Source organism: Carcharhinus amblyrhynchos, chromosome 6 (assembly GCF_965287045.1).
Source record: "Carcharhinus amblyrhynchos chromosome 6, sCarAmb.v2.hapA, whole genome shotgun sequence".
Lineage (NCBI taxonomy): Eukaryota > Metazoa > Chordata > Chondrichthyes > Carcharhiniformes > Carcharhinidae > Carcharhinus > Carcharhinus amblyrhynchos.
The window spans coordinates 106,652,280-106,868,135 of NC_137329.1; the positions used below are offsets into that span (position 1 = coordinate 106,652,280).

Consider the following 215,856-nt stretch of genomic DNA (forward strand, 5'->3'; position numbering starts at 1 on the left):
GGGCTGAATTTTCATCTCCTGAGGTGGAGGTATCCAGACCGACAATTTCCTAGCAGTATATTCCTGCCTCTACCACACAGTAGGATGATGGCATGCTGGCTGCCACCAGTTGGTGCGGAGAGCGCGAAGGGGCTGCATCAGTTGGATCCACTGGTCCGCAAGGGTCACGGCAGCAGCACAGACCATTCTACTGGACATGCGCCACCTCTGCTAGGATGAAACTGACAATTGTGGCCAAATTTGCTCCAAGTATGAGTCTTTAGTCGGAGCCTCCATTTTGAGGCACACTCACGATCCCCCAACCATAGCAGCAATCCCACCTCCCCTGATGGGGGCTGCGGCCCTTCCACAGTCTAAAGCAACCCGACCAGCCCTTGGCTGCAAAGCCCGTGCACCAACCTTTTTTGGACGGACTCCTGGCGATGGCCTCTTTCTTAGTCACCTCCTTGAAAATGTCCAGGACGCTGTCATGGCCAATTCCGGGTTGGATCCCAGAACTAGAATTCAACTCAATGAGCCTTCTTCAAATCATTTGTGAGGGTGTATTTTGTTTTAAACTTCTCTCTGTATTGTTTGATTCCACATTAGGGCAATGGCCACCTTCAGAAGTAGTTATTCTTTATGTTATAGAAACTCAACAGTGAATGTGGACTGAGAATGTGACTGGCAGAGCACTACAGCTTGTCCTAATGCAACACCCTGACGTCTACACTTCTGGCATTGACCAAGTGTGCTAAGAAGGTCTAATATTCCAATCCCTTCTCCAGGAAAAATTACCATTTAAGATGGCGAGAGGTCTCTGAATCAGATACTGATGTTTTCAAATATGAAGCAAAATTTGAGCTCTTTAAAAATAAATAACATAGCATATATTTATATCGTGTATGCATTTCTATCGTATAGTGCGTTGTATAGTTCCTCCCACCCTTGTGAAAGATAGTGCCTACTTATAAATCAGCCTCAGTAAACTGAAACACAGATTGAGTTTGAGTTTCTAACTGGGGAGATTATTTAAATGCTATAGAAACTAGAAGCAGAAGTAGGCCGTTCAGCCCTTTGGATCTGTTCCACCATTCATTACGATAATGGCTGATCATCAAACTCAATATCCTGATTTCCACCCCCCGCGCCCTTCCTCCGTATCCCTTTAGCCCCAAGAGCTACATCTAATTTCATAGAATCCTACAGTGCAGAAGGAGACCATTCAGCCCATCGAGTCTGCACCAACCACAATCCCACCCAGGCCCTATCCCCATAACCCCATTAGTTTACCGAAGCTAGTTTCCCTGGCATTAAGGGGCAATTTATCATGGCCAATCGATCTAACCTGCACATCTTTGGACTATGGGAGGAAACCGGAGTGCCCAGAGGTAACCCACGCAGACATGTGGAGAATGTGGAAACTCCACACAGACAGCGACCCAAGCCAGAAATTGAACCTGTGTCCCTCGCACTGAGGCAGCACTGCTAATCACTGTGCCACCATGCTGCCCTGAATTTCTTCTTGAAATCAACATTTTGGTCTCAACTATTTTCTGTGGTAGTGAATTCCACACATTCATCACCCTCTGGGTGAAGAAATTTCTCCTCACCTCAGTTCTGAAAGGTTTACCCCTTATCCTCAAACCATGACCCCTAGTTCTGGGCTCCCACACCATTGAGAATGTGCTTTAAAAACCACCAAACTTTTAGTTCCAAATATTGTAAGTGCTACTTTCACTGGTTTAAAAAAAAATCTCTCAGGGATGCGTTTGCATGTATTAAAATGACCAAAAGTCTAAGAATCAACATGGGGATCACAGAGGTTCTTAGATTTATTTGTGCTGAACAGACAGTGATAATCCGAACCTTTTCAGCAAGCAAGCATTTCCAAGTACAATCAGACAGCTTCTCTAAGTGAATAGCAAAGCAATAAAGTTAGACATTCAAGGTACAGGGAGAGTAGGATTTGCAGTCTAACATTTTCAGACCTCCCCCTGCAAACCAAGACTACTATTTTGTAAAATAGCAAAAAGTTAAACGTCCAGTCTTATTTTGAGGTGACCAGTCAGGAGAGAACAGTCATATAAAATTTATCTCCCAAAAAAATAAACTATGTATAAAAAATTTATGATGCTCTCTCTGGTCCACTGGCCATACACAGTTGAGTAGATTTTCAGCTTGGAATTGAGGTAACAGTAGGCCCCAAGAGGTAGTAGTGTGTAATTGATTGTACAACATAGAGAGAAATACATGATAAACATCAAGCGTTTGAGAGGCTTCCCAGAGCTAAATGTCCAACAAGTGACCAAAGGCTTCCTTAGTATGCATTAGACCAAAACCAAGGTCAATCTTCAGAGTTCTCTTAAATCAAAATAGGTGAAGTGACGTCGCAAACAAATCACAAGAAGCGTGCGTGTGTTTTTCTTACAGAAAACACAAGGCAGTCATTTGTTTGGGGGGTGGGTGAGGGGCAGAGGGAATACAATTATTGAACAATTTGGTGGAAACGCAGCTTGATAATACCTCAGCCTTCGACGTACAGGCTGGGCATGCATCACATTGCGTGCCAAGGTTTTACAAATTCAGACGGAAGCCCAAAGGGGTCAGCTTTGGTCGTACTTTGGCTCAACACTGAAGCCTTCCTGTCACAGATTCTCCTGAGAAACTACACCCTCCCCTTCTTCCCGGCCTATTCAATGTTCAAAAGTAGCGATATCGACAAGCAGAAAGCGAGATAAAACTCTAAGAAGCATTTTAAAAATACATCTGGTCGAGACATTACAAAAATGAGGAAAAAAAAGAGAAAAAAAATCACATTTGTGTAAAATACATGAAAATATGAATCAAGTACGTTTCTTACAATCTACTAATTTAAACACATATTCTTGATTGAATTATACAAAAGAACTGAGTTTGTTGCTTCCCACCTACAAAGCTTCAAGTTTCCTCAGAAGTTTCGGAATAGAAGGTAATTTAAAATGCTTTTGTATCCAAGGTTATTTTTTTCCTTTTTTTTTACAAAAATACTTTGATTAGGGATTAGTTGCAGTCCTAAAATTTTAATAACATTTTAAAACTGATGTTTGATAGTAACAAGTTCGTTCTTTTTTTTAAATGTCTGGAGGTAGGTTTGGTCAATTGATTAGTCCACTTGCCTTGAATTCATTTGAGGTACAAACGTGGAGTTATATTTAAAACATTACCCATAAAAATGAAAAATAAAAGCAATAGAGATATTTTCACGTCATTAATTGTAACATAAGCAAAAAAAATCTATTAAAAATCATTGAGTAATTCTGTAAAAAAAAATTGTATTCAAGTTAAAAGTTCAAACGGAAAATGAATCGCACAAACTGGGAATCGGTAACCTGGTAAAGATTCGGCAATTAAATTGCAATACAAAAAAAAGTTGCTTTCAGGTATTCTTGTTTCCTCTTTTCATATTTAGTCTGTTAAACGTAAAATGAACTTGAAACAAAAAAAATCAGCTATCAGTGTTTAGCCATCCATTCAACCGAAAAAAAATCTCCTGCATTGTATGTGTATAGCAGCATGTACCCGAGAGACTGTCAAACTAATTGAATCAATCAGAGGTAGTTACAGATAATAGGGTAATATTGCAACTGTCACTAAAAGTGCTGGTTTAACTGAGTATTCTTGTGGATTGGCTGGATGGAGGAGGAATAACTTGAAGATCAATGTCACGGCATGTGTTCACTGAATCGAGAAATATGTTTGCTGGATCCATCCACATAGCAGTGCATCAGAGGTAAAGCCACCTATATAATATATACATATAATATATATATAATATATGTGGTCCTTGTTGACTGGCTGATGAAGAATAATTCGTTCCCTTTCCAAGTTTCAGTGACTTACACTGAAGTGGAATTTCTTGATTTGTTTGTTAACCCTACCGACTTGTAAAAAAAAGTTTCATCCTTCCCTTCAGTTACTGAATATAAATTTTTAGGTGTTAACAGCAGAATTAAATACATGTTTAAAAAAAAAATCAGCCCCAGGATCTTCCTGAAATTAGGAGTAAGTGAAAATCAATTAAAAAAAAAATCTACTAAAAAGTTTCTATCAGAGCAGTGCCTATCCCTCATCTTTGGTGTTCTATACAGGGTGTATACTAAGTCAAGGGGTGGGTGTCGGTGCTATTAAAGCTCATCCGTTATACAACAGAAAAGCATGTTCTCTCAAAATGCCCATATTATGTGCTAGGTAAATGACGTTTTCTTGCATTATTTTGTGCATTTCAGTGAAAAATATAACTTTTTTTTGACCCACTCGCCCTTACTCAGCAGCTCAATAAACTATAAGTATGTTAAGAATTTAAAAAAAAAGAAAACGGTAATTAAAATGTTGCATCATTAATCTGTGTCCCCTGTGTTTACAGCAGTGTTTTAATCACGAAACCTGGGACTGTGAAGGGATTACAAAAACAAAAGGTGGATAGCAAAAGTCTTTCAGAGGATGTGTTTCTCCGCAGGATAAAGTGGACAGACCAATGTTAACTGGGAATACAAAAAAAAATAAGTGGTCAAGGTAGTGTCTTCTCCCTTCAAAAGACCCAACTGCTGAATGAGGTAGAAGTAAAATAGGGTGGTTCCTTAATCTTCCTCTGTGGATGTTCCTTCACCCTCTTCCTGCGGACAAAATCAAATATGCACATTGTCAGACAGATTCTTTTTGAATAATATTAAGCTTATTTATCACTCACAAATAGCTAACATTAACACTGCAGTGAAGTTGCTGGGAAAAACCTCACACTCTGGCGTCTGTTTGGGTACACCAAGGGAGAATTTAGCATGCCCAATGCACTTAACCAGCACGTCTTTCGGACTGCGGGAGGGCACCGGAGAAAATCGACACAGACGTGGGGAATATGCTGTCTCCGCACAGTCATCCAAGCCAGGAATTGAACCCGGGTCCCTGACGCTGTGAGACAGTAATGTTAGGCGCTGTGAGGCAGCAGTGCTAACCACTGTGCCACCGTGAAAAGTTCTTGCCTTTCCTTTTCTACACTGACCAGCTCGACAAGCAAGGCTGTTACTTTTTTTTAATTGCTGAGTATTTTGGACATGTTTAACCCCAGATTTGCGAGAAAGTACATTGATTAAATACCAGCCAAACCACCATAAATCTCCTCCAGCTGATACCATTGCCATGTTTGCAAACTTAAAGGCCTTGAAAGTTTTACTGAAAATAGGACTCTCATACCTGGACATGGTAAATTATTTAATCGAGTCATCAAATATTTATAACCATCAAATCTAGTCGGCGTTCAACTCCTAACAAACCGCCATCCCCCCACTAAAATAATCAGGTCCAAAAATGGCAAAATATTTTAACTTTTATTTGCCTGACAAAAAAAAGTAAAGCAAAAGACTGCATTATGTGGTTTAACATTTGTCACCTCATAAACTGAGAACTGCCAAAGATGACCACCTTAAAATGGCTTGCAACAGTTTCATAGTTAAATAGATTTGATTTTCCACATGGCTTCATTTTGTCTGGGCTGCTAGCTGACACAATTTATAACTCTCTTCCTTTCCCAGGCCACTACAGTACACCATTCAGTAAAGCATGCCTTAAAGCTTGTCTGCATTATATGACCAAGCTTCCATTCATTAGTGTTTGAAACACTTCAGCTGTGAAGGGGCTCCTAAATGCTACCATGTGTGACACTGCAGCACAAGAGCAGCACGGAGAAAAAACACTAGGTTTTAATCACAGGCCACTGCTCTGCAATCCCTTTTTCAAAGGTTTCCATGATCCCAAAGACCAAAAAGGGTGTAAATCCAGGATACAAACACACAGTATTAAATGAATGGAGGACAGTTTCAACATATTACTTTAGCTGCGCCCAGCCATCGGATTTCACACCAACTTTTGTTTAGTCTGCTTTAGGTTATGTGGGAAATGTGGAGTGCATGAAGTGAAGGCCCCCCCTGCTAACCTGAGGGCCTCAAATATTTAAGCCAGTAGGCTAATGCCTCTTGACTAGGCTGCAGGCCATGACCCTAGGAGACTCTCTGGGGGACAAGCAACAGAGAAAGATGTAGCCTGATCAAAGCCGCAGATGGACTAAAGAGGACAAAGTCAAGTGTCGGCTGCCCTCTCCCCCAGCCTCTTCAATTAACATTTACATTCTAGAAAGACATGGTGATCCACTGGATATACATATTCCTTGCCCAGTACAAACAAGTCAACATAGTTTCCAGGCAAGACATTGGCTAGTTCACCCAACATTCATTTTGCATTTGTGGGTTTGCGCTTGACAGCCAGACTCTGCTTTATTCACTAGTGTCCAAATAGCGCGGGATCTAACAATCTACAAACCTCACGAGGCACTGACTTTAAGAGACTCAACTATCTTCTAGAATGTTTCTCAAATGAAATTCATTCATTCAGCTTGCCTCAAATCACTGCCGGTTAACATAGCTGGATAACACACCAGTGCTTTGAACTCTCATCCAATTGGCAGGCAAATAAGTACTAGCACACCATCTGATACCTGAAATGGCTGTTCACAAAGTTGAGGCATGCTTACTGGCACTAGGATTATAGATACAAATTACATGTGCTGTAGATTAGAAAATGACCTTTAGTGATGAAGAGGAAACTGAACTGTGCGAGATTTGGTAAATCTCCGAATGCGACTGGGGCTAAGTTATATTTAGTCAAATTTGAACCTGTGTACTCCAAGTTTCTTTGAATGAAAAATAGACCTGGAAATTGTTTAAATTTCAATAAAAGAATTAGTTGTCTTTCGCTGAATAGGTTTCAACACATTAATGTTTGACAGTTGTACAGTTTTATCTGAAGTGACGAGCTGAAATGAGTAAAAGAGCAAGGATGTAACTCAACTGGAAGCATGGATAGGCATTATGCATATACCCAAATCGAAAGCAAAAGAAAATAATTCATCCGCTTTAAATTCCATGTAGAATTGTACTTTTTGAATCATGATTACATTGCTGTTTATTTAAGACCATAAGACATGGGAGCAGAATAGGCCACTTGGCCATTCAATCTTGGCTGATATTTTTCTCATCTCCATTCTCCTGCCTTTTCCCCATAATCCCTGATCTCCTTATTAATCAAAAACCTATCTATCTCTGTCTGGCCACCACAGCTTTCTGGAGCAAAGAGTTCAACAGATTCACCTCTCTCTGGTTGAAGAGATTCCTCCTCATCTCTGTTTTAAAGGATTGTTCCTTTAGCCTGAGGTTGTGCCCTCTGGTTCTAGTTTTCCCTACTAGTGGGAACATTCCCTCCATGTCCACTCTATCCAGGCCTCTATGATGACCCATTTAAATCAAAAAGCAAAATTCCCTGACCACTACTTTACAAAATTCACAGTCACCATGGCTGATGGATGTTCACATTTAGAAATTTAAAAGACCTTCAAAGCACAGATTTTTAATGGAAAGTGAATCTCCATATTTTGTGAATATGCCAAATGCATTTTATACTGTTGCAATGGAGAATATAGAGGGGGTCTCGAAAAGGTTCAGAGGAAGGTGACTAGATTACGTCTTTTAGGAGAATTGACAGAGCTGCAGCTAGATACTTCAGAAAGATGTAGACTGTGAAGAGATATGATTGGAGTCTTTTAAATAATGACAGGATTAGACCCATTCCAAGTGAATAGGCTAACTGAGTTTGATTAGGGTGAAGAAAGGGACATAATTAGAAGTTATGAACGCATGGAACTGGGTTAGATTTCTAGGGGGGTATTTATCTTTGCAGAGTTGTTGATCTCTACAATGTGTTACAGGGTGTGTGAACTCGTTGCAAATTCGATAGGTTCCTGTCAGTGCCAAATGCATCTACCTCTAGAAGATGGGCAGGGTACATTACCCAGTCATGGTAAATTTCCGGCAATTTGCCTGATAAGCATTGGGAGTCAAGGAATTGCCATGATTTGGCACTTTTTAAAAAAAGCCTCTCAGGAGATTACATGGCCATGTGGGAATGGATAATGGTGTCCAGGGAGGTTACACCATGCCAGGATGGGGCAAACCCAATGGATCAGTCAGTCTCATCTTGTCCCGGAGTAAGCATTTTGGGTTAGGAACAGGGGTCACCCTGTTTACAAAAGCTTGGTTCAATTCTAATAGTTTTATTTAATTTCAGGATATTTCTCTCTTTCCTGAATCATCTTTCTCTCTAGGCTGTGCCCGAATGCACGGATGAGGAAGGAGTTGATCTACTTTTGGGTGCTTATCAATAACACCCCAAAACAGAAGCTGGGAGAGTGCGAGACTGGCCTTATGATAGCTGCTTCACTGATGAAAACCTCTCATTTTGGTTGAGAAATGACAAGCCAGTGCTTGGATCAAAAAACCTGCCAAGGTTCCTAGTGCCTGATGGCCAGTGATCTGGGCTGGGAACTGCTTCTGTGTGGAACTCACCGGAGGACAGGATCGAGCCTGGTTAGTTTTCAGATGTACTTTGGTTATTTCTCACCATTTTCCACACTCACACTGGCACAATAAACCGCATGGCATACTACCACTCCTGGCCAATCATGAATTACTCCTGAATTACCAATCATTCATAAAACTCATCACCAAAGGAATATTTCCTTAAAAGCAGCAAAAAGAAAACTTATCACGCGCACAATGAGGCCAGTTAAAACAACTGCAATGTTACTTCAGAGTAACAAAGGTTACCTGGCCTGTGTGGCTAAAAATCTCCTCAATACCAATCAGTACGAACAGGCATCACCCTCGATACGCCATAGCGAAGCTCTTTGATGATGTGGCATGTTGTACAGCTGAAACTGCTTTGGTAACATTCCATTATAAAACGCAATTAGTAATTTAGAACATACTGTATATCCTTCAGGCAAATATTCCAAAAAAAAGGTTTATATGTCTGAACAGATGAGGGAGGAAAAGTCCCTGGGAACTGGTGGGGAGAGGTTTGTTGTTGCAGGCACCTGCTGAAATCTGGAATTTAATTGATGAAAATTAAATAAAAAGCAGACCATTATTGATTCGTATTTATTCCGGCAAGTATGGTCCTTGGACATTTTCCTTCTCAATTTTCTTCCCTCTGCTCCTGACCCTCGTGTTATGGATCTGTACACATTGGAAGCCATTCAATGCTACACCCAATTAGTCATACAACATGTGCATTTCTAGATAGTGAGTGAGTGTGGGCTCCTCAAGGTTCACAACCAAGCCTGACCATGTTTGCAACCAACACCCTTTGTTTGCTTCTGATAAAGGTCTGAAACCCCAATCGCCAAAGGCAAGCGTAGCCTCTAGATTACTTGCCCAGTTGACATCAAATACCCGAGTAGTGATCTTCTCGTTAATCTATTATGATTAACGAGACACTGACCTTCTGGAGACACCTAAAAACAAATGCAGCCAAGATCAAGCCCAAAAACAGCTTGCTACCAAGCTAGTTGGCTCAATGTGAGGTGCTGCTGCCACCAGTCTCTGAACCTCAGCACTGGCAGTCTCATACTCAGTAGCAGAATACTGCGCACCTGTCTGGTCAAAAGCAACCACCCATATGTTCATGGACCCACCCTCACACACCTCCCACAGAGCTGACACCCAGCACTACCATGTGTATCATTACTGGAATACAACACTCAACATCAGCCTCTTGGCTCCCTGTCCTGGCAAACATCGCTCCCTCATATATCCGCTGACTTACAACAACCCAGAAAATGATAGAAAAGGTTCACAATGCGTCCCCCATGCTCCCCCCACCCCCAACATCACCCATCACTTTATGCTAATCTATTCAGCACATCCAAGCTACGACTTCCGTCAAGGAAGTTCATCTAGATAAAATCTCCCACACAGGACTTCAATGCAAATTCCATCTGGACAAACGAATAGGAATCATTGGATATAAAGTACCTGGTCCCCAACCCAACCCAGCAGCTGCCTGGCTTCAATCTTCCAAGAAAAGAGTGATCCACCCTTAACTGGTTCAGGACTGTCCATGACCCCTGCTTGAGCAACCTCCACAGATGGGGCATTAATGCTAGTCCCCCATGTGCCTGTGGGAGAGAGCAAACTCTGTGCCACATTGTAGAAAAGTGTCCAATCCACAGATTCAGCAGAGGCCTATCCACATGCAACACAGCAGGACCAGAAGAAGCTGTTTGGCTGAGGGACTTATTCACAAAATAAATAAATTAGAACTGAGTGCCTGTAGCCAGCAGGCAGAGAATTCAGATACTTCCAGACTCCCAACAGTCTCCAGGTGTAACAGTTTTTCCTCACATCTCCTTTAACCTCCTGCCCTTGACCTTAAATCTGTGATCTTTGGTCATTGATCCCTCCAACAAGGGGGAAAGTTTCTTCTTGCCTGCTCTGTCTATGCCCCTCACAACTTTACACATCTCAGTATCCTCTGTTCCAAGGAAAATAACCCCAGTCTATCCAATTTCTCTTCATAACTGAAAGTCTCCAGCCCAAGCAACATCCCGGTAAATCTCCTCGGCAGCTTTTCCAGTGTGATCACATTCCTCCTATAATGCGGATTCCAGAAATGCACATTGTACTCTCGCTGTGGCCAATCCAACTTTTTATATAGTTCCAGCACAACCTCCCTGCTCTTAAAACTCTATGCCTCGGCTAATAAAAGCAAGTATACCATATGCTTTCTTAACCACTTTATCCACCTGCTCTGCTACCTTAAGGAATGCTCTGATCTTTGGTGCTTTCTGGTTCTTGCCATTCATCATGTATTCCTTTGCCTTGTTTGTCCTGCCCAGGTGCATCATCTCATACTTATTCAGGTTGAATTCCAAAAGCAAATGTTCCGTATGTGCTCAAACTCAGGATCTTCAGGTTAGGAGTCTGATGCGTTGCCTAAGGTGCTAACAAGATTCTCACCTTGACCAGATGAAGCCTCCAAACCCACAGGAGCCTTACCAGTCTCATCTGACTTTGTTGCCTCCAGTCCTGCCTCTAGTAACTAATAGCGTGGGACCACTGGCTTAGGCCAGGCTCCCAGCTGAGCACCCTCTATTGTTCGCTATCCTCACATCACTTTGCCAAGTACACTTGGAACGCAGGGGTTCACTGCCCAAACTTCAGTTGTGAATTCTCAACAGGACTACCCCTCTCTTGCAGAATGTACCAAAATATCAACAACATTATGTGATCGAGGTAAATCCACCACAGGGGAGCTTAAATATCATGGGCAGGACTCACCAGCGTACTTGAACGTGGCGTGTGGGGGGGGTGGGCTTACAGGTAAAATAAAGCAGACGGCCTTCCTAATGCCTTTCTGCCATCCCAACCTCTCTCCATATTATGGAGGGTAGGGAAGGGGGCAGCCCACCCACCCTTGGCCTACTGACTGCCGTTTTACCTGTGGTAGGGAAAGGCTGGTAGTCCATAGCTTTCTCTGCACATGCTGCTGTCAGTCAGGGGTGGGGGGCTACTTGGGGGTGCCAATCGGAGGCAGCCCCCCTTAACACTATCCCTCCTCCCCCTACCCCACTATCCGAGGTCTGGCAGCCAGGCCTGGGCGCGTCTGGGCTGGTTTACTGCCTGTAGTCCCGTAGAGCCAGCTGTGGCTATCACTTGGCCCTGGTGGCACTGGATGATAGAGTTGCCGTCCAACCTGACTGACCAAGCTGTATTACAGGCGGGTACAATTTTGTCTTTTATAAAGTATTTAGACTGTTACATGGATGAGATGGGTACAGAGGGATATGTGCCAAATGCAGGCAATTGGGATTAGCTTAGGGGTTCAGAAAAGAAAGGGTGGGATGGACAAGTTGGGCTGAAGGGCCTGTTTCCACGTTGTAAACCTCTATGACACCTGGTTTTTGGGTGGGTGGCCTTTTCACTCGAGAGGGTGGGGTGGGGGCAGTTGGTGCAAGGATTATGGTGAAAAATCCAACCCCTCGGGCTTCTTTAGGGCTATTTTGGAAAACAGGTCCACGAATTGTCAAATACCAAAGCGCCATGAATGTAGGAACATTTTTCACAAATGGGTTTCTTTAAATTTATGTGGTCTACAGGGGTATATAAATATGTCCAATGGAACATTTACATTGACCTCCTTTCATACTGTGGCAGATGGATACTACATTTGCAGCCTTTCAGGTTCAATGTCATTCTCCTCTTATCTAAAAGCCTCTGGAGATTTCACAGCAAAGTTTGGATCATCAAATTGGAAGTCCGTGTGTCCAAGTCAAAGAAATGAGTATTAATGCCCAGCGGTTCAGCCAGCTTCAAGTTGATGAGACGCACAGATCTCGGACATCGCCAGTTTGATGTCCAGTCTGCACCAGGTCAGCTGATCTCCTACACAGAGACATAGAATCCCTAAAGTGCAGGAGGAGACCATTTGGCCCACAGAGCCTGAACCAACCACAACCTCACCCACGCCCTAATCCAATGTATTTTTCCTGCTCCCCCCTCTGATGCAAAGGGGCAATTTAGCATGGTCAATCCACCTAACCCACACATCTTTGGAGTGTGGGAGGAAACCCACACCGACACGAGGAGAATGCGCAAACTCCATACAGACAATCACCCGAGGCTGGAATTAAAGCTGGCTCTCTGGCACTGTGCAGCAGTGCCAGGTGGCACAATGGTTAACACTGCTGCCGCACATTTATTCTGTTTTTATAAAGAATGGCCTTCTTCTGTATTCCATTATATATAAATATACTATTTAGCCTTTCAATGCTTTCTGGGGCAATTAAAGAGAAAGATTTGCAGTTTTATGGTGCCCTTCAAACCTCAAAACACTTAAAAACCAATGAAATACTCTAATTCATAGAACACTGCAGCCAATTTGTGCACAGCAAGCTCTCACAATGGCAACCATCAGCAGCAGATAATCTGTGTGTGGGGTGTTTATTAAGGACATAGTTGGTCTCGACACTGGAAAAATCTTCACCGCACTTGCTTTTGAGAACGTTACCACGGGAACATATACATGATCCTGAGGAGGCAGGTGGGCTGTCAGTCTAATGCCATCCAGTCCCATCCCCTTAACCCCACGTATTTATCCTGCTAGTCCCCCTGACACTAAGAGTCAACTTGGCATGGCCAATCCACCTAACCCGCACATCTTTGGACTGTGGGAGGAAACCCATGCAGACATGGGGAGAACATGCAAATTCCACACAGACAATGACCCAAGCCAGGAATCTCACATGGGTTTCCAAGCGCCGTGAGGCAGCAGTGCTAACTACTGAGCCACCCTGTGATGTTACAGTGCATGAAATCTTTAAGTTTACCCACATAACAACTGTGGGGTGAAGCGCCTGGCGTTTGAATAGTATTCTCCAGCTCTCTGCACTGACGTGTGATTGTGTGCTCCAGCCTGCGAATGGTGGCACTGGCTGAATGAGACACTGTCCAGTTAAGCAGGAGTCCTTTAAGCTGCTCAGAGTGTGTTTAGATGGCAACTTTAAATGCAGCACCAAGGCGGGTTCCACTGTACCACGTTGCCACAGCTGATGTGTAAACAGAGTCACATTAGTCTTCGGACTTCCCATTACACTGGAAGCTGGAGAGACCCAAACTGCTGATCCGACACAATGCGGTATTAACCATCTCAAGCAGCTGTGATATCCAAACTAACTCAGCTAGGAACTTCATAATATGTGACATTAGGTGGCATTCTCTGACCTCAGTCACCCCACTGCAGCTGGCAGCGAGAACGGAGAACTTGAGGCTCAGCCAAAACTCTCCACTGCAGCGGGACTGGAGAATCCCAGCTGTGAGCAAGGTCGTGGAATTCTGACCATCGTTTTGATTGGGGTTGGCACGGTGGCACAGTGGTTAGCATTGCTGCTTAGCAGCACCAGGGATCTGGGTTCGATTCCCAGCTTGGATCGCTGTCTACGCAGGGTTTGCATGCTGTCCCTGTGTCTGCGTGGGTTTCCTCTGGGTGATCTGGTTTCCTCCCACAGTCCAAAGATGTGCAGGCTGGTGCACTGGCCATGCTAAATTGTCAGTGGGACTAGCTAGAGTAAATGCATGGGGTTTTGGGGATAGGGCCTGGGTGGGATTGTGGACAGTGCAGCCTTGATGGGCCAAATGGCCTCATTTTGCACTCTATGATCTTAAGTCCTTCTTCAAAGAAGATCAAAGTTACCCCTCTGTAGCCTGCGTGAAAGGATGGAAGTTTACATATTGCATCATCCAACTGTTTCCAATTTAACCTGGTTATCTGGACCCTCAAGATACCATGTGTCTTTTGAAATGGCCCCAGAAACAGAAACAGGAGGTCCTTTGGACATTGAGTGATCGACCCTCTCTCTTTCAAATCGGTGTCAGCCGATTACAGGCTGCTGATGCTCCTGACATGAGTTTGAAGCTGTTAGCACCAAGCAAAGCAGGTTATAATCAGCCACATCATCTTTCACTACCATTCCACTCATCAGTATCTTGGTTCAATCCCAGTTCTTCTGTCAGGTTGATTCCTAACAGCTGGGAATGGCGCTGAAAACTGTTTGGAATCCACTGCCTGAATTAGAGTTATTTAAACGACAGATCAAAATCTCCAGTAAACTGGAGCAATTCTTTATAAAAACAGAATAAATGTGCGGAGTGTGAGAACTACTTAGGCCTCCACATTTTCTCAGCCACTCCGATAAGGTTATGCAGCTCCGTGGTGGTTATCCTGCATGTGAGAGTGGGTGCTGTCACACCACGTTTGGTGACTATGGCCTTATTCTGGTGTTCCTCTTTCTCTCTCTGGGATACCCTTTCATTATCTGGATGTTTAGCAGCGCTGACTTAGGCCCTGCTTTGCTGCACTTAATCCTACAGCGTTTTCCATTTGTGGTGTAACTCTGTCTCAGTTATCCTGTCGGCAAGAGTGTGCACCGCAGTGCCATGTGTCCATGGCTGTAGCCGGTTATCCTGATATTGCCCACTGTTTGAAATATCCTTTCATTATCTGTGTAAAAGGAGGGGCCAATGACAATAAATAATCTGAACTTATTGTTTCAATTTTTGAGAGTCTCTTTTTGTACGTACTTGTGAAAGATGATTATTCGGTGCTGTATTTTTGGGGTTTGTTGCATTTTGTGTTAAAAATGGAAACATTTTCAATCGGGGAGACGATGGCCTAATGGTATTATCACTCAACTATTAATCCAGAAACCCAGATAATGTTCTGGAGACCCGGGTTCGAATTTCTCCACTGCAGATGGTAGAATTTGAATTCAACAAAAAATATCTGGAATTAAGAGTCTACTGATGACCATGAAACCATTGTCAGAGAGGCCCATCTGGTTCACTGGTGTCCTTTAGGGAAGGAAATCTGCCGTCCTTACCTGGTCTGGCCTACATGTGACTCCAGAGCCACAAAAATGTGGTTGATTCTCAACTACCTTCTGGAATGGCTTAGCAAGCCACTCAGCTAGCTCACCATCACCTTCTCAAGGGCAACTAGGGGCGGGCAATAAATGCTGGACAGCCAGCGACACCCATATCCCACAAATGAATGAAAAAACAGAGCATCAAATAACTAATGAAAGGTGAAGGTTCAGGATCAGTTACATCGCCCATGTAAGCCAAAAATGTCCCTTTAGAGATTGGTTATTTTTAGACTATCAATAGAGGAATTAATTGATTATATTCCCTCTGAATTCATTTTTTAAATTCATTTCCAAGATGTGGGCGTCACTGCGTGGGCCCAGCATTTATTGCCCATCCCTAATTGCCCTCCATTTCAGAATCAATTGCACTGTTTTGGCTCTGTAGTCACATGTAGGCCAGACTGGGTAAGGACGGCAGATTTCCTTTCCTAAAGGACATAGTGAACCAGATGGGTTTTTAATGACAATAAACAATAGTTTCACAGTCATCAGTTGAATCTTAATTCCAGATTATTTTATTGAGTTCAAATATCACCATCTGCTGTGGCAGGATTCGAACCCGGGTTCCCAGATCTTACTCAGGGTCTGATTACTAATCCAGTGGCAATGCCACTACGCCACTGCCTCCCCCTGAGCAAATACCACATCGTATTTATTGCTCAAGAAGCACATAAATCTCTTCAATGTGCCACCAAAATGTAACTGATATCAAAAGCAATTCTGAATTGAGTTAATGCTGGCGTTGGGGCGAGAATGTGCTAAAATAAGAATCTCAACTTTCAGACCCAGCTTTTCTGAGTCCACTGGAAAAGGAGGGAGAAAGTGTTGAAGAGCCCCAGGTTATTTACCTGCCAGATAACTCCCAAAAACTGCGATTTTTATTCAAGCTTCTGGAGGGGCAGCTAAGATGCCTGCCCAAAATCTGCAAGCATTTCTTGAAGCATGCAGATCCGAGATGATTCTAACTTGGGCCCAAGTGGGAAAGTTGCTGCAGCTTCCCCAGCAGGCTTAAGTCAGGATTGGGATGTGCTGGGAAGGTGAACAAGGCCAAAACTTTCCTTGTTGGGGTCTTGATGTCGTTCCTCTCCATCATCTCTTCTCTGGGGTATTTTCCCAAGGGAACTGGGACTCTTCATAGAATCCCTACAATTGGAGGCCATTCAGCCCACCGACAACAATCCTACCCAGGCCCCATTCCTGGAACCCCACATATTTACCCTGCTAACCCTTCTGACCAAGGGGGTCAATTGACATGGCCAATCAACCTAACCTGCACATCTTTGGACTGTGGCAGGAAACTGAAGCAATGGAGGAAACCCACGTAGACATGGGGAGAATGTGCAAACTCCACACAGAAAGTGACCCGAGGCCGGAATTGAACTCAGGTCCCTGGTGCTGTGAAGCAGCAGTACTAACCGCCGTGCTGCCCACCTTATTACTCCTCAGGAAATCTATGGGCTCCTCTGCCTGGATGTTGTTGTAACCGCCACCCCATCCTTGAGAGGAAGGCCGACTCAGATTTGATTTACTGTCACGTGTATTGGGATACAGTGAAAAGTACTGTTCCTTGCACGCTACACAGACAAAGCATACTGTTCATTGAGTACATAGGGGAGAAGGAAAGGAGTGTCTGCAGAATGTAGTGTTATACTCATAGCTAGGGTGTAAAGATTGAAATAGAAAAAGAGTTTATAAGAGTAACAGCAGAGTTTTAAAAGCATAGAATGAGAGTAAAAGATAGAATTAGAGGGTATGCTGGGGGCAGCTTGCAAGAAGTCACCACGTGCCGGCACCATCTTGAATTATGTATCCTCCCCACCTCTACCTATGTGGTGACAGGCAGTCAGGGCCACCTATTTTGACACTGGCAGCGTGCTAGTGAGGCACACAAGTTAGTATAGCTCAGATCTCAAACTTTCCCAGAACATACAATCTGAATTCATGTCCATCACAGCCTGCCTCCACAATACCCGATCCCTTGACAGAAAATCTCCCAGGGTTAACACCGCCCCCAGCATTTAATAAGTTACAGGAAAGATGTTTATTTTGGAGAGTTAAAGGGTGGGGCAGGTGCCACAAGCATCAGTCTCCAAACTGGGAATAGTTTACATGTTAAAACAAGCGTCTCTGGCCAGGATTCTTCACATATAAATCATGGAAAGTTTCAAAGAATTCTGATTCACTTCCTTCCCTGTTTCTTTTCTGGTTACATTGCGACAGGGAGCATGAGTGATACAGATTTGGGTGAAACTGGTTTGGAGCAGTTACCCAAGCAGGCAGTGAGAGGGAGCCAGATAAATGTGCACAGCTGGACCCACGCATGTAGGAAAACCCTGGGGTTATTTCACTGTATCTACAGATGTTAATGCAGCTCCGTCACCGCAAAGCTCAACGGTGTCTCTCACAAGACTCTCCAAATGATAGCAGCAGCCGCCGCCACAGGGGAAACAAAAATATCAGCACAAAAAAAAAGAGGGAGGAAAACACAAATGAAAGACAATTTCCTACCTGCAGCCTTCCCACCAACCCCCCACCCTGAACTGAGGTGAGGAGAAATTTCTTTATCCACAAAGGTTTACCCATCAAATGTTGCCTGATTTCAAGAAGAAATTAGATATAGCTCTCAGGGTTAAAGGGATCAAGGTATATGGGAGGAATCATAGAACTGTACAGTGCAGAAAGAGGCCCATCGACTCGGCACCAAACACAATCCTACCCAGGCCCTACCCCCAAATCCCTCTAACCTACGCATCCCTGGACACTTAAGGGGCAATTTCTTAGCATGGCCAATCAACCTAATCCACACATCTTTGGACTGTGGGAGGAAACTGGAGCACCCGGAGGAAACCCACACAGACACGAGGAGAATGTGCAAACTCCACACAGACAGTGACCCGAGCCAGGAATCGAACCCAGGACCCTGGAGCTGTGAAGCAGCAGTGCTAACCACTGTGTTACCGTGCCCTCCACCCTATCCCTGTTACCCAGTATAGGAAAGGGGGGGGATCAGGATATTGAATTAAATGATCAGCCATGATCAAGATGAATGCGGTGCAGGCTCGACGGGCTGAGTGGTCTACTCCTGCTTCTAGTTTCCACAACACCTTCCCCAAAAAAAGGTGGTCTCTGCTTCCTCCTCCCCTCCTCCCAAAATAAGATGGCCTCTGTATCCTCACATGGCTGTGACCTTTCTTAAAAACGACTACTACCTAATCTTTTGCTTTGACATGTTGCTTTGACTGTCCAATAGCAAGTTAACTGCACCTCAACCGATGCATGAAAACTGAACAAGTCACTAAGTCTGCAGCTTCAACTGCCCCCATGAGTGGTACTTATCTAGACTTGAAAGACCATCTTATTAACTTCTAAAATCTCAAGCATGAATCCTCACAGTACAGCAAGAGGCCATCCAGCCCAAAACTACACTGACTCTCCGACAAAGCATTCCATCCCCTCCACCCTATCCCTGTTACCCAGTACAGTAACAATGGCTAATTCATCTCACCTAGGGGCAATTTAGCATGGCCAATCCACCTAAGCTGCACATCTTTGGACTGCAGGACGAAATGGAGCACCTGGAGGAAACCCACGGAGACACGGGGAGAATGTGCAGACTCCGCACAGTCTGACAGTCACCCAAGGCTATAATCGAACCTGAGTCTCCGGAGCTGCGAGGCAGCAGTGCTAACCACTGTGCCACCCCAATCTCGCTGAAGAATTAAAAATTGCATTTTGTGGTGTACATTTTATAGACTCATCTGCTGGGCCCAGATGACAGCACCATGTTAGGACAAAATGGCAGGGAACTTCATGTTTGGGGGCAGAGACGGCCCAAAAAAAAAGTATAACTCCCTCTTTAAAATATCCTTGTGGGGCCACGAGGGGCAAATATGTTCCTCTGAGCCCCAGAACAAAACTCTTGGCCCTCCCACTGCCATCGCATGTGTTCCACTCACAGGGAACACACAGGACATTTTGACAGCTGATCCCACGCACCGTAACTGTGTGGCCTTGGGGCCATGCGAATGTTGCTTTTTAGTATGGTTCCCATGTACTTCGAATTTCAAATAAGTCTAACCTTTTAGCTCCAATTAAGGCTTTCGATTTAAGGAGAATTGGAATTGGTAAAAAAATTGCTACAACGTACAGGTCACCAGTTTCAAAAGAAACGGGGTTAAATTTGTTGCAATGAAAATGGAAGGTCAATAATTATTCATTTGTTCCATTCGTAAAAACATTTCTTAGCCAACCCTCCTTCTCATTGCCAACTTCAATGAGTATTTACTGCTTTGGGACTATTGGCAGCACATGGACTGCCTCTGATTGCAAAAAAACCGTAAACTATAAGAGATAGAAAGTCAGCCTGGTCCTGAATGCATGCATTGGACAACAGGCGTGGAGAAGCTAGAACAGCGGTTTTTTTACATACGTGTACAGGCTTCTCATTTATGCAAGTAAATTTTATTCATGAGGTAACATGCGACAACCAATTATTCTTTGTCAAAGGTAATATCTTCTGCACATTCTCAAGGTTCCACCCCGCAAAACAAAAACAATTTAAAAAAAAAACTACAAAAAGACGTGGCATGCCTGCAGCGCAGAAGGAAGCTGTCAAGCCTGTACCAACAACAATCCCATCGAGCCCCTATTCCCGCAACCCCACGGATTTACTGACACTGAGGCGCAATTTAGCACGGCCTGTCAAACTAACCTGCACACCTTTGGATGTGCAAAGTACTGTTCCCATTGCTAGAAGGGTCGCAAATGACAAGGGATAGAATCCCTACAGTGCAGAAGGAGGCCATTCAGCTCATCAAGCCTCTACCGACAACCATCCCACCCAGGCCCTATACCTGTAACTGCACACATTTACCCTGCTACTCCCCCTGATACTAAGGGAAAAGTTAGCATGGCCAACCCGCACATCTTTGGACTGTGGGAGGAAACTGGAGCACCTGAAGGAAACCCACACAGACACGGGGAGAATGTGCAACCTCCACACTGACAGTGACTCAAGGCTGGAATTGAACCTGGGTCCCTGGCCCTGCGAGGCAGCAGTGCTAATCATTGTGCCACCTTGTTGCCCAAATAAGACTTCCAAAAGAGCTAAAAGGTAACATGAGGAGAAATGTTTTATCGTTGCTGGTCTGACTTGGAAATCAGCGTCTGAAGCTTTCAAAAGGAAACTGGGCAAGTGTAAAAGAGGGAAAGAAAAGATTGCAGGGACAAAGGGAAACAGCAAGTAAGTGGGACTACCTGGACTGGGCTTGCACAGAGCTGACATGGACACAATGGGCTGAATGGCTCCCTGCTGCATTGTCATTAATGATTAAAAACTTCAATTTTAAATCATTTTTATCCATGCAAGAGTAAACATTGACGGAAATGGTTTACTTGTTCATATATCAGTTTCCAATTTATTTGTGCATGTGATGAAAGAAAACAGAAAATCGCACAGGGGCGGGTGGCACAATGGCAGAGTGGTTAGCACTGCTGCCTCACAGTGCCAGGGACCCAGGTTCGATTCCCCACTTGAGTCACTATCTGGGTAGAGTTTGCACATTCTCCCCATGCCTGCATGGGTTTCCTCTGGGTGCTCCGGTTTCCTCCCATGGTCCATTGATGTGTGGATTAGCCATGCTAAATTGTCCTTGGTGTCAGGGGGACTAGCTAGGGTAAATGCATGGGGTTATGGGGACTGGGCCTAGGTGGGATTGTGCTCAGTGCAGCCTCGATGGGCTGAATGGCCTCCTTCTGCACTGTAAAGGTTTTATAATTCTCAAGTGCCATCTAAATGTAGAGGACTTGGGGCCATGAGATATCTGCGTCATCTCGTTAGACATTTTGATTAAAATGAGAAGGAAAATCATTTTTCCAGCAGAAAAGCCCAGTACATACATCACTGAACTCGGATGTGAGGTCGGCAGGTACGATAAAAGTAATCCTGGTTAGGGTCTTTCCACAATCTGAAGATAGATATCCTTTAATTGATAAAAAAACAAAAACAAAACCGATATGATACTTAATCCATTTAAGCTACGTGGGGAGTCTCAAGATTGTTTAGTCTGGAGGAGATTTAGTGGAGATACCATTCACAATTCTTTAAGAGAGCAAATAAATCAAGCCCCAATCTGTTTAGGATTTCCACTAACTCCAGAGTCAGGGCCATAGAGACATAGGAAATCTATGCCATTACCGGAGGCCAGTCAGCCCATCATTTTGGTGCTGGTCCAAAAAAAATGTTCAACATTGACCCCACTATCCAGCTGTTAGACCAGTAGCCCCGTAGATTACCAGGTTCATATCCATTTTTTAAAAAATGCAATGAGGATTCCTTGCTTCCCCATCCTTTCAGGCAGTGACTTTGAGGCATCCCCAGCCCTGTGACAATATTTCCCCTGAGGTCCACTTTTGGGCGGCGCAGTGAAACAGTGGTTAGCACTGCTGCCCCACATTGCCAGGGTCCCAGGTTCAATTCCGGCCTCGGATCACTGCATGTTCTCCCCATGTCTGCGAGGGTTCCCTCCCACAGCCCAAAAATATGCGGGTTAGGTTGAATGGCTAGGCTAAATTGACCTGAGCATCAGGGTAAATATGAGGGGTTATGGGAATAGGGTCTGGGTGGGATTGCATTGGGGGGAGACCTGATGGGCTGAATGGCCTCCTTCAGCACTGTAGGGATTCTATTCTATGAATCATCCTTCTACTAATTACTTTAAATCTCTCTGCTAAAGGAAACAGGTCCTTCCAAAGCACTGCATCCTGACTCCGTATAATTTTATATGGTCTTGAGCTCAACCTGCTTCCAACAGGTTGGATTTCAAAGACGCCAAAGTGTGGAATGGACTGTGCAAGGAACCAGATGTGGGAAAATTGGATACATTTTTGAGAGGGACCGAGAGGTATTAGCATTCAGGACTTCTCCAATAGACTACAAAGTGTTTTTTGACCTTGTGTACAAGTAAATACATTTCTGGTGCATTTTTGATATTTGTCCAGCTACTCTGACTCACTAATGGACCCTGGAGAGCGGTCGATCTGCCACAGGGGGCTTATAACTCTTCCCATTTAATTCAGATATTTCTGCAAACCAGTGCCCAAGTGAGTAAAGTGATCTCTGCTTGTCAAGCAGGGGAAAAGATCACAAGTGCTCTCGCTAGTTGTGTTCCTACACGGAGCGGACACGCACGCTGTATTGCACAAACAGAAAACCTATTCTGCGGAGACTTGGGAGGGGGTGATGGGATTTCCATGTGTCAAGTTGACTAAACAAAATTCACAAGGGTTGTGAATCAGCGCGCAAGATGCACCCCTAACTGTTCGGTTGGCGAAATCAGATACTTACTGCCGTGCCAGCTGGGAAGGAGAGGCCAGGATCTCGGCTATTGAATACTGTCCCCAGCTAGGAAGCGCACGCGTGACTCCCGCTTATGAACGAGATCAGGAATGTCTGCGAGGGACTCAGTAATTGAACGGTTTGTCAGTACAACAGCAACAGGACCCCTTTGGAGCGTGGGTGGGGGAGGAAGGTAAAGGAAGCAATAATATTTCACCAAATGGTATTAAATAACGCCTATAAAACAAATGTGCACGTTTCCTGATGTCACTAATAGTTAATGCTGGGAAAAAAAGTGTCCCGTTTAAAAAGAGACGTCCTGAATATGGAAGACAAATGTTGGAAGTCTACGGAGGGTTAACCAGAATTGCTGGTACTATAATATCTCCCATAGCTTATGGTCAAGAAATTGTAGTGATGCTTTGGAATGAATGCAGACATTCGGGCCCTGTGTGTTTTTGACATTGATTCTCAACTGAGCACTGCGTTTCTTTAGGATTGGGACATGTTAGCTTCAGTCTCCTGACTTTTTCCGCCACTTGGTTTATCCTCACTGCACCAACGAGAAGGTGAACCTCGGACATTACCAACTGTGGAATCAGCCTCTCCCTTTCCAGTTACCAAACTCTTCCGATGTAAGGAGAGATTAGTCGAAGTAAAAAGGCCATGTGTACGTAACCTCCAGAAACCCCAAAGTCTACAACAAGATCAGAAGTTTTTTTAAACTGATCCAGACTACCACATGGTAAAGACATCTGTTAGGATACAGTAAAGGAAACAGATGGAAAAGGAAGAGATTCCTCAGAATGTAGTGTAAGATTTACATTATCCTCCACGAACTTCCATGTAGTCTCCATGTTTATACAATTTATCACTATTTCCTCAGACAGCTGAGATTAGGAAGCCCACATGAGCTCATGTCCTTCTTATTAACTCCAACTTAGAAAGCAGTCCAGCCTCTCCAACTCCTTATTCCAAATATCTATTCTCAAAGTCTTATTCTAAAGCACCCAGATTACAATAAAAAGTCCACACTACCTGAGCAGGCTTCTTCGGGACCTCTTGCTGTGGCTGAGGGGGGGAAAAGAAACAAACTACAGTTAGATTCCATCAAGCATTCATGCTGCTTTTCACTTTCCTTAATTGTAAGCATAGCAGCATGTCAAGTACGACATAATGCGGAACAACTTTCGCTTAATATTCACAGTCAAATACATCCTTCCAGAACACTCCCACCCGCCCCACAAACCTCTCACTTCTTGATAACCTGTAAACAAGCACCTGTACATCCCTACATCCCCTCAAATCAGAAATGCTATACTAAAGTGGGGTGGGGAGGGCTTTGGTCGCACAGTCTGAATTCATTTGACTTCTGCATGCCGTGGCTCTGAGAGAGCTGCCAGTTCACTGACTTTATTTTCCATGAATTAGGTCCTGACAGTTCAATGAGGGGAAAGACAATGTCTGAATCAAGGCCAGCGCTGGCTCTGAGCCCAGTATGTGTCAAAGTAATTTTACCAGCTGCCCTCCAAAAAGCACTCAATCCTCCCCCTAATCTCAACAAATGGACCATCCATGACTGCAGAGGCAGAACAGGGCGGGGGCAGGGAGCTCGCTATTGCTTATCTCATCCCCCCCCACCCCCGCCACCCACCCCAGCATGGAGTAAACTCCCGGCCAGGCCCCGCCATCTGATTTTTATGAATGGTTTCAGGAAAACAGATTGAGTGCGATATATTTCTAATTGTCATTCATGAAAAAAAAAGGCAGGATTTACACATTGCTTCGAAACCTGGTAACAATTGAAGTGGCAGACCTTATTAACAAGTGCCTCAGGTTGTAGCCAGACTTATTGGCTTTCTGGGTCCTTCCGAAAGATTTAACCCTTTAAATACTCGGTTCCCTCGCATCAAAAGGATCTGCGAGGACAACACCCTCTGGCCATTTTGCATTGTTGAAATATATTGTTTAATACTGTGCGAGACCAAGTATCAAAATGCACACTGTACTAATTTATACCAAAAACAAAGAAATGCTATGCCCGAAACTGTTTGAATAGTGCAGTGAGGGTGAAATCCAACACCGCACAGTGATAGTCGTATTGTTGCTTCAATGAAATTGAGGTGAAGTCTTGGAAGCTCTTCAAATCATACTTAACAGAAAAGGAATTTTCTGCCAGTACAAAATGACCTCAAGGCCAAAGCCCCTGTGCAGTTAGGATTTCTTTAAAATGCCGCATGTTTTGTTCTCGACACACTCCAACTTTATTATTCTAACAAATCTGCGAGAAAACCTCCCATGTCCCCAGACCTGGAAGCAACAACAGTGCAACAAGTGGTGGGTATACAGCCCCAGGCTGCTTTTTGTTAGCTGCTTGGTATCCCACTGGAGCAGCCACTGGGCGTACTCGCTTTCCAGTCTGTTGTAAGAATGAGCCTTGCCACATCCTAGACTGGAAACGAGACATCTTTTCAACTCAATGGAATTCTGAATTAAAACGTTCAATTTAATTAAGGACAGTAAGTATCCTCACAACACCAGGTTAAAGTCCAACAGGCTTATTTGGTAGCACGAGCTTTTGGAGTGTCACTCCTTCATCAGGTGAGTGCCTCATGCACTCCGAAAGCTCGTGCTACCAAATAAACCTGTTGGACTTTAACCTGGTGTTGTGAGGTTACTTACTGTGCCTACCCCAATCCAAGACAGGCAATTCCACATCAACTTAATTAAGGGAAGAGAAAAAATACTTAAAAAAAAATACAAGAAGTAAGAAATCCATTATGTTGCTCAAGACAAAAGCATTGCCACTCCAAGCTTTTGTGTACAGTAACAGAAAATGCCGAAAAATCTCAGCAGGTCTAACAACATCTGTGGAGAGAGAGTAGAGCCAAAGTTTCATGTCTAGAGGTTGCCTCTATATAGTGCAGCACTTTTACCAAATGATTGGAAAGTATAATAGAGCTAATACAAACATTGCCTCATTATTCCCTCTACATACATTTTTGTAGGTGCTGGTTTTTGGGGGGTTAACACAGTGGCAGGATTTCTTGTTCCTTGTGCAAATAGCGCCATAGGGTCAGTAACACAACATCTTATCTGGAGGATCCATAATGCAGCACTACCTTCGAATTGTGCTGAAATACCAACCTACATTAAACGTTAAAGTCCCTGTGTGAATAAAGAAAGACTGTTTCAAGACTACATGTTGCTGCAAAGTGATTCAAAGCTAATGAACTACACTTAATGCAATGTCACTGTTGTTCTGCAGAGTAGGTGGCAGCCAAGTTGTACACAGCAAACTCCTCCAGATAATCCATCAGTGACCTTGGCTAGGTTTTCCAGCTGCCCCCGTGGCAGATTTTCCTGTGGTTGACGTGGGAGTTTTTGGTCGCTAGTGGGATATTCTAGTCCTTCCAAAGTCTATGGGCATTTGTGTGGCTCACCCTGTCCTGCCGCTAGGGTGGGGGTAGGGGGAGTGGTGGGGGTGTTGACTTTGGCGGGACCAGAATATCCTGCCAGCAGGGAGGGCTGGAAGATCCCGTCCATCGATTAAGGGTTAAGTATTGACCAGGATACCACGAAGCCCTGTCCTGGTCTTCTTCAAAATCGTGCCGTAAGGTCCTTGACATCGGCCCGAGGAGGCAGATATCTCATCTGTCAGCATCCTTCGACAGGGCAGCGGTCCTCAGCACTGAACTGGAGCGTCTGCCTAGATTTTAGGGTGTGGAGATGCCAGCGTTGGACTGGGGTAAACACTGTAAGAAGTCTCACAACACCAGGTTAAAGTCCAACCCATGCCTAATGCTATCTCCACTCACACCGTCTGCATCTTTAAGACTTGAATAGCAGGTTAGCTGTAAGGACTCGTGTTCTAATCAGTATTCTATAAACTGTGTGTGCCTTTATATGCCCTTCTCTGATCAGAACCCTCCACACACCTGACGAAGGAACACCGTTTCCGAAAGCTTGTGGGTTTACTACCAAATAAACTGGTTGGACTTTAACCTGGTGTTGAGAGACTTCTTACTAGATTTTAGGGCCCAGGGCTCTGGTGTGGGACTTGAACCCACAGCACTCTGACTCAGAAGCAAGTGTACTACCCAACTGAGCCACAGCTCCCACATGGGTGAAACCCACAGCTTTTCGAGCCCTGAGGCAAGCTGCTGCCAACTGAGCAACGAATATATTTTTTTTCCCTGTAGATAACCCTATTCGGAAAGTTTTTAAATAAATAAACTATTCAACAAATAACACAAGTGCACACTCTTTCTGAACAGTTCACCTTGATGCACATTCCTTCCAATCTTCGCTCACTAACGCTGCACCCTACTGTAGCCATTAAACACTCCTCAGTCTGATTATTATCTCTAACAAGGAAACAAAGACAAAGCCTTCACTCGAAACCTCACTGTCTGGTGTGGCTCAGATTAAGCACATGAAGATTTTAAACATGCATTCATTCTGACTCTTTGGCACTGGGTATTAGTCTACGTAATCACTATGTGGAGATGCTGGTGTTGGACTGGGATGGGCACAGTGAGAAGTCTCACCAACATCAGGTTAAAATCCAACAGGTTGTTTTGGAATCATGAGCTTTCAGAGCATTGCCCCTTCAGCAGGTGAGTGCTACTGATGAAGGAACAGCTCGCGATTCCAAATAAACTTGTTGGACTTTAACCTGGGGTGTTGGTGAGACTTCTTACTCAGTAATCACTGCCACCAGTGCTGCTCCTCATCTCTTTTGGCCCAGGCGTTTCTTTGTGCTTTGTTGTATCACAAATATGCTGTCGGTAAACACGCCAGCATTGATGCCAACTGCAGGACTGTTTGCTCGGAACGCATTTTTGCGCAGCCAACCCTCGCCTCCTTCCTCCTAAAATGATCCATGTATTGGCGCTGCTGTCCTGTGCCACTTGCACCGTAGTGTTTGAATGTTGCATACTTTACGAGTCCGAACATCAGAAAGAGAGTTCCTGTTATAAAGTTTAAAACTCCCCTGGCCACGAAAGATGAAAAGGAACACTTCAACAGCTGTGCGCAAATCAAAATATTGTGGCAATTTTCATCCTGACTCCAACTAAGTCTAAATTACAAAGTAGAAATTGCAAAATTATGCCTTCCTTCATCTTTGGAATTAGGATTAGGTCAGTTGCTTTAGAATGTACTACAATGACAAGGCGGCGTATAGCAAGCTGACCTTCATCTGTCACGGCGTTGAGTACAGCAATTGGAAACTTATGTTGCATCGGTATAAGACTTTGGTTAGGCCGCATTTGGAATATTGTGTACAATTCTGATTGCCACACTACTGGAAGGACGTTGATGTGTTGGAAAGGATGCAGAAGGGATTTACCAGGACGTTGCTTGGTTTGGAGGATATGGACTATGAAGAAAGGTTGAACAAACTTGGATTTTTTTTCCATTGGCGTGTTGGAAGATAAGGGGAGAGGTTTGCAAGATTACGACAGGCTTAAAACAAGTGGATAGTCAGTCTTTTTCCCAGGGTTGAAGGGTCAATTACTCTGGGGCATTAGTTGAAAGTGAAAGGGGCGAAGTTTAAAAGAGATATAAGAGCAAGTTTTTCACACAGAGGATGGTGAATGCTTGGAACGCGATGCTGGAGGAAGCGATAGCAGCAGATTCTGTAACAACATTCAAGAGACATCTGGATAGGTACATGAATGGGCAGGCAACAGAGGTATATGGACCATATAGAGGCAAGAAAATATTAGATTAGAGAGGCATCTGTGTCAGCACAGACTTGGGGGGCTGAAGGGTCTGTTCCTGTGCTGTTCTGTTCTAAACATCATATCCAGAAGCTGGAAAGCTTCTCCACAACTTACACTCAACTCAGTTCTGCATAGGCAGAGTGATAAATAGACGTTCTTCGTCATTCACGAGTGATTTGTGCAGTGATAAGAAGGTGCCACCTAAATCAGGCTGATCTTAATCCGATCAGCTTCCTCAGAATGGATCGGAAAAATTACGCATCAGGAATCTTGGGCAGCATTTTCAGCCCACCCCCAGGGAACCGGCAGTGATGGTGGTTCGTCATTGGCTGCCATTGGCAGAATTTTCCAGCCCTGCTGATCTCTACTGCTGGCCTGCCCTGTCACCAGGGAAGTTTTGACGGGAGTCACCTTTGTCGGGACTGGAACTTTCCACCGGTGGGAAGGGCTGGAAAATCCCACCTTTTGTGAATTCTTCTGAGGAACTCTTCCCCATTTGAGGGGCTTTTGAATTGAATTGTATTTAAACACACTTCAGGGGGGATTCTACGGCTTTCAGACTCCAAAAGTTCCCACCTGAGAAGAATGAACATTCCCATCGCATCCCCCTCACCCGCTCCGATTCTGTGGCAGGCGGGGCGGCAACATTCCAGTGGCCATCTCTAACAGAACGGAAACTAAAATGTAAAAACAGATACTGGTCAAAAGTACCATTTTCTCTTTATGTTGCTAATGCTCAGCAAAGCTCCAAATCAATGTCAAAAAATGGCCCTGATTTTACCGGCATGGTCGCCCGAGGTCTGTAAGATCACACCCGAGGCCAACAGGGAATGTCATTCAGTGAGCCTTGCCTGCCTCGGTTTCAGAGTGGCTGTGCTGATAAAAACAGGGCCAACTGTCTTTTACAAAACTGATGGAATATTTGAATATAAAGGCACAAGCTGAACAACCAAGTGGTTTGGTACAAAAACAGCCTTGTTCATAAAATGTTTAAATCCAATTGTCATCCTGTGCTCACAATCTCTAACGAATGTAAATGAGATTGAAACCGATTTAGTTTTACTGACACAGTTGAGGCAACATTTCATACAAATTAGTAAGATTTTTGTGCTCATGTGAAATGTGAACTCATTCTATAAATATTATTTCATATGGTGCTTCTGCCCACTATAATCAGTTCTGCCACACACTCCCACTTTGTTATCTTTTATTTATGTATTTTGCAAACAAATAGATTTGATCAGGTGGATCAGGAATTGGTTAGCAGATAGGAGACAGAGGGTGGTGGTTGATGGTAATTATTCATCATGGAGTTCGGTTACGAGTGGTGTGCCTCAGGGATCTGTTTTGGGGCCACTGCTGTTCGTAATCTTTATTAATGATCTGGATGAGGGTATAGTTGGGTGGATTAGTAAGTTTGCTGATGACACCAAAGTCGGAGGTGTGGTAGATTGTGAGGAAGGGTGTCGAAGTTTGCAGGGTGACTTGGACAGGTTGCAGAGCTGGGCCGCGAGGTGGCGGATGGAGTTTAATGCGGAGAAGTGTGAGGTAATCCATTTCGGTAGGAATAACAGATGTGTTGAGTATAGGGCTAACGGGAGGACTTTGAATAGAGTGGAGGAGCAGAGGGATCTAGGTGTATGTGTACATAGATCCCTGAAAGTTGGGAATCAAGTAGATAAGGTTGTTAAGAAGGCGTACGGTGTCTTGGCGTTTATTGGTAGGGGGATTGAATTTAGGAGTCGCAGCGTCATGTTGCAACTGTACACAACTCTGGTGCGGCCGCACTTGGAGTACTGTGTGCAGTTCTGGTCCCCACATTACAGGAAGGATGTGGAGGCTTTGGAGAGGGTGCAGAGGAGGTTTACCAGGATGTTGCCTGGTATGCAGGGGAGGTCCTATGAGGAGAGACTGAGGGATTTGGGGTTGTTTTCACTGGAAAGAAGGCGGCTAAGAGGGGATCTTATAGAAACATATAAGATGATTAGAGGTTTAGATAGGGTGGATGGTGATAGCCTGTTTCCTCGGATGGAGAAATCTAGCACGAGGGGGCATGGCTTTAAATTAAGGGGGGGTAGTTATAGGACGGATGTCAGGGGCAGGTTCTTTACCCAGAGGGTGGTGAGGGACTGGAATGCCCTGCCTGCTGCAGTTGTAAGTGCGCCTAGTTTGGGGGCGTTTAAGAGATTGGTGGATAGGTTTATGGACGAAAAGGGATTGGTTTAGATTAGTGGGTCAATGTTTTTTTTTAAAAATAAGACTGGTCGGCGCAACATTGTGGGCCGAAGGGCCTGTTCCGCGCTGTAATGTTCTATGTTCTATGATAGCCCAAACTCCACAGAATCACAGTGTAGCAGAGACCCATCGGCCCACTGTGTCTGCACCGACACTCAAGAAACACTTGACCGCCCACCTAATCCCATTTACCCAACTCTTGGCCCATAGCCTTGAATGTTATAATGTGCCAAATGCTCATCCAGGTGAGGCAAACTGTTTCTACCATCCTCCTAAAGCAGCGCATTCCTGACCATCACCACCCTCTGGGCAAAAAGTTTTTCCTCACATTCCTCCAAACCTCTTGACCTTGAACCTATGGCCTCACCAACGTTCTACACAACTCCAACATTTTTTTTTATTTATTCATGGGATGTGGGTGTCGCTAGCTGGCCAGCATTTATTGCCATCCCTAGTTGCCCTTGCTGCTACGGTAGTGATGAGCTGCAGTCAATGTTGACCCACAATGTCATTAGGGAGGGTATTCCAGGATTTTGACCCAGCAACTGTGAAGGAATGGTGATATATTCCTAAGCTAGAATGATGGGTGGCGTGGAGGGGAATTTGCTAGGTGGTGGTCTTCCCATGTACCTGCTGCCCTTGTCCATCAAGCGGAAGTGCTAGTGGATTTGGAAGGTGCTGTCTAAAGATCTTTGGTGAATTGCTGCAGTGCATCTTGTAGATGGTACACTCTGCTGCTACTCACCGTAGATGGTGGAGGGATTGAATGTTGTAGATGTGGTGCCAATCAAGTGGGCTGCTTTGCCCTGAATGGTGTCAAGCTTCTTGAGTGTTGTTGGAGCTGCACCCATCCAAGCAAGTGGGGACTATTCCATCACACTCCTGACTTGTGTCGTGTAGATGGTGGATAGGCTTTGGGGAATCAGAAGGTGAATTACTCGCCACAGTATTACTAGCCTCTGACCTGCTCTTGTAGCCACTGTGTCAATGTGTTGAGCCCAGTAAGAAGCCTGACAACACCAGGTTTAAGTCCAACCGATTTATTTGATCGTAAACTCACAAGCTTTTGAGGTTAACGTCTTCGTCAGGTGAATGGAGAGTTCTGGCCTCAGACAGAGCATATAACAGCACAGACAGTTTACAGATTACTGATTAGAATGCGAACCTTTACACCTAACCTGCTATTCAAGTCTTAAAGTGGCCAACGAGAGTGGAAGGAGCAATGATCATAGGTTAAAGAGATGTGTATTGTCTCCAGACAGTACAGTAAATGAGGTTTTGCAAACCCAGGCAAGTCACGAGGGTTATAGATAGTGCGACATGAACCCAAGATCCCTGTTGAGACCGTCCTCATGTGTGCGGAACTTGGCTATCAGTCTCTGCTCAGCGACTCTGTGCTGTCATGTGTTGTGAAGGCTGCCTTGGAGAATGCTTACCCGAAGGTCAAGAGGCTGAATGCCCGTGACCACTGAAGTGTTTGCCAACAGGAAGGGAACAGTCTTGCCTGGTGATTGTCGAGCGATGTTCATTCATCTGTTGTCGTAGCGTCTGCATGGTCTCCCCAGTGTACCATGCTTCGGGACATCCTTTCTTGCAACATATCAGGTAGACAATGTTGGCCGAATTGCAAGACACTATGACAACGGATGAATGAACATTTTCATAGTAACTTCATAGTAGTGTTAATGTAAGCCTGCTTATGACACTGATAAAGAAATAAATAAAATAAAATCTGATTCACAATGTTATTTCATTTAATGTTGCACTTTTCACAAATACAACTAGTCACAGTACAGGAGTTACTAACTAGTCATAAATCCAGTGGTGGTAATTCTCCTTAATCAGCTAGTATGTGATATTCTGCTCCATTGCAAAGGTTCCCAACTGGTGTGTCACAACATATAAAAAGGTCGGGAACTACTGCTGTACTGAAATGTTCTACAACGTGTGGGGGTGAAAGGTGACGCGTTCATGGGGGCTTTCTCTCTAACCCATTGACAAATGGGTTAATGGTTTAATGTAAGCCTACTTGTGACTAATAAATAAATAAATAAATCAGAGTGACAGCCAGGGAGCCAGACAAAAGGACGTTTTAGTGACTGGAAGCCAGGGTCTAGTGGTGTACAGTAAGAAGTCTCACCACATCAGGTTAAAGTCCAACAGGTTTCTTTGGTAGCAAAAGCCACTAGCTTTCGGAGTGCTGTCCCTTCATCAGGTAAGTGGGAGTTCTGTTCACAAACAGGACACAAAGACACAAACTCAATTTACAAAACAATGTAAAAATAATGTAAATTGAGTTTAGTGTCTTTATATGCCCTGTTTGTGAATGGAACTCCCACTCACCTAATGAAGGGGCAGTGCTCCAAAAGCTGGTGGCTTGTGCTACCAAATAACCCTGTTGGACTTTAATCTCTTGTGGGAATTCTTACTATGTTTACCCCATTCTGACGCCAGCATCTCCACACTAGTGGTGTACCACATGGATCTGTGCTGTGTCCCCTATTATTCATTTATGTAAACAGCATAGATGAACGTGTGGGAGATAGGATTAGTAAGTGCGCACACAAATTTGACCGGGAGGCTGAATATGTTGGGCTACAAAATATATTTAAGATAGTCAAATGGGGAGATAAGCAGCAGATGGAATTTAATGCTGCAACATGTGAGGTGATATACTTTGGAAAGAGCAATTTGACGAGGGAGTATTCAATGAATGGTAGGACACTAGGAGGTTCTGTGGAACAAACCCCTGGCGGACTTGTCCACAGATCTCTGAAGGCAGGAGGGGATGTTAGTAGGGTGGTGAAGAATGCATATGGGAAACTTGCCTTTATCATTCGAGGTATAGATTACAAAAGCATGGAAGTCTACAATTTTGGGGTTGGTGGGAAGTGAGGATGAAAGAATGAGATGGAGACTGATGAATGGGGGCAAAGATAGAGAAAATGGTTCCCCTCATCATGCACTCACAGGTAGTTTTGAGCTTCTCGAGAGATCTGCTGCTAACACAAAACCATGGAGAAAGATTCTGGTCTGTTTGGGACCTCACTGTTATAAAGGTCAGCAAAGTCACAAGGACTGACATCTTGTGACCAGATGAAATGCGGTCAAGGTCATCACATGGTCAAGTCCCCTAGAATACCTCCAACCAGAGTTTGCAACCCTGGTTTCCAGTCGTTCAGACACTAACAGTTTAGATATCAAAATAAATAAATATATAAAGTGCTCAAACATAAAATATAATTGCTAATTTATACTGATTGTAATTAACTGCAGTTTAACAAAAAGTGATCAAGACACAGCCATGATTCCTTCAACATGCGTGTCAATGTTCATCAATGTCGACCATATAGGGTGCCACAGTGGTTAGCACTGCTGCCTCACAGCACCACGGACTTGGGTTTAATTTGAGCCTTGCATTTCTGTTTGTGCGGCATCTGCACATTCTCCCCATGTCTGTGTGGGTTTGCTCCGGCTTTCTCCCACAATCCAAAAGATGTGCAGGTTAGGTGCATTGACCATGCTAAATTCTCCTTCAGTGTACCCAAACAGGTGCTGCTGAAGTGTGGCGAGTAGGGGATTTTCGCAGTAATGTCACTGCAGTGTTAATGTAAGCCGAATTGTGACACTAATATATAAACTCAACTAAAACATTGGGATGGCAGGCACCATTTAGGCAATTACACCAGTATATTCACAAAATATAGTGGATAACTTCTGTTCCCAGTTTAAATATCATAGAAGTACCTTAATGAGGTTAGTGTCCGTGAAGAGATAATGGATATCTAGCAATGGTCGCAACATTTTTGCTCCCGTCTAGCAAATTCCGAGCAGCAACTTACCTCCATTTTAGTTGTAAAGCCTGGTTCAAACACGGTCTACACTGGCCCTTGATGAGAGCATTCAAGTTGTGCTGAACAGTAGCAAATACTCTGACAGTACATGATAAATGAAAGCGCATTACAAAACTGTGCTAAGTTGTTTAGCTGACATCATAAACCAAGATAGCAGAGATTTTGTGGTCGCAGAGAGACAAAAACCACCAAGACTGTTAAAGCATTGAATACAATCCAAAGATCATCAAATAAAATCCAACTAAAAGACTAACCACAGTCTGTATCACATTACCACCGCAGCAGCTTTTGTTCAAGCTGCCATCAACTTTGCCAAACTGATTGCTATCAGGGCCCTGTTTCCCATCAGATAACCTGTTCAAAGTAAGGGTATTTTACGCAGTGGGTTCTGAGAAGCTTTCGTGGTTAGGCCACTGAGGTGCGCACACCAGGATCCGTGTGGCAGCACCACAGATCGTGTAATGCACTGCGGGATAGGTCAGCCAATATCCCTTTATAGGACAAGTTCACACGGGAAGACTGTAAAATGAAACCTGTCAAGTCACACCTGCAGCCTGAAGTGTACTTTGAAATCTGGATTCACGCCAAAACTGTGCATATATTAACTTAGCTCAGCCCTTCATTGAAACTGCACCTGTATGAACTGACTGCCGCTAAATGAGCAATTTCATCTCCGCTTCAACACTGAACTGGGGAACCACAGGTTCCGGCAAAAGCTGGAGATTCTGTAACATTTCTAAGGCAGTGTTAAGGTGGGATACCCTGACAGATTGGGAGGGGGAAAGGATAGAATTGAGAGAGAGAGAGAGAAAGAGAGAAGTAAAACAAAGACTTTTTGAGAAATAGCTTCAATAGACTTACAGAATGTGTAATAAAAGCAAACTTTCAGCACTAAAATGCAAGTTTAGCACAATTCAATGTTTCTCCCTCTTTGACGTTACGATATTAAAAGGAAATTGGAAGACCTGCAACAGGTTGAATGCAGTTCATCACTATTTGGAGGAAGAGTGGACGGCACAGAATGTACTCTGGGACATGCAACATCAATGTCCATCACTGCAAATGGCTCAGGAGTATCACAACTGAACAAGTCCTGAGTGACGCAGCTTTCAGTCTGGATGGCTGGAGAACCAAAGCAAGGGAATAACCAACCTGGCATCAACCCCACCAATCTGCCTGTCACAGATGCACGCAGAAACCCACACAGGCATGAAGAGAATGTGCAGATTGTGCACAGGCAGTGACCCAAGCCAGAAATCAAACCCGGGTCCCTGGCACTGTGAGGCAGCAGTGTTAACCACTGTGCCACCGTGCTGCCATCCATCATGTTGTATGGCACTAACTTGCTAAGTGAGAGATGAAGAACAGGGCTAGCAGAGGAAAACTGGGCACCCATTAGCTGCTATGAACTATTAGCAAATGGGATTGTAGATCACTAACAACTTATAAACTCGTGGTTCAGCTTATTCCTTACTTCTCTATCAAACCAAGTGTAGAGTGTACCAAAAGTACCATCAGATACCATGTGGCAGCCTGGTGAAGCTAAAACACAGGGTTACATGCATGCCAAACAAAAGGCAGCATAACACAAACAGAGCCAAACAACCCCAAACCAACTGATTAAATCAAAGCACTGCAACCTTGCCACGTTTAATCATGAATGGTGGTGGAAAATTAAGCAACTGATGAGAGAAGGAACCTCCATAAACAGTCCCATTGTCAATGATGTCAGGACCCAGAACAGTGCAAAAAACAAGTCTAAGGCTCACAGCATCTTCTGAGATCCTCACCGTAATACACTCCAATTTTAAGCCAATTTCATTCACTTTGCCTCAAAAAAAATGGCTGAGTGTACAAGACACAGCAAAAGCAATGAGCCGTGACAATACCCTGGATGTGATGCTGGAGACCTATGTTGCAGATTAGTGCTACCCCAGTCTAAACAGCTCCAATGCAACTATAGCACTAGCATTTACCCGACAACTTGGAACACGTCAAATGCTTCCCTGACTAGACTGTCAAAAATAATTTGGCTGCTTGCATCATCATCACAACTTTCAAACAAGCACCAAGATGTAACATGGCTGTTGGTGAGAAAGGCCCCCCCCCCCCCATTAGATCTTAAAAGGAAAGCACAGATTTCAACCCTGTACACATTCCCCCACAACAGCCACCCTGAGGGCTGCTGTCCATCTCCTTCCCGAATTTGCAAAGGGTCAGAGAAAGATGCAGTGATTTTTATTGAGGTTCATTCTGAGCAGCTCCGTGAAGCAGGATCGTGTGTTCTACGGGCTGCTCCCACAGAAGCACACCGAGATAAATATGAACTGGTGCTGGAGGACCATTTAAATCTGTAAAAGACCCTCTTTGATCGGACCGAAAACTGCTGGTCTTCCACTGGATGGAGTTGTCCGCATCTGGCACATTCCATGATCCAGGACGACGTGTTAAAGGAGGCACTCATGCTTCGGGGAAACTACTGCAGAAGCAAAATGTGGAAAGACTATTGTCAAAGTTAGTTCTTTTATTGCTTACAACTGAAGATGCTTACTGCTGGATGAATAGGCCATTCTGCCAATGGGTCTGCACCGAATCTCTGACTACTTTAACCAGGTCCTCTGCCCCACTTGATCCCTGTAACCCCACACATTTACCATGGCTAATCCATTAACCTACATGCAAACTCCAGACAGTCACCCAAGACCGGATATGAACCTAGGTCCCTGGAGCTGAACCTAGGTCCCTGGAGCTGTGAGGCAACAGTGCTAACCACTGTGCTGCCATAGTGGACTGAAAGGTTGGAAACCAAGTAGAGCCCCTTAGACTGTATGTTTGACATTGAATGTAAGTCAATATCAAGAATATCACAACTGCATTGAAGCTCCTACGAAGGCAATATACTGGATGGGGAAAAGATGAATTTTACTGCACCTTCTGTAACTTCCAATTTAAAATATACTTTTACAAGTTCTGTGAATAAAATATATTTTTGGAACAAAAAAAAATCAATGCGGAAATTCCCTGGGTACATCTGGTCGACACAAAAGTAGGACAATTCCTACCAGATCAGTTACTGCTCCATCAGTCTACATCCAATCATCAAAGTGATTGGAGTCGGCAATGATATAACAAAGGCAAAAATATCGCGCATGCTGGAAATCTGAAATAAAAACAGAAAGTGCTGGAAAAACTCAGCAGGTTTGGAAGCATCTATGGAGAGAAAAAAAGAGTTAAAGTTTTGAGTCCGTATGACCCTACTTCAGGTTTGAAGAGAGGGAGTATTGCGACAGATTTTAGAATCCCTATGGTGCAAAGAGGCCATGTTACCATGTAACCAATGATAACATTGGAATCTGTTATAATGTAACCAGTGGTAATATGCTGTGAGGGTCAGCTGACTAGGTATAAATAGAAAAGAGATGGCGGTTATGGGGAGCTTGTGTGGTTCAAGGCGTGGCCTGAGTGTTGGTGTAATGAAGTTTCTTCATTAAACCTTTATCTTTGATTTACATTTTGAAGTTAGATCTTTTATTACTTACAACTGAAGATGCTTACTGCTGGATGAATAGGCCATTCTGCCTATGGGTCTGCACCAAATCTCTGAATATTTTAACCAGGTCCTCTGCCCCACTTGATCCCTGTAACCCCACACATTTACCATGGCTAATCCATTAACCTACATGCAAACTCCAGTCAGTCATCCAAGACCAGATATGAACCTAGGTCCCTGGAGCTGTGAAGCAACAGTGCTAACCACTGTGCTGCCCTGTTTTGTACTGTTTAAGGGGCAGAGCATTATTGCCTCAAAATAGTAGATCTGGGATATGCGTGAGCTAAGAGAAATTGGAAAGAAAAATATTGAGGACACAAGACAAAGGAAGGAAGTGTTGAGGACTGGAGGTGATGTTAATAGAGACATAAAGGAAGCTAGCAGAATGTATGAACAACAGAACAAGGTTAACAAATTGTTCTTACCCACTAATAATCAGTTTTGCTGTGTGCGAACCACTTAGCTGTCGACACCTCATTCAGTAATGGATTTGGGAGCTGAATACCAGCAGTGAGGTAAAAGGTATTGAGGCAGCATTAAGTCAATTCTGCATCAAGAATCTTAAATCAATGAAGTTCGGGGCATGTCCTCTCCAGGAACCTCATGGTGGCAGAGTAGTCAGCACTGCTGCCTCACAGCACCAGGGACCTGGGTATGATTCTGACTTTGGGTGACTGTGGAGTCTTGTAAATTCTCCCAGTGTTTGCATGGGTTTCCTCTGGGTGCTCCACTTTCCTCCCAATATCCAAAGATGTGTAGATTAGGCGTATTAGGGTTTGGGGGGCTGGGTACAATGCTCTTTCGGAGAGTCAGTGCACACTCGATGGGCTGAATGGCTTCCTTCTGCGCTCTAGTGATTTTATGATAAAGTCACACTAAACACAAAGAGGATGGTTGTGGTCGGAGACCAAGAATTGGAACTCCAAGACATTACTACAGGAAGTCTCAGTTATCTCCAACTGCTTCATTAATGATCTTCCTGCTTTCAGAATGTCAGTAGCGAGTTGTTCACTATCACTTCCATTTCCATTTGTAATGGCGGATCCTCAGTCCGCACAGCGTATGCATTATCCCAGTCTGACTGACAGATTACAAGCTATATTTGTGCCTCGAATGCCAGACAATGACCATCACCTCATGACAATCACTGGCCTTATTTAGCATCAACATCCTGAGGCTCACAGTTGAGCAGAAACCTCACCGATCCTGGAATATGTGGCTACCTGAACAAGTTAGGGGCTGGGTTTTCTACGGCAAGTGGCTCATGTCCTGATTTCACAGAATCTTTCCACCACCCAAGAAGCACAGTGTCAGAAGCGTCGTGAAATACTCACCAGCTGCCTGGATGGGTGAAGCTTCAACAAAACAGTTCCGCATCATCCAGGACAAAACATTCTGTTTGATGGGCACTTCAGTTAATATGTCCACCCACCTTATCATTTATAGCAGAAACTACAAGTACACAAAATATCAGACCGCGAGAGCTATCAATCAAGCAATATTTTCTTCAACATCTCTGTTGTTTTAGTACTTTAAAGTATGTAAGGACACTCAGCCAAAAGTACATAATCCATTACTCTATTGAAACACCTGATCCCCAGAGAAAACATTGCTTCCTTGATGGCTTTGGCTGTCAATGTTGCCATTTACATGGTCTATAGTATGCACTGCAACAAATCAGCATTGCGTCTTCAGCAACACCTCCCAAACACTTGGCATCCACTACCCAGAAAGACAAAGGAATAACGTCACCGCTACTTTCCCCCTAAGCAACACACCATGTGATATGTCTGGAACACCTCCCCCCAAATCAGTAGGGTCCCGAATGCCCCCCATGCTAAGGTATGCCTCCACCCACCCACTATGGTCCTTCAAACCCTCCCCCATTTAATGTTATGGCACCTCCGTGCTCATTCACCAATTGTACACTGTATAGAACCAATGAACCCATTGTGACAATAAAATGTTTTCATAACATCATGGATAACTTTCCACTTTCTGAAAAATGTTAGTGATTACTACAGTCCAATAAGTCTCAACAATTTACACTCTATCTTGTGTTAAAAACTGTGACATTAACAGATGAGATTTGATAGCCAGCGCCATCAAGGAAGCAATGTTTTCTCTGGGGATCAGGTATTTCGATAGAGTAATGGATTACGTACTCTTGGCTGAGTGTCCATACACACTTTAGAGTACAAAAGCAACAGAGCTGCTGAGGAAAATATTGCTTGATTGATAGCTCTCGCTGTCTGATATTTGCTGTCAATTGCACAATACACAAGGTTAAGAGGTTTCGGGTACTTGCAGTTTCTGCTATTAATATTTTATAGGGTCTAGGTGCTTGAGTTTTTTAAATAAGATTTTTATGTCCAACTTATTATCACTATAGGTTGTATTCAGTGTCTAATGGATCAGTGGGCATGGTAGTACTTGACATGACTGTACTGTGGGCATAAGGGGCAGGTGGCAGGGTATAGCTTAGCACAGTAGACATGAAGGGCCATAGGGAGATGGGGGGGAATACCTTGATATGGGGGACAATGAGAAAGACATGGTTCAACACCATGAATATTACGAAGGGCTTGACTTCTCTTCACCATGGAGCTGGCCAGGTCAGAGTGTAGGCATTTTACCCGAACCAGTCTGCACCCTTAATGGACTCCCGGACCACCCCAACTTGGCAAAAATCCAGGCCTATACTTCAGGATTTTCATGATAGTGCCTCTCATTGAAAGCCACAGCACACACAGAAAAGATCCTCGAAAGAAACGGCCCCCTTTCTCAAACCAGTAACAAAAGTCACAGTCCACCTTCTGTGATTCAATTTGTTATTGTCCCATGTATTTGTATGCAGTAAGAAGTATTGTTTCTTGTGCGCTATACAAAGCATACTGTTCATAGAGAAGGAAAGGAGAGAATACAGAATGTAGTGTTAGTCATAGCTAGGCTGTAGAGAAAGGCCAACTTAATGTGAGGTAGGTCCATTCAAAAGTCTGATGGCAGCAAGAAAGAAGCTGTTCTTGTGTCGGTTGGTGCGTGACCTCAGAGTTTTGTATCTTTTTCCTGACGGAAGAGGGTGGAAGAAGGAATGTCCTCCCTTGGTCTGTAACAACTACGTTTAGATGAAGTAGTCCAAACTGATAGGTACTAAACAGAGAGTTTCAGACCAACGCTTCATTACACTGGCCTCTCATAAACATACCGCTTGGCCACATTGTGTCATCAGCAAAAGACTTTAAGGGTTCAATTCCACTACACATTAGATTAAATGATAACTATTCAGAGCCAGATTATTACAGCATTTACAAATGCCTTAACAAGCTCAAGATTACAAACTCCCTCTGAAATGCAGAAGCTATTTTCAGTAAGTTAGCTGACCTCTTTTTTTGTTTCTGTACTTTGTTACGTCAACGTTAACTTAATAACTTTCTACTGCTGTCCATAACAAAATACACATACTAAGACTGAAGAGATGGAGCAGGGGAGCAGAGGAACAAATAATTTTCAAAGTGAACGGAAGATACAGTGGTGATGACAAGTATGCCGAGAAGGGCTTTTTTGAAAAAAAAGACTTTCAAAGGCTGGAAGTAAAACGGCAAATTGTGATTTTTGGAGGGAATTTCAAAGCACTGGGACACAGTGGTCAAAAGCCCCGATGAAGGCAGGGTAAGAGTGGGGAGCGAGTAGCAATCCAGTTTGAGGAGTCGAGAAGATGTACAGCTGGAGAGGATCGGTCACGGAGGGTGAAGCAAGGCCCTGAAGGGGTTTGAAAACTAGGCCTTTGAAGTCAATTCACTCGAGTCCAAAGAGCCATGGGCCAGGGAGCTCCGAATTAGCCGGAGTTTGTGATGGGTGGAATGGCGGGGGGGTGGGGGGTAAAGAGAACCAGATGTCCGGCAAAAAAAAAACACCATGGAGAAGTCAATTCTGGAGGTGAAGAAAGTGCGGATTAGCGTTTAGCTGCTGGTGAGAAAGTGGGATGGCCACAGACAGGCAGCATTCCAGAGATCCTGGCAGCAGTCCATCGCAGTGTAGGAAGTCCAGTTCTCATTGAACAGAACATCAAGTTTAAATAGATGGAAAACTGGGGCTTTCCCTTATGGCAATGTGATCCTCTCAAATCTGATTTTCCTGTGTGTAATCCAATATACACACCCAGGTGCAGGAAGAGAGAGAGAGAGAGAGAAAAAAAAATCACCCAAATATGTTTTTGGAAGTGTTCGTTGAGGGAATAATTTTGGGCTAGGAATGAGGAGAACTCCCAGCTTTTCTTTCAATGGAATGTGTTCTTTTAAAACCACCTGAGCAGACAGAAAGAGTTTATCCCCCAGTCTCTGCAAGCCCCACCAAAATCACCTCTTAAAAAACAAACCCAGCAACTCTGTTAAATCAACACTGAAGAGTTAGCTTCGAGTATTTCCTCTTTTTGCAGAATTGCACCCTACAGACTACCAAAGCTTGTGGTGGGTTTGGATTCGCTATTGCCCTATAAAAGGCAGCTAGGCAGGTGCCTGAATGAGCCACTTTCCCAGTTATAGTGAGAAGCCTCACAACTCCAGGTTAAAGTCCAACAAATTTATGTGGAATCACAAGCTTTCGGAGCGTAGCTCCTTCATCAGAGGAAGGAGCAGCATTCCGAAAGCCCATGATTCTAAATAAATCTATTGGACTTTAACCTGGTGTTGAGAGACTTCTTACTGTGCCCACCCCAGTCCAATGCTGGCATCTCCACATCATGATTTCCAATCATAGGAGTTGAGTTGTCAGTTAACTGCAACGAATAATAAGAATGAACTACTGCGGTTTTATACATCCAAACCAGATTGGCAAAAAGGGGTCAAATAAATGTTTACTCGAGTTTTCCCAAAATTGGCCTTAGTTTGGTTAAATGGTGTACATTGTTACACTATTTCTGTACGCAGTACATGCAATGGAAAAGATTACCAATTCTCAGCCTTTCATCTCCTTTAACATCGGAGATCTCGCTAGGTTTCTACGATACTGAAACCATCTTGCTGTTGCATTGTGGGAGTTAACAGCAATGGTCTTCAGGTGAAACAGGGCTAGAGGTCAGAGGTTAATGAGACTCGCGCATTAAAATGTAAATCAGCACGTGTTTAGTTCTCACTTTGATATTTCCATTATATTGAAAATGGGACACTCATGCTATAACCACTTACTCCCATTAGTGCCAACATTACAGCACCTTCACAAATACAAGTTTATAATTAACAATAATCATCATTTAGTTATCACCTTTAATGTCATAAGGCCGTCCTGAGGCAAGAGAGTATTATCAAATAAACTCTTACACTGAGCCATATAAGGAGATAGTTTAGTTTATTTATTAGTGTCACAAGTTGACTTACATTAACATGGCAATAGAGTTAGTAAAATTCCCCTAGTCGCCATACTCTGGCACCTGTTCAGGTACACTGAGGGAAAATTTAGCATCTAACCAGCTCGTCTTTCAGAATGACAGAGGAAACCAGAGCACCTGGAGGAAACCCACACAGAAATGGGGAGGCCATGAAACATCCACACAGTCACCCGAGGCTGGAACTGAACCCAGGTGCCTGATGTTGAGACAGCAGTGCTAACCATTATGCCATCGTGCATGAGCTAAACAGGTGACCAAAATCTTGCTCAAAAGACTGGATTTGAAGGTATGTCCTTTCATAGGCAGACTCCATTGTAAATGTGTTCGTGAGTTTGTTAGAAATAGTTAAGAAGTTACTGCTCAACATTATGTGGATTGCAAAGTCAGAGAATATGATTGCTCATTTGAGGTCTTCAGCTTGCTGTTTCTCCATTTCCACTCCCTTCTCCCTCTTTTGCTTCTTCTTTCTTTCACTTTGTTTATGGGTGGTAAGGAGTAGCGCGTTGTGGTGAAAGGAAGTGTCAATGGCCGTTGGGATGGGGGGCGGTGACCTGGAAAATTGAGATCTTCAATGTCTCCCCCTGCCCCAATCACTCATTCTTCTACATGCCCTCCCTCACTCCTATCACACCCTTCGTCTCACCTTCCCAGCACTCTAACCTTATCCTCTCCTCCATCACAACCCAACATCTTCCCCTTAGAGCGACTCATTCAAGTCCTTAGCTTCATGGCAACCAAAACCCTTCGTTCACTCGCACTCAGTCCCCACAAAGGAGGGTGGTTAGAGGTCTGCCCTCAACCAGTTTCCAAAATTCATCTCCCATCCGATATTCCAATCCTTTTCCCTCAAAACACACCCCGTTTGTTTTCAACTCATGCAGCTTTTTTAAAATTAGAATGAGGAAGGAAACTGTCCAGCTGCCTTTCTTTATATTTTCCCCCCTCTTCCTTTGTTACCCTCTGCTTTACAGCTGTAAGAAATCCAAATCTCTCAGTTATGCACACGTTAAACATCGATATTTTAAGTCAATGAGAAACCAAGATGTAGACAATCCTGTTGCTTCAAAATCTGAGAGTTAAGTTCATTTTGTATGGACAATTTTTCTCCCTCTTTCTCTTCCCAGCCTCGCTTTTCTAAATAGCCATGCTTATGTCATATTTATTGGAACACACACGCAGGAACACTGGCACAACACATTAGACAGAATTTTGCTCAGTCCTGTCCCTAGGAATAGACTAGTGGGTGGGGGTGAGGTACAAAATAGGATGGGCTTGGCGGGGGAGGGGGGTGGTGGGGTAGTGGTGTGCCAGACAACTGCCTGCGTCCCACCAGTATTTTACCAGTTGCTGCCTATCATTAGGAAATTTCAAGCTTGTAGAAGCCTAATGTATCCAGGTAAGGCCTCCGCCCACTGTTGTCATTTTACTAAGAGCAGAGGGGTGACCAGACCACGTGGCAAGGCGGCCAGGGCTTGCAGATTTAGCGTGGGGTCACTCTCGTCGGGGCTCGGGGTGGGGTCATTCCCGAGCCCTGTCCCTCGTGGACACTCCTGATTGTAGACTGACTGCATCTTAACAGTGGGAGCACTCTCAATGGAGCTTCTGAGACTGAGGAGATACTGGCCACCTGACTGCCTAGCAGCTGTTGAGAGCTGGGGCATCCTGCTTGATGGAAACAAAAGCCACAACCTTGGACAGCTAATTATAAAATCTGGTCATGGTATCCCAAGCTGATGGAGGCAAGCTTTCTGCCCCAGATTTCCAGCTACTGGGCACGGCCACTGCCTCTGTCTAAAATTAAGCCCCGAGTCCCAATTTCACGCAATGTCAATTTCACCTCAATAAAAGTTTGGATATTTGACCCCAGATTTTCTTCTATTAATTTTGATATTCTTTTGTTTGAAGTTGCTCGAAGCTAAAGAAATATAGCTGGCTGAATGGGATGGATACTTCTTGTGAAATTAGATACATTACACATGATCAGAGTGCACGATTCAAATTCAGATCACAACATTACAGCGCCGACTAAAAGTAACCTTTCAAATCCCATCGTTTTGTTCGAGACACAGTCCCTCAAAAAAAATAGCAATAGAAGTGGGCCATTCGGCCCATCGAGTCTGCTCTGCCATTCCATGGGATCATGACTGATTGATATGATAATCCTCAACTCCACTTTCCCGCCTTATCCCCACACGCCTTGATTCCCTTACTCATCAGAAGTTTATCTCAGCCTCGAACGTACTTAACAACCCAGCCCTCTGTGGTAAAGAATTCCACGGATTCACTATTCTCAGGGAACAGATTCGTCCTCATCTCCGTCTTAACTAATTCAATGGATGCATTTATTTTGGCCAGTCTCTTATTTTGACCATTAAGAATTTCAGTTTGAAAAATAATAGCAAATGAGGAACAATTTCAAATAGTACCTTGAGCAGGAATTCAAGAGCCAGATTACTTACACATTTTCCATTATAAATGAGGATACAGCAATTTGTAACAGAAAAGTCAACATAAAATGTGACAACAGGAACGCAAGCGACAGTTGGCAATTCTGCATGGAGCCAAGATAGAAATATTAGAAATTTTAATCAATTACCAAAAACTTTCTAAAAAACTCTAAACCATTTCAAAGAATAACCGTGCAGCATTGGAATAGGCCCTTCGGCCCTCCAAGCCTGAGTCAATCACGATGCCTGCCTAAACTTCACAGCTGCTTTCCATTTGGTAAGATAAAGGGTTGCACCATGCTGGTCAACTTGCATTAAGCACTGCACGATGTGGCTCAGGATTTCGGCTCTGGTATGACAGTTTCCGCCAATGTACTGCAGGCACACAATTTGCTCGCTTTCTCCTGTTGGCCATTGCAGCTGACCTCTTCCAATTATCTTTCCAAACTGAGATCACGACAGTCACTCATTGTTTCCCAGTTGTCAGGGTCTATAACTGCCATCTTCATATGTTTTGCTTTTTAAAAATTCACTCATTTATGGCATGAGGGTGTTGCTGGCTAGGCCAGCATTGACTGTCCATCCCTAATTGCCATTGAGAAGGTGGTGGTGAGCTGCCTTCTTGAACTGCCGTAGTCCATGTGGCAGTGCTTTTAGGGAGGGAGTTCCAGGATTGGGACCCAGCAACAGCGAAGGAACAGTGACATATTTCCCAGTCAGTATGGTGAGTGACTTGGAGGGGAACTTGCTGGGTGGTGATGTTCCCAGGTATCGGTTGCCATTATCCTTCTAGATGAAAGCAGTTGTGGGTTTGGAACACAGTGGTCTCCTCGCAGCAAATGTATGGACATTGAGGAGGTCACAACCCAGTGGCCAATTCACACTTCAGGATTTTGGGGGGTTGTGTCATCTTTCTGGTGAATGTGACCATGCCAGCACAGACATTCTTGGAGTGACTTCAAATTAAAAATAAGCATAGCTAACAGTGCAAAATGTGTTTGAATGTTTGTTCGACCAAGGAGTGATAATTCTACATTTAACATCTAAATGTTGAACCTCCTCGGTTTCCACCATGGCCTCTCCAAATGTTGATAAATGAATGTAATAAATGGATTCTTCCAATGGATGAGCAAGATTGAAGACCGCTGCAAAGTGGTTTCAATGGTGGATCAGTAGTGGTGGATTGCATTTATCATCTTCATAAACCTTCACCCTCAAGTTTATTTTCACAATGTCTCCACTCTTGTAAAATATTAATACAGGGTACTGAGCTCCAGTTTTGAAGTTTCACTCTGGCTCCAAATCTTCAAGAAATAGGATGGGTGGCACAGAGGGTAACACTGTTGCCTCACAGTGGCGGGGACCTGGATTCAATTCTGGCCCTGCGTGACTGTCTGACAGAGTTTGCACGCTCTCCCTGTGTCCACGTGAGTTTCCTTCGAGTGCTCCGGTTTCCTCATGCCATCCAAAGATGCGCGGGTTAAGTTGACTGGCTATGCTAAACTGCCCTTTAGTGTCCCAAGATGTGTAGGGGGAACAGTGGGATAAATACGTTGGGTTACAGGGACACGGCCTAGGTAAGATGCTCTGTTGGAGAGTCAGTGCAGACTCAATGGGCTGAATGGCCTCCTTTTGCATTATAGGGATTCTATGTTTTTTCAAAATAGTGCTTTCACATTATAAGACTGCAGCCAATCGTAATCCACCAGTTTTCCCTTCATCAGGTACATCCAAATATAACTGACTGGATCTACTTGGCATCGCAAGTCTTTCTGAATGAGAAAAATGTGTGCCTGAAAATCTACATCAAGATAAGACCACTCTGTCAGGGGGTTGTGAGGATCTGACCTTCACTTGTGCTCTGGTTATAACCAAGCATCTATGATTTGATGTATTATTGCCACATGTACTGGTATACAGTGAAAAGTATTGTTTCTTGCTAGCTGCACAGACAAAAACATACTGTTCATAGAGTACACAGGGGAGAGAGTGCCAAAGGTAGTGTTACAGTCACAACTAGGGTGTAGAGAAAGATCAGCTTAATACAAGGTAGGCCCATTCAAAAGTCTGATGGCAGCAGGGAAGAAGCTGTTCTTGAGTCGACTGGCACGCGACCTCAGACTTTTGCATCTTTTTCCGAAGGTGGTGGAAGAGAGAATGTCCGGGCATGTGGGGTCCTTGATTGTGACGGCTGCTTTTCTGAGGCAATGGAAAGCGTAGACAGAGTCAATGGAACAGCAAAGTCCAGTGCTTGCTACACAAGATCAGCAAAACCAGGAAGTGGGAAAGCACCAAGATGGCGCTGGAGCGAGGCAACTTCTTGCAAGCTGTGCCCAGCATACCTTCTAATTCTATCTTTTACTTTTGTTCTACGCTTCTGAAACTTCATTCTAACCCTTTTAAACTCTCCAATAATTCTTTAATTCAATTTCTTACAGATTTGGCGCACCTTCTCCCATCGGGAAAAGGATACAACAGTCTGAGGTCTCGCACCAACTGACTCGAGAACAGTTTCTTCGCTGTTGCTGTCAGACTTTCGAATGGACTTACCTTGCATGAAGTTGATCTTTCTCTACACCCTAGCTATGACTGTAACACCACATTTTGCACTCTGGCACTTGTTCAGATACACTGAGGGAGAACTTAGCGTGGCCAATACACCTGATCAGACTGTGGGAGGAAACCGGAGCACCCAGAGGAATCCCACACAGACACGAGAGAACGTGCAGACTCCACCCAAGCCAGGAATCGATCCCGAACCCCTGGCCCTGTGAGGCAGCAGTGCTAACCACTGCGCTGTTCCACGTTCGCAGGATAAATCCTGATGTAAGACGGGGCAGTACGAATTCTCCCAAGTCGTCAACAATTCAGATTCACGTACGCATTGTTGACATGTGCACAGTGGTTATTTTTGCATACACTTTGGAAAGGGAATTCTGAACCTCTTTAGTGGCCTCTGCAAATTGTTGCAGTTGACACCTGTTGTTTGATCTCCACAAATCTGGAAATCCGAGGAAGCAGTTCAAATATTTGCATCCTGTTTCTGCTATCATTTGGATATGTAGTAATCTCCAGTGAAATGGCTCTGTAGTGGTTTGTGTTTTAATGATCTTGGGGGGGTGGGGGAAATTGTGACATTAATATATTATGTACGATACTATGAAGCTATCTGGCATGGACATACGTTCATGCCAGTGCTACATGTCCACTCTGAACTATTACTCACATTGTGGATCTACCAAAGATGTGCAGGTCAGGCTGATTGGCCATTCTAAATTGCCCCTTAGTGTCAGGGGGACTAGTTAGGGTAAATGTATAGGGCTATGGGCTGGGTGGGAGTGTGGTCAGTGCAGACTTGATGGGCCGAATGGCCTCCTTCTGCTCTGTAGGATTCTATGCTTGAATCACTTTACCAGATCTAGATCCGGATTTTCTTTGACTGGCGTTTGAATTATTTAATATTACATTGGTTAAATCGCTTGTCTGAAGGTGATCAGTCTGTCCGTGGAGGTTTTGTTGCTGCTTGTGTTTCGTGGACTTTTTGTAATGAATCTTAAAACAAAGGCTTGCCATTTCAGAGCAAGGTTACTCTCGAGGTTCTGTTCTAAAAGCTTTCTGTAGATGCTGCTGATCTTGTGGCTCCTACAGTCACAAATGGGACTACTGCCAAGGCTTGGCAAATGCATGAAAGGGGATATACGAAGAGGTGGGCATTCAGCCCATCGAACTCCCTCTACTATTCAGTTAGATCATGACTGACCACCTCGAACCTTGTTTGCATCCTATATTCCTTGATGCCCCTACACGCCAGAATCTAAGGCCCCAGTTTTCACCATGACTGAGGGCTTCTTCCCTATGGCAAAAATAGTGGAAGTTGCTGAAAATCCTAAACTCCATCCCCATACATGATAATTTCATTTTTGTGGGGCGGGAATGGGGTGCATTTCCTCCCTGCATACATTATGGAGTACCCATCTATTTAAGTCATCATCTACCTCCAATCAAGTGGGACTAGGAGTAGCCCTGGTGTGTGAAACCTGGAATATGCAGATCAACTCTGGTAAGATGCAACTGTGAACTTTGTGGATTCATTTGGAGAGGTAAGGTATATCTTTGCATTGTCCTGGGAAACCCTTTGGAGAGATATTAGGTAAATGAGGTGCCCCTGTGGGGGTGCTTAGGTGCTCTTTAGAGAAGGTACAAGATGCCCTTGGAAGTGTTGAAGTAGGTTTAAATAGCATGTAAAAAATGCACGAACACATTAATGTCCGAATCATTGAAACTGTCAACAGACCTGTCAAAATCAGTTATCAAAACCGCCAGAAGCAGACGTCAAAGGGGCCTATGCAGGGAGAGGATGTTTCCAATTGGTGGGTTGAGTCCAGATCCAAGGGTCTGAGGATTCAGCACAGAATACTAAGGACAGAGGTGAGGAGACATTTCTTCACCCAAAGAGTGGTGAGCCTGTGGAATTCATTACCACAGAAACTAGTTGATGCCAAAACATTGTATGTATCCAAGCGACAGCCAGACATAGCACTTGGAGTGAATGGGATCATTGGTTATGATGACAAAGCAAGATTAGGCTATTGAGTTGGATGCTCAGCCATGATTATAATGAATGGCGGAGCAGGCTCAAAAGGGCCAAATGGCCTCCTCATGCTCCTATCTCCTACGTTTCTAAGCTTCATGACTATGAACCAAGAGCTGAAAAAGTGGATAGTTTGGTTTTGATGATTCCACATCAAGCAGTCCAAAACTTCCATTTTCTTGGCTATTTTCCCAATGCCTTGGAACACTCTTCACAAGCTCAGTATAGTACACCAATGGAGCATTTGGAAAGGCTGAGAGTCCAGCATCTTGGAACCAGAGAAAATGGCCGACCGTGCTACTGGAGAACATATTCCGAATGCTGCTGCTGCAACACTGCTTCCCCTGCAATTAAAAACCAAACTCCAGTTCAACTCAGAGACTGGGAAATCTGCAGAGTAACTCACCTCCTAGTTCTCCCATAGCCGTTCCATCATCCAGGGAAGGCACAAGTCAGGAATGTGATGGAACGCTATCTGCTTGCTTGGATCAGTTCAACTCCAGCAATGCTTAAAAAGCTCAGCGCCATGCAGAGCAAAGCAGCCCACTTGATTGGCATTCCAGCCACCACATTCACTCCCTTCATACCAGTGTATATTGATTGCAGTGTGCAAGATGTATTACAGCAATTCGCTCAGGCTTTTTCACCAGTACCTTACAAACTCACGACCTCCAACACCTAGAACGGACACAGGAACATCACCATCTGCAACTTCCCCTCCCAGTCACTCGCCATCCTGACTTGGAAATGCATCAGCATTCCTTCATTGCCCCTCAGCCAAAATCCCTGGGACATCCTCTCTAACAGCACTGTGAGTAGCATCACTAATAGATTGCAGCAGTTCAGGAAGGCAGCTAGCTATCATTTTCAAGGGCAGATGGGGAGGTGATAGCCTAATTCAGTATAGCTAGCCTACTAATCCAGAAACTCAGTCAATGCTCTGAGAGCCTGGGTTCCAATCCTGCCAAGGCAAATGGTGGAATTTGCATTTAATTTTTTTATTAAAAAATCTGGAATTAACAATCTGCTGATGACCATGAAATAATTGTGGGAAAGCCCATCTGGTTCACTTTAGGGAAGGAAATCTGCTATGCTTAGGTGGGCTGGCCTACATGTGACTCCAGAGCCACAGCAATGTGGTCGACTTCTTAACTAGAGATGAGCATTAAATGCTGGCCAGCCAGCAATGCCCATGTCCCACAAATGAATAATAAACATTAGGGATGAACAATAAATGTTGACCCAGCCAGTAATGAACATGGCCCATGCGTGAATAATAAAAAGATGGGTCTCACACCAGTATCTCTTCCTTTCCCTTGATGCTCTACCATAAATCACAGAAGTGTTACTGGGCAGAAGCAGTCATTTGGCCCATCATGCCTGCAATGGCTCTACGAATGTCAGCACTGTTGCCTTTGGTAAAGTTGTAAAGCAAGAACACCGATTGAGAACCATTTATCTTCCTTTTGTTTGGTGCAGGCTCGATGAGCTGAATGGCCTCCTTCTGCACAGTAGGGATTCTATGATTCTGTCACACATCTCAAAAGCTTTAAGGTCCAGTAATAGCAACATTAGCCAATGCAGTAACTGCAAGCTGTAGGATTAGTTAAAAGAAAGCGTGATGACATTTCATTCTCTCTTTAGGTGATTGATTTATTGCCGTGGAGAGAGACGAACAAGTAAGGTGCGCAAATTCTGCTACTTTTTGTTTAAAAGAAAGGACATGACATAAACTCTCCCACCATAACTTTAATCCATCAGTTTTTCAGTTGCTTGTGGTCATTTGTACACAAAAGGTACATTTTTCCAACAGTTCCCTAGGACTACTGTTTGCTACTATTCCAGAAAGTTATCATTCACCAATCCACTGAAGTGGCATTACATACACACACAGGGCAGCAAGGTGGTTAGCTGCCTCACAGTGCCAGGGTCCCGGGTGACTGTCTCTGTGGAGTTTGTACATTCTCCCCGTGTCTGCGTGAGTTTCCTCCCACTTTCCAAAGATGTGCAGGTTAGGTGGATTGGCCATGTTAAATTGCCCGAGTGTTAGGGGGATTAGCAGGGTAAATACATGGGGATATGGGGATGGGGCCTATGCGGGATTGTTGTTGGTGCAGGCTCATTGGGCCGAACAACCTCCTCCTGCAGGGTAGGGATTCTATGATTCTATCGCACATTCAAAAACTCTATTTGAATACTGAATTTTTAAAACAGGCAAGAATGGCAATGTAGCAAAGATTTCTTTGGTTCCCGTAAAGAAGCCAAATTTTGGTACCTTTGCAGCCATTCAAAAGGTTATTTGAACTGAGTGTTGGATTACCAATTTGGAACTATTACGAAAATCTATTCAGTTGCAATCGTCCTGGGAGAGCTCCGAATATCTCCACACAGAATCACAAAGGCTGTATTTTGTTCTCAACAGGTAGAAACAGAGTCCTGTGCAAGCAACTACCAACAGCACCATGTTAACAACAAATACTCCAGCAGACATGCAGAAACAAGGCCCGTAAATATCTAAATGGAAAAGAGTTTCATTGAGAAAATGTCATGTTGCCACGTGTGCCTCTCCTTACGATGTGCAACTTGTAGTCGCACGTCAGCTACTCTCCGGAGAAATTCTCTTCAGTTCTCCAGGCATTTGAATAGCTATTCTGGCTTCCTTACTCACTGACCCACGAACGTCAGCATTTTTCGCTTTATTATATTAAATCGCAGAAGCGACATCTTGACTTTCTCCAGATCCTAACACTCCTTTCACTTCCTCCCCCCACCCTTAAAAAAAGACAAGCTCATACGTGTCCTTTTATTCATACAAAACGGCTGCCTGTGCAGCTCTCTCAACATCCAATTTTGTGTAACTTAGAGAAAAATAAATAGGTGCAAAGATGGAGCACGCAATCAGTTGTGTCGACCTCCAGCTTGACCTCTTCTGGTGTCCTGTTGGAAACGGGTGCACAACCACCAAGGCAAACCCACCTTCAATCATCATTAAACTTGACCTCACAACTATTCCCCTACATGCTTTTAACTGCGGGGTTACGGTCGGTAGTTTAACCACAGAGCAAGCTGATTAGACGCAATCAAGAAGTGAGCCTAAAAGGCTTTGCCGGTGTCTGCTTATATTACCATATTTGATGGAAAATGAGGCATAATTGACTGCAGGATCTATCACCTTACTTAGAAGGCCAACCTCACACAAGAGCTGCAGGACAATGCATTATTCTGTGCTTTTGACAGGGTGAAACCTTATAAGGTAAGAGGGAGACACCTTACTAGGATTATAACAAAAATCCTTTGCACTAAAAACTAAAGGAATATGATTCAACAAGTAAAAATGCCTTTCTGCGGAGTTTCAGATGAAATTCAAGGCTTTGAAAGGGGAAGGCACTTAGCGTGTGTTTTGTCAAAGGAAAAATCTCATCCCACACATTGCGTTCGAGTTTCAGCTTACTAAATGAAAGTAAAACTTTGTTCTTTACCCTTTTTCCAAATTTCGAATCTTTGAAGGTTGTCAAAAAAGTTTCATGATCAAACATACCGTTTAGCACTAACTACCATTCTTGCAAACCTGCATTTTTTCTCCCTTAGAAACATGCTAGCTACACTAGCCTAGAACGGAAGGAAAATAAAACATTCTGAAATGAATGGCTCAATAAAGTTTATTTATTAGTCACAAGTAAGCTTACCTTCACACTGCAATGAAGTTACTGTGAAAACCCCTAGTCGCCATACTCCAGCGCCTGTTTGGGTACATTGAGGGAGAATTTAGCATGGCCAATTCATGTAATCTGCACATCTTCAGACTGTGGAAGGAAACTGGAGCATCCACATATACACAGGAAGAATGTGTAAACTCCACACAGATAGTGACCCAAGCCAGGAATCGAACCTGGGTCCCTAAGGCAGCAGTGCTAACCACTGCACCATTCAATATACTGATCAATTAATACTGATTAATTAAATGCCTTGTACTTTGGAATCAATGTTTTTGAGTACGTGAGTGAGGCAGTGGGAGCGAATGCTAACATCAGCAATTGCTATCATTTAATGATTTCACAATGGTATACCACTCTAAACTAACCTGGAGAAGGTAAATTGGTGGGTACAACCAACATCCCATTGTACACCTGGCCTGATTTTACTACTTACTTCATTTGAATGTAAAACTAAGCAAGGTATAAAAGGACTGCTGACTCAAACCCACCATCTTTTTACTACATAGGTTGATTAAAGTGGAACCTTTATAAATCAACAAAAAAAATCTGCATTTTACACCAAGTCTTCAATGTAGGAAATATTCCCATGTGCTTCATACGAGTGGAATCAGATAGAAATCAAATGCAAACTAAGAAGATAGTAAGTGGGTGAGTAAAGTCCTAAGGGCAGCATGGTTTCACAGTGATCAGCACCGCTGCCTCATAGTGCCAGGGACCGCGGCACAGTAGCACAGTGGTTAGCACTGCTGCTTCACAGCTCCAAGGTTTGATTCCTGGCTCGGGTCACTGTCTGTGTGGAGTTTGCACATTCTCCTCGTGTCTGTGCGGGTTTCCTCCAGGTACTCCGGTTTCCTCCCACAGTCCAAAGATGTGCGGGTAAGGTTCATTGCCCATGCTAAGAAATTGCCCCTTAGTTCCAGGGATGCGTAGGTTCGAGGGATTAAGGGGTATAATATGTAGGGATATAGGGGTAGGGCCTGGGTGGGATTGTGTTCGGTGCAGACTCAATGGGCCGAAGGGCCTCTTTTTGCACTGTAGGGTTCTACGGTTCTAAATTCCATCCTTGGGTCACTGTGCGGAATCTACACGTTCCCCCAGGTCAGCAAGGGTTTCCTCCAGGTGCTTCGGTTTACTCTCTCAATCCACAAGATGTGCTGGTTAGGAGCATCGGCCATGCTAAATTCTCCCTCAATATACCCGAACAGGTGCCAGAGTGTGGTGACTAGGGGGTTTTCACAGTAACTTCATTGCAGTGTTAATGTAAACCTACCTGCGATAAGAACAGTAAGTCGTAAAATTGTTAAGGATGGTTGTAAAGGAAGGAAGAATAGAGAGCTAATGAGGCTGAAGGAAGGAATACCACAGCTTATGGCCTTGATAGTTGAAAGCACTGCCACCAATGGTGGGTCAAAGGGGGTCCACGATGCACAACACCTGGAGGAATGCGCGGAGGATTTTAGGCCGGAGGGCATCCCAGAGCTAGGGAAAGGGCTGGTCATGAAGGGATTTGAATAAAAGGATGAGAAGTTTAAGTCTGAGCTGGTTGTGCACTGGGAGTCAATGTGGATCAGAGTGAGGGATCGATAGGACTTGGCGTATATTACAACATGGGAAAAAGATCTGCACTATATAGCATCTTTGTATGACTACTGGATGCCCCAAAGTGCTCTACAGCCAATGAAGTAGATTTGAAATGTAGTCACTGCTGTAATGTAGGAAGCACAGGTAATTTGCACAGAACACACTCTCACAAATGAGATGTGATAATGTAATATCTTTAAACAGGCAATTGACGTTGGCCTGCTTGAATATGAACTCCCTGATTAAGGGCTAAGGTTTGAATTTTCCTTTCTGCTTTGTCTTTTGTTTCAGGCGGTTCCCCTCCTTTTAGGGAGCTGCCCCTTTTTAGTTGTCCTTAAATTAGTTTGATTTTGGTTATTTGGTTTAACAGGAAAATACATTAAGGGCCAAATTGATGGTCTAATCCAGGAGCCTCATGCTCTGTACTTAAACAGGTGGGTCAGTTCCTCTGCACTCCGGATGTAGACTTCATTCCGAGAGCACTTTGTATAGTGTTGATGGATCTTGTAAATAAAGGAATGTTGGTGGAGGGACCTCACGTCTGAAGAAATATTACAGATAACAGCCAGATAACTTGTTTGTGTTTTTTTTGTGCTGCTACTTGAGGAACAAACGTTAGCTAGGACATGGGAGTAATTTCCCCCTTCTTCTCTATGAAATAGCCTATTTTACCTCAGACAACAACCAGTGTCTCAGTTTAATGTCTTGGCCCAAAGGGCACCTTCAACCATGTCGTATTCCCTCGGCACTGGAATATCAGCCTAGACTTCAGTGCTCAAGTCTCTGGAGGGGTTCTAGAACTCAGCAGCTGAAATTTGGATGAGTTCAAGTTTATCATCATGTTTATTTTTAGCCAGATCATCACGATAAAAGCTCGGATTATTCAATTTCTGTATTATTCAAAGTAGAGCTGATAAAATGAAAAGGAAGATACAATAACTCAAGGGTTACATACAGCAGGCCACTAACTTGAAAGCTAGAAGTTCAGACTCTAGCAGCCCATCGTTCTATGTGATTTGCCTGGTTTGGGTAAATTCCACCAGACGGCCTGTACAATCAAAATGCCACTTGGTGAATTGGCGTGTCATTCCAGCTCAAGAGGAAGCAGCAGTGCACATCCTGAATGACTCCATCTCTCAACTTAAATTCGCAATGTGCATTAAGAGGAGGAAAATATTTTTATAAATGGAAGACAAATGCTCCAAATCTATCTTGAAATGATAAATTCCTATTTATCCCAAAACAGGTAACCAAAACTAAAAATAGGTTTATTTGTATTTCCTTTTAAGAAAAGGAGCTCTTCTTACTCTCTCCAGCCTTGTCCCACATTTAGCTGGAATTGATGTTCTATCATTTAAGATAACATTTAAAGTGCTGGAAGCAGAGTGGATTAGCCCATAGGCTAATTTTAACTTGAAGTTTGGGGCGAGGGAAGAAAAGAACATCAATCGCTTCCAAGCATCTGAAGAACATCTACACAAGTATAGCATTAAACAGTTCAACGCTCACTCAGTTTATTGAAAGAAGACAACTTTTTCAATAAAGAAAATCACAGGCTTAACAATCACAGTTATAATCAATTTTAAAAATTCTCAAAGTTACACTGAACGCTGTGTATATATAAATTTTTAAAGAAAATCTTTTGGAAGAGAATTTTCTGTTCTCTTACGAGGCCTGAATAAGCCCTCATGTTCTGTTTTGAAGAAGTGGAAGTAGGTAACAAGAAATGTGTATCCAGGGAGCAGCAGTGGTCAAACCCACAACAGCCTTGTGATCTTCACAGGAATGTTCCTCGAGCTTTGTTTGCCATGAAAAGATCCATTAATACTCCTACCCCTGCAAAATGGCTGACCATGGCCATGAATGGCAGCTACCCGAGCCAAGAGTAAATCCAGTGATTAGCGAGAATTTGCCAAAGAGCCTTTGTAGCCGAGAAAAATGCCTACTCCAGAGAGGAATGTGGAGAATTCCTGGGAGCACAGGCTCCCTTTTGTTGCCACCCTGGGCGTCTTCTGGAGCAGATAACAGCACAGACAAATTAGATCTCCCCTCTTACACCAGCCACACAAAGTGCTTGGGAGAAAAAAAGGTCCATCTCCTGCTTTCTTTAAAATAAAATAAAAAAAACAGATCTCAGCAATCACACTGTGGGTCGTTAGACTAAATGGAGATATTTCAATGTGACTATAAATTCCACTTTATTCTGCTGAGCAGAAAACATACCATATTCAGAAAACCCCAGTGGGCTGGAGGTCTTTGGGAAACAAGAGAGGGGGAAAGTTTGTCAGTATGTACACCAGAGACAAGACAGAATGGCTATTTGTCTGTCTAGAAGATAACAACTAAGTGGTAGTGTGATACAGCATTTGACTTCATGAGTGAGACAGACTGCAGATCCTTTCTGCCTTCACGATAAACACAAAGCACTTCAAACCATTCCCTATTTAAACAAATATTTATACCACGCAGGTGCGAAGGCTTACAACTTTAAAAAAAATTACACGCTCCTACGATCTTTCTCCACTGTTGCGGTTTTATTTCCATAATGGAATACATTTGCTACAATTTAAACCCAATTCCAGAACTCCTGCAACTGAGAAAACTTGACTGGTTAGTTTTCAGCCTGGTTGATACCAAAGTTCCTCTTTGAGTTCAGCAAACTCAATAGTAAAGTGGCACTGAATGGTTCACTGATTCAGTCTGGAGACATTTGTAGGGCTCGACTCTCCTTAAAGGACATTAGCCCTAATTTTGCCATCTCCCCCCTCCCCCCACACACCTTTCTTGACTTCCCACCACGACTTGCATTTACGTAGCACCATTTAACGCAGTGAAACATCCCCAAGACACTTCACAGGATCACGGTCAGACAGGAAAAATTCTCCATCTCCCCATCTTTAACCTTTCTTTGACCTCAGATTTCAGTCATCCCTCCTCACTTTTGTTCCACTGCTCACTGCTTCTTTCTACTTTAGTGTGCCTGGGGACCTTGACCATGTTTATAACTGCAAATTGTTGTCACCTTCCTTCCTCCTCCTCCTCTCGGGCAGTTAAAATTCCTTACCACTATTATTTTAAATGTTACAACTCCCAGCAGTATCATTTCTTTCCCTGAAAGAAATCACGGTAATGTTACATTAAGGTTTGTTTTTCAATCAGAGCCATTTGAATGTAGTTGGCCCTTATTCTGGCATTCAGGCAATGTATTTCTGGGGAGCATTCCAAGACATTAGATGACTAGAATTCGGTTAAATTGTAAGTGATGCAAGGCAATCTGTTACGTTGAAGTGAATGAGACCACACACTTTGTTCTGCAAAAGGACAATGTTTTAGTGAATGTATTTCAAACCTCTCCCATTCTCCAGGGTTCCAGGCCTGGTCAGTGGTTTAATACACTGACTATCCCACTATAATCCACTTTCATCCAATGCTGCGTGCATTTTAAGCAACTTAAAAACAGGATCATTCACGTATTAGGTGGAATCTTTTGCCTAAAGTCTAAGTTGGGCAGTGAGCACGGAAATCGCAGTGATTTACGCTGGGGGACAAGACAGCTGGTTACACGCGATCTGGTGCTGGTCAGATCATTATCAAATAGGAGGCAGAGAGTGGGGGTCAATGGGTGCTATTCGGATTGGCGGATGGTGACGAGTGGAGTGCCTCAGGGGTCGGTGCTGGGGCCTCAGCTATTTACCATTAATATAGATGATCTGGAGGAGGGAACCGAGTGTAGGGTGTCGAAATTTGCTGATGACACCAAGATTGGAGGAAAGGCAAATTGTGCGGAGGGTGTGGAGAGTCTACAGAAGGATCTAGATAGGCTGGGCGAATGGGCCAGGAAATGGCAAATGGAATTTAATGTTGGCAAGTGCGAGGTGGTCCACTTTGGTAGGAATAATGGTAGGAAGGACTATTACTTACGTGGCGAAAAACTGCAGCAGGTGACGGTGCAGAGGGACCTCGGGGTCCTTGTGCATGAGTCGCAAAAACCCAGCTTGCAGGTGCAGCAGGTGATCAGGAAGGCGAATGGGATGCTGGCCTTCATAGCGAGGGGGATTGAATATAAAAGTAGGGAGGTCTTGCTGCGGCTGTATAGGGCATTGGTGAGGCTGCAGCTGGAGTACTGTGTGCAGTTTTGGGCGCCGTACTTATGCAAGGATATTTTGGCCTTGGAGGGAGTGCAGAGGAGGTTTACTAGGCTGATGCCAGAGTTGAGGGGGTTGAGCTATGAGGAGAGGCTGAATAAACTAGGCTTGTACTCGTTAGAGTTTAGAAGAATGAGGGGAGATCTCATTGAGACGTATAAGATGATGAATGGGATGGATAGGATAGAGGTGGAGAGACTCTTCCCACTCAGAAAGGACAGTAGGACTAGGGGGCACAGCCTCAAGATAAAGGGGGGGCGGTTTAGAACGGAGTTGAGGAGGAACTTCTTCACTCAAAGGGTGGTGAATCTCTGGAATTCTCTGCCTGTTGAAGTGGTGGAGGCTGCCTCGCTAAATATTTTTAAGACACGGGTTGATGGGTTTTTGATAAGCGAGGGGATTAAGGGTTATGGGGAGAGGGCGGGAATGTGGAACTGAGCAGCGACAGATCAGCCATGATCTTATTGAATGGCGGGGCAGGCTCGAAGGGCTAGATGGCCTACTCCTGCTCCTATTTCTTATGTTCTTATTACCTATGCCTCTGGAGTGCGGCGAAGCATGCGGCAGGGCGGGCGGTCAGCGTCCTCACCGTTACCTCAGGGGCTCAAAAGGTCCAATCACCATATTTAAAGGGACAGCCATTCACTCACTGAAGGCTCTGAATTCAGCAGAGACCAGGGTGTCCTTGACCCACCCAATGTCATACTCAGAATCATATGTAGAAAATAGAGGCAAGAGAAGGCTATTTGGCCCTTTGAGCCTGCTCTGCTATTCAGTTTGATCATGGCTGATCATTAAATTCAAACCCTGATCCCACCTTCCCCCCATATCCTTTGATTCCTTTTACCCCACAGATTTGTCTAATTCTTTCTCAAAATTACAATGCTTTGACCTCAATTACTTCCTGTGGTAGTAAATCCTACACATTCACACCCTCTGGGTGACAAAATTTCACCTCACCTCAGTTCTAAAACTATGACCTCAAATTATGACCCTTAGTTCTGGACGCCCCCACCATTGGGAACATTCTTTCTGTATCTACCCTGTCGAATCCTGTCAGCATTTTATAAGTTTCGATGAAATCCCCTCTCACTCTTCTAAGTTCCAGTGAATATAATCCTAACCAACTTAATCTCCCCTCATATGACAGCCCTGCCATCCCAGGAATCATCCTGATAAACTTTCACTCCACTCCCTGTACAGCGAGGACATCCTTCCTCGCACAAGGACACAAGAACTACACACAATACTCCAGGTATGGCCTCACCAACACCCCATATAATTGTACTTCAATTTCTCATTTCTTGCCCCTCTTGCCATCCTGGAACCTCGCCCATTTTGGACTCTTATCACCAGCCACCTATGCATGCTGCCACCCCCCCCCGCATCCCCCAACAAGCCTTCAGCAGTTACCATTCCCTTTCGGAGCTCTGCTGTTCTGTGAGTCACTGTGTAGTCCGCTTCCATGACCTCATGCCAAATTAAGTTCCTCCGCTCTCCACACTTCCTGTTGTGGGCAGGACTGAGGATTTTGCCCATGGCACGTATTCAGTTTTCATTCTCTGCCCTGACTCACCCAGTCGTACCTCTGGCAGGTTAGGCCGAGAATTAGGCCCACATTAATAGAAGTGGACTTCACACAAGACCTCATAGAATCCTAGAAACCCTACAGTACAGAAAGAAGCCAATTGGCCCATCAAGTCCGCACTGATCACAATCCCACCCAGGCCCTACCCTCATATCCCTACATATTTTACTCACTAATCCCTCTAACCTACACATTTCAGGATATTAAGGGACAATTTTAGCATGGCCAATCAACCTAACCTGCTCATCTTTGGACTGTGGGAAGAAACCGGAGCACCCGGAGGAAACCCACACAGACAGGAGGAGAATGTGCAAACTCCACACAGACAGTGACCCAAGCCAGGAATCGAACCCAGGTCCTTGGAGCTGTGAAGCAGCTAACCACTGTGCCACCCTTTACAGAAAGAAAAAAAAACATCCTAAAATTTGACAGATTTTTAAATTCATTTATTAGTGTCACATATAGGCCTCCATCAACACTGCAATGAAGCCACTGTGAAAATCCCCCAGTCACCACATTCTGGTGCCTGTTCGGGTACACCATGGGAGAATTTAACATGGCCAATGCACTTAACCGGCATGTCTTCTGGACTGTGGGAAGAAACCGGAGCACCCGGAGGAAACCCATGCAGACATGGAGAGAACGTGCAGGCTCCACACAGACAGTGACCCAAGGCTGGAATTGAACCTGGGTCCCTGGTGCTGTCAGTGATAACTACTGTGCCATCATGCCGCAAGTTAGCTCAAGATATTAGGGAAAGTTAATCATTAGTCATGACTGAAAATGAGCATAGGAATCATGATACAAACTTCTTTTAACATTTTTTGTACAAGCACAGCAGTTTACCTTGTCGCGGGGTGTTGTGAATGGCAGCAATGTTTTCTGCTTTCTTCTGATGGTTGTATTCTACACTGCCTATTGACTCTGGGGCATGAGGGCTTATTCAGGGGATTAGTCACAAGGAGGCTTACATTAACACTGATCAAGTTACTGCGAAAACCCCACTAGTCGGCGCACTCCGGCACCCGTTTGGGTACACAGAGGGAGGATTTAGCACGGTTAATGTGCTCAACCAGCAGATCTTTCAGACTCTGGGAGAAAATCAAAGGAAACCCACTCAGACACAGGGAGAACGCGCAGACTCCACACAGACAGTGGCCCAAGCCGGGAATCGAACCCGGGTTACGGAGTGGTTTCATTCTTCCTGAACAAGATCTTCATTTGCACAAACTCATTACATCGAGAGTTGTACTGACGGCAAGAGATAGACAGTAATGTGGAAGAATCTGCGGTGGAAAAATGTCTCCAGTCAAGTGTAACGCGGGCTGTGGTGGGTCAAAACTAATACTTTAATGAGCTTAGTGACAACTATGTCGTGGCAGATGGTGATCAAGATGATCCAAATTCCTGGCACGATATAAATAAACACTGGCAAGGGGCCTGTTCCCTCAAAGGTGTTGAGACTATTTAACTCCAACAACTCGCTGCAAAGGATAATAAACACATGGAATGGATTGCTGTGGGAGCAATGAGCATGGGAAAATTTAAGGGAGAAATTAACATGATGACACATTGAGCAATCGATTGACAAGTCTCAACCAGGACGGCACAGTGGTTAGCACCATGCCTCACAGCTCTAGTGGCTTGGGTTCAATTCCGGTTTTGGGTGACTGTCTGTGTGGGATTTGAACATTCTCCCTGTGTCTGTGTGGGTTTCCTCTGGGTGTTCCAATTTCCTCCCACAGTCCAAAGATGTGCAGGTTAGGTGCAATAGCCATGCTAAATTGTCCCTTAGAGTCCGAGGATGTGTAGATTAGATGGATTAGTGGGGTAAATCTGTGCAGTTATGGGAATAGGGCTTAGGTGGGATTATTGTTAGTACAGGCTTGATGGGCCAAATGGCCTCCTTCTATAGTATAAGCTTTCTATGATTCTAAACCTTTGCGAGTTGCCAGATAGGCTGCACTTCATTTTCAAGTCTCATACTTTTCTATTTTCCCGAAGACACTGTTCTGGATTTAGAAAGATCCGTTGATCAGAAGAACTTTGCCTTGTCAACAATTTCATCAGATTCTTTGGTATTTTCTATCTCCGGTAATGTCTGTTTAGTATCTTGTTGTTTCAGAATATGGCATTAGTGTTTCGGGAAGAACCCCTGAGAGCTGGATGATATTCTGGGATGCGAGGACACCCAGTCTAAATACAGTCTCAGGCTCATTTGAAACAAGTAACAAAAGAAGGTGCTTTAAGTGACAAATGTGAAGTTTCAAATAATGGAATCGACTTCCTGGGGTTGTCTCAATAGATCCTGCAAGAGTTGGAAATGGAGCCAGAAACGATTGGCTTAGTTTTCCAATGGATAATATTGGAAAAGTGGCACAGAAGCAGGCCATTTGGCCCAACTGGTCCATGCTAGTGTTTATGCTCCATTTGAGCCTGTGCCCCATCTTTTCTCATCTAAATCTGCCTGCGTAATCAGCTACTCCTTTCATCCACAAATACTTCCCCTTAAATTCCCTGTGGCAGTGAGGTCCACATTCTCACCACTCTTTGGCTAGAGATATTTCTGCTGAATTCCTGACTGGATTTCTTGGTGACTACATTATATTGCTGGCTCCTAGTTACATTTTTCCCAGACAGGGAAACATTATCTTCGTATCTACTGTGTTGATTCTAGAAATATCGTCCGTAATTGGTTACCCCCAGCCTTTTTTTTTGAGAGAAAAGCCTGTCAGTACTTTCCTGATATTATTCTTGCAAATCCTGTACCGCGGCAGCATGGTAGTACAGTAGTTAGCACTGCTGCCTCACAGCACCAGGGACCCAGGTTCGATTCCTGGCTTGGGTCACTGTTTGTGTGGAGTTGGCATGTTCTCCCCATGTCTGCATGGGTTTCCTCCGGGTGTTCCGGTTTACATAAGAACTAGGAGCAGGAGTAGGCCATCTGGCCCCTTGACTCTGCTCTGCCATTCAATAAGATCATGGCTGATCTTTTCGTGGACTCAGCTCCACTTGCTTGCCTTCTCATCATAACCCTTAATTCCTTTACTGTTCAAAAATTTATCTATCCTTTCCTTCAAAACATTCAATGAGGTAGCCTCAACTGCTTTACTGGGCAGCGACCTCCACAGATTCACGACCCTTTGTGTGAAGAAGTTCCTCCTCAACTCAGTCCTAAATCTACTTGCCCTTATTTTGAGGCTATGCCCCATAGTTCTAGTTTCACCCACCAGTGGAAACAACTTCCCTGCTTCTATTTTACCTATTCCCTTCATAATCTTATATCTTTCTATAAGATCGCCCCTCATTCTTTGGAATTCCAATGAGTATAGCCTCAGTCTACTCAGTCTCTCCTCATAAGCCAACCCTCTCAACTCTGGAATCAACCTAATGAATCTCCTCTGCACCCTCTCCTATGCCAGTATATCCTTTCTCAAGTAAGGAGACCAAAACTGAACACAGTACTCCAGGGGTGGCCTCACCAGCACGTTCTACAGCTGCAACATAACCTCGCTGTTTTTAAACTCCATCCCTCTAGCACTAAAGGACAAAATTCCATTTACTTTCTTAAGTACCTGCTGCAACTGCAAACCAACTCGAGATTCCTACACAAAGACACCCAGGTCCCTCTGCACAGCAGCATGCTGCAACTTTTTACCTTTTAAATAATAGTCCATTTTGCTGTTATTCCTATCAAAATGGAAGACCTCATATTTACCAACATAGTACTCTATCTGCCAGACCCTCACCCACTCACTTAGACTATCTATATCCCTTTGCAAACTTTCAGTGTCCTCTGCACAGTTTGCTCTGCCACTCATCTTAGTGTCATCTGCAAATTTTGACACACTACACCTGGTCCCCAACTCCAAATCATCTATATAAATCATAAACAATTGTGGTCCCAACACTGACCTCTGAGGTACACCACTAGTCACTGATCGCCAACCAGAAAAACACCCATTTACCCCCACTCTTTGCTTTCTGTTAGTTAACCAATCCTCTAACCATGTGAATACATTACACGTAACACCGTGCACCTTTATGTTATGTAGCAGTTTTTGGTGTGGCACCTTGTCAAATGCCTTCTGGAAATCCAGATACACCACATCCACAAGTTCCCCACTGTCCAGTGCATATATAATGTTTTCAAAGAGTTCCACCAAATTAGTCAAACATGACCTTCCCTTCATGAACCCATGCTGTGTCTTACCAATGGGGCAATTTATATCCAGATGTCTCGCTATTTCTTCCTTGATGATAGATTCAAGTATTTTCCCTACTCTTGAATTAAGTTAATCGGCCTATAGTTACCTGCCTTCTATCTACTTCCTTTTTTAAACAGTGGCTTCATATTTGCTGTTTTCCAATCTGCGGGAATCACCCCAGAGTCCAGTGAATTTTGATAAATTACCACTAGTGCATTTGCTTTCTCACCCACCATTTTAGTACCCTGGGATGCATTCCATCAGAATCAGGAGACTTGTCTACCTTTCGCCCCATTAGCTTGCCCAACACTATCTCTTTCGTGATGATAGTTTCTACGTTTTCACCTGCCATAGCCTTCCTGTCATCAATTTTTGGCATGTTATTTGTGTCTTCCACTGTGAAGACCGACACAATATAGCTTTTCAATGCCTCAGCCATTTTCTCATTTCCAGGAATTACATCCCCCTTCTCATCCTCTAAAGGACCAATGTTTACTTGAGCCACACTCACATTCCAAAGATGTGTGGGTTAGGTTGCCATGCTAATTTGACCCTAGTGTCAGGGGGATTGGCAGGGTAAATATGTGGGGCTACGGGAATATGGTCTGAGCGGGATTGTGGTTGGTGCAGACTGGATGGGCCAAGTGGCCTCCTCCTGCACTGTAGGGGTTCTATGATTTTCACTATACCCATTCCAGTGTATCCTTTTTATAGTATGGCGATCCCAGAACTGCGTGCAGTATTCCAAGTGTTGGCTTTCCAATGTTTGGTAGAGGTTAACGTAGCTTCCCTATTTTCGGATGCCTTCACAGGCAAACAGCAATGTTCTTTCAGTTAGACATGATTGATCCATCATTGCCCGACCTCATGAACAAAAACAAAATGTTCATGTGGATCTGTAACTAGAAGAAAATATTGGAAGAAACAAAAGGTGGAATGACATTGGTGAAGGGGCATGAGACACAAAAGGCTTGGAAACCAGGTCAACATTGGGTAAGGGGTGGGGAGAATTGGGCTGACCGCTCCCACATGCCCACCAATGTCATGGTGAGGGCAATGTACTATCAGGGTCAATTGGCTTAACAACGTGCCTAACTGAGGGGCGGCACGGTAGCACAGTGGTTAGCACTGCTGCTTCACAGCTCCAGGGACCTGGGTTCGATTCCTGGCTCAGGTCACTGTCTGTGTGGAGTTTGCACATTCTCCTCGTGTCTGCGTGGGTTTCCTCTGGGTGGTCCAGTTTCCTCCCACAGTCCAAAGATGTGCGGGTTAGGTTGATTGGCCATGCTAAAATTGCCCCTTAGTGCCCTGGGTTGCATAGGTTAGAGGGATTAGTGGGTAAATGTGTAGGGATATGGGGGTAGGGCCTGGGTGGGATTGTGGTCAGTGCAGACTCGATGGGCCAAAGGGCCTCTTTCTGCACTGTAGGGTTCTATGGTTCTAACTGACAATTATTTATTTAAACATGGCTGGCAGGCTACCAATTTCAGTGACCATCCCTCACCACCTCCCCGCCAAAACAAAAACCCTATATTTTAATTCCTTCTGCTCTGCCAGATGAGGCAGAAGGCTGGAAGAGACCAATTCATACTGAAAGGAGGTAGAGATGCCTGACTGCACAAAGATAGAAGAAATCTTCTGATGTTATCAGAAATCCACATCCATCAGCCATGTGGTGTTGGAACACTGACATTAGATAACAGATTGCAAGAATGCAGTGCAAGAATATGCCATGCTTTAGAAAGAGTATGGTTTTATCAACTTTACAAGCAGCAAGCAATGATTGCTGGGAAGTGGAGAGGGTGTGAGGTGGGGGCGGAGAATGAGTTAATTACAAAGGACCGACAGAAGAAAATTCCATACGTCGCTCACAATGCTTCATGTTAGGTATGCCACAGCATCAATCAATGCCATTAAACATGAAACCGCACAAAGAAGCCACCTTTCTTGAGCACGTGAGAATGGTTGTAAATACCTTCCTCAAGAATCTGCCAATAATGAGGAAGAATTGCCACAGGAACATCATTGAGAGCAGTCTTCCCAAATACTAGCTGCAAGTCTCACCTCTCAGTGAGACATTTAAACAAGGAAAGTGAAGACGAGTTCTGCTATTTGGAAGACATTAGCCTAAGAGATAGTTATCAAATTTGATTGATGGTGGCCAAGTTTGGATAGCACACAAAATAGGAGAAATAGGTCTTCTGGCCCCTGCTTTGCTGTTCAATGAAATCATAGCTGATCGTTTGTGTTTCAAATTCCACATTCCATTCTATCCCTGAAAACCGCTGATTCCCTTGAATAACAAGAACCAAATTCAAAAATATTCAATGAGCTTGCCTCCACCATTTCCTGACGCAGAGTGTTCCAAAGGTGAGGAGAAAATGACTGCTCTTGACATCTAGGCAGCATTTGACCAGGTATGGGATCAGGGACGAAACTGGAGTCAATAGGAATCAGGTGGAAATTCTCCACTAGTTGGTGTCATACCCAGCCCAAAAGAAAGATGGTTGAGACGTTGGAAGTCAATTATCTCAGTTCAAGGACATCAAGTGGTTCCTGAAGGTAGTGTCCTTGACCCAACCATCTTCAGCTGCTTCATCAAGGACCTTCCTTTTATCATATTTCAGAAATGGAATGTTCACTGATGATTGTACAATGTTCATGACTCCCCAGATACAAAAACAGTCCATGTCTAAATGCAACAAAACTTGGACAATATCCAGGCTTGGGCTGACAAGTGGCAAGTAACATTTGCACCACACAAGCGCTAAGGAACGATCAACTCCGACAAGAGAGAATCTAACCATGGCCCCATGGCGTTTAATGGCATTCCCATTGTTTAATGCCTCACTATCACAAATCCTGAGGGGTTCCCACTGATCAGAAATTGAACAAGCCATAAAAATACTGTTGCTACAAGAACAGGTCTGAGAAAACATCCTGTAGCAAATAGCTCACCTCCTGACTTCCCAAAGTTTGTCTACCACCTACAAAGCACAAGTCAGCAGTGTTGGAACACTCTTCACTTACCTGAATGAGTGCAGTTCCAACAACACTCAAGGAGCTTGACACCATTGAGGACAAAGCACCCCATCCACAAAGATTCACTCAGTTCATCGCTGATGCACAGTGGCAGCAGTGTGTACTACCTACAAGATATACTGCAGAATGTCACCCAGGCAGCACCTTCAACATTCATGACCGCTACCAACTAAAAGGACAAGGGTAGCAGACACATGGAAATACCACACTTGGAAGTTCCCCTCCAAGCCACTCACCATCCTAACTTGGAAATATATCTCCTTGTATATATTCTCCTTGTCTCTGTCCTGAACAGGTGAAACCCCCTCCCACCCCACAGTCATCTCTTCCAGACTCCAGTGGAAACAAGTCTATCTGTTCAACCTTTCCTTACAAGACAAACTGCTCATTCCAATAATCAATCTAATAAACCTCCTCTGAACTGCCGCCACTGCATTTGCATCCTTCCTTAAATAAGGGACAAAAACTGCACACAGTATTCGAGATGTGATCTCACCAATGCCCTGTCTAACGGGGACATCACAAACTTACTTTTGTGTTCAATTCTTCTCGTAATGAAGTTAGCATTCCTTTAGCTTCTTTATTATTTGCCGCACCTGTATACTAACTTTTTTGTTTGTAACAGATCCAAAGATCAGGGAGCAGTACAACAAGAGCACATCAGTTGTACGTTAACTAGACACAAAACGGTTTCAAAAAAAGAGGGACAATTCACAACCATGACTTGTAGACACAATCAGAGATTCTTAGCCTGGCACTTCAGAGAATATAGCAAACAAGGTAAGAGAGAAAAATCACTCAGACTGCAATATCTCTAACTTCAGGATCTTTTGAGTACCGGATTCAAATAACTCTTTCCATGTCCAAAATAACTGTACTTGCCAGTTTTTTGCAATATTTCTTTGAAAGGGAGATGCTATCAGTTATGTGCTATGCGATCAGTTTAGCCCAGGATTCCCATAGAAATTGCCCAGACTTGCAGCCCAGAGGGGATACTGTAGTTTGCTGAACTCAGAACGGTCTACCAATGTCTCAAAAATTGTTTCACAAGACAGGTGGCTGCCATTTACTGAGACCATTTATGATATATGGGCAGAGATCAGGACGGGCATTGCTGAGTGAGTGTAACTGGAGGGGGGCCCACAACAGACATATAATGGGGGAAACACACAAGGTTGATAGCTGTAGACTAATAGAAGCAGTTTAGAATAAAGTACTTTAACTATTAGTTATCTGAATCTAATGTTATAGAAACTTAATACAATACCTGCAATGAATCATAGAAAATCCTGGAAAAATATACATTAAATGCAAACTATAGGTGTGTGCTTTCCATTTTTCTTTCAAATAACAGCCCTTGAAAGTTTAAATATATTTCTACCATTTAAATATATCAAATCCAATTTTTAAAAAGTCTCAAATTATTATACTTTAAAAATCCACATAACATGGAAAATTGGCTGGGGATGTTGCCCAGGCACACAGTACAAATGCTCCTCTCTTGCAGACATCCCTGTCACCCAGCACACGCATCCTGCAATTCAGAAGTCAAATAGCTCTAATAGGCAGTATGGTGGCATAGTGATTAGCGCTACTGCCTCATAGCGGCAGGGACCCAGGTTCGATTCCAGCCTCGGGTCACTGTCTGTCTGATGTTTGCATATTCGCCCTGTGTTTGTGTGGGTTTCAATTCAATTTTGTCATTGTAAATTGCACAAATACAAATACAATGAAAAGTAAGCTTGCGGCACGGTAGCACAGTGGTTAGCACTGCTGCTTCACAGCTCCAGGGACCCGGGTTCAATTCCCGCCTTGGGTTACTGTCTGTGTGGAGTTTGCACATTCACCTCGTGACAGCATGGGTTTCCTCCAGGTGCTCCGGTTTCCTCCCACTGCCCAAAGATGTGCGGGTTAGGTTGATTGGCCATGCTTAAATTGCCCCTTAGTGTCCTGAGATGTGTAGGTTAGAGGGATTGATGGGTAAAATATATGGGGGTAGGGCCTAGGTGGGACTGTGGTCGGTGCAGACTCGATGGGCTGAATGACCTCTCTCTGTACTGTAGAGTTTCTATGAAGATTATACAAAGGGGAAAAAAAAGCAAATGCAGCAGTCATTATAAAATAGTGCCAATAGTCATTAAGTTTCCTCTGGGTGTTCTGGTTTCCTATCAAATATATGGTCCAAAGATATGTGGTTTATGTTGAACGGCCATGCTAAATTGTACCATAGTGTCAGGGGGATTAGCAGGGTAAATACATGAGGGTATGGGATTGGACCCTGGTGGGATTGTTGTCAGTACAGGCTCGATGGGCTAAATGGCCTCCTCCTGCACTGTAGGCATTCAATAATAACCTACAAAGTTTTTGCACGCTCATTTTACAACTTGGAACTAAAATAACTCTTACTGATAATCTTCTGAACTTTTAACCAAAAATAGACCATGTTTGCTGATAAGAATTCATTCTTCTGAAATGTAAGTCAGCAATGGCTTCCTATTTATGTAGTTGGGGGGAAAAAAAAGTCACATTTTTTTCTTCAGAGGTAGAGGTAATTAGAACGCTCAGATGTAATTTCATCTTCATCTGTGCAAGACCCCGTCTTACTTTTAGCAGGAAATAGGGGCCATGTCATTGGGGCTGGAATATAATGGAAGCTTGTTTTGTGGGACATGAAACCATCAATAAAGTTTGCCACAGGCAGTCTAAGTACAGTAAAGACAGCTATGTTGCTGGGGCTTTTATTCAGAATATTACATTTCATTGTCATTTTCATGGTAAGTGTAAGGAATTTTCTTTCATATTTCTTAGTCATAGCTTAAGACCCCATGAATAGGAGGTCTTTTTTGGAGAGAGGGGGAAAAAAAATGAACAAGTGCAGCTGTGTCCCGCACACATTCATCATCATAGTGATATTACCCATTTTACAAATGTACAATTCTGATGTGAACTCTTCCTTTACATTTTTTTTGGGAATATTTGTAAGGGGCAAGGTGTGCGCTGTACAGTTTAGGTTTTAATCTATTGTTATTCACATTTTTATCATTAAGTTTAAGTTTATTTATTCGTGTCACAAATAGGCTTTCATTAACACTGCAATGAAGTTGCTTGAAAATCCCCTAGTTGCCAAACTCTGGTGGCTGTTTGGGTGCACTAAGGGAGAATTTAGCACGGCCAACGCACTTAATCAGTACCTCTTTCAGACTTTGGGAGGAAACAGGAGCACCCGAGGGAAACCCATGCAGACACGGGGAGCATGTGCAGACTCTGCACAGACAGTGATCCAAGCTGGGAATCGAACCCAGGTCCCTGGCAGTGCGAGGCAGCAGTGTTAACCACTGTGCGATCATGCATACTCTCTTCCATCTTCTTCCACCGGGAAAAAGATACACAAGTCTGAGGTCACGACTCAAAAACAGCTTCTTCCCTGCTGCCATCAGACTTTTGAATGGACTTACCTGATATTAAACTGATCTTTCTCTACACCCTAGCTGTAACACCATATTCTGGACCCTCTCCTTTCCTTCTTTGCTATGTATGCAATGAATGGTATGTTTTGTCTGCGTACCGCGCAAGCAACAATACTTTTCACTGTACATCAATACATGTGATAATAATAAATCAAATCAAAGGGAAATCTAACTTATTTTTAGAAATGAACATAAATGCAATTTGTAACAGATTCAACAGTCTGATCCCGATCATACAATGCTGTCATTTTAGTGATGGTACAGCTGAAGGACTTCTTGTAACTTCACTTCAGACTTTGCAGACAAATTTGCTCAAGTGACTCATTTCCTCATCGGGGAATGCTGACTGGGAGGAGGTCTGCATTCTCCGAATGCCCCGTCTAGTTTCCAGTTTGTATCTAGAAATCGCACACGACATAAATCAGCTATTGTGTAGGCTGGCAGTGACCCTGGTGATCCTGGCACATCCAGCAAGACACCCCCTGCAGTGTGAACGAACGACACTGCCTTATAGGGCTTTCAACAGCAGCGCAATTAACACTTTAGTCGTAAATTTCTGCGACTCATCCTTCACCTCTGTTGTTGCTCATTCGGAATGATCCAAGATATTCTGTTTGCTACAAGCAGATGATTTGTACTCTGGCAGCAGAGATCGCAGATTTAAGGTAATTGGCAAAAAGAAGCAATGGCAACGGGGGTGGGCAAAGATTCTTTTTCACGCAATGAGTGGTTAGGGACTTAGGAATGCATTGGCTGAGGGTGTGGTGGGGGTGGATTGAATCGAAGCATTCAAGAGTGAATTGCATTGGCATCTGAAAACGGAAGAATGTGCAGGGCAATGTGGAAAAGACAAGGGTAAAGTGCTCCGATAGGGAGCCAGCAGTGAGGTGAGAGCCAAATGGCCTCCTCCTGCGTTGTATCAATTCTGTGAGGGGAGGCGATGGCCTCGTGGAATTATCACTAGGCTATTAATCCAGAAACTCAGCTAATGTTCTGGGGACCTGGGTTCGAATCCCACCACGATAGATGGTGGAACTTGAATTCAATAAAAAAAAATCAGGAATTAAGGTTCTTGTGATGACCATGAAACCATTGTCGATTATTGGAAAAACCCATCTGGTTCACTAATGTCTTTAGGGAAGGAAATCTGCCGTCCTTACCTGGTCTGGTCTATATGTAACTCCAGAGCCACAACAATGTGTGGTTGTCTCTCAACTACCCGCGGGCAACTAGGGATGGGCTAGCCAGCGAGACCCTTGTCCCACGAATCAATTAAAAAATATTTTTAAAATTCTTTCTAGAAACTATTCAGTCAATATTTATAAAGACAATGGATGTAACCACCACATCTGTACCAGATGGATAGTGATGGGCGTGAGGCATCGGTGACCAGTCCCATCAGTAGAATGGTGCCTCCATCGTACACCACCGTCTCCATCCACTCAACCACACGACCCACATTCACAGTGGATCTACCGGCCTCACTCTAGGCTCTCTGATTAGCCTACCCATGTCCTGAGGCATTGGCAAAATTCAGCCCACATTGACAGAATATTTATCAAAACAGAACAATCCCACATTGTACGTAATAAGAAGTCTTTGCATTTCTAAACTTTCAATGTTTCTTGATCCAGCAATTACAGATGCATTCAGACTTAGAATAGAACAGAATCCCTACGGTGCAGAAGGAGGCCCATATTGAGTCTGCACTGACCACAATCCAACCAGACTTCAATTCCCGTAACCCCATATATTTACCCTGCTAATTCCCTCACACTTAGGTCAATTTAGCATGGTCAATCAACCTAACCCGCACATCTTTGGACTGTGGGAGTAAACTGGAGCACCCAGAGGAAATCCACGCAGATACGGGGAGAATGTGCAAACTCTGCACAGACAGTGACCCAAGCCAGGAATGGAACCCGGGTCCCTGGTGCTGTGAGGCAGCTGTGCTAACCACTGTGCCACTCGAAAGGTACGAAAAAAATCACAAGCAAGCAATTAAAGAAGGCACCAGTGCTCTGTGATAGAGAATTTAGGCCACTAGGCTGAAGGGTTGAATTCTTTGATCAGATGATTGAGACGCCATTCCCTAGTCCAAAAGCTGGATTTACCATCTGCAAGAAACACTAACGTTACAGGGAAAATTGGTTTTGCTTTTAAGTTGGTGGGAGATGGGTTTTGCGGAGAGCCCTTTCCTAATGTTTGGTGTCAGACTTGATGTTCCAACTTAGCCTGACTGATGGAGAGAGAAAATCAATGGGAATGAAGCAGCTACTTGTGGGGATTGACTCAGATCGAGTCACACGCTGAAGTAACTCAGCTACTTACTCAATCAAGGCGGACATGTGCAGCCAATCAAGATTGAACGCTTTCAAACATTCACTGAACGCTCTGTAAGTGATATTGGGATAGCTGACTTTGCCAGCTCTCGTGGTCAGGAGAAAAATTCTGTGCCTCTAACACAGAAATAATATCACTTTTAACAAAATATAACCCAACATTACTCAAAATACAACCTACCTTCTATAGGGAACTGTTACTTGTTTTAGCAGAGGGGACAGACTTGCATGTGTAACATCTTGTTCAAATAAATATGCAAAGAGATCTTATGCCACATTTTCCAATATGTGTGAGGGTCTATGACGTACATGTACCCATCCATGCACGTCAGTAGAGGGTTGGGAACTGGGGTATGAACACAGGATCTGGGCAATGTTAGTGTAGGCAGCTACAGTATAGCCATATTACTCAGGATTCAGAAAATAAACACTGAGATGGTGCTAGGTTTCAACCCAAGTATTTTTAGGGCAGAAGAATTTGAACAAGTCAGCTAAGGCCCCTCTCTGTGGAAACACAGTGTCATATAGTCATAGTGGTTTACAGTATGGAAACAGGCCCTTTGGCCCAAGTTGATCATGTCGCCCTTTTTTTAAACCCTGAAGCCAGTCCCAATTGCCCGCATTTGCCCCAATATCCCTCTATACCCATGCAACAATCTAAATGTTTTTAAAAGACAAAACTGTACCCACCTCTACTACTACCTCTTGTTCCAGACACTCACCACCCACCGTGTGAGGAAACTGCCCCTCTGGACCCTTTGTATCTCTCCCCTCTCACCTTAAACCAATGCCCTCTAGTTTTAGATTCCCCTATCTTTATGAAAAGATCTTGACTATCTACCTCATCTATGCCCCTCATTATTTTATAGACCTCTAAGATCACCCTTCAGCCTTCTGCACTCCAGAGAAGAAGTCCCCGTTTATTCAGCCTCTCCTTATAACTCAAACCATCACGTCCCGTAGCATTCTAATAAATCTTTTCTGCACTCTTTCTAGTTTAATAATATCTTCCTATACAATAGGGTGACCAGAACTGTACACAATATTCCAAGTGTGGTCTTACCAATGTCTTGTATAACTTCAACAAGACGCCCCAAAACCTGTGTCCAGTGTTCTGACCAATGAAACCAAGAATGCTGAATGCCTTCTTCATCACAAACTTAACAAACAGTGCTTAACAACTTGCACTGCAATAGCACCTTTAATGTAGAAAAACATTCCACAGCAATTCCAAGATGAAATACATCTCTTTGAAATGCACATCAATGTCAATTATTTGCAATTTTCAATAGAAGATCATGAAGACGCAGCTAAACAAAGAACTAATTCAAGTGGTAACAAAACTGACTCAAGTTTTTATTTTATTCACTCGTGGGACATGGGTATCATTGGCCGATCAGAATTTATCGCCCATCCCTAGTTGCACTTGGAGGGCAGTTGTGAGTCAACCACATTGATGTGGCTCTGGAGTCACATGTAGGCCAGACCAGGGAAGGATGGTAGATTTCCTTCCTTAAAGGACACTAGTGAACCAGATGGGTTTTTCCAACAATCAATAATGGTCATCAGTAGATTCTGAATTCCAAATATTTTTTATTGAATTCAAATTCCACCATTTGCTGGCAGGATTCGAACCTGGGTCCTCAGAACATTAGCTGAGTTTCTGGGTTGGTAGCCTAACAATAAGACCTATAGGCCATTGCTTCCCCCGCCAAAAAAAAAGTGCCATATAAGCAAAACCATGGAGTGATAGCAAGAAAATTCAAGATTCTGAAGGCCATTTTTTCGGACACTTCAGTTGTGTCTGAAATACATAAGCATCTCGGTGTCAGCTTGGCTCAGCTGAGTCAGGTAGCTGTCGCTTCATATCTTTCCAGGGCTTCAACACCAAAATCTAAAACCGACAGACAAGTGAAACACTGAGTGAGTGCTGCACTATGTATGGTGCCATCTTTCAGGTGAGGGGTTCAACTGTCGGCCTGTTCTGGTGGGTGAATTGGACAAAGGTTGCAGAAAACCATTCAATGAGGAGCAGCAGCAGTTTCCAAATTTGCCCTGGTCAATCTCTCTCTCCCTTTGAACAGCATCCCCCCCACCCCCCCGAAAAATAAAATTCATTCATCAGGACGGCACAGTGGCAAGCGCTGCTGCCTCGCAGTGCCAGGCACCCAGGTTCAATTCCAGTCTTGGGTGACTGTCAGTGTGGAGTTTGCACATTCTCCCTGTGTCTGTGTGGGTTTCCTCCGGATGCTCTGATTTCCTCCCACAGTCCAAAGATGTGCGGGTTAGGTGGACTGGCCATTCTAAATTGACATTAGTGTCAGGGAGATTAGCAGGATAAATATGTGGGGTTATGGAAACAGAGCCTGGGTGGGATTATAGTTGGTGGGCCAAATGGCCTCCTTCTGCACTGTAGGGATTCTATGACTCCTCTGTGCTACTTGTGGACTGTTACTGTAAGCAAGTGGTCACCTTATAACAGTGAGCAGATTTCAAAATATAATTTACTGGTCATAAAAATGCTTTGGGACATTCTGAGTTACCAATAAATGACTGCCCGGTCAAATCTCCCCGCAAACTCTGAGGATTACTTCTAATAACACCGTCATTTTAAAAAGCGTTAGAAGAACAAAATTAGCGTGGGAGTACAGAGATAAGAGCTGGCAAAGCACACCAGAAGTGGGTCAGATCATGCCGCTAGCCGTCAATACTCAGTTCAACTTGTTTCGGCATCAGGGTGACATCAGCTATAGCTGGCGTTCTTCAAGTTACTGAATTACAGCAATGCTGCCAATCTGCCAGCTGGCCAGGCTACAGAATAAGGGGAATGCCTCAGCGCTACGAAATATGGCACCCAGCCCTGACCACCACAGAGCTAAAGCTGTGTATTTTCCTTTCAACATCCAAGCCTGCAGACAGGAGCCCCGTTTAACTGGAGTGCCAGAAAAAAAAAAGCCTCCCAGGCTCTGAAGCGAAAGACAGCAGCTTTCGAATCAGCTTTCAGTTTCACTGCGGGTTCGAAACTTTCCCAGGTCGCCATCACTTTCAATATTTGCACAAATTCTAGTCGGAAATGCAAAGCCGGCTGCTTCCAAGTGTGCAACTTGAGAAAGCAAAAGAGCAGCGAAAACTTTTTAAACAAATTGTTTGTTCAGTCTCGGGGAGGTGAGGTGAGGAGCTCTTTCAGGAATGCTACTCGATTCGAGGAAGCAGCCAAAACTTCATCCCACCCGCGGCAATTTAAGCGTCACTTTAATCTGACTGATACAGCTGAAAGTTTTGTCTTCTGGGAAAAGTAAACGCAACGGCTGAGGGCTGCTTTGATGTTCTCTCCTAAAACCAATCGCGTCTTGTAGTCCAATCCAGACAAACTGCTATCAATAGCTCAGTTTGCCAATATTGGGTGTTTGCAGATTACCACATTAAATATAACCTGGTTAATAATCAGCCATGCCGTCAAACTAAAATATCTTAACGTTATCCTTTTGATATCCCTCTTCACTGAGAATTTACCCCCACGATCCCCAGTCTTGACCGGGTCCGAGTTATAAGTTTATTTATTGGTGTCACAAGTAGACTTATATTAACAACGCAGTGAAGTTGCTGTGAAAATCCCCTCATCACCACACTCCGGCGCCTGTTTGGCTACCCTGAGGGAGAATCTAGCATGGCCAATGCACCCTACCAACACATCTTTCCTGTGGGAGGAAACCAGATCACCCGGAGCAAATCCACGCAGACACAGGGAAGAACGCACAGTTTCACAGTCACCAAAGCTAGGAATTGAACCCGGGTCCCTGGTGCTGAGAGATAGGGATGAGGGCAAGCTTGGTGGGCTGGGAGGAATAACTCTTGTTCCTCTTGGCCCACACTTGCAATGGTGTACGCTGTTTTAACTTTGCCAAAGCAGTTCCCATCTCCCTTTAGCTGTCAGCTTAAACCTGTCAGATTAATTTATGACACATGTAGCCTCATTAGAGGATTTCAATGCGCAAGCCCTCTCCTTGGAAGTTGTACTTTGCCCCCTCACCCTTCCCATCTTGCCAAAGAGTGGTTGGTGCCAGGCGCGAGATTTTAAAAATGCCCCTCAACCACAACCTTTTGTGATTCTAGATTTGTTTTTACGTTGCCTACAGTGCAGACAGAGGCCATCAAGCCCATCGAGCCTCCACCGACAACAATCCCACCAAGCCATATTCCCATAACCCCACATATTTACCCTGCTACTCCCCCTGACACGAAGAGTCAATTTAGCATGGCCAGTCAATCTAACTCGCACATCTTTGGATGGTGGGAGGAAATTGGAGCACCCAGAGGAAACCCACGCAGACATGGGGAGAACATGCAAACTCCACACAGACAGTCACCTGAAGCTGGAATTGAACCCAGGTCCCTGGTGCTGCATGGCATGGAGATGCCAGACTCACCATGGACTACTCTCCAGAATCAGTTGGATTCTTGGACACAAGCATCTCCATTAAGGACGGTCACCTCAGCACTTCAATGTACCGCAAGCCCACGGATAACCTCACAATGTTCCACTTCTCCAGCTTCCACCTGAACACGTTAAAGAAGCCATCCCCTATGGACAAGCCCTCCGTATACACAGGATCTGCTCAGATGAGGAGGATCGCAACAGGCACCTCCAGACGCTGAAAGATGCCCTCAAATGAGCATCAGTTGACAGTTCTGACGCACCACAGCGAAAAACCACACTGACCTCCTCAGAATACAAACACGGGACACAGTGGACAGGGTACCCTTCGTCGTCCAGTGCTTCCCTGGAGCACAGAAGCTACGACATCTTCTCTGGAGCCTTCAATGTGTCATTGATGAAGATGAACATTTCGCCAAGGCCACCCCCACACCCCCACTTTTTGCCTTCAAATAACTGCACAACCTCAAACAGACCATTGTCCGCAGCAAACTACCCAGCCTTCAGAACAGTGACCACGACACCACACAACCCTGCCACCGCAACTCTGCAAGACGTGCCGGATCATCAACATGGATGCCATCATCTCACACGAAAACACCATCCACCAGGTACTCGGTACACACTCTTGCAACTTGGCCAACGTTGTCTACCTGATACGCTGCAGGAAAGAATGTCCTGAAGCATGGTACACTGGGGAGACCATGCAGATGCCACGACAACGGATGAATGAACACCGCTCGACAATCACCAGGCAAGAATGTTCTCTTCCTGTTGGGGAACACTTCAGTGGTCATGGGCATTTGGCCTCTGATCTTTGGCGGCCTTCACGACACACAACAATACAGAGTTGCTGAGCAGAGACTGATGGCCAAGTTCTAAACACATGAGGACGGCCTCAACTGGGATCTTGGGTTCATGTCACACTATCTGTAACCCCTACAATGACTTGCCTGGATTTGCAAAATCTCACTAACTGTCCTGTCTGGAGACAATACACATCTCTTTAACTTGTGCTTAATGCTCTCTCCACTCACATAGTCTGCACCTTTCAGGCTTGATTGCCTGTAAAGACTCGCATTCCAATCATTATTTTGTAAATTGAGTTTGTGTCTTTATATGCCCCGTTTGTGAATAGGACGCCCACTCACCTGACGAAGGGGCAACACTCTGAAAGCTAGTGGCTTTTGCCACCAAATAAACCTGTTGGACTTTAACCTGGTGTTGTGAGACTTCTTACTGCATGGCAGCAGTGCTAACCACTATCCTACCCAAAATGATTCCTTATGTTCCTCTGTCTGGATATCATTAATAAAAAGGTAAACAACAACCCGCTCACCCATTTCCAAAGGTCAGCTGTCAATTCCACAGGCATCAAAACCAAAGTTTTTGATATGTTAACATTGTCTTGATGGTGCAATGTACAAAGTAACGACATTTCAGAATAATGCTGCAGTTCAAATAGCATTTGATAAAAAGTATTCATTCTTTCCCCAGCTCACGTAACACTGCAACTTTAGAAATTCATCATTAAGTATATTATGAGATTGAAGAGTTTTAACTGAAAAGGTTCTGCTTATCAAAGGGCTCACAAGTTTCATGTAACCTCCAGGTGCCTCCTGAAGCCCCCGTAGCAAGTCACTGGTTGAGATCATTCAAATGCACAAAGCCCAGATTACCTAGGAAGATCTTTCACAACCTGATCCATAAAGATCTCAATTATTGTTTGTGTGATTGCATTTCAGTTGATATACCTGTGAACTATGAGGATAATTTCTAGATGTTTGAATCAGGGCAGCGCAGTGGTTAACACTGTTGCCTCACAGTGTCAAGGACCCAGGTTCAATTCCGATCTTGGGTGACCGTGTAGAGTTAGCACCTTCTTCCTGTGTCTGTGTGGGTTTCCTCTGGATACTCTGGTTTCCTCCCACAGTCCAAAGATGTGCAGGTTAGGTGTATTAGCCTCGCTAAATTGACCCTCGTGGCAGGGGGATTAGCAGGGTAAATGGATGGGGTTACGGGAATAGGGCCTGGGTGGAATTGTGGTCAGTGCACACGGTGGGCCATATGGTCTCCTTCTGCACTGTAGGCATTCAATGAGTAGCTTTCTTTTATCAGTGCTCAGTGGTACATCCCATGTTGCAAACACATTCAAAGAATCATTAAGGGCGGCACGGTAGCACAGTGGTTAGCACTGCTGCTTCACAGCTCCAGGGACCTGGGTTCGATTCCTGGCTCGGGTCACTGTCTGTGTGGAGTTGGCACATTCTCCTCGTGTCTGCGTGGGTTTCCTCCGGGTGCTCCGGTTTCCTCCCACAGTCCAAAGATGTGCGGGTTACGTTGATTGGCCATTGTAAAGTTACCCGTTAGTGTCCTAAGATGCTTAGGTTAGGGGGATTAGCAGGTGAAATATGTAGGGATATGGGGGTAGGGCCTGGGTGGGATTGTGGTTGGTGCAGACATGATGGGCCAAAGGGCCTCTTTCTGCACTGTAGGGTTCTATGATTCAACAGCTTCTAAAAGTAAATCCTCAGCCATTTCAAAAACTCACTGTTGCTTTAATAGCTGGATGGTCTAATAAGAGCACTGGCATTGCAAGGGTTAATAGAGCAACATGACTGGTGCGGGGGCGGGGACTGGGGGGGAAGGGAAGAGAGAGAGAGAGAGAGAGGCGGGGGTGGGGAGGGGGGAGAGAGAGAGAAGCAGCAGCACAGGCAAGGTTGGCAAAGGTTAACATTAGAATAAAGGTCAGTTGCCAAAACAGATCGGTTCATTACTCTTTCCAACCAAATTAATGGCCTGGATTTCACAGCCAGTGGGGAGGCGACAGTGTCTGACCTTGAAGAAAGCTGCCCACAAAGAACTCGTGATCACTGTGATTGCGGACCTCTTAAAAACAGTTTAAGGCTGGCACCAAGTTAAGGGGCGCAGAGGCAGTCCTTCAGCAGTATAAATCTTGGAATGATTCAATCCCGACAGAGCAGAAGGCGGCCATTCAGCCCATCAAGTCTGTACCAAAAACAATCCCACCCAGGCCTATCCCCATAACCCCACGTATTTACCCTGCTGATCTCCCTAACACAGAGGCAATTTAGCATAGCCAATCCTCCTAACTTGCACATCTCTGGAGAGTAGCAGGAAACCCATACAGAGTCACCCAGAGACAGGAATTGCTTTGTGCCAAAGTTAAGCACCTTACACCATTGGGAGAATGTGCAAATGCCACATCAGGAGTATCTTCCCTACATCTACCCTGTCTAGTCCTGTTAGAATTTTATAAGTCTCTATGAGATCCCCTTTTGTTCCTCTGAACTCCAGTTCAGACAGACAGTCACCCAAGGCCAGAATCGAACCTGGGTCCCTGGCACTAAGAGGCAGCAGCGCTAACCACAAATAGCCAATCACAGGGAATTATTTTCATAGACAGCGAATCAGTAATTCAACTGCATTTTATCCTTAATTTTTACTGTTGTGCAATGAATTAAGATATTATTTAGATAGAAGCCAAAATATCAATATAAACAAGCATTTACAAGTTATTTAAAGGTGTATAAGACAACTCCATTTTAGGCAGCATAATACATGCAAAATAAGGTTTACCAGGCTGATTCAGGGAATGGCGTTACTGATGTATGAGGTAAGACTGACTAGGTTAGGATTGTTTTCGCTGGAGTTCAGACGGATGAGGGGGAATCTCATACAGACTTATAAAATTCTAACAGGACTAGACAGGGTAGATGCAGGGAAGATATTCCCAATGGTGGGGGAGTCCAGAACTAGGAGTCACAGTCTGAGGATTCAGGGTAGGCCATTTAGGACGGAGGTGAGGAGACATTTCTTCACCCAGAGTGGTGAGCCTGTGGAACTCAATATCACCGGAAGTAGTTGATTCCAAAACGTTGAATGGATCCAAGAGGCGGCTGGATATGGCACTTGTGGTGAATGGGATCAAAAGTTATGGGGAGAGAGCAGGATTGGGCTATTGAGTTGGATGATCAGCCATGATCGTGATGAATGACGGAGCAGGCTCGAAGGGCCAAATGGCCTCCTCCTGCTCCTCTCTTCTATGTTTCTATCTTGAGATTAAGCTCGGTGTATATATCAGCACACTATTTTTCAGCTGATAGATGCATGTTTAGGGCTACACCAGCACCAGGGGCAATTTTCTTTCTAAGTGCGGTGGCAAAAGGTTTCAGTGGTGGTGTTCCCCCTGGACAGAATGGCCTGAACTCACGCTTGTAACCTCATTAATTATGCATAAATGAAACATCTCCAAGTCGCCTATGAGCTGATTTGTCTGGCCGCTGTCAGCTGGTGAGGTCTGACAAAGGGTCACCCTGATTCGAAGCGTTGGCTCTATTTCTCTCTCCACAGCTGCTGTCAGACCTGCTGAGTTTCTCCGGCACTTTCTGGTTTTGTTGCAGATTCCAGCGTCAGCAATAATTTGCCTTTTAGTCTGCCGATCACCCTAAAGGAGCTGCCCACGGCCAAGTGTGCCACGAGAACTGGTCTGACCTCGAGAAACTGACAGCAGAAAGGATCCTTGACAATCCTCAGGATGGTTACAGAAATGCAGTGTGTAGATATGTATGTAAATGGGCCTAATCAAACACTGAGCCCCGCAAAGATTTCACTGCAACTGTTAGTTGGTGTGGCTACCACATAGAACTGGGATTGAATATTGCCTCAACATGCTATTCAAGGATTAGAGGGGAGGTGATGGTCTAGTGGTGTTTTTGCTAGACTATTAATCTAGAAACTCAGCTAATACACTGGGGGCCCGGGTTCAAATCCCGCCATGTAAAAATATCTGGAATTAAGAATCTACTGATGACCACAAAACCATTGTGTAGTGTTGGAAAAAAACCATCTCATTCACTAATATCCTTTAGGGAAGGAAATCTGGCATCTTTACCTGATCTGGCCTACATGTGACTCCAGATCCACAGCAATGTGGTTGATTTCCAAAGGCAACTAGGGATGGGCAATAAATGCTGGCCAGCCAACATGAACAAATGAATGAATAAATAAATAAATCAGGAATAGTTGGATGTAAGACAAAGAAAACCCTTCACAAGAGTGGAAATGCACCTGATGCCCCATTTGATATCTTAAGTGGTTTTGTAATCAAATCATGAGATGTTATTGATGCACACCTAGAGAACCCTACAGTGCAGAAAGAGGCCCTTCGGCCCATCGAGTCTGCACCGAACACAATCCCACCCAGGCCCTACCCCCATATCTCTACATATTATACCCACTAATCTCTCTAACCTACGCATCCCTGGACACACTAAGGGACAATTTCTTAGCATGGTCAATCAACCTAACCCGCACATCTTTGGACTGTGGGAGGAAACCGGAGCACCCGGAGGAAACCCACGCAGACACGAGGAGAATGTGCAAACTCCACACAGACAGTGACCTGAACCGGGACTCGAACCCAGGACCCTGGAGCTGTGAAGCAGCAGTGCTAACCACTGTGCTACCGTGCCACACAACATCGATTTTTAAAGAATGTGGAATATCTAATTGAATAGATGGAAAGGAAGATGGTTTATTGTAAAGAGATGATCGGAAAACTAAAGAACCACAAGTGATCCTGAGTGGGATCCTTACATTGATGCTATAGCCAAAATGACATCGAGTCAATTTGGTGAACATTGTGTTGGAGGCTGAAGACAAAGAAGTTAGTGGTTTTTAAAACATTAAAAATATGGTTCAAATCCATCTTCAAAGAATTATTTCATTAAATGCGACACACTGATTCGATTTAAATTATTGCTACTGGTAAGTCATTTGATCTCTGGATCCTGCTCCGCTATTCAACAAGATTATGACTCATTGTATTGTGGGCTTAACGCCGCTTGCCTGCCCCTCACTACAGCCGATTCCTTTGTAGATCACAAAAGCTGCCTCATCTTCAGACGGCTGCCATTTTACACCATGACCGCTCCCTGTTTTTCACTTTCCAATGGTCTGTTTGCCTTTGTTTCAAAAGCATTGGAGTTGCAGGAAAGCATCATAGCCCATCCAATTCTGCCCCCAGACAGGAATGCATGATTCCAAAGGGGGAGACAATAAATAGCAGGAAGCCTCTATGGTTTACCCCAAAATAAGCCAGGTTGCTGATGCAATCAAAACCTCCTTGCCCTGGATGAGCTCAACTAACAGCACTGTGGGATTCCTGGGATGCCATGGTGTACATGGTTCAGCTATTCATCGCCTAAAATAGCTAAGCCATTGGGGAAACTCTAATAACACATTCAAACTCAGTCTGTTGGTAATTGCTCCAGAGTTTCCCCAATTGGTAACTAGGATGTGTGTGTTTTAAAATAGCATTGCTTTACCGAACATCTTAGATTTCAGCAGTGCAGGGATCACAATGCTGTTTAAGCAGCAGCATGCCTCGCAAACAGGAATTTCCTAAGGGGAGTGCGGATTTCCAGGTCAGTATGGTTCAGTGATACCAGTGACCGTGATTTGAATGACTCCTGATTTTCAGGCTGTTCCGTATAGTGGAAACATCTTGCGCAACACTTGGCAAATCCCAAAGCAAAAGCTTTCCCAGCGCAGGAGGTGGCCAATCAAGTCTGCACCAACTCTCTGACAATGTCTTACCCAGGCCCTATCCCTGTAACCCCACACATTTCCCATGGCTAATTCATCTAACCTTCACATTTTCATAGAATTATAGAATCCCTACAGTGCAGGAGGCGGCCATTTGGCCCATCGAGCCTGTACCAATACCCAGGGCCTATTCCCGTAATGCCACATATTTATTCCACTAATCCCCTGTCACCAAGGGTCAATTTAGCGTGGCCAACCTGACCCGCACATCTTTGGACTGAGAGGGGTAACCAGAGCACCCAGGGGAAACCCACGCAGACACATGGAGACTCCACACAAAAAAGTGACCCTAGACCACAAGTAAACCCGGGTCCCTGGTGCTGTGAGGCAGCAGTGCCAACCACTGTGGCCACCATGCCTGGGACACTAAGGGTCAATTTATCATGGCCAATCCACCTAGCCTGCACATCTTTGAACTGTGGGAGGAAACTCACGCAGACAGGGGGGAAACATGCAAACTCCACACAGTCACCCCAAGACCGGAAGCGAACCCAGGTCCCTGGCACTAACCACTGTGCCACCATGCCACCCTGTTATTGTCAGGGCAACATGTAACCATCAGCATTTCTCACTGATCCTGCGCATACCTCACATAATGTACACTTGAACCAGGGGTCCACAGTTCAGCTGACATGACGGTGCCAGATCACGTCTCCAGGTAAGGATAGAAAAATCAGGGAAGTGGGGCTAATTGGATAACCAACATGATGGAATGAATGGCGTCCCTCTGCACTGTGTGACTCTGCAGCCTACCATAATAACCTCTCTCACTAGTGCATTGCTAGCTGAACTAAGCCTCAGGCACCTCTATAAAATGTTTATTTTATTCCCATAATAATTGTTACAATTTAGGATATAATGATTCAAAAACTCAGACTAACATGAAGCAATACCACAGGGAAAGGAAGAGCTTGGAAAAAATTGAGGCATTGCATTATATAAGTATTTCATTTTTAATCTACATAATTGCCCCATAATGCATTAACTTATACTCAATTGCTCTCTTTATGTTTAAAAGAAATTACCCACAAACATTTGAAGGAATTTGAGTTCAAGTTCACAGTATACCAGATATGTTGACAAGTTCCTGAATAAAACCCCCAACATTCCAGTGATTTTTCTTGGCGTACCTCATTATTATGCCACTACATTTGACTAAAGGACTGTAGTCTGCCAGGGATTTTAGCACTGAAGTAGATTTTATTAGCTAACTTTGCCTACTTTGACCATTTGTAACTTTCACAACTCAGAAATACATTTTATCAAGTGATTCTACCAAGATCATGAAACTGCTGAGCAAGTAGGAATTCCAAGCAGGATGTAAAATCCATCAATTAAATGCCCTCCATTTCTCTCCCTGGAAAACATCCCAAATACTCTCCAAGGCGGTGGATAGGTAATGTGCACTACAGCTTCTGCCAAAGTCTCTTTGCTAGCTGCAGGGACCAAGCAATGATAGCTTTGGATCAGATTCTCACACTGGGTGGCACACTGGCTCAGTGGTTAGCATTGCTGCCTCATGGCGCCAGAGGGCCAGGTTCGATTCCTGGCTTGAGTCACTGTCTGTGTGCAGACTGCACATTCTCCCCGTGTCTGCGTGGGTCTGCTGGTTTAGGTACATTGTCCATGCTAAATTTTCCCTCAGTGTATCCAAACAGGTGCCAGAGTGTGGCAACTAGGGGATTTTCACAGTAACTTCATTGCAGTGTTAACATCAGTCTACTTGGGGCACTAATAAATAAACTTTAACTTCTGTACCAGATTTGTATGCGGTAGCTATCCAGTGATAAGAGCTGGGATTGGGAACCAAACCTGTGTCCCAGCATATGTTTGAAATCACGGCATCTCAGCCACTTAAGGGCTTGTTAGTGTGTGATTTAACAGATGCCACATGTGCCCTCCAGTGCCCTGTCCAAAAGGCCATTTGAGATCAGCAGGTTATCCACCCCCAGAGGAGGAAGGTTGGTGAGCATTAAGGTCAATTGCAGTGACAAACTGCTGCCCCACCTGAGATTAGTTAACTCGCCACAGACTACAAATGGAACTTCCTGGTCGCATGGCTCAGTTAATCTCTGCCTTAATTAGCTGAACTGTCCTAATGCAGGGAAGGAGAAAAAAAACTGAGAAAGGCCTCGTTATAGAATTCACTTCAAAATTAAAACAAACTGGATTGAGAACATATTGAGCTTGTAAATTCCACATTCTTTAATCTCTGCTGCAACTTGCATATGGAATGGGTACAGCTCTGCATATTAGTGCGAAAATAAATTAATGGTTTGTGCCACAAATTTGATTAACCAGTACTGCTTTGACACTAGGCATGCAGATAGAGCCCATTGCATCTCCACACCATTTCCCAGTTGAGCAGTCCTGTGTCTAATGTAAATACCAATTCCCTCAGTGGAAATGTTCTTAATTCTTTCATGGGATGTAAGCAACGCTGACATGGCCAGCATTTTGTTGCTCATCCCTAATTATCCTCAGGAGGATTGTGGTGAGCTGCTTTCTTGAATCATTGTTGGTCTATCTGGTGTGGGTACACCCACTGTTGCATAAGCAGGCTGGTTCCAGGATTTTGACCCAGCAACAGTGAAGGAACAAAGTTGTTCCAACTCAGGACTGAGAGAGACTCAGAGGGGGATGTGCATCTGCTGGCATTCCCATGTGTCTGCCACCCTCATCCTTCTAAGCAGTAGTGGTCATGGGTTTGGAAGGTGCTATCGAAGGAGCCTTGATGCGAGGCTGCAATGCATCTTATATGTGTGTGTGTGGGTGGCACAGTGGTCAACACTGCTGCCTCACAGCGCCAGGAACCCAGGTTCAATTCTGGCCTCGGGTCACTGTCTGTGAGGAATTTGCACATTCTCCCCATGTCTGCGCAAGTTTCCTCAGGCACTCCGGTTTTCCTCCCACAGGCCAAAGATGTGTGGGTACGGTTGATTAGCCACGCCAAATTGACCCGAGTGTCAGGGAGATTAGTAGGGTAAATATGTGGGGTTATGGGAATAGGGCCTGGGTGGGATTGTGGTTGGTGCAGACTCGATGGGCCGAATGGCTTCCTTCTGCACTGTAGGGATTTTATAGATAAAGCAAATACACATTGGGGATTTTCACAGTGACTTCATTGCAGTGTTAATGTAAATGACAGCAATAAACTTAAATTTGTCCTTCAGGTGGATTTGCAAGACACAACATGGAGAACAGTTGGCTTTTCCAACCGATCTACCAACACCAATAAATTACTATTTTTTTATTGCTGTGTACACGACCATACTGTGTACAAGTTGATTGCTGCAATTGTGCTCACATCAATAGTAACTGCATCATAAACATATACAACATTGTGTACAAAGCTTTGGAGCGTCCTGAGGGACAGGCACTCTACAAATACAAATTCATTTTTATTTGCCTGCGCTGTTTTAGGACAGCTATAGGAGGCTGGGTGATACCAGTGTCGTACGTACTCCAAATAAAGATACTCGTACAAATATGATACATAACTATCATCTGGTCAACTGCTTTGTGTTCATCTTAAACCAAACTTGGCTCCATATTGACCTCATGGAAACAAATCTCACCGTATAAAATTGTCAGAAATTAAGGCAAACTCCAAAGTTATTTTCCAGCGGATTATTTCAATTTTTAGATTTTGGGATAAACTCCCCTCAATTGTTATTTAAAAGGCTCTAACGTTTGGGTGAGAGGATATTATTGGACACTCAAGTAAAAGTTAACATTTCTTCTCCCCTCCTCTGAAAGATTTATTCAGTGCATTCCACAAGTGCCATCTGCCCAGTATCATGCCTCAAGGGAACTGTGGGAATTAGGTGTCGCCAAGGTATTTGGGTTGGCGTTGCAGGAAATAATGGTTTCATGACAGCCAACCCCAACCTGATCCTTAACCACTGTTAACACAACCAAATTATCAAGATAAGAGGAGGAAACCAGGCTAATTATCTCTTCTCCCTAACCAGGGATAAATGAATAAGTCCCTGCTGCTGTCTTTTCTGAGGTTTAGCATGGACCAGTGATCTATAGGGTGGCATGGTGGCACAGTGGTTAGCACTGCTGCCTCACAGCACTAGGGACCTGGGTTCAGTTCCGACCTCGGGTGACTGTTTGCATGTTCTCCCCATGTCTGTGTGGGTTTCCTCCCACAGTCCAAAAATGTGCAGGATATGCCGTGCTAAATTGCCCTTTAGTATCAGGGATTAGCAGGGTAATCCATGGGGATAGGGCCTGGGTGGGATTGTTGTTGGTACTGGCTCGATGGGCCAAATGACCTCCTTCTATACTGTAAGGATTCTATGATTCTACTGGACTATTGTGGTTTTGTGCCTCAGTTCTACAATCTAGGCAGAAGATTTCTCATTCTCATTATGGGCAATTGAAATTCAATAGAGCTATTCGGTTAAAAGATTCTGTATCTATTTTCCTACCAACCTAGTTAGTCGTCAGTGTCAAATCCGGCTCACGTATAAGGCAACTCTTGGCCGATTTAGATGCATCACCTTCAATAAACAGATTCCTGGAAACCACACTGCATAAATAATCAGGAGTAAATCATTTGGTGAGCAATAAGGAACAACACACTTCTATTGTGTTACCAAACTTAACAGTGGCCTATTAAAAACACAGGAAAGGGGATACTACAACTTTAAATTTTAAAAGTCACATCAAAAGGTAATATATCCATTTCAAGTATGCATTGCTAATGCAAGGCTTCCGTTCTGCACCAAGTCACTGATTAAACTAATGACTCATGCCAGGTATAAAATCACAGCTGGATGTGCAGACTCTGGGCCTGAAAGCCAAGTTCAATATTTTGCCTATGATGCATGGTTGTGCTATAAAAAGGATTTGATATTTGACTCTAAACATCTTCCTTCAGTTAGTTCTCAATTGGAGCTTTTCTTACTCCTCCTGCCACATTTGAGGAGCGCGGAATGAATCACAATCACCTCCCTGCCAAATTATTTCCTCCTGCTGCTGTCAAGCTCCCCAAGTCCCCTGCCAACAGTTTCTGTCCTGCAGCCAAGGATTAGCCGTGTGAGTGGCGAGCTGAGAGTGTGTGCGCTTTCCAAAGGCGTCACAGGATAGACAGATGCTGCCTGGGCAAACAGGTAGGAAGGGCACCCAGAAATTTAAAAGAGGAAGCCAGCGAGCGGGTGAAAAATGCCCAGAGAGGGCAACAGTGCAGTTGCACGTGCTTTTTAAGAATACTTTTGACTCATACTTGGAGAATGGACGATAGCAGATAGGCCAGCTCTCTTCCTCCGCAATTAGCATTACAATGACCAGCAAGACATGTGCTACATACCAGAATCTAAAAGCCTAGCGGCTGACAATTCAGAGACGCAGGACACAAGAAGCTTCTATTCTCTGTAGTGTTCCTGACTGGTTAAGCATGAACAGATAGATGAACAACTGTCAGCAGGAAGAGTGAAAGCATTTACAGAATCATTCCAATGCAAGAGGGGAAAGACTGCACACAGAGTCTCTCTCTCTCTCATACACAAACAGGTTGCTCTTGGCACATGTGTGTAACTGCATTAACTTCCATGCTTATTCCAAGCATAGGCATTATTAATTACATACAAAGAGAGGGAATACAGTTCAATACACACTCTGGCACAGGCAACTATGTGCTTGGGAGGTAAGAGAGTAAGAAGTCTCAACACCAGGTTAAAGCCCAACAGGTTTATTTGGTAGCACGAGCTTTCGGAGCACCCTCCAAAAAGCTCATGCTACCAAATAAACCTGTTGGACTTTAACCTGGTGTTGTGAGACTTCTTACTGTGCTTACCACAGTCCAATGCCGGCATCTCCACAATCAGAGGTGAGAGAGGCCAGACAGCCAGATCAGTTGTTGGGCTATTCACATACTCATCCACTTTGCTTTTTATCTCCACAGAAGTGTGTTTAGACGGCAATTTGCAAAAAAGCCCAAGAGGAAATAGCTCGGCTGATAAAAAGATTAAATGGGGAAGACGCACAAACAAAAAACATAAAAAGTAACTTGCTTGCTGCTGTTATCACTTTCTGAATGTCTTTAGAAAGGAGTGAACATTGCAGTCCACTGTTGTTGAAAATGTATTTCTTGCAAGCTACTAAAGGAGCTTTCCTCTCATGAGTTTTACCACTTAATTGTATGAAAAATCCTAGCCTTCAACTTTACCATAGATTGCAGTGTTTCATTCAATCTAACAAATGGAACGGCCCCATTTCCAGCACCAAATATCATGTTTAGGTTTACTTAAAATTGAATTCCCGCCTTTCCTGCAGAGAAACTTCACATTTACGAAGCGGCCCCAATTTTTCATTGCAAAAATGCATCTTTTACTCACTTTACAAGTCAGCGCATGGGGTTCAGCAGGCGATATGAGCCATGTTCCCAAGAAGATGCATGGCAGTTTAAGACACGCCCATCCAGATGTATGGCATTGGATGTGTCAGGACCAACTAACAGAATAGCATCTTCTGACAAAAGGAATGAAGTACAAAGCTAACCACAAGCTAGAAGTCAAAACATCTGCTAATTCATCAAATAACTGTCCTGCAGTGAGAGAACTGGGCATTAGCCAAAACTGATGAGAGAACGGAAGGAGAAGGAATCCACTGGGATGATGATGATCAGGTCTGAATACATCATGAGAACAGGGACCAGCCACTGTCCTAAATCTTGACAATATGTAGCAGAATGATTCCTCAGAATGGTTTGTTACAAATATAAAGCTTAAAGAGCTCTTGTGTTTTGACCGTCTCAACTCCTCTGGAATTGAAGTGCGTCACATGATTTGCTCTGAAATCTGCCAAGTAACAAATCTGGGTGGCTTAGTTGCTATGGGAACATCAGAGTCAAAGTTGACTTACTGGGGAGGTAGCTCTGGGCGTTCACACCTGTCGACAATGGTAAGATCTCATAGCAAGATGTGAGGAATGTCAGGTTTTAGAAACCATTATACTTCGAATCGCGTAATTAATTCCAAGGTTGAGGGGACAGCTAATCAGCTACCTAGATCAAGCCCATCCGATTCACGTTGCCACAGAGCTGAGCTTTGGGAAGGAAAGGTCAATAGCAAGCCATTTTACTATTGCGTTCCTATAATATCCCTGAGACTCACGAACTCAAGTCAGTCTACAACAATCTGAGAGGCTGATCTCATGAGATATGGACAATCAGTCCTGCATTGGAAGCAGAGAAAATACTGATCCCTATTATTCATCACACGGAACATTGACAGGAACTCATTTTTATATTGAGGAGACCAAGATCATAAGGAGGCTGAAAAATTTGGGTTGACGGGAAGGGATCTCCATTGGAAGCCTCGCAGTGCAAGTCAGTTCTGGACTAGAAGTTACTCCACTGGGAAACGAAAAAGAAAGCAAATCCTTAGAAACTGAAAGTAAATTAGAAATAAAGAGAATAAAGTTGTCCATTTAAGAAACAGTATGAAGCATAAACTTAGTGGGAGATTTTGGGTCTTATTTAAAGCAATGTAGAGATTTTCTTGCACGTAGTTCAGAGTACAAATTGCTTACTAATTAGTGTTTAGATAATGTTGCTTTTCATTTGTTCGTTACGGTAAAAGTGTTGAAACTTGAAATCCTGTCATGTGATTCAGTTACTGAAAGTCCAGAATATATTTTTCAATGATCTCCTATGGGGATCATTACAGAAATGCAATATGTATATCTGCACTTAAGCGGACTAAATCAAACCAAAATCCAGCAAGGATTTCAATGCAACAATTAATTGGTGTCGCCACTTTGAACAAAGAGCAAAATCAAAGAACAGTGGAGCACAGGAACAGGTTGTTCAGCCCTCCAAGCCTGTGCTGATCACATTGTCCTATCTAGACCAATCGCTTGTATTCCTCTATTCCCCATCTGTTCATGTATCTATCCAGATAAGTCTTAAATATCGCTAACGTATCTGTCTCAACCACCTCACTTGATAATGCATTCCAGCCACCACCATCCTCTATGTAAAAAAACTTCCCCTGCACATCTCCACTGAGCCTTTCCCTCCTTATCTTGAACTTGTGCCCCCTTGTAATTGTCATTTCTGCCCTGGGAAAAAGCTTCCAACTGTTCACCCTATCTATACCCCATATAATTTTATAAACCTCTATCAGATCGCCCCCTCAGCCTCTGTTTTTTCAGGGAGAACAACCCCAGTTTATTCAACCTCTCTTCATAACTAATACCCTCCATACCAGGCAACATCCTGGTCAAACTTTTCTGTACTCTCTCCAAAGCCTCCATGTCTTTCTGGTAGTGATGGAAAGTGGCATTCTTAAATCAAGGAGGGAGTTTTATTAAATGCATGGTTTCTGTACCTTATTTTAATAAGAATTAACATGCTGGGTTCTATTATTTTTGCATCATTACACTCATTTAAAGTTGTACTCTTAAGCTTACCTTCTTTATACTAATGAATCACACACTTTATGTTTCATATTATATATGGTAAAATTACAACAATTAAAGGGTTGAGCTGTTAATGTCTTTTGTAGCTCACCAGTATGTTTGGCTACAGCTCTGCATCAACACCATCAGCTTGTCTATGTGAATTAAGATCTTAAAGGCACGCCCTCAAATATTGCTACACTGTAGAACATCTTATGCACTATGAAAAAAATTGTAAAGCAACACTAAATGAACTTTCACTGATACTTCTCAGAAGGAATAAGCCAAATGTCCCAGACAGTTGTCCAGCGCTAGCCATGAAGACCAGAACAAATTAGGGCCATGGTTAATGGCTTGAAATTGCTAAAATGACCATATTAGTAAAAGTATGTTTTTATATTTATATCAATGTATTAGAAAAACATGAACACCTTTCTAACGAGGAAACATCGCAGAAAAAAATCATGATTACTGAAAGACTAATTTCCACTCATCTTGGACATCATAATAATATCCTTGCATTAACCCTCTTCTCCCTGTGCGTTTTGCCCCCCTTTGCATCGGCTCTGGTTGCTCCTGAGGTTGATTGAGCTCTGTTGTCCATCTCAAGCCAACTCACCGATGCAAGGAACTCTATTCTTTGATGCCTTCCTGCCTTTCCGTAAATCCAGCGATCTGCTTGCTAACTTTTTTGGTCAGTTAATTTGTGTCAGATCCCCACTGAACAGTGCATTGTTCGCAGTCGAGCACTCAACTTTGCTTCCTTACCTTTTTTCATGCTTACATTGAACACAAATATGTTAGAACATAGAACCACAGAAACAGGTCTTTTTGCCCTTCTTGGCTGTGCCGAACCATTTTTCTGCCCAGTCCCACTGGCCTGCACCTGGACCATATCCCTCCACACCCCTCTCATCCATGTACCTGTCCAAGTTTTTCTTAAATGTTAAAAGTGAGCCCACATTTACCACTTTATTCCACATTCCCACCACTCTGTGTGAAAAAGCCCCCCCCCAATATTCCCTTTAAACTTATCCCCCGTCACCCTTAACCCATGTCCTCTAGTTTTTTTTCTCCCCCAGCCTCAGTGGAAAAAGCCTGCTTGCATTCACTCTATCTACACCCATTATAATTTTATACACCTCTATCAAATCTCCCCTCATTCTTCTACGCTCCAGGGAATAAAGTCCTAACCTATTCAACCTTTCTCAGTAACTCAGTTTCTCAAGTCCCAGCAACATCCTTGTAAACCTTCTCTGCACTCTTCCAGCATTATTAATATCCTTTCTGTAACTAGGTGACCAAAACTGCACACAATACTCTAAATTTGACCTCACTAATGTCTTATACAACCTCACCATAACATTCCAACTCTTATACTCAATACTTTGATTTATGTTGTGGTCACTATTTCCCTAATGTTCTCTGACTCTCATCAGCTACTTGCATCTTCGCAGAACCAAAATCAAGTATTTTTTCTTTTCTGGTTAGAACTATTTAGAAAGCAACCCTGAACATATTTTCAAAAGCATTTGCCATTATGACCAGATATATTACTTTTGTTCCGGTCTTTTTTAGGATAGTTAAAAGCATCCCCCATTGTCTGTCATTTTTATAGTTCTATCCATATGGATCTTATCTCAACACAACCTTGCATCCTTATGTTGCAAGGAGCGACAGATTCCTTGACTAATCCCACCAATCTCTTCCCCAACATTTTTCTATCGCTCCAGAAAATGTTGTAACCAGGAATAGTAACGTGCCTGTCCTTCTAAATATAAGCTGCATTAGTTATTGCTATTGTGTCACACCTCTCCATATATATATCACTGCATGCATTCGATTATATACCACACAATCCAGATGGGAAATTTCTGAAACATTGACTCATTCTTTTTTCCAGTTTTCTCATTTATCCTTTGCTTCCTCTACAAGCATTCTTACGACATTATTCACTTCGATCACAATAGAAAAATAGATTCTTTAAAAGGACGTGAAACTTTGAAGATCATAGGACGCAGGAGCATCCATTTGGCCCATCGAGTCTGCTTCACCATTCAATGAGATTATGACAAATCTAATGTGAGAATTCTCAACTCCACCTTCTCACCTAATTCCCATAACCCTTGATTCCCTTACTGATTAGAAATCCTCTGAAAATCCTGTCTCATTCTTCTAAACTTCACTGAGTACAGGCCCAGCCTAATCAACCTCCCCTCATAACTGATCCCCTCTGCACCTGCTCCTATTTCTTATGTTCGTACCTGGATCAATCTATTGAACCTTCTCTGGACTGCCTCCCAATGCCAGTACATCTTTCCTTTGGCCAAAACTGTTCAGCATTCCAGGTGCGGACTAACCAGTGCCTTGTATATTTTTAGCTAGGATTCATTTTTTTAATACTCCGTTCCTTTGAAATAAAGCCAACATTCCATTTGTCTTCCTCATTATTCGCTGAACTTGCATGCAGGCTTTTATGTGATTTATGCACCAGGACCCCCAAATCCCTCTGAACTGCAGTCTTTCTCCAATTAAATAACACTTAACTCATTTATTCTTCCTGCTAAATTGCATAACTTCACATTTTCCTGCATTATATTCCATCTGCCAAGTTTTGACCCACTCACTTAACATTCCTCCGTAGACTCTCATTGTCACCACCTGTTTTTGCGTCATCTGCAAACTCCACATTAGTGCATTCTCTTCCCTCATCCAGGTCATTTACACATATAATACTGTAAATAATTGTGACCTCAACCAGACTTGAAATGTTGGTGCTCTCTCTCGATACAGATGCTGAGATTTTCCAGCATTTTCTGCTTTTGTTTCAGATTCCAGCACCCGTAGTATTTTGCTTTTATTATTTTTTTTCTATTGAGTGACCCAAAGTGTTGAACATTGCCAATTAGTTGACCACAAGCTTCAGATCCAGAAACCTCTAATCTGAGTACAGGGTTGTACCCTTGTGTACAGAGATACCCTACTTTGAAGAGTCGGTCTTCACACTTAATACACTGGGAGGGCAAATTTGCACTGAGGATCTGTGTTGACTCAGATTTTTGCCTTGTGACAGTTTTTGAAATGTGGATAGTAGCAACCGAAACTCCCAAAGAAAAAGTCAAACATCAAACTCCACTTTCTCACTTCACACAAGTCTTAATTACAGTGGGGGGGATACCTCCTATCCAACCACACCTGAAGGCCAAATCTCTCCTGGTCTTTCACACTCCATTGACCTCCCACAGCCCGAGACTAATCTCAGCTCAAATTTAGGCATTTTTCAACTTGCACAATAGGCCAACAGCCACAGGGGTAAAAAAAAATTGCTAATCACACTTCCTTTGGAACCAATTAATTACTTATTACCAGTTCAAACTAACTCACAGTTACGACATCAAGAAAATGACTCCTTTTCTGGTTCAGGTCCCAGTCCCCGGTTGACCAAAGAGATTGGCCACAGTCAGGTGCCACAACAAGAAGCATTTTAATGTAACAACATATCCCAAGGTACTTGCAATACCTCCAACGTGGTCCAGATTTACAGTTTATTTATTAGTGCCCCACAAGTAGGCTTACATGCAATGAAGTTACTGTGAAAATCTAGTCGCCACACTCTGGCATCTGCTCGGGTACACTGTGGGGCAATTCAGCATGGCAGAATGGGAACTCATGCTGAATTCAGCATAGGAGTTTAGCTCCAGAGGCCATGGATTTGGAAGGTGTTGTTGAAGGAGGCTTGGTGAGTTGCTACACTGCATCTTGGTATACACTGCTGCCACTGTGCATGGGTCACAGAGAGAGTAAATGTTTAAGATGTGGATAGTATGCCAATCGAGCAAGCAGCTTTGTTCTGGACATTGTCGATCTTCTTGAGCGTGGTTGGAGTTGCACTCATCCAGGCAGGTGGGCAGTATTCCATCACACTCCGGACTTGATCCTTGCAGTTGGGAAACAGGCTGTGTGAGGAGTCAGTGATGGGTTACTTGCTTCAGAAATGTCTTTTATTATTCTTTCATGGGACGGGGGTGCTGCTGGCTAGACCAGTATTTCCTGCCCGTCCCTAATTTCCTTCGAAAAGGTGGTGGTGATTCTGACCCAGCAACAGTGAAGGGTCAGTCATTTAGTTCCAAGTCAGAATGGTGTGTGGCTTGGAGGAGAGTTTGCAGCTGATGTTCCCATGCATTTGCTGCTCTTGTCCTTCCAGGCAATGGTGGGTTTGAAAGGTGCTGTCAAAGGAGCCTTGATGAGGAGTTGTTGCAATGGATCTTATAGGTGGTACACACAGCTGCCACTATGCACCGGTCATGGGGGCAGTGAATATTTAAAAGGTACTGGATGGGGTGCCAATGGAGTGGGCTGGCTTTGTCCTGGATGAATTCCCGGTCTCTGAGTTGCTCTTGTAGCTATTGTATTGATACTGCTGATGCAGTTAAGCTTCTGGTCAACCCAGGGTGTCGATGGTGGGAATTCAGCAATGGTAATGCCATTGAATATCAAGATGAGATAGTTGGATTCTCTCACACTTCGTATGGTCATTTGTGGCATAACCGTTTTCATCCAAACCCTGAATATTGCCCAGGTCTTGCTGCATGAGGCACAGACTGCTTCAGTATCTGAGAAGGCATGTTGAATGCTGTGCAATCATTCATGCATATCTCCACTTCTGGCATTATGTTGGAGTTGAAACAGCTGGAAGATGCTTGGGCCCTGGGAACTTGGTCCTCAGACACTATTCTGTGGAACTTCTGCAGCCATATCCTTGGCCTGAGATGACTGGTCTCCAACAATCACAACAATCATCCCTTACTTTAGCAACAACTCCAAACAGTGAACAGAGGAAAGGCACTCAGCTATCTGGGAAATTCAGCATTTTTGTTCCAAGTTTGGACCAAGGCTATAATGGAGCTGAGTGACTCTGGCAGAACCCAACTGTAAGAAGTCTCATAATACTAGGTTAAAGTCCAACAGGTTTATTTGGTAGCAAAATCCACTCGCTTTCAGAGCGCTTGCTGCTCCTTCGTCAGGTGAGTGGGAGTATCACTACCTGATGAAAGAGCAGCAAATGCTCCGAAAGCTACTAGATTTTACTACCAAATAAACCTGTTGGACTTTAACCTGGTGTTGTGAGACTTCTTACTGTGTTTACCCCAATGCCGATACCTCCACATCATGAGAACCCAACTGAACATTAATAATCGGGTTATTACTAATGTAAGAGTATCTTCACGCACAACTTTCCCTTTGGGAAATAATGGGAAATTGGTGGAAATATTCTCAGTTTGGTATGGTTCCTGCTCTGATCAAGAGCACAAAGAACTACAAAAGGTTGTGAGCGTAGCCCAGTCCATCAGACAAAACACCACTGACTCAGGAAGGCAACCAGCATAATTGAGGACCCTACGCACCCCGGATTCTCTCTTCCATTGGGAAAATGATACAAAAGTCCGACGTCATGTACCAACCGATTCAAGTACAGCTTCTTCCCTCCAACTGCTGTTAAGTAAACATTGAGCAGGTACATGGATAAGAGACTCTGAGGTTTCAGTATTGGGTCTTACTGCAGTTGGTCAGCACATTTCAATTGATGTTGCTTTTGCTTCCTTATAGTCCCTCTGCACCCACCAAGTTTGACAGACATTTTCCTCCGTTATTGAGCTCTGCAGCAAGAAGAATATGAGCTGTGCGTATACCCAAGTTTTATGACACAGATATTTTATTACTTCACTGAGTCTAGATCCCTGGTGCTGTCATTTGGTTTAAAGTGATCAAAAAAAAATGTAAGTGACTGGTTGTATCGCCATTCTATTTTCTTGCATTACCTCTTTGCATTTACACAAAGATCTGTTAAACCAATAGTTAGCTAGTTACAAGTTAGTTCTCTCATATACAAGATGGGCCTTTGTTTCTGTTCAACTTTACAACCATGTGCATGAATGAAGACATTCTAGTTCTTTCAGCTATAAACTTGAGCACACAGTTTTAATATTCAAACCTCTATATCTGTGCTTATTGAAGTAATACTAAGGGTTCTTTTAAGTTCGTAATTCTGCAATCTACATTACAACCTTTTAAAGCAGCTCATGCTCTGACCAAGTCCGCAAGAAAGGGTCATGAACGTAGCCCTGTCCATCACATAAAATAGCCTCCCATTCATTGACTCCATCTACATTTCCCGCTGCCTCAGAAAATCAAGGATCCCATGCACTCCAGATATACTGTCTTGCATCAGGAAAAGTCTGAGGTCACTACCAACCGACTCAAGAACAGCTTTTTCCCCGTTGTCATCAGACTTTTGAATGGACCTACCATTTATTAAGCTGATCTTTCTTTTCACTTCATCTGCAACACTATATTCTGCATCTTCTCCTTTCCTTCTCATCTATGTATTCTGTGAAGGGTAAATTTTGACTGTATAGCGTGCAAGAAACAATACTTCCTACTGTATCCTGATACACTCAACAAAGAATAAGTCAAATTCACTCATTCTCATCTTTGACCATAGCTTTTTAAATCTAATTTGCTGAACAGGTCATTTAAAAAACTAACTGTTCAGCAGCTGCGTACATCTCTCGCTTCTATGAGTGTGCTCAGGAGGTACATTGCCAAGCTAAATTCTCCCTCAGTGTACCCAAACAGGCACTGGAGTGTGGCGACTAGGGGATTTTCACAGTAACTTCACTGCAGTGTTAATGTAAGCCTACTTGTGACACTAATAAATAAACTTTAAACTTAAACGGTTGAGTAAAAGTGTCTTGGAAAAGAAGCATTGCTGCCCACAACGTGTCATGCTGTGGGCATCTTTCTCTGTCACAATAAACCCGATTGCGATAACAAGGATTACAACAAATAACTCAGGAACTGAGCAGGATTAGAGACACTTTTGGTCACAGGAATTGAAATCGTGCCTACCAAAGTACACGATAATGCTGATTTGAAGATTATTTTGAGCTGAAAACACAAAGTTTTTCTGCATTATTTAAACTTCAGATTCTAATTCCAAAAGTTCAACTGTGTGAAATCACTTACCCGTCGGATGGAATATCTCTTTTGCCCAAGAGGTAACGTTGCATACAAACTGCAAAAAAGATTTGCTTAATACGCCCTGCGAGCATTTGCACGTTCAAAGGAATGCCTTAAAGCAAAGGAAGTCTCATATGTACATGAACACCTGCATTATTTGCAACTGGAACAAGGGAAGGATGGCAAATCCTCCCACTCTCAAGTTAATCAAAAAACCAAGTAATTAGAACAGAGTCCCTTTTCAAAAAAAAAGAGGCTACTTAAATGAAATGGCTATTTAACTGAAGTAATCAAAATCACAGATTCCTACAGTGCAGAAGGAAGTCATTCGGCCCATCGAGTCAGCAGTGCCAACCACTGTGCCACTGTGTTGCCCCAAATACTTTAAACATTCTTGGGATTTAATCCGCTCTCTATATTTAGCTGTAGTGCACTACTTAACGTGTTTTCCTAACTGCCCACCTGCACTTCCTAAGAAAATAGTTGCAAACTCATTTAAAGTAAAGTGCGTTAACTAAAAATAATAAGGGTTAACAACAGCATTAAAATAGCAAAGACAGGAAATTAAACCATTTGAGTCTTAATCATTTCAACTTTAAAATGCATTTTGTAATGGATGAAAGCTTGCAACAATTAGAGTAATGTCAAAAGGCTGTTGTGCTTTCCAAATAAGCTAAAAAAAATCCTGTGGGCTTTTGATTTTTTGTGCTTATTTGTTTTCCGTTTGTTAAAAAACAATTGTAATTAGTTGCAGTGGAATGGACAGAGGGAACAGGAAACTGATGCAGAATGTTGGATAATTTTTGGAATGTTGTGTGCCAGGCACAATGGCAAAGTTGGAGAACTGGGTAGCACGGTGGCACAGTGGTTAACACTGCTGCCTCACAGAGCCAGAGACTTGGGTTCAATTCCCAGCCTGGGTCACTGTCTGTGCAGAGTTTGCACATTCTCCTCGTGCCTGCATGGGTTTCCTCCAGGTGCTCCGGTTTCCTCCCACAGACCAAAAGACGTGCTGGTTAGGTGCACTGACCCAAACAGGTGCCGAAGTGTGGCGACTAGGGGAATTTCACAGTAACTTCATTGCAGTGTTAATGTAAACCTTACTTGCAAGTAATAAATAAACTTTAAAACTTGAAAAAAGAATTGGAGAGCTCAAAATTTTTCTTCAAAATGGCATACATGTATTGACTGCTCACCTTTGAACAAAAAATTGCAGATACAGTGTGTTACCAAAGATAAAATAGAAACAGGAACCAACCAGAATAAACAACTGAATTAAATTTTTTCTTTGCAAGCTTTTTTCCCCCCCATCTAAGAAACCTGTCATTCATGCGCCCTAACTCACTCTTTCCGCTTTTAAAATTAATCCCATTGAGAAGTCACCTTTATCTTCCACCCGGGGTTAGGGTTGCTGTCTTGTTCATGACCTCCAGGGGTTTTTTTTCCCCTAACTGTTGCAATCTGCAGTAAAAATCTGTCTGCATTCCTGTTCATTTCCTCTCTGAATAGCTGACAAATATTACTGTCCATCAACCTATCTCAATTACCAGTCAATAGACAGCCACTTCTTCACAATCCAATGGTTTCGAGATTGAAAGCACTGGGCTGTGTAAAGAGATGGGGTGAACAGTATGGTGCATTTTTGACACTCCATGCTGCATCTACCTTAAAGAAATTAATTTGCATTATAGTGGGATTTCTCAGATACATTTCAATTTGTATGCACCTCATGTGCCTCGAAACAGAATTCTATGCAAGCACTAGTCTGCTGGTCCAGGACGCCTGTTCAGTCTCACTTATTTGGAGTGAAGCTCATACACTGGGGTTTAACTATTTTAATCTGGAATTTAAATACAGCTTCGTGAGGAGGTCTTGTGGTATAGTGGGATCGATCCTGCATCTGAGCCAGGCGCTCCGAGTTCAAGTCTCACTCCAGGATTTGATGATCAAGGAAAGTGCATACATACCAGGGGCAAACGGGCTGAGAATCAACTTTTAAATGGCAGGCTGTAACCAGGTCCTCATTGGTCTGGATCTGTTGTAATCCCCCACAGGAGGGTATAATATAGCAGGGAAGCCACTAATGACATGGGCATCAAGTAGCACAGTGGTTAGCTGCCTCACAGCGCCAGGATCCGAAGTTCAATTCTGACCTTGGGTCACTGTCTGTGTGGAGTTTGCACATTCTCCCCGTATTTGCGTGGGTTTCTTCCAGGCGCTCCAGTTTCCTCCCACAGTCCAAAGATGTGTGGGTTAGATTGACTGGTCATGCCAAATTGACCCTAGTGTCAGAGTAAATGTGTGGTAGTCATCAGCACAGACTCAATGGGCTGAATGGCCTCCGTTTGTAGTGTAGGGATTCTGTGGTCTAAATGCATGGTAATGGGGTTCCAAAACTTTCATGGCAGGAACCCCATTACATCATGGGGGAGGGGGTGGCGGTGGTGGTGGTGGGGGTGGTGAGGATAATGTTGACAGGAAACCCGCTGGTGTAGAAGTTGTTTAGGGACTTCCCCCTCAATTCTCTGCCCCAAATGGCTTCTCACCTACTGAAAACAGGGGCAGGAAATTCCCCCTAGGCATCTAGGATACCATGGTCAATTTTAAAACATTGGGAAAATTCAATTATGCTGCCAGAATCTAAATGTCACGTGTGCTGCGATTGGTGGAGGTAAGTTCACAACAGCACACAATTCTGGCACTACCAGTAAATGCAGTTTCCAGCATAAGTAACCGACTCTACATTAAGGTTTGATGGGCAGAGGTGCCCCCCCCCACCCCCGAACTAAATTACATTAACACTGCGCATAATACAGAGGCATTCCAATCATGAGATTGAATCTGGGATCAATACAATGTTAACTGATCTCAGCTATGGCAACAACTAAGAATATTGCAATTGGCTTCATTCTCTGGTTTCCTTCATCAGTCTGAAAGCTGTGCTGGTTAGGTATATTGACCAGGCTAAATTCTCCCTCAGTTTATCTGACCAGGCACCAGAGTGTGGTGACTAGGGGATTTTCACAGCAACTTCATTGCCGTGTTAATAAAGCCTACTTGTGACACTAACAAATAAACTTTAAAATTCAACTAGTTGAACTCCCCTAGTTGAATAAAATTGTTGAATAAAATTCAACTAGGGGAATTTCACAGTAATTTCATTGCAGTGTTAGTGTAAGCTTTACTTGTGACTAATAAATAAACTTAAAAAAATTTTAAACTTTCCTAACTTTAAAACTTCCAATACCTCCTGGCTCCAGTAACCGAATCAGGAGTAGACTTGGCACAGAGGGTTTGGATTCCCCAACTGTACAGCAGTGCCTGGACAGATAGGGTAGCCACCTCCGTAGGAAAAGTGGGAGAAAGGTTACTAGTACATGTTGATCAGCTGAAACCTCGGCAGCCGGTTAAACTCCAGCAATACCCACTGAATGTACCTGGGCAGAGGTCCCCAAGCCTCAGTTCTGTCTGGCTGTTCTTTAAACTCAGACAGTGGGGGTGTTTTCCTCCAGGGACAGATTTTGCACTGTGTATAAAGAGCAAACAGAAACTCTATCTATGTGTATTTCTTTGTACCTTGGGCTCTGACTGGTTTCTGCATGTGCCAGACACACTGCCTGCCGTCAATGAAAATACCGGGCTAAGGAGGGAGGGAAAGAAAAGAGAGTCTTGTGCTCTAAACTCATTCATTTCCAAGATCTCAAAATTGTAGCATTCTTGACCTCCCTCAGTCTTTCCCATTACAATCTTCAGATTTTAAACCACCCACACCTGCGATTAGAATCATTTAATCATAGTTTACCTCGTTTTGTTTCCTCCTTTCAATTTCAGTAACGTCCTGCTCTCTGGGCCTCCGCCCCTCACCTTGCTCTCTCTGATAAAAGTTCATCCTAAGGCTTAGGCATGAGACAACTGCCCACTGGGGCACTGCTTCAATGGAGCACGCACAAAAGGAAACTTGTGTCTGTTGTGACTTTAAAGGAAGCATTGTTGTGAAGAATTCCTGCCCTGCAACCAGGAAATTCCTGACTTAAACAAACCACCCACTCTGCAGAGGACAACATTGTGATGCAATGTGAATTCAGCAGCAGTTCTGCTTGCGAGATGAGACTGTCATTGAACACGTTCTCAGCAAGCGTTTCGAGGCCCTGACCTCCAAATCAAATTGTATAATGCAGCAGGCCACTGGTGTAAACCAGGAGTAACATATTAATCTGCAGCACTACCACTTCCCCAGCTCCCCCCACCACCACCATCCACTTGAGGAAGGGATTTTTTCCCCCAATCCACCTAGAAGCAACAATCGGCATACCGCTCCAACATGCTGAAGGTAGCACCTTCTCCAGCTGTGAACAGGCAGAATGGGTTAACTGCTGGCGGTAAGAAGTCTCACAACACCAGGTTCAAGTCCAACCAGCTTATTTGATAGGAAACCCACAAGCTTTCGGGGTTCACTATCAAATAACTTGTGAGTTTACCATCAAATAAATTGGTTGGACTTTAACCTGGTGTTGTGAGACTTCTTATTGCGTTTACCCCAGTCCAACGCCGGCATCTCCACGTCTTAACTGCTGGCGGCCACTGGATTTTGTTTGTTAGATGCTTGCGTTGCACCACAATGGAAAATTCAACAACTAGAAATAAAGGGTGGGGACCCGCCCACACCACCCCCCCACCACCACGTTTTCTGGTGACGAAAACTGCTCGCCATTGGCCGGCGACGGAATCTTCCGGTTCTGCTGATGTTTAAAGTTTATTTATTTATTGTCACAACTCAGCTTACGTTAACACTGCAATGAAGCTACAGTCCGGTGCCTGTTTGGGTACACTCAGGGAGAGTTTAGCACGGCGTCTGTGGCATTTTGCACGGTTCGTGCCCATCCTGCCACTGGACAATGCACCATGGCGGTGGGGGATATTGCCTTTCAGTGGGACTGGAAGATCCTACCAGTGGGAAGGGGTGGAAAATCTGGCCTGCAGCTTCCACACACACACCCCACCCCCCCGCTCCCCAGATTGCGCCAACGCGGATTTGTTTATCGCTCTGTGGAATCTATTCTGCATTGTAATAAACAAAGCAGTTTTCTCAGGATTGGGACCATGAGGTAATGCCACGGAATCTGCTTTTCATTGTTACCATAAGTGCTTACTTACCTCCTCAAAGGACGATGGCAATACTGCTTTAAGTGATTTGGAAAATTATGTAATAAAATAAATCAAAAGCAACTTCAATGGAACTCCCCCAGCAACCGATTCAAGTCAAAGAGAAGCACATTCTTTCTCGCACAATGTGTATCAAATCCAGATAGTTCAAAGTCCTTGCATTTCCTATTCTCAACTCTGGTTAAAAGGGAAGGTAACAGTACATGTGTTCTGGCTTGCAAAATCTTTCCACTGGCTTTGCTCACTCAGTACCATTTAATCTTCAAAAAGTTAAGATACACTGGAGTAGAATCAAAATTAATTACCTTTATCACTTGGGCCTCTGGATCTCCAAGCAGATCGTGCATATTGACACAGACATCAAGTTTGTACAAAGATGCAAGAAAGCAGACAAGATCCTGAAAGGACTACAGATCACAAACCCACTCAGGTCAACCTATAACACAGACTACGCAGAGAGACTTCGCCGTCACACCTCTCCCTCACACTCCTCAACCCACCTCATACACCAGATGCCGCATCCTGGAAACCAAGATAGAGTCCATATTCTCAGCTTGCGCTCAGCACGCAGGCCAGCTGCGAAACACTGCCAAGCAGACAAGACACTGGAACTACACCATCTACATGTACACCAAGAGCAGGAAACTTGAGAAACTCAGCATCATTACCAGCAGCGACCAAGCTTCCCATGGTACCCCAGTCAAAAATAGTACCACTGCAGGGAAAGTCCATTATCAACTTGTCGGACTACACACTTCAATCAGATGAAATCGAAGTTCTCAACCGAGGGCTCAATTTCTGCCCAACCACCAAAATGGACCCCATCAGTCTCGCAGTGGGCACAGAGGAATTCATCAGGCGAATGAGGCTGCGGGAGTTTTTCCACAAACCTCAAGAGGCCAACAGCAAACCCAATGAGACAACCAATAAACCAGAACAGCCGACAGAGAGATCCAGCAATCAAAAAGGGAAGAGTTGAATTGGACTCCTCCGGAAGGCTACTGCCCTCGACTCAAGATGAATGCTCAAGCCATCAGGAGACGCATCAATGCTAGGTTCATCAGTCGCACTCACAAGGCAGCCCCGAAAGTCACCCACGCACAACACAACACCATCCGTGCTCTCAAACCAGCAGACAAAGAAGGGGTTACTGTCATACTGAACTGATTACTGCAAAGAAGTGTACCAACAACTGAACAACGAGGAACAGTACAGACAGTTACCCACAGATCCGACCAAAGGACATACCCGTCAACTCAGACTAATCAGGAACTTTGATCCGGACCTTCAGAGCACCCTCTGTGCCCTGATCCCACATCTTCCTCATGTTGGAGATCTCTACTGCCTCCCGAAGATAACAGGTATCAGGCAATGGGACCCAGTGTGAGAACCTCTCTGGCTTCATCGAGGGCATCCTGAAACCCATTGTACAAACAACTCCCAGCTTCTGTCACAACACTACGGACTTCCTACAGAAACAACACACACGGAGCAGTTGAATCAGGAACACTCTTTGTCACAATGGGTGTCTCAGCACTCTACACCAGCATCCCCCACGATGGCGCTATTGCTGCAACTGCCTCAGTTTTCAACGCTGACAACTGCCAATCTCCAGACGCAACTCTACAACTCATCCACTTCATTGTGGACCACAATGTCTTCAGCTTCAACAACCAGTTCTTCATCCAGACACATGGAACAGCCACGGGGACCAAATTCACACCTCAATATGCCAACAGCTTCATGCACAGGCTCGAACAAGACTTTGTCACGATACAGGACTTTTAATCAACTCTATACACTTGATACATCGATGACAATTTCTCCCTTTGGACTCATGGCAAACAATCACTGAAACAACTATATGATGACATCAACAAGTTCCACCCCACCATCAGGCTCACCATGGACTACTCTCCGGAATCAGTTGCATTCTTGGACACACGCATCTCCATTAAGGGCGGTCACCTCAGCACCTCACTGCACCACAAGCCCACAGATAACCTCACGATGCTCCACTTCTCCAGCTTCCACCTAAAACACGTTAGAGAAGCCATCCCCTACAGACAAGCCCTCCGTATACACAGCATCTGCTCAGATGAGGAGGATCACAACAGACGCTGAAAGACGCCCTCGTAAAAACAGGATATGGCGCTCGACTCATTGATCGACAGTTCCGAAGCACCACAGTAAAAAACCACACCGACCTCCTCAGAAGACAAACACGGGATACGGCGGACAGAGTATCAGCCTCTGATCCTCAGGTAAGTGTTCTCCAAGGCGGCCTTCAAGACACATAGCAATGCAGAGTCACTGAGCAGAAACTGATAGCTAAGTTCCGCACACGAGGAAGGCCTCAACCGGGATCTTGGGTTCATGTCACACTACCTGTAACCCCCGCGACTTGCCTGGGCTTGCAAAATCTCACTAACCGTCCAGGCTTGAGACAAATCACACGTCTCTAACCTGTGCTTAACCCTCTCTCCACTCGCATTGTCTGCATCTGTAAAGACTCGCATTCCAATCATTATCTTGTAATTGAAGTTGTGTCTATATACGCCCCGTTTGTGAAACGAATCCGGCACTCATCTGATGAAGGAGCAGCGCTCTGAAAGCTCGTGTTACCAAACAAACCTGGTGGACTTTAACTTGATGTTGTGCGCCTACTTATTGAGCCTCACTGGTTTATTTTCAGTCAATTGACAAGTGTTCCGTTAACGCTAAAGGCCAGATTCCTGCCTTTGTGGTGGGAATCAGGAATCTTCCTGACTCCATGATCCCAGCTCCATCTTGGCAGTGTTGCTCAGTGTTTTTTCATCCTTTGTGGGGATGCCCGAGTTGAATGAGCGCCCACAAACACTTCCAAGTTGGCAACAAAGTTGAGCAAATGCCGATGCAAGCAGATTGGAAGGCCTGATTCTGTCTGCTACGGTGTTGGCCTAGTTCTCAACATGGTTGTTAAGCTTCCTCACTCTCATTCCCATGCCCCATTACCCCTCCATACCCACCATGCATCCGCCATACAACCAAGACTCCCCTCCCCTCATCACCCATGCCCTCCCTGTACCAGCCTTGTTCCTCTCACACCACTCATGCCTCTTCCCAATTCACTTCCATATACACTTTTCCAGTATCTAGTTCTATACTTTGTACAGAACTAATGGTCCCTTTAATAAAACTGGCAGGTCTTTGAAATGCTCAAAAAAACGATTTGAAACTACATCAGAAGAAACATAATTCTCTCAGACATTTGTAAAAATATCAAACACAGACACTCATTCCCATTGAAAAAGCTTTAACCCTCATAACACAAAAAAATTGAAAAACCACTTCAAAGATAAACTTATTACAAACCAATAAAACTGTCAATCAAACAAAGCTAAAAGTTCCTTTCGTAGCTGTGTAAAGAACCCACACAAAGCAAATCCATTAGTGGGTCAGGGGTTCAACCCAGGTTTCAGAATGAGATTCCATTGTGCCAGCAAAGGCTCCAATGCTGAATATATTGAAACCTTCAAAGTTTTCAATATATTCAGCTCTAGAACCTTTGTTGACACAACTGTGCACTGTAATTCCATTATGAATGCTTGGCTGAGCTTTGAATGCACAAACCGTGGGGGTTGTTAAACAGCTGTGAAGGGACCTTGTAGCTTTATTTAATTGATAGTTTTGATCTTATAATCGATTTATTCTTCTTTGAAATAGTTTTTCAATACCTCTGTGCTTATTTGGCCAAGATTAATATGTGTTATGAGAATTTAAACTTTTTTCAAAGAGAATACGAATGTTTGTTTCGCAACATTATGAGCTCCTGAGAGAATTGGTTTTGATGTAGTATTTCAATGAATGTTCATCTATTTTGATAGATTTATGAGAATTTCAATGACTCATCAGGGTTATTATAGAGATCAATAATTCTCTCCATAGTAGATACAAGAAGTGTGCTTCAAAGGCTCAACAGACCTCTAGACTTAAACTTAATGCAATGATGGAAGCACAATGTCCACATGACGTATTAGTGTCGTATTCTTAATAATGCTGATTGCAGAAGAGCTCTTTTCCCACCTGATGAAGTGCTCTAAAGCATGTGAATACCTATTCAATGCTAGTTAATTTAATGGTAACTTACTCTTTAAGGACAAAGCCCTATCAACAATCATTACATTAAAACATAATCAATTAACATACACCATGTGTGTTTGGCGACATCTTCTAAAGTCACCTGTCAAAAAAGATCTCAACTTCAGATTAGGCATTCCCCCACGGTTCCTGATTTCTTTTGAGGAGCCAGGAATTCCACCTCCTAAAAAAGCCTGCCTGACTCCATGAAAATTGAAAGGGGTCTCAAATGGCTCCCTCTGCAATAAAGTATGCAAATGACTGCAGAGTCTGGGCATGTGGCCAGCACACTTATCCCAGGGCCGTAAAAATCCCACAATATGGGAATCCAATGGAAATTCCAGAATCGGATCCGTTACCATTTTTAAGTACCACTCCCCTCTCCCCATTAATCCTGGCATGGACAGAGGCATGAAACTGGGGCCTAATTGTCTGTTAACATATAGCTAAAAATATTTCAAACCGCATCCAGAAAAAGATAATCTACACTGTAACTATTCTGAAACAATCCACTCAGTAATTTCCCAATTGCAATATTTATTGGCTTATTAGGGACACTGCGAGGCCAAGCAAAATATTCCCATCATCCAGTTGTTCCAATTAAAGTTTCATATAATAATCCCAATGATCAATCACTAAAAATTACTGTCAAAAAAAATCTCTAGGGGTAAGACTTTTGACTAGGAATCACTGGTTTCCAAGGCAATTTGCCCCAAATCGGCCAAAGTAGTCTTAAAAGAAATCGAGGAATTTTAAGAGCAAGTCATACCCAGTGCAAATCTAAGTTTCCGTGATCATTCAGGATGGTTTAAATAAATATCTCACTGGAAACCATGGAAAAAAATAACTGGCCACACTTCCCATTTCAAATTAGTACCACGGAGAAGTTATGCCAACCACTCCAGTTGTAACCTTTGGGAAGGCTCAGCAAGTTAAGTCTGTGTGTTTGGTACAAAGGGATTAGTGGGCAGCATTTTAAAGTTTTCAAATATTAAATACTTAATTTACTAAGAAACCAAATTATTGACTACAGCTCAGCCTTCAACACAATTATTCCTACAAACCTCATCTTCAAATGCCGTGGTCTGGGCCTCGGCTCCTCCTTCTGTGACTGGATTCTGAACTTTCAGCCTACAATCAGTAAGGATAGGCAACAACACCTCCCCCACAACCATCCTCAAGGCTGTTCTCAGCCCCTTACTATACTCCTTATACACCGATGGCTCCCTTCAATCTCTTTTACGGCAATAACCACAGCTTCTAACCTAACCTTGTAGCTAAAACCTTTCATCACTAGAACCATTTGGACAAATTGCCCTCTCAGGGCAATTCAATTTCTTCCTGAAGTGTGGTAACCTGAACTGGATGCAATTGTGGCCAAACAGGAACTTTATGCAGGGTTCAACATACCTTTCCTGCTTTTTTTAGTCAGTGCCACTATATAACAAGCTTAAGATCCCATATGCTTTACTAACTGCTGTCTCAGGATTTGATTTGATTTGATTTATTATTGTCACATGTACTGGGATACAGTGAAAAGTATTGCTTCTTGTGCGCTATACAGACAAAGTATACCATTCATACAATACATAGGGAAGAAGGAAAGGAGAGGGTGAAGAATATAGTGTGGCAGTTACAAATAGGATGTAGCAAAAGATCAATTTAATAGAGGGTAGGTCTATTCAAAAGTCCGATGGCAGAAAATGAGCTGGTCTTAAGCTGGTTAGGACGTGTTCTTAGACCTCTGTATCTTTTTCCTGTTGGAAGAAGGTGGAAGGAAGTGGAAGAAAGTATGTCTGGGTGCATGGGGTCCTTTATTATGCTGGCTGCTTTTCCAAGGCAGCAGGTATTGTAGGCTGAGTCAATGGATGAAAAATGTCAATCAAACACTGAAGGGGACGCTCGGATTTGAATCAGGAACTTTGATCTGCAGTCAAATGCTTTACAATTGGGCTATACCCCTCAATATGTCCTGACACGTTTAAAGATCTATGCACATGAACCTCCAGGTCCTTCTGTCCTTGGACACTTTATAACACTGTGCCCATCAAAGTTTTTCTTAGAATCCATATAAACAACGTCCTCTGCATTGGTCCCAATCCTGCGAGATGCAACCTCTCCCTTTTAAACAGGTGCCCCCTGCTCTAGAACCTACTTTAATGCAACAACAGCCTATGGCCCATCCTCCTGCACTGTATTTCAAACCATGCACTGATTGTTCATATCATTCTATTGTTCATATCATTCTATTTCCACTGTCACTCAAGCCTGGCATCTGAAATAATCCAGAGATTGCCATCCTACTTTCTAAAACTTTCTCCCTAGCTGCTGAATATCTGCTCATGGCAGCTCAGTACTCCAATGCTTTGTGTCATTGATACCAACATGTACCAAAATTTCTGGCTCACTTCTTTCATTTTCTGCACCATCTCAGTAATACCCTTTCCCCAACACCAAGGAGGCAATATACCATGCGTGATTTGCAATGATAGTTACACAAATTCTGTCTGTTCTCAATAATTATGAAGTCTCCAATAAGAATCTATTTCTAATTGTGCCAGATTTTCTACTGTACATCTGTTCCAGTTGATATGTCACTATTAATAATTTGGCATGCGTGTTGTGAGGTATCAATTTATCTGACGGTGGCAATGAAATTCAGGCACTAGTTAAGGTTGGGGATCACAATTCTATTTTGGATAAATGCAAACTGATCAATTCATTGAACAAACAAAATTGACTTCAGGTCTTCAGGATTGTAAAACAGGATTTCTAAAGCCCCAGTCCTGGGATGAGTGTCACTAAGTTTGACTTGATTTATTATTGTCACATATATTGGTATACAGTGAAAAGTATTGTTGCTTGCACGCTATACCATACGTAGTGAAGGAAATGAGAGAGAGTGCAGAATGTAGTGTTACAGCTGTAACTAGGGTGTAGAGAAAGATCAACTTAATGCAAGGTATTCGAAAGTCTGATATCAGCAGGGAAGAAGCTGTTCTTGAGTCGGTTGGTATCTGTCCTTAGACTTTTGTATCTTTTTCCCAATGGAAGAGACTGGAAGAGATTCTGTCCAGGGTGCACGGGGTCCTTAATTATGCTTGCTGCTTTTCTGAGCTTCTTATATGTTGCTTTACTCCAGTGGTTAGCACTGCTGCCTCTCAACGCCAGGTATCCAGGTTCAATTCTGGCCTTGTATGACTGTCTGTCTGGAGTTTGCACACTCCCCCTGTATCTGCACGGGCTTCCTCTGGGTGCTCCAGTTCCCTCTCATGTTCAAAAATGTTTAGGTTAGATGGACTAAACTGCTAAACTGACACTTAGTGTCCCAAAATGTGTAGGTTAGGGGGATTTGTGGCAGTAAATACGTGGGGTTAAGGGGATAGGGCCTGGGTGGGATTTTTTTTGGAGAGTCCGTGCAGACACGATGGGCTAAATGGCCTCCCTCTGCCCATTCCTAGCACACCTGAACCAATACCTTCCCATAACAGTGATCAAACCAAAACCTTGGGAAAGTACTGCCCTATCACATCCTTGTCAACACTCCACCTTCCACCCCTCCACCCCCAAAACCCTCTGTCCACATTTCCCAAGCAGAAAATCCATTTTTGTTCTTATCAGTTCAAACTTTTTGTTCACAAATTCCTCAGGCCTGCAAGAATGTGACAAGGTGCCAACAAAGCTGACAGGCAAGGTGATATATGGCCAAATAAATCCTTTCACAAAGAAGTGCTGCGAGGAATGGAACTTGAGCAAACAGAAATTCATTTTTGGCTGGGTACCGGAGATTTCCACGTTCCAGTCCACAATGGGAGACGGTATCTAAAGTTAGTCAGGGCACTGCATGTTCCAAGTCTGTACGATGGTACAACGAAGCTTCTTATGGTTTTTGACTGCAATTAATCAGTTTGATGTCTTGCAGTGACAACGCCCTTCATCGATTGATACAAGACTTTCCAATAATTATTCGATTGTAAAGTGATGGCAACCCTGTCGTGTTTGAAGCGGGTACTATTTTAAACACTGAGGGTTGAAGTGCCGCTTCAACTGCAACATTTTAGCCATAGTTTCTGCGGAAAAAGCTTAAAGAATTTTAGGTCGCTCTGAATGGGAAGACGCAAATAAACAGAAGACTGGACAATTGTGTTACATGGGATGATTTTTCCATGTGCACCATGAAAGGTGTTTGAAGATTAAAGCTCGGAAGTGGGTGTAAAACAGACACTATTGGCCACCCATTACATAGTCAATCTAAGTTAACTTGATGTTAAAGTCAGTGAAAAAGCACTTTTATTGACATATATATAAGATGAGAAATTCATCAAATATTACCCACTTTATGGGCAGACGTGATGGGACTTCTTGCCCCTGTCTCCTGGAGAGTCAGTGGAGAATTGAATCCCTGCCAATCACTGCAGCCACTCTGAGGAGAGTTATAGCTGGAGGTAAGACTCCCGCCCTTTCAGTCAGGACAAAGACCCACTTTTGTGAGCTGTTACTCAACCAGTAGTTCCAGCAGCAGCAGCAGCAATGGTCAGGGCAGAGACTACAGTTCCTAGGTTCCGCGCCCTTGAATCCAGAACAAGGCAAGTGCAGGAGGTCCAAAGTGGACAAGGGGGGGTGGGCCAGGAGAACATGCAGACTCTGCGCAGACAGTGAACAGGCTGGGAAGTGAGTCCGGGTCCCTGTCGCTGTGAGGCAGCAGTGCTAACCACTGTGCCGTCCAGTGGCAAGCAGAAGGGTGAAGGCATAGTCAAGTGGCTAGTGCCAGTCATGCCACTAACTAGAAAATCCTTCCCTATGCTAGTACTTGAAAGTTAGGTTATCCCAGTCGTCAGGTGAAAAGCCTGTTAAGAGGATGGGACGTAACTGGCCCCAGACAGTGGATGTAACGTAGCCTCTATGTTAAAGCCATACATTCTGTCCTCGCTTTATAACTATCATCCAGAACATGCAACAATTTGAAAAGCAGGGAAAGAGGTTGTGGAACATAGGAGATTCTCCGCAGTCCAAACTGGAAGATAAAAAAACTGAGGCACTATATTGCCACCACGGGCAGAAGGCTGGAATTACGTTGCGACAAGTTTACCTGGAGACAGCTTCCATCATAAATGCAGACATTGGAATGTGAAAGTTAACACAGGAAATGTGCACAGACATAACAGTTTTAGCATATTGTAGAAAGACGTACAGGTATCAGAAGGTATGTCGGCCTCCATCTATGAAGTGCATTCCACATTATAAAAAGTGACTTGGAACATTGACAGCTTTAAAAATGGGCCCATTTTTGTTACGGCTGCGGTAGCCAACTTCAGAGAAGTAAATACAAGGAAGCAATCCCATTTTTCCACTGATGAAGCGATTGGATTTCTATTCGCTATCTTAGACGAGTGCAACTTGTCCCATCTTCGTCACGCCGATATGGCTTTCGCAAGTCAAGGGGCAAACTGCTGATTAATAAATCAACATTTTAAACTTACAATATTCAGTTCTTATAATGATGCAATGGATAGAAAAGGCTATTGTACTCCATACAGCACTTTCAAATTTTCCACACCTTCCGCTAACCCCCCAACTTCCCTTGTGGTGAACTTGATGGAAACTTCTGGTAGTGGGCACTAAGGGAGGAGCCACTTACAGAATCATAGAATCCCTCCGATACAGAAGGAGGCCATTCAGCCCATCAAGTCTGTAACCGACCACAATCCCACCCAGACCCTATTCCCATAACCCCATACATTTACCTTGCCAGCCCCCCCTGGCACTAGGGGTCAATTTAGCATGACCAATCAACCTAACCCACACATCTTCGGATCGTGGGAGGAAACTGGAGCGCCCAGAGGAAATCCACACTAATATAGGGACCCAAGGCCGGAATTGAACCTGGGTCCCTGGCACTGTGAGGCAGCAGTGCTAACCACTATGCCACCATGCCACCCTTCTAAAGCAACCAATATGTTTTACAAATTAAAACTCCGTCATCCTGTGCAAACCATCAAGACAAACTTAATTTAGCGTCCTCCTGTACACTGGAGCTCTCTGAGCAACACCTTGTAACTGTACAGCCAATAAATGTTACAAAAATACTCAAGTGTGTGAGCTAGGTGTTGTTAAGTGTCATAATGATTGTAATAATACTGGATTCATTTAAACATACATTTAATGCACAAACATAAACCTATATAGAAATGTGCCAGTCATTTTTGCAAATGTGTGAGAAAAAGAGGAAATGAACATAATCAATCATTTGCAACGGAGAGAAATTTCCCCACACAGAAATTACCATCTAATTGACTTCAGTTGTATTTACAAGTAGGCAGAGGAAAACTATCACTTAATTGATCCAGGAAGGCACAGCAACTACACTTTGTGATACAAAAGTAAGAGACACAGATACACTTTAGAAGATTTTATATTGGATATTCTATGGTATAATACTCTCTGCTTTTAAAACCAAATATCCTCGAGCCTTGGTCAATGCCATGGAGAATATGAGAACAAAAAAGATCAGTTAATACAGTAATTATGCGCCAAAAGCTTACAGTTTATGTAACAAACGTCCCGAAACAACAACAAACAACCGCGAGTTAAAACCTATATAGCGCCGTTCATGCAATCAAGTGTCCCAAGATGCTTCACAGTAATGTGGCAAAGCGAAATAGGACACCAGACTGCCTAAGGAGATATTCGGTCAGATGAACAAAAGCTTGGTCAAAAAGGTAGGTTCTAAGAAGTGTCTTGAAGGAGGAAAGTGAGGTAGAGAGGCAGAGGGGGGTGATTCCAGAGATTGGTGTCAAGGCAATTGAAGGCACCCTCTTCTGAATTTAAATGCAAGTGTTGCCTTTCCCCACTTTCGGAATGGATTCTCTTGCCTCCTGTTGCTCTAACTTTCTCCTTTCCTAAAAATGGTTGCTGTTGGTGCTGAAAAGAGTTACATGCGATCATAAGAAATAGGAGCAGCAGTAGGCCATTTGATCCATCTAGCCTGATTTACCAATTCAATAAAATCAGGGCTAACCTGGTTGCGGCTCTAGCTCCACTTTTCTACCTGTCCCTCAGAGCACTTCATTTCTTTGTCAATCTAAAAATCGGACCAATTCAGGCTTGAATATGTTCAACCCAGCTTCCACTGCTCTCTGTGGAAGCGTTCTTTCTGACTATATCACAGCTTGGTATGGCTCCTGCTCTGCCCAAGACCACAAGAAAATACAAAAGGTCGTGAATGTAGTCCAATCCATTACGCAAACCAGCCTCCCATCCATTGACTTTGCACTTTCCGCTGCATTGGCGAAGCAGCCAGCATAACTAAGGACCCCACGCACTCCAGACATTCTCTCTTCCACCTTCTTCTGTTGGGAAAAAGATACAGAAGTCTAAACGTCACATACCAATCGACTTGAGAACATCTTCTTCCCTGCTGCTGTCAGACTTTTGAATGGACTACCTCACATTAAGTTGATCTTTTTCTACACCTTAGCTATAACTATTACACTACATTCTGCACGCTCGTTTCCTTCTCTATGAAGGGTATGCTTTGTCTGTATCGTGCACAAGAAACAATACTTTTCACTGTATACTAATATACATGACAATGATAAATCAAATCAAATGAATTTCAAAGACTAACAAACACTCAAAAGAAGAAATTCCTCCTCATCTCGGTCATCAAATGGGAAACCCCCACATTTTTAAACCATGCCTCTGGTTCAGATTCCCGACATGATGAAACATCCTCCCAGTCTCCACCCTGTCAAGCTCTTTCAGTAGATTATGTTTCAATAAGATTACTTCTTATTCTTCTGAACTCCATTAAGTATTGACTTAACATGCTCAGGTTTTCCACCTAAGACAACCGCTTCATCCCTGGAATCAGATCCGATTCCAATGCAAGTATATCCCTCCTTAAATAAGGAGACAAAAACTGTACAGTCTCCAGGTTCAGTCTCACCAATACCCTGTACAGCTATAGCCATTTTACTGCAAGAAGAATTGAGCATAAAAGGCCAAAATTCCATTTACTTTCCTAATTGCTTAATTACTTAATAAATTGCCACAAAAATTCCTGACCTTTGTATGAGCAAAAGGAACAGAACCAAATTGTCAAGCCTTACTGAAAAAGATGGACTGGAGAGTATGGGTATGGATCGAACTGGTCAGGTCCTAAAAGATATAATTGCTACATGGGGTCTGCAGCAGGTGGTGAAGGAACCACCAAGAGGAAAAAACATACTTGACCTTATCCTTACCAAATCTGCCAGCTGTAGATGCATCTGCCCATGACCGGATCGGTAAGAGTGACCATTGCACAGACCTTGTGAAGACATTGAGAATGACCTTTCATCATGTTGTGTGGCACTATTACCATGCTCACTGGGACAGACTTCGAACAGATCTAGCAAATTAAGACTGGGCATCCATGAGGCACTGTGGGCAGCAGAACTATACTCCAGCACAATCTGCAAACTCATGGCCCAGCAAATTCCCCACTTAGCCATTACCATCAAGTCAGGGGATCAATCCTGGTTCAATGGAAAGTGCAGGAGGACACGCCAGGAGCAGCAGCAGGCATAGCTAAAAATGAGGTGTCAACCTGATGAACCTACCAATAGGACTTGCATGCCAAACAGCATAAAGAGCAAGTGATTTTGGATGGGGAGGTGGTTAGATTCTCTCATGTTGGGGCTGGTCATTGCCTGGCATTTGTGTGGCATGAAATGTTTCTGTGCTGTTCCTCATGGCTGCATATCCTGCCAATATTCACCTCTTATGTGAAGAATTGCCTCAAGGCAAGATGCTGAAGGCTGAGTGGCCATCTGGACCCATAGCAGACAATTTCAGGAGAGAAGTGGAGAAAATAAAATTATATATTCTTTTGCCCAATTGAAATAGAAATCTTGTTTACAGTGGTTCCCTGCCCAAGGGCAGCAAACAGACACAACATGAAACAGGAGACCAAATAGATACAATAAGTCAACCTGCTAACATCTTAGCATTGCAGATTCCTTCACTTGTTGCTGCCCTCATTCCATATCCCACGGTTGCTCCAAAGGAGTTCAACACACATCAGTAATTAAGCATTTAGATGCCAGCAATGATTCACTGGCACTATTCGCCCAAATATGTCCCAGGAGGTAAAGATGAGCTGGAGCGAGCAAGACTATTCTCTTTTCCTATTCATTGCTGTTAAACCAATACCGTTGAATATGGGCGGCACAGTGGACAACGGTTAGCACTGCCGCCTCGCAGTTCCAGGGACCCAGGTTCAATTTCAGCCACGGGGCACTGGACTTTGCACATTCTCCCCGTGTCTGCGTGGGTTTCCTCCAGTTTCGTCCGACATTCAAAGATGTGCGGGGTAGGTTGATTGGCCAGCCTAAATTGATCCTAGTGTCAGGGGGATTAGCAGGGTAAATACATGGGGTTATAGGAAAGGAACCTGGGTGGGGTTGTCGACTCGATGGGCCAGATGGCTTCCTTTGGCACTGCCGGGTCACTATGATTCCATGGCAAGGTGGGTGAGTCAGCTCTTGGGTAAATATTGCTTTCAAATGCGATGCACTCATTAACAGTGCAACTATTAATTAGTGTGTGGGGGGAGAGAGAGTGTGTGTGTGTGTGGGGAGTGTGACTGTATGTGTGAGGAATGTATGTGTATGTATATGTGTGAGATGTACAATCAACCTGAAACTATTTGAGTAGAACTTCCCACCCACCTCATACCAGAACACCCTGTAAAGAATATCATTCTATCCACACAGAAACTTGGCTTTCCAGCAACGTTCCTCGAAGTTTTGTGGCTTCAGCTACCTGAGACCTCTGAAGAGTATTTGTTGCTGCAAGTTTCGATTTGCACATTATTGCAGCAGCACAAAAGAACAGACATTGACCTGTACAGCAGAACTCTAAATTGCAACAAGAACAAGGACATTTCTCAACCCAAATAAATGAAAGATGGCAAGGGTTTCTGTTGCAACTAATTACAACTTTGTTAGTCCAACCTGAGATTTAATAGGTATATCTAATTGATTTGCTGTAAGTGTAGAGGTTTCAGATGTTGAATAGCACATTAATCACACATCAGGAGAGGTTACCACTTGCGGAGAGAAACATAGAACACTCCTTCAGCTTCTTAATGCTGTATTACTATCTCTGCAATCCAGGAGGTAAGATTCCCATCAACTAAAACAAAGACAAATGTGGGCAGCACAGTGGTTAGCACTGCTGCCTCAAAGCGCCAGGGACCTAGGTTCAATACCAGCCACATGTCACTCTGTGTGGAGTTTGCATTTTCAGTCCGTGTCTGCGTGGGTTTCCTCCTAAAGATGTGCAGGTTAGGTTGCTAAAGTGACCCTAGTGCCAGGGGGATTAGCAGAGTAAATGTGTGGGATTGTGGGAATAAGGCCTGGGTGAGATGTGGTAGGTACATAGTTGATGGGGTGAATGGCCTCCTTCTGCACTGGAGGGATGCTATGACATTCCATTCTATGAAATTACTGACTTTATTTCCCTTCTAATATCTGGCGTAAAGAACCAAATTGTAGCACTCCTAAGTGAGAAAGGTCTGCCTTCCAGGGCTGAAGCAGAATCCTGACAGTCACTTTGATTATTTTTGCGGGAATGCTGCATTGTTGAAAATCCCATCTTTCAGGATGAGATATTAAACAGAAAGCCTGCCTGCTTGTTCAGGGGGATATGAAAGACCCCCATGGTACTACTCAGAGAAGAGAAAGGAATTCCTACTTGTTTCCTAGATTGCAGGGAGATAATGATACAGCATTAAGGAGCTGAAAGATTGTCCTATAGTCCTCTGTGCATCACTTCTCTGGATTTGTGATTACTGTGCTATTGAACATCTGAAACCTTTGCACCAACTGTAGATGTCTAATCTAACATTCATCTCTCAAGCAACACCACAAAATAGAGATTAGCTGGCTATTTACCCCACTGCTGTTTGTGGGACCTGTATGCAAATTAGACATTTCTTTTTTACAAAACAACAGCAACTACACTTTAAGAGCATTTCAGTGCCTCAATTTGCCCCTTAGTGTCCACAGATGTGTAGGTTAGATGGATTGGCCATGGTAAATGCACAGGGTTGAGGGAACAGGGCGGAGAAGAGGGACTGGGTGGCGTACTCTTTCAGATAGTCGGAGCAGACTCAGTGGGCCAAATGGCCTCTTCCTGCATTGTAGGGATTCAATGTCCTAAGCTCATATAACATCTTAATTACTTCTTTGCTGTTCAACTCAGTTACTATATGCAACACCAAATTTTTTTTTTTTAATTCATTTGTGGGACATGGCCGTTGCTGGCTGGCTAGCATTTATTGTCTATCTCTAGTGGCCCTGGATCAGAGGGCAGTCAAGAGTCAACCACATTGCTGTGAATCTGGAGTCACATGTAGGCCAGACCAGGTAAGGACAGCAGATTTCCTTGTCTAAAGTACATTAGTGAAACCAGATGGGCTTTTCTGACAATCGACACTGATTTCATGGTCATCAGTGGATTCTTAATTCCAGTTTCTTTTAAAATTTAATTCAAATTCCACCATCTTGCATGGCAAGATTTGAACCTGGGTCCCCAGAACATTAGGTGAGTTTCTGGATTAATTGTCTCGTGATAATAGCACTAGACCATCACCCCCGCTTGATTAATTTGAAAAGGCTATTCAAACACTAAACCATTGGAGCAAAATTAGGCAACTATTATTTTAAATGGAACAAATAGCATTTTGAACCCGGGGGGCATTGTATTCACAGCAGATATGCTGTAATTCTGTCACTTCCTGTTCATGTATAGCCCAAATCAGATGTGACCATTCCTGTGCTCTACCCACGTTTGTACAAAAGCAATATTTAACTTGGGATAGCACTTCAATATCAAGGCTCGATTTACAGAACCTCTCAATTGAACAGCCATAGGTGGTTATCACTGCTGTCTCACAGCACCAGGGACAGGGATTCAGATTTCTGGCTTGGGTCACTGACTGCGCGGGGTCTGCATGTTCTCCCCATGTCTGTATGGGTTTCCTCCCACAGTCTGAAAGATGTGCTGGTGAGGTGCATGGGCCATGCTAAATTATCCCTCAGTGTACCCGAACAGGCTCCAGAGAGCAGCGACTAGGGGATTTTCATAGTAACTTCACTGCAGTGTTAATGTAAGCCTATTTGTGACACTAATAAGTAAACTTCAACTTAAAATAAACTGAAACTAAATCATGACTGTGCATAAACCATTTAAAAGCCTGACCAGCAGGTTTGATTTGGAACAATAGGAAAATTAATATAACTATGGATAGATATGAAATCCGTGTTGTGGGTCTATTTTTGCCCATTGTCCTCTCCGGAGCCTACCTTAAATGTATAAGTGCTTTAAAAAGTTGGTTCCATTAATTAAAAGTGAACAATTATAAACCAGAGTGGGAAGCCTAATGTTACTCTACAAGTCCATCCTGCCCAGAGCTATTGAGTGAAACTGGCATTAAGATTGCACCCAAACAATGAAAAGTTCACTTTACCGCAGAGGATTTAAGGATACAGTAAGAGCTGGACAAATCAAGTGAACAACAACAAAGACCCAGATACAGTGACAGCTCCCCAATAATAAGGGGAAAGAAATTATATTCCTGTCAGCAGTCTGTGACATGGCAAAACAACTCAGAGCAGTCAAAGAAAAGGAGATTTTCCTATGCAAAGGTACACAATGAAAACTGCCATCAAGGTGAATAGGTTTAGTTGTACATCCTTGGCCACACAGCTATTTTAAGGGGAAGCTGATGGCCTAGTGCTATTATCACTAGACAATCAATCCAGGAATTCGGTTAATGTTCTGTGGACCCGGGTTTGAATCCTGTCACGGCAGATAGTGAAATTTGAATTCAATTTTAAAAAATCTGGAATTAAGAATCTACTGATTCTTTACAGGACCTGTAAATTGAGTTTGTGTCTTTATATGCCCTGTTTGTGAACAGAACTCCCACTTACCTGATGAAGGGGCAGCCCTCTGAAAGCTAGTGGCTTTTGCTACCAAATAAACCTGTTGGACTTTAACCTGGTGTCGTGAGACTTCTTGCTGTGTTTACCCCAGTCCAATGCCAACACTGTCACATCAATAAATGCTGGCCAGCCAGCGATGCCTAAATCCCACAAATGAAAAAAAAAATCATTCACTCCCTCTCTAATGTACCATTCTGATTGTGCTTTTTTTCCTTCTGGAGATTTGCAAATACATTGATGCTATTGGAAAGGCCTTACAGGATTTGACTTTCCACTTCAAAAAATTACATCAATCTCTTGGTCAATAATAACCAAAAGCTGAAATTCAACTAAAGTAACCACCAAGCTCAAACTGCGAGCCCCCAAGTCAAATCTTATTAGCAGATGCTAATCAGTTTAAGGCAGCATGGTGGCACAGCAGTTAGCACTGCTGCCTCACAGTGCCAGGAACCCGGGTTCAATTCTGGCCTGCATGACTGTGTAGAGTTTGCATTTTCTACCCGTGTCTGCCTGGGTTTCCTCTGGTTGTTCCAGTTTCCTCCCACAGTCCAAAGATGAACAGATTAGATGGATTGGCCATGTTAAATGGACCCTTAGTGTCAGGGAAATAGTATGATAAATGCATGGGATTCTGGGAACTGGGCCTAAGTGGAATTGCTGTGACCGCAGGCTTAATGGGCCGAATGGCCTCCTTCTGCACTGCAGGGATTCAATGGTACATAATTTGTCGCAACGCAGAATCGCTTAGATATAAGTGAAATGTTGTCACCCAGCTAAATAGGATAGATTCAGAACAGATCTAGTCGCTCAGAGCTGGACACAATTTGAAACCTCATGCCCTGGCCTCTCTCCCACTCTATTAATTTCAAGCAAGGGATCAACAGTAGTTCAATGAGGAGCGTAGGGCAGCACGTGAGAGATAGCACTCGGCATGTCAAAAAGTGAGGTACAGACCTAGTACAACGACAACACAGGACTACATGCATGCAAAACAGCGGAGGTAGCATTCAATGGACAAGAGTCAAGTGATCCAATAGCCAATGGATCAGATCAAAGCTTCACAGTTGCAAATGGTGCCGGAGAATTAAACAGCAAATTGGGGAGCAAGCTCTACAAATAACCTCATTCCCCATGATAGATGAGTCCAATACATCAGTGCAAAAGATCAAGGTATTTACAACCATCTTCAACCAGCAGTTCCTGCTGCCTTGGAAAAGCAGCCAGCGTGATCAAGGACTCCACGCACTCTGGACATACTTTCTTCCACCTTCTTCAATCGGGAAAATGATACAAAAGTCTGAGGTCATGTACTAAGCAACTGAAGAACAGCTTCTTTCTTGCTGCCATCAGACTTTGAGTCGACCTACCTCATTAAGTTGATCTTTCTCTACACCCTAGCCATGAGTGTAACGCTGAATTCTGCACCCTCTCCTTCCCTTCTCTGTGCATGGTATGCTTTGTCTATATAGCGTGCAAGGAACAATACTTTTCACTGTATACTAATACATGTGACAATCATCAAAACAAAACTTTGGCTTCTTCCCGCAGTCCCTACGCAGACACAGGAAAAATGTGCAAACTCCACACAAGTTGCCCAATGCGAGAATTGAATGCAGGTCCCTGGCGCTGTGAGACACAGTAAAAAGTCTGACAACACCAGATTTCAGTCCAACCGATTTATTTGATAGTAAACTCACTGCTGTGAGACAGCAGTGCTAACCGCTGAGCTGCCATTGCTATTCTTTTGATTTGAAATATCACAAAGCATTAGTTGCAATGAATTACTTTTAAGATATTTACTTATGAGAATGGGCGTAAAATATAATTCAGGAAGTCCGAAATCTACTTGAAATCGGGCCTGAGTTTCATTACTTAATGTGGGTCAACTGCTGTTCCCATCGTGTCTCCGGAGGCAGCTCAATGCTGTACCCAATTTCAGGTTACCTGCTTCATTGCCAGCTGTCCTCAGTTAAGTCTTTGAGGGTGCAAGAGAGAGAAGGCTCATGAAGATAGTACAAGTCAGACTTCCAAAGGCTCTGATAAAAGATCACCTTACAGACATATTTGAAAGTAGAAGCCCTTGGAATTAAAGGAATGGTGATAACTCAGATAGGTGAACAGCTACGAGGTACGAGATAGTGAATATTAAGGCAGCAAGGTGGCACAGTGGGTTAGTACCGCTGCCTCACAGCACTAAGGACCCGGGTTAAATTCCAGCCTCGGGTCACTGTCTGTGTGGAGTCTGCACATTCTCCCTCTGTCGACGTGGGTTTCCTCCCTCAGTCCAAAAGGCATGCTGATTAGGTACTAAATTCTCCCTCAGTGTACCCATATAGGCGCTGGAGAGTGGTGACTTGGGGATTTTCACAGTAACTTCATTGCAGTGTTAACGTAAGCCTACTTGTGACACAAATAAATAAACTTAAAATAACTGGCAAAAGATTTAGCGGGGAACTTAGGAGATGTTTATTTTCCACGTAAAAGATTAAGAGTTGGAACTCACTCCCAGAAAATGTGGCGGAAACAGATTCCATTGGAAATTGCAGAAGACCACTAGACTTATACTTGTTGAGGATCCATTTGCAGGGTTATGGAGAAAGGATTGCGGTGTGGGACTAAATTGGACAACCCTTCCAAAGAGGCATTTGGGATGAATGGCCTCCTACTGTGCGTTAGGATTTTATGCCCAGAAAGGATAGTAGGAAGGAGAATGGGATGTAAACGGATCACAGGCCAGGAGCTACGCCCAGATGGACTGTGCATCTGGGGAGGGTCATTCCTCTTCCTCCTGGGCCCACGGGAAGGTTTTTAAAAACAAAACAAAAAGAAACCATGCCTTGCCGATGGCAGTCACTGATTTGGCATTGAAGTATCCTGAGGCTGCAGGCCTCCAAAAACTGCTCTGCTAGTTACAATCCAATTTAGCAGAGGGACCATAACACAGATGTAAGCATCCCAGCAGCTATGGTAGGTAATAACCTTAGGAAATGGCCTAGGTTGTCTTTCAGGAATCTTTAGGTAGAGGACATTGGTCCATGAAACCGATCCTCAGAGTCTGTTCAATGCCTAATTCAGAGTTTCCACGTTAAGCAAACAATTAGGTAACTGGGATTCTGCAATTTACATTTGCCAGTGTAAGTAAAAAGTTGGAATCGTACTATATAGCAACACATGTGGAATTTGAAACAAACAGATCAGCCATGATCTTATTGAATGGTGAAGTGGACTAGAGGGGCCTACTTCTGCTCCTACCTTGTATGTCCTTGATTAAAATGTGGTGGACTCTTGAGATCATGATGATGGCATTAAAGAAAGGGATAATGATGGCTTCTGTACATCTGTTTTATTACAGAACTCTGGAAGCTCAGTTAGCTAGTTACCCAAAATAAAATAGCAGCTCAGTTCTTTTTTCTGACCAGCAAGGTGAAGAACACAAATGGACACTCATTTTTCTATTGTTTGCTACCAAAAATCTCTATCAAACACTTCCAGGTCAAAATGTAGCCACAATAGTGTAACATGCTCCCCTAACCATGCATCCGCCTCAACTCCCAAAGGTCTTCTCCCGTTACTCACTCACACAAAAGCACATTCTTCAATGTGTGTTTCATTTTGAATTTCTATACATTTAAAATGTTACAGATCAAATTCTTGCATATTTAGGCAAATTGTCCTTTGTTCATTAATTACTTTGCATATGAATCAATCCAGATTTGAAGTGATTATTTGTTAAGAACCACATTTGTACTTTAAAACAAAGCCCACTGAAAATGACAGGGCCAGTCACTGCTGTTCCTGAGGTTTTACTTCAGACAGTGGGAATGAGGAGTCCGAAGTAAAGATTTGGTAAGGACTATCTTTAGGAGGATTAATGTGCTCTTGACCAACTGAACTCCCAAAAATCCTCATATATTCATTTCCTTTATCGCCAAATGCAGCAGCATTTTCAAATACGGTTGGGAGACAAATCACCAGTTACTCATTTCAGAGGTTTTATACGAGGGAAGAATATTGGACAGATGGATATCAGGAAAATATTTTGGACTTGACACACAGAATGAGGGCGACACGGTGACAGGACTGCTGTCTCTCAGTGCCAGGGATTCGGGCTGAATTCCAGCCTAGGTCACTGTCTGGGTGGAATTTGCACTTTCTCCCCGTGTTTGTGCGTATTTCCTCTAGCCCCAGAGTCCACAGATGTACGTGTTACGTTGAATGGCCATGCTAAGTTGACCTTGTGTCAGGGGGATTAGCAGGGTAAATATGTGGGTTTTTGGGAATAGGGCCTGGGTGGGATTTTGGTCGGTGCAGACCTGATGGGCTGAATGGCCTCCTTCTGTACTGTAGGGATTCTATGAATGAGAAGATTTGGTCAATAATTTCCTTGGAGATAGGCATTCAGGAATGCAGCAGAAACTGAAATTTCTATCCATAAACAGGACATCCAACAGATTTTTGACAAATTTATAGCAGTGGGGGGATAGTGGCTGCGAGGATATCTAAACGGAAGGTGATAAGTCTGAAGGCTCCTTTGGCCTAGGAGTTGAAAGCAGCATAATTGGTGGTGAGGGCGATCTTTGCTATCTGCTGTTACTGACTTTTAATTCCGTTTGAAATCCTTCACAAGCAAGACAGCACTACCAACTCCTCACTGGCTGATGTCCAGGTTACTAAAATGGAACAAACTTTCAGTCAGATCTCATTTCTAAACCGCTTTCGTCTTTTGATTGCAGTCATGGAATTGTTTCTGCTGCAACCCCAGACCCTCCTAGTCATTTTAATGTTCTGGAATTTGGGGATCTTGCCGGTAATACTACCATGCTATAGTCACTGGTAACCAATTAAAAATCTCAGGTGCAGTCTCTTCACATTTACAGATGAGTACCTGGTCAACGGAGGCGAAACTCAACTCTGACATGGCAATGAAGTGTTCATTACATATGCTAATTATTGACTTCAAATGAAGCAGATTTCAGAAAGCCTCTCTCATACCCTCTCACAGTTCAAAATTCCAGCTAATGGAAAAGGGGGAAAAAAAAAATCAGATTGTGTGGACAAAAAGCAACCACCTGCTTCACATCCTTTTGAAGTTAAGTTGCACCCTTATTTTTCTTGAAAAAGACACATTGCAGGAGAATTGATACAGAGTTTCAGAGCCTGAAACAGCTATAGGCAACTATTCTCCATATGCGTGTTGGCAAAAAAACATTTAAGAAATAGCTCATTTCTGAAGTTGGGTTTGAACTCATGATTTTCTAACTTCAAGGCAAGTGAGATATTACAGAGCCACAACTGAGAATGGAGAATTTCTTTTATTGGATTTATTCAACATTAAAGACATTTACAATAGCGTTATCAATCATTGGCATTCATTCATTCCTCATTAGATTTTAGCCACAGGAATTTAAAACCTCAATGAAGACATTAAAAACACTCGGTATGCTGTTATAATCTTACCGTTACCAAATATTAGCTTAGAAATTAAAGTTCAATTTGCTGCCCATTGAACTTCGAAATTCAACTCAGAAGATTTAAACGTCTCTCTCTCCACAGATGCTGCCAGAGCCGCTGAGTATTTCAATCACTTTCAGCTTTTATTATATTGAACTTTTTAAAAACTGGTGAAGTTTATTTATTAATGTCACAAGTAGGCTTACACTAACACTGCAATGAAGTTACTGTGAAAATCCTCGAGTTGCCACACTCCAGCGCCTGTTCAGATACACTGAGGGAGAATTTAGCATGGCCGATGCACCTAACCAGCATGTCTTTCGGACTGCAGAAACCCATGCAGACACGAGGAGAATGTGCAGGCAGGCAGTGACCCAAGTTGGGAATCGAACCCAGGTCCCTGTGCTATGAGACAGCAGTGCTAACCACTGTGCTATAAAAAAACTCCCATTCATTTTTTTTCCCCATTTTGACCATAAAACCCAATCTTTTACATCATTCTGTTAACTAGAAATCTTTGTGGTGGATTTGTTTAATGTCAAAAAAAATTTCACAGAACAACAGGCAAGAGGTACTAAAAATTGTTACAGGTTAAATATAAAATGAATTCTCTTAATTATTTTATGGGCTATGTTCTCTGGAATCAAGAAAATGTGACTCAGTAATTATGTAATTAGGTTTTGAATGATAAAGATTAGAATGATTATTTCAGGGTGTTACATATCAACAGCACTTATCATCCAAACAGTTCTATTAAAATAGGACTTGCACATGTGGAAATTACAGCATCGCAGCTTGCCATCTGTGGCCTCTGCTTGGTTTGCTTGCCAATGGCTAACTCCATTCACAAAAGAGGCAAGTTCTTGGGACTGAGAAATAATGTTCAAAGAAAACAAGCATAGCAAAACATACCCTGATGCAGCTTAGTTCATTCACAGCAATGAACTGGGCGCAGTAGTTATGAGAAAACAATTTTTGAGCAGTTGAGATGCAAAATTATATTTCCAATACAGCTGTGGGCTACAGTAATATAAAAAAAAATCACATTCTAGATCAAGGAATTTTACAGTAACACATGTCTAAAGGCTTGGAGAAAATGAAAGATAACAGCATAAATGGGGAGCTCGAATTGTAGGTTCAGGGATCAATCTTAAAACAGTACGCCTGATCTGGGCTGCTGTTGTATCATGCTCAGTGCATATCTCTGCGGCAGATCATTGAAATCATCCATCCACAAATGCTAAAATTGTGGGAATGGCCAGTAAGACATAGAACAGTGTTCTTCATCAGAAACTGTGGACAAGCAACAGAGTGGCCTTGGAGACATCATGTTAGCCACAGTCAGTAGTTTTAGTAGAAAATGCCTTGCTCATGATATAGGTAAACATACCTTACAAGGGTCTACTTAACAAATACATTACCATTCATTCTGGAACTAAAGCATTCAATGAGCAAAAATACACTACTTTGCATTTTACCAACACACAGAAATGTGAACACGCAAACATCATGGGTGGATGCGCATTGAAATCACCATCCCCAAATGCACTGTCCATTAATTAATCTTTTCAATTTAAAGAATCAGAAATGCAATTAGCCACAACTGGATTTCAATTTAGCTATACGTGGCTATTGCACTGGATGGCACTGCCCTGTAACAATTACTGCTTGACAATACAATGCATTTATGTTTAAGTTTATTTAGTGTCACAAGTAGGCTTACATTAACACTGCAGTGAAGTTACTGTGAAAATCCCCTTGTCACCACACTCCAGCACCTGTTTGGGCACACTGAGGAAGAATTTAGCATGGCTGAGGCATCTACCCGGCACATCTATTGGACTGTGGGAAGAAACCGGAGCACTCGGAAGAAACTCACGCAGACAACGTGCAGATTCTGCACAGTGACCCAAGCCGGGAATTGAACCGAGGTCCCTGATGCTGTGAGGCAGCAGTGTTAACCACTGTGCCACCGTGCCACCCACATTTATGTCATCATCATAATCACTGTACATTGAAGAAAATGTTTTCTTTCCTGGAGCACATTTTCTCTTCAAGTTGAGGAAGTGGAAGATTATTATCTATTATTTTAGATTTTTAAAAGGATCTGTGCAGCTACCAAGTATTGTACTACAATTTGTGATTGAATTTACCTGTTTGTAACACACAAGTCAAAATCACTTATCACATTGACATTGTTGCTTTTTTCAATGGTACAATTGTTTTGTCTTCACTCCTATCTCTTTCACATATTTTGAATTCAAACTCAGGCTATGGTAACAATGTTATTTAATTTGTTTGATAAGCACCCATCCAGAGCAGTACTTATTTCCTTATAATCGGATGGGTGCTCCAATATGCACAATGGCGCTTTCAAGATGAGGCTCGAGGGGCTAAATGGCCTAACCCTAATCTTATGTTCCTAAATTACATAATTGTAAGCACACAAGTGAAGTCAACATCTAGTTACTGGAAACGGCCAAATCAATTAATTAAGAAAAAATGTCAAACTTGAAAGCTAAGTACAGATGTAAGATATAAAACCTAATAATGCTCTACATAGCATGTTAGATTTGGCTAAACAGTGAATGCCTACTTAAAAGTTAATAATGCACAGGATCTACACTCGGTCCCATAGCAATCATTCATATTTTATGAGAACTATATTGCCATGACTGTTACACACTACTAGAGTCGTAACAAGTGTGATTAGAAGGACATTTCAAATAAGCAAATGTTATGTTGTTCCAGCACATTCTTCATTCACATAATTATTATGTTTCGAAAGGCCCACTGGAATAGCAAAAATTTGTGCAAAACAGGCAATTATGTAAAGAAAGGTCTGAAGGAACAAATAGTTTGATTTATCATTTCTTTTCTGACATTTTCCCCCCTCCTAACTTAATTAAGCTGCACAGTGGTTGGCACTGCTGCCTCACAGCGCCAGAGGCCCGGGTTCAGTTCCAGCCTCTGGGCTGTGTGGAGTTTGTACATTCTCCACAAGTCTGCGTGGGTCTCCTCCGGGTTTCTTCCCACAGTCCAAAGATGTGCAGGTTGGGTGGATTGGCCATGCCAAATTGCCCCTTAGCATCAGGAGGATTAACAGGGTAAATACATGGGGTTACGGGGATAGGGCTTGGGTGGGATTGTTGTCGGTGCAGGCTCAATGAGTCAAATGGCCTCCTTCTACACTATAGGGTTTCTACAATTCATCCTTCTCTGAACCAGAAATTCCTGACAAGAGTACAGCTCCACGGAAAAGAAACAGAACCCTCTGATGTTATCAAATGGCTAGTCTTCGAATATTAACAAGAACAAAGTAACTGCAAGGACATCACAACTGAGCCCATCCCGGTCTTCATCTCCAACTTTATGCCCATTTCGAGTAGATTCAGTAGATATCAGGAATGGAAACCTTTACCAATTCTTCTATCCTGAATGGCTGAGGCCCTTTTATCCCAGTGCTGAGTTATCTGCAGAGCTCTGATCGACCAATCCAGGTTTCTGTTCCCCTGTCTCATACTGGTCAAAACTGAAAGTTTGTCATTATGCACTACACTCGAAACTCCTGCTTAATTTTTTGCTTCCTTGAACTTATAGCTGAGCTCCGATAATTCACATGTGCCGCAAAATTGTTGACATCTTGGAAAATGCATAGTTTAGGTGTTAAAGGGGTGTTGAGTCACACTGGGAACCTGCTACACATGCACAAATAATATGAAGCTGTCGCTAAATTAAGCTTTATTTTTATATGGAGTTGTAATTCTGACAAATGAACTGACAGCACTTTAAACTGTGAGCTGAGATTCTTTTAAACGATCAAGACTGACAGAAGAGATACAAATGCAACTGTTGGAGCTTTTCTTTTAAGTTTAGAAACCATATTGCGAGAAGATAATGGGAAAAGCATAGCAAGAAATGAATGGCAGGAACAAACAGTGAGAGGTTCCTTTATCTCACAACGACCAAGGATAAATGAAAGAAATCAATTTCTTACAAATCACTTAGTATTTGTTAATATTGGCAACTTTACTAGCTGATCCTAACAAAATGGAGATCCTAACAGCAAGGAAATCTGCTGTCCTTATCTGATCTGGCCCACACGTGACTCCAGATTCACAGGAACGTGATTGACTTAAATGCTGTCAAGGGCAATTAGGGATGGGCAGCAAATGCTGATCTTGCCAGCGATGTCCACATCCCATGAATTAGTAATTTAAAAAACCTAGCCTCAACTTTCATTGAAACTTAAATACCTTCAAGATCCAACTGACTAGCATTCAGCTAGGGTATCTTAGGACGAGGTCAATCTTGGTAAAGAAACTGTGCCAACTTGATTGGCGAGTATAGAGCAACATTAATGGTTGGCATGGAGTCCATGGTCCACACTTCATTGATCGAAGGCAAGGTGGAAATAACAATGTGATGGATTGAAGATGTTAAAAAATGAATTTGGCAAAAAAAAGACCAAATGCACTCAGTATGACAAACGGAACAGAATTCCCAACTGAAATACAATCAGTTGCTGGTTCTGGTCTTCACGTTACGAGAAGGATATTGAGACAGTGGAGTGTTTTCAAAAGAAGATTTACAATAATGACACAGGAATAATACCTCTCAGGAAAGACTGAACAGGCTGAGCTCTTGACTGGGAGGTGACCTGTTGGAGGTCTTGTGAAAGGGTTTGAACAGCTAGGCACAGAGGAACTGGCTCCCCTTGTGGGAGCGCTTCAAAAACTAAAGGCCATAAATATAATATCATCAATAAATCTGAAACGGAATTCAAGAGGAAATTCTTTAGCCAGAGAGTGCTGCGAATGTGCAACAAGGAGCTCACTACCACGAGGAACAGTTTAGCTGAATCATACTGATGCGTTTAAGGGAAAGCTAGATAAACACACAAGGGAGAAAGGAAATAGGAGATTATGCTGATCAGTATAGATGAAGAGGGGTGGAGGATTCTTGTGACAGAGGATGGACATCAGCATGGACTAGCTGGATCAAATGGCCTGTTCATGTGCTGTAAACTGGACACCATTTGAGCTCTTTAAATGCAACCATTACACACAATACAATCTTCCTTATATTAGTGACAGAGGGTGCCTGAATTAAAGGAATAAATTATTTCAATAACAACATGGTGGAACCATTGAATCCCGAGAGTTGAGAAGGCGGCCATTCAGTCCATCAAGCCTGCAGCAACAGCAATCCTACCCAGGCACTATCCCCGTAATCCTACACATTTACACTGCTCATCCCCCTGACACTAAGGGACAATTTAGCATAGCCAATCAACCTAACCCCACACATCTTTGGAGCTTGGGAGGAAACAGGAGCACCCAGAGGAAACCCACACAGACATGAGGAGAACGTGCAGACTCCGCACACAAACAGTGACTGGAATTGAACCTGAATCCTGGTGCTACGAGGCAGCAGTGCTAACCACTGTGCCATCGTACTGCCATAATAATAGAATATGATATGATAGAAACTTTGTACCTCTGCAGTGATTTCTTTCATTAGCAAATTTTTATCCACCATAACAAAGTTCAAAATTAATATTTTTTTGCTGGAGTTGCAAAACCTTTCCACATACAAATTGATTACAGTTAAACACAAACATGAATGAAAGAATTTATCAGCTATGCATGAACGGCTAGTTATTCAAACCGAACAAACATCAGCTTCAACACTGAATATCCCAAGCTCACTTCATCTCGTGAGGAAGGGTTCCTCCACTGTACTCTGATCTGCCCCTTATGAGGAAGGGTTCCTCCTCTCCATCCCCTCATGGATAAGTGTTCCTCCAGTCCACTGCACTCCCATCTCCCTCATGAGGAAGGATTCCTCCATTCCCCATTATCAACCCTCGGAAAGCTGAAGATTAGCTGTGTAATCTTGTATGCCATTTTGTTCATTTTTTGTTTCATTGCTTTCTACAAACGACACTTTGGCCAACCCGGCAGCACAGGAACTGGCTTTTCTCAGTGTATGACTCTTACTTACCCATATACCTTCAACCCTTTTCGTGACCAAATAATTATTGAGCCCTTTAGTGAAGGAAGTGCCCAACACAGTATCAACAACATTACCTATTAGCTCGGAGAATACTGAAAAACAGACTCTTGTTTTCTTTTAGAACTGGTACCTATGCAGAAATGGAGGTTACATTATTTTGACTTCCCAAATTAACGTGGCCTTAAATCTTCTTTCTCTAAAGGAAACATTTTTGGTCTTGATTTTTGAAACTTAAGACCAGAGGTAGGTGAACCATGCAAACCAAGTAGGTGGCAGCCTCAGTCCCGACCCTGTATCAGGTCAACTGATCTTAACTGGACCATCAATACGGGCGCTGCCCTTTTCCTCATTTCCCCCTTCCCTAATCCAGAACAAACACCCACGGTCCCCACTCCTGATTAATATTCCGCCATCTCAGCTGAAAATACACATGTGGCGATGTTTGGCAAGGACATGACTGAGCTCAGTTGTGATGCATCTCCAGGGAAAATGTGTGTCCAACCCACACAGCAACTCGTACATGAAAAATGGACAGTTGAGCTGGGAACACATAGGGGGCCACACATGGAGCAAGAAATCAACGCCTGCATAACCAGGTGGGACGGGGAGTGGAATAAGATTGAAAAGGATACGAACGCAAGAAAAAAATGGCACTTACCCATTTTCTAGGTCTACCCCTGGGTCGCTTCTCGCCAGTTGGCTCAGCTTTCTAACAAAGGAATTGGGGAAAAAGAAATATTAGTGCCACATTTTAAGTACTGCATTAAAGACGACTCTTACAACTTTAATACACACATCCACATGCCTTAATTGTGAGCATAAAATAGATTATTTTGTTACTCTTACGGTATGCTCACAATTCAACCTCATGATCCTCAACAAGTGACCTTATTAATTGATCAGGCCACTGAATCATTTCAGACTCCAGCGAAAGGAAGAGAAACTGCATGACAACTCATTCCCTAAATTTAATCTAGTTTGGGGCTATTTTGAGATAGTGGCAACTACGTGACCCCCACCTACCCCCTCCTGTACAAGGAGCACTAGGTCCTTTATTCATATACACTACTCATCTGTTGTATTGTTGATCACAGAGAGCCAGGAGAAATTACAATCCACATCTTTTACTACGCAATTGAGTAAATTGCTCAGAAGTAATTTTACGTTTTAAATTAAAAAGGACAAAGGTCACTGGCCCCAAATTGCCATTTGTACAGGCAGTAGATTAATCTGATAAAATTCAGCAGAGTGATTAATTTTCACAGTCCAGCCGACGATGTCTAAAACTAAATGGATCTTCTAAGGAAGTCTCAACTCTAACAGTTAACAATTAACGTGTGGATTTGCAAGTCACCTGAACTCCAGGGTTATTAAAGTACTTGAAACAAGGAGACAATTGATGTGGGATCCGAACCAAGAAAGGTGGAGCTTTGAGCTGTACCTTTGTACATTGCTACGCTGAGCACAAAGGAAATGAAACCTGTGCAGTTGAAGGCAATTAACAAGACAAGGCCTGTTTAAATAATTTAATGGATATTAGGTGTACCTTAGGAATCTAGCCTTTGTTAAGTAATAATTTAAATGTAACAATATATAAACTCTGGAAAAGGTATCCGTCTTTCAAACTGATACAGCTAGACATGAAGGTAGACAGTGTCAAAGGTTCAGGTTGGGGGAGTAATTGATGGTGTACAGGACAGTTAGCTTTTGCCAGAGATTATGTAACATTAACACAGCAGTACATGCATTTACATTTTACCAACGTGGTCAGAATAGTACGTTACTTCATAAATTGTAGAACTGCATGTATTAAATGTGGTGTTTTAGAAATTAAATGGACTCTGAAAGCACTATGGGACAAAATCTTCCCTATTTCAGTTTGAAGTGCTGCATTAAAGAAGGCGGCATGGTAGTACAGTGGTTAGCCTCACAGCGCTAGGGACCCAGATTCGATTTCTGGCTTGGGTCACTGTCTGTGCTGAGTCTGCACGTTCTCCTGGTGGGTTTCCTCCAGGTGCTCCTGTTTCCTCCCACAGTCCGAAAAACATGCTGGTTAGGGGCATTGGCCTCGCTAAATTCTCCCTCAGCGTACCCGAACAGGCACTGGAGTGTGGTGACCAGGGGATTTTCACAGTAACTTCATTGCAGTGTTAATATAAGGCTACTTGTGACACTAATAAATAAATTTAAACTTGGAAGTGCTGAACTCTGCTGTTTATTTTATTGGTACTAAAAGTTGTATCATTTTTAAAAGTCATTATCTAACAAAAATAGTTGTGTCTGTCTAGATTTAATTCCGAAAAATGCGCAGGTTCTAAACCTCTAATCCAAGGTTAAAAATCAATCACAATTTCTTCCAGGATATTGGAAATCTCCACCTCATGCCTACCATCAATTTCTCCCAGGACAAGAATTGAACTCAATTATTCAATTTTTGCTTTTAACTATTAAGCTGACCACACAAAAATAAATCAGTGCGGTGGTTGGTGTATTCATAAATCTGCAGAAACTACTCTGTTACATTGAGTTCAATTAAGGAACTATTCTTATTGTGTTTTGTATTAGCAATCGCCAAATAAGTGCAGATTTCTTACCTATGCCTGTTGGACACAACAGCTTCAAAAATGTGATTTCTGAAGTTTTTCCTTTGGCTTCCATTTTATTGGGGATTGGGAAATGTATAAAAGGGAGCACTGAGCTACCATCTTTTCTTTCCAATTAAAATTATAGGTCAACACCATATTTTGGTTGCTCCCTATCCATTTCAGTTACAAACAAGGTTTTCAAGAGTAGGTTCAATTAGAAAAACCGACCAGGCCTCCTCACTTCTTGGGAGCATTGATAAATATCGCATGACCTTGCATTAAATTGATCTTTTTCTACACCCTAGCTATGACTGTAAAACTACATTCTGCGCTCTCCTCTTTCTTTCTTCATGTACAGAATGCTTTGTCAGTGTAGCCCGTAAGAAACAATACTTTTTACTGTACTAATACATGTGACAATAATAAATCAAACCAAAACATCAATGGAAACAATATTAGGAAGAATTAGCCGAACAGCAAGTACAGTTGAGAGAGATATAGCGAATTAAGAGATTTGTATATTATTTTCAAGCAAAAAAAATACACATCATGTCTCAACTTTGTTAGTTTCTTCGCACTAATATTTAATGAGATATCCATATCCTTATAATTGCCTCAACAAAACCTATTTTGGAAAAGCATGTGATTAATTTTAGTACCTCTGCTCAAATCTCTTCTATTGTAGATTTTTCTTCTTCATGTCCATAAATTGCATTTAATTGTAGCATTTTTGTTACTTCAAAAACTAACATTGGTTAAGAACCAGGTGCAATAGAACCATTACAGTCAACATGAACCATATGGATTTTTAGAACTTATTTTAAATGGATAAAAATAGAATTACACTTTTTTTAAAAAATGCATTCTTGAATATTAATAATTGTTCACAGTTTCCTTACCTAGTGATGCCCAATATCTAAAGTATTGCCAAATGTAAATGCGCAGAAGCCATAAAATATTACTTATTGGCATTTGATATTTCAACAACTCAACATACTATTGAATTTATAGTAGACAAAAGTACAGGTCAAGCTAATTCTTGCAGCTATGAATCAGACATTTCTTCAGAAGGAATAAATGATGTTATCATGAAACGTTGAAATTCTGTGCAGCACACTGGACAGGTCTGAATGATAAGGTATAACAAAAGAAACGTTTCCCCTTTTCCAGGGTACTCCACTTCCTCAAAGCTGAAACAGAAAACGATCCTTCCTATGGGAAGCGGTCACGGTCTCTCTTACTTTAAACTTGGACTCCACTCTGACACAGCAAACTGCAGGAAATGTGATTCAGGCAGCACAAATTACCAAAATGGTGTAAATCCTCTGATAATCGGGATGAATGATGGGACTCATTTGTAAACTGGATTCTGATGAATGATTGAACTCATTTGTAAGCTAGTCTTCTAAGTGTGGTTAATGTTCAGAAAATGTTTCCAAGTTAATCTCACCTTTTGAGCTGCTTTAGAGGGACCCTTGTTTTTGCTTCCTTTAGGTCTTCCCCGAGGTCGTTTAGGCGTAGGTGGTCCAGTCGGTTCCTATAATTTAATACGGAACAGTGGCCAGTTAAACACAGACCCAAGAAACTCTAGGCTTCAAGACATTAATTTTAAGCTCAACATAGAAAACTGGTATTTGGTAGCAATCTACTCTTTGCTGGGATTTGTTTACCCATAACGTTTTAATTATGGAAAATACCAAGTTAAATATTACATTATTGGGTTACACTTAGTGGGAACCCATAGTTTAAGTTTTGTATACATTTGTATTCCCAAAACGTTATTCACTTTCTTAAATCACTGTTGTGAGAGTATGAATCTTTACACTAACAATTGTTATTTAATAGAAAAGTAGTCTGAATGTTTTATTGGCAAAATAGAATATGGCCTGCATAGAATATGTAACTGGACTTAACCAAATAAGGCAAAATTGATGTTTTAAAGGTGTGCAAGAAAAAAATAACTGATTTTAGTTTACATTGCACCATATTCCAAATACTCTGATGCTGCAAGTTACTTAGCAATGATGTGAAGTGACCATGTACCAAACCAACAGTGTTGAAGAAGTTCTGGAAACTCTCCAGTCAATAGGCAACCCGGGATATCCAAATTTCCAACTAATAGCTCCAATGAAAAACTTTAATATAGTTGAGGGGAGGGTGGGGGTCAGATCTTTACTATCTATATCTTGAAGCAGCTTGATTCCTCATAACACTCTGAGCATAGAGAGTAATGTTGCATACTTGTGGGGCTTAGTAAAAGCAACTTTATTTTTCCCCACCAACAGCTCGGAGACATTTAATAAAAGGAGAACGTGTCAAATCCAAACGGAAGGAAAAGTCTGTGCAGGCATTTGTTTGCTTCTTAAATAAACCACAGCCTTCACAGCTTCATGATCCGGGCACACAGCACATTATAGAGCAGCCGATCCTTACAGGACGTCCTGCTTATTATATAAAGCAACCAACACTGGAAATAAGGGCCAAAATGTGGTGGTGGTGGGGAGGGAGCGGGGGGGTCACATTTAGGCAATTCGGAGCGAGCACAAAAGCTGTTACTTAACTTTGTAGAATGGTATATAAGTAAATAGTAGAGACTGTATACCCAAATGATTTAAAAACAAATAAGCGCCCCTCTCTTGTTATGGGCAATTTGGAAATAATGCATTTGCATTAAATAAGGTCCATTAAGTAGGGTCCTGAAAGTGCTTGGAAAGGGGACAGACGGTAATCTTGTACAATTTCCACCGCGGGAGCAGTGCGGCAACGTTAAAATTAGGAAATACTTGCTGCAAAAGCATGGGGAAAGAAACCTTTGTGGCGGCCACGTAGAGGGCGAATGTGTGTGTGTCCCACAAGACATCAAATTAGGCGGGATTTTCGGATTTTTTTTAAATGGGTGAAGTACAACAAAAAAAACCTCTAAACAGCCGCCAATGCAGAGAGTTCCAAATGAAGGCACGAGTGTGCAACAGGTAACCGCGGTAAACCAAGCCTCATTCAGGGTGTTATATTATTATTGGCACTTTGGCTTTTTTTTATTATTGATATCGCTGGCAGACAGATTTAACGTTACAGTCAGCCAGAGGTCATTGTTTGAGAGCGTTTCCTAACCCCACATTAAACACATCCACTTAAAGTGCTGGTAGATAACAACAGCACTTTCAGCATGTGTTAAAAACTGAACTAAAGCGGGGGGGGGGGGTGGTGAGAGGGAGAGAATACCAAGAGAGGATGGCAGCTTCCAAGAGCTCGCCAAGACATTCCTTCTTCCCATCCTGCATTCCCCATTCAGTATTTCTTCTTTTTAAAAAGACAACTTTTCTTCAACCCCCTCCCTCCATCCATTCCCCCCCCCCTTTTCCCAATTATACTGACTTGCTGCTGTTTCTTGGGTCTTCCCCGACCTCTCTTCTGCGGTGTCTCTGCAGGTTGTTCTGGGAGAGCCGAGGACTGACTCGGTCCTTCGCCTCTTGTGCTCATTGTGGCTTCTGACACTCTGGCTCTCTCTCTCTCTCACTCTCACTCCGACAGGTTAACACAAGAAGCAGAAACACCGGACGTCCTGGTGTTGGATATGATGAGGAGGAGGCAAGAGGAGGAGGGGGTGGAGGAGAAATGGAGGAGGGAATGGGATGGTGAGTGGTTGGGGGGGGGGGTTAAGAAACTAGGGCAACAAATTTGCAGGATGCTGCAAAAAGGTACAAATTCTTGCAGAGGGCAACGTTCTTTTTTTTGTTCTTTTAAGTACCCTTCTGTTGTTGTAATTTTAAAAGGAGAGTTAAGATGTGGACACAGTCAAACTCTAATTTGCCGGGACTGCAACCGGGGCACTGCAGTTTACTGCCAAGGTTTAAAAAATAATGACCGTGCTTCATGTAAACCAAGAGAAGGGAGAGAGGACAGAGCAAGCAAGCAGAGTACAGAGGAGTTTCAGTGAACGAGATAGTTTATTGGGGCTGTTATTCCTCTCCAGCCCACTGATAAAATGGGTTAACCCTCCCCCCCAAAAAAAATTAAACACCTTTCCCCGTGGCTGGGTAAAGAAGGGTGGTGGAGAGGGGAAGGGGGAAGGTGGGGTTGAAAAAGAGAGAAAAAAAAGGGGGAGGAGGAGAAGGAAGGGGGGGAAGAGGCAGGACGAAGAGAACTAGCGATCAGTTCGGACGAGAGCCAGATAAAACATTACGAATTCACCAACACTGGGGGAAAGTAAGCCACAGCCAAGAGAGCTCACGTGTCCCCCAGACTGGGGCACTCCGTAACAAAGCCTCCTCTGAATGGCTGAACTCCAGCAGGTTATTTAAATACACACCGTCAGATCAACACACATGTCCCAGGGGCGAGGGTGCCTTCACTAAGTTTTAACATTCACACACAGATAGTTAGAAATGCAGCAACGCCGAGGGCAGAATGAACCGTATAGGTGGCCGAATTGCAGTTTAGGTGCCTTTTCCCCTCTCTGTCTATCCCCATTGCAATCTGCTGCTATTATACAGAGCCAGCTCTGGGAGCTGCTAATCGCTGTACAAAGGGCACGGGGTGTCTGTATCTCCTTATTCTTTCAACCCAGATCAGATCAGATCGAAAATAGGCACACACACACACACACACACACACAACATATGCATATATACACAAATACTGCTCCAAATTTTTGTACAAGCAATTTGTTGATTTCAGTCCCAAACACTCCAAAATCCAGATCAATCTTAGTTAGAACCGTATTGCGGAATCGTTTAAACGATTAAACACACACACACAGTCTGCGATTGTGTGCAGAGCAGGCGGCAGCATCTCCCTCGCTAGATTATAGTTCAGTGTGCGCCTCACTACAAGCTGCATATGCTTTCTCGACCTCCAACAGCCTAGCGCCGCTTTGATCTGAGCCGCTCAACGAGATGAAGTGAGATCGATTACAGAGGAACAACAGTGACAAAGAATTCGCTGCTTTACGTGGAGGCAGTTTCCCACGATCGCCGAGTCAGTTCAGAACAAGCAATTTGGATTTCTCCCTGTCCTTTCTGTCTGTCACACAATAGGGGAGGAAAGTTGCTGAATTTGGGGAGGGGGGGGGTGGTGAGAGAGAGAGAAAGACTGTGCCTGGTCCAAGACAGAGAAGGAGACACATACAAACAAACACGTTTACAGTATGTGAACTTTATGCTTTGATTGTTGCGAAAAAAAATAAACAAGAAAAAAAGTGAAAGCGTTTCACAATCATTGGGCTGAAAGAGGAAAGTGTGTGTGGGGGGGTGGTTTACAGAGAAAAGTTAATTTTTTTAAAAATCCAACTGCTCCCTCCCCAACAACAGAATATATATATATTTCTGTCATTGGCAGATCAGCTTCATTCACAAAAAAGGCAGCACTGGACCCCCAAGTAGCTGGACGGGCAAGTTTGCCCGCCTGTCGGCTCCGAGCTCCTCCCACTGCAGACTGCATGGCGTCAGTGCTTGGAACGAATGAAATGATCATGGTTTGGGGAAAAAAAACTAATCAATAGCCATTGCCATAAATTACTGCAGGAAGTGCTAAAGAAAACATTAACTCCTGAAAGAAGGCCGACCCGACTCCTGGCATGTATCGTTTTGGTGGGGGTGTACAATAGGTAATCATGTCCTCAAGGTTTGCTTGTTTGTTTTAAAAAATCCACACACCAGAAATTAAAATATTTGTTTGGCGGGGGGGGGGGGGGGATTAATTGCAACATTTGCAAAGCTTCTCTATGAATCGCAGTTGTTAACTGCCCGCCCTGACAACATCAAATCTTGGTAACAAAAGGAACTTCTCATCCCCAGTCTGATTGCTCCCAATTACCTCAATCCAAAGTGTATGGGTGTGGAAATTTAAACTTTTTTTTACAAGCGGGATCTATTTCCTGAGACCGGCCCTGGTTCAGTCCGTAGTGGAGTGCTTTATATTGACTTATTTGCCATGAAACCAAGTAGGAATTGTGAACGTGGGGGGTGCAGTTTTAAAACATTTACTCGCGATTGTTAACAAGCGTGATGGTTGCTGCTTCTATTTATGACAGCAATGGTGGACTGTGCTGTCACATTAAATATGTTTATTTCCTGTCTTTTTCGCTCTGCAGGGCCGCCGAGGAAATGTCAGCACAGGCTATGCAGCAGGGGAAAGGATTATTTGGAAGCATGGTGTGCCACACGCATTGACACTGAAAGGTGGGGCCACACCAAGGGAAAGCAAACACCCCCCACCCAAAAGAATGTTTGGCGTTACATGTCATTCCCCGTTAATATATTTGTAAAGTTCCAACTGTTATGTATATTGTATATGTGTGTGTGTGTAATTTCCTTTGCAAACCATCCAATTGCTATTTAATATAAAAAAGCCACTTTTTTTTCTCAATCAAATCTCCTTCATTCACAAAGTCTTTGCTTCTCAGCTGGTACTGTAATGGGAGCCTCCCCTCCCCCCCCACTCCCCTGTGTTCAAAAGACGGGTGACCTGGAGCAAGTTTTACCTAATGGTAGAAACAAAGAAAAGGGCACAGCTTAGCTCCTGGCTTTATCCTACGAATTCATCTGTAAACACACAAACATGATTCTATCTATCTGCTGATAGTGGGGGGAGGTGGGTGGATGGGCCAGAAAACCCCTCTTCTCCCTTAGCACCCCCCCCCCGCCGCCCGCCTTCCAGTGTGCTTGTTTTTATTTCAATGAATGGGGAGTCTTGAACTTTTTTTTTATCCCGGTGGCGAAACGAACCGAGAGACGGACAAAAAAAGGGAACGTCTCAACGCCATCACACATGGATTTACAATGGGACCGTCTATAAACAAAAGACAAGAGCCGACGTATTAAAGAAAACTAGCTCCGATAGAACTTCTAACCCTGAACTTTTCGTTTGCACATGTCAACCAACTTTGTTTGTTCGTAAACAAACTCAAACACTGAAAGTTCTCTCTCTCTCCCTCCCCTTGTGCAACATTCAGTCCCACTTCCCACAATCTACCCTCTTCGTTATGGGGACAAGAACTGTGTTATATACATCAGCCTTTCCTTTTTGTTTAACGAACACATTCGTTTTACTGCGTCTCTCTCGCTCATTGCCCATTCACGCCCTTTTTGGAAAGCTTTCTTTAAAATGGCATTGTTAATTTTGCAGTATTGCACCGCAGTATGGTGTGAAATTGATAGCAATGCGGACATGCAACTCCAGAATTTTTAAGAAGTATTCCAAAGGTTCCCAGTGTCATTTTACTGATGTGTGCCACTGGGAAAAAAATACATGTAACGCATTTGAAAAACGAATAAAAACGCATAATCGTAATTAGTAACAAATAATAGTAGTTCCTCAGCAGAATATTCATGTTAAAACCATCAGCAACCATAAATACGCCATTCCTTCTATACGCCTCGGCTTCCTTTCCAGAAAAAAGTCTCCACGTGGTATGTTTTTAAAATCATAATGTATTGCTACAAAGACATTTTTTCAGAGTCCCAGGAGAGAAGGCAGTGGACAAAAAAACCTTAGTATGTCTAATAATGCTCTTGTTGTTTTGAGAGTTTCAGTTTCTTAAAGATCTATTCGGGACTTTGTAGAGAGGGAGGAAAAGGGCTCCAGCAGCGATGGGCTTTTTTTGGGGGGTGTAATGAGAGTTTTGAAATTGGTTTGAAAAACACGCCAAAAGAATTGTTGTCCCCTTAAAATGACCAAAGACTGCCTATAATGAGATACGCACCCAGACAGATTTTCAGTTTAATTTGTAGGGTGCCATTTAAAAATATCTTTACTACCTCAATCAATCTATAGATAGCTTTGCCTGTAGGTACAGCTTATTGTGCCTGCACACGTATCATCATGAGCTGCAACTGCTGCCCTTTATAATTAACCATAGTAGTAGGGTCAGTTCCATTTAAGTGAATATTTATGTTAACTGAATAGAAATTGGGGAAGCTCATTTTCTGCCTAAGTCTGTTTTCTTTAAAAAAAAAGTTAAATGAATTCCTTTATTTCAAACAGGGTTTGCATTGTGAGCAGAAGAAAAAAATAAAAGCAGCGTAAACGTTTCCTATTTTATAAATCTATTGCTGTCAAACATGTAGCAGGATTATTGCATTTGAACATGGGTTTTAATGTGAATTTCTGCTATATAAATAAATTGCCCTGTGTAAACCAGGTCCAGAGACTGGTTCTCTGTCCACTGTATACGCTGCAGTTTTGCACTTGGGTTTGTTGTCAACTTCCATGTAACTCAAAAGTTTAATTACTGGTGTAAGTGGAGCAAACATCTTTCTTAATTTGTTTGGAGTGCACGCTGCCTTTGGCTAGTGGTGTCTGTGGTATAATGTAAGTGATTTGAACAGGTACAATATTAAAACAGTAATACTCATAAAAGGTTGCTACAACCCACGGTTTGCAACCTCCAGTTATGCTTTGACTTGAGGAAATCCTGGTCTGTGATGGACTAGTAATTTGATACTACCTAAATGGAAGCACTGAATCAGGGTAGACATATATCTGAATCCAGCACGATTTCCATTTTGATTAAATTGACAATAACTGAAAGTGATTTTGTATTGTAAATGTGGGAATTACATTGTTTCCTGGAGTAACTTAGTTATCCTCAATTCCACAGCATTTGTGTTGTTCACCTGCAAGTGCGAGGTGGTCCACTTTGGCAGGAATAATGGTAGGAAGGACTATTACTTACGGGGCGAAAAACTGCAGCAGGCGACGGTGCAGAGGGACCTCGGGGTCCTTGTGCATGAGTCGCAAAAACCCAGCCTGCAGGTGCAGCAGGTGGTCAGGAAGGCTAATGGGATGCTGGCCTTCATAGTGAGGGGGATTGAATATAAAAGTAGGGAGGTCTTGCTGCGGCTGTATAGGGCATTGGTGAGGCCGCAGCTGGAGTACTGTGTGCAGTTTTGGTCGCCGTACTTACGCAAGGATATTTTGGCCTTGGAGGGAGTGCAGAGGAGGTTTACTAGGCTGATGCCGGAGTTGAGGGGGTTGAGCTATGAGGAGAGGCTGAATAAACTAGGTTTGTACTCGTTAGAGTTTAGAAGAATGAGGGGAGATCTCATTGAGACGTATAAGATGATGAATGGGATGGATAGGATAGAGGTGGAGAGGCTCTTCCCGCTCAGAAAGGACAGTAGGACTAGGGGGCACAGCCTCAAGATAAAGGGGGGGCGGTTTAGAACAGAGTTGAGGAGGAACTTCTTCACTCAAAGGGTGGTGAATCTCTGGAATTCTCTGCCCGTTGAGGTGGTGGAGGCTGCCTCGCTAAATATATTTAAGACGCGGGTTGATAGGTTTTTGATAAGCGAGGGGATTAAGGGTTATGGGGAGAGGGCGGGAATGTGGAACTGAGACACGACAGATCGGCCATGATCTTATTGAATGGCGGGGCAGGCTCGAAGGGCTGGATGGCCGACTCCTGTTCCTATTTCTTATGTTCTTATGTTCTATTAGACAGTGAATGGATAACCCATACATCTTCCCATCATTACACCAACAATACCTAGTCACTCTGCTCAGGTCCCTCCAGAAACTATGGCTGCAATTCCAGACACCCATCTCAGCTGCTGCTTCAAGTTGGATTTACTTTATTTATGTTTATTGCCACACAGTGCATAGGCACAGTATTAACAACAAGAACATCAACAACATCAGACAATAGAAATCACAGTTCTGACAAGTCTTCTAAAAGTCACTAAATGGGACACACCGGTGATCTCTTTAACTCATTACACAGTTTCAAATCCCCTATTTTACCCCTTACCAAGACAGAGCTGTTTTCATCTCTGCAATACAACATGTTCTCCTTATTCCTACTGGAATTCTCATCTATGCCATCATCACCTCCGGGTTCAACATTTTTATGGCTTCCCAATTTCCATTCTATATGGATACAAATTCCTCCAAAATTATGCCATCCTTGTTCTACAGAAAGTTTACTCACTTTTCGCTATGTCCCAATAACCTATCATTACTGTCCTCTACCACTTTAATTGAAACATTTTCCTTATTTACAAACTCATCCTATCCTGCCTTTGAGATTTCGTGCCATATATTCCAGGCTGTAGCTTTTGCTCTTCTAACTTTAGTCTTCAATGCATATCTTCTGCACCATCATGGTCATTTTGCTATTGCGTCCTTGTGTCCTCTTGCCACATCTCTCCTAATTCTTAAAACTTTGTAAAACCCGCTCTGGTCATGCATTTGCCTACCTCCCTTAACTCTTCTTCAACTAATGCTTGGTATGTGTTCTCTTCTCCATACTCACAGTATGAAGCATCTTAGGATTGGAGGTGCAATGTTAAAGGCGTTATATAAATGCAAATGGTACTTAGGTTTTCTCCACACCTTGTATATCGGTTGAGAGTGAGACTTGGTAAATAAAATGACGCTTTCAAGCCCCTATTCCTTTATATTATTGAAAACACAAACAGTGTTAATCAAAACACTCAAAGGACACTCAAAACTATATTTGGGCTTATTTATAGTGCTTTCTGTCTAATTTATCAAAACATCTCCAGAATTATTTGATAATTATTTCTCCTCTTCTGAAACAATTGAAAGGTGATAAGGAGTAAAAGACAATCAGGAGAAATATTATTACATTTCTATTTAAATTAAGAAAGAAAATGTGAAACTACAATTACTTTATCTTCTCCTCTACTGGTTTTTGGTTTATCAAACAATTTGGAAATCTTTTACTTCTCAGATATCCAGTGCAATAGTTTTTCAATTCACTCACATGGTTATTTTAAGTGACTGTGCTTGAGAAGACACTTTTTGATCAGAGCACAGTTTTAATCAAGAAATGAAAAAGAGCAATATTAAAGTTAAAGTTTATTTATTAATGTCACAAGTAAGTGAAAATTTGCATTGAAACGAAGTTACAGTGAAAGTCCCTTAGTCGTCACATTTCGGCACCTGTTCTGGATTCTGCACTCTCTTGTTTCCTTCTCTACGAATGGTATGTTTTGTCTGCATAGTGTGCAAGAAACAATGCTTTTCACTGTACGTTAATACATTTGACAATAATAAATCAAATCAAATCAAAAAGGTACACTGAGGGAGAATTTATCATGGCCAATGTACCTAACTTACACATCTGTAGGAGGAAACTGGAGCACCTGGAAGTAACCCATGCAGACACAGGGAGAATGTGCAAACTCTACACAGACAGTGACCCAAGCCAGGAATTGAACCTAGGTCCCTGGCATTGTGAGGCAGCAGTGCTAACCACTGTGTCACCATGTGAAAATCTGCACAAAGTTACTTGATGCCAATGCTAGTGAACATATCAGAAATGAATACAGAGCTCTACTCACTAGGTAATATCATTATCCAAGCTGTTAACATCTAAATGTCCAACTTAAACGATTGCATAGGTTTCTGCATCTAAGCCTGATTTTAACAATTATGGAGTGAAAAGTATGATTCAGAAAGAATGTTCCTGATGGTGGGGCAGTCCAGAACTAGGGTCATAGTTTGAAGATAAGGAGTAAACCTTTTAGAAGCTGACGAGAAATTTCTTCACTCAGAGAGTGGTGAATGTGTGGAATTCACTACCACAGAAAGTAGTTGAGGCCAAAACGTTGTCTGACTTTAAGAAGAAATTAGATATAGCTCTTGGGGCTAAAAGGATCAAGGGATATGGGGGAAGGGAAGGATGATGATATTGAATTTGATGATCAAAATGAATGGCAGGGTAGGCTCAAAAGACTGAATGGCCTACTCCTGCTTCTTGTTTCTATGAAAAATAAATTACATTTTGAAGAGACATAATTTGGGGTTGGTAGTAAGTAGAAAGAAAGTTCAACAATAAAAGTGCACTATTTCTAATTGACTATTTTTAAATATAGAAACACTGTTAGTTTCCTAGGGTTGCATAGCAAAATACAATAAATTGGTAAGGGGTTATAGCATTCACAAATATTAAATACATTGCAATATCCTTTGGAAATATAATAGTTTGAGCAGAATTCAATTTGCAGTGTCACAAAAAAGATAGGAGAAATTCATTGTTTTAATAAAAGCAAATTACTGCGGATGCTGGAATCTGAAACCAAAAGAGAAAATGCTGGAAAATCTCAGCAGGTCTGGCAGCATCTGTAAGGAGAGGAAAGAGCTGGCATTTCGAGTCCAAACGACCCTTTGTCAAAGCTGACAAATTCATTGTTTTGCCTCCCTTAACACTGAGTTTGACTTTTTGTTAGTTAGACACAACTAGCTATGGTGAGAATGGTGATGAACTGGTTGGTTTTCATTCATCCTAATCAAGGCATGCAAAACCAATTATAATTTTCTGCTTCCTTAACCCTCGGTATCTTTGATTGCAAGTGATCATCTGACTTTACAACTGTTTATTATAAACTAAACATAAGGAAATGTGTTTTGCAGTGTGCACCATGCACTGTAAAAGTACAATGTAAATTACAGACATCTGATGTTACCTAGAGTGATGCTGGATATGTGGGGAGATTATCTATTTTGTCAACAATGAATGTTGATTGGTAGGAATCTATTAAACAATTTGTATTTGAGACAGTTGAGTCATTATAGCTGAGATAGCAGACTTTGCCTGATAACCCACTATCCATTAGGCTGATACCCACAGCTTATCTGTAGACTGGTGGGAATTATGTAACTTGCGCATCTTCCTATTTCCTGTCAGCAGCTGATAAGTGACAGAAGGCTGACAATATCGTTTAGGTCAGGCACAAATAAATTAAAGACATGAGTTCATGATTAAATGGGCAAACACCTTCCTTTAACACCACCCGCTTGATGCTTTGAGAGTAATATAATATTTGAAAATGATTTATTGTCATCACTTAATAACATTTTAAAACAAATATTTAAAGATAAGTCAGAGCATTAGCACATTTTGTCATTAAACTTCGAATGTAAACTATTGAAAACTGCCAAATATTTATTGTATCCAGTTGAGTTGGGGTGTACTAATACTGTAACTTCCTACAATATAAAGTAATTTTAGGTGCACAACTGCACAGAAATGTTAGTTTCTTATGTCAGTTGGTGTGAGATTCCTGTTGGGAGCTGGCTGCAATGTAATGTAGGTTACAGTAATCTCATAAATGCAGCAATATAGGGTGGCGTAGTGGTTAGCACTGTTGCCTCACAGCACCAGGGATCCAGGTTCAATTCTGGCCTCAGATGATTGTGTGAAGTTTGTACGTTCTCCCCATATCTGTGTGGGTTACTTCCAAGTATTTCAGTTTCCTCCCACAGTCCAAAGATGTGGGGTTAGATTGATTGCCCATGATAAATTGCCCCTTAGTGTCAGGGATTAGCAGGGTAAATATGTGGGGTGATGGGAATGGGGCCAGGGCAAGATTGTTACCGGTGCAGGCTCAAAGAGCCAAATGTCCTCTTTCTGCACTATAGGGTTTCTATGAATGTGAAATCATTAACATTTTATTGGCAGTTGAAAAATAGAATATGCAACAAACCAGTAACCAGTTCATCATACTATCTCATCCATTTACCTCAATTATATATAGTTTATGGTACATTACTCAATAATCTGCCATGGAAAACCATATTATTTTAAAGAGCCAGACTTAGGTATCCTTGCCACCATTTAATCTACATTAAAATGAATATAATTTTAAAGTATACATTAAAATATATCATTTGAAGAGTGTTCTGGCACTGAAAGTAAGTTCAAGTTAGTAATTTATGCTTTCAGTTCTTTTAATGTTTATACAGCAATTAATTTTTGTATCATAGGTGTATGATGTCACCAAATTTATTTGATTTAAGTTAGTTTTGTAACATCTGTAATACATTTTACACACATCTATTAAAAACCAACTCTGCTGTCACATTTTGGGATCAATTTCTTTCCAATATAAATTCCTATGTCTACATTTATAATGAAAAAGGCCAATTCAAACCTGTCACACTGTAATTACATCCTCCCACCAGCACTGGTGCTGTAATGTATCAGTTTTGAACCTCTTGGCTCCCCAACCTTTATTACAAAGGAATGCCACTGCTTCAACCCTAGAGTACTGGGTGCAGCTTTGGTTTCTTATCTGAGGAGGGATAACCTTGCTATAGAAGGGATGGCAGGTCTGTCATTTGAGGAGAGACTAAGTCAGTTCGGATTATATTCACTGGAGTTAAGAAGAGTGAGAGGGGATCTCATTGAAACCTATAAAGTTTTACAGGGTTAGACAGGGTAGCTTCAGAAAGAATGTTCCCAAAGGTGCGGCATTCCAGAACTAGAGGTCATAGTTTGAGAATAAGAGGTAAACCTTTTAGAACTGAGGTGAGAAATTTCTTCACCCAGAAGGAATTCACTATCATGAAAAGTAGTTCTGATTTCAAGGAGAAATTAGATATAGCTCTTGGGACAAAAGGGATCAAGGGATATGGGGGGAAGTGGGATCAGGATATTGAATTCGATGATCAGCCATGATCAAAATGAATGGCGGAGCAGCCTCCAAGGGCTAACTCATGCTTCTTATTTCTATGTCTCCATGTAATACATTTTGCTGGAATGATTTTTTTAGCTTCTTCTACAGCTCTTTTTTCTTAAAATTGTTTGCAGAAAATCTAAAGGACAAGTTGCAAAAGTTTGAATGTGGTAAAATTCAGATGGAGCTCTTTTTATATATAGAATTTATGTCTGCAAGATATGGGAAATAATATCATCATGATTTCATTTTAGTAGATTTTGTTTCATATGCTATAAGTAAAGAAGGCACATTATTTTGCCAACATTTAGCAATAATAGAATAATTGCTGACAACTAAGTATAAGACAATTAGAAATGTAAACATCCCATTTCTGGTGTCTGTGAGACACAGAGAAACAGTCACAGACAGGCAGATTGCCTTTTCATTCAACGTCAGAGTTCTTTTCTCACAAAAAGGGTAGTTCAACTTTGAAAGCAACCCATACTTCATGAAATGAAACAAGGTATGGTTGGAGGGAAGCAGGCTGTGGTTAAGAACAAAGAGGCCTCTCACCTCTCACTACCCATCCTTGAATGAAAGTGAAGGGGAAATGGCTGGAGAATTGAAGTGAATGGATTGATTAAGGGGAATGGAGATCTGATAGCCATTCCCAAGACATGGTTTAATGTAGACCAATGTTGGTAACTAACTATTCTAGGGCACTTTGTGTTTTCAAAATGCAATCAAAATGTTAAAGAAAGTGGGGTTGTCCACATAATAAAGAAAGACAAAAGGACAGAATTGGGGAAGAATCTAGGTTGAAAAAGCAGAAAGTAAAGTCAGTGTGATTGGAAATGAGAAATAGTGTGGGACAAAAACTGCAGAGGGAAGTAGTTTGTTGGCTCGCTAGCAGCAGCAATTTTGTTGGACAATGTATGCAATGCCATTGAGGTTGGCCTATTGGAATATGAGCTCCCTGATTAAGGAGTCAACACAAAAAGATGTCCCTGATTAAGGAGTCAATTGATGGGACATTCAGGGAGTCTTTTCCTTGTATTTAACCGGGAGTGTCAGTTCCTGTGGCACTCCCGAAGGTAGACTGCTGACTGATAGCACTCTGTGTACTGCTGTTGGAATTATAAATAAAGGGATTTTGGTGAAAGCACTTCTGCCTCTGAAGGCTTATTATGGTATAGTAATCAAAAAGGTTAATCATAAAGGTAATGCAATACTTCTATTGAACTTTAATATTAATGTAAACTGACAAAATCAAAAATAGTTTGAAGAATTAGTTTTTGGGATACATTGAAACAGTTTCCAAGAACAATATGTTGTGAAACCAACCAGGCAAGAAGAGGTCATTATAGATCTTGTTTGGGGTAATGAGATGGGGTTAATTAATAATTGTTTAGGCAGGGATCCTCTGCCATTCAATTAGATCCCAGTTGATCATCTACCTCAGTACCACTTTTGTGCATTATCTCCTTGATATCATTACTTTCCAGAAATCTGTCGATTTTGGTTTTGAACATGCTTAATGATTGGGCTTCCACAATTCTCCAGGATAGAAAATTCCAAAGATTCACCACTTTGAGTGAAGAAATTCCTCCTTATCTCAGCCATAAATAGCTTGTCCCTTATCCTGAGATTGTGTCCCTTTCTTTTACACTCACCAGTCAGGAGGAATATCTACATCTGCCATGTCATTGAGGCCATCTCTCATTCTTTGAAACTCCGGGGCATATCGACCCAGTCTCCTTAATTTCTCCTCACAAGAAAATGCTGCCATCCCAGGGATTAGTCTGGCAAACATCCGTTGCATTCCCTCTGTGACCAGTATATCATTCCTTAGATAAGGGGACCAAAACAGTACACAATACTCCAGGTGAGATCTCACCAAGACTCTATACAACTGCAGCAAGTCATGTTTATTCCTGTACTAAAATCCCTCACGAAGAAGGGAAACATATCATTCGTCTTCCGAATTGCTGGCTGCATGTGTTCGCTGGAAGGCACAAGAAACATACTAATAATAGTGGGAATCAAGAGTATAATGAGGTAGAGGAATATAGAGTAATTAATATTAGTAAAGAAAAAGTACTGAAGGAATAAATGGGATCGAAAGTCAACACATTCCTGGACCTGAGGATGTACATTCTAGAGTTCTGAAAGAGATGACTGCAAAAATAGAGGATTGATCAGATGTGATCTTCAAAAATTGCCTAGGATTTGGAATGATGGGTGGGATTTTCCAGCCCCGCCCACCAGTAGGAGCTTCTGGCCCCACAGAAGTCAATGATCTTTTCACTAATTTGCTGCCTCCACTGCAGCAGGACCTGCTGTATGGAGTCAGAAAATCCCAGCCTATGTCAGTGGATTGGAAAATACTAAGTGTAATGCTGCTATTCTAGGAAGGAGGGTGAAAGGAAACAGGGCTAATGTCACTAGGCAAGACCATTCTGGTATCTATTATTAAGGAAGTGATCACAGGTTACGCAGCATGAAAAGGAAATAATCTTTGACCAATCTATTAGGAATTTTTATGGATTTTATATATAGAATCCCGACAGTACAGAAGGAGGCCATTCAGCCCATTGAGTTTGTACCAACTGCAATCCAACCCAGGCCCTATTCCCTTAGCTCTTGTTTACCCTGATAATCCCCCTGTCACTAGGGTTAATATAGCGTGACCAATCAACCTAACCTGCACATCTTTAGACTGTGGGAGAAAACTGGAGCACCTGGAGAAACCTACGCAGAGACGGGGAGAAAGTGCAAACTCTACACAAACAGTGACCTGAAGCCAGAATTGAACTTGGGTTCCTGGTGCTGTGAGGCAGCAGTGCTCTCTCTCTGTTTCTCTATTTCTCTATATATTATATATAAAATTAATATATTTTTCTTTATTCTTCCATGAAATGTGAGTGGCACTGACAAGGCCAGCATTTGTTGCCCATCCCTATTTCCCCTGAACTGTGTGGTTTGCTAGATCATTTCAGAGGGTAGTTAAGAGTCAACCACATGGTTGTGGGTCTGGATTCACACGTAGGCCAGACCAGGTTGGACTGGCAGATTTCCTTCCCTCAAATGCCTCAGTGAACTGTATGATTTTTGCAATAATTCATAATAGTTGTCATGATCACCATTATTGAGACTAGCTTTATAATCCAGGTTTATGAATTGAATTTAAACACTACCAGTTCCTCTTCTAGGATTTAGTGGGGTCCAATCCCCAGTCAATAGCAGCGCACTGCCAACCCAGGTTCCGTGGGCAAATTATTCACCAAAACTGTCATGTGTCTGCACAGCTTCCTCAACCCTGCTTACGACATTTGAACCCATTCCATCCAGAGCATTGTGCATCTGGATTATTAGTCTAGTGACATTACCACTACACCATCCTCTCCCCAAATACATATAATAATAAAGTGAAATATATTATATGGAGTTACACTGAAAAGATAAAATTCATATTTGAAAAGATGTTTTTGGAATCAGCATTTCTTCGTATCTCAGATGGTTGATTAAGTATAAAGATACCAAAATTGAAAAACTATTCATTTTAACATTGCTAGAAATATTTTTGAGATAAACTTGGTTTCAAACACACCATCTGGGAAAGATTCAAATTCTCCTCCTTCTCAGCCGAAAATACATCATACATTCGTCACATTGACAGAAGGTCCATGGTATTCTGTAAAATTTTCACTTTAAAACATTGGCTGGAATTTTCCCTGAGTTCGGCAAAGGCTGACAATGTGCGGGAAAAGCAGGGTTGAAACTGTTGGCGCCAACTGTGGCTTTCTCTGCCATGTGGTTTGGGACATAAAAAAAACAGCAAGGGGTAGGTCCTACGACACAATGGTGGTGGGGATTGGTCTGAATGAGCCAGAGATGGTGCCCGGGCATGATCCTCTTCACACCCCCTCCACCCGCAGCCGCAGCTCCCCCCCCTCCATGCTGGTGGGGCATGGTCTGAATGAGCCTGGGCATGTTCCTCTCCACCCTCCTCCCCACCAGGATTGATGCATTCACCCTGAACTTGTCTGGGAGATCTATTCACCAGGTGCACACCTTGGGAAACCAGTCATTATTCAAGCTGGTTTACCCTGTGATTGGACTTTCTTACATAGAGGCCTGACAATGATTTATTAATGTATGGAATCGAATGTGTTATGTCATTGGCAGGAAAGGGGATAATCATGCCTCGCTTTTACATTGGTGTAATCAAGCCATATTTTATGTTGAGCAGCATGGTCGCACAGCTGTTAGCACTGCTGCCTCACAGTGCCAGAGAGACCTGGGTTTGATTCCTTGCTTGGGTCACTGTCCATGTGGAGTTTGCTTGTTCTCCCCATGTCTGCGTGGGTTTCCTTCGGGTGCTCTGGTTTTCTTCCACAGTCCAAAGATGTGCAAGTTAGGTGGATTGATCATGACAAATTGCCCATTAGTCCTAGGGGGATTAGCAGGGTAAACATATGGGGTTACAGGGATAGGATGTAGGTGTGATCATTGTTGGTGTAAGCTCAATGGGATGAATGGCCTCCTTCTGCACCTAACAGATTCTATGATTCTAAAACTTGATTGGGACATCTTGTCACTGAACCGCCCACCGAGAAAGGGAACAGAAAATCCCAGTAACATTTTCCCCCTTTGTAAGATCTCAGTTAAAACCAGTAATTTATTTATGAAATGGAGAAATCTGAAATATCAGTTATTTACTAAAAGAATCAAGCCATGTTTTAAAACAACATTCCATGTCTTAAATCAAAATAATTTTTTACTACACAAGAGTCAAACAAAGCAAACATTAAACATTGTCTTAGGCAACCATGTACTCTAAAACACAGAATCAATGTAAGTTAAACATTAATTAACAGACAAATTCTGTTCAATTAAAATCTATAAATTACACATTAAATGCAGCCACTCCTACAGCAGATCTTACGAATTGACTCAACAGTTCATTCAGCTCAGTCATCAAGCTCAGTGACAAAGGCTTTCAAATTTCAGTCTTCCTCGTGAAAAATTTCAACTCTTCTTCTAGTCATTAACCCAATCCCCAGCCAACCTTAGTGTACAGTCTGCAGAACCTCCTCAACTTTACTTACAATGGATGGCCATCAATGTTATCTTCAAGTAACAGAAACATCTGCAGCAACTATATATTTGTCTATTCTCAGCTCTTGCATTTAGCCTCCATCTTTTCCAGCCTGCCTGTACTGCACCACTGGAATCATCATCTGAGCAGGAATGTTCCCACCATTTTTTCCAGATTCCCTTCACCTGCAGTATTCTGCTTTTGGTGTTATATTTGGCTTGATCTGTATCTGTCCTACACACTCTTGATACTTTTTTTGTGAACACAGTGGAACAACTGGGAGAAATGGCAGACATTAGAGTTGTCTGTTGTTAGTTTGATTATCCATCAAGAGACCATTCTCAATTGCTGAGCTATTTCAATAACTAATAGCTATAATTGCTATAATATATAAAAACTAATAACAGAGTAAATAAATGATGGATTTTAAATTGTACTTTAATTGTTGCTGTAATCAGAATTATGTAAAGCTATATTTGTATTTGCATTAATGATTCAATTAAATGTTATGAATATATACGTATACAAGTAACTTGGACAGATAAATGTGCATCTACTAAGAATTGAAAGGGGCACTTTTAGATTTCAGTAAAGTACTTCATCCCTCCATAGAATCCCTACAGTGCAGAAGGAGTCTGCACTGACCACAATCCCACCCAGGCCCTATCCCATAACCCTACTTATTTACCTTACTAACCCCCTGATACCAAGGGACAATTTAGCATGGCCAATCAACCTAACCCGCACATCTTTGGAATGTGGGGGGAAACTGGAGCACCCGGAGGAAACGCACGCAGACACAGGGAGAATGTCGCAGACACAGGGAGAATGTTACAGACACGGGGAGAATGTATCACTTGATATTCTATAGCCCATTGTTAAGTACATGTGCATCAAAAGAGAAGTCAAGGACACTTCAGTGGCATATTTTGAAAACCCTTAGATATGTAAAGGTGAGTTATGGCAGCTGTAGATGAGTCTACAAGTAAGAAAAACATTTGAATTCATAGTGGTGCTGATAGCACTATGAATAACTCACTCTCTCAGTACAGAAAAGTTCAGCTGTATCATTCACACAACCAGCATTTTATTTCCTCCTGCTTATATCACAAAATAAGTCTTGTTCGCTCAAGGCACTTCAGAATGATCTGAGGCAGAACTCAATGTCAGGAATTTACAACTCCCATAAATAAAGTCAACAGTGCAATCCTGAGGTTCAGATATAACAGAGATAAACTGCTTAAGCTTTGATCTGCTGTTTTTTATTACTTCATCACAACCATCAAAGTGTAATTGCCTTGTAACTCTCTCCTACCTGGGCATTGTTCTGTTTATTAACTTGCTTTTAGAAACTGAATGGTAAAACAGCTGCAAACAAGACCTGAGAGAGAAAAAAAACACATTTCCTGCTAAGTATTTCATTTGCGCTGGGGTTCAGAGTCAATTTGAATCATTAACACAGCCCAGATTGAGTTTGCATATTCTTTATGTACATTATAAATCTAATAAACATTTTTGTATTTAAGCAGAATACTTAAATATGGATGATAGATTGTGTTAAATTCAAGTCGGATACTGTGGACCAAAGAGCAAGATTGGAAGATTCAAATCAAGATGTTTATATCACATGGTTAGAGTGAAAGGAATGAGTCCATTCGGCCAGCATATCAATGCCAGCTCTCTTCCGGAGCAACTCAGCTAATCCTGCTCCCTTGCCTTTAGCCTGTATGCCTACAAGTCTTTTCTCTTTAGGTGCTTATCCAATTCCCTGGCCACAATGGAACCACATTCATGGACAGTACATTCCAGATCCTAACCACTCACTGTGTAAGCAAGTTCTTCCCTCAGGTCACTGTTGATTTTTTTGAGAGAGAATGTCTGGAGTGCGTGGGGTTTTTAATTATGCTGGTTGTTTTTCCAAGGCAGCGGGAAGTATAGACAGAGTTGCTTCTGAAGGGCAATTAGAGATGGATAATAAATGCTGGCTCAGCAATGTCTACATCTCATGAAGAAATTTTTAAAAATCTGATTTGCTGATTTTCTACGGAATAATTTAATTAAATCATATTATTTCCATGTACAAAGTGCTGACTCTCATTCCTAACAGCTTCTCTAACACACAGTTCAATACGTTATATTTTGTTAGCACCTTTACTCTGCTATTAAGATCTATACTGCCCATACTTGGTGTCTTTAATACTATCAATATCATGCCCTTTGCCTGTGTTTCATCACATCTTTGTCATTTTAGCTCTTCCACTCTCTAATCTATTCCTGATATTCTTTGTCCAATTTACCGTCCCCCCCTTTTTTTATTGATTCGTGGGACATGGGCGTCACTGGCTGGCCAGCATGTATTACCCATCCCTAGTCGCTCTTGAACTGAGTGGCTTTCAGAGGGCAGTTGCGAGTCAATCACATTGCTGCAGCTCTGGAATGCATGTAGGCCAAAGTACAGCAGTTTTCCTTCCCTAAAGGCTATAAGTGATGGGTTTTCCAACAACTGACAATTGATTCATGGTCATCAATAGATTCTTAATTCCAGATTTTTTTTTATTGCATTCAAATTCCACCAGCTGCCATGGTGGGATTTGAACCCATGTCCCCAGAACATTAGCTGAGTTTCTGGATTAATAGTCTAGTGATAATACCACTAGGCCATCACCTGCTAACAACAGCTTGGAACCCATCACAGTTCTGTCTCTCTTTTCCAAAGAAAAGTTAGCCCTGCTTCCCTCTCCACAGTTACTGCCAGATATGCCAAGTGAGATGTACGAAGGCTGGGGATCTGAAATAAAAACAGTATTTTGCTTTTATTTCAATATTTTTCCCTCCTCTCCTGAAATGCTATTTTTTTTCTACTTTTTACAGCTCATGGTAGCTTCCTGCAGACTTCAGAAGGGAAGAATGTTTCGACCCTGGGGGAAGTAGCAGCATTGACATCAGGTGACAATGAGTTGGGATCTGCCACAGCACTTCCAGCTTAGTTTATGAGAACTACAACAAGTCAGGGTCCATTGGGAGGGTCACCCAGAAAAAGTTCATATTAGGCTTCACATCCAACCCTATTCAGGTCAGAGGAATTGGGGGAGATAGGCAACAAAGATATAGATTACCCTGTCTTACAAGGACAAGTGTAGCTTCTTGACACCTAATGATTATCAGCTTAATCTGGGGCAGTGATTCTCAACCTTTTACAGGTGATGCCACATCCCTGTACTAATAAAACAATTTTGATTTGATTTATTATTGTCACATGTATTGAGTAGGCAGTGAAAAGTATTATTTGTTGCACGCTACACAGACAAAGCATACAATTCATAGGGAAGGAAAGGAGAGAGTGCAGTATGTACTGTTACATTCGAGGCATGTTTCCTAATTTTTGTCTTCTTCCCTTACTGGGCACTTTGTTTGTAACTTCTCCCTATCTTCCTGCCTTTTTTTTTTAACCTCTCCCAATCTTTCTCGCTTCTCCCAGAGTTTTTGCACCTTTTTGAGTTTCTGCTTTTTGTGCGGGGGCACAGGGGCCTTTGTCTTCAGCTCCAAGTCAAATTGATAATGCGCATAGACTGGACCAAAATAAAAATTCCAAACCATGGATGTGCGGCTCTTTCCCAGCAGTGCATGCACTGGAGGCCCAAGATTCATCAGGTTTTGGAGATGCCAACCGCAGAGCTGAAACGGAGGTTAGTTTTAAGTTTAAAGTTTATTCATTAGAGTCACAAGTAGGCTTACATTAACAGTGCAATGAAGTTACTGTGAAAATCCTCTAGTCACCACACTCCAGCACCTGTTTGGGTACTCTGGGAGAAAATTTAGCATGGCCAATGGACCTCTTCCACCTTCTTCCTTCGGGAAAAAGATAGAAAAGTCTGAGGTCACTTACCAACCGACTCAAGAACAGCTTCTTGTCTGCTGCTGTCAGACTTTTGAATGGACCTACCTTGCATTAAGTTGATCTTTCTCTACATCCTAGCTACGACTAGCTATAGGCGGCATGGTAGCATAGTGGTTAGCAGTGCTGCTTCACAGATCCAGGGACCTGGGTTCAATTCCTGGCTTGGGTGACTGTGTGGAGTTTGCACATTCTCCTCGTGTCTGCATGGGTTTCCTCCGGGTGCTCCAATTTCCTCTCACAGTCCAAAAATGTGCGGGTTAGGTTGATTGGCCATGCTAAAAATTGCCCCTTAGAGACCTGAGATGCGTAGGTTAGAGGGATTAGTGGCTAAATATGTTGGGATATGGGGGTAGGGCCTGGATGGGATTGTGGTCAGTGCAGACTTGATGGACCAAATGGCCTCTTTCTGCACTGTAGAGTTTCAATGATTCTATGACTGTATCACTATGTTCTACACTCTCTCATTTCCTTCTCTATGAATGGTATGCTTTATCAGTATAGCGCAAAAAACAATACTTTTCACTGCATGCTAATACATTTGACAATAATAAATCAAATCACAAGCACGCAGGACAATTTAACCTGAACCACAGTGAACATCATTGAATTTACGAAGCAGGATTTTATGGCCCTGCTCATCTCAAAACCGTAAAAACCCACCCGAGGTCAGCTTCACATTATCCGTCTCTCACTGCTAGATTCCTGTGGCGGGCAGGGCATCAAAATTCAGGCCATCTTTTTTTTTTAGCAGCAAATCCTGACCCATTTGTTTTCCTCCCTTCCTCTATCTGATGTTGTGAAATGTAGCTTTATCACTAAGAGTGAAAAAGTTTTAAATCATTCAACAACAGCATAATAAAAATGAAGTGCTTTACATAAAGCTGAAATATCTGAGGTAATTCCTTGCTATTGATAGATCAATGATAACAGCATCCCTAACTGGTAAGTGACTACTGAGTGCTAAAATGAACAATGCAGGTTAGCTTGAATCTATGTTAAATTTTTCCCTATGTCAAGTTAGTTGATCTTTGCCAAGATGGCAGTAGTAGGCTTTGCTTATTGGTTCAATAAGTAAAGGTACTTCCTGCTGTAACCGGAACATCACTATTTCTTAGGGTTAAATTTAACCCTTGCTGCTCCATTTTTGACCCCGTTCCCAGCCTCTCACTGTAATTACGGTTACTACCAATCTTTTTGCTCAATGTGTTTAAGTGGCTCGTGTTTAGTGTTTAGTCTGTCCAATATGTGCCAGGATATTCCGTGCCCAAATTGGCCTGATCAGTCATCTTCGGACACACCGCAACCAGCCTCAAAATGACTAATGGTGTCGAGGTCCTCATTCGATGACGATGGACGAACTACAACAAGTGGCTAAGGGACTTGTTGGTGGTTGAGGTAACCCAGCCACCCTCAGACCAATTGAGGCCCTTTTATTGACCAATTATCAGGCAGTTAAGGGCTCAGTCCATCTCCACTGCTAACAGCTATTTCCCAGCAGCTTTCGCTGTACAGGCTACTATTGAGCAGAAAAGGGGGTTCCTCCTTTGGGCGTCCCCTGTGTACAAGCAAAGGCCGTGCCTGCACTTTAATCCCTCCCTCTCAAACCTGGCCTGCCACCCCACCCTCAACTTTCTGGGGTCTTCCAGCTGGGCCCATCCTTTAAGTCCAGGTTCCATCAATCTTCTTCTTTGGGGACTGGTTGTAGTCCCAACTGGGACCATCATTCATTCCCATCCCTGTTGGGGTTGCAGAGCCCTTGGGGGCATAGCTCCCTCCCAGATCGGGGTGGGATTCTCACCCTAAAATAGTTAAACCTTCCCCCAGTGTAATAGGCAGTGGGGTTTCCGGTAGGCAGCCTGATGACTCAGCTTAGGTTTGGGAGGGTAGGGAATCCAGCCTGTGGAGTTCCCTAAAAGATGGGCACCGTTTTGGGAAGTGACTTTGGGAAGGACTTTGGAGTGGAAATGGCAGTTTGAGACTGGTGGTCATTTACAAGGACCCAAGCATTGTTTTTTTTTAGGAGATGGGTGGTGACAGCAGATTTCAAGAAGAGGGGCTAGTTATCAATTGTATAAATTAAAATTAAATACCTACTGGTGGAGGTGGGGGACATGGTTTGTATAACCATTTTTGTACTTAAAGGACACTTGTCGGAGTATATTATCACTCCCCATAATATTTTAAGTTCCCTTTGATATTTTGGTTTTGATGATAGTGTCCCTTTAAGAGGTGGTTAATGAGTTAATTTTATTTACCAGTTAAAGTGTATAAAGGGACATTTATAAACAGGTTCAGGCAGTGGGCATTTGAGGGGGTTTGGTTGACCCAGCTGCCTCTCTCCCAAGGGGTATGTCTGCTCATTGGCTAGGGAGAAGATAGAAAACGGAAGCAGGAGTAGGCCATTTGGCCCTTCGAGCCTACTCTGCCATTCATTTTGATTATAGCTGATCATCGAATTCAATATCCTGATCGCACCTTCCCTCCATATTCTTTGATCCCTTTAGCTCTTCAAGCTATATCTATAGAAACATAGAAATATCTGTGGAAACATAGAACATGGTGTCTTCTGGTGCGCATGAGGTCTTCTGCAAGCAGTGGGAACTGCTGGAGCTGGAGTAATTATCAGCCCCCAAAATGACATTTTTATTTAAATTTGATAACTTTCCTAGGTAGTTTATTTTGCAGTGTAAGTATGGCATGGTGGCACAGTGGTTAGCACTGCTGCCTCACAGCACCAGGGACCAGGGTTCAATTCCTGGTTTGGGTCACTGTCTGTGCAGAGTTAGCACGTTCTCCCCGTGACTGTGTGGGTTTCCTCCGGGTATTCCAGTTTCCTCCCACAGTCCAAACACATGCTGATTAGGAGGACTGGCCATGCTAAATTCTCCCTCAATGTACCCAAACAGGTGCCGGAGTGTGGCGACTAGGGGATTTTCACAGTAACTTCATTGCAGTGTTAATGTAATCCTAATTGTGACACTAATAAATAAACTTAAACCTAAAGCTTTAAATGGTGGCTAATTAATTAATTTTTAGCTAATTTCATTATGAGATGATTGATGCTCAACAGAGTAAAGAGACACTTATGGACACGGATGGTGCACTGTTGTGAGGTTAGGTGCTACATGTTTGTAACATCTTACTTCATGAATAAATCTAAACCGAGTACAGACTGACTTCTGGTCTCCTTCACCAATTGGCTGTAAGTTGAACAACACTATCCTGAGAAGGGAGAATCATTAACATTATCAGCTAACATTGGGTCACAAGGGGAAGTTGGGTGGTCTGGATTTTGTGGGATTAGGAACTGGAGCCAGGGAGTGTCTCACAGACAAGATGAACTTGGGAAGAGCAAAAACAATATAGCATAGATATAGCATAGCAGGTACAGAAGAAGTGTACCAGGATGTTGCCTGGTCTGCAGAGTATTAGCTATGAGGAGAGGTTGGATAAACTCAGTTTGTTCTCACTGGAACAATGGAGGTTGAGGGGTGATTAATAGAAATTTACAGGACTATGGACAGAGTGGATAGTCAGATGCTCTTTCCTAGGGTAGAAAAGTCAAGTACTAGGGGACAAAGGTTTAAAGTGCTTGGGGAAAAGTTTAGAGGGGGTGTGTGTGGCAGGTTTTTTACACAGAGGGTGGTGAATGCCTGGAACGCGCTGCAAGGGGAGGTGGTGGTAGCAGGTACGATAGCAGCATTTAAGAGGCAACTAGTCAAATACGTGAATAGGATGGGAACGGAAGGATATGGACTCCGTAAGTGCATATAATTTTAGTTCAGGCAGACATCATGATCAGCGCAGGCTTGGAGGGCTGAAGGACTTTTCTTTGTTTGTTCCTTGTTGTAGAGAAAGTCTCAAATTCTGAGTGAAGGTGATGTGAGGGTATCTTTAGAGTAAGTTTGACTTGGTGGATATTGTGAAGGGAGGGAAATGGCAGAGACAACTGATCACATGGTCTCCATTTTCATGACAATACGTCACTGTGTTTGTTGGGAGGTGAGAGTGGGGGAAGAAGGGAAGAGAGGTTTATAAAGATGGCTTTCAGTAAAGAAGCTTTGCATTCCAGGATGCTTTATGTAGTACAATCAGATCTGGAAGTTAATGGCTAGACCAGTTGTCTGCCAAATATATTTATGTCTGCATCTCTTGAGATCATAAGGTAGTAGAGATGAAGGTCATATCAGGGCCTGGGAGGCTGGAGAAGCCCAGGTTTGGTGTTGTAAATGTTATCCATACTGAACTGCAGACCTCAAAGACTGACTGACCCAATTTCTTTAAAGCCAGTCTTTCAGGTTGCTCTGAGTATGAACTTCTGCTGTTTCTGAACTTCAAGCAGCTTTGTAATTCCAATTTTACTTTTAAATGTTCATTGTGTTTAAATAACAGCTTAAATTTTCATAATGCCCTAAAGTGGACATAATTCTGATGACATGTTGCCATGCTTGAGAATCTTGGGTCTCATAAAAATAAGTGTACGAAACGAAAAAGTGGGGTTGATGCAAAATAGGGTGTTGACTCACTCTTGCCAGTTTTATCACTCTCGCAAAGTTTGGGAATGAAATCCCTATTCATCTCTAAGAGATTGCTTATAAAAAGCTTTCCAAATCTCTAATCCTAGCTCATTCCAGATAGGCTGCAAGTTCATAGCATGCAGCATAATTTGTATGACTGTTTCTGGGGAATGGGAAGCAATTCAGTTCTTGAGTTAAGGTTGTTCTTAACTCATCTACCATATATCATGCTTCTCCGAAAATTCATCTTAACCATTCAGCCTCAAGTTAAGGGGGGAGCAGTTTAGAACGGAGTTGAGGAGGAACTTCTTCACTCAAAGGGTGGTGAACCTCTGGAATTCTCTGCCCATTGAAGTGGTGGAGGCTACCTCGCTAAATATATTTAAGGCGCGGGTAGATAGGTTTTTGACAGACAAGGGAATTGAGGGTTATGGGGAGAAAGCGGGAAAGTGGAACTGAGCCACTTCAGATCAGCCATGATCTTATTGAATGGCGGGGCAGGCTCGAAGGGCTAGATGGCCTACTCCTGCTCCTATTTCTTATGTTCTTATGTCTTATGTTTCTGGTAGATGTCTGATTGCTGGGGATGGTGTCATGAGTGTGAAAGGGGCAGATGCCATTTATAATATATTGTGGGTTGGTGCCAGAGCGGTCAGAATGGTAAGGTTGTATTAGCTATAGAGTTGATCATTTTGTAAATGCAGTGATTGCTTTGTACAACTTTCTGAATATCAGTTGCTGGCCCTGTGATTACTTATCCTGAGAGAATCAGCATTTGGCCTTCAATTGCTATAGTCACTGTAGTTACTACATGGAGGTGTAATGAAAGAAAGACAACATCTACATTTATACAGTGACTTTCATGTTGTCCCAGCACAGGTATAATTACAGTCAAGGAAACATCAGGAACAACATTGAAGCAAAGTTTCAGGTACCCGATAGGTGTGGGATGTCCAACAATATGCCACAACATAAATGTGATACATCGCTGTAGTTCTGCATGGTGAACAATGTGCCCATGGAGTGAGACATGGGGGAGAGAAACAGAAGAAGGAAGGTCAAATACCACTAGCAGCTAGAAAGGCAAGAGACCATTTGTCCATTTAACACATCCCTTCCACTGAAAATATACACAATGCCCCATTGCATCAACAGTCTTTGTTCCATCTTTCACTACTCCCTTAATCTTACATTAAAGAACCCTGAAACCATTCCGTCTACCTCTTTATCAATGGCATACCCAACAACGTATACTCAGAAGCTGCAATGAGAAGACACTACAGACCAAGTTACCAAACGTGAAAGTGGTAATTAATGCCAATCAGTATAATTTCTTTGACTTCATCCCTCAACCACATGACAACCCATAATGCTTTTCCTATAAAATGTCTCACTAAGACCACTACACCTAGAAGATGTTCCTACACTGGTTGTAATAAAGCTGGTAGAAGGCTGCTGTTCCATTCCCATCTATCCCTGAAAACCTTTGATTCCTTTGCCTAAGTGTGTATCTACCTCTGCCTTAACAATATTTAATGACCCTACCTCCACCACCTTCTGAGGTAGAGTTCCAAAGTCACACAATCCTTCGAAACAAAAAAATTCTCCTCATCATAGAATTCATACTGTGCAGAAAAAGGTCATTCGGTCCATCGAGTTTGCACTGACCACAATCCAGTAACCCCACATATTTACCCCACTAATCCCCTGACACTAGTGTCAATTTAGCATGGCCAATCAACCTAACCCATATATCTTTAAACTGTGGGAGGAAACCAGAGCACCCGGAGGAAACTCATGCAGACATGGGGAGAATGTGCAAATTCCACACGGACAGTGACCTAAGCTGGGAATTCAACCTGGGTCCATGGCGCTGTGGGACAGCGGTGCTAACCACTGGGCCACCATGTCACCCCCATCCTTGTCCTAAAAGCACAACTCATAATTTTAAAACATTAAAGCAACAGTGCCCCCAGTTCTAGGCTCGCCTTTCTTTATCGAATCACTCCCTTCCCTCACCATCTTTGAAGAGAATTGGATACCATAATCACAGTAGAGAAAACTGTTTTATATGGGTGTAGCAAAACTTTTTGGCTCTTGTTCTCTGTGCCTGTTTCTATAAAACCACTCGGAAGGTCAGGTTTTAGAATGATACACGTTACAACCACGGCACTGTCAGAGAATTACACACAACTTCGTCATTATTCTGTCAGCTGCACATGTTTGAATCTAGCCTTTGCAATATCTGAACAGCCACATCCAGAAGACACGAATCTTACCAGCATTGCAAAGAACAATCCAGTACACAAAGAAGAATATCTTGAACTGTTAGGTTCTTGGAACCTGTCTTCACTTAAGTGTAAAAATGGCAAAAAAAAACTCCCAGTAAACAAATACCAGTCAATTCACCTGCAATAGCAAAATATTTCTACCCACACACGTGGGCTTTGTTCACAGAAAAATTACACTTTGCGTTGAGCGAGTGCTAAATATTTTTTCATTTTAAAGTGAAATTAGCTACACTGGCAATGATCAACTTGGCGCATATAACAGAAGAGCAAAGTATTGCATATGCTGGGTACCTGAAATCATAACAACAAATGCTGGAGATACTCAGCAGGTCAGGCAGAATCTGTGGAGAGAAAAACAAAAGTCAATGCTTCAGTTCCACAATCTGCACTAGTTCTGATGAAGGATCACTGACCTCTTGTTTCTCTCTGCGTGGATGTCACCAGATCTGCTGAGCATTTCCAACACTTCCTGTTTTTATTGGAGCAAAAATAAGTCCTTTTGCCAACCCTTTAAAAAGCGATCAGTCTTTTCGTGAACCTTTTATTCTTCTTCAGCAAGAAACCCAGTGGCAGCCACCTGAGATCTGGTTTGGCACCACGTTATACATGAATTGAAAATAAAAGTTAAGGCATGAACAGAGCGTAAACAGATTGCCAAACAAAATAATCAAAGTCAGAGCAATAAATTGGTCACTTCTTAAAAAATGAGTAATTAATAAAAATGGCAATTAAAAAGTGCCAAGCGGCAGAGCAAACTGTTAAAATCATTTTGCTTTTATGCTTAAGAAGCTAGAGAGAGAGAGAGAGACAGACTGGGCACCAAGTCCTGGTCATCAAGGAAGGGGCAGGTTAACCCCAGCTGAGTTGAGGAGTTTGCTTTAAATAACAGTGACCTTGCATTCAGCTCTGGTGACCCACACTCTGAGCTGGCCTTGGCGGAGTTCACACAAAAGTGGGAGTTGTAAGCATGTTGTCTTTCAGTCAGGGCTTTCTTCCTCTCCTGGCCTGATGTGTGGATATGTTTTCTGGGGAGGGAGAAGGAGGGGGGAGGAAGGGGGGAGACTATTTCGATTTGATTTTGAGTTTACTTGATTTGATTTATTATTGTCACACATACTAACATACAGTGAAAGGTACTGTTTTCTCCGCGCTATACAGACAAAACATACCGTTCATAGAGAAGGAAACAAGAGACTGAAGAACGTAGTAATACAATTATGGCTAGGGTGTAGAGAAAGATCAAATTAACGCAAGTCAAGTCCATTCAAAAGTCTGATGGCCGCAGAGAAGATGCTGTTCTTGAGTCGGTTGGTATGTGATCTCAGACTTCTGTATCTTTTTCCCGATGGAAGAAGGCAGAAGAGAGAATGTCCGGGGTGCATGGGGTCTTGAATTATGCTGGCTGCTTTGCCGAGGCAGGTAGACAGAGTCAATGGATGGGAGGCTGGTTTGCATGATGGATTGGGCTACATTCATGACCTTTTGTAGTATCTTGCGGATTTGGGCAGAGTAGGAGCCATATCAAGCTATGATACAACCAGAAAGAATGCTTTTGATGGTACAGTTGTAAAAGTTGGTGAGAGTTGGTTTGTGTGTGTGGTTATCCAGCTCAGGGTTCTCTCTATTACATGCATTCCCTCTCACACTCTCATTCCCTCCCTTAGCCACTTCCCTCCCTCACCCAATCATTCATTCCCTCACTTACTGCCTTCTCTGGGCTTGAAGTTCTTTTACCAATATGAAGCATCTGTAATATAAATACTCAACTGTGTACTTGGACCTTTCTGCGGTACCACATGGAACTAAATGCACTCAGTCACGTTTGACACTCATGACTTACCTGTAGTTTAAGTCTATTAGAAGAGATGGGCTTTAAAGTAGATGCTATATCTGTTTTGTTTTCATATATAATTGGTAGGTAGGTGATTGGCGATAGCTTTCAAAGGCAGCACAGTTACTCCTGCTATACTAAGGCAGGGGAGCTTTATCAATTAATTAACGTTGAGTAATGTCACTGAGGAGGAGTTTGGGACAATTGTGAAAATGGCAGGAGGAAGGAGGTTGAGTCGGGAATGGCCTTGCCCAACTGTCGAGAGAGATGGTCAGGAAAGGCATAGCACACCATTAGGAAGGCAGGGGCTGGGTGAGGAAGGATGTGGCTCAGGAGCCATGCACCATTGAGAGGGATGAATTCAGGAACAGCCTAATGGGGTAGAGGCTGTGACACCAGGCACTTTACCTGATCAACAGCTGGATGTGAAATGAAGAAAGTATCAACGTTCAAGTTCCAACAAAAATACAACAGTCCTCACCAAGTCCTCACAAAGAAACAATACTTTTTACTGTATGTTAATATATGTGACAATAATAAATCAAATCAAAATCAAACATGAGTTCCAACATGAAGCAAGCGAAAATGGAAGGTCTGAGGAATCCTGTATGTCCTACCCAGAATAACAACAAATTATTGGCCAAATGGTCTGTCAGTTGGGTTGGTCTAATGCTAGATCAGTTGCTTTGGTCATTGACAGACTACACAGCCAATCAGCCCACATGCTCCCCTCTACCTACCCCCAGCAGAGCATGGGCCCCAGTTTTTAACACTTGGTGAACATTCCCTCTCCCAGGCCCAGGAATGGGGAAGCCATGCTGACATCCAGGGAGAGGGCAGTACCTGAGCCTGATGCACCATGGCCACTCCCATAGTCATTTCCACTGACCTACCAGAGGAGGACATTGCAGGAAATGAGTGTGAATGACACCTTGAAATCCTCTAACTAACCAGTCCACCCATCTCTCCAGACTGGAGCTTAAAGGCTGAACTGCAGCAGTTTAAGGTTCCATCAGCAGGAAACAGCATTAGTTTCTGTTTGAGGTCCTGGCTACGGCATCTTTTGAGCCTGCCACAAGCTCGACTGCAAGATAGTATCACATCAGATGAAAACAGGTGCCTCAATATTCTTACCCATGGTGCCGAAACACCCTTTGCAGTTTGTAATACCTTGAGTTATTGACTTTTTTTTCTAAAAAATATACTTCATTTGAGAAATATGTGGAAGTACATTGAGGAGCAATTCAAATATGACATTACATAAAATGCAGTGCAGTTCAATTTATTTTAAACAATATAAGATGCACTGTGGTATCCAACAACATATTACAGGTTCCATTTACAATTTTCATTTACATTTCATGTCAAACGTTGTCTTGTGCAGCCTATCCAAGAGATTTTACACTTTTTCCAGTTCCTCAGGGTACCCCAGTGGGAGGGCCTTAGACTGTGGCCTTTCCCCATTGAGCCTTTGCGGTGGCTGCCCCACGCCTTACTGTGTCCCTCAGCGCATAGTCCTTGAGTGAGTCGGTCTGCAACATGCAGTCATCGGCAAATCTTTGTTCGGGAAGACATGCAAGTTTCAGGCAGATCAAAGAGCCTCTTTCACTGAGCTGATGGTCCTCCAGCAGCAGATGATATGCGTCATAGGGTGTGTCCCAAGGAATAGCCCATGGAGCGTAGAGTCCTCTATTATGGAAATGTTCAGGATCAACCATGAACAAAACCAATGCACCTCTTTCTGGATTTCCTTTGCAAAGGCACATTTGAGAAGGAATCTCTTTCCCACGTCAGCCATCTCAAAGGCAGCATATGGTGGCACTGAGATGCCAGGTATACATGACGGATTTGATAGGCAGCACCCTGCTAACCATCGGCCAGATTGTGCTGTGGTGCTTGTTTGAACGTTTCAGCAATGAGAAATTCTGCCAAATGACTTTGATATAGTCTGCTCTGGGAACCATCTGATAGAATCCATCATCTTCTTTGCCTGCAGGGCCGTTAGGAGATTACATGCAGATTGTTGGCTGAGGTACATGTGGGTCAAAGGTATTTTTCTACATGAAACTTTCCACAAGGGACAGATGGTACAGCATTGTCCAACCGAATGCAGCGTTCCCTGACAACGAGGTTGGAGCTCCCTTCGTGACACTGGAAATGGGTTGAACCTACATATGGTGACAGTTTGGGCTGAATTTTACCAGCCTCTGGAAAAGGCAGGGAGGTGAGAGAGGATTGAAGAAAGCCTATAAAACGATGAGGAAAGGAGTGGGGTGCCGTTTCCTGCTGCCATGCCATCTTCCGAAGGACGGAAATGGTGGCCAATGGCCCTCCTGACCAGACTCAATTGAGCCACTTAAGTGACCAACCAACAACTGACATTAGCATTTTTACTAGCAAGGCGTTCAATGAAAAGTAAGAAGCCAGAGTGTGAAATTGAGTCATTAGAGGAGTTCTAATTATCCTGTGGGAAGTCAGCGCTGTCAATAGCTACCATTAAAGCAATTAGCAAAAGATGCAAGTGTGTTTAATTTACAGTAATGTGCCCATATGATGGATGGAAGGTATTTGACGTTGTGAGTGTTGGAGGAGGGGTGAACAACTCCCGATTTTATGGGCAGAGATGGGGAAATGGAGAATCGACCTTGCTGCTTTCTCTTGTCAAGTCATTAAAATGTTAGCACAATCTTACCCTCCCTCGCACTGTGGCAGGGTTGATTATCATTTAAACAAAAATCAAACTTTAAGAACACCATTTAATCAGAGGCAGTTGCTACAATATCATTGGCAGGAGAGTAAATATTAAAGGGGAGATATGTGGTTTTCCGAAATAAATAAAGGGTATTTTGACCCAAAGGTCAAACATTCAGTACTGTATGATATATAGTTACTCTGCAAACACCAAACAATGTTTGAAATTAACTCCATCTTGGCAGCACAAGGAATTGTTGTTGCAACACATATTGTTTTAATCACCATATTTTGTCTAATTGGAATTTTAAATAAATGTTGCCGCTTGGACAACTTTTCAACGACCAGTTCATTGGCAACGGGTGAACACAATTGGGTCAATTTCCTTTGGATATTCAAAAGTTCCATTTAGCAGGCAAAAGGAATAAAGTCTGGATTGATATGATTATAATTAGCTTGAACCAATTCCAATGTTTGCATTCATTTCCATATTAGAGCGCTACTGTTGACACAGCCACAAAGTATATATGGATTAACCAGACACTGCAAAATTGATGGCATATGACAAATGCACAGGGGTTCACAGAGTTATGGGATAAGTGAACAAAACTGGGTTTCTTTGTCTGACTTTTTTATGGAGAGAAAATAACCATGAACATGAAAGAAATTGTTCCCTTCAGGGAAGAGAAACTTGTTTAGATTCCAGAGCTTTGAAAAACTGATTAAATATTAATTATTGGATGATGAGCTATAATGAGTCAGACTTGATGGTGTTGCATTGGAGAGGAGTACCAACAAAAGACAGGGGCAGCACAGTGGTTAATGCTGCTGCCTCACAGGCACCAGGGACCCGGGTTTGTTTCCCAGTTTGGATCATTCTCTGTGTGGAGTTTCCACATTCTCCCCGTGTCTGCGTGGGTTTCCTCCAGGTGCTCCGATTTCCTCCCACAGTCCAAAGATGTGTAGGTTAAGTGAATTGGTCACGCTAAATTCTGCCTCAGTGTACCCAAACAAGTACCCCAGAATGTGGCGACAGGGGGATTTTCACAGTAACTTCATTTCAGTGTGAATGTAAGCCTATTTGTGACTAATAAATAAACTTTAACTTTTATTTGCCATAGATCTCCCAAAGAGCATTAACGTCTTTTTTTTTGGTTTTTATTGTTTTGAATGCAAATAGCAACTCCTCTTCCTAGCTGAGAGGAAGGTGATGGCCTAGTGGTACTATTGCTAGACTATTAATCCAACAATTGAATTAATATTCTGGCAATCCGGATTCAGATGCCCATCCAGAATTGATACATTGGCTCTATTCTCTCTCCACAGATGCTGTCAGACCTGCTGAGATTTTCCAGCATTTTTTGTTTTTGTATTAAACAAAATCTTTTGCTGTATCATCTAAAATTCTAGACATTTTATTAGAACTTCCTCCAGACTTGAATAGTGGCACTATTCTCTCAAGTTTTCTGCAGCCTGGAACCTAAGGAACATCATATTAGGTTGACTTTGATTCCTGTTGGTAACCTCTGCTCCTGAATCTGTCAGAGTATGACAAAGAAAGGCTTGCTTTTATCCAGTGCCTTTCTAGTTGTGTTAGGATCCTTCCCTTCATTCTACACATTTGCGAGTAAAGATTAATAGTTTCTGCTCATTTTCCTCAAAAGAATGACATCATCACTGTCCGCCTGTATAAATATGGAGGGAACCAGCCAGGTTTTTTAAAGTTGCGCTACTTGACTTATTATCTTTCAGACCTGGTTCACAGGAAAATATGCAATATAAGGGAAGGGAAACATAACTAGGCTGGTATTAAGCTAGCAAGACAGAGTCAAAGATAAAGGAACTACACTGGATAAAATAAATGTAATGAGCTGAAAAGAAAACTCAGAAACAATGTACAGACAAGGTGAAATGTTCATTCATACAGAAGAGGCATCTCCCTCCAAGAAATAAATATTCGCAGCATATATTGGAGTGTTCTGGATGTGTAGTAAAAGTAAAATTTAAACAAGAATCCTGGGACTGCCCCCCTAAAGACAATGTGAATGTACCTCAACCACATGGACTGCAGTTGGTTAAAAAGTCGGCTCCCCACCACCTTTCTAAGGGCAATAAATATTGGTGTAGCTAATGATGCCCATGCCCCATGAAGGAATATATAAAAAAGGTCAGCTCTGTGAGGGGCTAAAACGCAATGTCGGTCAAATGTGTGCCCATCCCAGGATATTGGCTGGCTGGGGGGGTGGATTTTGTCAACTGTGTGCCATTCCTGATGGGGGGGACTGGAAATGCGGACCACTTTCACTCTCTTGCTTTTTCTCTTTTCTCACAAGATTACAATGACTATTGAAAAGTTCTGGTGGTGTACATGGGAGACAGGTGCAATCATATGGCGCAGATGATTATCAATGGTGAAACCCGCCATTGGCTGGCAATTCTGCAACTCAGGATGGGCAATGAAAGATCAAACAGGAGGGCTGTATACCACCGTCACAATAGCACAGCCACAACTTTCCCTGTCCAACTCTATTGCAGTTAACACAAGACTTGAGAGCACGCAGGCAGCATGGATACTTTTCAAAATTAAATTGCATTTGTAAATATTTCATATTACATTGGTTTAACTTTCTTCAAATGTGAACTTTCGTTATTTGTTGAGATGAACTTAATCAGAGGGTTCAATGTACCTCATGGTTGGCATGCATTGTTGGTTACAAAGGAGTTAGGAATATTTCTCCATTGTGGAAGGAACAATGTCATGTGCTTTTCTTCACTCTTTATTGATGTTAATATTCGTGTCCAGTGTTGTAATCACCACACTGCGACACGGGTGAACTTTCAGGCTCAGCTGGCCCTCCCTTCCATGAATTGTGAAGGACATAGGCCAAGATCACTCTCAGCGGGGATAATTAAAATGTTGTAGGTGAACTCAAAGCCCTATAGAGTCTCTGCCAACCAACACCCTGAGATGGGCACATATTTGACCCACGTCACCTTCTTGACCTCTCATTTTCTTACTTTTTTATATATTCTTTCATGGGATGTGGGCATCATTGGTTACATCAGTATTTATTGGCCATCCTTAATTACCCTTAGAAAGGTGGTGGTGAACTGACATTTCGAACCAATGCAGTCCACGCAGTGGAGGTACACTCATATTGCTGTTTGGGAGCGAGTTCCAGGATTTTAACCCAGTAACAATGAAGGAACAGCTTTATAGTTCCAAGTCAGCAGAGTGTGCAGCTTAGAAGGAAAATTGCAGGTTGTGTTTCCATGCATCTGCTGCTCTTGTCCTTCTAGTAGTAGTGGTCATCAGGTGACTTGTTTGGAAGGTGCTGCCTAAGGAGCCTCGGTGAGTTCCTGCAATGCCACTTGTAGATGTTACACACTGCTACCACTGTCCATCATGGTGGAAGGAGTGAATATTGGAGGCGGTGGATGGTATGCAAATCAAGTTGGTTGCTTTGTCCTGGATGGTGTGCAGCTTCTTGAGTGTTGTTGGAGATGCAAATATCAGGCAAGTATTTCATTACACCCCTGATGTAGATGGTGGACAGGCTTTGGGAAGTCAGAATTACTCGCTGTACAATTCCCAGCCTCTGACCTGCCCTTGCAGCCAGAGTATTTATATGGCTAGTGCTTTCAGTCAATGGTGACTAGCAGCGTGTTCATAGTGAGGGGTTAAGCAAAGCTCATGCAATTGAATGTTAAGGAGCGATGGATGGATTCTCTGTTGTTGCTGATTGTTGTTGCCTGGCACTTGTGTGTTGCGAATGTTACTTGCCACTTATCAGGCCAAGCCTGAATGTTGTCCGGGTCTTGCTGCGCATGGGCAAGGAAAGCTTTAAGTATTCAAGGAGTTTCAAATGGTGTTGGACATTGTGCAAGCATCAGTGAACATCCCCACTTCTGACCTTATGGTGGAGGGACAGTCATTGATAAAGCAGCTAAAGAAGGTTGGGCCTAGGACCCTGAGATGACTGAATTCAAACATCCATAACCATCTTCTTTCGTGCTAGGTATGACTCCAATCAGCAAGTTAAGCTAAAGAGTATTTACGGTGTAGAAATGTAGAATTATAGAAATATATTACAAGTGTGAAGGTAGCACATGCCTCAAGCACTCTGCAAACTTTATCTCTGCATCTCAACCACCACTGGGAAATTGAATCACCCCACACAACACATTTCCTACTCTTATGGGCTCCATTAAATCCTGGCTTAAAAACAAGTCACGTGATGCATCTCTGATTGATAATACTAAATAACAACAAGTCAATGGAGAGGAGGAAACAAAGCAGATGGACAAGACCAGGAGGATGTACGATGAAACATTGGCCAGAGAATAAAGAAGGGATAGAGTAGAAAATTTGATAAAGCAATAAAAGTAAAGGAATAATTAAATAAAGGACTTAGCTAAATAAAAATATAAATGATTTTCTGGGAATGCGAAGAAATGTTTGAAATGAATCAACCTCAGTTGTTACTGAAGAGTAGTGGTAGGATGAAAGAGAAAGAGATGGTTGCAAGAGATAAAGAAGTGAAAAATATGGAAAAGAGCACAGCACCTTGATGGTACGTATCCTAGAGTGCTAAAAGGAACCAGGGAGAAAATAGCAGTGGCTTTAATCAAAATCTTTCAAACACTCTTGGCCAAAGTAGTTATAGCAAGAAATCTCACAACACCAGGTTTAAGTCCAACCAGTTTATTTGATAGTAATCCTACAAGCTTTTGGAAACAGTGTTCCTTCGTCAGGTGTGTGGAAGGTTCAAAGTAGTTATGCCAGAGGACACATCTGCTGAGAAGTATAAATTCTCCTCCTGATCCCTTCCCATCTACTGTTGATCTCTCTTTACATTGCCACCCACTCAGCAGTTCCTTTGCCTGTTGCTCCTACCCCTACATGGAAAAGAGGCCATTCGGTCCATCGAGTCTGCACCAACCCCAGTCGTACCCAGGCCCTATCCCCATAAACTCATGCCTTTACCCTGCAAGTCCCCCTGACACTAAGGGGCAATTTAGCATAACCAATCCACTAACCCGCACATCTTTGGAGTGAGGGAGGAAATCAGAGCACCCAGAGGAAACCCAGACAGACACGGGGAGAATGTTCAAAGTTCACATAAACAGTGACCCCCAGCCAGGAGTGGAACCCACGTCCTGGCGCTGTGAAGCAGCAATGCTAACCACTGTGCCACCGTACTGCCAACACTAATGTACTCCTGATTGGTCTCTTACATTCAACCCAAATTCAACTGGATGTCATCCAAAACCCTGTTATCCATGTCTTATGTCTGTAACCCCATTCCCCATCACTCCTGTGCTCACTGGCCTACAGTGGCTCCATCTTGATTTTAAAGTCCTCATCCTTGTTTTCGAATTCCTCTATCTCGTTCCTCTCTGTCTATATTATCTCTTCCAGCTGCACAACCCTCTATGATATTCAAACTTGTGTGGGTTAAGTGGATTGGCCATGCTAAATTGCCCATAGTATCAGGGAGATAGCTAGGATAAATGCATAGGGTTATGGGGATTGGGCATGGGTGGGATTGTGGTTGGTGCAGACTTGATGGGCTGAATAATCTCCTTCTGTACAGTAGGATTCTATGATCAGAACTCCTCTAATTCTGGCCTCTTGAGCATTAGTGATTTCAATGGCCAATTGCTGAAACAATTGCCAAAACCCTAAGTTCTGGAATATCGTCCACATACCCCTTCGCCTCGCTACCTTGCTTTTCTCCTCAAAATCTATCTTTTTGATCAAGCTTATGATCATCTGACCTACTATCTCCTTATATGGCTTGGTGTGATACTTGGTTTTATAGTGCTCCTGTGAAGCACTTTGAGAAGTTTCATTATATTAAAGATGCTATACAACTCCAGATTGATGAGATTATCACATCATGGAATTCAGTAATCCTAGATGTCCATCATATATGAGTGAAGACTAAGACTCAGAAGACTAAGAAACTTTGGCATGTCAGCTACGACTGTCACCAACATTTACAGACGCACCATAGAAAGCATTTTTTCTGGTTGTATCACAGCTTGGTATGGCTCCTGCTCTGCCCAAGACTGCAAGGAACTACAAAAGGTCATGAATGTAGCCCAATCCACACAAACCAGCCTCCCATCCACTGACTCTGTTTGCACTTCCCGTGCCTCGGAAAAGCAGCCAGCATAATTAAGAACCCCAATCACCCCGGACATTCTCTCTTCCACCTTTTTCCATTGGGAAAAAGGTACAAAAGCCTGAGGTCACGTACCAATCGACACAAGAACAGCTTCTTCCCTGCTGCTGTCAGACTTTTGAATGGACTTACCTTGCATTAAATTGGTCTTTCTCTATAACCTAGTTATGACTGTAACACTACATTCTGCACTCTCTCGTTTCCTTTTCTATGAACAGTATGTTTTATCTGTATAGCAGGCCAGAAATAATACTTTTCACTGTATGTTAATGCATGTGACAATAATAAATCAAATCAGATCAAATCAAATCAAACAATGCTGCACATTAGGTATACTGGAACACTGAGATGTCTTTATTTTTATATTTGAGTCCCTCCTGTCCATTTTCCGACCTTCTTGCTGCTGATTGCTTTGCTATCAGAGATACATTGGAAGCACAAAGCTTAGGTACAGTGGAGACAAAAGTTAGCCACACAGATACCCAAATACTCCCTGGTAAGACCCAGAGGCAAACAACTTGAATGCTGCCATCACTTTTAGAACCACTGTTAGAGGGAAGCCTCCAAACCCATGTGGTTTCAGGTCTTGTTGGAGCATGTGGCATATGCAGTAGATGGGATTCAGGACAATCACAGCCTTTCCCTGCACAGTCTTTAAACATGTGTGATGCCACGGGAAAGGAGAGATCTGCATGGAATTTGCATGGTCTCTCCGTGTCTGCGTGTCTTCCGGGGGCACCAGTTTCCTCCCACTGTCTGAAAGATGTTAGATGGATTGGCCGTACTTAATTCCCCTTTAGTGTCCCAAGATATACATAGGCTGGGGGGGGGGGGGGGGGGGGGGGGGGGGCGGGGTCAGAGGGGTAAGATACATGTGGTTACAGGGATGGGGTTATGGGGACATTGGCACGGGAGGGCAAACTTATAGCAAAGCAATCAACAGCAAGAAGGTCTGAAAATGGACAGGAGGGACTCAAATTAAAAATAAAGACATCTCAGTGTTCCAGGCTATAAGCAACCTTCAGTAATTTAATAGGATGTTTGTAAGAGATTCTGCAGTAGAGACAGCCTGATGCAGGAGAAATTGTCTTGTTTATGTTGTAGGTGGTTGATACACCAGCTGGCTCCACTTTAACACAATTGTACATGTGCAAGCTTGCTTTAGAATCTCTGTTTGTGTCTCGTTAGATACTAGTTCTTTCCTTAGTGGCTGGGAAAGGTCCATGATGCCAACAATCTGTAAATGCAATGTAAATGCATCATTATTAGATTACTGCATTCACTGCAGTCTCCCTTAAAGTGGTTTCCTGTGTTAATCTTCAAATGAGAAAGAAATAGTTGATCTGGAATCTGTGTTTAACCCCATAAGTATGTCCGCCGGATAACTCCACAGATAAGCCAGTCGAGTGAAATGAGGCAATAAATAACAATGTCAAAGCGTCATGATTAGGCGTGCGGTGCCTTGAGCTGTAGGGCCAACTTGGTCTATTTAGGCACCTTGGTTGAGGTTGAACTCAGAGGCAACTTGATTGTTCCTGATCCTCAAACCAGGCCTTCCAATCCTCTGGATGTGAAATTTCAGCAAAGTGCTGAAGCCACAAGGTGTGGCTAGAGCCAGTTGCTGAGAAATGCACTTAGGTAACTTTACAGATCTTATCAAGTGTTTGACTTGATACCAGGAACAAATAATATGCCGTGAATTCAGGAACTGTTTTGGACTCTGAGAAGCATAGATGAGTCACAAATCTTTTAATTTGTTGTTTGAGGAAGTACAGTAAGTAAAATCGCCATAGGCCCAGATGATGATAGGCTGGAACTATGGTGATTTGAAGGGGAGAGCTGACTGGTGGAGATTTAGCCTGTGAATTACCGCACCACAGTCCAAAGATGTGCAGGTTAGATTGATTGGCCGTGCTAAATTGACTCTAGTATCAGGGAATTAACAGGGTAAATATGTGGGGTTACGGGAATAGGGCCTAGGTGATATTGTGGTCTGTGCAGACTCAATGGCCCCCTTCTGCACTGTAGGGAATTTATATGATCTATGACCTCAGGTGAGGGGCAAAGTTGAGAAGATGGGGCCTTCATGAATAACCTCAGCTGGTATGGGAATTGAACCCTCGCTGTTGGTATTGCTCTGTGTCGCTAACCAACTGTCCAGCCCGATGTGCTAGGTTGACCCTCGAGGTTACTTGTGATAAGCCCAGCAATAAGCTATGACTCAGTGAATGCACTGAAGGGTGGGACGGGTTCAAACCCTATTTGACAGACTGGGCGGGATCTTATGACCTTGTTTGACCCAAGACCAGAAAATCCCAATGGACGTTTGCTTGTTCACCCCTCACCAGCTCCGATTCCACGGTGGGTGGAGCGGTAGAATTCCAGTGACTGCCTGTAGCGGAAAACCTAGGTGGACATTCCAGTACAGCGCTGAGGGAGTGTTGCACCTTTGCAGGTGCCATCTTACAATTGAAATGCTAAGCTGAGTCCATCCGCCCTCTCAGGTGAATGTGGCATGGCTGTCGTAATTTAGCCCTCAACCAACACTTTACTCTGTAAATAATTGGTTGCTATGTTGCCCTACTTTGCAACAGTGACAACAAATCATTGTCTGTGGGGGACTTTGGGAAGCAATGAAAGACGGTCCTTGAATGCACTTTTTCCTTTTCATATCAGAGATAATTTGTGTGTGTTAAAAATTCAAATGCTTGCTCAGAAATGGAAGTGAGCCTGTGAGACCAACACATAAACAACTCTTTAATTCTTTGGAGGTGCAATGTTTCTGTTTTTCATCACATCTGGCAGCAATAGTCCCGCTTGTCTTTGAAAAGCAAACAATGAGGTCTATCCCATCTTTTCCAATTTTTTTAGTATCAGGTTAGCCGCGCATTAATGCACTGATCAAAAGCTTTGGATAACTTAACACGTGTCATCATTTTGAGTGCTAAACGGAGGGTAACACTTTTGGACAAACTAATCACCAGGCTGCTGCTTTGCCCATTGCTATCCAACACCCGATAGCTGGCCTTCTCTGCGCACGGCAGTGAAATTTAAGCCCAAACATTGCCGATGGCGGAACAGTTCCCTTGTTGAAAATTCCAGTGTTGCTGGCTGGCAGTTTGGGAAATTTGTCATCTTGTACATTTCCTGCCCTGTCTACGCCTGTCAGGAAACTGCTGCAGCACTTTGGAGCTGGCCTTGTACGTGCCTAGAGTGGTTATACTGTGCAGTAGCCTTGTTCTGCTTGTTAATTCTTGGATTAATGCTTGTTAAACGGGGAGAGCTCGCAAAATTTCCAAACTTCACAAATCACATGTGCAACGTGTTAACCTCACCTCATATAAAATGGATGCTGCTGCTGAGGCAGGTTCCTGCACGTAAGGATTTGGAAGAGAGCGGCACTTTGTGCCCAAAGGAAGTTCGCTGCTTTCAGTGTTCTGCCATCAGGTGGTTTAGCAGAAAAGGGGAGTGTAAAAGCAAAAGAGAAAAAGGTTGCCAAGTCCACGTGGTGTTCGGATTTGCTGTTTTGTTGCCTATTGCATCTAGTGACACACATACTCAGGGAACTGAAGTGCGCAGCCTGATAGCTTAGATTTAGAAGGGGGGCTGTTTATGGACCTGTATTATTGGCTTCAGGAAGGCCTACACTTGGTCTAAGAATCGTGGAATCCCTACAAAGCAGAAGGAGAAGCAGAAGGAGACCATTCAGTCCATCAAGCCTGTTAACAATCCCACTCTATCCCCGTAATCCCATCTATTTACCCTGCTAACCCCCCTCCCTGACACTAAGGGGCAATTTAGCACGGCCAATCAACCTCACCCGCATATCTTTGGAGTGTGGGAGGAAACCAGGGCACCTGAAGGAAACCCATGCAGACAAGGTGCAAACTCCACATAGACAGCGACCTAAGGCTGGAATTAAACATGGGTCCCTGGTGCTGTGAGGCTGTAGTGCTAACCAAAGATTCAGTGGCTTTCAAAATGATCATGGCCCTTAGCTTTCATGCCTCAAGGTCATTGCAGATTAGTGTGGGGACATTAGCACTGTCAACAAAATTGCTGTGTACATTGAATCAAATATCAGGAAGTAGAAAGGTGCTTGAGGGAAGTAGGGATGCAATATGTAATGCTTGGATAGAAAAGGACCAATCAAAGATACTCAACATGGCTTCATAAAAAGACTATGTCTTAAAAATGAAATGTTTTTTTGTTATGAAGTTGGTGGATGAGGAAAACCTGGTAGATATTTTCAACTTGCTTTTAAAAAGCTTGTGATGGGGTGGTCATCTAATGTGAGTGCAGGAACGGCTGCGTTTCTGTGAGGTCTGGTGCGACTCCCCTTTCAATCCTTTCATTTATCCCGTAAGTACCTAATCTTGGAGTGAAAACGGTTTAATTTCGGGTTGAGTTTAAGAACCGAGTAAAGTCAAGAAAACCCCGTTGATGGAAAGAAGCAGTCAGAGGCAGCACAGGGTGGAACTGAACCCGCTGAATGGTGATTCAGTCAGTCAGGTTATAGACAATAGATCCGGTCTTTTTGGCACAGAATTTCAGTGCTCTTATTGCTGAACTGCAGAGTACCGATAAGAAGCCTGGTAAAACCGGAGGAAAGAGCCCTTACAGTCGAGAATGCAACTTCCTCCGTTGAGGCTCACTTTCAATTCTTGGAAAATAAGCCTCCTGGACGTCAGATATCCCTGATGGAGCTGTGGATCCGGGGCTGGAGGAGGAGTATCTGTGTGACCGGCTTTCCAGAAGGAGCTGAAGGTGAGCTCCGAGTTAAACGTTTTGAGAACTGGTTATCACGTTTTCTTAATCTCGGCTCGAAAACTGGCATATTAATCTAGAAGGGACACACCGGAATCTGTTTTGCAGGCCTGACTCCTGGCCAGTAATCATGTGTTTTCATAGCTTCAGCCGCAGATGTTTCGATGAAGCTGGAAAGTGTCTGAAAGCTGTCTGAATGCAGTTTGCCTGGCTTTATCCTGAGGGTGACATCTGAAGGAGCCTTAAGGCTGTTTGACAAACCTATCCAGGCTTTAGCCTCTCTAAACTCCATGGATGGCAATAATTTGAAGTTCATCGCCAATTCTGGGCTTTACACCTTGTCGTTACACTCCTTTTTAGATTTTGTGATGTTATTTATCACATTGACAGGGGTGAGCTAGTACCTGAGCACTGAAGTGAATTTGGCCTGTTACTCTTTGAAAAGCAAGGACGTCCATTTGTTTATAATGGAGTGCATTCCTCAGCGTGTTCCTTTAATTACTCCAAGTTTAAAGGCCTGCTATAACCTCATTGTGCCAAGAGTGCAAGGTGGCAAAGGGGACAACCTGCATTGCTTCTGGTCCTGTGTCAAAACTGAATTCTGGTTGTTTAGTATCCTTAAATCAGAGGACCCTTACATTGCAGAAGGAGGCCATTCAGCCCATCAAGTCTGCACTGAACACAAACTCACCCAGACCCTATTCCCCTAACCCCTCAAATTTACCGTGCTAATCCCCCTAACACTAGGATTAATTTAGCATGGACAATCAACCTCACCCGCACACTTTTGGACTGTGAGAGAAACCGGAGTATCCGGAGGAAACCCACGCAGACATGAGGAAAGTGTGTAGACTCCACACAGACTGTGACCCAAGGCTGGAATTGAACCTAAGTCCTTGTGCTGTGAGATACCAGTGCGCACAACTGTGCCACCGTGCAACTGTTTTATTTTTGTTTTATTCCAATTTAATCCAATCAAGTCCAATTCAGAGTCTCAACAAGTTGAGACATTCCCGATCCAAGCTGACAAGACTGGGCTGTCACCTCCTGTCTTGGGCTTGATCTATATGATCCAAGCTGATTGGAGTAGGCATTGCACCTCCTCCAAGGCTTGATCTCATTTGCATCTTAGCTAAAAGACTGAGATGCCGCTTTTAAAAATTGCTTTGAATGAAGCTGAAATGTAACCTAATAACTTCAACCAAGCACAGCATGTCGATACGACACTTGATCTTAGCCAAAAGGCCAAGAAGCTCTTGAGAGTGTTGGGGAGCACATTGGATAGGTTGGATGGCACTAGGGCTATGCGATATTTATTTTTTTTTCTTCTTATAATCCTCACATTTATAATGGTGGTATATACTATGTGCTATGCTTTATTCATGTCATAGCCAATATGAATCACGCCACTGCAGGGAGTTGGGTGGATGGTTTGATGTAGGGATTATGGGTATGGCCCAATGAGTCCTCACAGTTGGTGAGGAAGTCCCCCTTAGAATTATTGGTGTTACTTCATTGGCTTCTGTATTTTTGTTATTTTGGTAGAAATATTTGAGGGTATTTGAGAAGCAACCACATTGCTGTGGCTCTAGAGTCACACGTAGGCCAGACCACATAAGGATGGCAGATTTCCTTCCATGAAAGACATTTCTGAACTAGATAGGTTTTTACGACAATCGACAAAATTTCACAGTCATCATCAGACATTTAATTTCAGATTTTCGTTGAATTCAAATTTCACCAAATGCTAAGGTGGGATTTGAACCTGGGACTCTGGATCTTTTCCTGGGTCACAGAATAATGAGTCTAGTGACAATACCACTGCACTACTGCATCTGCAGCACTTACGCATGAGTCACAATGGGTAAGCATTAGCAGATCACAGAAGGCATTACGGCTGAATACGATGGTGTTTTCACCTGATGCCCACATGAACTGTATTTTTACTCTAATCATGATGGATTGCTATGCAAGGGGAAAAAAGATTTTTCCCATTTCTTGGCAAATAGTCAGCAGCAGGCTCCTAGTGGAGGTAAAACATTTGCCAGATGTAGATTAAAGCTTCCTCTATTCCATCCTGTCACTGTACCTTAATCCCAGACTCAAAAAGAACTTGTTATTGCATCAGTGTAAATTTTTCCATTTTCCACACCAGTTCTCTTTATGGCCTCTGTGAGCGAGTTTGTCAAATTAGTGCCAATTTATGGCTAGTTTTCCGCTATGAACCTGAGCCCTCTAAGAACTATGTGATACAGTCCCAAACTAATTTCCAGTGGGTCTCTTGCAGGCACATGGAAAATAAACTTAGCCATATCAATCTGAGCTGCATTTAACTTTAACCTTCGTTGGTGCGTGCACACATGAATCTCCTACCCAAGTTTGGATGCCAAAACATTTGGATTTTCAGGAGAACGTTAGCTAGAAGAAATTGTCACGACTCAGGCAAAGATATAATTAAAGTTCATTTTGGATTCATGGAGAACAAACAGCAGTAAGATAGGAATTACTACCAATAATACTCGACAAACATGTCATTTTTAAGAAACTCTTCTCTCTGTTATTTTAATGGAAGGTTTAACCACTCAGCTTTAAATGGATTTGTGTTTCCATTAAATGCAGAGGGAGAAATTTGATAAGATCAGAACAAACATTTATATGCTAATATTATTAAAAGTAATGTTATGCGGTTACAAATTTCTGAACTCAACAGACTTTAGCTCATTTTCACAGAAATGTCATTGGAATTATAGAAGGGCGCTTGTTAAAACTGTCCACCTTGCAGATCCCACAGGCAATGATTTTTGACCTGCTCTTCTAAATAGGCAAGTGAAACACTTGCGCCAAAATTGGGAGAACGGAATAGCCAAGCAGCTGGCTGACATAGTCAAACTCACTAAATCATATCGTGTAGACAACGTCCCAGACGTTTCCATCAACACACAAGCAGAAAATTCTGGAAAATCTCAGCAGGTCTGACAGCATCTGTGGAGAGAGAATGGAGTCAATGTTTCAAGTCTGGATGATCCTTCATCAGAGCTCCAGTCACTATTGTCCCATACCTGGATATGTCCTGCCCTACCAACAGGACAGAGCTGCTAGATGTGGTAAATAACTGGGAGGGAGTTGCTCTGGGAAACCAAAACATTGACTTCAGACCCAATGCAGTTTACTAGCATCAGGTCAAACATGGGCAAAGAAACCTGATTGCCACCTACCATCACCCCTCATCTTCCATGTTGAAGGTGACTTGGAGGAAGCACCAAGGGTGAGAAGGGCCAGAATGTGAGGCACTTCAATATCCATCATCAAGAGTGGCTCAGTAGTACCACTACAGACTGAGCTGGCTGGTTCCAAAAGGATATACCTGCTTAACTGGGTTCTGTGGCAGGTGGTGAGAGAAACAACAAGAGGGAAAAGCCTCATTCTCATCCATCCACCTGTTGCAGATACATCTGTACATTACAGTATTGATACAAGTGGCCACCACATAGTCCTTGTGGAATCAAAGACCCATCTTCATTGTGAGATACCCTCCATCATGGTGTGTGGCACTACCACAGTGCTAAGTGGGATAGATTTCAAACAGATCTAGCAACTCAATGTGCCGTGATGGGACATCAGTAGCAGCACATGAGAAATATAATGGCCTGCCATATCCCCTACTCTATCATTACCATCTAACAGGAAGAGGAGGCTCCATAAATCCCCCATCCTCAATGCACATTAATGCATTCGCAACAATCTTCAGCCAAAAGTGCTGAGTGGATGATCCATCACCTGAGGCGCTCAGATGCTCGTCATCAGCCAATTCGATTCACTCCATTTGATACAAAGACATCGCTGAAGGCACTGGATGCTGCAAAGATTATAGGCCTGGACAATATTCTAATAGTACAGAAAACTGCTGTGGATTTGGAGTCACATGTAGGCCAGACCAGTTAAGAGTGGCAGATTTCATTCCCTTAGGGACATTAGTGAACCAGATGTGTTTTTACGACAATTGGTAATGGTTTCATGGTCATCATTAGAGTTTTAATTCCAGATTTTTATTGAATTCAAATTTCACCATCTGCCATGCTGGGATTTGAACCTGGGTCTGCAGATCATTACCCATGGAGGGGGATGGGGGGCTGGATTTTTCAGCTGCGCTCGCCCCAAGACCAGAAAATCCTCCCCGAGGTCAGCAGATTTTTGTGTCCTGTGGCAGGCAGGACGGGAAAATTCTACCCTAGGTCTTTGGATTACTGAAGTTAAAGTTCATTTATTAGTCACAGGTGAGGCTTACATTAACACAGCAATGAACACAGCTCCTCCCCTCAAAGGGGAAAATGACCTATAGTCATCTGGGAATATGGTGACGTTACCTTAATATATGCATGTTAAAAAACACTACAGTCATTAATTAAAACATTCATTCAACCCATTCACGTAGAAGTTATTTTAAAGTTTAGAAGGAAATGGCACTGACTCAAATAATGTCAGCCCTTGTAGTTTATGGGAGATTAAATGCTACAGTTCAACAACCATATTATTGGTCATTTTGTTCTCATTTAACTAAGCCTATTGCAAGCCAAAGAATTACCCAATCCAGAAATGAATACAGTGCTGATACCTTTTACATTCGGTCCTATCTTCTAACAGGAAGGAACATTTCAAACTGACAATGCTAATTAGACATATCATTCTAGATACAAAGTCCAGGCGATGATTTCCACATGAAGGGTATCTAAAAGGATTGCCGAATCCGATAGCACTAACTGAGTCCCATTAAGCCCCTGCGTTATCTTGAATATAGTCCTTGGGCTTTTCTCCGAATCCACCTTGATTTGTACACCATGCGCTGATTTACAATTTTCACGGTAACACAGACGGAAACAAATCTTGAAACACCCGTGAGAATCCTGGAATTCTTTATAATAACCAAATTTAACTCCGTCCGTCAACATAAATCAATGGCCCTTAATTATAAACAGACAGAACTGTGGAAGGTGATCCTTGAAACATTGGTTAAATTTCTCATGAAATTTTAATGTTATTTACTTAACCAATGAAGAAAAAATTATCCCTGCCTTATAGTATTCAATGACCTGTTCCATGAAGGAGCACAGTTAGATCTGAGATCCAAACATGAATTCCCCAGATCCTAAGGAGAGCAGAATGGGCCCAACGGGAGCCAAGAGTCTAGCTAAGACCCATAAAATCAGATTTATGCTACCTTCAAAATAAATGTTCTCCATAACTTGTATTTTCTTTACAAATAGCGAATATTACAAAGTAGCTAGCCTTCCTTTATTTCAAAATCTCTTTTTCAGTAAGAATAATATTCTCATTATTACTTTATCATACAATTAGTGAGATTTTTTTGACAAATTACCGCAAAATTTGCAATTTAAAAGAATCATTGGATGTGGACGTTGCTGACAGGACCAGCATTTTATTGCCCATTCCTAAGTGCCCTGCTGGGCCAATACAGCGAGGGCATTTAAGAGTCAACCACATTGCTATCAATTTGGAGTAACACATTGGCCAGATTACATACATTTTCATAGAATCCTACTGTGCAGGAGGCCATGTGGTCCATTGAATCTGCACTAACTCTGACAGAACATCTTACCCAGGCCCTAAACCCCATAACCCCTTGCATTTACCCTGTGTTAAAGACAATTTTTAAAGAACAACCTATAGCGTGGCAAATCCATACAATATTACTTTATTTTGTGCTTATAATGGCCATTGACATTGAAGAGATGGATTTTCTCCATGTTGTCCTGTTAGAGATGCAAGGACTGATTAAGGACAGTCAGCATGGCTTTGTGAATGAAAAATCATGTCTCACAAATTTAAATTAGTTTTTTGAAGGGGTAACCAAGAAAGTAGATGAGGGCAGTGCAGTTGATGTTGTCTACATGGACTTTAGCAAGACCTTTGACAAAGAACCGCATGGTAGGTTGTTGCATAAAGTTAAATCTCACGCGATCCAGGGTGAGGTATGTAAATTGATACAAAATTGGCTTCTTGACAGTTGTACAGAGTTGTTTTTCAAACTGGAGACCTGTGACTAGCAGTGTGCCTCAGGGATCAGTGCTGGGCCCACTGTTATTTGTCAGTTATATTAATGATTTGGATGAGAATATAGGGGGCACGGTTAATAAGTTTGCAGATGACACCAAGTTTGGTGGCATGGTGGACAGTGAAAAAAGTTATCTTCAAATGCAATGGGATCTTGATCTATTGGGCCAGTGGGCTGACGAATGGCAGATGGAGTTTAATTTAGACAAATGCAAGGTGATGCATTTTGGTAGATTGAACCAGGGCAGGACTTACTCAGTTAATGGTAGGGCACTGGGGAGAGTTACAGAACAAAGAGATCTCGGGGTATATGTTCATAGCTCCTTGAAAGTGGAGTCACAGGTAGACAGAGTGGTGAAGAAGGCATTCAGCATGCTTGATCTCATCGGTCAGAACACTGAATACAGGAGTTGGGACATCTTGCTAAAGTTGTACAAGACATTGGTAAGGCCACACTTGGAATACTGTGTGCAATTCTGGTCACCCTATTATAGAAAGGATATTATTAAACTAAAAAGAGTGCAAAAAAGATTTACTAAGATGCTGTTGTGACTTGATGGATTGAGTTATAAGGAGAGGCTGAATACACTGGGACATTTACCTCTGAAGTGTAGGAGGCTGAGGGGTGACCTTATAGAAGTCTATAAAATAATGAGGGGCATAGACAAGTAGATAGTCAATATCTTTTCCCAAAGGTAGGGGAGTCTAAAACTAGAGGGCATAGGTTTAAGGTGCGAGAAGAGATACAAAAGTGTCTGGAGGGGCAATTTTTTCACACTGAGGGTGGTGAGTGTCTGGAACAAGCTGCCAGAGGTAGTATTAGAGCTGGGTACAATTTTATCTTTTAAAAAAACATTTGGATAGATACATTGGTACGATCAGTATAGATGAATATGGGCCAAATGCGGGCAATTGTGATTAGTTTAGGGCAGCATGGACAAGCTGGGCCAAAAGGCCTGCTTCCATGCTGTAAACTTCTATGACTCTTTTATACAGATGATATGAGTATATTAAAGTCTGTACAGATCTATTCAAATCAGCTGTCTTTTATACAGATCATACGAGTATATTCAAATCTGTACAGATCCTATCACACCAACCTTCTTTTATACAGATCTAATCAGACAAGTATATTCAATTCCGTACAGATCTAATTACATTCCTCAATACAATGGATTTCCTACCTTGTTTACCCAATAGGTCTTTACCAGAATACAATTACACCCATAATTAAATTACTTATGTGGTTGTAGCTTTTTTTTCTCCAGAGCATTCCATTCAGTGTAAGCCTTCATTTTATTTTGGTCTTAAACCCCTGCCAAGCATATTTTTTGAGTTAGCCCTTTATTTATGTTCTACTTTCTCACCCGCTAATTGCACTAACCAATTTAGCATGGCTAATCAACCTAACCCGCACACCTTTGAAATGTAGAAGGAAACCAGAGCACCTGGAGGAAACCCACACAGACATGAAGAGAATGTGCTGACTCCATACAGACAGTCACCCTCTCCGGGAATCAGACCCAGGTCCCTGGCACTATGAAGCAGCAGTGCTAACCACTGTGCCACCGTGCTATCCTTGGGTAAGCATGGCAGATTCCCTCCCATAAAGTACTGAACCAAATTGACTTTTACAACAATAATTTGTCATCGATTGACTTTTAATTCCAGATCTTAATGGATTTGAATTTCGCTAGCTGTCATGGTGAGATTTGAACGTGGATCACGCTGGCCTCTGAATTACAAGTTAGCTATCCCACTGTCTTCCTTTATCTGTGATACTTCCTGCTAGTTCCCCGGGTTGAGCCACACTTTTTCCTTTGTATGTCTTGCCCTATTGTGCAATTTCCAATTTTATATTGAATTCAGTAACAAGTAAGGTAACAATTACAAAGTGGATTCCCAATAAAAGTACTGAACTGATTACAAATCTGTCCACCTGTATGGTTTAGGCCTAACTGGACAGCCCAACACATCTGTCTTTTTATTCATTCAAGGCATGTGGGTGTTGGTGGCTAGGTCAACATTTATTGCCTATCCCTAACTGCCTTGGAGAATGTGGTGGGGTGAGCTGCCTCCTTGAAACGCTGCAGTCCATATGGTATAGGTGCAGCCACAGTGCTGTTATGGAGGGTGTTCCAGGGTTTTGTACCAGCAACAGTGAAGGAACGACGATATATTTCTAGGTCAGGATGGTGCGTGGTGTGTGGGGACTTCCAGTTGGTGGTGTTCCCATGTGCCTTCTGCCCTTGTCCTTCTAGATAGTAATGACAGGATATTCTGTGCACATTAGGAACTGGTGCTGAGCAATTCGCTCTAGTGTTACTAGGCTGGCTCTGTTTACTCTTGCATCTGTGGCTCAACTGGCCTTTCCTGTAGCACATGAAGCATCAGCCTCCTTGAACCTGTAAATCTCTGGGGTGTGATTTTCCTCCACACTCTGTAACCATCTTAGGCTGATTCATTCTCCTGAATCTTCTAACTCTACTGTATTCTATAGCTGTTTCTCAGTTTAAACTGGAGTCTTCACTTTTGGCTCCATTGCTGCCTGCAGCTTCCCATGCTAAGTGGTGAAATACGCCATTCTGCGCACTCTGAAATTCCTGGGTTCCCTTCTTGGTGCTCTACATCACTCGTGCTATTTCTAGCACTGTCTTCATCTGTACAGCCTCATCTCCACAGACCAATTGATCGCTCAGCTTGTCATTTAGTGTTGTTCTGAATGCACAATACTCCACAATTTGCCTAAGTTTTGCTATGTAGTTTGCAATGATCTCCCTTGGGCTTCTCCCCATGGAATTGAATTTAAATCATTGTAATATCATGGTGGGCTTTGGTGGTAGAGATCTTTTAACAAATACATGACTTCTGCAAATGACCTTGTATCGGACACATTTGGAAATATTAGGCTATGGATCAACTTAAAGGTTTGCGTCCCACATGCATTTAATAATATCACTTTCTTCTTTCTCTCCTCCATTCCATTTGCTCTGAAGAAATATTCTAATCATTCAACATACTGGACCCACTTTTCAGTGGCATCAAAGAGATGTAGTCTGCCAAACACAGCTCTGTTCTACTTTACAAAGAATAAAGAACAATACAGCACAGGAACAGTTCTGTTAGCCCACTTAGCCTGCATTGATCACATTGTCCTATCTAGACCAACCACCAGTATCCCTCTATTCCCCCGCCTGTTCATGTGTCTATCCAGATAAGTCTTAAATGTTGTTAATGTGTCTGCCTCAATCACCTCACTTGGCAGTGCATTCCAAGCCCCCACCACCTCTGTGTAAAAATCTTCCCCTGCACATCTCTACTGAACATTTACCCCTTGCCTTGAACTTGTAATTGTCATTTCTGCCCTGGGAAAAAGCATCCAAATGTTCACTTTATCTATGTCCCCACAATTTTATAAGCTTCTATCAGGTCATCCCTAGGCCTCTGTCTTTCCAGGGAGAACAATCCCAGTTTATTCAATCTCTCCTCATAGCTAATAGTCTCTGTAACAGGCAACATCCTGGTAAATCTTTCCTGCCCTCTTTCCAAAGACTCCACATCCTTGTGGTAATGTGGCAACCAGAATTGGATACAGTATCCCAAATGTGGCTGAACCAACGGTTTATGTAACTGTAACATAATTTGCCAAATTTTATACTCAATGCCCTGTCTGATGAAGGCAAGCATGTCATATGCTTTCTTCACCACCTTTTCCGCTTGTGCTGCCACTGTTAAGGATCCGTGGACCTCTGTGTGTCTATGCCCCTGATGGTTCTGCCATTTATTTTATAGCTCCCACCTGAATTGGATCAAAATGCATCACCTTACATTTGTCTGGATTAAGTCCCAGCTGCCATTTCCCTGCCCAATTTTCCAGCCTATCCATATCCTGCTGTATTCTCTGACAGTCTTCATCACTATCTGCAACTCCAGGAATCTTAGTATCATCCGCAAACTTGCTAATCAGACCTGCTACGTTTTCTTTCAAGTCATTTATATATATTACAAATGGCAGAGGTCCCAGCATTGATCCCTGTGGAACACCACTAGTTACAGACCTCCATTCAGAAAAACACCCTTCCACCACTACCCTCTGTCTTCTATGGCCAGGCCAGTTCTGAATTAATGTAGCTAGTTCACTCTTGATCCTCTGAGATATAACTTTTTGCACCAGCCTGCCATGAGGGACCTTGTCAAATGTTTTACTCAAGTCCATGTAGACAACATCCGCAGCCCTTCCCTCAATCATTTATAGCACCTCCTCAAAAAAATCAGTCAAATTAGTGAGACATGATCTCCCTCATACAAAACCATGCTGTCTATCATTAATAAGACCACTCAGCTCCAAATGTGTGTAGATCCTATCCCTAAGAATCTTCTCCAACAATTTCACTGACAATAAGCTCACTGGCTTATAATTACCCGGGTTATCCTTGTTATCTTTCTGAAATAATGGGACAACATTGGCTGTTCTTCAATTCTCTGGGACCTCACCTGTGTCCAACGAGGAAACAAAGATTTCTGTAGAGGCCCAGCAATTTCGTCTCGTGTCCCTCAGTAATCTAGGATAGGTACCATCTGGCCCCGGGAATTTGTCTACCTTAATGCTTTTTAATACATCTAACACTTCCTCCCTCGTAATGATGACTTGCTCTAGAGGGTTTACGTAACCCTGCCTGACACCATCAATCAATGTGTCCCTCTCCTTTGTGAATACTGATGGAAAGTACTCATTAAGGATCTTACCCACTTCCTTTGGTTCTACATAAAATGCCCTTCTTTGTCCTTGAGTGGGCCAACTCTTTCTCCAGCTATTCTCCTGTTCCTAATATATGTACAAAATGCCTTGGGATTCTCCTTGATCCTGCCTGCCAAGGACATTTCGTGACCTTTTTTTGCCCTCCTAACTCCCTGTTTGACTTTGACTTTGACTGGGTTAGATTCTGTGCTGATAATCTTATAATCACAGTTGCTGTTTTACCTCGTCTCCAAATATAGTAACTTGGCTCCATCAGTTAAGGCCAAATTATAGATGGTTATTAATGAACAACTACTTACAGGGCGGTGCAGATCCAATGCCTCCAGATGTGCCTCTAGGATCTAACTGCTGGGACAAACTCAGACCAATTGGAGTGAAGTCCCAACCTGGTTTTGGATTGGTCAGCCAAGTCATGAGACCCTTTCAGGCTATTGTGCCTTAAAGGGGCCAAGCACCACTGTTGGACTCCCTCTTGTAGGTACTGAAATGTACGCTCACCCATCACAGGGGCTGATGTCCATTTATCTACTTCAATCTTAAGCGGCTTCCTACTTATCCGAGCATTACAGTAATGACTTGCCTGTTTTTAGACTAGACAGAGTGAATACCAGAATTACTAATGCCACATTCCTGCACATTGGGTACTTGTAACATCTTATTTGATCAATATTTCAGCACCCTTAACTTAGCTCTGTGCTGCTTTATCAAATATCCTCTTTTGCGACAACAAAAACACTCAGCTTCCTTGGACCGACATGATTTAGGAGTGTGGTTACCTCCATATCAGAATATTTGACTTTAAGCATTATTGTCTGATTGCCTTTGCCGTACCTTTTTGATTTGTTAGTGGCTGAAATTGTTTCCTGCTTCGCGGTTGCTTTGGCAATTTTGGCACCTGCCCTAACTGGTGAACGGTGCCATGTTTTGCACCTTGCAGTTGGTGTGCACCTTTTTCAGCATTTTCCATGGCCAGCGCTATCTCTATTGATAGATCAAACTTTCTGTTAACCTCTACAAGTAATCTGCATTGAATAGCATTGTTGTCCACACCACAGACTAACCTATTCCATCACCAAATGCACTTCACTAGTGAACAACAAAGAATTTATTTACAAGGATGTCACAATCATAAAACCCTACAGTGCAGAAAGAGGCCCTTCGGCCCATCAAGTCTGTACCAAACACAATCCCACCCAGGCCCTAACCCCATATCCCAACACATTATACTGACTAATCCCTCTACCTATACATCCCTGGACACTAAGGGGCAATTTCTTAGCATGGCCAATCAGCTTAGCCCCAAGATCTTTGAACTGTGGGAGGAAACCCACGCAGACACAAGGAGAACATGCAAACTCCACACAGACAGTGACCCGAGCCAGGAATCGAACCCAGGACCCATGAAGCAGCAGTGCTAACCACCGTGCTACCGTGGGAAACCTCACCCGGCGCGGACACAATAGCATCAGCATGTCCACAGCTAGTTCCCAAATGCCTCCGCCTAAGAGAACTCCTCCCCCTGGGATGATTCCCCGCTCTGAGTCCTGATTGGCTATGTTGCCCTTAAAAGGACAATCACCACATTTACCTACATACTCAAGTGACCGTTTTCACATTTTTGTTTTCAGCCCATGTTAGAATATAGAGCACCTGTGTCATCAAGTAGAATCATACAGCAGCAATGCAAGGCTACTGACAGTAGCAAGGAAAGGGCTTACAAAATCGTCCTTAGCCTTAAGTACCAGAGTTACTGAGATGCCTTCCCGCATTACAGCCTGGGGACACTGGGGAACAAACGCGATCAGCTCTGCTGTTCCTTCATGAGATTGCTGCTGATGGCCAAACTTCACCCCTCGTTACCTGCAGACAGCTCTCACAGCAGCTGCATAACTCGAAACAACTGACTGAATTAACAGAGAAAAGGACAAGATCTCAGAATATTCCAACGCCCAAACTCATCAGGACACTGAGCAAATTCTAACCCCGTGAACATTTTGCCCTATTCTGTCTTTTCCATCATTTCTTTTTGTGTACTTTATATTTAATTTGGAATGATTGATTGCAAAACTTACCTCATTTCAGCCCTTGGCCATGAGGGAAGTTGATTTTTAAATAAATAAACCTTTAGGAAAAGAGAAGGTCAGTGGGTTGGAGCCGGCTTTCCAATATGATGTCAATTTCAGTGCTTTTAACTCCCTGTCCATTCCCAAACCACTCACTCCAGGTTAAGCCATTTATCCTTTCCTACCAAACAAAGTGGAGTCACAACATGAATACCTCAGGTCCATTCTATTGGAGTACATTCAATATATAATAATATACAATATAAATAACTGAGGACAACTTGTTTTGGGGCAAGTTATTCTAGTCAGTAATATAAATGGAAATACGGTGGGGAAAAATTGAAATAAATGGAAAAAGCAGATCTTATTGGAACAATTATTATATTCTAAATATGACTCTCACAAATTGAACCCCACATTCCATATGTGGGAATGGCAGAAAAATCCAAAAAGAGCCATTCACATCGGACAGTTTCTGAGTTCTGGTTTTCCCTCTTCCTTGCCTTTGGAGGATGTCAAGGTGGGCAGTGAAAGTGACCATGCAGAGGACGAGGTGGAAGAAGCCCAGGAAGTGGTCAGGACCCAACTGGGCCGACATACTAGGGATGGCATCATTGCATCAGGTACGAGCAGGACCAGGGAACGCAGAGCTCTCCCAGCATTGGGACTCACATCTAACCAATTATGTGGTGCCGGCACAATGCTCCCATGCTGTTTTCAGGCATCAGGGGCAGAGGGTTGAAGCTATTGACCGGACCCTATGGGAGAATGGTGATGGCTTGTATTGAGGACAGAGCGACGCTCCTCAATTCCTTAGCAATAAGCAGGAAATTCCAACTTCCTGATGGCCCCCATCTCCTATGTGCTCCCTGGGCACAACATAGCTGTTGTGACCTGGCAATGAACACCCACAGGAAAGGCATGCATGCAGTGCTGGCAAATCCTTGAACAATCCCCAACATTTCAATAGTGATAGACACATCAGTGGCTATAAAGCATGTTGAGGTTCATGAAAGATGCTATAGAAATTTAGATTTTTGACCATCTTAGATACGCTTTTACTGCACATCACAGAATTCAAAGATGTGCAGGTTAGGTGGGTTGGCTATGCTAAATTGCCCCTTAGTGCCCCAAGATGTGTAGTTTGGGGGATTGGCCATTCTAAGTTGCCCCATCATATCTCAGGATGTATAGATTTTGGAAATTAGAGGGATAAATGATTGGGGTTGCGACGGGGCAGGGGGTGGACCTGAGTAAGATGCTTTGTCTGAGTGTGAGTGCTGACTCAAGGGGCCGAATGGCCTCCTTCTTCACTGTAGGGATACTATGATTCTAATTGTGATTGTTGAGCCAACAAGCTAGGGCTAATTTTTCTTTCCTTATCCCACCAGTGTTTAGCTCAGTTGCATTCCCAGCAATCCTGAAACTGACTTTTTTTTCCTTGATTCATTCACTGGATATGGGTGTCAATGGTAAGGCTGGCTATTTACTACCCATCCCTAATTGGCCTTGGAACTGAGTGGCTTGCTAGGCTATTTCAGAGGTCAATGGAGAGTAGATTTCCTGCGAGGACCAAATGGGTTTTTACAACAATCACCAATGGTTTTATTGAGCAATGGTTTCGCCATTACTGAGATTAGCTTTATGTTCCAGCTGAATTCAAATTTCAACAGCTGCCATGGTGGGATTTGAACCTGGGTGTCCAGAGCATTAGCCTGGGGCCTTTGGATTACAAGTCTAATGACATTACCTCTACGCCAGCATCCCACCTACTTGTCACATGATTCAGTCCAATATATAAAGATTACAAGAGCTTCCATACAGCATATTTGAATTACAACGTGAGAATCAAAAAATGCAGTTTTCTGCATGAAGGTAGGATCTAAACAGGGGATGTTGTTGCCAAGTTTCTTCTCAAAGGGTTCAATTTCATAATTGAAAGCAAAACCATTGCACTTAGTGGGATGAGTAGGAAGAGTGTGTCCTTATGTTGGAATAATGTTTGAATATTTTCAACAGGCAATTAATCTGAGCAATTAATGATCCTGAAGCCATTGCATAATTCAGGGGAAGTAAGTTTTGAGGGTGGAGTTTGATTTCAATTGCATGGAGTTAGAAGAAATTCGAATCTTCTGTGGCACTGTCAGCAACTAAGCTCAGTTTTACACATTAAAATTCAACTCTCCTTAGTTGACACTTAAAGCAATATTAACAAAATAATTTACATACGTTTGTTTCAGTTATTTTTGGAGAAAAGTTGAGATTGAATTTGCTGTCAAAATAATGATGTGGCTAATTGTGTTCCCTGCTTTTTTTATTCATTCGTAGGGCATGGGCATCACTGGCTGGCCAGCATTTATTGTCTATCCCTAGTTGCCTTTGAGAAGGTGGTGATGAGCTGCCTTCTTGAATCACTGCAGTCCATGTGTTGCGGGTTGACTCACAATGCCATTAGTCATATGCCAATGGCACAGAAACCTTAGGTGAAGGGCAGTTAAGTGTTGCTATCCGAGTTCTGCCACTCTGTTCTTAGCTTCTCAAAAATAACATCTTGCTGCCTGCATTGAAATGCATTGAATGATACAAAGTTACTAAATTGATGTGGTAGATGCAAAATAACCTCATCACAGAAAATTAAATCTTGCCATTACAAGCGTAAGTACCCTTTTAACAATGTGATAAATGGTAATTACTATCAACCAACCTCTCTGACACTGAAAATTAACTATTACAAATGCAAAGTCTCATTCCTTCAGGTATTAATTGCTGTTGGTGATTTTAAGAAGCTGAAATTTTAATTTTTTTTCTTTTTACTTTCTTCTTAATCTTATTTTCCTTCAGTTATAGCGTCATACACTGGAATTCTACCACTCCACCCACCACAGGAGTGGGTGAGGGATGGACAATGTGAAGGTCTGTTGACCTCGGGTGGAACTTTCCTGTCTCACTTCGAGCAAGGCAGTAAAATCCGGCCCATAGAGTTATAGAGATATACTCAGGGTAGGGGAGTCCGAAACAAGAGGGCATAGGTTTAAGGTGAGAGGGGAAAGAAATAAAAAGGGATCTGAGGAGCAACTTTTTCACACAGAGAGTGTTATGTATGTGGAATGAGCTGCCAGAGGAGGTGGTAGAAGTGGGTACAATTACAACATTTTAAATGACATTTGGACTGGTTCGTGGATGTTCAAAGAAGTCCAGAGATGTGCAAACTAGGTTGATTAGCCATGGTAACTTGGCCCCTTAGAGTCAGGCGCATTAGCAGAGTAAATACGTGGGGTTACAGAGATAGGGTCCGGGTGGGATTGTTGTCGGTGCAAGCTCAACAGGCTGAATGACCACCTTCTGATTGTAGGGATTCTATGATTCTATATAAAAGCAAATTACTGCAGATGCTGGAACCTGAAACCAAAAGAGAAAACACTGGAAAATCTCAGCAGGTCTGGCAGCATCTGTAAGGAGAGAAAAGAGCTGACATTTCGAGTCCTGATGACCCTTTGTCAAAGCTAAGAGACATAGAAGGTGGGAGATATTTATACTGCAGGGTTCTATGATTATATGGATGGGAAAGGTTTAGAGGCCAAACCCAACGAAATGGGAGTAGTTTAGTTTAGGAAATCTGGTTGGCGTGGACAAGTTGGGCTGAAGGGACTGTTTCTGTTTATTGCTGTTTCTGTACCCGATTCAACGTTGAATTCTCCCAATCCATTTTCCGCCTCCTTCTCGGTCCTTGTACTCTTTACTTATCAGTCTTTTTAATCTGATTGGTTAATGAAAAAAACACAGCTGTTTTCTCTGTTCACCCGGGTTCCGGATGCCCTCTCTCCCTTGCTGTGTCGTTATCAGCTCACACTTCCAGCAACTTGCCACATTAAAAAAGAATTAAAACCATAAACATGCAAGAACAAGTTCAGCTAATGACAGAGGCTGTTGGATGCCCTGCTACAGCAAACTACAACCCAGTAGTTATCATGGCAAGTATAAAATGTTTTATATCTTGCCCTGCAGCCTTCAGTGATGAAAAAGTGGTTTTACTAGAGATGCCTGACACTTCAATGATTGAATTCCGAGCTTTAGAAGCCCAGACGTATAGCTTACAAGGAAAATACTAGGACTTAATAACACATGAAGAGAGGGGGATTGGGGGGTGGTGGTATTTGAAGATTTTTTAAAGAGTAACAATGCCCCTTAAATGTGGCAATTTAAAACAAAACAACTCTTGAAAAATACTTAGCTATTCCATTTTGGATTCCAAAGATAACATGTCTTTATTCGTCCATTTTACAGTTACTTTGAAAGTAAGTCAGTGTTGTGCCTAAGTTACAGAATTTCACATTATAGGACTACAATACTGTCTTTGTGTGAACAAATGACATCTGTAAGTTGGAAGGAAACACTCACAATTGGATAAAGGAGCTTAATTTGTACCCAAATGTTGTTTAGAAAGGAAAAAGCCAAAGGCAGAAAGATGGGCGAAAATTGGTGTCGAGAATTCCCCATACAGCGAGATCCTGATCTTAAATATTCTTTTGGTGAGAGATTTGAGCAGAGTTCAGGTACTTCCTTAGAAACAGGAAGGCAAAAATCTGAGAACTTGGCATTCTTAGCCACGTGTCCATATCTTTAGTCAACAGTTGAAAGGTGGCATTGCCAAAGGCTTTACTGCAGTTAGCCTGCCAGGTAACTGAGTCAACGATGGCAAGATGTGCCTAAAAGGGGAATTTGTTTTTTTTTAAAGTCCCATTGGGCAAAAGGATTGCCTAAGAGATCACTAAGCAAGACAAGCTGGAAAGTCTCAGTTGGGCTAGGAGCTGGTGCTTCTATAATTGGCCTTCATACCCCTGGGCTAGCCAGGGAAATAAATCAGCCACAGTTTCTGTTCTTTCAATGAGCAGTGCTGGAAAGTGAATGTGTGAAGATGTTGGGTCAGAAAAGGGGAATGGGCCCCCCTTCTCCCCCTTTCTCGCCTTCCCCCTTCCCCTCCCCCCTTCCCCTCTCCCTCCCCCCATTGTTGAATCCCAATGAGGATTCAGTCAGGTTGAGCTGTAATGTTTTCCTGGATGGGCTATGCTGCGGACACTTCAAGCTTACACAGATACAACAAACGTTTGGGGAAGTTTGATGAGGATTCTTAATGTGATCTCCCAACAGGAACCAATCCCTTCAGGAAGCAAGGGAAGACATGAAAAACAACACTGAACACTGAGATAGCAGGAAAATTAAATGGTACAGATTGGCGTACTTGAGAATTTTTTTCTCAGGCTAGCAATAAACCTACGTGCTCCATTTTGATTTCCTAGTACGAGGAATGCCAAGATCAGCTACATAACTGGCAAGTTTCTTACAATGTAAGAATCTTGTTATAAATGGGTTTAATAAATCACTAACCCAAACACTAACTCCCTTTTTAGTTCACCAAGTATCGACGCTGAGGCTAAAATGAGCCTGATAGATGGGAGGAGACTTTATCTCGTGAGATATAGAACAGAGTGCGGATTAAAGTTATACATAAATTTAAGTTTTAGACTTTATTTACTATCTATTATGAGATTGTGGGCGACAGCGTTCCCGCACTCGAGTCATCCTCATTAAGATCCTTCGTACCATCTGAACAATTGTGGCAAACGCTCCTCCCGGTCGCATCAGGTTGTAAATCATATTTCTGTAAATAGGGATACATTCACTTATCAGAGGAAGAGCAATTAATACGAGTTTATTGCTTCTCTCAACGTCAAATATTTCCTTCTCCTACGTTATGTTTATAGAGTTACTGCAGTGGATCCACTCATTAATATGTCTCTTGCTGCTTTATTCATAGTGCTCGTGAAGTCCAATCTTTTAGTTGTGTGTTTTTGCGTGGACATACAAGAATATGGAATAAATTAAAATTGAACCCGTGTTTGATTCAGACTCTGACATTCAATTTATCATGAAGTTTTTTTCTCTACTTAAATTCGGGAGAGAGTTAAACAACCAAAGGTAAAACTCCCAAGAAGGTAAAACTGTGACATTTCTCCACAGCCCCGAAGGGAAAGAAGGAAAAATTCCAAATATCAGTCTAACATTACAATCTAATTAACTCAAACTGCACCAGGTTCATTTCACAGACGAATGCCCAATGGCCCCAAAGCAGGGTTTTCATTCTGTCAGCGGGAATGGGAATTGGAGAGACTAGAGAAATTGTTTCTTTCCTTATTAGAGCCGAGGAGATCTGATAGTGAGGCTTAAAGTTATTAAAGAGCTTCGATAAAATAAATAAGGCAAAGCTGTTTTAGCTGCTGGGCTGATAGCTGAGAGACATAAAATTAGGATGCTACAATTTTCTTAAAGCTAGCCCCCTGTGCCATTGTAATTAAAGGGAAAAAGTAGCAGAATCATCCTTACATCTTTAAAAAGGGCTTCTGGTAAACTAATGATGACAAGGCAATAGCAGCTCAGAGGGAATTACAAACTCACAAAACCACCCAAAGAATGAAGTGAGAGGTTCTCATTTTTCAAAAGAGAATGGGCAAATGTGCGAAAGCAAGCATTTAAGTACATTAGTGAGTAACAGAGAAAACGGCTAAGCAATTAGCTCATACAGATAGCCAGCATCAATATGATGGGCCAAATGGCCTTGCTCTAAGTTCCATGATTTTACAAAATCTCTGTGCCCCATTGTTGCAGGACAAGTTGACTTTACGTCACAAATAAAACCTAATTACAGTAGCGTTAATAAAACTAACACAATAGATTGCGATCACTGTAAATGTTCCCATTGAAGTTAATGTGTTGTGTAGAAGAATTCCTAAACAGAATAATATTATCCATTCACTACAGACCTACAAACAGTCCAGACTAATTGGACACTGCAGCTTTAACTCTGAAACATGTTGTTCCCTTTGTTGTTGGTTAATGTCACTGGCTTCATCTTGAATTTTTTAATTTATGATCTGCAGGGTCTGGGTGGTGCACTGAGGTACAATGGCTTCCTTTTACTTCTGGGAGTGGAGATCAAGTTCAGCCCAAACAGATGGGACAAAAGGCTTCTCTCTGCGATGGTTGTTAAGGGCTCCAAGTAAAATGAACTCAGCAGACTCAAACAGTTCCCAGTAGATATAAGTCAATAGCACAAAACTACCCATAATTTGGCACTAATTGGCACTAATTTGCCAATCGCATTCAGAGAGGTGATAGGCTATGGTGTGGGAAATGGAAATGTCATGCCGGTGCAATAGCTTGGGGTCTGGTAATATTGTCAAGGTAATGTCAATGAAGGGAGAGATAGGTCATGGAATTACAAAGAAGAAATTAGCTTAATTCACAATGGGACAAAACAACTAGGAATCAGCATCATAGAGTAATTGATAATATGCAGTTTAATCTTGCAACAGAATAAATATTTTAGTTGAAATTTTAATTTAATCTGTTCTCGGGTATACATATATATATTATATATAAAAGCTGCTTATATTGCTTATCCCTATTTGCCCTGGGGCAGCAAGAATGCATTAATTAGCATAAGCACCATTGGGCTAGCAAAGAAGAAATCAGCTCTGATTCCTGCTTCTCATTGTGAGAGTAAGTCCTCTGCTGAGTGTCTGAATATTAGTTAAGGACAGTAGGAGGCTCACTGCTGATTTTCCTTTTCTCCTGCAGTCAAATAGCCTGCTGAGATTCTTGCTGGGAATTTCCCTAAGATTTTTCCTGATCACTATCATTTCAGAAGTAGAATGTTTGGAATCTTGCAGATGGGAGGATAAACACAGTTTTTTTTTGCTAAATTGGGAGAATCCTTGAGGAAATTCCTGGTGCTCTTGACTCGGCCCAACACATGGGTTTTTTTTACTCATTCTTGGAACATGGGTGTCGCTGGCTGGTCAGCATTCATTGACCATCCCTAGTTGCTCTTGGATAGCAGTTGAGAGTCAACCACGTTGCTGTGACTCTGGAGTCACATGTAGGCCAGACCAGGCAGATTTCCTTCCCTAAAGGACACTGGTGAACCAGATGAATTTTTCCAACAATTGACAATGATTTTGTGGTCATCAATAGGATCTTAATTCCAGATATTTTTCAGTGAAAAAAACGCTCAGGCGGAGCATTAATACTGGCATTGACTTTGTGGGCCAAATGGCTGCTTGTGCTGTAAGTTCTACGTATGAATTTCAGTATAACTACTATAAGGAATTTGCAAGGCTATTGTACCAATTATGCTGGGTGGCCCAAGATAAAATCTCAACCACTGTCTTGCATGAGATCACTTTCCACTGCGTGTCACTGGTTAAAGAAAGAGATTGGTAATACTGGATTATTTTCTGATTCCCTAGACTCAGGATGTTGAGGCTTATTGTACTATCCCTACCAGCTAAGCAGCACAGAACATGATCAAGCCTGAAATTTTGATAAGCCTTAATAAAATGTTACCGTTTGTTTCACAGGTTCCATGTAGTTTCCTTACAAATTCTGTTTGCGTTTTTTTTTGCTTTCATCCACCGTGACTGCAATGTACAATATTTATCTAAATTGCCTTGAACGTTACAATGTAGCTCCAACATGCCACAGACAATTTTGTACAGGTTTGATCTTAGGTATGTTAGCCATCTATTTCCAATTAATCTTGGATTCGCTTTACCTCAGCTTGCAAAGATTTTGTAATCGGAAGCCTTCATTTTAATAACAATCCTCATCTCGGAAACATTTTTAGAAAGCATTGTTTCTCATTAAAACAAAGCACATGTAGGTTGAGCCCCAATGAGCAGTGTGGTACTTCCACGGGACACATTTGACAGGCTTAACTAGAGGAGCACAGCTTCAAGACATAACGTGCGTCTCTCAGGATGTAAGAAACTCCATACTCATTGCCAAGAGAATAATTTCTCTAGAAAAATGATAACCATTCAGAAAGCCAAACCACATTAAAGAAACAATGTACCTATTTGGCACAGCCCCAAGAATGTCATTCAAAACCCAGCAAAAATCAAAACTAGACTTTGCAAAGCATGCCTTTAGCATACTTTTGACTTCCAGCTCAGGATTAAGATCAGTTGTCACATTACAAAGTAATTTCAAAGTATGTTTAAATAAATATCAGGACTGTAGTTCAACAGCCTTCATGTTCCCCAACATTCACAGTGAATGTTGAAGATCATCGCAAGGCCTGCCGAAGGTAGCAGCCAGGGTTGTATAGATGGCTTTTGGATTTACAGATGTTTGTTCCAAATATAATACTTAATTCATCGAGTGGTGATATTAGACATTTGTTCCCAGAGATTTTTTCTTTGAATTTTTCTCTTCACTGTGCAGGGTGTGGCTCATGTTGTGGTGTAATAGTCACTCATAGTCCTTGGGGAGTTAACCAAGTGCCCATTCTTTATGCATCTCTTGGGCTTCTGAGGTTCTTTGCGGCTACTAGAGTTCAAAATGTTTTCAGTAATTTACTAGTTAAGTCCAAAACTGGGTTTGAATCAATTAAATAGAACATAGAACAGTACAGCACGGGAACAGGCCCTTCAGCCCACTATGTTGTGCCCAAACATGATGCATTAATTGCCTCAATTGGCAGCAGGACAGGAATGCCATCCATAAGACTTCCCCCCCACAAACTTAATCAGGAGCGATGAAGAAATGCCGGGGGGCTGGAGGGGCGGTCCTTGCTCATTACCCTTTTGCCCGATTAACTGCTCCCTGCACTAAACCTGCCTTGGGGGAGTAAATTAGATAGCATCCCTGATTCTGAATCAGAATTTTGAGGCTTCAAGTCCTCTCCAGAGATTTAAAAATGAAAATCTAGGCAGACCCTCCAATGCAGGATTGAAGGAAGGCTGCACTAGAGGTGACATCTTCTGCGTTGGGTTGTCAAACCAAGTCCCATCTGTTCTCTCAAAGGACCTAAAACGTTTCCATGGCACTGTTTGGAAAAGGAACAGGGAGTTTTCCCTTGTGTTCTGGCCAACATTTACCCTTTTATCAATATGAGTTAAAATAGAGAGATGGTCCTTTATAACACTGCAGTTTATGGGAGCTTGCTGTGTGCAGATTGGCTGCTATATTTCCTACATCACAGCAGTCACTACTCTTCAAAATTAGCTCATTAGCTGAAAAGTGCTTTCAAGTGTTCTGCTATTGTGAAAAGTGCCATATAGTTACCAGTCTTTCTTTTCCTTTTCAATATAGTGGGGCACAGTTGCTGCCACTCTGTTCAATATGATATACAACTTAGCACTACCAGACTTCTTCATTTTAAGTTTATTTATTAGTGTCACAAGTAGGCTTACATTAACATTGCAATGAAGTTACTTCATTGTCGCCACACTCTGACGCCTGTTCAGGTCTTATGTTCTTATGTTCTTATGTACATGGAGAATTTAGCATGGGCACAGTGGCACACAGCAGCAGGGATCCGGGTTCGATTCCCAGCTTGGGTCACTGCCTGGGTGAAATTTGCACGTTCTGCTTGTGTCTGCATGGGTTTCCTCCGAGTGCTCTGGTTTCCGAAAGACATGCTGTTTAGGTGCATTGACCTTGTGAAATTCTCCCTCAGTGTACCCGAACAGGTGCTGAAGTGTGCAACAAGGGGATTTTCACAGTAACTTCATTGCAGTGTTAATGCAAGCCTACTTGTGACACTAATAAATAAACAAACTTAAAAAAAACAATGCACTTAACCAGCACATCTTTCAGACTGTGGGAGGAAACCCATGCAGACACAGGGAGAATGTGCAAACTCCACACAGGCAGTGACCTAAGCTGGGAATTGAACCCAAGTCCCGTGAGGCAGCAGTGCTAACCACTGTGCCATCGTGCCACCCAAGGATATTTGCAAAGGTGCTGCCATTCAAATCGATGTAGAAACTACACTGAGAAGAATGTTAGGTACCTTCCAGTGCCATTTTGTATTTATTCATCTGAAGGATACATACACTGAGAATTCTTTTAAATCTATAGTGACATGTGAATTCTATAAATACATAAGCCATGAGTAATGATTTCAATTGGAGTTTGACAATGTTCTCATTTAGCCACATCACAATCCATATTCTGACCCCAGGAAGCAAAGACACGGTGCCCACGTATAAAATGCACATTTTCAACTTTGATGTTGCACTAATTTACATATTAGTACATCTACAGTAAGTCAGCTGTCTAAAGTAATTTGTTTTATAATAATTAATTTCAAGATGATCATATCCACACAACAAATCATTGGAATTTTCTGTGTTGAATTTCTTGATGCCTTATTGAGTTTGAATGAAGGAAGTAAACAAGAATGAAAGTTATTTGACAGTTAACAATCGGTATTCAGAGCATCCTGGCTGTAATTAAATATGGATCACAGCAAATTAATATGGAAAACAGCTAGGAAAGCATATGGCATTGTATGTTAGTCTTTATCACAAATGCATTAACGTATGAGTAAATAAATCTTATTACAAATGTCATTAGTGGTATAAACATTGGGTACAATACATCTTTGATCTCCTTACCTATGATATCACCAAATAATGAACAGGATGGGAAAACTTGCAGTTTTTAATGTCCTTTGTAGCTTAGGGTTGCAAGACCAATTGCAGCATTTCTATCACTGAGGTCATCTAACTCAACACAGAACAGTGATTGTGTGATGTGTGTGCATATATATATAGTATGTTGGGGCGTTTGGGGTGTGGACTGTCCCTTTAAGAGTACAGGTTAGTTGACCCTTGGGCTATTAGCTTGCCCAGTGTGGAACTCTGTTGGGCAGTCTTAGACCTGACTGTGAAAGAGTTTGTACCTTCAAGAAACTATTCCCCATGTTGAAGTGTTCAACTCTACCTCATACTTTTTTATGCCCCTTAGTCCACAGGGGCATGCATAACAGATTGAATCATTGTTTCATTTGTTTTTGCACTTGCCATTGCATTTACCAACTGAATCAAGAACTGCAGCAAGAAGACTTGTCTGGAAGAGAATAAAGAGCCAAGAAGAAAAACAAAATTGGCCAATTTTTAACTGTATACATGTTGTAATTAAAACTCGTGTGTGAAGAGTAGGATCTTCAGGCAGCTCTTGATTGTTGTTCCTTGGTCTATCTTTAGGGCATACTGTTCTAATGATTTGCCAAAATAGAGGTCAGGGTTTTAGATTCAATGGATAGAATCTCATCAGGGATTATCCTTTTCCCTCACTGACCCTTCAGCAGAAGTAGTGAGCACACACAAATGGGATTTCCACCAAGCTTCTGCTGATGTTATGGCGGCAGATTGGGAGAAACACTATGGGTGGCACGGTAGCACAGTGGTTAGCACTGTTGCTTCACAGCTCCAGGGTCCTGAGTTCAATTCCCGGCTTGGGTCACTGTCTGTGTGGAGTTTGCACATTCTCCTTGAATCTGCGTGGGTTTCCTCCAGGTACTCTGGTTTCCTCCCACAGTCTAAAGATGTGCGAGTTAGGTTGATTGGCCATGCGAAGAAATTGACCCTTAGTATCCAGGGATGTGTAGGTTAGAGGAATTAGTGGGTATAATATGTAGGAATATGGGGGTAGGACCTGGGTGGGATTGTGTTTGGTGCAGACTCGATGAGCCAAAGGGCCTCTTTCTGCACTGTAGGGTTCTATGTTCTTAAGCCACTTTGGAGCAGCATGGTGGCGCAATGGTTCCTCACAAGTGCCAGGGACCTGGGCTCAATTCTGGCCTTGGGTGAAGTTTGTACATTCTCACCATGTCTGCATGGGTTCCTCTGGGTGCTCTAGTTTCCTCCTACAGTCCAAGGATGTGTGGGTTAGGGTGAGTGGCCATGCTATATTTGCCCTTTGGTGTGAGGGGGGGTTAACAGTGTGAATGTGTGGGATTTTTCAAATTTTTAAAGAATTCATTTGTGGGACATGGGCATCACTAGCTGGCCAGCACTTATTGCCCATCCCTAGTTGCCCTTGTTCAGAGGGCAGTTGAGAGTCAACCAGATTACTGTGGCTCTTCAGTCAGATGTAGGCCAGACCAGGTAAGGGTGGCAGATTTCCTTCCCTAAATGACATTAGTGAACCAGATGGATTTTTCTGACAATTGACAATGGATTCATGGTCATCAGTATATTCTTAATTCCAGGTATTTTTTAATTCAACTCAAATTCCACCATTTGTTGTGGTGGGATTTGAACCCAGGTCCCCAGAACATTAGCTGAGTTTGTGGATTATTAGTCTAGCAATAATACCGCTAGGCCGTTGTCTTCCCTGTTGTCGATGCAGGCTCAACTTGAGTGGACTTCTTCTGCACTGCTGTGGGGATTCTGTGATTGTGAGCCCCTAAGGAAATCCCACTCCACCACCCCACCCCCCCCCCCCCCACTCCACACACACACACACACACACACACACCAGCCCTCAAAGTGTTCTTCAGGCACTGCTGTTTTATAGATCCGTGCACACTTGCAGATTCAGGAAAAGGTTGGAAATGTGTTGAGTATTGCTGTTGAAGACCAACAATGAAAATAATCGAAAGTCTAATACTCAGGAGGAAACATTAAATTCAAATGATGTAATGCCTGATCGCTGTTATGGAGATTGGTTAACAGTTCTCTCATAATTCACTCACAGCTTTACATCAATGTCCAAATGATTTGATAGTGTAAAGTTTTCGGAAGATGTAACCTTAAAACAACTGAGTTAAATTCTCACTTGTGTTTACTGTTGTTTCTGACTGGTTTGAGATCATTATCCAGCTTTTGGATTACAGTACCTGTCACTGAGCACGCTCGTTTGTTTGAAACAACCCCTGAGCGAAAGTTTATTTTTGTACTTCAACTGCTTTAACTTCCACTGATAATAAACACGCGACAAAGCCCTCATTTAATGGAAATAATTGAAGGTTTGTTTTGATAAAGGTGGCGAACAAAAATCATTCTCCGTTACTTGATAAGATTCTCGTCCAAATTAAATTGCAGATGCGTCGTTTTGATGAAACGTCTAACGCTTTTCACCCAGCTCAGGTATGGTATAAAAAATACTGTTTTTGAGCTGAGCTGAACTGATGAAATTATGTCCAAGCCTCATTTTTGGAACCAGTGGCCTTTACAATTAAAGTAAATGAACGTTACCACTACGCCCCTATTTAAATGAGAGGTAGGAAAAGTTCTGGGTGCTTTTGTTGCATTTTGACTTCACTTTTTCACTCCGGTTATGATTACAAAGGGAGCCGATCTATGAATAGGCTGCCAGCCTGAGGCAAGATGGCATTAACTGTGACCTCTGCTCCTGCACTGAATTTCTGCTCAGCTGGAAAGCAATGCCTCAGGAAAGGGTTAGTTCACTGATGGCCAGAACCTGCTGGGTCTGGGCCTGTTAACCTGCTCAAGCAGTCAGCAGCTTCAAGGGCCTATTGCCTCCTGAATGATCTTGGATTAGCTGGCAGCCCTGGTAAGTTTTACCATCACTTTCGAAGACATGGATTTAATTAATCTTCAGGTGGCCCTTGTGGAATGATGTTTTGCGATAACTTAAGAGAGAGAAAAAAATAATTACTTACTGCACGTTTTTGGAGAAATGAGGAGAAAGTTAATAAAATCAACACCCTAAAAGATGACAATACGTGGATCTGCAAGGTTAAGAAGCAATGCTGCCTTACAGCGCCAGGGACCTGGATTCGATTCCGACCTTGGGTCACTGTCAGTGTGGAGTTTGCACATTCTCCCCGTGTCTGCATGGGTTTCCTCCAGGTGCTCCGGTTTCCTCCCAGAGTCTAAAGATGTGCGGGTTAAGTGGATTGCCCATGCTAATTTGACCGTAGTGTTGGGGGATTAGCAATGTAAATATGAGGGGTTACGGTGATAGGGCCTGGGTGGGATTGTTTTTGGTGCAGACAAGTGATCTCCTTCTGCACTATAGGGATTCTATGATTCATAGTGACGTATGTAATTGTTTGGAATTTGGTATTCAGAAATGGCCCGGATCTTCCAGTTGCCAGACCGTTGGAGGGCAGGGGCTGAATTTTACGTGCACCAGCAGACATATTTCCTGTTTGCAGGGGGTGAGTGGTGGGAACATGTAAAATGGGGTGAGCATCCATCTCACTGCCTTCCCACACACCTCTGAGCTCTCCCCCTTTATTTTGGATGCAGGTGGGCACTGAAATTGGCAGCCTGCCCATCCCTTTTGAATGAATAATTAAGAGTTAATTAGGTTTGTCATGAGGCACTGATAATGTGCACCTGCACCATACTTTTCATGGGTAATTGCAATTATGCGCAATTGGCAAAGTTAACATATATTAGTGTAAAGGAGAACATGCCCCTTCTACATCAATGGGAACAAAGTAGAAGGGGTTGAGAGCTTCAAGTTTTTAGATGTCCAGATCATCAACAACCTGTCCTGGTCCCCCCCATGCTGACACTATTGTTAAGAAAGTCCACCAATGCCTCTACTTTCTCAGAAGACTAAGGAAATTTGGTATATCAGCTACGGCTCTCACCAACTTTTACAGAGGTACCCATAGAAAGCATTCTTTCTGGTTGTATCGCTGTTTGGTATGGCTCCTGCTCTGCCCAAGACCGTAAGGAACTACAAAAGGTCATGAATGTAGCCCAATCCATCACACAAATGAGCCTCCCATTCATTGACTCTGTCTACACTTCCCGCTGCCTCGGCAAAGCAGTCAGCATAATTAAGGACCCCACGCACCCTGGATATGCTGTCCACCACCTTCTTCCATCAAGAAAAAGATACAAATGTCTGAGGTTACATAGCAACCAACTCAAGAACAGCTTCTTCTCTGCTGCTGTCAGACTTTTGAATGGACTTACCTTGCATTAAGCTGATCTTTCTCTACACCCAAGCTATGACTGTAACACTACATTCTGCACTCTCTCGTTTCCTTCTCTGTGAATGGTCTGTTCTGTCTGTAAAACGTGCAAGAAACAATATCTTACACTGTAAGCTAATACATGTGACAATAACAAATCAAATCAAATCAAATCACAATCTGTAGATGAACAATGGGCTACCTTCCAAAAAATGGTTTGGATGCAGTCAAAAATATTGCCCTCAATAGGCTAAGGAAAGGCAGAGAAATCCAAAGCTCCCTGGATGAAAATGGATAGAAATTAAAATGAAGAAGAAAAAATGTGCTTGTGACAGCACATCAAGTAGAAATTACAACTGAGAATCAAGAGGAATACAGAAGATTCAGAGAGGAGATGAAAAAGCTCATTAAAGAGATGAAGAGAGATTATGAGAAAGACTGGCAGCCAATATAAAGGGGAATCCCAAATTCTTCTATAGGCATGTAAATAGTAAAAGGGTAGTAAAAGGAAGGTAGGGGCAATTAGGGACTCGAACGGGAACTTATTACACATGATAGCTGAGGTCATGGCTGTGGTATTAAATTAATACTTTGTATCCATCTTTACCAAGGAGGTAGATAATGTGCAGGCCATGTTGACAGAACAGGAATCTCTGTCACTGGAGGAGTTCAAAATTGACAGAGATAGCATATAGAACATAGAACAGTATAGCACAGTGCAGGTCCCTCGGCCCTCAAAGTTGTACCAAGCTATGTCCAAACCCAAGATCAAGCTATCCCACTCCCTGTCATTCTGGTGTGCTCCATGTGCCTATCCAATAACCGCTTGAAAGTTCCTAAAGTGTTTGACTCCATTATCACAGCAGGCAGTGTATTCCACACCCCAACCACTCTCTGAGTGAAGCATCTATCTCAGACGTCCCTCCTATATCTCCCACATGAACCTTATAGTTATGTCCCCTAGTAACAGCTACATCCACCCGAGGCAAAAGTCTCTACACGTCCACTCTATCCCCCTCATCATCTTATAAACCGCTATTAAGTCATCTCTCATCCTCCTCTGCTCTAAAGAGAAAAGCCCCAGCTCCCTCAACCTTTCCTCATAAGACTACCCTCCAAATCAGGCAGCATCCTGGTAAATCTCCTTTGCACTCTCTCCAATGCTTCCATATCCTTCTTATAGTGAGGTGACCAGAACTGAACACAATATTCCAAATGTGGTCTCACCAAGGTCCGATATAGTTGCAGCATAACCCCACAGCTCTTAAACTCAAACCCCCTGTTAATAAACGCTAACACACTTTAAGCCTTCTTCACAGCTCTATCCACTTGAGTGGCAATCTTCAGAGATCTGTGGATATGAACCCCAAGATCTATCTGTTCCTCCACATTCCTCAGAACCCTGCCATTGATCCTGTAATCCACATTCAAATGTGTCCTACCAAAATGAATCACCTCGCACTTATCAGGGTTAAACTCCATCTGCCACTTTTCTGCCCAGCTCTGCATCCTATCAATGTCTCTAGCATTGGATAAATTGATGGAATTAAAGTTGACAAGGCACCAGAACCCTCTGAGAGGATATTGAAGGATATTGAAGGAAGGGAGAGTGGAATTTGCAGGAGCATTGGCCATAACTTTTCAGTCTTCCCTAGACTCTGTGACGATGCCAGAGGACTGGAGAATTGCAGACATTACGCCCTTGTTCAAAAAAGGTTGTAAGAATAAGCCCAGCAATGAGAGACGAGTCAGTTTAACATTAGTAGTGGGCAAGCTTTTCACAGTAACTTCATTGCAGTGTTAATGTAAGCCTACTTGTGACACTAATAAATAAATGTTAAGCTTCTAGAAATTATTATTTGGCATAGAGTTAAAGGTCACGTGGAGAACGTGTGTTGATTAGGAACAGCCAGCATGGATTTTTAAAGGGGAAATCATGTTTAACTAACTTGCTTGAATTTTTTGAAGGGATAACAGACAATAAGGCTACTGATATAGCGCAGATGGATTTTCAAAAGGCATTTTATACAGTGCCACACAACTGACTTGTGAGAAAAGTTAAATGGTTCCAAGAATGAGAAATTTCAGTTATGAGGATAGATCAGAGAGGTTAGCACAGTATTCCTTGGAGAGAAGAAGGCAAAGAGGAGGTTTGAGAGAGATGTTCAAAATCATGAGGGGGCTGAACAGAATAGACAGGGAGAAATTATTCTCACTCCTAAAAGAATGAAGAATAAAAGGACACAGATTTGATAAAAGCAAATTATCGTGGATGCTGGAATCTGAAACCAAAAGAGCAAACGCTGGAAAATATCAGCAGGTCTGACAGCATCTGTAAGGAGCAAAAAGAGCTGACGTTTTGAGTCCAGATGACTCTTTGTCAAAGCTCAGATTTGAAGTGATTTGCAAAAGAGACAAATGTGATGTGAGAAAAAGACTTTTTCACACAATGGACACTTCGTTGCTGGAATGCGCTGCCTGGAAGTGTGGTGGAGGCACGTTCAATCGAGACATTCAACAGAGGACATTAGATGATTATTTGAATAGAAACAATGTGCAGGGCTACAGGGAAAAGGCAGGACAATGGTAGAGTCCTAATACTGATTTGGAAAGCTGGTGCAGACATGATGGGCAAATGGCCTCCTTCTGTGCTATAGTAATTCTGTGATTCTGTGAAAGATAGGTAATAGATTTCACAAGAGGCAGCATTTCAAATTTAAAGGGTAGTACATCCCCACTTTCATTATATGTAATATTCAGGTGCCAATGATAAAATGACACTACATTTTAAGTTTTTGTCTCAAAGGACTTGCACTAAAAGTTTGTCATCAATACTTGCAGGGAATTTTAGATTCTTTCAATTTGGAGAATGTTAGAGTCTTTCAATTGATATAAAAAGTTTAGTTTATTTGTTAGACACAATAAGGCTTATATTAACACTGCAATGAAGTTACTGTGAAATTCCCCTAGTCGTCACTGTTCAGGTCAATACACCTAACAGCACGTCTTTCAGAATGTGGGAGGAAACCGGCGCACCCAGAGAAAACCCACACAGACATGGGGAGAATGTGCAAACTCCACACAGGCAGTGACCCAAGCCGAGAATCAAATCCAGATCAATGGCACTGTGAGGCAGTAGTGCTACCATGCCACCCATAAGGCATAATGAGAGAGTTACTCCTTCAATTTGCTCACGGAATTGATCTCTTACACCAAGTATAGCAAGTATAAACAAAGTTTAGCAAGTTCCATTATGGGTTTGTTCTTTCATAGAGAGTTTGATCTGTATGGAGTTCCTCTTTAAAGAAAAACAAGCTTTATCAGTAGGAACTAATACGCGCAGACATACTGCACTGGAAGTGCACAGTAAGCCACCACTACTATGGACCTTTCACAAGGTTAATAAAATATCCCAAGTTCTTAAATGAAGAGCTTGTTTTGCCAACTACTGGTTGGAGAATATGAACCAGGAAACAGTGTATGTTAGCGAACCAATGGGAATAACCAAGTCTTAAACAAATGTATTCCTTGAGGAACTCAGGAAGTCCATGCACTCATGGAGATGCTGGATGTCAACGTGTATGTTTACATATTGTGTGGCCATGTAATTCTTTGTATCAATGGCCTCACTACTATTCTAGATTCCAGGAAGTTTTATTACTGGGATCCTTAAGAGAATTTACATTGCTTTACGCACTAGCCCGGATGCCTGAAAACATGCCAAAAACCACAGCTGATTTGTTGTGGTTTTAAAAATATGATCATGAGCATTTTATTGATATAAAGATGCTCTGGCTTAGTAATATGTCTAGAAAGGCAAATGGCATTTGGCTGTAACTTAATCGTTTGTCAATTACATAGCAATGATATTACTTTTGAAGTGATACCTGGATAGGGAATTAACCTGAGTCATTGTAATGTCTGACCCTTTTCAGAGTAGCGATTCCTCATTTGTTGAATCTGCTCGCTGGAAATCACAGAATGAAAAACAAAAATTATCTGGCAATGCTCTGGAAATGAGAAATGACGGAACCCGAAAATTAAAAGCCCTAGTAGTGTTCTGTTATATCCTGGACTCCCAAGTGTGTTTGCAAATTTTAGACGTTTTAATTAATAATCAAAATATTTTGTCAGCACATTGAAAATATTGCGGCAATA

At 42.9% G+C, this 215,856-nt stretch overlaps 1 protein-coding gene and 1 non-coding gene across 2 annotated transcripts; both read right to left on the bottom strand.

Moving 5' to 3' along the window:
* Nucleotides 1-1,828: 1,828 nt before the first annotated feature.
* On the bottom strand, nt 1,829-141,544 carry hmga2 (high mobility group AT-hook 2). Its single transcript, XM_080191728.1, has 5 exons — nt 140,743-141,544; nt 138,818-138,904; nt 135,441-135,491; nt 23,700-23,732; nt 1,829-4,634 (listed from the first exon to the last, which is right to left on the bottom strand). The coding sequence occupies exons 1-5, from the start codon at nt 140,845-140,847 to the stop codon at nt 4,599-4,601; spliced, it is 312 nt and encodes a 103-aa protein (XP_080047854.1). The 5' UTR covers nt 140,848-141,544; the 3' UTR covers nt 1,829-4,598.
* Nucleotides 141,545-184,126: 42,582 nt separating this feature from the next.
* LOC145344587 (U2 spliceosomal RNA) lies at nt 184,127-184,316 on the bottom strand. Its single transcript, XR_013886896.1, has one exon. It is a non-coding gene; the product is annotated as a U2 spliceosomal RNA (small nuclear RNA).
* Between the last annotated feature and the right edge of the window lie 31,540 nt (nt 184,317-215,856).

Bases quoted from the DNA above. Each gene is read 5' to 3' on its own strand.
- hmga2 (XM_080191728.1), bottom strand. From the start codon at position 140,847: ATGAGCACAAGAGGCGAAGGACCGAGTCAGTCCTCGGCTCTCCCAGAA. The intron at 138,905-140,742 runs GTCAGTATAATT...ATTAAATTATAG, and splicing joins GACCCAAGAAACAGCAGCAA to GAACCGACTGGACCACCTAC. The intron at 135,492-138,817 runs GTGAGATTAACT...TTCCTTTGTTAG, and splicing joins CCTCTAAAGCAGCTCAAAAG to AAAGCTGAGCCAACTGGCGA.